Here is a 237,411-nt window from a genome sequence, read left to right on the forward strand (position 1 = left end):
AACTTACTTAATATGAACTTTCATATATGAATGAAGTTATTTTAAAAGATGGGAATGTTATATACTCCTCCTTCCTCAGATTAAAATGATTAGGTTATTATTGAAGCATCAAAATAAAAAATAACACTTAAAATCAGTTCTGCAATAAACAATATCAACTCAGATACGTTCCTTTTATTGTATATAAAGCTGTCATAGTTTAACTGCAAAATATACTGTACATCTTTGCACATACAGCATCTCCAGCATTTGTAGATAAAAAAAGGAGCAAAATGTGCCTGTTAGTCTACAGGCTTTAATTAGCTCAGATGAACAGTACATGCACATCATTTTAAACATAGGAACAGTAGGTTTCTGAAAGAAGCACACCGAGGATGACATTTGGATGAAGTCTGATGAGACTCTCTGAGAGCTGAATAGACTCAAGAAAGTTCATATAGCTTTTTCTGATTCCTGCAGTTCTTACACTCATGCTGATACTAATTAATTCCCTTTGGTATCAAAAGGCAAATGAGAAAAGACACTGAGGTATACTTTACAAACTCTAATTCTGGAAGGTGTGCTTAAAAAGTACCTTAAAAAGTTAAACATTACTGAACCCAGAGTGGCCTTTGAGTACAAAGCACACAGCAGAGGCCATGCCAGTTGCAGAGGTGGGCTTGGATGCCACTGGCACAGCAGTCAAGACAACTGGGGCTCAAGGAAGAGGCTGGGTCAGCTGCCTGTGGTTATCCCATGGCTGGCTGCCAGGATAACTGGATAGCCAGCTTAGAGCTTGTTCCCCTGCTCCTGCCAGAAGCTCGAAGGCATCAGGTGTGAGGTGATCATCTCTGTGTCCATGCCCTGCCTCCCGTGCATTGCATGGGGGTGAGCACTGAGGCAAGGCTCTCCAGCAGATTGCACATTCACTGTAAACAAAAGCACCTTCTCCATCTGCGTTACTGTGCACTGTCCTCTTCTGTGACAGTCCTTATGCTCAGCCAAAATGGCAGCAGCTACAGGAGAGAGAAAAGGGAAGGGGGATGCTGAAGAGTAGTCACCCTTCCTGCTGTTCCTGGACTGAATAACTAATATTCTCTTTATTTTCTATCACACTGCCTGTTAGCAACACAGATGGTAAAAAAATACCCCTGCATGCTAAGGAGTGCAAAGTAAAGATATAACCATGTGGAACCTAGACAGGCTGACTGTGTGGGATAAGCAGAGTACATTTGAATACAGCTAAATGACAAACCATCCATTGAAGATGACAAAGTGTCAGGAATATTTGCAGAATAATGGAACTGTCTCAGCAGTTTGAAGGAGGACAAGGGTTCATGGCAGATAGTTAGCAAATTGTGAGCTCTACATGGGACGTGAGGGCCACAACAGCTAAAGGATATTGTGAAAATGGGCCTGCATCTAGTTGCAAAGGAGTTGCCATGTCTGTCTCTGACATCAGTGCAAATTCCAAATTGCTCAGATGGTTTCAGATGCCTGCAGTCCAAAAAGGGTGCTGGTGAATTAGAGGCAGAGCAGAACTAGGAATGATTAACAGGTAAGAAAATGCCTTCTAGTAAAAACTGCAGGAATTCTGCCTCCATGGAAACTTTAAAATGGAGAGGGCTACTTTTCCAACTGGTATGCTCCAACATAGGCTGAAAATGAATTCAGGATGCATTTCTGGCCTAAGTTTTAGAAAAGCTTGGACTGGATGGTCGCAGCATCTCTTCTGGGTTTTGAGCTCTGAGGCACTTCCTCCCACCCTGGCCCATTCGTCATGGAACTGCACTTCATCTGCATGCACCAGGCCTATGTTTCAGCCGTATGACTGGGGCTTGGTCCTGGAAGTAGATAGCCCAAAGGATCTGACTGCAAATATGGGAAGAATCAACAGGTTTTAGTGCCAGAAATCAGATATGGCTATTATCTGTAGAAACATGGAACTTGTCTGCTAATAAACTCATTATTCCATAGCTATCTGAAGACCTTATCTTTGAAGTTAGATAAAAAGCTTTTCTCTGAGGAGTCTTTCCCTTTCCTTACTTGGCTGCTTTTCTTCTCTGGGAGCAAAGAAGCATCCTGCGCAGGAGTTTGGCATTTCTCGAAGAGGGCAGCCAGGACATTCCCTTGACATCCAGGGGTGGTAGCAAGTGATAATTTCTGAATATAGCCTCTGAAAGACTTTGCTTAGAGGCATTGGCTGGTGAACCTGTTGTATGTTAGAGGCGAGCTTGAATCGCCTCTGTAAGATGGCACTCATGCCCTTGATCCTAACCCAGACACTTGGGGGGATCACAGGGTGGAGTCATGGGGCCCTGGGAGCAGGTGGCATGAGAATAAAGGCATGTGCATGACGAGCACTACCATTAATCTCTTCTGCAAATAGCATTTAAGAGGAATCCATATGAATGTTTCCACATCTTTCATCAGGATTAATTTTTGCATGTCACCAGTTCATGCTGCTGCCTTTTCACTGTGTGTTTTTGAGGCTCTCTGGAGGCCAGAGTAAGGCATATTAGCTGGGGTTCACTAATGGCAGTGAGACCACAGCCTGTGCAGGCCCCAGGATCCCACAAGGACAGGGCAGAGCTGCTAAAAATCTGTATACTGAGAGACAAAGCCCTAACCTGTAGTTCTTGGGCAAACCTGGAATGATAGCTGCACCATTCCCCAACAATAAACGCAAGTTTCCCTAAAGAGGAGGTTTCTGGATCTGGATTTAAGATGTGGGAAAGAAAACATTTGCAGTGCATTGATGGGAAGGATCAGTGAAGATCCTATCTGCACTTGGCTAAAAGTGGGACTGGGAGGCAGTGAGGAGACAGAACCTCAATTATTTTTATGTATTAAAGGTGGCAGGTACATATTCTCTGTCAACTTTTTTCCCAGGTCCTTGACATATGGGAAAAACATTATTTCTCCTTTTATAAAAACAGATGAAGGCTGCTGGTCATCACAGCTCAATTGAGAGTCAGTTCACTATTTGGAATATACATGGACTTGGTAAAATATATTCCTGTTATGAACTGGCTAATCTTTTGAAACTTAAGCTTCTGAGTTTCCTGTATCATCTTCAAAGAAAGTCAGTTGATGCTTTCAACCCCTGTCTTAACAATCGTGGTCTAGAATTCAAATAACTCAGAAAACAGGAAATTAAAAGAATTACTAAAAAATCCTGCAGATGATTCTAATTTTGATTTTACATCTAATAAAGATAATATGTTTTTATACATAACTAGAGGATAACTATATTGCTAGAGGTTTTTTGCATGTAATTTATTTGTTTGCACTCTACTTAGTGTTAGAGCCATTTTCTGTAACCTTTATTTATAGCAAAAGAAAATGGGTGTATTTCATGTAAGGTCTTTGGAATGTATGTCTCACAAGGACTTCATCATGACACTTTTTGGAAGCTCAGCAGCTTCCAAGCTCCAAGGAGATTCTTTGAGCCCAGTGTTTAAGAAATCTGCTTCTTCAGCAGAAACAGGAGTCTTTAAATAAAGACAGGCCCAGTTATGATTCCCAAAATATTAAGGCAAGAAACTAAAAGGATGCATTTTCTTAAAGAATGAAGAAAGCTCTGCTAACATATTGAAAGTATTACCACTCCCTGTTCCATGCCAACATTTCTGCTTGCTGAAAATGACCGGCATGCCTCTGCTGTGCTGGAGACAGCAGATGGCACAGTGTGCCTTCCCTCAAGCGGCTGCTGGGCCATGTATGCGAAATGTGTTTTGATGCTCTCATCCCAGACAGGCCTTGCTTCAAAGGCAGTCAAAGGCTTCATAGTCTGAAAGCTGTATCTTCAGCAGAGAAGCCAGCTTTTTGTGTACACAGCAAAAATTCGACCTGAAGTGTGGCCTCCTATTACACTCCTCCAAGTTAATTTTAGGTTGTTTTTCTTTGAAGAGACCATCCTCCTCCAGGCCTAATACCTCTGCAAGTATCAGGAATGTATGGCTCCTCAAAAAAATATAAAATGCTACTCAGTATTTTGTGAAAACAAATATTGGTGAGATGCACAGAGTGGGGTTGTATTGGCATTAGTGTGTGACATGGGACTACATTTAGTGAGAAAACCTGCCATATGGTATCCTTTGAAAATCTCCACCCCCAAGCTATCCTAATATCTGCTGGCAGGTGCAGAGAAATATGCATGTGGAAGCAGGGGAGGAAGAAAAAAGAGCAAAGTTTAGAAGAATGGCCTGTGTTCACAGACTTGAGTGGAAGCAATGAAACTGATCAACAGACAGTAAGATGAAGTTTACAAAAAGGTCAGACAGCCTGTGATGAAGCCATGCTGTGCTGCAAGGAGAGTGGTGACAGAAGTACAGCCTGCTGCATGGGGCTGTGCTTCTTCCAGCTCTCCCAACAGGGCAACACACCATAGTGGCACAAATGCCCAAAATTGGGAAAGAAAACAGTCAAGAAACCTAACTGGATGTCTTCCTGCTTTGGAATTTGTGCTTGTGAGAATGTCAGTGGGTAGAAACAACTTACACAGAGATTTGCAAAATAAAATCCCACTCTCCTTTCACATGGTCTTTTGCTTAGTCTTCCTACACTAATTTCCTACACAGACAGTAAATAACACTTTAATCTACAACTGGGAACTTCACCTAAAGGAGCCCAGTGCCGAAGCTTTATTGAGAGGTACTTGTTTTTGTCAACATTAGATCTCAAAAAGAAATAACTGACAACCAATAATACCCAGAGTCCATGGGAGCTAGCTTTATCTCCAAGACATTTTGATTCTCTGTTTCTAGAGAAGGATGACATAAGGTGGGTTTAAAAAAAAAAGCACATTTGCACTTTCAAAATGTCATTAGTCAAATGACTGTCTAGACCTGTAACTTCAAATATGTTAACAAATGCCCATTTGGGAGCTCAGAGTCCCTCTTTTTTCACCTCGTAGGAAATTATTAGAAGCAGTCAGAGGGAAAACTCCCTGCTGTTCCCAGCCTGGAAAGAATGTTGAGGCTGAAATGCTACTGCCAAAGGTTCCCACACAAATAGCCAGGGGAAAAAGTCAACACCCCAGCATGGAGGGGTGGGAGAGAGAACATAGAAAGAATGGGATAGGTTGCTGCAGTACCAAAGAAAAGATTCAACACTACAGAGTTCTGTTCCAGCGGTTAATGGCTTCTGAATGAAGCGAGAATAAATAAAATGCCAGAAATCAAATTTTCTGCTTTATATGCTTTATTCTGAGCTAGAGGGTAAAAAATCACAGAGGAAACTTTTCTAAAGAAATGCCAACAGTGCCTATACGTCAGAAAAAATAAACAAAAATGTCTTTATTTATATGAGGCAGGTAGTCTGAAGTAAGCAAATAGCAGTAAGAGTGGTAGGGAACTCCCCCTGGGATCTGACTCTCCCAGCCCTGAAATAAATGCAAATAAAGTACACTGAATTTGGGACCAGAAGAGACACAGCTGTGACAAGAAGCTACAAAATATGAGGTCTATCAAATCACTAAAAACCAGGAGTAACCCCACTGGAAGACGGAATGAATCAAAGGAAATAGGTCCCAAAGATGATCAGTGTGCTATTTCTAAGATCATTACTGAATTGCAGAACTCCTCAGGAGGGGCGGCATCTATAGCTTGTTGTCAGGATAAAAAATAAAGCTTCTGTCCACTGTATTGTACTAGAAACTTTCCCAAAGACGAATATCAGCCCATGACTGGAATGGCTTAAAGTCACTTTCCTCAGTATCTAGAGGGGCACATGTTTCACCTAAGATGATTAAAAACTATTGGTAAGCTGCAAAACCAAGACACATACTACGTCTGTATGAAGTCTGTACAAATTTAACAAGGACCACTGAAACAGAACAAAGGTACTGTATCACCCCTTTGGCATCAATCTTGCTTGTGTATAATATCAAAATGTCACAGGGGCTTCAGAAACTCTACAAAAGAGTGTGTTTCTCTAAGACCAAGAAGGCACTGGATTGCTGTACATATGACATTTAGGTAAGGGAAAAAATCACACCTGTGGTAATTCTAGTACAGCTTAACATGCGGCTAAGATATACTATAATTATGTGAAAAAATGCACATCATCCAGAAAAGTCAGCTACTATTCTTAGCACCTATGACTGATATATGGAAGATATTCAGAAAGGGTCAAACCTGAAATATCATAGCTGAAAAAGTGTATGAGGACAGGTGCATTCCCCCATGCGAAATACTTATGGAGGAATATCATGTCTAATTTGATCTCACATGGTTCCTTAAAGGAAGACCTAGAAACACCTGATCATGTACTGCAAGCTATATTTGATGTAATTTCCAAGGCCGCTGACACTGCTCCAGACATCAGCAATTTTGGTGTTGATGGATGCAATACAAGTTATGCAGACATGAGTGGAAACCTGCAGTGAATTGCTCAGCTGGTTATCAGACACCAAAGCTTAGGCAAATAATATTTAACAAACAATCAGCATCTTCATTGACTCAACAGATCACAAGCACCTTGCAGCCTGAACAGACAGGAGCTATGCTTCTCTCATAGTATTTTCTCCTGATCTACAAGCAAATGAGTTGTCAGAGAGAGAGCAATGCATGACAACATTAATAGGAAAAAACAACAATTCAGAAACCCCATCATATTTACCAGAACAATTCTTCTATACCAGACAGCATTACAAGGCTAAGTCAGTATCTACACATTGAAAGTAACAGGCTAGTGTGCTGCACAGTTTTAGGGGTAAGTCTCATCCTGCCATTGGTAGCTCTCTTTAAAGCATGTGGGGCTGAAAGGCACCCAATCTACAAAGATTTATTCAAGGTAACTTTTAACTATCAGACAAAAGAGTATGATCTGCCCAGACTTAAACAAATTCTAATCAAAAACTGGATCATCATAAAGTACAGGCAGCAGTGATTAAGAGCAGACCCTCAGGAACATGCCTAGGTGAAACACTGAGAATGCAATGTGAGAGATGGTGAGGAATTTTCTGAAAAAATACTTTCTCTAAAACTTGCCCCCTTCAATTATCATCTTAAAATTCCTGTGTAAAAACCCAAAGTAGCCCTTATGGTTTGAGTTTTTACATAGGAATTTCAAGATGATAATTCAGCTGCCTGCTCTTAGCAACAGCAGCATCATTGAGTAGTAAATACTAACAGGAAGGAAGGACTGGAGTTCATCTGGTCCATCATCTTGCCCTGCTGAGAGCTCTGAGAACACTAACACACACTGAGAACACTAACAGATCCCTTCTCAGAACCTACTAATTATCTTTTCTTAATGGTATTCGAATTTCTGTCAATAATTAGGTATCAGAGTCCCAGGAACTGGAATTTTAGAGACATAGCTGGACTCAGTAGTTTGTGGGTGGATAAGACAATCAATTTTTCATGACAGAAGGTCTTAGTCTCACCCCTGTTTGGAAGAGCATTGTCATTGAAATATGCAGAAAATTCTGTAGGATTAAAATCTCTGGTGTCTTTCAAGAAGTACAGGGTCTAATAGGAACAGAGTGAATCTTCACATGGTTTTAAACACAATTGAATATAACTCATTAACAGCATTATGGTCTTAGTAAAGGGAAGATTCTGAGAAGGCTTTCAGAGACTATAATGAGACACCTTCAGAATTTCATAGATAAAAGAAAAAAAAGTAGTGAAAATTCTTCTGTGTGCTACATGATTAAATCTCAATGACAGGTGAAGCTGGTGACTCGAGGGCACCGTTACAGTATTTTTAACTAGCAGATCCTATTAAAGACTGTACACTGTCTTCACAAGCCTCAGCAAGTGACCAGGTAAAGAAGGTGGCTTTACTGCTAGGACAGAGGGCACTCCCTATCCATGGAGCAGGGCTCTGTTTGGGGCAGATGTTGTACAGGTGGACACAGATACCAGTCTCCAGTCTCTGTACCCTCACCCTTACAACAGTGTTCTGCAACCCACAGATATCAATACCTCATCTGATCAAGACCCTTTCTCTGCAGCAAATCCCTTAAGGTTTTTCTGTCTCGTCCACAAGCCCACAGGCTGTGTCCATTTCTACAGCCTCTATCCAGGTTCATGTTCTGCTGGATGAGATGTCTGTTGAGAGGTGAATGCTGACTCAAGGGAACTTGCAGAAGGGTGCTCAGATAATCTGTCCAGGAACTATGTTGCTTAAGAGATAGGGTACTAATATTAGGTGTCAAAAATCATAATTATCTTTGTTTGGGTTGTTATGAATCAATTCTCATCTTTGTGACATAGAACAAGATTTGGGTTAAAATTGTTTAAAGTTAAAAATATTTGCGTGCTATGACAGGAACTGGATTTCTAGTGGTGGTTTTTAAAGGTAACAGATATTCTAACATCCCCAAACTGAAGACTCATGACAACTGGAAAAAATCAAAGCAGAATTAACTGGACCCACAGATTGCAATAAAATCTCATTGTGGATATCAGATGTCTGCAATCATTGTCAAAAATTGGATATACTATGGCAAAACTCCTCAGGAAATTCCAAAGCACAGTCTTGGTAACTTCTCAGTTGTTCCACTAGTTGACAATCAAAAAAGCCTAGGGATCTGAGAGGATATCCAGATATGAAATTTCAAATTCTGTTGCTTTAAGCCTGAAAGGTGATACATGTTTGTCTAGCATCTTGTAGTATCTGGAATTATCACTGATGATCTTTCTGGCAGAGCCTTGTATGATGTGTGCTTTATTTTCTACAATATTGCCAAAGTGAACTTTTGGTTACATAAATGTGATGATGGCAGAACCTGATCTCCTGATGAATTTCTCGATCTCTTTATTATAGAATTGTCTAGTACAAAACCTGTTTATAAAATGCAATATATGCAAAAAAGTTCCTTCTCACTTATTTTTCTGATGATATCACAGAATGGGTAATGCTGGAAGGGACTGGAGCGGGTCCTGTGGTGCAACTTCCCTGCGCCAGCAGGATCATCCCAGAGCACATTGCATAGGATTGTGTCCAGACAGTTCTCCCTTGCAGTGAGGGAGACTCCACAATGCCTCTGGGCCACCGCTCCAATGAATGCCACCTGCACAGTAAAGAAGTTCTTCCCCATGCTCAGCTAGATCTTCCTGTGCATCAATATCTGCCCATTGCCTCTTGTCCTGCTGTTCAGCACCACTGAGAAGAGCCTGGATCATCCTCTTGGTATTTTTTCTGCAGGTACTTGTACACATTGATGAGGTCTGCTCTCAGTTCTATCTCCTCAAGGCTGAACAGCCCCAGCTCCCCCTGCCATTCCTCATAAGAGGGATGCTCTAGACCTCTCATCATCTTTATAGCCTCCACTGAACCCACCCCAAGTGCTCTGTTGTCCTGAGGAGCCCAGAACTGGACACAGCACTCCAGGTGAGGCCTCACCAGGGCTGAGAAGAGGGGCAGGATCACCTCCCTCCACCTGCTGGCAATGCTCCCCAGGATAGCACTGGCCTTCTTGGCCACCAGGACACACTGCTGGCCCACGGACAGCTTGTTGTCCACCAGGACCCCCAGGTCCTTCTCCACATCACTGCTCCCCAGCAGGTCGGCCCCAGGCTGTGCGGTGCCTGGGGTTGTTCCTCCCCAGTTGCAGGACCCTGCATTTGTTTTTGTTGAATTTCAGATGGTTCTCCTCTGCCTATCTCTCCAGTCCAATGAGGTCCTTCTGAAGGGCTCCGCAGCACAACACATGGAGTGTTGGCCATTCCTCCCAGCTTTGTGCTCTCAGTGAATTTGCTGAGCGGGCATCTGCCCTTTCATCCAAGTCATGGGTGAAGCAGTTAAACAGTACAGCACTGGGGACACCACCACTGACAGACCTCCAAATAGACACTGTGCCACTCTTTACAGCCCTCCAGGATCTGCCATTCAACCACTTCTCTTCACTAAAGCCTTGCTGAAATTGAGGTAAACACTATCCACTGTTTTTCCCGCAGCCATTCAGGAAGAACCTCTGAAGGCCTAACTAATATCGTCAAAAATGTCCTGTTTCGCTGTCCTTGCATTTATCCTTAACCATAAGTTCAAATTATCTCAAAGAAAAATTTGCTACTGAAGACAAAAGCCATCTATATTTTAGGACTAAAGTAACTCCATCGTACTCTATTTGCCCCAACATATTTTTTTCCTAATACTTTCTCACTCTTTCTGATGGCTTATAAGGATCATTGATTTCTCCTTTCTTTACACCTCCTGTGTGGTATAAAGACAGAAACTCACTACCACATTACATTTTTAAGGTGTATGACCAGATGGGATCCAATATAGTAAGAAGCAAGGGGCAAAGGCAGGAAATCCTATCAGCAACTGGTTGGGGTTTCAGGGGATACTTGTGGGAATACTCCCACAGAGACCAAATTAAGAGATGTCACAGGGCATGAGTTTGTTGTAGCATTTCTAAAGAGAAAGACTCGGTCAAAATTATCTCAAAAAGTGGACTAAAAATGGTTGAAATCTAGACACCAATCTTTGGCCATTCTAAATGCAAAAGAAACACAAAATTTTAGAATACTACTACTACTAGAATATGCTAAACTCTAATGCAAATGCTAGATCTGTAGTATTCACAATTTGATAATGTTAGTCTTGCCTGGTGCCATTTCTGTGGTACATACGTTAGGAGGAACATTTGTGTTTTAGGCTCAAGTTTTCCCTGACTATACTCAGGAAACAGCTTCCCAGAAAACACAGAGATATTGGAGGTGATGAGATGAAGAGGTGGTCATAATTATACGTATCTGCCTCCATTAGTCTGGTGTCAGTAGCAAAGGCAATGCTAGACTGAGGCTTATTTATTGTTTTGGAAAGGGAACCCAAAATTCTCCTTTTCTATTCACTGCAAATTATGGCCAGAGTATCTTCTTATCATGGATGGTGAAACAGAGTTTAAAATCACAAAATAAATGGATAATAGTTAGATACTGACTCAGCAGAGAAAGTCCACATGATACCATTTCTCTCTTCCTGGTTTTCCCTGGTTTAGGTGGATGCAACAGAGTAAGGACAGGATCCAAGGTAGACGGGGATTTACAGCAGATCATCTTTCTTGGCCAAGAAAGAAAGAAAAGATCATGAAAGTTTTTTTTTTTTTGTCTTTTTTTTTGTTTGTTTTTGTTTTTGTTTTGTTTTGTTTTGTTTTTTTGTTTAAGTAGGAAAAAGCAAGTGAGGAAGCACCCTCCACTTCCTAAGTGCAAAGAGAGGCTCATAGTCACAGGAGCCCTGTGGCTCATGATTTGTCAGACTATAGGGGCAAGAAGATGAGCAGGTACAGGTTTTAGCAGGGATTGTGGGACAGACTAATCCAATAAAAGGAGTTAGATAAAAGTAGATAAATAGAGTACTCACAAGCTGATCAGACTAACCATTTTGGGCTAAGCAAGGATGTCACAGAAAGTGACACTCCCACTTCCTCACACTCCCACTTCCTCACTAATCCTTCATCAGGCAGTTTCTCCTTCTTTGTTCTGCAGAGTCTTCCTTGATGGTGACATTGAGAGGAATCTTTGTTCCTCCATCCTTGCTCAGCTATTCACTGCTTGGCGGGTGAAACAGAAACATTGATATGTGTACCTTGGTTTCCAAAAGCAAGAGCTAGCCACATACACAATTATCCAGTCACGTAGTTTAGTTAGATCATCCGGTATAGTTTAAACCATCTTCTTTAGGCTTTGAAGACTGCTCTGCTGGGAAGGGCATATTCCACAATCTCTCAAACTAGTTATTCAAATATTTTCATATGAATGCTTTTCATATGAATGCTACAAACCCAGCAACTATAAGGAGGCAGATGTTTGAGGCTGATACGTCACCATGCTGCTACAAAGGATAGACCTTCACTTCCCAGCATGAATCCCAGCTCACAGTGACCTGTACTATGTATTATGAAGGTCATTTAACAATATGTTGGATGAAAAAACACTTTGTTGTTTTCTGCAAGCCCTGGATCATGATCAGACTATGGACATCAGATTTCTCCACTAATATACAGACCTCCAGATGGATGGGTCATAGGATCCTCAGCTGTTCCTGTTGAAATTACTAGCTTCCAAGAAAAAAATAAAGAGTTCTTTTCTGCAATGTCTCAGTAATGAAGAGCACAAGAAAATACATGGTAAACATATTATTCATGTGGAGAATCAGCTCTTTTGCAGTTCTGGGAAAATAAATTCTTTTCATTTTGATGTTGGAGTCTGCAGACAATTACTCCAACATAGTTCCTTTTATCATCATAATAATATGTTTTTCTTTCCTAGTGCTTATTTTCCTCCCTGGTAGATATGACGCATTATGCTCTTGGGTTTCTTTAAGAGCTCTTTTTTTCCTCTCTCAGTGGTGGTTTATAAAACCATTTTTATCTAGTCCTCACTTCACTGCTTAAGCATTTGTTATGTTCTGGCATTCCAATTATTTTAATTGAAAGCTTAGCCAATTCAATAAAGTCTGTTTGCTCCCTGTTTAAACTGATGATGTGGCAGGATTAGACTCTGATCCAGGCTGCTATGGGGTAGCTGGCTTATCTTGGCGGGAGAGATGGAATTCACTGTTAATTCTCTGCAAGAAGAAACTGTTTTAAACCCATGCAGATTCCTCACAGCACTTTCTGCTCCAAACATCCTCCTTCCCACTGGAAAGGAAAACAGCACAGAAAGATGGTGGTGCTCATAACCATTGTAACTAGAGAAGAATCTTCTCAGATGAGCAGCTTCTGGCTCCACTGACTGGAATAAAATTAAAACTGTGAGAGTGCCCTGGCTGATACAAGACTTTCCCCCTTAATCATAGGTATAACAGGTATAAAATATCCAGATTTTAATGCCTCTGCATTCATAGCCAGTGCTTAATGGACAAGAAAGGAGCTTTTCTTCCTGTCTTGGGGTAGAGGAAAGCTGGAAAGTTGACATCTAAGGGAGCAGAGCTTCCAGGAACCTGAAGAACCATCAGGAATGCAATGCATAAACCAATGTCATAAGCTGCTGGTGTTCCCATTAAACACTGTCCCATTAAGCAATATCTTTTGCTAGAAATAACACCATTTTCAAGCATCTGCCTTTGAGAAGCATTTCAGTTAGAAATTTCAATTTTCCCAATTCAGTAAGGAAAACAGGCTGTTCAAAAGTGCCCAGTCTGTGCAACACTGAAGTAAAAAGGACATGATGTTGGTGTGACTTTAGATGGAGAAAACCAAGTTAAAAAAAAGTACATGAGAGAGTTAACTAATTTTTTTCAAGAAACAAAACAGCCCCCCTTCCAAAAAAAAAACCAAACCAACTAAAACAAAAAAAAATAGCAACAACAACAAAAAACTCCACCAAAACAAAAACCAAAAAACCCCTAACAAAACCCCAACCAACAAAAGAAGCCCACAAACTCTTTCTCCCTTACAGGAGCGTTGTGAAAGAGACTTACTAATAAAGGACCTGTACCAGTTCAAAGGGAGGGACAGTTTGCTCCTTCACTGTGCTACCATTTTAGTCAGTGTCTTGTAGGAATTGTCAGTAATTTATATTAAGTACAACAGTTTGGAGAAAACTCAGCATTTGGAAAAGTAAGGTTATTCAAGAGATAATGCACTCCAGCTCCAGATGCAGTCCCTGTTTGAGGTTGTTGTTAGGAGGTAACCAAGGCAGAAGAGCTGTACTGAGATTTTTCAAATGCCATGATGCTCAAGACGATCTGATCCCCAGAGCATCCACTGTTATCACTTGAAGGCTTAGCTCAGTTCTGTGGTTTTCTTTATTCTGCTCTTCTGAACAGTCTGATATCCTAAGACTTTAACTGAGTGAATAAAAGAAAATATTTTTCCTTCAAATATTCTCATGAAACTCTAGCTGACTTCTAAACTCCAGTGTGGTATTGGATAGCTAAAGTACCTAGTACCCAGCCTAAGCTGTCCAGCATACTGATGCAGTCTGTAATAGGAGTATCTGAGTTCAAGAAGCATTTGACAACATTCTCAGGCACAGGGTGTGATTCTTGTAGTGTCCTGCATGGGGCCAGCAGTTGGACTTGATGATCCTGTTGGGTCCTTTCCAACTCAGCATATGCTATGATCTTATGATCTCTCTCTTTTTTCCAGTTGAGTTTCCAGATGATCAAACATCCTGCACATAGTGGATTCAAATTCTTAGAAGCCAATCCTCTGTTTTCCAGAGGATATGAAACATTAACTTAGGTCATAAGACACACTCCCTGTATAAGGCACTTCATCCCACAGAATACAGTTAAAACATATCCCAAGCCAGACATTTGTGGACAAAAGATTTGGTCTCTTCCAGATGGAGGCTGCTAACAGACAAGAGATTATCTCAATACTTTACTTTGTTAACTTGATTGTGCCTTAGTTTCCTATGTAATTTCTCACTTTTGTTTTCCTTAAAAAGTGGGTTTTTTTCCCACTCAGTCTTTTTGAGGTCACCACTTGCTTTTATCTTGATGTGCTTCTTTCTCTGTTAGCTGTACTCTCCCAACCCTCTAATCTCCAACATCAAAACGGAGATGTCCCTATTTTGAATAAAAAAGTTAATGCTACAAACAATTTCAGCAAACAAATATTTTTTGATTTCTGGGCAGAATAAAAAAAAAATCTAAATATCATCATTCCAGCCTTTTTTTTCTCCTTTTTTTCAAAAGAAAACACCCATAAGATTCCAGATTCACATCTGTGAAGTATATACACACAGAATCATGCCACTGAACAGTGAGCTGTTGAAAAAGCTTGCTATCAAAATTTTCTTAGTATGTTGAGGTATTAGCTGATATAAAAAGCTTTTCACATAACCTGGACACAACTGATTACAACATCAGTAAAAACAAATATAATTTTTCCAGTCAAACATAATGAGGTACAGTAAGTCCATTTATTTCTGCTTATAAGGATCCCAAATTCTTTTGCAAGTATACTGGTTTTTTTTCCTTAAATCCTATCAGTGCAAATAAGCGGAAACCAATTAGGAGTTTATTAGTGTGTTAAGGTGTTATTAATTCTTGTTATATTCTTATTCTTATATAATGAATCAATGTTTCTGCATTAGTCTTTGGTCACTGATTAAGCAATACACATATACAGACTTAACTTTAATAATGGGAGCAGTCCTCTGAAGTTAGTCATGTGTTCAAGTGTGTAAATTATAAAATGCATGTCATGTTTATAGTGTAACAGCTATAATACCAAAGACTCTCTGAAACAAGGAACAATTCAAGCTGACATGTTGGAACTTTTCAGAACATGAAGATAGTTCCATCTCCTTTCCTGTCCCCCCAGCTGTGTTGTTAGGTAATAGTAGATCAATCCAGAGCAACTTTGTGGGAAGAGCAGCAAATAAAACTGTGGCAAGCAGGGTGTTAGGAAGCAAAAAAAAGTGCACCATGCAATGGTGGGCAGAAGTGCCCAGGACTCACATCTGCTTGGAGCTCCTTGCACCTCTGTGTGGCTCTGAGCCATCCATGTATCAGAGTGAGCTGAGCAAGGAATGCCTTGAGCCTGTAGCACAGTAATGCATGAAGACAGCATTTGACAAAGAGCTCTGTCTGAATTGGAGGTAAGGAGAAGTTTTTCACTGAGGTCTCCGGCCTCCAGCCCGCGAGGAAGACAAGCATGGCTGAGCAGTGCCTGTGGAGAGGTCACGACTCGGGTCAGGCAGGCTGAGCCAGGTGCTCTCCAGCTGGCCCAGGGCAGCTCAGGGTCTGTAGCCTGCTTAGTCCTGACATAGGCAGCACTACTGTTCACAGGTTTTCTTTTCTGTCACACTAGCACAGCCTGCTGTAGCTATCACATGGTAATTTTTCCTAGTCAGCAGTCAGAATAGTCAGCAGTCAGACACAGATAGGACTCTCTTTGGAGGCTTGTCAGTGCCTCACAGATATAATAACTACCTCCATTTCATGGAGATATTAATTTCTCTGGAACTGGTCTGAGACTGTGGAAGTTGCTCTTCAGCCATGCTAGGAGCCAGGGAGCATCTCAAAACTTAGTGGTATTTGCTCTGTGTGAAGAGTGCTTGCTAGAGTTTTTCTTCTCTATGTGAATACACAACGAACTAAAGCAAAACAAATTTCTCTCAACAACTTCAAGAGCTTACTAGATCATAAACCACGATCATACAAGTCGCTTTCTTTGAAAGAAGAGTGTGGCATTATGAACAATATACCAGAACTGTTAATTTTATTTTTCATCTGTTCTGGTAACTGTTTGGGTGTCAGAGCAGTACACAGCGGCCTTAGATGCAATGCTAAGTCTATCTCAACTCCCTTGAGGAATAAGATGGAATTAATTGTCATACAAACATTCCCATCACAGTTATGTGGGGCTTGTTTCTGCATATAAATAATCAATATGCTCTTGTAGGATCTTGCACATAGCCTCACTTGAACACCTAACTTAGTGTCTGAATTGGGAATGTAGACTTGGCTTATCTTATCCCTTTCTATCTCTAACTAACTGTCTGAGCTGATAATGCTGACCATACAAGTGCGCTTTGAACCTGTAGAGGTCGAGTTGGCTGAATCATCTCAGGTGCCATCTCTCCACTCACACCACATCTTTTACTGGGCAAGCACACTGCTAACTTAGGCATTTCACTTAAGTGTGCCTTGCATCATCCCTATAGTTCTGCACAGGGTAGTGCTGATGTACCCAGGGACATGCCTTAAAGTGTTTGTCCTCAAGCATTGGGATTAATACCAGTAATTTTTACCTAAATCTTAACCATTATTGTGCTTTAATTTGCCAGATGCAAGGCAATACAGTATCTTTCTAACAATCTCCCATCTTGTTGTTGATAAGCCTTCCCCATGGCCTTCTTAAACTAGCTCAGGTTAAGTATATACACATTATTTTAAAATAAGAATATTTAAGAAGAAGGAAATCAGAGCCTATATTACTGTGGCATAACGCATATCCAGCAGTGCCGAATGTAAGCAGGGAGCTTATTGCTGTGGGAGGCACAGCACCATGGCAGCAGCTTGCCTTTTGTGTGAACAACGTGCAGGGGGAGAAGGCTCCTGCACAAGACACTCTCCACTGTGCCAAGTCTCTGTCCTGAGCCCAAGCACGCTGCAGCACTGACCTTCAAATTTAAAAGAACTGAACTATGAGGACTGAGGAGGCTCTAGAGAACTTTTTGAAGTGTTAGAGCAATCAAAGGCTGAGAAAATGTCTCACAGGTTGATTCAGAGCATCCAGTTCAGCTTCACTCTCTTCATTTAATTGACAGCAGACTCTGAGGGAGAAGTCTGACTCTAGTCAGGATCAGTGTTCTTCACAATATGTTCATATATCTCTGAGGTATCCATTTCTCATATGAATCTTATTATTTTTCCATCTCATGCTCTTTGATCTATAAAGAATAGAAACTCCTTGACTGTAGGGTCAATTTTCTTCTGTTTCCTCCCCATGGATGTGTATGGTATGACATTTATAGATGCAAACTTTTATGCGCTTGCTTACATGGATTGGAAATCAGTGCCTAGGCTAAGACATACCTGGAAGTGTGTTTTCTACTTCAAGTCCATTTTCTGCCTACACCCATCTTCTTTTTTCGCTCTTTCTGATGATTTCATTCCCATACTATTTTTTGTTTTTAATGACTTTTCACTGCTTCCATCCACTCCTTTACCTATTTCTTCTCTAAGCTCCCTGATCACCTCCATTTCCCACACAGAGGTGGCAGCATAGGGGTTACTTGTCTTTTTTTTTTTTTCTTTTTTTCCCCTGTCTCCACTATGTATTTTTCTTCTTTTAGTTACCCGTTCTGAATCACTTTTCTGTTTTGGACTTTTCAGAACCATTATCCTCTGAATTGTCTTTGCTCTTGACTATTCAACACCCTCTGGGCTGACTCAGCCCAGGCTGTGTGGGAATTGATTTGGAATGAATCAGCAGCTCAGTGCTCAGAAGGGAATTAACAATCTATTTACTCTCAGATGATTCCTGTCTCTCCACCTCCATCTCCAGCGACCATTTTCCAAATAAAACTATTTATATTCTTCAGATATATGAACAGGCAGAGCTCTAGAGAGGGGCTGTAAAAGTTACATTAAGGCAGTAGGTGGCTGAAACCATTGAAAGTTTCAAGTGGCAATAGCTAAAATTAGTCCAGCTGGAGAGAAGATTATTAGCTAGGAGACTTATGGGTCCTACGCAGCAGGTGGTCTGTTTCCAGAAATCAAAATGTTCTAAAACCCAGCAAATATCTTTCACATTCAAGAGTTATTTTTACTCAACTCCAATTACAAAAATGGTCTTTCCTCATGCTGAAGTATCAGAAAGCAGTAAGAGCAACATGCACATATACAGGGTGGGAACTTTTATGGCATACAGTAACTTTTTGTGATAGTACTTCATTTGAGTACCTCACTTCAAGCACAAAGACCCTTTACAGACACATACTTGGAGCAGCCAAAGGATGAAAATGGCAGATTATGCAGAAGCAAAGAAGTTCCCCCTGCCTCTGGGGAAACACTCTTGTTAGTTGGATGCTTCTTAATTTTTTTCCATTGATTAAGTTTATTGTATGGCCTGCTGTTCCCACAACACTGGATGCATGAACATGAGGGACTATACCCTCCACTGTTGACAAGGGGAATAAACCAGAAGTTAGTCTAGTAAAGTCTTACAATGGCATAAAAGTGATACAAGAGCATTGATTCTGCAGAGGAGAAAATAGGATAAGATTCTCAGTGTTTATTTTTGTAACAGCTGCAGCCTGAATTTGTCTGATGCCCCTCTAGTGAGGTCTTGCCCTTTTTTGTGATGTGATTGGAATGAATTCATTCTGTTTTGTTCGCCTTTAAAATTACTGATTGCAGTAATTTGAAAGGAGAACAGAAGCAATTAGAAAAAGAAGAGCCTTGTCATTTCCCTGAGTATTTAGGCTTAAAGAACAGGATGTTCATCCTTGGAAAATGCTTCTTAAAAATTCAGCTAGACTCTTCAGCTTCACTCACTGTTCTTTGCCTCAGATGAACACTTGTCCATGTCTGGCCTGTAATTGCAGTCCTGACAAATTAAACAAATAGAAGGAAGGGTACAAAACATTATAGCAAAGCTGGAATAAAAAGCATTTGATTTGAGGAAGCTTCTTTTGTTTTGTGAGGTGAAGACTCCGAATGCTTATTTACCTCAAAACACTCTCCCTTTGGCACCTGGCAAACAATAAATTTTAACTGGTTCAATTTGAAATGGACCTTTTATGTTAGTTTTAGAAGCAAACCTCTTTTTAAACACAGCATCACAGGCCTGACACAGAAGAATGATAGGAGGCCAAGCCAGCATAAGTGGCTAATAATGCAATTGTTTTAAATACAAATTTACCACAGGAGAACCACTTGCTTGACTTCCACTTGCAAAATTATTTTCACATAAATAGAAAGCAGCTTAAGAGAGCTGTGACTACAGAAGGAAAAGAAGACAAGATGGTCTTGATTTGTGACAGATTTTGTGGTGGCCACCAAGGCAAGTAATGCACTCAGCTGGTCCTTCAGCTACCAGTTGTTCATCATCAGATGTCAGTAAAGAGAAATACTAGGGTTTTTGAAACAGAAAAATATTTTTTACAAGCGAAACCCATTTCAGTAAGGTTTATATTTTGGGGGCAGTGCTTTCAGTTAATAAAAACAGTTTTTCAGAGCAATTTCTGGAAAAGAAAAATTCAGCTTCTTAGACACACACTGACCTACTAAGGAAATGTCTTGATGGCTGGAAACAGAATGTATTTTAGGATAAAGAAAATAAGAGTTCTTACTATTTGCTTCTTCGTATTCACAACAACAATCCCTTTTCAAACATTATAGCAAGATTGTCTAGCTCTTGCACATATAGATTAGTAATGAAAATGCATCCTAAGAAGACCAGCTAAGGGTTCCCACTGACAATGTATTTCAGCATCACATAATCTGATTCTGTTGTACACTGGTTACTGAGAAACAAAATTAAAAGAAGCAGCTATGAATTAAAAAAACCCAAAGATGTTTTTTCTGCAGACAGGCTGGGCATTTCCATTCTGCAGAACAATCAATTGCATTAGCCTTTTGGTTGATCATAGTCCCGGTACAGTGGGAGACTCATTCTAGGCTCCTTTCTTCTGCCTGAACAGGTTTTAGGTTTTGTTTGTTTGTTTGGTTTTTGGTTTTGTTTTTATGGGGGTTTTGTTTGCTTGTTTGTTGAGTTTGGGGGATTTTTTTATTTGTTTGTTTGGGGGTTTTTTTTGTTTGTTTTTGGGGTGTTTTTTTGGGTTTTTGTTGTTGTTGTTGGTTTTGTTTTGGTTTTTTTTAAGAGGACCATCTGTTCTTCATATCAAATTCATAAGAGAAAAATGTTTTCAGTCTTAGAATTTTAAATCACTTTATCTCCCTCTTCTATTTCCTTAGTATTCTTGTTAGTTCTAATTTTTGAGATATATTTGGTATTAAGACAGAGAGTATGTTGAAATAAGGAGTTATGTGGCCAGTTAGGAAGACCTAGTGTTAAAGGATACACCTTTGGACCCAAATCCTTTGGTGCTCAATTGGATTTGGTTCTCTGCAGCCACAGCAGGGCAGTGTAATGGGAAGCTTTGCAAAATCTTACATGGAGCTGCCCCGAGGCCCACTGTCCCAGTGGGAGGCAGGGATGTGTGTGTAACCATAGGACAAGCCAAATAAGAAGCAGCTACTTTGCATAACATGTTACTGGGGCTAAAGTTCCAGACCAGGCTGTACAAATATGAATCCACCATCTCTTAATAAGGGCTCAACTTCTGTCAGCACAGAGCCTGGCCTGGATTTTCTGAAAGATTTAATGAAAAGTGTCATAAGAGAAAAATCAAATGGAGAAGTAAATCAGAAATCCACTGGTGGTGATTACAGTGCCTGGGAAGGAAGAAGGGCAGAAAACAAAAATGGGCTTTAGCTGTGCAGAGGGGAAAGGACATTTAGCACCATGGAGTCCAAAATATCTTTTTCTGCACCTGAAGCGTTGGGGCATAGAAGAGTTGTCTGTCACATGGCCCATCCTGAGCCTCAGGAAGTTGTGCTGTTCTTCACACTGAGATCTCCGGTTCAGAGGAATAGCAGAGTAATTGGAAGGTCATGCCTCTCTCATGCTATTTTTCAGAAAAGGAGTGAATTTTTTCCCAAAATTGATGATCAAGACTGACTCAGACTGCCTGGCATTTCAATGATATTGGAAAGTTGGCCTCTGTAGAAGCTAACAACTTTACTCATTATCAGAGTAAAGATATTTTTTGCCACTGTTCCTGGAACATATTCAGAAACATTACCATAAACCAAAATATTTAAATAGTACAATTTACTCAGAATATATTTCAGATAACAGCAGCTGGAACCAACTGAAACCTATTAGAAACTCACTTAACAGATGCAAGTCCTGGCCCCCAGTTCATAATTGCTGTCCTCAGCTTAGTGGATCTGGTTACAGATTTACCCTTCAGATCTTTCAGTCTATGACTAACAGAAAAGAGGATGAGGCTACCAGGGTCTCCTGTGCATATTTTTCCTTCTGGAACACAGTGTCTCTTCTTTCATACCCTATTCTACATATTTTTCAGGACAGGCAATGATCACTGTTGTTATCTGTCAAAGAATGATGTAAACTGCTAGTGCGAGTGTCCATCACTGTGACACACAGAAGACCTCACTACCACTTTTGCTCCTCCAAAAATATTCAGCCATGACTAGCACAGGCAGACACCCTGGGTGCCACAAACAGAAGAGTGACCTCATTGGCAGAGCCATCTGTGGCACAGATGAAGGAAATAGAATATGTCTGGAACATAATTTTTTGTCTAATTCCAGCTGTTGGCATGAGTGGCTTCTATCCGTAAGGCTTTTTTAATTTTATGTGAAGGATCAGACTGGTTTAGGAATAGCAAAATCATATATGAGCTGGAAAATTATTTTTCCATTTCTTCCTTCTATATGGAGCATTACTATGAAAGCATAAAGGTGGATGAACTGCCAGTGAACTGACATAGATTTCCCTTTCAATAACATTGTCAGGATATTCCTCTTGTAATCTCATTCATTTCTGACAAAACTGTTTTTCCAAAGTTGCACAGCTTCAGCTGAAAAATATATTTGTTCTACTATCCCGTTCTTCATACAATCAAAAAGGTAAACAAAAGTTGCCATTTTCTCTTACAAATAACTTTCTCTCTCTCTAAAGACAAATGCAGCATAACTGTCCCAACTGAAGGCCATAAGTATGTAAAATAAAATGAGCTTCTCAAGAGCTGTGAGACATCAATTATAACCGTAAGTTGAGATCCTTCAAATTCCTTCCCTGATGAAGAAAAGCAAAGAAAACTGTGTGGCAAAAATGCAGCCAGTCTTGGGTCCTGACAAAAACTTTCTGTGCAGTTCATTTCTTCTTCCCTGTTATAGAAAATAAGTGACCAGAAAAAAAGTTTATTCTTGAAAAAAAAATCAATTATTTATAAATGTTTTAATTGGAAAATGCACCTTTCTTATCTTCAAAATACCTGGATGAAAGAAGAAATTGTGACTCCACTGCTATTTTAGAATAACTCCAGTGATCTGAATGCTGTTCCAGGAACTTACAATAGAGCCCAGGGACAGTCACAGTGGTGTAAAAATGTTGGAAGACAGAAGCAGAGCCCAGAATAACCCTACCCACCTGAAGAAAAAGAGAAAAACCCCTGAGAATATATATGTATAGGATGAGAACAGTAATGGATGGCAGCAGTATTTCAGGAATGGGTCTGTAGGTTTCACTGTATCATAAGCTGTATTATACGTTTTATGGGAGTATGTCAACATAAGTGAGAATTCTGGGCAAATACTCTTCTTGACTTGGTAATAGTTGGTCTCTATTTCTTGTATTAGTCGGTAGATGTCAGGGAAAAACCAAACTACAAAAAGAGTACAGCAGCTGGGGAGCATACAGAAAATGAAAAGTTGCTGCTCAGAGGTGTGGAAAGATAACTTGTGAGAAAATAGATTACAAATCAGATTTATGCAAAGACAATATTGTACAGAGACACAATGATGTAAATAAGTATCTACAAAATTGAAAGAAATAGATCTTTCTACATGTCACTTTCTTATAGCATAGCAAAGAACATTTGCATTTGGCACAAGGAAAAAATCTGGATCCACAAGGAACATCAAGTACCTGACTGATTTTCAGAGAGCTTACAGAATTTAAAATTTTATTGGACAAGAGTACTTCCCTGAGCAAAATGATTGTGAAGTCTGCACACCATCCTTAAAGACTGTGGCCCTAAAAATAACAGCTCCAAAATATTGCCACAGATCATATAATGCTGGTTAAGGCTGCCTTAATATTTATAGAAGGGATTCCAAGGCAACCTCTTAATATTTACAGAAATGACCATAAGAAAATGCAGAGCAATGTAAATCCACATGGGAATGGACTTACTAAAGGACAATGAAAATGACAGAAAAAATGAGAAGCGTGAGATAAATTAGTGAAGGTGCTATCAAAGATTTAGAATCAACTTTTAACACAGGGGACATATGAAATGCAGCATATTTTTTTCCATTTTTTGTCCTCTTAATATACAGTGTGTTGTTCCCATGGTTGGGAAAGCTACAATAAATAAGTGAGAGGGAAAGAGGACTTGTTTTCTCTCTTCCAGAAGAAGTTCAGGGTACCAATGGGAGTCCAATTCAGTGTTAATAATCCAGGACAAGCATCTCTGCCAGTGGTCTGCATCTGCAGCATAATCTGTGTCAGACAGGACTGTCAGACATCTTTGGATGTGCCCATCACTCACTAGACAATAACTCGTTACTCCTGGACTGGCTAAGCAATTTCTCCTTTCCTTCATTTGTTCCTTTGCAAAGCTGCTATAGAGCTCTGAAAAATCAGCAGACACTGCACCCTTTGGAACAGGTCTGCTGTGGTAATTTTACAGGTGAAGGAACAGATTCTCCGGGTGACAAGCAAATTCTGAGCCTCAGCTTGCCCCAGCTCCCTGCTAGGTTCATAGCCAGTGTTCCTCAAGGCTAGGCTAATGCTACCTTAACAGAGGAAATTAATAAATTTTGGACAGACTTTCAGAACAGTCTAGGTTCTGATGGCAGGTGACTGGTAGCAGACCTTTAAGCAAAATTTTTCATAAGGAAAGAAATAAGTGTCCTCAGAGCATCAGGGAAGTCTGCAAGGCAGTGGTTGGCTCTGAGCTGTGCTTGGTTCAGATAGCAACATAGAAAATGGGGTGAGGTACAAAACCTTTGGTATCTTCTTGGAGATGAATGAGCCTTGAGCCACTCACTTTCCAGTTTCAGCTCTCCTCCTCCTTCCTGGATGGAAGTCAGAGCAACCAGCTCCCAGGCTGCAAAGGATTTGCTTTCTCCTAAAGAAGCTCTTGGTTGCTAAGCAGTATCTATGTGGGCATCAGACCTCCACAAAATCTTGGGGATCTGCCTCACCAGAATGTCATGGTGAAGCTCAAACATCCCACTGAGATGTGATTACATGCAAAATTTCCATTATATAGTGCTAATTTTACTGCGGCAGCTTAAAATAATTTTTTGAAGGGGTTACAAAGGATACTTTTATTACAAGCATGGGCAGGTGGATTCAGCATGGTGATCAATGGCATAAGGTCTAGTTGGAAGCCAGTAACACTTGGTGCACCCCAGGAATACAGTACGGGGTCTGATGTTGTTCAACATCTTTATTAATGAACAGGATGATGAAGTAGAGTGTACTTTCAGCAAGTTTGCCAATGACAGACAACTGGGAGGAGTGGTTGATATGCTAGAAGTAAGGTTGCTGGCCAGAGGGACCTCGACAATCTGGAGAACTGGGGTGAAAGAAACATCAACTTCAGTGAGGGGAATTGCAAAGTCCTGCCCTGGGGGAGGAATAAGCACCATTGTATGTGGGGAACTGACTGACTGGAAAGCAGCTACACAGTAAGGGACCTGTGGGTCCTGGTGGTCTCTCAGGACTGGGGACCTCCACCAGGAACATCTCTGTGCCAAGCCTTGGCACTGGAGTGGGTGCCTGTGGTAGTCTGTTATTTTACAGTTTGTTCTTCTGTAGTATGTTTTAATATTCCTTGATATAATTTCGTAGAGGTTTATTCTCTCCCATTTGGTTTCCCTACTGGTTCAGTCCTGAGTTGTTTACCACAGTTCTCCTCACCAAAATGTATGTCAATCCACATGTCAATCCATCTCTATATCTGCCTTGCTCCCTTGTCTCACCCATGTGTGTCAAAGACAGCACGCTCCTTTGGTTCTGGAGTGTTCCCTGTCTTTCATCCCTTCCTCGAAGCAGGATTGGAGTGTGGGGTTTGCTCCCTCTCCGTGTTGGCTTCTGCTGGGGAGCCCTTGCCCTGCAGCCCTCCCCTAATTCTTTCTTACTGATCAGAGGTTGTGTCCTCCCCGTGTCCCCCCATCCCTTAAAAGCAGCCCCTTCAGGTCTAGACTTGTCATTCACTTGAGACTGAGTCTTTGGAGATGCAGACAAGTGTCCTTCCCCATTCCTGTGCCTCAGTTTCCCCGTGCTCTGTGCCCTGCTGCGCTCCCACCCACGGCGGTGTCCGTCGGTGTCTGCCCTGCGGCCACCGCGGGACCGACAGCCAGGGAGCCTCCATCCCCTGCCTGCTGAGAGCCAGGCACAGGTGCCACTGGAGACTTCCAGCCTTCCTCTGCCTTCCCTGGATGCCTCCTTCAGTACCCTTTGCTTGCTCAAGCTGTGTTGCTTCTGGGGGAGGAACAGAGCAGGTGGGGGTCTTGAACAGTGAAAGAACTGAGGAGGATAGGGAGGTGGGAGGGCAGTCCTTGGAGCTAGCTGTCCCACAGGGCTCTTCTGCTGCCACTTTTCATCCTTCAAGGAAACTACTTGTGAAGCTTTTGACTCTCTTCTCCCACCTTTTTCTGGGTCTTTGCTTTTCCATTTTAAGTGTCGAGAAATCTCTAAACATCTCTCTTGGCAGGACGTGGTTTTGCGCGCTGAGAACAAGGCGCTGGGCACCTCTGCTGCAGCCACCACCAGGCACCACCAGCGGGCAAGGCTCACTGGAGCTGAGCTCCAGCTGCCAGAGCAACATCAGAAGTGCAGCCCTTGTTGACAGATGCTGCCTCACCTTCTGCTTCCACTGCCTCCCGCAGTGATCTGCTGTGACAGCTGTGACTGCCCTGCAGGCAGCCTTTCAGCCACATCCTGGACAATGTAAGGGCAGTCAGCAGCTTCACGGAGCCCGTGGTCAACCTGGCCTCCTGCCAGAAAAAGGCTGTGGCCAGGTAGCAGATGGGCAGCAGAACGCTGCAGCAGCACTACACCCTGTGCCAGAGGCCCTGGCTCCTGCAGTGAACCCACCACTGGGAGAAGGGGTACTCGGGAACATGCCAAAGAGCTCCACAGCATCCCAGTGTCTCTGTCCAGCAGACCACAGGGTAGAGTGCAGCCAGCTCAGCAGATGAACCTGACAGCTGCTATGACCTGTAGTGGTGAGAGAAATTTGGATAAAGATGCAGGAGATTTTGGATAGCATTTGTTTCAAAACCAAAGCAAAAGCTACTACAGGGAATGATTTTCAGTTTCCTCCCCTCTCTCCCAGCCACCAGGCCAGAGCTGTCTAAGAATCTCAAGAATCTGCTGGGCCGCCTGTCCTGAAGACCTGTGAAGCAGGGTCCCCTGGACAGAGTCCATGCTGACAGATCCATGCTGGATCCTCTTGCTGTTATCTCTGCAACCAAATAGCTTTTGTCATCCTCCAGTCACAGCCCTCCAAGCCTTTTCCAGACTCTTTTCTAAAATGACAGCCTGGCTATTGTAGCTCCAAACATTGTGTGAGGGCTCCACAGAGCTAGGAGGTAGGAAACATCAGGAAAATTTTTGTTACTTTGAAGGTGACAGAATAATGGTACATATTGCTCAGAGAGATGGTGGGGTCACCATCCTTTGGAGATCTTCAACAGCCACCTGGACATCATCCTGGGCAGCCAGTAACAGAGCCCCAGATTATCAGGGAGGTCAGACAAGATGACCTACAGAGGTTCCTTACAACCTCAATAACCATTCTGTGATTCTATGATACAGGTAATGAACCTTTTATACTTTTATATCTTTGGGATTCATTAGGATATGGCCCTCTATTCCAAATCAGAATACATAATGAAAGATATTGACCCATCTTTTTTGAGTTACTGAGTAACTCAGAATTAAATGGCTTAGTAACATTACCCTGTCTTCTCCTGGTCTCCTTGAAAATTTCCTTTTTTAAAATTAAATTCTCTTCCCCTTTCTCAGTTACAAGAACTAATGAGCTGGCATAAAATTGTCCAAATATTCATCATTTGCACCAGGGTCATTCCAGGAATGCAATCAGAGGAAAATGTTTTAAGAATTTGTCAGTCCTTGCAGAGCCATACTTGCATGATATACTCCCACACAGGCATGCTTTGACTGTAGATTAAAAAAGGAGAAAGTGAGAGTGCTTCTCACATTGCTGCAGTCACTGAATTAGATACTTGCAGAAACAGAAATCAGTGCTGTCACTACAGCTGAAGGAGAAATACGAGAGAAAATCTAAGACTTGCTATGCCTCCTAGTTTCCTTACTTGTAGATGTTGTATCTACTGGCTGTAGATAGCATAATAGAATTATTTGAATCATTAAGGTTGAAAAGGATCTCTAAGATCAAGCTGAAACATCAACCCAGAACCACCATCATGTTCACCACTAAACCACTCCCCCAAATGGCCCATCCACACATTTTTAAACATTTTCAGGGATGGTGACTTCACCATTTTCCTTGGCAGCCTCTTCCAATGTTTTACTATGCTTTCTGTGATTTTTTTTCCCTAATATCTTATCTAAGCTTCTCCTAGCACAACTTAAAACCATTTTCTGTTGTCCTACCACTGGAGAGAAGCGACCAACCCCCACCTGTCTATAGCCTCCATTTGCAGAGTTGTAGAGAGCAATGAGTTTTCTCCTGAGCCTCCTTTTTCCCAGGGGAAACACCTCCAGCTCCCTCAACTGCTCCTCATCAGACCCACACCATTGGCCTCAGGCCATGATCCAGCCTGCCCAGACCCCTCTGCAGAGCCTTCCTGCCCTCCAGCAGATCAACACTCCCACCCAGCTTGGTGTCACCTGCACACTGCCTGAGGGTCACTCCATCCCCTTGTGCAGGTCACTGATAAAGATATTAAACAGGACTGGCCCCAGTACTGAGCCCTGGGGAGCAGCAGGTAACTGAATCAGCCCTGGTGACTGAACACCAGCTGGCTAAAACTCCACTCACCACCACTCCAGGCCCAGCCATCCAGGAGGTTTTTAAATCTGGCTCTGGTCTGATGCTCTTACAAACCTCCTTGGAGATGGGTGTCACATTTGCCAACTTCTGGTCACCTGGGACCTCTCTGGCTAACTAGAATTCCTGGTAAATGATAAAAACTAGCTTGGTTAAGCTCTTCCACTAACTGCCTCAGGTGGATCCCATCTGGGCCCAGGGATTTTTGCAGGTCTTAGTGGTTTAACAGATTATTGACAGTTCCCTCCTGGATTATGGGGATTTATTCTGCTCCCTGTCTCTGTCTTCCAGATTCAGGGATTTGAGGACAACTGGTCTTGTGATTAAAGGTTGAGGAAAAGAAGGCTTTAAGTTCCTCATGCTTCTCCTTGTCCCTTCTCACTGTTTCCCCCACGAACAACTAAGAATGGAGATTTTCCTTGGGTGTCCTTTTGTTGCTGATGCATTTCTCAGTTACCCAGAGAACCTGCAAATGCCCCACCTCTGGAAGTGTTCAAGGCCAGTTTGATGGGGGACTGATCTAATAAATAGCATTCCATTCCAGGATTGTTGGAAAGAGATGATCTTTAAGGTCCCTTTCAAACCTTTCTATGATTCTATGACTGATTGTCTGCCAGCTTCTTCTTGTGATTGTGTAGCTGACCAACCTGGAAAATCAGTAGCAGGTAATAATCAGTGGGCTGTACCTGGATGGGAAGATTTTTGGTGATGTGGCTCCAGGAGGCAGTACACTTCCCTATGGGCTGGGTCCAGTCAGCACAACAGGCCCATTGTTTCTCTCAGAAGGAGACCTATCCTCACCAGTGACTACCTTTTTTTTTTTTTCCCCTTAATTAAAGTGATCATGATGGAGGTTGCCCTGCCCTAGGAAACCCCTCCAACTTGGATGGACATTTATGCACACATTCTCTTTTCCCTGGTCCTTGAATTCTAGAGCCCCACACCTATTGTACAGGGGCACCTGGGGAGGAGAGGATTTGCCTGCCATCCCAAGCAGAACCTCATTTCAATTCCCCTCCATCGCTGATGTCCACTCCTGCCTGGTGGTGAGAGAACAGAGGATCCATTGCTTCTTGTGATGTGGATGGCAGATGTGTTTGTCCAAGGGATGGAAGAGTACAGTTCTACCAGACTCTGAGACTCTTTCTCAGAGTCTCCAACACTTCCCAGCCTTTCTCCTTCTTCCAGCTCTGCCACCAGGCTGAACAGATTGTTCACATTATCACATCTCTCACATCTCAGAACTGTTTTCTCTGCTGCCCTCTAAGAGCAGTGTCAGGCTCTGGCACTTCCTGCAGTTCCATGCAGACCCGGACAGCTCCGTGTTTCTGTGGGAGCTCCATCTAGGCCACCTTGTCCTTTTTTGGCCAAGAGGATGTGTCTTTTGGCTGAGTGGAAACCAAGCTTCTTGAGTGAGTGTGATGACCACCAGCTGAGCTAAGTTTTTGAGCTGGCAGTCCCTAGCACCCACCCTGTGCACCCTTCCTTGTGAGCTGCTGCACCATGCTCTGGTTGCTTGCACTCCCTGGGGGTGGCTTTTGTACGTGTGGGGGCCACTGTCACTCTTACTGCCACCCACTCTGAGTTGTAGCTGCTTGTGACTCAGGGCTCCACTGCTTCCTCCACTGCTCAGAGCAGAGGGGGCTGGCGTGCCTTTCTCTGCTCTGGTTTTGAGGTCTTGCCAGCTTGAGAAAGCTCCTCTTGCTCCTTTGGCCAAATTCTTGCCTCCAGAGCACATCTGGAGTTTGCCTTGGAGTTTGCCAAGATATTAATATTGGTGGGAGCAAGGACATTGTAAGCAGAGTATAATCATTTAAAAGCAAAAAGCAGGCATGTACAGGTTAATCCATGAAAGGTAGGTGGGATTGAACAACTTATTGGTTGATTTACCACACCAGCAAACCAACCATCCAGACTTTAATAGTCACAATCAGGCAAAATTCAGTGGGGATTATGTACTTTATACTCTGGTACCATACCAAAGCTGTCCTGGATTTGTGGCACTTTCCCCACCTGGAGGTGAACAGAGAAGCTAATAGAAGGGGTTACAGAGGGCTAGTTGCACACTGCAAGTCAAGAATGTCCTTACAATATTTTTTTTCCATAAAAAAAGTCTGCTTGTCACAGCTGGATTCTGCAATCTTCAGTAAGATATGAAAAATAATTGCGCTCTCATAGAATTACAGCAAGAGATATGTTGCTGTGAAATTGGTGTAAGTCAAGTACACATCACATGTAGTTACCATTTTCAGCTGTGTTTAGGAGCTGTTGCTTGGCAAGGACTAGCTGTTCCATGTGCCACCACTTTCTGTAAATCTTTCTGCTACCTGATTTGAAACTTGCCATTCTGTAATTTCCAATTTTCTTTTGCCCTAAGTATAGGGTACAACAGCTGATAGGGGTGATTTAACAGCTTACCCTGCTGCATTTCTGCTGGGCTAAGGAGGTGGAACTGCACTCCACCATCACTGTCTTTTTCAGTGGTTCCTTTGGTGGCAGTCCCAGGGAAGCTGGCCCTGCTGGCAGCATTTTTCTTTCTTCTTGGTGTTAGCTTCATTTCTGCAGTTTGTCCATAAACCAGACTGGAAATCCCAGCTGAAGCAGGCAGTGAATCAAGGATGGCTGTTCTACAATTTTCAGCTGGAGTGGGGTATCCAAGGAACCAGATTATGTAAAGCCACAGTGGGAACTGTTACTCTGGGTTAATTTCAGTGACATAAGTCTGAAAAAAATGTTTGCTTTTCCAATGCACACATATATGATCCACTGGTTTCCAATTAGCAGATCTAATTAACTGTACATTGAAAAGAAGAGTTCACAGAATCACAGAATCACTTAGGCTGGAAAAGACCTCTGATATTATCAAGTCCAACCTTTGACTAATCACCACCTTGTCAACTCAACCATGGCACTGGCTGCCACATCCAGTCATTAATGTGCTGTCACATGTCTGTTACAAGTTGACAAAAATAAGACCTGGTCCAAACAACAAGCACATCTCTCTTTCCTATTCACTCCTTTCTTTATGCAATAAAAGTCAGCATTCACATCTTCCTTGGGTAACATCTGTAATACTCAGTAATATATCCAAGCTTTTGCTTCCCTATGGAATATTTAAATGTTTATACATGGGTGGTGTCAGTCATGGATTTCTTTTTCTTTTTTTTTTTCTTTTTCTCCCTCTTGATTGTTGGAGCCCTTTACCCCTTACTTCACAATCTTTAATGTTCTTTTAATGTCCTCCATAACCACTGCATTACTGATAATAGAGCTGCCTTGCAGTTACTACATGAATAGAGCATGTGCACCACCTTAAAAGAGAGAAGCTAAACTGTAAAAGGCAGATAACTATTTTAAGCTTTGAAATCTAAAGCTAGCCTGCTTAATTCAAGATCAAAATTATTCTAGTTAAGGGAGGAGTTTCACAAATGTGAAGATCTTAAATTATTTCTAGTCTTGTTTGAAAAACAACAGTGTAAAAATTATGCCAAAGACAGTGCTCTGCATAAATTCTTGTGACTTCTTGTAACTCATTTTGCTGTTAGCAGAGCTTCTGCTTTTTTAAAGATGATAAATAAAAGTAGTTGGAAAGACAGCATTTGGTAACAGAGCATCAAATGGTTCCTTACAGTGGGCCGTAACCATGAAGTACTTAGTAGAGCAGCTGGGGAAGACAAACTTTTTAGTGGTTTGAGGTTTTTCCCTGGTAGTTTCAATGTGACTTACCCACCTTTGTCCTTCTAACTGAACTATTAACTTTGGGCATGATTTAAAGAGCAAAGTAAACTTCTCAAGCTTTGAATGTCTTCTGAATCAGCAGCAGGAATATTGTTCAGATTGACACTAGCTGCAATGCTCCTTCTAAATGGTTTTCCAGGGTCCAGTAACTATGGAAAAACAATTGGAAGTCGACCTGGTGACATTTTACATCATGCAGGTGTCCTAGAAATCTCACACTTTGAGGAATTGTTTGATTTATTACTCATAATTTGCCCAAATGAGCCACATGTGATCAACATGCCTAGCCTATTTAGGTTCTTCTGAAGTTACTGAATGTGTGCAAAAATAACTGCAGTGCTAGGCAGCAAGACTGAGTCTTCTGGATTGAAATCACAGAACACAGCACCAATTTACGCTAGAGAAGCATATTATAGATGTATATGGCCCTGAGTTAAAAATGTAAATTTTTCACTTGGGGCTTAGTGAAACTATTTATTTATTTATTTATTTATTTATTTATCTATTTATTTATTTATTTTTATATTTTTAACACCAAATAAATGCCCCAGTTTAATTTCCAAAATCTGTTTCTATCATCTAGACAGTAATGGTCTTTCTGTACATGGGCAGGCTATAAATTTCTGTGTAGATCTGCTGTGGTCAAAGCACAGAAAGCTCTTTATTTATCTCAACACACATTCTTTACTTTGAAAGGAAACCCTCACTTGATATAGGAAATAGTGACACAGATTATTTCCTAACTACTAGCAGTCATTTATTAGCTATTTACATTGCTAGTTGCATCTTGTTCAAAATATTTTTATTAATATTTATTTCAGAATAAAATCCTTCATGGGAAATGAGAATGATACTGGTAGTCACTGTAGGACCAGTGGGTGCTGTTGGAATAGATGCAAAGCACCCTTCTCTTGTTATATAGTATTCAGAGATTTCTTCTAGCTTTCCTTTTTTCTTTTTCTGTGTTTTTGTTTGTTTGTTTGTTTGTTTGTTTGTTTGTTTTTTTTGGGGGGGGGGCTCGTTGTTGTTTTCTTTTTCAAAGGCTAATGTAAGTATAACTTTTCAATTTTACTTTTTTTTTTGTGGGAAGATAAGATAGTGGGAACCACACATATATATCTAAAACATGGCACAGAATTAGGTAAACTAATCTCTGTTGGTTTTACTTCAAAATGTAGTTCTCTTCTCCATGGTGAAAATGGAAATAAGGATTATGGGTCTACATATGCACTGTGCCTTCTGAGCATGGCTCATGGAAGGACAAGAGGCAGACTTTTACAATCTCAGAAGGCTGGGCTGTGTGAAGTCATGCTCAGACACAGATCTCCTTTTGCCAGTCCCAATATTCAAATCTACTCTGGCTTGTTGGCAGCTCAGCAGAAGCCAGTTCTGTCCTGAGCCTGCTGTGGCCAGCCCAGCTCTCCATCCCTCACTTGGTACAGTAGCAGCCTGGCAGGAGGAAGTCCAGCCAACCACTGCCCTGACAATGCTGTGACCCCTCTGCTTGCACCACTGCTTCCTCAGGGTTCAGAAGACTGTGTATTAGAAATTATTATTATATGTGCCTGTAAAACAAGTCCTGAAAAGAACAGTATTGTTTCTGCAGAGGTGATTCCAGAGGGGATTCCAGAGTGGAAATTCACTTGAAAATTTGCTGCTAACATCAAGTTCTGAAGTCTGTTCCACTCCTGAAAAGGAGGTGATGCCATTCAGGGGAACCTGGACAGGTTTCACAGCTAGGCCTGTGTGAAACTCATGAAGTTAACAAAGACAAGTGCAAAGCCCTACACCTGGGTCAGGGCAATCCCAAATGCAAGTAGAGGCTGGGTGGAGAATGGATAGGGAACAGCCCTGACAAGGACTTGGAGACACTTATGGACACGAAGCTCAGCATGAGCCAACAATGTGCTCTTGCAGCTGAAAAAACAGTACATCCTGAGCAGCATCAAAAGCAGCATGGCCATCAGTACACCAGGGAGGTGATTCTGCTCTGCCACTCTCATGAGGCTACGAGCACTCTACCTGGAGTGCTGTGCCCATCTCTGGGGCCCATTCTAATGGACAGCTGGAGCAAGTTCTGAGGAGGGACACAGAGGTGATCAGAGGAATGGAGCACCTCTGCTGTGAGCACAGGATGAGAGGGTTGGGATTGTTTAGCCTAGAGAAGAGAAGGCTCTGGGGAGACCTTATAGCACCTTCCAGTACCTGAAGGGAACCTACCAGAGAGCTGGTAGAGGGAATTTCAAACAGGGGATGCAGTGACAGGACAAGGGGGAGTAGCTTTAAACTGAAGAAAGGCAGGTTTAGAATAGGTACTAGGAAGAAATTCTTTATGTGTGGGCAAAGCACTGGAATAGGTTGCCTAGAGAAGTAGTAGATGCCCTGTCCCTGCAAGTGCTCTAGACCAGGATGGAACTTTGAGCAATGTGTCTAGTGAAAGGTGTCCCTGCCCATGGCAGGGCAGGTAGAACTAGAAGATCTTCAATGTCCAGGGTAGAAATCTGTTCCATTTCCTTCCAAATTGTGTCCTGCAGGAACTGTCCTGAGAGTAATCTCTGGTAAGCATATACTGCTTTTCGTTGTGCCATAAGACTGGGCAAACTTGCCATGAAAAATGTAAATACTTTTTACTAGCTCAGTACCTCTTCCACAGTACAAGGCTGGAAGTGGGAGAATTGCTCTCTCTTCTTTGGTGGTACTGTGACTGTCTGAGCATATTTGGTTTCTCTATAGCTAGTAAATCCACCAGGAAAATAATAGTAATGCAATTGTGATTACACCACCGAATGTGATTTTCCAAAATAAATTAAAACTTCAACATACTACAGGTCCTACTTGTCAGTCTGAAGTGAGAATGGTTTGAAAGATCCTAATTTCATATTACTCTTAAATCCATCTTTACATACGTATTAAAAACCCCCTGCAATGCTAATAGAAATAATATGTATACGTTACATACACACAGGCAATATCACAGGACTGTAGATTTAGCAACAACTTACTGAGTATTTGTCATACAATAGATTTAGTGACAATATGCACACAGTTTTCAACAAGAGTGTTCTGGAGGGGGTTAATGCACCTGTTTGTAATACAAGGCATTAGTTGACCATTTTCAGTACCAATCATACTGAAAGAACAGCTAGGTCAAGAGCAGAGGTGTTCCACAAGCGCAGAAGCAGAGCACGTGCTGCGGATTGCAGTTGCATTGCCAACATCTTGCCTGACATCACATGGAAGCATGAAATTCTCTCTGGGGCAGACTGACCTAAGCAAGGTTTGTGGATCAATACCACTGATACTAGCAATATTTCTGTTCAGACCTATTTTGACATTAGAAATAAATGATTCTGTCTTTACAGTCAAGCTTATATTCTCATCCCAGTGCACAGGCATTTACAAGCCTAATCTAAAATCTGCTGAAGTGAGAGGAAATTGTTCCTTTTCATGAAATGTGTTTCAGGTCAGTCCAATTATTAAAAATGCGTACATTGTTAGGCATCAGCTTTTGTACTTCAGAACAAAAACAAATCCCAAATTACTGGTGAGCTCTTTTAAGGATGTCTGTGTAACTTTTAAAATGTCGTTCTAAGCATGGAATGATGATTAGACTGTACAGACACGACACAACCCTGTCAATATTTTCATGAAGTCTTAGTGATTAGCAGCAAAGTAAAGTGACAGTATTTGCTGGGTTTGAGGTATTTCTAAATGCTAAAATCATCAAGCACAACAAAAATACAGTGACGGGGAGTTTTCTGCCTTTTTCTTCCAGTATACAAGTTACAATGGTCAGGAAAAAGGGAGCAACAAACATCAAAGTTTCACCGCACTGTACATTGAAGTGTTTAAGGACAGTCACCTTCTGCAAAGTAAGTTTTTGAACTATATGTCACTCAGGCAAGTAAAATATTACAGGAGATTTGCCTCTAAGCTTTCCAAGGGCAGCAGAGTTTGCACCCTATACTTTAAGTCCTAGTAGTTTAGCTGTGGCATTCAGGGTCTGCTTTCTTCACTAATATGAGTGTTTTCTTTATACTAACCTTAACTTGTGTATAGTTTCTGTTTAGTGCTCACTTTGTTCCATTTTTCTGAGCAGGACTTCTTCATCTGGCGTAGCTTAAAACAAACCAGATTTAGACATTCAAATGAGTACTGTTTAAGCTCTTTGAGTGACACTTTCTTTTTAAAATAACTTACCCAGCTTTCACATAAACAGTAAATACAATTTTTGGACACCACTCAATACAAAAGGTGGACCTTATATAAAATTCATCAAGAACACAGGCTATTTTTTGAAAATAACCAAATATTTCTAAGAATCAAGTGCCTCCAATAAAAACATTTTGTGAAGCTCAGGTAGTACCACTCAGGTAGTACCTGAGTGACAATGTCTGGCAATAGACAAAGCTTTAATTTTTAATTTTAAAATCACTAATTACTGCTAATACATTGTTGCCTTTGACAAGGCAATCACTTCTTGTCTTAATTGAAAAAAAAGTCCAGATAATTTCCTGTCTTTTGTTCTCCTTTTATCACTGTCTCTCCCCTTGTCAACATATATTGGTGTCCATGAAGCAATCCTACTTTTGAAATGGCAGTGATCAGGGACAGGAGGGCATAGGTAAGATCAGCCCAGTACTGGGATATTTCAGGCTTACTTCTAAGAACTCATTAAGATACGGAGGCAGTCAAACCTTTGGTGAGCTTACTGGCTGCAGCAGCCTGAAAACACACCCTGCTGACACTATTGACCCGTGTCTTAGTTTATCACCATCTGCTTTGTGTGAGTTTCCAGCCTACCTTCTGTCACCTCCTCCGCTTTAGCCTTCAGAGTAACGCTACCCCCAATAGCCTGTCTTTCTTTCCCAATTAATCCTGGACCTTTTCTCACCATCCTCCACACCTCTACAAAACCCTCACTTCAGCCAACATGGCACAGTCCTACTATTTTATTCCTCTCCCTGACAGGGACTCAGAACTGGCACCGTTTTATTGAAATGCCAGAAAGAGCTCCAGCTTAAAGCGAGTGGTCACAGAATCCTCTTTGTGTTGCCTTAACCAAGCTCAAGCTTGCCTGAGCTTGCTATGAATGTCTGGATTGTGACCCTCCTGGGACGACAAGCATATACAAGGCTGGAGCAGAAAACACATGCCTTGGTGGCGTTAAATCATAAATAACAAACAGCAGGCACCTTCTCTGAGCATAAAAGGCAGAAGCTTCATGGTAATTCATTTAACTCCTCTTTTCAGCTGCAAACTCTATTACACTCCTGAAACCTGTCTTAATTCAGAGAGTATTGCTCTTCAGCTGAGCTCAAAAATGAATCTGGCAACAGAGTCCCCTGAGGTAGAAGTCTCCCGAGCAGGCATAGTGTGAAAACATTGCCTGCCTGCTTTAAGATTAATTTCCCCCAGCACTCACTGGAGTTCAGCACCACTGGCATTTGTGCCTTCAGCCTGACACAGGCAGGAAGACAGCCATAGTACCAATGTGTGAAGTGCTTGGAAAATGGTTTTAAAAAGCCAAAGAGAAAAATCAGCATCCTACTCCTGTGCTGATATAAACCAGTTTTAGCCTGCCTGTTTTGGTAGCCCTGAAACACTGCACCTCACTGTCATATTGCTGGTCCTAGTGTGGATAACAGTAAAGAGCAGGGCAGATGCAGGAAAATGTACACAAACCTGAAATTAGGAGCATCAAATTTCTAAGAGCAAATGCAAAAAGCAGAGACAGAAAAGTGGCGATCCATAAGGTCCTGCATGGCAATCTTCCTTTCACCATCAAAACCACTACTGAGGATGACACAATGAGGATGCAAAACACAAGAGAAGAATTTTACCAGTACTATTAAGTTTCCTTACACCTGTGTTTTGTGAGTAGATACTCACAAGCACAGTGTTTACTGACACAGTCAGGTAGCTGTTAGTCTACTGTGGGCAGGGTAGGTAGGTGCAGCATACTCAGACTCTGCATAGCTGATACAAAGACCTAGCTTGGGACTCCCTCATTTTGCAAACATGAGGATCTCTACATGATCAAGGTTGCTTGATTTGTACATTAAAGATTTTGCAAACAATGGCACAGGACATATCAATCTGCAACATGTTTCAGTTCTTGAAATTTTTATACATTTTCCAAGCACATCATCTTCAAGTCGGGCTCTGGTGGTCCTGGCAAATGATGAAAAAAAGACTTTAATATATTGCAGTGAGAAATGCATTTATTTCATACAAGGGTTCATAATTCACTTTAAAAAGACAGCTAGCACTATCATATCTAACAAAACTTCTTTATCCCCTTAGAAGTACTGCTCTGTGTATTACTAGGTGCATGCTCCATCTGAAGGAGTTGATTTTCGTCCAGGCTCAGGGTGATTATCTATCTGAGCAGTAACTACAATTGCTGATGATGTGAAGTAGAGCTGTGCATGTAGCATTCATCAGTGAAGACTACCTGTCCCTTCCTGGCATATCACTTCCTCTCTATCTATCAGGGCATACCCTGATGCTGTATTTGCCAGTTTTCTGGAAACTGTGAAGCAGGAGGTTAGCTCTGTTTCACGAAATCCGGTAGCTCCATTCCCGTGCACAGGGTAAGCATTCCTGCCTTCTCCAGGGCAAAGGCTGGGTGAGCAGCATCAGTGAATTTGTGCCTGATGGCAAACAGCACCAGTCCTCTCTCTGCATTGAAGAACAATAGCCTTCCACTATTATAATCCAACAGGATGCCAATCCTGGCCAGGTGCTCCGTCACATGGACATCACTCATCACACCAGTGTGAAGAAATCTATAAAGAAAGCTGTGGGAAAATGGAAACAAGAATACAATGAGCCTCCCCATAGCAATTTACCAGAAATAACCTGCAGCTCAGTTCCAATCTATTAACAGGTGGCTGCATACAGCAGCCTATCACATGGCTGCAGCATTTTGCTTGGTACGTAGGCAAAGGAAATGTGGCATCACTTCAAGCCCTGTCTGGCATCCTGACAAACCTTTTCACTTGGCATCTTTGGACTCGTAGGAAAAAAAGCCTCTTGGGTGTTTCATTTAACTAGTAATGTTCATACACCTGTATGATTTCACACTGGAAAAAGCACACTTGTTTAGATCAAGGGCACTTTAGAAAGTAGCAGGTTGGTGCCTGACAAACCTCCAAGCAGCCTGGCACTGGCCTGCTACCACAGACTACCCCAGCACCCTACAGTCCTGCCAGAGTGTCAGGTGAGTGTCTAGCACTGTGAAGGACAAGGCAGGAGAAAACATCCCCTATCAAATCTTGACATCTCCTACAAATGGAAGTAGATTCTAAAAAGACTACATTTATGGAAATAAATACCTTTGCTGGGGTTTAGTGAAGCTAGTGAAGCAAATCAGAATATGAGAAGCAACAAACTATTTCTGTAAGTTTTATTCACTGTCTGGATGAAGGGTGCTATAATAATCTATTTTGAGTTTAATTTTTTTTTGAAGGTGCTTTATTCAAATTTACATAGAAGAAGCAGAAAAATCCTTTCTGCTTTCATGAGGAAGCAGAAGATTCCTTTCTGCTTTCATGATTCTTGTGTCTGCCCAGCATTATTATGAAGGAGAAATAACTTCCCAAGCTGCCAGACTGAATCCTCTTTACCTGGTTTGTGTAGGACAGCATCTCATGCACCAGGAGGTATCACTCAATCCCAGGACACTGCTCTGTGTTATTGTCTCATAGCAAATCCCAATCCTGTAGCTTCTGCAGGCAGAGACAACAATTTCCCAGTAATGACATCCTTGAGCAGGCAGCAGTTCACCCAGGACTGAAGGAAACCTGTTTGTGGAAGAGGCAATACAGTAAAGAAATTGTGGGGCTAGACAAACCATATTGTGATATTTCCTTCAGTCAAATCATTAAGCATCACGTAAAATTACTAAGAAATTGCACTCTATTGTTCTAACTGCAGGGTTTTATGAAAGATTTAACTCTTTGCACTGAGATGACTTATCTAAAAGACCTCAAATATAGAAGGCTTGTTCAAACTAGAAAGTCTGGCAAACATCTTGTGTGCATTCAGTGGTAACAGCAACAAAAAGTGCTTAAACCAGTAAATCCTCATCACTTTTTAAGAAGCCATATCAGTATGGCACAAGTTACACAAGTGGACCTGTGCTTGTCCTAGCACTGATATCAATATAGCCATCCCCCTGCATTGTTGTCAATGGATAGATCTAGCCTGGTACAGTCATGTTAACATATCCCAGGAGCACTTCCTAGTTCTCCAAAGCCACAAATACTTTGGACAACATTACCAATAATGCCCTCAGGAGAAAAGCAAACTATGAAGATGGATTACTTCCATCCACAGTGTATTAAAAACTAAGCCCACAAAGCTGACCTTCTCAGGGCTGCAAAAAATTGCTTTGAGACTCTGATGGATTAAGCGGTGACTAGAGGCTGAAACAAATCAAGCAGTCCAAGTAGGTACCACTTACTACTTTGACTTCCTGGCCATTCCTTAGTGTGACACTGAACTCTTCCTAGTACATCAATCCCACCAGTGACTTTACTGAGGTTTGCATTGTTTGAAAGGGGGGTTCAATTGGAGGAAGTCCAGAGGCTGGATGACCAAAATTATTCAGTTCTTCTACAAAACTAGTGTCATGTGAAAGATGCCTATTGGCAAAAAATTAAAATGAGAGATCCATCCTGAACCCCACAGGATGGTTTTGCTCATCATACTGCTACTCACCCAGAGAGTTTGGTTTTTTCAGGAAGGTGGATCACTGTTGCATTAGAAGAGATTTGCAGTGCAGGATGCGCTGTGTCACTCAGCAGACGAAATCGAGTTCCTGGTACAATTCATGACAAAGAAACACCAGATATGAGATATTAACATGAGAGTAATCATAAAATGCTAAGAAACAATTACGGCCATCTTAGCTGGACAGGGTTGTGTCTGCTGGCATGTAGGAGTGACAGAAAATTGGCTGCAAATACAAGGAGTATTCCAAATTGAGACAGCAGTCTAATATTGAGAAATGCAGATAAGGTGATAAAGAGGTCTTTTAGAGTATGTAAGAAGTTTGAATAATTTTCAATCAAAATAGTGAATTTGAATTTTCAGGCTGATTTGGAAGAACCATACATAACACTAGTTATCTGGAAATCTTCAAGTTTTAAAACGGCTTTGCATGCTTCCTCAGCACTCAAATTCCATTAGGTTTTAATTGTGAGAGGTTTTCTTTAGGGTCACAACAACTTTCATCTGATTGTGCTCTGTCAGATTCAAGCAAACTGAGATCCTTGAAGAATACTTAATCACTTCATTGCTCTGACAAATTCAACATTTTTGCTTCTGAAGTCACACTAGTTTTACACAGGACATAAATATACAAACTTCAAGTGAAGTAGTCCTGATTATGCTAATTTTAAGCAGAAAAAAGGGATATAAATTTGAGTTAACAAGATAAAAACTTCAATAATTTGGCCACAACCATATTGTGAACTTCAGCTATAATTTCTAATGAAAAATGCTTGGCTGCTTTGCCCTTCCACCCCATTGTTTTGACATCAGGATATTATGATCTACCTTTAGTTGAGATGAGAGCTGCTTCACTTTGTTCACTTGTCCCAAATGGGTTGACAGCTCTCAGGTAGAAGAAATAGTTCACATTGGGCTCCAGGGATACTTTCAATTCAGGTTTCTTTATACCAGCAAAAGATCTGCAAATGTTGAAGATACATTAAAACGTATGCAGGTATCCAAACTAGAGAAGACTGATCTATGCCAACAGTGAAGTTCCCTAACCATATTGTTTACTAGTGAAATAACAAACACCATACTGAAACTCCAAATGAGAAAGGCAACACTATTTTCACAAAAAACTGGGTTAGGTAGGAGCTTCAGCATGTCACTTGAGGGATTGTTCTCACTTTATCTTACTTATCACCCAGTGCAGTGTAATGATCACTTTATGTCGCTTTTTTGGCATAATTGATCACATAAAATTTAAGAAGCACCGAGTCAAATCCTCATCTGTCTCCTGTGAAAAGTCTGCTTTTTCTTTACAAAATGAGCAAGTTTCTGAAAGAAAAAACACACCTTTTAATTAATTAATTAAGACACTGAATACACTAGTGCTTTACTATCTGGGCACATGTTACAAATCCAAAAGAACTGATACTGTTATCTGAGATAGCACAGAAATCATGCTCTTCATCATAAAATCTTTATAGAATGGTGATCCACTTATTAGAAACTCCTCACTCACAGATCCTTCAACCACTAAGCCTGGGCTCTGTTGTGGTATCATGCACCCTTACAGGGCAGTTTTGCAGGAGGCAGAGCCGAGGAGCTGCTGTCACACAGTTCCCTGCTTTGACTGTGCTCCCCAGTGCACTGCCTCAAAAACTCCAGCCCTGACACCCTCTACCCCTGGTATCTTCACACACTGCTAGAAAGCAGGAGTCAGCACCCACTCAATCTGCTTCACAGGTGCTTCTAAGTACCAGTGAAAGCATTTTGGATGACTAGAAAGATGCCAGTTTATTTTCAACATTGACAGCAGCACGAAAGATTAGCTTAACAAATTCTCTTGCACCAGATCTTGATTTTCCTCATTTTTTGCCTCTTATGATAACAGCAAAGCCAGACAATAGACACTCTCTGCATTGTATGCCTGCAGGTAAAGATTGTTTATCTGTGTAAAGTTGGTGATTTCCTCCTAGAAATGCTCCTAGAATCTACAAGGCAAGTATTTAAATTCCAGAATGGGAGACCTGCCTTTGGAGAGTGAGCAAGACACTTTCCCTTCCACCTCAGGTTTGAGAGTGGAGCCCAGGATGGTCTCTCTCCACCATGGCAAGCAATACCCCTGTGAGAAGCTAGACTAAATAAATTATTTTTGCAGCACAAACTGCTGTGACCCCAGAGGAGGCAAGGCATGTGAGTCAGCAGTCAGATCAGATCGTTGCTATTCATTAGGGGTGACTGTTTTTACGCACATATCCCACCAGAGAGCAGTACAAACTGACGAATAATCAGTGCTCATCCATCGGGATTTTTCAAATGCCTGTTTCTGCTGCATTTATCACATCAAGGTAAAATCTCACAGCTCTTAATACACCAGATTCATGCTTACACCGCACAGATCTCTTTCTAGGAGGATGGCATCTTCAGAAAAGACTGGTGTGTCATCCTTTTTAGTCTGGCAGGCATTTTGCACTGACAGTTGTCATTAAGGGTGATTGAGAGCATCAAGAAAATGCACTGGGTGCTTCTGTGATCTGTTCCTTCAATTTAAAAGAATTTCAGAGAGTCTGGGGTTCTGGTGTGATCAGCACAAGACTATGCTACTTTCGGGGAATGTGTTACATGAATGCTGGAACCAATGTAGTGAAATGGCAGAAATGGCATGGCTTGCTTCCCCCTCATGACTCACCAAAGCCCTGACCACAAGACCACTTCAGCAAGGCACTGACAGCACAGCAGGCTGAAAGGTTTAGGGAAGAGGTGTAACCTGATGAACTGACTGATGAGGACACAAGCTCTTTAAACCTGAGTAGAGGGGACAAAGGAAAGAAAACCTATGAACTGAAGAAAACTACAAGATGGGAACTGAGGAAGGAGGCAAATATGAAGGGAGAGAAAGGAAAAACAGGATAGAAGCAGAGGAGGCAGGGGAAAAGAAGTAGGCACCTAAGCTTTGAAGAAATTTGCCCATGCTTCCTAGGCAAGACTTACCCAATCTATTCCTTAAAACCAGCACACTGACATAATTTATGTGAATACAAAGTACAGACCACCAGAGAGGGGTTTTGAGCAAAGAGTTACATGTGACATGAAAAGAGGATATGCTAAGCTATTCCTTGAAAGCTGCCTGTGGCACTATGTAGATTAGCATGCCTTAAGCACAGTGATGCCCTGTACATGGCTCCTTCTTCTGTGTTTTGGAAAATGTCACGTAAGTCAGTATCCTTCCAAAGAAATTAGGAGATCATCTTTTTCACTATGTACTGTTTATCAAATGATTGAATAATAAAACACAAAATCACTTCTAAATTAAATTAGATAGTTACATTGTGGTATAATAAGTAGACATGGGGTATTCATAATCTGGAGTGTAGATCTCAGAGATGTCTCATAGATATTTAGAAAACATATTGGGTCCAGTCATTTGCAGAATAGGGTCAGCGACTGAAGTTCAGACTTCAGGCTCTTACAAATACAAAATTCTCCAAATCAGAATTTGGATGCATGTTTAAATCAGAGGGCAATAGCATGCTGCTTTTCAGTCATAATAGTGAGACAGAAAAATCTTGACTTCAAGCAGATCTGAGCTATAAAATGGTGATCAGATTTTTGAAAGCTTTTGGTAATCTATTTCAGCCAGCTTTAAGCTGCCTAAGAATAAGAGCCCATAAATTTTAGCTATGATTAAGGCTTAAAAACAGTCCTGATGCTGCCAAGTAATGAAACAGAATATGCTGACAAGATGGAATTTCAGTTGCTACGTTCTGAGCCAGATCCAAGAGCAAAAGAAGCTGCATGCAAAGAATAAATAGGTGTTGCTATCTGTTTCCTCTCCTGTTTAGAGGGTAGGGTGAAGAGGGAGAGTGAATACTGAGGGCTCCCCAGCAATCACAGTAGTTTATCATGCTTTAGATTGACTCCACAAAAGCAAGGATGAGGAGAAGGTATGATTACTGCTTAGCTTACAGCATACAGGTTATGTGTAGGAGAAGGCGAGGGAAAATGCATCCTGACTGTGTTGGTGGAAGGCTGTTCCATTTCTGATTTCTTGTAACAAGCATTGCAGATGGATCTTCCTCAAGCTCACCTTAAGTAGTGAACTGTAATTTTGAAAGAAAAAGAAATCCACCTACAATATTTCTAATGTCAGATAGTTTCTACTTTATATACACCTGCCCACTTTAGAGATTATTTGAGGTGTAATAATGTTGCTATCAAAGCATGAGGCATCCTGGTCTTTAGATTAAATATTATCTTACTTGCACTGTCCTCTCAATTTCTTGGTATTGTTGATACAGAAATATAGGACATAGAAAGTCAAGAAGCATTTGAAGTTAAATATTTTAAGTATCTCCTCTCATCGTAAGATGAATCTGTAAGACTGAAAATCCACTCTTCAAATATCAGGTACATGCTATTTAAAGCAGAACAAAAAGGACTTGCATGTTCCTTCACCTTTAACTTGCCAAGGAATATTATAGTAGCAGTTTTATGCCAAATCTGTGATTTCTCTTGTTTTAGGGAAATCTGATGCTGTGTTTTTATGCTCATTTCTTTCATCTGCATCCTCATTTATTTAAAGGAAACAACATCTAGGGGATATTTTTTAATATCGCCTGAACCCAGCAAACGATATGCCTTGCAGTGATTCACAACACCCTCTGTGCTATAATTGTCATTTCCACCCCCTAGATCCCACTGAAACAGTACCTCCAGAGCCATGCTGCTATCACTGATATGGAGTTAGGGTGAAAGTATGCAAGCTTCTCAAGATACATGTGGAAGCATACAGAAAGGATGCATCATGAGTGGAAAAAAGCTCTTGAAGCTAAAAATAAAGGGCAAATAGCTCTGAGTTTGCTCCCAGCTGTGCCACATCTCTCCTCTCCTCTCCTCTCCTCTCCTCTCCTCTCCTCTCCTCTCCTCTCCTCTCCTCTCCTCTCCTCTCCTCTCCTCTCCTCTCCTCTCCTCTCCTCTCCTCTCCTCTCCTCTCCTCTCCTCTCCTCTCCTCTCCTCTCCTCTCCTCTCCTCTCCTCTCCTCTCCTCTCCTCTCCTCTCCTCTCCTCTCCTCTCCTCTCCTCTCCTCTCCTCTCCTCTCCTCTCCTCTCCTCTCCTCTCCTCTCCTCTCCTCTCCTCTCCTCTCCTCTCCTCTCCTCTCCTCTCCTCTCCTCTCCTCTCCTCTCCTCTCCTCTCCTCTCCTCTCCTCTCCTCTCCTCTCCTCTCCTCTCCTCTCCTCTCCTCTCCTCTCCTCTCGCTGTTTTGGGATTAGGTCACCAAAACACCCCCTACTTACTGTGTTAGCTGCAATTGGCACAGTTTCCAACACTCAGTTTCCCAGCTACCACAACTACCATGTGGGCAATGAAAGAGGAGGGAGACTTGTTCCTTTTGTTCCATCATTAGACTTACTTCATAAGGAAACTGAAAATTTCTTTCCCTAAAAGCGCCGGTCTTGCACTGTCAGAGAGGATGACATTCAGTAACTTCCACTTTCACAAGCTCACCACATACTGCACTTATTTCTGCCTCCCTGAGTCTTACGGATTTCTCATGATGTGACACAGGCTTTCCATCTGAACAGCCTACATACCTAATCCCTGGACTACATTTCTCACAGCTTTCCATCTTCCACCCACAACTCCATTGACTTCTCAACACAAAGAGGCTGAACAGTGAGAAAATAGCAGAGCTCTTGAAACTGAAAGAAACATTTCAAAGTGTCACTCATAAAGATTCTGGAAAAAGATTCAACCTGGGAAAGAGCTTTAAAACTACTGCAGCAGGCCAGGGACTCATTTTTGCTGAAGATGTAAGGTGATTCTATATGAAATTATGTCCCTCAGGTGGCAAGTTGGTAAGAAGAGAGAAAGGAGAAGGGAAAATGTAGATTTGGGTGGACTTTTTTTGGTTGGTTGGTCGGTTACTTGGTTGGATGATTGGTTTTTTTGTTTGTTTTTGTTGGTCGGGTGTTGGATAATACTTTTTCTTGACTTGGAGATGGGGCAACTGAGCGGCATTTTAAAAGCTTTTATTCCATTTTCAGTCTCATGAGAAGGGTGAGACAATTCATGCCATCACAATCAGAAGCCAACTATTTCCTCATTACAATACAGTATAAATATTTATTGGCCTATCAGCTTTTTGCCACACCATGCTGTAGATGCCTTAATGCAAATAATCTAAAACTACCCCTCGTGGGTCCCACTGCAATGCATCTTCCACAGTTCTATTTATCCAAAGTATCTAGTTTTATTTACAAGGCCACCTTTTTAAACTTTTTCCTAGCTCAGTTTCTCTCTCAACAACATCAGTCCTATTCCATGGCATTTCTAAGTCAGTATTTCTTATTTCAAAGTTTGCATATGGATGCAAACTGTGTGGGCCTTCTACAAATCCATTTTGAACAGCTGGGGTTTTGTGGTTTTTTGTTTGTTTGGTTTGTTTTGGTTTTTGGCAGTATTGGAAAGGAAACTTTAGTGAGCTTTCATTTCCAGATATGCTTCTTATTCTCTCTCTTGGGAGGTGGGATTGCTTCAAGGATGTTCTTGGGAGTCATTCAAAAGCATCCTGGGCAACTGGCTCTAGGGGGCCCTGCTTGATCGGGGGTGTTACTCTAGGTGATCTCCAAAGGTCCCTTCCAGCCCCTACCACACTGTGATTCTGTGGCATGCTGAAATTTACATGTCACTAACTTAGACCACATGTCTCTAGCTGTTCAGTGAGGGCCTTTCTCCCTGTTTGCTCCCTTGGCAGTATCCTTTACCTTGAGGGAGCTTCCAGAATGACATCTGTGAAAGCAGCCTTATGGAGATGGGGCCATGGTGCCTTCTGAACTTTTCTTGAATGTTCTTTCCTGACCTCTACGTTTGCACTGTGCCCGCATCAGCAACTGAATGAACCTTTTAGGGTTGCTGAGAAATGTGTTTGAACTCCCAGCAGGGACTGGGAAATTGCTTAGCTCCAGGGCTGCTGCAAGCACAAAAGGCACAGGCTGTCTATGAGAGGGCTCCACATTCGGCTGATCCCCAAGATGCATGTTGCTCAGGAAACCTGAAAGTTTCCTCCAAGCTTTCAAGGAAAATAAAACAAACAGAAGAATCTACAAGACTTGAGAACAAAATTCTGGGTGTGCATAGAGTTGGAGTTTTATTCTACCTTATATAGGTACTTGGCTTCTAGTCAACTTGATTGACTTCTATTACAGTTGATTTCTAATTCTAAATTGCACCTTTGGGAGCCTTGGATATGAGTGATAAAGGCAGTTCTCCATCTACCAGTAGGCTTTTCCCCCCCTCTACTTTATCTAAAATAGAAATCTTTAAAAAAAAATTCTCCAACACTATAACAACTTCTGACACTACAGAAGATTCCCAGGTTATTCTCAGGGGGTTGATTTAGGAAAAAAAATAAGAGGGAAATTGTCTTCAGGGAAAGTAAGTGTTAAAACATTGTCTTTGACACAAAAAACAAGGTCAAAGCCCAGAGAATTCTCTTAAAGAGAGTTTTAAGCTATAGCAATTCTGAGAAAATTCATTATTTTGTGGAAAGTTTTCACACTTGTCACAGTTAAAGGCCAGTCTCCGCTGACAGAGAGGCCAAGAAGTCAAATGTGACTCAGTATAATTATAAAGACATTAGATTTTATACAAGGTCACTTGAGAAAGCAAAGGGGGCTGTTCTGGAAGGTTTTTTGCCACATTTATCACCACACAAGCAAACTCTTGGTGCTACCAACGCCTTGCTCATGGTTTACAGAAATCAGCACAGTTTCTGGTTTTGTTTTGAGAAAAAAAAATCAGTTTCAGATAACAGCACAGAAACTTGAGGGCAAACAACCAGCATATGTTTCAGCAGCAACTCCATTATCTTTGACCAACAACAACTTTGGCAGGCTGACAGGGACCTGACGGCCTCATGAAATAGGTCTGAAACACAGCAAGTCCCTCCGAGAAGCAGGAGAATTGGGCAAGACCTCTCCTTGATTGCCGTAATGCAGCACACTGCATTATACTGCATGATAAAAAGTCTCCCACCCACACAGAAATTTTTAATTTCGGTTTTCAGCCTACTTTTGTAAGGAGCAAGGCATTCACAATTTCACACTTGTACTTCTCTCCTACAAAGCTAAGAACACTTCAGTCCACATAACTAATTTTGACTTCAGGGCATGAAGCCCTTCCCTCCTCTTCAGGGAGCTCTTCCCTCTCTACCCCATCTTCATGAAGTCCACATGAACTAGCCCATTGGTGAAGACCCTCATCAGGGTTCTCAGGAAGTGAAAAAGACAACCTCTGCTGGGCTGAGGCTCTTCATACAGGGTTCTGTATGGCAAGCCACCCCTCTCCACTTCATAAAACTTCTCAGACCTGTGCAGCTGTACTTTGCTAGAATATTGTCACTGTTTTTATAAGGCAAAGACCCCCAAGCCCTAAGGACATGCAGACCACCATGTAACTCCCTGCCTATAGCTGAGGGGTTGGAACTGGATGATCTTTAAGGTCTTTTCCAACCAAGGCTATTCTAAGATTCTATGATTCTACAACAATTTTCTCTGCATTTCAGCACAGTGCAGTTACCTGGCTCAGGGGTGCCAACATCCCTCCTTGTCCTCTCCTGTATGCAGCACAGGCTTAGCATAGGGGAAACCAGAGAGGGTCTGGCATAAACAGCCACTACCCTGAATTTCAAAGCAACTCTTGAAGACCTGTGGCATGCCTGCACAGCCAGGTAGCACCGAGCCCAGCTGTGCATTGAGAGGCCTCTGCGCACGCATCCAGACAGCACAGATGGGTCACCAATGTTACAGAGACACCCATATCACCCTTGCTATGCCCAGAGATGACTTCTGTCCTGTTCTCCACAAAGTGAAGAGCAAACCGGGCCATGCTCCTCCATCATCCACCTTCCCGCGGAGCTGCCAAGCTCTGAGCTCCCCCCCAGCACAGCCCCCAAACTTCTGCTGGTTGCAGACAGCACATCTCCACGGCTTTGGCCCCAAATGAAAGGGACTGAGAATAAAAAGGAAGTATTTTTATGTCTCGCCTAATCTCGCAGTTTAGTGCCTGCCCCTTAGATTGCCAGCACAGGGAAGCAGACTCCTCCCCTGGGTGCTGCAGGCAGGACAATCTCTGGGATGGAGCCGCCCTGCAGGACGCTCCGCTCGGTCGCGGCTGCCCAGCCCGCCCAAGGGCGCGGCACTGACCTCAGACCTTCTCCCTCCGGCGAGTGCTGCCGGCAGTACTCCACGATGAAGGACTCGGCGGACAGCGATGAGGACAGCCAGCGGACAGTGGCGGTGTCCCAGCACACGGTGCAGTCCTCGGCCTTGATGCTGGGCACGGCGGGCGCTGGGGACACAGGGACGCGTTACTGCGCTGCCGGCAGGCTGCCGGGGCATCCCCGCTCGGGAGGAACAGCCCCGGCCGCCGAAACCCACGCGATGGGCTTCTGCCCACCTAGCAGTGATCTTTTGTTTGTGTGTATTTGAATGGCAGAGGAAAACAGACACTGCAGGGAAAACAAGCAATAAAAACACGCTGGGAAAGGCATTGTGGATAGTTGTGCCTTTGTCACATGCTTAGAATGGTGAATTGTAATGCCTTTCCTCAAGCAATGTTTCCTCCTTCGTGCCAGAGCACCGAAGCAGCGCTGCCTACAGCTCTCTGCATCACCTCAGTCCTGTCCTCAGCAGTCCCTGCATGAACTGCATCAGGAACAAATGTGCTGCTGCAAAAATGACAGGGAGATGCTGACTTTCTGTTTAATTATGTCTTCGTTATTTTTGCAATGCTAAAATTCGGTCCTGTAATTTCTCCTTTTTAGAGATTCTGTTTAAGAGCTACAGGCCCAACTGCAATACAGAAAACAGAATATAAAATAATGCACTAGCTGCAAGTAATCAAAAGCTATTGTGTGAAACTGCACATTCAACACTGTAGGCTGAAAATGGTTCTGTTGTATTCTCTTGTTTTTTCCCATTCTGGAAAATAGCAACAGAAAACACCTTACAACCTGTTGTGAAACTCACATAAACAGTACTAATGCAAATTCTAAAAGAAGGAGTACTAATTAAGAAAAAAAAAAGTAATAAAAATTATTTTTTCTTTTGGGGTTCCAAATAGGAAGCCTAACACAAAAGTAGGGATTGGATTAATTTATGATTATGGATTAATTTATGATTGGATTAATTTATTATTATGGTTTAAGATAATCTAATAGAACTATAGTAAACATTCCTGCTTATTTTTTTAAGAAAAATTATTTGTTTTTACTAGAAAAGGAAACAAAATCACCCACAAATATTTAACAGTTTCCTAGTTTAGTGAAAATCAGAAGGTTAGCAGTTCAGGGTAAGATTTACTTTATGTTTTGCTACAGGAAGAACTAATTTATGCATTTAGCAGAACAATACATTTGTGGGATAGACCATCATCTGGTAGATTCCTTAGCAATAGTTCCTTAATTCTCTTCTGGTAAGTTTGTTATTGTTTCTAAATGCATCCTTGCTAAAGGATGAAAAATTAATAGCTGAATCCCCTAATACCTGCATTCAGCAGCTTACACACATACTTACATGTAGGTATGTGTAAACAGTATGTCACAAGACATTAAGCTTTTTTTACTGTAATTTGAAAATATCTGTCTAAAGAGTAGCTGAAGTGAGCATACTAGAAAATACTGTTAGTGTGCTTCTGAGATATTTTTTTTTTACAAATTAACTGCAGGTAGAATACATAATCTAATTTTATTGTAATATTCTGGAACTCATGTAAGTGACTGTATAAGAGGCAAAGAGCCAACGGTGAAAATGACACAGATTTTGAGCAACAACAGAAGGTGTGTTCAAGGCTACTCTGACACCTCCACAGGTGCAGTGCCAACAGAGAAATTTTGTGAGCATTCCCAGCAACTGGAAGAATCTCAGCTTCGAACAGCTGTAAAGGTGTATATTCCTCAACTGCATATACCAGCAAATAATTTTCTTGTATGTGTGAACTTCTAATCTGAAGATTAATCTCTCACTGAAGAACTGGCTTCCATTACTGGTGCTCATCTTTCTGCCTTCAGTGTTGGAAAGATGTGGCAATTTTGCATCAGCCAGTCCTCAGCAGTGCACCCAAAAGTCCACCTGGAGCTCATGCACTCCAGAGGAATCTCAAATGAGAGATTTGAGGGAAGGTGTTTAATAAGCCCACATTTTGCCCATTTTTTTTTTTTCTTAAAGAAAAAGGCTGAAGGAAGCCATTAAAGACCATATAAATTAACTTTTCTCAGAAGGATTCAATTTTTAGGAAAAAAGAATGGTGATCCTGACACCAGAAGACAATGAGATTTCTTAAAAATAATAGTTTCAGAAAGGTGGAACCCCCTTTTAAAATTATGATTTATTAGCTAGCAATAGCTCGTAATTATTTGTGAATTTGGCAGAAAGTCTGCACTATGTTCACAGTTGCATTGCTGTGTTGCATTCCCCTCTGAGTTCTCTGGAAAATAACCTTTGTGAAAATATAAATCACAAATTAAGTATCGGAGAGACTTATCAACAGATGTGAATTCTAGTAGATTAAGCAAAATGCTTAGAGCTGTGGCTGCTGCCAAGTAATTTTGAGAAGAAACTCAGTGTGGAACAGATTTTTTTGCTATGAATGGTTAGATATCCTTGCCTGTATTTCTGACTTTAGGAGTGGAATAATTGTGGTTTTTTTCTGCAGCATTGAAAAATTACCTGACAGGAGGGCCTCAACCACAAGAATGCTTCTCCTTGCTTATAATTCAAGAAGCAATAGTTTTGTCAATACAAGTTATTAAAGAAATTAATGCTCAGAAAAATTAATCAGTCAAATGAAGCTTATAAGCAACACTCATCTAGTTACTCATCTCAATTTATACTACTTATACAACAGCAGAGCCTCTTAGGCACACCTGACATTTGTGTCCCACTGAGCAAGACACAGCATGTAACCTCAGTAAAGCAGTCCTTCCCTTTAAAAATTAATATCTTAAATCAATGCAACATAGATGTATTCAGGTGAATGGGAGAGAGGCAGAACATGCAGCCAGTCTCCTCCACTGTGGGCAGGAGAGGGAGCAGCAGCAGGGAGCAGCCAGGTGGCTTTCCCAGAGCTTCCATGGAGCAGTGCAATACACTCAGAATATAAATACCTAATATGCTGCCCCGATGCTGCAGCCACGTGGCCCTAACACTGGAAACATCTTCAAATTTGAATGTGTTCAAGTTTCCTCTCAGGAGCAATTATGCCACTACCTCTGAGCAAACAGGGGAGTGACCATGAACTGCCTGCTATCTGCCAGATGGGCTAAATGAAGCAGTTTCTTCTGTGTCAGTAACACTGTGGACTAAATTAGTCTGAGGACCTGAAACTTGTAATAATCAAATCACAAAAAATGTACATACCTGTTTTAAAAATGGCTTTTTCACTGGGTAAACTGCAGCCTGTGCCATTCACAGCCATGACCCACACACTGTAGCAGCGATCTGGCTCCAGGTCCTCCAGAATGCAGTGGCTCTCTTTCACTGTCACTCTGTACTCTTCCACTAAGGCTAGGAGAAAATACACATGCACAGGACCTCATTAGTTGCACTGGTAGGGCTTACAACTAAGCCTCTCAAATAACATATTAAAAACAGTCAATTGAAAAACATCTAGAAGTTATTACTATCTAAGATTTCTATATTTCACTCTGACAGAAAGCTTTTGACATGCCCTTGAGCTGAGAGTACAAAATGCCATGGCAAGTGGAGATTATTACCCTCATTGCTGCTGGACTACAAGTTTGGGACATGGAATCAGCAGTTACCAACCCTGGTGTTACCAACTCTATAGCAACAATTCTTCATAATGAACTATATAGCACTTAGGTATAAATTACCTATTACAAAAAGCCCTAAACATCCTTTAGCCTGGACATATATGGATTTGTGCAGAGCCTGGTCTGCTTTGAGCTTTTTAACAAATGAGCATTTCAATCCCCTTTATCAAATTTCAATTTTTAACGTGAAAAAGTCTTTGTCTACATGTGGAAATACCTTCCAATGCTTTTTCAATGAGGACATATTTCTGAAGCATGTGCAGGGTCTTAAAAACATAATGAAATCTCTCCCCTTGGGAGCTCTGTCTGCAGTCCTCATGAATAACAATGGGGCAGCATGGACACATCCTTGCTGATGGTCAGGCCTGGTCATGAAAAGGCACTTCACCAGTTGAAAACAACTGCCCTTGACTTTACAGAGCATGATATTATCTTCCATTTGTGGGGACAAAGGGGAGGAGAAGAAACGACATCTTCGTCACAACCTCCCCCACCACTGCCTATCTTTAGTTCAATATGTGATGTCTTCACAACCATTCTTCTTCCCATGTCCTGGGCACTCCCCTGCAGCTCATCCTCCCATCTGCTTACCCCAGGCAGGGCAGAAAGGGCATGATCTTACGCACCCCCTGCATCTTTGCTGGCTTGCAGCTCCTCTGTACAGTAGACCTGGAAGCAGTCGATGGTATCCCCGTCATTCACAGCCCAGTAGACAGCAATGGAGGTGCTGGTGGCTGAGTTTGGCTCCTGAGGTATGACAGTCGGTGTCTGTGGGACTGAGAGGAAAGTCTCCCAATGTTATACATACTTCTGTGTTTTCAGCCAAATTACCTACAAATTCATGAGTCAACCCAATTGCTTTTTTTCACTCAGGTTGCATATTTCCAGAGAGCAAGTACAGCAGAAAATATGGAATACTGGTGCAGTCTTAGAGCAAGAGAACCTCATAAACTAGCAACAGAAAAAATTATCTGCTCAGCATTGGAAACTTCCCATTTCCCTCACAAGTCTGGACAAAATAAGATGCAGTCCCAGTACTGGGACCACCCAAACTCAGCACAAAGCATTTGCCTATACGTTCCTCCAGAGAGATATGTGTGCAGTGATCCTGGGAATGTGGGCAGCGGAAAGGACCTGCCACCCCAGGAGGGGATTCCGTGGCACTGACAGGAGCAGGGATGGGTTTCAGGTGGAGAAGGTCTGACTGCACTGGGGAGCAGGAGGCTCCCTGCACTCTCAGGGTGGGCTCCTACTGCCCACACACAGCTTGGCACTCCTTCCTACCATGGTCATTTCCCCACAGACCCAGGGGACTGACAATTCTTGGTTTGCAGGTGAACCTGAACTCCATGGGGCTACCAGGATAATTCCTCACAAGTGCTTCAAAGATTTCCAAGGCTCCTCAGCTTTTACACAAACTTATGTCTCCCGATTGACACAGATCCAGCCCCAGATGAGATATTGTTCGCCTCTGTGATTATGTCATAGAAGAGAGGGAGGGCAAAGAAAGAAGCAAAAAGCCCCAAAAGATGATAATTGTTAAAATGATTGCAGGGAACGAAAATACATGGTTCTATTTCTTCACCCAGTAAATTTCCATATTTCATGAATTCTCTTAGAATCTCAGCAGAAAGCTTTAGCTTTCTTTTCAGTTATCTCCACAGTAATGATGATAATCCCCTGTGGCATGAACAAGGCAAATGCAGATGCTGGCTGTTTCCTTATGATTTATACAGAGAGCTACCAGTACAGTAGCATTACATCTGCTTCCCATTGAAAAAAAAATTATCCTTCTTATTGCTAAAAACAATCCTCATTTTGTCTTTTGACTGCATCTAGAGTTGGCAATTAAGAAATTTATCATCTTTAGGAAAATACTTCCTTTCAGTGGACATGGTGGGGAAACCATTTTTCTTCCCTATGAAGTTGCCTAGAAACCACTATTTTTGATCACAGAAACCCCACAGTTGCAAGATCTATTATTATGCCAAATATGAACAGAAGCTAGTTTACTGAATGAAACTTCTGAAAAAAAAATATAGATCAAAATTCAGTTCAGCAATATTGAGAAACATTTAATTTCTACTTTCCTTTTGCAAAATACGAAACAATTTGAAAGGAAGCAATTTCAAAACAAGAAGCTGAACTATTCTCTCCAGAAACAGAACATTTATGCATTATCCTCTTTTAAGTGGCCCCTTTAAAAGTGAATTTTAATTTAAAAATGAGGTATTTTTGCAATATGAGTTTGACTAAACTATATTTTAAACAGAAAAGTGACATATGTTCTCATCAGTTCAGTTTTCATTGAAGTCTTGTGGTGTAAGGAAGTTTTCTGTCATGCTATGTAATCTCCACAGTAATCCATATGTTTTCCCATGTAATGAGAAACAATATTTCCTTGGCATTGTGTACTTGAAGAATAAGAGCAGATACATTCCTCTCTATTGGAAGCTTTTTTACAATCAGCAAAGGTCCTCGCCTTCCAGTATAAAAGGCCAGGACTTGCAGTGGGCTTTGGAAATAATATTTTTTAATTTTTTAAATTATTCCCACTCTTCTATTTCCAGGCAGAACCTGAGTGCAGTTATGCTCAACAGCATGCTGCAAGGGTTTTTTATGCTAATACATTGTGAATGGAAAAGGATTACATGAAAGGAGGAAGAATTTGAGGGAAAAGGACTTTTCATTAGTGGATACGGAACATTTGGAAATGGAAGGAAGATGTTTCTGAAGTGGTGAAAATAATGTTCTATGAAATTGTTCAGTAAAATGTAATTCTTTCTAAAGGAAAATACATGGATTGAAGAAACCTGGCACCTTCATATGCATTTCATCATATGGCTTCAGTCAAATAAAATTCCAAGTGTCTGAAATTAGTCCCAATATGTAATAAATTCACAGCCATTCAATTCAATTCCAAATCAAGTTTCATGTATGCATGTAACTATTTTCCTTCAGGAAGGTTGTAACCTTGAAAAAACAAGCTATCAAACAAATGAGAAAAAACACACCAAGTTTGTTGTCTACTGCTTGCCAAAGTAAAAATCATGATAGCAATTGAAATACTTTGCAGTAAAAGTGAAGACAGAAAATTAGGTATGATAGATATTAAGTAGGCATAAAGGATAAGGAGCTTTGAAGATCTCTTACTAGTGGACAGTTATTCATATGCAGTTTGTCAAAGCAATCTGGTCTAGAGTCATCAAACACAGTAGCTAATGCAAACTAACCCAGAAAGCAGACTTCAGCAGTTTAGGGAAATAAATGTTGGAGAGGCTTGTGGGAAAAAGAAGTATGTGGCTCTGTTCTACTGTGTGACCTTGCCAGTAGGCAGCAGCCTAGGAGGAAAGAATGACTGTACTCATGGGACTGCAAGAGGAGGTTTAGGAACTAAGCCAAGAAACACAGCACATTTGCAACAGCAAGTTAATTTGCAGAGGGAGTTACAAAATCGGTCTTTTTATCTGACTTCCTAAAAAAATTACACTTGCGATAATGCTGCATACTCAAGTGCCTGTCCAGCTTCACCGGAGAAGCTTCAAATGCCACAGGCAAGTTCATACACATCTGACAAGGACATTAACAACTCAGATATATTTGAGTTCCTCCAAGTCTAAGAAAAGCAGTGGTGTGGAGGAGAGAGACAACCTCCCCATAGTGTCACTGCTAAGAAGTTCACTCAGCCCCTATTAGGCACCAGAGACTCAGCACATGGTGGGCACTTCTCCAATGTCCTATTAGTCTTGAAAATCCAGCCAGTGCACAAAGCAACTTAGGGAATCTAATGCTCTAGTTTCAGTGCTTAGGGACCAAACACATGAGAAAGGGGCTTTCCTTCAAAACCCAGGGAGTGACTGTGATGTCAGTGCTGCGTGTGGCAATGAATGGAAGGGCACAAAGCATGACAGTGAGATGTGAGATCCCTAAACCACTGTTCTCTGGAAAAAGAAACCCTAGGGTAGGTTCCCATTATGAAGAAAATGAATCCACAAAATCAGCTGTCAAAAAAAATCAGCAGAAAACCGAGTCAGGCTTTTTAAAGGACATGAAATATCAGACAGAGATAAGTAAATGTCTTTCTTATGTGCAATTTTTACTACTACCCTCCCAGGCAGAGGCTGTTTTTAGCTATAGTTAACCACTTTCCCTTTCACAACTTTTGTGGGTTTCAGGTGCCTCCATTCACTTGTGACAAGTCCAGGAACCTCAGCCATCAACCAGCCCCTGCTCTCAATTCCCACACCAAGCACTCTGGGACTGCCACCCTCAGAGAAGAGAGCTCAGGAGGCTCTTTGATTGCTTATTCTGTCTCTGCATGCAAGGAAAAGCAACTTCTTTAGCCCTAGGAGATTTACAGATCAATATCTTCAGCTTGTCTGAGGTACAGATGTCTAAAATTATGCAAGAATCCCCCAGTTTAGCACTTCTCCCTCTTGCTCATCTTACGGTACCTACTATAAGCCAAACACATGTGCACAATTAAACTTCATTTTACATTCAACTCTGATTGCTAATTACATGGTTTGAAAATCTGCACTTCTCATATAGATTCTATTTTTAGCTTCCTGAAATTTCCAAAATATTGCCAAAATGTTAGCTTTTGTGAAGACAAAATCCGGAGTTTCTTACCAGCCACGTGTTGTAAGGAGTGTTGATTGCTTTGTCCTGGACTGTCTGCAAAGTGCTCAAACAGTGAGAAAGCACTGGGCACCTTCTCCAAAGAGAGAGTGGTATCCATTGCAGAAAGTAACCTAATTGGAAGAAAACACATATCTGTTCATGCAAATCCTTTGTGGTATAGCATAGTTTTCCACAGGCCAGAAGCAAAGACCACATGACATACATTTATTTGAATATTTCCTGGGAACTTGAGGACAGCATACAAGGAGAAGCTGTCCCCCAGATTTTGAGCATTTACACCATACTGCAGTTTCAAATCAGGAGCACAGTGAGAGTGTTCATGGCCTGTTTACACTTAACCCATGAGAATGTGAAGATGTGGAAGTTCTCAGCAAGACTCTCAAGAACACAGGGGTTTAGGCTTGCTAATGCAGTGCCTTTAAAGGTTACAGACCTTAGAGCTAACTACAGCAGCTGACTCCAGAGATGTAATGTAAGGCAGCTGCTTGTGGCAAGCCAAAAAACATGAGAGGGAAGATAGATACCACTTAGTTAGCCTGTATTTGCTGGGTTCATTATATGAAAAAAAAAAAAACAACCAAATATTTTTAACCATGGGGCAGAAGCAAACTCAAGAAAATGATCTGAATTTTATATTTCTCCCCTTCATTTTATTTCAGCCATTGAAGTAGTTAATTATGCATAATCTTAACAAAGCACAACAAATGTAAAATACACTTTCTTTAGAAAAACATGCATTGTTAAATAGACTTGTTCTTAGCCTATTTTAGGTAGACAGGCATTATCAAACTAAATAACCAAGCCCATGCACCAAGCAGAAAAAACTTTATTGTGTAAGTAAAAAATTAAAGATCAAGATGACAGAAAGCCTTGGAAAATTGTTTTGTCCCATTTTACCTGCTCTAATCTTATGCAATAAACTAAATGCAGATATATGACCAGATAGTTTGACTTGGAACAGGTGAGTGCAGATTTATAGTTCTAATTCTGGAAATTTATAGAAACCTTGAAGGGGTATTTGGCACATTCTCTTCAGATCTCTCTCCTGGGGCTGTAATTTGACTGCAAACTGAAACCCTGGTGTCACTGTTATACCCCAGTCAGTGTCAGCACACATACCCCTGTGATGGCTGAGGCAGAGCTGACAAAGGTATCTTTGATATGCACTGCACAGTGCCCAAGCCCTCTGGGGAAAGTCAGGGGTGGTGGGCTGGGCAGTTCAGTTCTGGGGGCTTGCACAGGAGAAGCCTGCAGCCAACTGCTCTGAATGTGTTCCCTTTATTCTAGAAATTGTTTTGGGGAATGTGGGCTTGTTGTTGAACATTTCTCTCATAAAGGATAGGACTCACTAAAATCACTCCCTTGAGAAAATCCCCCATGGCAGAGAACAGTGTGTGATTGTATGCTTTTATACAGGCAGGCGCATTTATGCTGAAGCACCAGCCCTGTGACACACCCTGAATCAGGCAGTGCTGATGGAAAGCCATAGGAAAACATCAGCTCGTAGTCTCCTAGCCAGGTTTTGAAATCTACTTTATCTAATTTTTCTGGAATTGTGTTCAGAAGCACAGTCAAACTACATGTGTTGCTTTGTGTTATAACCTTTCGAGACTAAGAGATACAGAACCAGACTAATGAAAAAATAAATGTATCAGTGGTATATCTGATCAGTGTAAAAGGTGAAAGCATGGTTACAATGGCTATTGTATATGTATGTATAGTAATAACTAAAAGGAGCATCTTATATCCATGGATATTTAAAAATATCCGTGTAGAGGTTTAAGATTGAGCTGATGTTTTTATGTGCTATTTGTTTAATTAATGTATTATACAACATGTGCAAAACACTTCAAAACCAGTTACAGCAACGAGTATAAAGCCGCTTTTCTAAATTTCATTATTTGCAAGGTTTGTAAAGGTAGCTCTGATTACTAGCAGTGTGTATTCAAAAGCTCCCAAATACTAAATGAAGCATCCAGCATGCTAGGCCTAGTACTCACTACAGTGCACTTAACCCATACTTCATGTACCTTTTATTCAATTCTTTAGATGACTAGAGAAGGAAAAAGAAATGTGTTAACAGTTTTCAAAACCCCCAAAGTGTTGAAAAGCCAATCATGATCATCTAACAATCTTTCTACTCTCCATAGACAAAAAACACACAGCTTTATTGACTTGAGCTTTTGTGGAATGCTGCTCATTCACACCAGCAGAGAATTTGTTTCCTTAGAAATATTTCATTTCAAAGCTCTGGCTCAGCAGGGTATTAGAGTGTAAATCTCACTTTAAGTGCTTGAGGGTTCAGTATTCAATATCTAGATCTAAAGATGGAGCATAGTTAAGTAATTTCTAAAACCAGGACTTTAAGAGAAAGAAATCACTTGCACATTAAGAATAGTTAAATCCAAATTCTGGCTAAAATGTACTTCATAACTTCTTATTACTAGAAGCCGTGTGAGATTTTTACTTATAGAATGAGAGTTTGTCCCACACCCCAAGAACCTTCAGATAATGTTTTCTGCCCTGTAAACAAAAAAGTTCCCATCCTTTATCACTAACAGAAGGGAGCAGGGAAATCCGGTAATTTTCACACTCCCTCAAAAGAGTTACAGATTACAAAATTATGTATTTGCTAAAGCACTGTTCCTTACAAAATCAGGAAAATAATCTAGATATTTCATCCATCCCAAAATAGCAAATCTATCACACAGCATTCATTTGGTTACAGGATACTACAACATTGTGTGGCACAGAGCAGGGAAGAAAGCCAAATATTTCTGTAGCTGCTGTGGCATATGTAGGCTTGCATTTTGAAAACTGGCTTATTTTGCATGAGTGATCAGTCTTTAGACAGTAATTTGACCTTTCTATTTCTGGCATTCCAAGATAGTTTATCTGCAATTTCCAGGCCACATTCTAATTCCATAATGGGGGAAGTTTATTGTCCCAGAAACTCCATCCTCCTTGAGACTGGTAATACACTTGTGGAGAGAAGAAAGTGCTGTAGCTCACTTAAGGACAAGTTTTGCAGCACCAGAACCGTATTGGAGGACCCAGGACAGCAACACCCTCTGAGCAAACTGAGCAAAGTTGACTGTATGAGTTAGTAGGGCCAGTCCTGCAGATTCACTGAAGATGTTTTTAACATCCAGGAAGGACCATTAGAGTCACACACGTCATGTGCACAGCCCTCAACCTATCTCATTGTCATGGTTTCACCCCCACTCAGCAACCAACACAGCCCCTCACTGTTTTTCAACAGCAATTATTTATCACAGCCTCAGCAATTTGAGTGTATAAATACTGTCCATCTGCTCATTAAAAAACACCCCCAGACAACAACAAAATCCCAAAACAACAAAACACAACAAAAAATCCTACAGCCCAGAAACAATTTTACTTTCCAATTACATTTTCTTGTTTCAAATATCACTTTCTTGTTGTTTATTATTATACATAATATGTATTTTATTTCTCATATGATAAAATACCTAAATACTCTAACTTCTCTTACTTCTCAGTTATTAATTCTAGATATATTATCTGTCTTTTCAACTTCTTAAAAAATGAACAGGACCATTTGACTAGCATAGGTCATATTTTTGTCCTGTGCATCCTCTCTATAGTTCTCTCTGAGAATTCCCACATCAAAACCAAATGATCCAGCAGTTTCAGAGTAGAATAGCTGAGCTAGCAGGATTTAGCAGTCTTAAAAAAAATAAATTCATTGAGATGCTAGATACAGAAATCCTTTACTAACTAATACATAAAAGCTACAGCATGAAAGCCCATTCTACTTACATTTAGGAAAACAAATCCATCCACTTCATCTGTTTCTTTTACTGTTGTCTCCAAAGTTTCCTTTGCTGAATCAACAGTTTGCTGGAAATTTACCATCTGCTCATACAGGTACTCCATTTTCATCTTCTTCACTTCCTCAAAGTTCTCTGATTTCTCATCATATTGTGCTACCACTTTCTTAAGCATCTCTTCATTCTGCTTTTCCAGTAAGTCTGCATTTTTCTTACAGTTTTCCTGCAGAATAAAATGACAACCCTTAATGAATACACAGAAATTCTCAATTACCCAAACACAACCCATCCACCATATTGATTCTGGCACATTGACAATAAGACAATTTTATTTCTGCAGACAAACTCCTCTGGGAGAAATATCTCTAGAGAAATACATCAATAAAAACAACAGCATTTTGGTGGGAGTTTTTTGTTTTTGCTTTTGTTTTTGTTTTTTTTACTGTTAGAGTTTAAAATTAAACTTCAGTATTTCATCACTGAGATAGGAAGTCTGACCAAAAAATAGATAATTATGCATACTTACAACTGCAGTTAATACAGTTCTCAAGGCTTAAGAACTTGGGCAACCAGAATTTAACATACTGGCCAACTAATTTAAATGCTTTGACTGAGATTCTAAACAAGACACTATGTGAGCTTTTTGTAGGCATAAACAAAATTAAGGGAACTTTTTCCTTCAGTGTTTGACAGTTACATATTCCACTTTGCAGTAATGTGCAAAAAAGCAATCTTTTTCTTCCTCCAAAGTTAACACCTTCCAGTGAACTTCCAGAGAAGTCAACTTGAGGAGTGGAGCAGCAGCCCATTTTAGTGGAAGCAATAATGCTGCACAAGTAGGCAAGCACATCTCAGAAGTAATGCTGTAGAAGAAAAGAAGGCTAGTGTGATAAAACACTGGACTTACCTCAACTGAGTTAAATCGCAACTCAATATCACTCACAAACTCTTCAATCTTCATTGACTTTTCTTCCAGTGCTGTTAGCAATTTACTTAACTGATCCTGAAATTTAAAATGTTTCAGGAACTTAGGCAGGATATTTTACAAACTTTTACACAGAATTTATTTTAGGTGAATATTTTTATTTTGCCATGAGCCGCCATTGGAACAATTGCTAAGTAAGTTTAAGTATCACCCTGGCTGCAAAGACAAGCACAGAAATAGCAACTGGAACAGTCACAGAACTGTTTCCAAACCAAAATAAGTGAGCTCAGTTCGATAAGGCACTCTGTCCACACAAGGTGTTGAACGTTATGAATTCCAATGCAGCTTTGCCAGAGCGTGAGGTTACTCAGAAACTCATGAGTGTCCTTGAGAGATTACAGGAACAAGCCCACGAAAAGGAAGATAACAAAGGTAGTTGTGAGGGTAATAGATTATACTGTGTCATGGCTTTTTAAGTTAGAATTCTAAAGATAGGTATCTGTCTCTATATAGATCGATATATAAATAAATATATACACCTTTATGTACTTTTATGTGTATGTGTATATATATAAATCCTATAAACAAGAAGTCATCAAAATCACTGGTTGAGTTATGTGGAAACAAAAGCATTCCAAGGCACAACAGACATCAGAGACAACTCAGAACTTTTTCTTAGTGCTTCTTGACCTTTTATGAAAATAAGTTGCTCAATTGCTCTGGTGCAATTCATAATTTATAAAAACAATTAGTTTTAATTTGATGGCATAAATCTAAAAGGAAGGTTATCTTCCTTTGTAATAGCTTCTTAATATGGCAAAATTTTACAGCTAGATCTGTATAAAAACAGCACAAGACTTTACATTAATTACAAAGGTGCCATTGGAGAATACAACTGAAAGCTCCCTTTAAAAATATTCAGGGAAATCATCAAGATTTGGAAACAAATTTCTGTTTGTCAGGATGAACTGTAAAATCTGACAAATGCCATCCCTAGCTCATTTAATTTACTGTGAAGCTATGTTTTCATGCAACAATAATAAAAAAAAGTTTTAAAAATTTAAAAATAATGCAACAAGCATTTTGCTACCTTAATGTTTTCTCAGTATTTATGCAGAAGTAACAAGAGACATACAAATGCAGTCTCAAAGTAACCTGAGCCCTGAGTGTTAGAAATCATGTGAAACCAGGCCTGTGTTGCAGCCAGATTTAATATTGGCTTCATGTCCGTGCTCCACAGCCAAGGAGTGATGTCATGGGATGTTTGTTTGCAGCTTGACTTGCTGTAATGTGGGTACATTTGAGGGGTGGCTGGGATCTGTGAGTTTATTGCTGGCTTACTCGTGCCTTGTTATCACTGCTAAGTCAAACCTGAATGGCCATTTATAAAAAAAACTCTACATCTGAGCACCATGGAGATGGTTTGCAAGTACTGATAACTGAAACTGTTACATTGACTCTTACTTTTGATTTCTCTCTTCTACATATGATATAATACATATAATGTAAACACCACGAATACAAGCCCCTCTGGAATTTCAGCAAAATGGCATGAAATCTATATTCCTATCAAATGAACATGTGCCAAAAAAAGAGACCTCACATTTCATTAACTGGGGTGAGAGTAAATAGCTGGTAATCATGAAAGGAGCATCTGTATAATGTGTTCACTTGTACATGAGCAGATCTGATATTATAGAAGTAAGGTATCAAATACATGTTGCTTTCACAAGCAGAACTGTACTTTAATGTATTTTCACTAGTACTTATGTATTTTCACTAGTATTTATAGCAATTTACTAGCTTTACTGAAATGGAGGACATTTTATCTGTCTACTGGGGGGAGCAGCTTGGATATAGTGGCAAATAGGACTTTATAAACTTTCATCTGTGCTGACACCACAATGCTATTGGCACAGATCTCAGAATGGTTTGGGTTGGAGGGGACTTTAAAAACCATTTAGTTTATATTTCCTTGTCATGGGCAGGGAAATTTTCATTACACCAGGTTGCTCAAAGCCCCATCCAGCCTGCCCTTGAACACTTCCAGGAGTGGGGCATCCACAACTCCTCAAGACAACCTGTTCCACTGCCACATCACACTCACTTTGAAGATTTTTTCCCCCTAATTTCTAATGTAAACCTGCCCCTTTCAGTTTAAAGACATTGCCCCTTGTCCTGTCACTACTTGCCCTTGTAAAACCTTCCTCTCCATTTTGCAGATGAAAGTAAATGGAACAGAAAATAGGTTGGCATTTCAACAAAATTGTGTAGGCTGATTTGTCTAACATCTCCAATCAACCAACGCATGTAAGTAGGACAGGGAACACTTTATGATGATACCAGTCTCCACATATGGAGGTTTCTGTACCTTGTCAAGTGAAGCGAGCTGCTGTTACTGAAGTTTTATTTTGATATAAACAACATTTTTCCCATTTCTCCCCCTACATATCAAAACCAGAACAAATTTACACAGATAAGACTGAAAGATGGAAAGTGTGCTAACAACTGCATATAAACAAGGCCATTCAAACTTCTAAATAAATTAAAATACCAGCTTAGCAAGTCTAGGACTGCAGAGAACATCCTAATAAGTTGTTCTCCCTTCAAAATCTCCAACAGGTCTATAGGATAGCTTTTATTTAATACATACTGTATCTTAGCTTTAGGACTGCTCTTGGAAGCCTCTCCTCTTGAAAATGCAACAGAACTGGAGAAATTAGCCCTAGTAGCTTTTTAATTTTTTACCCAAATTAATTACCTTCATCTTGGTTGCAGCATCATCTAGTGTTGTGACTTCATGGTCTTTATGTTCTCCAAAAAGCTTGTCAATAGCAGATATTGGGCATTTGCAGTGGTAACAATAAGTGTCTACTTGTGATTTCTTCAGTTCTCTTTGTGGGCTCTCAACTTGAGGAATGTTTGTTGCTGATTTTTCAGGATACATCACCACAAATCCTGAATCTTCAAGCTCAATAGGAGTTCTTTGTTCTGGCTCATTAACAAATTCATAACTATCAGCAGCATGATCAAAGGAGTCCCTGTCTTCAAATAATAGCTCCTCATGTGTAAATTGAGATGATATTTCATCTTGCAAAAGCTCTTCTTGTGTAATCACATCATAGTCCATTGACTCAGCAAAATCTTCATAAATATCACCGTGCTGCTCCTCTCTTTGCAAGTCTGGATTCTCTGTTTGCTGAATTGTAGGAACACAGGACAGATGTTCCTGAGTAAACTGATCATCTACACTGTCTTCAGTGGGAGCCCTGACATATGGAACATACTTTTCCATTTGAGGAAATGCTGTTGTATCTTGTAGTTCTTCCTGCTTAGTACCAGCTTCTTGATATGCAGCTCCCTCATAATCCACTTGATGACTGTATATTTGTTGACTTGACTGCTCTGGTAACTCTTCAGTTCTTTCTACTGGTACATTTTCTTCTTCTCTTTGTTCAGTGATATCAGTTCCTGCACCTGAAACAACTGTTTTGCTTCCAAAAGGAATGGCATGCGTTGGCTTGCAAATTGTTGCTTGAATGTTGCTGTCAACCTGGAATTTGTCTCTCTCCATAACAACTCTTTCTGACAGAACCTCTGTTTTGACATATTGAACATCACCAGATCCCTGCTCCTGCTTGTTCTCTGAACTCCAAGCCAAAATTCCTTCACTAAAGGACTCATCTTCTGGTATCTGATCTTTCTGAGGCCCTATGGCTTTGCTTGGAATTTCATCTTTAAGAATGTATTTTTCAAAATACATTCCAGTTCCATCATCTGTGTCTGAATTTCTACTAGGAAAAGAAGCATTAGAATTACCACTTTCTTCATCAGAGGGAGTCTCATCCTTTGTCTTTTCTCCTACTGCTTCCGCATAGAGGTCCTTGTATAAAAACGATAGAGCAGGGGGCTCCTCTAAAAGCTCTGGGTTAATTGCAGCAACAGTGGTAGGGAACAAGAGAGATCGTTCTAGCACTCCTTCTTCTGAATCAAAGAGTGGGGTCCCCGGTGACTTGCATTCATCTTCTACATTTGTTATGCTTTTACTGCTAGAATCAATTGATTTCTGCAGTGGTAAAGATTTTGAAGCATCTGTGTAGGATTGAATTTTGCTTTCTCCTTTTATGGTACCATAAAAGACTTCATCCACATCCTCAAGTAAGGAAAACTCTTCCAAAGTATCTACCTCAGTACTCTCTTCAAAAGATTTGACTTCTTCCATAGATTCATTGGGGTCTTCTGTCACAGGAGACAATGAAATTCGTCTTTCAAATTGTGGCTTAACTGGGGATTTGTCATCAATCAATGTGTATTTTTCAAAATAATCCATATCACCAGTACCATTATTAGGATCTAACTTTGCACAATTATTGTCTTCTGGCAATGGGAGATTTTCTTGCTGAGTTTCTTCAGTTTCCTCAGCATCATCCTTTTTGACCAATTCTATTAGTTCATGGTTTGCAGTCTTTCCCAATACTGAACTTTCTGAAATTTCTGTGGTTCTTCCAGAAGTTAGGGCTCTCTGGCCATCCTCAACTGATTTTCTTCTAAATGAAGGATTTGTTTCCAAGTATTCTAATTTATCAGGCATGTGTTTACTTTCTTCTTGATCAACAGAAGAAATATGTGTAGGTGCATGAATATTGAGAATTTCATAACCTTCTGAAATAATATTAAATAGATCTTTTTGTTCAGTAGTCTCCAGAGCACACTGACTGTCTTCTACAGTACTTGCATGTTCCATTTCTTCCTCTTCTCCTCTCAAGTAATGTTCAGGCATTTCAGACATTTTGCCTACCTCCAGGTGTTGCATTGCAATTTTTGTAAGATTTAAAGTACTAGCTTCATGCTCCAGAAGTTTATCTGGATCTTGACTATCTCCCACTAGAGATGGTAAATCGTATCTTTGTGTTATGGGACTAGCGTCTGAGGATTTCCTGTGAGGAAATTTATTTGACACTGGTTCAGAACCTCTAAATGTATGTCCCTCAGTCTCTGTAGTCCCATGATCTGTAAATTCTGTGCAACTTCCAGCTGGGAATTGTTTTGATGCAAAATCAGAAGCTTCATTTGGAGTAAGCTGAATTGCTTGCATGTCTCCTTCTGCAGCCCCTATTGGACTAATTGAGGAAGCTTTCACCTGTTCTACCAGCCAGCTAGCCAGCCCAAAAGATGGAATATCTGGGTTCTGCTTTTCTTCAGAACTTGAGCTAAGGGACTTAATCTCTGCTGAGGAAAGGCTGCCCCATTCACCAGAATAATGCTGAGTTTTGTGTGTCACAGTTTCATGAACAAGGTCTGATGAAAAAACTCCCAGATGCTCTGAGGTCTTTTGGTCTTCAAAACATTGTTGAATTTCTCCTTCAGTATAAATGTCTGAAACTTTCTTAGATTGCTTTCCAAGCATGTCTGCTACATCAGATAAAGATGATGGAATATTTTGTTTCTTTTCATCATCAGCGAGAGCCACTGGTACTGGCTTTTCAAGTTCTGACTTTCCAGGTAATTTATGTAAAGGTATAAATGACTCTGATGACACTGCTTGCTGGTCTGCTACACCAGTCACTTTTGACTCTGTGATCACTGACCTTGGCACTGTCTGTACATCAGGTTGCATTTCTTGCTTATAGGGGGAACTTCTTAGCTGGTCTGGAGACAAATATATTGTCTCCAACAAAGAAGATTCTGGCTTCTCTTGGTCTCGCACTTGAGACATACTCTCCAAGTGCACTGTCTTTAGGCTCGCTGTTTCAGGTGAACTGAGTTTAATATTTTGCAACTGTTGTTCATCGTGTGGTGGAATTACATGTTCACATTCTGATTGTATGGGCTGGGTAATAAGGGGCTGCATATTTTGATTTTCTTGTTTGGCAAGGGACTGTGTGGGAATCAAATACTCAGAGTCTGGTTTCGAATAAGATGGAACTTCTTGCTGACATGTTTCATCATCTGAATAAAATGGAACTGAAGATTCAGACTGCAGTTTTGAAGGTACGGTCAGGTAATCCTGACTTTCTAGACTTTCTGTTTTATCTGTAGAATATGATAAATTTAGTTGTTCAGATTCTAATTGCATAGCTGTGTGAAAGTAATGTGAAGTCTGTTCTCTCTCAGCTTCAGGTAAAATTTCACATTCAGCCTCTGACTTTGCAGCTACAGGCAAATGTAGAAGACTTTCTGTATGCTCTGCTTCTTTTCTTGCAAAAAAGGACCCTGGCTGAGGCAGAGCAGTTTCTGAGTATTCTGTTTTACAGGTGGAATAAGATATATCTAAATGTCTGGGGGGTGAGCCTCCAGTTACAGAGCTTGTTTCAGAGACAGTGTGTGAAGCACACAAAGGTTCAGGCACTGTTTGTTCAGTAAGAAATGAATATGTTTGAATTTTGTGGCTGTCTGCTTCCTCAGTGGAAAATGATAAATTTTGTTGTTCAGTTTCCATCTGACCACTTTGAGATGAGGGAGCACAAATGTCTTGCTTCTGTGAATGTCCTGCTCTCAGTGGGGCCATTTCACGCTTTTCTGCTTTGTAAGTAGGACTTAATAAATCTGGTTGTTTGAAGTCTGCTTGGGCAGCTCCCTGCTCCTCGGTCCTGACAAAGGTATGTGCTACAGAAGGTGTTTCTGGCTGCTCCGTTTCAATACCAGAGGACTGCAAACAAGTATGTGGCTGTTCTGGCTGGACCCCATCCCTCCACTTTGTTTCACCAGTGAAATATGGTTTCTCTGGATGCTCCACCTGGACAGTCTGTGGTTGATCTGCCTTGCCATAGGAATATGATAAATCTAGTGGTTTTATTACATGAGTCTCTGCTTTGCCAAGAGAATATGACAAATCTGGATGTTTTGAATTCAGCTTTTCTGGTTGCAACTGCTCTGATTTTCCTGTGGAATAAGAAACATCAGAAGGTGTGAACCCTGCTTGTGCAGTGTCCTGTTTTTCTGTTTTGCCAGAGGAATACAAGAACTCTGGGAATTCCCCTTCCACTGGGAATATGTTTGGTTGCTCTTCCATGCTATGAGGACTTGAAAACACTGGTTGCTCCAATTTTAGTTGTACTATTTCCCCTGGGTGTAATGTATAGCTTCCCTTCTCCAGCTGTGCACTTTGTTTTTCTTCACTAACAGAAGAGGACAAGTCTGTGTGCAGTACTTTGCCCATGGCATCCATGACATTTGTATGTTCTGACTCTGGTAGAGCAGCCCATGATGGCTTTGTTTTGACAAATGAATGTAACAAACTCTGTTCTTTCAGCTCTGGCTGAGTTGTTTCATGAGGTTCTGCTGTGCCAACAGAGAACAACAAATCTGCATATTCGGAGTTTGCTTGGGAATTTTGCAGTCCTTCTGTATTCTCCCTAGAACACTGGAGCTCATGGTGTTCTGCTTGCATTCCTGCATCTTTCCAGTCCTCTGCTTTCTTGAGAGATGATGAAAACTCATTTGTCTTTTCTTGCTGTGGTTGAATATTTTCTTGCTGTACTGTGCCAGTGGAATGAAATAAATCCAGGCACTCTGAATCCTCATCAGCAATTTGAGTTTGCTGTTTTTCACCAATTGAACATGATAAATCCTTTATTTCTGCCTCTGGCCGTATGATTTCATGGTGTTCTAATCTGCCAGCAGATAAATCTGAATGGTGTGATTTTGTGTTTAAAGTTTCTTGTTCTGCCTCACTGAGAGAATGACATGCTTCTAAATGTCCCAGTTCTGTCTGTGCTTTCTTGTCCTGTGCCTCTTGTTTCAAAGAATAACACAAGCTTGGCTTCTCCTCTCCAGCAGTTTGTCCTTGCTCTGTTGTGCCAGGCCAAGATGACAGATCTGGTTTTTCTAACACTGGTTGTGTAGTTCTTTGTGGCTTTCCTTTATCAATGGAATGCAGTGAATCAGGATGCTTTGGCTCTGCTTTTAACATTTGTCTTTTCTCAATTTTTCCACTCTGGGATGGTGCATCTGGAACTCTCTGTTTCTCCTTTGCAGCTTGTGAATGCTCTGCTCTGCTGACAGGCTGTTCCTCTTTAGAGCACTCCACAGCTGTGTGCTCCATCCCTTGTTGCCCCACTTCCCTGGCCAGGGGTGCCAAGCTTGCATGACCTGGCTCCAGCTGTGCAGGTGGAATTTGCTCCATTTTGTCATGACCATACAATGCACCTGGCCCCTCCAATCCCAGATGGATTGTTTCCTGCACTTTGTTGAGGGAATATTCTAGCCCAAGGTGTTCTGGTTTCAGCTGTGATGTTTGCAGCCCTCCTACTTTGAAAACAGAGTAAGGCAAATCAGAATGTCCCTGCCGTGGTTCTGCCATTTCTGTTTCCTCTGCTGTACCCACAGAAGGTGAAAAATGTGAAATTTCCTCTTCTGGCTGAACTGTTTTCTGTTCCATTTGTCCAATGGGATAACTTTGCTCTGTTTCTTGTACTCTTTGTTGTACCTCTGTGGTGTCCAAAGGAGATATCACATCAGTATGCTCCACCTCTGGTGGTATAATTTCATTACCTGGCCTATCAATAGAAAATAATAAATTTGGTTGTTCTAAGTCCTCCTGGGCATAATCTGAAGTGTCCCTTTTACTGGGAGAATGTGTTAACTTTTCTTGCTCTAACTCCTGCTTTGTGGCTTTTTGCTGCTTTTCTCTGCCAAAAGAAAGTTTTCTATGTTTTTGCTCCAATGGTGCTACTTCTTCTTGGCTTGTCTCACCAGTGGAATATGACAAATTAGGATTCTTCATTTGCCATGGTGCAGTTTCTGGATGTTCTGGCTCTATTTGTGCAGTTCCCGGAGAAGCTCTTTTTTTACTTATTTTAGGCAATTCTTGATGTTTAGACTCAAACTTTTGAGTTGACTGTTCTTTCCCTTTAGCAAAGGAAAAGGATGAATTTGAATATTTTAAATCCAGCTGTGAGCATGACTGATTTGGGTATTGAGATTCTACTTCCATACTTTCATCTTGTGCTGCTTCACCCAGGCTTCCTTGTGAATCCAAATGTTCTGATTTTTTCTCAGTTTCTCCCAGGGTGTATGAGAGCTCTGGATGTGCTGACTCCTGCTCCACAACATCACCATGTTTTGATTCACCACTGTCCCATGAAACATCTGGATGTTCCACCTTTACTGGGTCAATTTCTTGTTCCTTCAAATGAAATGGTAAGGTTGAGTTTTTCAATAATTTTTCTTGCTCATGAGAGGAATATGGCAAATCTGGAGATTGTGACGCTATTTCCATTTCTAGTGAAGCTTCTTTTTTACTGGAAGAAGACACAAGTGTTTGCTCCAGCTTTGGATGTACTATTTCTTGTTGCTGTGATTCATGTTGTACAATTTCCTTCTCTGCTTCTGTACTTACATAAAATGTTTTTTCTGGATATGTTGGCTCTGTTTGCATTTCTTCTTGCATTTGTTTACTGAATGAATATGGCAAAGATGGATGGACTAACCCTGGTCGAGCTATTTCTTGCTGTGCCAAATTAAGTTGGTCTATGACCTGTGGTTCCTCTTTAGCCAGGCTTTCTGAAATACCTGAATACTCTATTTCCATTTGTACAGCTTCTTCTTGGTCTGTTCCCTGCTGTTTCACCTCTCTTTGTACTGTATCTTGTTCCATTCTGCCAGAGGAGCATGAAACATCTTGCTGGGGCACATTCAGTAGTGGTGTTTCCTGTTGCTGACTACCAGCAGTGGAACAGGAAGGAAAAGACTGCTCCTGCTCCATTTCTGTTGCTTCCCAAGGCTTTGCTCTGTCAGTTAATTGTGACCATGAAGTTCCTGACTCCACTCCTTCTTGCATCACTCCTCCAGTGATAAATGAGAAATCCCTCTTTTCTGAAACTACTTCTGTCTTTTCATGTTTCTCTGCTTCACTAATGAAAGATGATGGCTCTGGACCTTCTAAGTTTCTCTGTACAGCTTCTTGTACCATCTCTTCCTGGGAATACATTGAATCAGTTTGTTCCAGCTTTGGTTGCAATTTTTGATGTTCTGTTTTGCCAGTAGAAGGTGTTGTCTCTGGCTGTTTCACCTTTAGCTGTGAAGTTTTATGTTCCTGTTCTTTTCTGGCAGAATGTGGCCAAAGTGGATGCTCTGACTGCAGTTGAGTAGTTTCTCCTTGCATTGCCATGGCAGAGGAATCCAGCTTGCCTTCAGACTGTGAATCCTGCTGTACAGGCTGTGGCTGTTTTCCTTTGTCAGTTTGTGACGGTTCTTGCTCCTTTGTTTTATTAATGGGATATGGTAAATCTGAAGATGCTGTTTCTAGATACCCAATTTGTTGTATCTCAGCCCTCCCAGTGGTATCAAACTTATCTGGATGTACCAACTGGGCTTCTGTAGTGTTGTCTTTCTCTGCTTCCTCCATCAAACATGATAAATCTGAATGTACTTGTGCAAGATCTTCATTTTTTTCTTGTTTTTCTTTTTCAGTGGAATAAGACTGTTCTAGTTCAAAAGGACTGAATGCTTGGCTTTCTGTTTCTTCCCTAGACAGAAAAACCTGATGTTCATTTTCTAGCTGTGCACTTCGCGTTTCCTTGACTACTTCCTTGGTTAAAGAAGAGTCTGGATGACCCATCTCCAGCTGTGCACTCTCTGATTCCACCATTTTTTCTCTGGAATATGATAGATCCTCAGATCTATCATAGCTGGAGACCTCTGACTCCAGCTGTGCGCTGTCAGATTCTTCCATTTCTTCCCTGGAAAAAGAAAAATCTGGATGCTCCATCTCCACCTGTGCACTTTCTAGTTCTTTTGTTTTTTCCTTGGAAGAAAATTCTGGTTGTTCTGTCTCCAGTTGTGATCTCCCTGATTTTTCTGTTTCTTTTGTGGAAAAAAGCAGTTCTGGATAGTCTGTATCTGGTATTGCACTCTCTGATGCCTCTGTTTCTTCCTTGGAATATGAGAAATCTGGAAGTTCTGTCTCTAGTTGTGCATTTCCTGGTTCCTCTATTTCTTCCCTGGAAAAAGAGAAGTCTGGATGCTCCATCTCTATCTGTTCACCCTTCAATTCTTCTGTTTCTTCCTTGTGAGAAGAGAAGTCCAGATGCTCTGTCTCCATCTGTGTTGTCTCTGATTCTCCAGTTTCTTTGGTGGCATATGAGAGGTCTGGATGCTCTACCTCCATTTGTTCGCCTTCAGCTTGTTTGTTTTCTTCAATGGAAAAATCTGAGTGATCCAAATCTACTGCTTTATTTATAGCTGAAGTTTTCTGTGTTTCTTCTGTTTCTGTATGAACAGGATATGAAATGCCAAAGTATTTGGAATCTATATTTTCAGGAATTGGTGGTTTTAATTTAATTCCTCGCTTCTCTGTTTCCTGAAGTGAAAAGTCTTGTTCAGATTTTGTTTTGTTCTCTAAATGAACATTCTGAGTTTCTGAAGATGAGGCCTTTTGACCCTCTTCTCTTTCAGCTGAATACATTAGACCTGAAGTTTCTGACTCTGACAGTGCAGTTGATGATGGACACTCAGTTTCTTGCTTCTCTGTTTTATTTCCAGAATATGGTAAAAGCACATGTTCAGACTTAGACTGTGCAGCTTCTGATGACTGAGGAATAATATCTTCCTGTCTTATTTCAGTTGAAGTGGAATAGCTGGATTTAGCTGATGGAACATCAGGTAAGTAAGGCTTCTCTGTTTCCCTCTCAGGATGTTCTGACATAGATTCTGTAGGCAAAATATGCTGGGAACTTGATCTATCTAATTCACTAACAAAATCTGCTGAAACAGACTGTGGTGCAGAATTAGACTGAACTTCCTGCTTCTTCAATTCATCCAGATGATCTGATGCTGTCAGCGGGGATTGGTCTGGCTTCTTGTTTGCATTTTTAGCTGAGGGAAGCAGCACTTGTTTCTGGTCAGACTTGAGTGGTGTGGAGGTTGTTGACTCTGTTATTGATGTTTTGGCTGTGGCTGAATGACTTTGCTGCTCCCTGGCTTCTTCTTCATTCTTCAGTAAATGTCCTGAAACCTGATTTGGAGTCTCTAAAAGAAGTTGTCTCTCTTTTCTTTCTTCATGTTGAAGAGTTGATTCTTTCATTTTATAAGGTTCAATTTTTTCAGATGAAACATGATATTTCTTAGTAAGCTGTTTTTCAAGAGGTGGTGTTGGTGAAGAAAAGCTTTGATTTGCTTGTTCTGCGAGTTGTTCTCTTTGCTTCCTTCTTCTCTCTGAAGGTGTTTCAAGAATTTTACTTCTTGCTCCCTGGAAATGTTTTGGGTATGTGGAGAGTGAACCAAACTTCTGCAATCTTTCTTTTACTGATGTTTCAAGGAACTTTTCAGAATCTCCTGAAGCTGAGCTACTTCTCCGGATTCTGTTTTTCTCCAATGTTTCAGGGGCTGGCCCAGTCCCTCCAAAAATTGAGTTGAACAGCTGGATTCTAGCTTGCACTGGACCTCCAAGAATTGGACCAACTTTTCTCAGTCTGCTCTCCCTAAATATTGATCTTATTGGAGCACGTTTTACCGGCTCTTCTGCGATATTCTCTTGATCTTCTTTGTTGTCCAACATTTCCTCATCTGTGTCTTGTGCCTCCACGTGCTCTACATTCAACATGGAGGCTTGCACATCTCCTAGAACAGTTCTTGGTTCTTGCCTCTGCATTCCAGAAGAGTCACGTTTTTTATTGCACAGGCCTCCCTTTGGTCTTGTAGCCATTGGCACCTTATTTGAAGATTTACGTGTCCTTTTCCGAACGATCTTGCCTTCATCCATAATAAAGATAACTTTTCCTGGAGGAGAGCCTACTGGTGAACTTTCCATACTGTAAAGATCAGAAGCTGTACTAGTTTCTGAGGTCCAGGGAGTAGAACATCTGCTTGAGCTAGTTTCCCAGGTTATTCCACTGTCTTCACTTTGGCATGTTACCATAGAAAAGGAAGGGTTAGTCATGATGTACTGCAGCTTGGGTTTCACATCTTCATTTTGGATAAGATCTTTTAAACTACAAACAAAAGAACAGATAACAAAAGAAAGCTGTAAAAACGCACAACAAATTAAATTATTGGAGGAAAAAGCTGAATTTATTCATTAAAACAAAAATTACTTTCAAAGTTGTAAAAATACTGCATAAGCATAGATTTTGAAGTGCAACCATAAGAAAAGTCATATTTCATCTCACAACTATATTTTAGATGAATTTGTGTAAAACTGCATGTTGCAAGGTTAGTTCAATGAAGGGGAGGTGTTTAAATGATCTTGACAATGCAGGAAGAACAGTCTTTGATCTGACCTTGTTTTGCCAGTGTGAGGTTGAGCTGATTCTGGGGCTATTCTCCAGCATGTGTTTATCTCACAGTATAAATTAAACCTTTCATTGAACACTTCAAAGACACTGTCAGTGTTTTAATAGCACCCACACTTGCTTTGCGCAAGTGTGAATGATTATACAATGCTCAAAGCAGTAGTCTATCCACTGGTTTGTTACTGTCTTCTCATGTATTTTATCCTCTAAGCACTCTAGATACTTAACAAAGTAATTTAGAATACATTCAACAATTAAAATATATTGACACCTCCCCAAATGAAACTGCAACGTTTCATAAAGGTAGTTTTAAAGCTTATGATGTGTAATCAATACACCATCATATGCTGTAACCAAATCTCTCAGCTAAAATAGTAAAAAGGCTGGAGAAAGGCATTTCTGAGAATTTTTCGGAAAGAAAAGTTCTTCAAATTCTTCAAATTAAAAGTGTAAAGATTAGCAAAAGCAATTAAAAGACACAATGTGTGGAGAGTTTAACATTTTTAGGGTTGCATTATTTACTTAAAACAAGAAATAAAAGAGCACAGAAAAGGTAATCAAAGCTCTAATATTTCCTAAGTAGACAGTAGTTAATTTATGGAAATCACATTTGTAACTGATGAAAAGAAAGGCAGAGTATCTGCTGGATAAGATGTAGCCTTCAATAGAACAGAAACAGTGAAGTCTCTATTATTCCCATGGAAGAATGCACATCTATGGCCCCACAACATCCTGCTTCCAATGAACAGAGGGAAGGGTCACTTTTCCACTGACTAGAGAAAAGCATTTCAGCTAAAGTGGAGAAAGCTAGTTACTGATCAGGGATCAGAAAAGCAGAATCCATCTGATCAGCTGCCAGAGGCTATGGCCCTACACCACACAGGTGCCAGAGTTACCTGCCGGTTGCAGAGGCAGGCAGACACCACTGAGATGCAGGTGGCACCGTGCCAGAGGGTGCTGAGCACCAGTCAGAGGCAGAGGCCCTTGAAGGAGGAGAAGAAATCAATTTTTCAGCTTCTACATCCTCCTTATATCTTGAACCTGTTTTCTGCAGTACTTGGTGCAATTAAATAAACCTTCATACAGAACAGAGTAGCACTCCCACTTGAGCTGATATTAATTAATAAGAATGGGTTGCCCTGGCCCTACCTATGCAAAAAGCTTGAATTATATACATCATTATCTTATTTTCATGGTCACAAACTTGTCACAGTTCATATTCCTCTACAGTGTGTGGAGAAAGTGCTTTATATTTTAAGACCAGAATAAGAGACATGGAACTCAAACATTTACTTCCAATGCACTTCTAAATGCTGCCTTTTTGTGAACTGCTTACAAGCTGCACAGTAGTACCTGAAAGACCTCTCTCTAGTCAGAGGAAGTGTCTGCCACTGGAAAAAGATGTTTTCAATGTTTCAGTTCATAAATGTAGATAGGAAGCCACTGGCATCCAGGGCAAAAGCCAGTGCTGTGTTTTTTCCATGTAGAAATTTCACACCCATTCCTGTTGGTGCTTATATTATGAGCATGCTATTTCACTGCTAGAACATTGACTTAAATTTTTTCTTAGTCTTGAAGACACTGACAACCAGTTTTGTGACTCCTGCCATAACAGCTCAAACCCAGATTTTTCTTCCTGCCTCCTCCTGCTTCTCACAGCCTTCTGCTTCTCAATATGACTTCTATGCTGCATCCACTAGGATTTCAGATTTCTAGTCCAGCCTCACAGGCTGGACAAATTTTCCTTTATGAATCATATTAGGGAAGAGTTTTCACTCCCCCAGCTGCTGGAGTGGTGTTCACACAGTGAGTAGGGTCTATCCACTTGTGCACACCACTACTATGAGATATATATGTAGCTAGCCTATCAGCTTTCTAAAATTCTCCCTAGCCTCTCTTTATCATCTTCATATTAGACCTTGCCACTGCTGATATCATAAAAATATGTAGCTTTTTGCTGCATAATTCCTCACAAGCTGAAAACAATACAGATAAAATGCCCAAGATGTCAACCTATGTCTGTAATCTGTGCTGACAATATCTCATTTTCTGAAAGTTCGTACTTCAGGCACAATGCAGGAATGGTGGAAATTGGTATTGCCAGCTTGTCTTCCCAGTTGAAGGAAACACTTCTCTGTGCTTGTGTTTTTATTCTGTACATATCTGTAATTTCTGCCTTTACCATGGTGCCCCTTTCCCCCTACAGCAATCAGTATGCTCAGCAAGGTCTCTGCCTATTGTTCTGCATTTCCCATGGCTACAGCTCATCCATCTTCTTCAGGCTAAGAGAATTGGGAGCTACAGAAAGACATAATTTCAAACGCAGCCCTCCACCTTTGACTTCTTTCAGTTAATGATGCCTCATCTGGCAATGGAGTGGCTCATGCATCTGTCAAAATTCAAAGGCTCTACTATCTAAAAACAGTAAGACAGCTGCTTGCCCAGCTACAAAGCTGGGTTTTATGATGAGTAGTTGGGAGCCAGGACCTGGGCTTGTCTCACACATTTTGTTCCATCTCTTATGAAGGAACACAGCCTGCTGAAATCTAGTCTGTTTTCCAGACACCAGGTCACAGCATGTCCTAGTGATATTGCCATTTTCAGAATCAGATGCTGCTTGAGAAACCCACAGAACTGCCATGGCCAGAGGTCTGACATGATCCTGCATTCTGGATTCTCCACCATGTTGCAGAGGGAGTTCAATTACCAAACACTTCAGTCTGGATGTGACACTTCATTTACACAGTTACATAATCACTCTGTTGAGACCTAGTGGGGAACTTTTTGAAGTCTGAGAGCCCTACACAACACAGGCTTTTATTAAGGACTCAGTTTTACTCAAAAGGCTGAAGAGAAAACATGGAGTACCCAGCAGCAGGAGCAACTGGGGGCTGGCTGCACCCCTCCCCTCTGCAATGCCCCCACCTCAGCATTCTGTCCCATTCAGCTGCTCAGTTACCTTTTGCTCAAGCTTCTACCATGATGTGCTTGAAATGGCCTGCACAAGTCTGATTCCTACCTCTCTCATCTTCCCTGCTAATGTTCCTGCTGCAGGTCGCAGAAAAACAGCCCTGCCAGCTTCTTCCACCCTGGCCCACATAAGACACTGCCTCGTCAAGAGGCATCTAAAATCACACACACTCTCCCCATGTCTTTTTCTGCTTTGGGAAAGGTATGGTAACTTATTTTCAGAAGACAAATCCACAGTGCCCTCCACCCCCTCCTTCTCACCATCCATTTGCTATCATTCCAGTCTTTTTCTCTCCTAGATGCTGCAGCATCCTCCATGTGGCAGGAAGATGCCTTCTCCACTGTACTTCCCTTTATATTAATTTTCATCAATCATTATAAATGAGACTTGTCTCTAAAGCTTACACACCTCTCACTTTTGGAAGGGCTGCTTCATCAATAAAACAAACTCAACCACTTCCATAACTTAAGGACTTTCTCCCCATTTTTCTTCCCATCTACTTGCTATAGATAAACACTAAAAAAGGAGGTAAAACCCTATTTACCTATTACAGGCAAACAAGCTGTCTGGAAACACTTAAATTGGCTGCAGAGACATTTTTATGTAAACCCTGCACAAAAACACATCCAAAGACCTTCCCACTGTAGAAGGAAATCAGCTGAGAATGGTCTGAAAGACAGAACTGTGTCAGAACAGCTCACCCATCACACATATGTTAGAGACACAGATATTCCTATGGGTATGTAAACCAGTTAAACAGTAAACAACTTTACTTCAGTTAGATTTTCACCATTACCAATATAAAAATTAAAACCTGTTAACTTCCTACCCATGCTTGCCTTAACAAGCACAGTATTCAAAATATTTCCCCTGTTTAGGTGATTAATTGGATACATGGAGCTAGAAAAAGAAGCCATCTACCATGATCATCTATCATAAATAATAAAATGCCCAAAGGCAAGAAAATACTGTATGGGTGCTATACAGATCATTTTTGTGCTGACAAGGTCATAAAACCCTTATCCCACCTTTTTAATAGGTTCTGATGCTGCATGTTAGTCGCATTACTTATATACAAAAGTGTGCTAGGAAACCAAATTATTTAAACATTACATTAATAAGGGTAATAAAGACATGAAACCCAAACTCTTCTGTCTTTCACATGCATGCCTTGTAATTTTGAGACAAGTCATCATTTCTGCTGCAGCTTTTGGGATTTAATTTGCTGCAGCTGCTGTACGGCGTGGAAGCAGAGTGGTTTGGTCAGAGCTCAGGGGCTGGTGTCTCAGAGCAACACCAGGGCTCCTCTCCTTGTTTCATAGAGGCACTTCCTGACCTTGGGACACTCATCTTGCTGCAGGATTCTTGCATAAATTAGGTACAAGGCTATTTAATGTGCTTGAAAGGCAGAAATAGGAGTCAGTGGAGCTTTCCTGCTGACTTGCACAACCAGGTGCTGCTCAACTGCATTCAAAGGAGGAAAGCAGAAGCAACAGAGAACTTGGAGTTGTTAAAAATAAATTGATGGCAGCAGGGTCCAGGACAAGCTGCCTTCAGCCAAGTTTGCATATTAGTTACATCTCCTCTAAGCTAAGTTTTCAAAGCCCACGCACTCAAAAAAATCTGTTCTGCAATGGGGAGTTGAAAACCTGTTTGTCAACAAAGAATTAGCTCACAGCTTGAGTATGTCCCAGGGGATTAACCTGTGTTATCTTGCCAGGAGCTCTGCCCAGGCACTGACCACAGGAGGGGGCCTGAAGCTCAACAACCCTGCTGACATTAGCGACAACATCTCAGCAATTAAAGAGTCAGTTTTATTTAACTTTTCCAAGCTATTGCTGAGTTCTTGGTGTAGTCACCACATTTGTGCCGAACCCAAAATTTTACATCTCTTTTAACCTAATTAAACTAACCAATTTAAATGTGCTCAGTTACCACTTACCAGAGCTGTTAAAAGCCTCTCTGGTAGTCTATGACCTGTTTATTAGTAAGACAGCTAAGGACAGAGGAAAAACTCTGTTGTGTTTAATATAACTGAGAGCTGAAGGGAATGTTTGCTGTGATTTAAATGCTGAGATGCAATGCCCAAGTTTGCATTGCAGAGGTTGCCAGCCAGAAGACCCATCTGTGAGGAGCTGCTAACAGGCACCCATGGAAAAATCATTCTCTCAGCACAAGTAGTAAATAACTGAGAGGCTACATAGATTTCACTACCTTTTTAGTAATTCCTACTTGTGTTTTACAGTTTCAGCTTTATTATTAGCTATTCATTTCCATATTCTATTAAAAATTATCTATCTAAATAATGGTTTAGCTCTGTGCAGTGAGCGGCTCCACTCCATGAACTTCAGCTCATTTTCTTGCAGAGATACAGCACAGCCATGTGCAAGCAGTGTTTTATTGACAATCCCTCTCTCTACCAGCATAGGACTGAAAAGCCAACACCTGCCTTGAGAAAAAAAGCAGCATTACACACAAGGGTGTCCACCCACTGTGGAAAACTAGCTCTTTATTTCCTGTGTAGGAAGGTTCTCCTACAGTCCTAGGATACATTTCCCCACTTGGCTTTTGTTGTTGCAGCACTTTGGGTGGGTTAGGCTGCAGAGCGGCCCCACTGCCATCTTTTTTCTCCAGTGACCATCAGCAATGTGGGAAAGCACTTTGAACTGTGATACACACAGAGTGATGGTAAATGTGGATGTCTTCACAGCACAGAGGTATGTATGACACGTTTCTTAAAAAATGGGTTTCTGGAAAAAAACTCAAGCTAACAACATTAACATCTTAGGTTCTTCCTACAGTATCCACTTAAAACGGGTGGGGTCTACTCAAGACAAGGAAGAAATCTTGAGATTTGGCATGTGCTGGGGGACGCTCAGGCCTTGTGGTCTCTGTGAAAGCAACAGTGCTGGCACAGGCAGAGTCTGTCTGCATGGACCAGGTTGCAGTCGCCTCCGCATCCTGCGCAGGACCATTAGGCAGGGCATTGGGCCACAGCCTTGCCTGTTTCATTCCTAATGGTAGGAGAGCAATAGTAGGACAATAAACTGTTTCTGTGGAAGACTTTTTAAGAAAACAAAAATACTGAAAGAAAAAGATTGAAGATCAAAGGGATAAAATACTTCCTATTCCACAACAAAATCAGCCTTACAAATCATGACCAGCAATAGCAACCATGTATAACAAGTTTTTCCTTTTCAAGGAAATAAGAAACTGAAGAGGGAGGGACAAGTGGGAAGCAATAAAGGGCCATAAAAAGGAACCATTTTTAATGCAACATTATAATCTTTGAGCATATTCTCCCTGACAAGCAAATCTGCAGAGCATTTAAGATCCATATGTGACAAAGAGTCAGCCAGAGAGGGAGGAGTGGAAGGAGATGCCACTTGAGCTGGCACATCAGAGGATCTTTAAATAGAAAAGCTCTCAGGGAACTCGGGGTAGGTGCTTACCACACAAAATTTAATTACAGCCATACTCATCTGAAAAAAAGAAAAAAGTACTACAGCCCTCTACTCCCCCCTTTTTCTTATCTACAGCAACTGGGTTAGGGAAGGGGAAAAAAGCCAATAAGCCAGCATGGGACACCAATCCTGGCATCTCCTGCAGGATGATGCTTTGGGGTAGAGCTGCCAGCTCCCTCTGGGGCTATGGGCCCCTGGGGAGACATACCTGTTAGTCAGCTCCTCTGCTTCCTCTGGGTCCACAGCCTCCTCCTCCTCCTCCTCCTCCTCCTCTTCCTCCTCCTCCTCTTCTTCCTCTTCATCTCCTATGAAGGATGAAGTCTCGGATGCCCTGTCACACTCGGCGCCATGGGAGCCCTCCATTCCCTTCCCTGCTCAGGCCCTTGCCGGTGATGTTTACCCCCAGCCCTGTCCTCCCCAGGGCTGCCTGAAGCAACTGTCATCCCCGGTAGCACTCACTTCTCCTGACTCAGGGCAGTCTTTAAATAGAAGGCAGCAAAGTTAGAGCGCAGAGTCGCTGCTGTTCCTACCCTGTCACCTAGCACCAGCCCAGTGCCAGGACACGTGGCCCTGTGGCCATCTCTCCAGCTGCTCTCCCCCTTCGCCTGCCGCCCTACCACAGAGCTGCTGGTACAGCACACATGGCAGGCAGGCAGCAGCAGGGAGGAAGGGGCCAAGCTGACCTTCCCCAGCCACCTCCAGCAAATTTGGGGTGGATGGCAACAGATGAAGAAGGAGAGGTTATCTGTGGCCCCAAGAGAACTTGTGTACATTTCACAAGTTCTGCCCTTGAGCACACCAAGAGTGCCTCAAGCTCAAGCTGGAAAGGTCAAATACAATAACTAGTGGATGAGCCTCCGACAAACACATTTAATTATTAATACCATACTGTAAGAGATATCAGATGCACTGTGGTATTTAACCATGCAAAAAGAATGTATTTAAACCCTCGATTTATCAATGTGTTGAATCACAAGACATTTAAAACTTCCTATTTGAGCGGACTAGAACCAATTATAGTTTAAAGCAAAGACAAACTGTACTATCATGCAGAGTTTAGATTAAGCCTGTTATACTTTATTATTCTGCATTTTACACAAAATGCAGTGCTTTTCACAAACAAAACAGAAATATTTCTAATCTGTGTTAGTCAAAAGAATGACTTTATTAAAAAAAAAAAATTAGAAGAGAAGGAAAAGCACTAAACCCCTGATTCTAAGAACTTCCAAGATATCTCAAGTATAAATGACTGTATGCACAGTAACTCCAATGCCCCCAGCTTTTTTTTTCATTGTTCTTCAAATAAATATGGGGTTATAAATCAATCAGCAAACTCTTCCTTAAGAGTGCTGTAAGTATAGAACACCCACCCATGTACTTCTGACTACAAGCTACCTCAAAATTCTCCTGATATTCCAAAACAGTATGTACAGGTCTTTCTGCTCTCTTGACCCACACAATACACAATATACATACACAATATACAAGGTGACAATGTAATTTTTTGAAAAGTGTATTTGAAACAGATATTAAACTAAATTAAACTCTATATTTCATAATGAGCATAGACAGTGTACACAGCAAAATGTAAAGAATATTAAGTACTCTTCCTTAGATTTCATGTGGAAGGCAAGAGTTTTACAAATCTTCTAAAAATGCTTATAGACAAAACATACATACATTGCACAAGTTTTGATTCAGTCTTCAGCACAGCAAGAAACCCTTCAACCCTTACCAGAAACCCTTCAACTTATTTCCATCTGTACTTCTCATAAGTGAATTTGACCTGTAAAATTCCACATTCTTTCATGCTCTTCAGACAAGCATCATACTCAGTAAAATCAATGGAAATATTTATATCTGAACACACAAGGACTACAGAGAGCAAGGCAAAAAAAACCCTGAACCACAAAATACAAGACAACCCATAGCAAGTACAGTACAATAAATCAAGAGTGACATTCTCTGATGGACTTAAATTTAACATCAAATATATTGTGACTCAAATCCAGTAACACAAGTTCAAGTAAAGCACCAGTTCCAAATAAATGTTTGGGATTCACAAATATAATGTATTTGCAAATGCTAACTTCAGGTTTTCTACAAATCATCTTAATCATTTTACCATCACTGCCCGTTTTTCCCAAATGACCATGTCACCCTGCAATGTGAGTCTTAAAATTGATTTATATTGATTTCTTTGCGATTTTTAAAAAGTAACACCTTATACTGTCAACACACTTAAAGGTACTGAGAGTTCACTTACACATTCACATTTCAAGACAAGTGAGAGCAAGACCTGGAAGAGAAACTTTACATTTCACAGTGCATAGCCTATGCTAGTTCTGCATTACTGTCACCAAATGTGAAGCTCTTGCCAATGTTTGGTCCTACTGTGCACCTTTGAGCCTGTTAATTTAGTCCTGAAGGACTAAGGGGAGTTCTTAAAATCCTAGAGAAGACATCAGTGGTTTCTGACACATGAGGTGAGAACCAACAAGAAAACCCAAATTAAATAAATGTAAGTGCTGAACTAAAGCAACTTTATTTCAAGGCAATAACAAATCCCACAGAAATCAGCATCTTGCACGTGCACTGACACCTTGATCAGCTGTGAAAAATACCTTTTACCAGAGATCTCTCAGAAAAAACTACTCCTACTAGGATGTATGCCAAGGTTTAAGAAGGTAAAAGTTTTTATTTTTAAGTGAAGGAAAGTTGAAAATTTTACCCTAACACTAAAATTTATGGTAGCCATTACTGAATTTTTTATCCTGAATACTTGCCCAGAGTAGATGACAATGCAGGTCATTAAACCTTGAACAACTTCAGACTATATGGAACTGAATCCAAAGTTAAAGCCCAGCTCCTACCCACTCTCCCCAAGCCATTTAGTTTGTGGTATTACATCTGAAAATTTCTGACAAAAGTTGCAGCCCACTATTTAACAAATATGCTATCAACAGGTCTGCTCCGAAAAAACTGGGGAAAACTACCATCTAGATTTTCTGGTTATAGACATGGTTTATCAGAAGGACATAAACTTGAGAAAAAAAAAACCAAAAGGATTCTTTTGAAAGACACAGACTGTTGTGGTTACAGACCTTAACTTGTATTAAAAACACCACTTAATTGTAGGGCATTTTTTACAGAGTAGCTCAGAGATACCACAATGTTTTAAACTAACCTTTTAAAAACAGTTAGGAATTAAGTTAAACATGAAGCATTAGTTTAAGGTGTAAGAAATGTTGACACATTAGGTGATGCAATACAAACTCATAAGGAAGTTTTATGCCTTTTATAAAGTTTGGTTGCTCACACTCAGCTCACTTAAAACATACTTAACTTTAAACATTTATGTCCCTTCTTATTTATCCTAGGTTGGGAAAGTTTGAAATTTTCTAGACAAAGAATACGTTTTTTAAGAAGATTCTTTTTTCCCAGAATCTACATAGAGCTTGTAGAGCATCTTTGAATCCAGACATCATCCTGTCCTAAAATCTTGTGCTTCAATTTTACATAAAGTGAATCAAAGTGAATGTTCCACTGATACTAAAGTCTACCATCCTATAGAAAAAGGGCAGTGAGGGTGAACATGTGCAAGGAGGAAGAATATTTCAGTGGACTTCCAGAACCATATTAAAATTGAAAGACAGTTAAAATTGCAGAAGAAAAGTCAATTGCAGAATAAAGGCAAAATTCTACATAGACTGGACCATGTGGAAGTGTGTAGGAAGAAATCTCACATCAGGCATATAGTTTACACTACTAAGAACTTCTAAATAAATTTTTACAACATGACATAATGCTTGTTATTCTACAGTTAGAAGAGTTTTCACAATCTTGTTAAAGAAAGTAATAAACCAAACCTTTGTCTATTCACAGATGTACTGCAGAATAGCTGTGATAGATCTTGATGAATTGCAACGTGGGCCTTCTTGTGGAGCATTTCCTATTCTACTTAAGTATAGGAAATACTTTAAATACACAGTACAAAATAACATAGATTGGAAAAATAACCCGTATCTTCCATGTATAAACTTTATTCCACTGGACACCATATAAAATATTAAACTTAAAAAAATGGAAGTATGAATTTGACTTCAGTGGTAAATACAACCTTAAAAATTAATTGGTCTTCAGTAACAAATATATGAGAGACACAAATTGTACTATAGAAGGTCTAAGAGAAGGTTTGCAAGTTTTATGGAAGAGCTGTAATTTTCAATATTACTTAGATTCAATTTACGGTGGCTAATCAATTCACAAACATTTACACAAAATCAAATGAGAAGCCTGGCTTATTTTAGCATGATGTGAGGTGTTTTGATTTTGATTTGGTCTTTTTCTCCAAAAGAGGCACCACTATTACTTCAAATATGTATAAGGAAGCACAAAAAGTTTTCCTTCCTACTCTGTGTGAATGTGAAGCATTTATGTGCATTGAATAGAGCTTTTTTATTTCAACTTCTTCATAGTACAACTATTGCTTGAAAATTCTGGTTTAGATTATAGTTCTTGATATTCAGAGTACTACCAACCATAATCTAGCTTCATTTTCATGAACAGCTGCTTGTTATAAAAGTGAAATAAAACAGGAAAGTGCTAAGTTGAGCAGAAGTGTTTAAAGCAATTCAGCAGATGTAAAGCACACACTCTCTGTTCATCAAGAAATTGGTAGTGCACAGTGCCTTAAGGATGTAGTCAGATTTGCACATGTTTAACTTTGTCTATATTTCATGGTTAAATCTGTCTGAAATAATGGTTACACAGATCACACAAGAAAAAAGTCAGTATATCCCCATAATTTCCTTAAAATAGATGAATTCTTGTTTGCTCTGAGTTTCTTCTAGAAGTCAACAATACAAGCATTTTCAGAAAGCGTATTTTGAACAGCTCTATTAACAAATACTGATAATAAAATATGCCACATCCTTATAAACATTTTCTTAACAAAAGTTTACAGAGAAAAACAGGTCATAAAAACCATGGGGTAAATGCCTCCTGATTTTGTCTCTGTTCTTTGTTTCAGCAGGATCCAAAAAAAGGGAAAATGAAAGAAGCTAGTTATCTTTTCTGTTTGATTGCTTTTAAAGGTAATATACAGTTCAGGTCTTTCTTGTCTCGTAATAACCGCCAAGCCTGAGGAAAAAAACGACAAGGTTTTTAAAAAAAGATTATATAATCTTTTCCATTAAAACTTAAATACCATTATTAGCAATAAGCACCACAGTTCCACAAAATTAAGCTTTATTTTTTCCCCTTCTTGAAAAGAAAGAGGGTGTTTTTTTCATTTGTTTTTGGGATTTTTTTAAGGGAAGCAAAATCCAAAAAGTACACAAAATGCAATGAAGTAATGAGGAAGGTAAAGCCTTTCAAGAACAGACTGGACTTTTGGAGACAGAGATATTAACAATATTTAAGCATTACACTGGTATTCTAACTGCAAAATAATTGTCTCAAATTCACACATATCAAAATCCCCAATAAATGATGTTACGCATTGTCATTTCCAGAACTTAGATGTGTCTCTAAAATACCTTATTTCAACTGTCTTCTGTGTTCTTAGCGTGAGTTTCAGGACATCTGTTATGACATGAGCCTGCAGTGACCCTCCTGTGTTTATACAGAAGTCATTTACACTCCAATGTGTAATGATAACCTCAAGAAGAACTCAAGGACTCAAATTCTCTCAAGGACAAAAGAGATTGCTTAAGCTTTTTAAAAAATAGTGCAGGATATTAAAAAGTACATGCATTTTTAGAGCAACTGTCATTCTAATAGTATCTGGTAAAAAGGACATTTTTCAGGGCTGTATCACTCTAGTCTATTGCTTCCAGACAGCTAGGATCAAACATCTGCTTTTACATTTTTCAGAAAATCACAGAGGTTTAAAGGAATTTTGTTAACCAAAAAGAGAAGTTCTCTCTGATTTCACAGTACCACAAAAGCCCAAGCCACTTTGTAACCGTGACTTTAGCAGATTCACAAAATCAACTATTTTATGTATCAGTATGTGAACAATTCAGTATTTTGTATGCTAACATGGCTAAATAAAAGAAAAATGTATTAACATTTCTGAATAGAATTAAAAAGAAAATGTTATCCTTTTCTAACTAAGGTGTCTCTTTTAGCATTTGCTCTATTACAAGTATCTGGCATTGAATTATTTCTTGCTGAAGAAGCCTTCAAGGTACTTGAAGACATGAATAACTGGAATAAACACGATCCTCCAAGGACAGCTTAGTAGGGGAGTCTTAACTGGTTAAACTTGGAAGATAGTTCTATGCACTAATCCCTAGTCATAACTACATAAAAAATAATCAGAGATCTCAGAAACCTAGAATTTCAGTTGCAATACCTATGCAATGCCTATGATAGGAGAGAAGCATAAAGAGTGTTGGTACCAAATATTTTCAGAAAAATTATGCTTAACCAAGTTCTACATTTTTTCTTGTTTCAACGCATCCTTTCCTCCCCTGATTGGGATAGTGAAAGCTCATGCTGGAACTACTCGTATTCCAAAATTATGAGTGTGGTGTCCCTAAAGAAAAGTTCCCATTTAAGTAAGTTATCAAAAATCAGAAAACCCTCATTATTTTGGTGGTGATATTTATTAAAAAATGGAATAGTAAGAAGAATAAAATATTATCTATTACCACTCAAATTAATATAGGAATAAATAATGAATGAAAACAAAGTTGCAACTTTAAAGCTATTAACCGTTGTTAGAATTTTACACGCACAAGAAAGTCTAAAAGAGAGGGTTTTTTACTATTTTGTATACCCCTTTCAGTCTAAACGTGAAGTTTAATGGCAGACATTAAAGAAGACTCTTAAATGATTTTTCTACACATTTTTAAAAACATGCATTTTTATTACTTATAGTACAAACTATAAAACATCATAAACAGGCAGGTTTAATGACTAGCATTTTCAAGATAGTAAAACTATCTTGAAAAACAAAGTGGCCAGAAAAATTACATGAGATTACTTTTTACCTGTGCAATTTCACCTCTGATCATATCATACTTCTGTTTCTCATGTACAGCTCTAGCAGTATTTGTCCCATCAAAGGGCTCTGCAAGATCAAAAACAAACATGAAAACTGTAAAAAAAATTATCTAGAGTTAGTTTCTCTACTAACCAAGTAGGGTCAAGCATATACCTGCTTCCCAAAAGTGTTTTAAATACTCAATTCCTCTTTGGTTCTCAAGATTTCTTTCTACATAACATTTATCAAAAAAACCTCCAAACCAAAACTAAACTAAACCAACCTATAAGACAAAATAAACCCCCAACAAGAACAAGGAAACACAAGACAAAACAAACAAACCAATAAAAAAGAGGAGAAAAAAACCCCACCCAAACGCTGAATTCTCTGAATGCCCTGAATGGAGAACACTGTCAGGGACTTTGCAGATGACACAAAGCTGAGCAGTGCCATTGACACTATAGGGCAGGATACCATCCAGAGACACATGGACAAATCTGTGCAGTGGGCAAATGAGGATCTCATGAAAGTTCAACAAGTGCAAGTGCAAAGTGCTGCATCTGGGTCCGAACAATCCCAGACACGATTATGGACTGGGAGAAGTCACTCAGAGCAGCCCTACCAGAAGGATTTGGGGGTGCTGGGGATGAGAGGCTGGACATGACCCAGCCATGGGCACTCCCAGCCCAGAGAGCCACACGTGTCCTGGGCTGCATCCAGAGCAGGGTGGGCAGCAGGGCCAGGGAGGGGATTCTGCCCCTCTGCTCTGCTCTGCTGAGAGCCCACCTGGAACCCTGCATCAGCTCTGGGGTCCCAGCATGGGAAGGGCATGGAACTGCTGGAGGGAGCCCAGAGGAGGCCACAAAGATGATCAGAGGGACGGAACACCTCTCCTGAGAGGACGGACTGAGAGAGCTGGGGTTGTTCCATCTGGAGAGAAGGCTCTGGAAGTGATCTCATAGCACCTTCCAGTATGTAAAAGGGGCTTACAACACAGCTGGAGAGGGACTTTTCTCAACAGCATGTAGTGATAGGACCAGATGGAATGGCTTTAAATAAAAAGGGCAAGCTTAAGATTAGATATTTGGAAGAAATTCTTTACAGGGAAGGTAGTGAGGCATTGGAAGAGGTTGCTTAGGGAAGCTGTGATCTCTGGAAGTGCTCAAGGCCTGGTTGGATGGAGCTCCAAGAAAAGTGATCTAGTAAAAGATGTTCCTGTCCCTGGCAGGGGAGTTGGAAAGAGATGATACTTAAAAGTCCCTTCCAACTGAAACCATTCTATGATTCATGAATGCTCTAATGATATGTAATTCCTAATAAACTCAGGTTATTATTATCTATTGAAGCATACTATGATTGTGCTGGGTTTATGCAGTAGTAATTATCTGCTACAGCTCAATAGTCTGTGATAACATATCAGACTATGATTTTGCGTATTACAATATTTTGAAACTTATTACACATGAGACTCTTGGAACTATTCACTTTAGATTAATCTCATTCAACAGTTTCTCAGTGAAATTCTGAAAATATAGCAAAATATTTACTATAACTTTAATATAAGACATATTCACTTCATACCTATTCTGCAGTATTCATTCATAAGTTAACCATCTGGGGATTCTACTTTGCACTAATGGACTACAAATTAATGTGATGTTCCCCCCCTTTTTTATCCTAACTTAATAGTTTGGAACTTTTTTAATTGCAAGATTACAAAAGTATTTCTTGCTACCAATAAGGCTGCCAACATTAAAGCAACTGATACTAAAAAAATATGATGCAGGGACTCTGCATTACAGTGTGCTACAAACCAGATTTTATAGTCTTTTTTTTCTTAATAGAGAACTGCTTAAGCAATAGTATGTATTTCACACTGGCAAGTCCTCAAGGACCAGAGAACCACAGAAGTAGACTTTTTTTTGTCTAGCTGGTTATTAATTACTTTTATTCAGCTAGTAATGTATAGCAAAAGAAAGCATTACACAGACACCAGAAGGGCTTGTGCCTTTAGACTGGAATTTCAAATTTGGTGCGCACTCCATGGCTTTAAGTTTTTATTTCTGCTAGCTATTTAAATTAAAGAAAACTAAGACAATTTTTAATGCAATAAATGTTGTATTTAGCAGTTTTCTAAAAAGATTCTCTTCAAATTACCTGGTTTTCAGTGGACAGTTACAGGCAGATTTCCTTTATTTTAGAATGCATCATACTTTTAGTTTAGAACAAAAACTGTCAACCAAATAAAACATACAGTCCTATATTGTCAGTCCCATTATCTGAGAGAGTAATCTAGTGTAATTAAGAACTCCATGTGCCTTACTATGTGAATACACCATTTCACTTGTATAAAATAAATTTGATGGTAAAGAATAATTTTACAATCAGCTACTCTTTACACCACTACATTTTCTAACCATCAAGACAGTAAGAGTTTATTGTAAGTTATTTTGTTCACACACAGAGATGAGAATATTAAAAGAAAAAAGTAACACAGCTTTAACACTGATGCTTGAGGGAAAGGTTAAAGGGAATAATTTTTCCAAATAAAAATGCAAATGTCACACAACTTCAGAACTGCTGCTAACCAAGCCCTGAGGAATTGTTTTTTGAATTATTGTTAGGATGTGGACCTGAAAGACTTGAAACTACAAATATGAATCAGGTGCAGCTTAGATGGCTTCTGATTTTGTTTCCCTAAATTATTACCAATATAATTATCTCATAAAATTGCCACATTTCTACCTTTTCTTATTCTCCCACAGGAGAGTATTTGATATTACTTGATACAGACAAGATTTAAACTCAAACTAGAATAGTCAATAGCCATTTAGAACTTATGACAAGGATTGTTCAAAATATTATCTAAAAGCAGGGTTCTCTGTATCTCTGTAAACCCATCATGGTAAAAGCCTATCATATTTTAAAGTGTCTGGAAAGAGCATCTATACTATATTTGTTTCTCTAACAGCAAAACTATATGTGAAAATCAGCCTTAAGGCCCATAACATTTAAAACAGAACAGTTTTTCTTGAGCTAATCTAAATACAGTACTACATGGAGAATTGTGGAAGCTTGCAGGCACAGGCTTGTGTAATCTATCAACAAATATATTTTAGATATTAAAAATAAATGCAATAGTACCAATTACTGAATTATTATTCTGCAAACAGGAAAATTTGACAAAGACATGGAAAACAGAATATATTGGCATGTTTACCTAACTTTTGCAATCTTCTTCTCAAGTACACAGAAATTTATATACATACTTTGTTAACCTAGTTCCGTGTAATAGCTTTTATGAAGTCCGCTTTGAGCGAAAGTAGGAGATTTTTCCCTCCCAAAGTAAAAAACATGGTATGTGAGGCTAAACCCATTAAGTCTTGAACTAAGGAAGGAATCAAATATGTCACCTATAGATAATTTTGCCTTTTTTAACAGCTCAAAGGCAAACACATTAATGAAAAGTTCTAATTAATCAAGACCATTAAATTAAAAATCTAGAGTGTCTATTTTGTATGTTGATGTGTATTCTATTTTTCAGCCTGGCAGAAAGTTAACCTAATGTCATGGGGTGACATAATGGTGTTTGTATCCCCAGTCATGTGTTCTGCTTATGTTTGATATTATGTTCTGTGCTTTCAGAACTGACTCTGAAAGTGAAGGTTTGTTTTGCCTTGTTATCAGCTGGCTCACCTCCCCCCATGGTCTGCTGTCTAGAAGAGGCCAGTGCAGGCTGGCTGACTTTGCTTTGCTTGCTGGCTTTCGCTTGCTTGCTTTGCTTGCTTCTGCTTTTGCCTTTGCTTCCTAGTTAGTTTAGCTAAGCAGTCCAATTCTTTCCCTGGACTGTTTCCTCTCCTTTTCTTTTCCTGAATACCATCCAACCTGCTCTGGACTGGGACCCTGGAAACCCCGAGGAACACCAAGAGCCTGCACTCTGTGATCTGCAGCAGCCATCCCCAGTGCCCAGAGCAATCCCCAGCACCCAGATCTGTGAGACCACTCCCAGGAGAGACTTTCTGGATTTGTTCATCTCTTCAAAGTGGTGAAAGAGTTTTGTTGTCATCTGGTGTTGTTAATTTGTTTTTGGTGCTGGGGAGTGCTTTGTTTGTTAAATAAACAGGTTCTTTTCCACTTCTCTCAGAGAAAATTTTTCCTGAACTAGGTGGGTGGGGAGGGGCCGTTGGGGTTTGTTTTCTGGGGGCTTCTTCCAGAGGTTTTTCTCAAAAATTTGCCCTAAACTAGGACACCTAATTATTCAACCACTTTGTAATGTCATAAAATACTTGAAAGCTTGAAACAAACAGCCCCCTGGAACACAGTGGATCAGCATCACGTGACAGCAGCAAACATAGCTGCCCAGCATTCCCACCTCCCACATTCAGACCAGAGCCTTGGCAATGCCTCACTATGCTATTCTGAATCATTTCAGCTGTGCGGATACTCTGATTCTCATATTTCTCAACTCTAAGACCACAGAGTTCAGTTCAACTATATTTCAGTGTGTTCTTCTCCTACAACTATTGATTTTTCCCCAAAGAGTCAAATAAAGAACAGGAATCCCATCATGTGGCTTTACATTGACATTGATATGACTATGGCCAAGTCCATGAGCTCTGGACCACAGAATAACGAAGTTCACCAGCATGTGAAGTAGACTGAAGGTGATTCTCTGCACAGAGCAGCACAAATGCAGGGAAGTACATACATACCCCAACCTTAAACCTCATCAATCTTGAAGAATGTCTGTTCAGCCATAGGACTTGTCTTGGTCTTCTCCTCCCCTAGCAAAATCTTCTTAGTGTCTAACAACTTTTCCTACACCATTTGTCTCCTGTTCAAGTTATATTCCTATTTCATCCTGCGACATCAACCCTTAATATCCTTATCCTAACAGCCTTCATTGATTTGCAGCCACCTCTCCCTTTTGTGACAACTGCTTCCAGTTACCAGCAACTCTCAGCCCCTTCAGTCTCTTCTCTTTCTCCTAACATCTCAATCCTTCTCTAAGTTTATAATCTCTTTCCTTAGTGCAAGCTTTATCTCCTATGTATGCTTACCTGCTCATCTTCTCCATGTACATTCCCCACAACAGCTGAAAGGTGTTACTAGCATATGAATCTGGTTGCCTGTATAATGCTCCTATTCAGTTCTGCACTGAGACAGCTGAGACCTGCAACTCCAACAGGTAGCCTGGGTTTACCCTCCAATTCTGGAAGGCATCATGTAGTCTCTCCACAAATCCTATATTCACTAGCCAGCCAAAAATAGTATCCACAAGGAGATCAATGTACAAATAACCTACAACATCACTGCAATGCCAGAGCATTTCAAGAACAAAGAATATTCTTCAAGAATAATCTGAGTATGTGCCTGCTGTGTTTTTTCAGAAGTTCAAACTTGGCAAAACTGACAACTATTTTTGTGGAGCAGAAAAACACACACTACTGGTATAAAGGCCATTCCTTATCAAAATCCTATGCCCTGTTCCAAAAACAGGGCAATGACTGCTCTTGAAGAGAAGGTCAGGAGTACTATTTTTAAACACTTTAGAGCTTAAAGCTTCCTTCTCAAATGTTTCTGACAGGACTGATATGAACTATTAACAGTGGTTAACTTCCTTCTCTACATAATGCACATGTGAAATATATTTCTAAAAACACAACTAAGGTAAAATCAAATTGATATATTTATAAATTTAATGCCTTAACAGTTAAAAATTATAATGCAGCTTCACACTTTACCTTCTACACAAATAAATTTGTTTCTCCATTCAATACCATCAGGTCTTGCAATAGCCTTGGCCTCACGAACTGAAATCATTTGATGGCTCCAACTAAAGAAAAAGAAGACAATTTGCAGAAAAATTTTATGTCTTCATTCTAAATTCAAAGTATCAGTTTACGTTAAAAAATTGTCAGATTGCAATGTCATAAGCCTGGATAACACAGTATTTTATAACCATCAGTAATTTAGTTTAACATCATGGGTAGGAAATAAGAAAATTTTTCTACCAACGGAAGTTCAAATACAAAAAACATCTCCAAAAGAGAGCATCAGCTATCCATAAGTAACATATATTCACAATGGAATTTTTTTTACTAACAATGTCAAACTTTGTGACAATTTGCATTGTCACCTACATTTATTTCTAAGTTCAAAATAAATTACAGAATGAAAATTTTCAGAATTTTCTGTAGGAAGAAAAGGAATGTAGGGAATAAATGCAGACAAGTCACATACTGCATTCCATAAACAGTACTCAATAGTATAAAGATATGTAGAAATACCTTGCTCATAGGTCTTCTTTGTGCAAGAAACCTATTACTAGAAAGTTTCAATACTTTATATATGCTTAATTTTAGATCTGCAAGTACAACAACTCTCTACCACTTTCTGCAGGCATCTTTACAACAACAAAACATGGAAATTACCACATTTAAACAGGAACAGCAGGCAGATTATAGGGTGGTCTTTATGATACACCACCATCTTTATAACACTTGGCACAACAATATCCCAAATGTAATGGAAATCAAAACAAAACCACTTTTTATGTTCTTATCTACCCAGCCACCTTTCAGCTGCTTTTAACTAAAGAGAACAGTTCATCCTGCGTGCCATCATATCCCACATCCAAGATAGTCAGGGGACTGGGTCCAGCCAGCAGGGGCTTATGAAAGGTAGATCCTGACTGAAGAACTGATCTCCTTCTGTGACAAGGTGGATATGGGAGGGCTGTGGATGTATTAACTTTAATAATATCTTTGACACCATTTCCCACAGCATTATCCTTGAGAAACTGACATCTGATGGCTTGGGGAGTTACACTGTTCACTGAATAATGAACTGCCTGGATGCCTGGGCACAGAGAGTGGGGTGAGCAGAGTTAAATCCAGCTGGTGTTCAGTCACCAGTGCTGCTCCCCAGGGCTCAGTACTGGGGCCAGTCCTGTTTGTATCTTCACAGTTTATATCTACAGATTTACTGCAGGTGGTTGATGTACCCAGCCCAGCTCTGTCAGGTGTACATAAGACCAGTACAGCTGGAAGCACACTGCCCATCTATTTCCACCCATTTAATCAGGACATGTGGTGATGTATTGGTGATCCAACTATTTCACTGATATGGTGGCGCCTGGATTTACAGAATCATTCAGAGTAGAAGAGACCTTTAAGACCATCTAATCCAAATGCCAAAGCAGCACCACTGTAACCACCCCTACAGCATATTCCCAAGTACCAATCCAGACATCTCTTGGGCATTTCCAGAGATGGTGATTCCATAATTTCTCTAGGTAACTTATTCCAATTTTTCTCTTTACTCTGTTCACTCTTTCAGTGAAAAATCATTTTCTAATACCTAATCTGAAACTCTACTAGTGCATACTGCCTGAGGGTCACTCCATGAGATGCAGGTGACACCAAGCTGGTGGTGCTGCCCTTGGGTCACAGCAACCCCAGGCAGCTCCACAGGCTGGGGCAGAGGGGCTGGAAAGGCCCTGGGGGTGCTGGTGACAGTGGCTGGACATGAGCCAGCAGTGCCCAGGTGGCCAAGAAGGCCAATGGCATCCTGGCCTGGATCAGCAATGGTGTGGCCAGCAGGACCAGGGCAGGGATTGTCCCCCTGCACTGGGCACTGGTGAGGTCACACCTGGAACCCTGTGTTCAGTTTTTGGCCCTTTATTACAAGAAACACACTGAGACCCTGAGGTTTGTTGAAAGAAGAGCTGAGGAAGAGTCCAGAAAACAAGTCCTATGAGGAGCAGATGGAAATGGCGTTTTTTATTCTTGACAAAGGGAGGCTCAAGGAGGAACTCATCCTTCTCTACAACTACAAGGCTGTAACCAGGTGGGGGTCAATCTCTTCTGCCATGTGTCAAGGAAAAGAAGAAATGGCCTTAAAATGCACTAGTAGAGTGAGTTCATTCATCAGTTAAATCTGAAAGAATTCTGTCCTCCCTAGACCACAGATCTGCTATTGCAATTCCATTAAGTCAACAACAACAAGATAAAAGTCCTGACTGTAATTCTACAAATTATCTTGAATACAACTCGCAATTAAAAGCTTCTATGGAACTCATAATTAAAGCCTCCTATGGAATTCCTGTGGAACTCAGTAACTACTTCCACAGAACACATATATTTAATATGATGAATAGGGCTCATTTTTAAAAAATTGAGGACACAGCATGTTAAGAGATCTAGGATACCTCAGTGTGTATATTTAGCTTTCCTTTAGTATATTCTTTAGAAAATTAGTAATGATAATGATCTTTTCTAGCATTCAATGTAAACAAAAGCCTTTATTCTAACGTACAATCCTTCCTCTCCTTAATTTCCACAGTAGACTACTTTTGTGATAGAGATAATATCAAGCATCAAATACTTTCCTATCCTGTCTTTTAATAGTCAACCATCAACACACACTTAATTCAGATTAATTGCTAAAAAAAACCAACCCAAACACATATACAAAAAGACAAAATCCCTGTGCTTAGTGCTTCAAACAAGCTTAAACTGCAGCTCAAGAACACATTTTCTGCAAGCAGAAGTGTAGAGTTTGCTTTTTTAAAAAAGCTTATTTAAAAATCAGAGATCCAAACCAGTGGTGAGAGAGAGAAAGAGAAGAGAGAAAGAGAAGAGAGAAAGAGAAGAGAGAAAGAGAAGAGAGAAAGAGAGAGAGAAAGAGAGAAAGAGAGAGAGAGAAAGAGAGAGAGAGAAAGAGAGAGAGAAAGAGAGAGAGAAAGAGAGAAAGAGAGAGAGAAAGAGAGAGAGAAAGAGAGAGAGAAAGAGAGAGAGAAAGAGAGAGAGAAAGAGAGAGAGAGAGAGAGAAAGAGAGAAAGAGAGAGAGAAAGAGAGAGAGAAAGAGAGAGAGAAAGAGAGAGAGAAAGAGAGAGAGAAAGAGAGAGAGAAAGAGAGAGAAGAGAGAGAGAAAGAGAGAGAGAAAGAGAGAGAGAAAGAGAGAGAGAAAGAGAGAGAGAAAGAGAGAGAGAAAGAGAGAAAGAGAGAGAGAAAGAGAGAAAGAGAGAGAGAAAGAGAGAGAGAAGAGAAAGAGAGAGAGAGAGAGAGAGAGAGAGAGAGAAGAGAGAAAGAGAGAGAGAAAGAGAGAGAGAGAAAGAGAGAGAGAAAGAGAGAGAGAAACAGAGAGAGAAACAGAGAGAGAAACAGAGAGAGAAACAGAGAGAGAAACAGAGAGAGAAACAGAGAGAGAAACAGAGAGAGAAACAGAGAGAGAAACAGAGAGAGAAACAGAGAGAGAAACAGAGTAATGTAAGAAATATTTGATCTGTATTTGGTTTAACCAGGCAGTACTGTTTCACTTGAAACAGTAATTCTGCTCTTGATCTTTTTTTCCTAGGCTATACTTGATCCCTCAGCTAAAAAAATAAATGCATTTATAATACATTGGTTAAGCAAAAATCAACAAAAAATTTGGCATTTTTTGCTGTTTAAAAAGCCTTTTATTTAAGTTTGAACTTAAAAGCCTTTTATTTAAAATTGAAATTTAAATTCAAAAACAACTCTTCTATCTTATAAGTCTTACAGAATTGTCTTGGTACCAAGGTCATACTGAATTAGAAATTAATTATGAAGAGCAAATTATTTGTGGGTCAATTTAGCCCCTTTGTCTTGCATGTAATAACTTCATTGTTGCCAACATAAAGCAGATATTCTCCCTGCATACATTTTCAATCCGTGAGTTAACACTGCCATTTAAACAACTATTTTAATTATCAGTTATTTCTGTTGTCACTGACTGCATTAGGTATGTGATCTGCATAGCAAAGGCAAGTATTTGAAAGGAGGAGACTAGGCATTTTCAGGTGTGTGTATGACTACAGTACAAACAGAATAAAAAACTTATATTTTTTCAGAGCATTCTTACAAATCAAAACCACCTGTATAAACACAGTAGAATGGATACAAGTTACAAATATATTTAATTCAACATAGTATTAAAAATGATCCTTTATTACCTAACCAGTTCTATATTAAAAGAGTTGCAAGCAAAATCTTGCTGAAATTTTATATTTTGTCATTAAAATGTAAGCAAGCTTTTACCAACTGCACCATATACAAATCAGTGAATGATCTTAAACAACCGCTACTTAACCTGCAATTGTAAATTTAAGGGAAGTAATCACAAAGCAATAATTTCAGGCAGCAACGCCTTGCTTCAAGGTCTCACTTTGTAAGCAGACAGCCAAGTGAAAACCTGCTGCCTTCACTCACAGCTGCAGACTTGAAATCAGACACGTCCTTCAGAGGGGCTGGTAAACATGTTTCCAAATACTTGCTTTGAAGAACATCTACAGTTTTTTCTTGCTCACTTTCACAACTTAATCAGTGGACAATTTTAAATAGTTAAAGTTTAAAAATTAAGTCACTACCATAGCCAGCTGTATCATAAGAAGCATTACACAGACTTGAACTCTTACAGCAAGATAAATATATAACCGTAAAGGCAAAACAGGCTTTGTCATATATGGTGTGATATTCCAATACATGCTTCAATTTCCAAACCACATTTCTCTGGGGACAGGAATGAAGGGGTATAAAAATAACTTCTTATGAACACACTGAAAAACCTAGAGTAAGACTGTTGAAAAGGTACTGTATAAATACATAAACAATTTTCTGAAACATAGTATAAATAAATAGAACAATTTAAAAGCATAAGGAAAACTCAATACAGCACAAGGACTTATGCATCACTACACAGAATGCAAAGAGAATGCAAAGCTCCTGTTTCTTCCTTTGCTATACTCTTTAAGCGCATCCTGTCCTACATCAAGTAAAAAAAATCAGATTTTAACTGAAATACCTAATGGCCTTTGTTAGAGTGAGGGAGAAGTTTAAAAGATAAGAAGTTCTCTTATCTTCCTGATGATTACACATAAAATATATCAGTATTTAAACATTATAGACAGGTGGCTTCAATAATTTATTCTCTTCAAAATTATGATTTTCACACATGATCTGATGATTCTTGATCACATGACGTTCATTCAGTGAAACAGTTCTTGTGTATCAAATCAGTAGTGTATCCTACTCCACAGATAGGAGCTTACAAAAATTGAAGTCACAGTCTCTGTAGCAATCTTTTCATCAAACACATGACAGTCCAACAGGGAAAGTTCATTGGCCCAGTACAGATCATAAAAATATAGCCTCATTTAACAGTCACACTGTCTGAAATACAACCTCAGCATTTTGGTGCATAAAGACACTAGAAAATGTTTCACAGGGAAAACAAACAGTGAAAAAGCTACTTATTATAGCAAAGAATATTCAACACACTTTAACTCTAGTTCTTCCATGAAACACAAAAGAAAGAGAGCCCTGTGTGGTGTGTATTTGCAAGTTGAACATGGTCAGCAGTGTCCTGGCAGCCAGGAGGGCCACTCATGTCCTATGGGACATCAGGGACAGCATGGCCAGCTGGGCAAGGGAGGGGACTGTCCTGCTCTGCTCTGGGGCAGCCTCACCTCTAGTGCTGGGGGTAGTTCTGGGTGTTGCAGTATAGGAAAGATATAAAGATATTGGAAAGTGTTTAAAGCACGGGCACAAGAATCATGAAGGGCCTTGAGGAGAAGCTGTATGAGGAGTAGCTGTGGTCACTTGGTCTGTTCAGCCTGAAGAAAAGGAGACAGGGGAGACTTCATTGCAGTCTGCAACTTCCTTATGAGGGGAAGAGGAAAGGGCAGACACAGATCCCTTAACTCTCATGACAGGACTTTAAGGTAACAGCATGAAGCTGAATCAGCAGAGGTTTAGTTTGGATATTAGGAGAGGATTTTTCACCCGAAGGATGGTTAGGCACTGGAACAGGCTCCCCAGGGAAGCGGTCACAGCACCAGCCTGAAAGAGTTCAAGAAGTGTTTGGACAACGCTCTCAGGCAAAAGGTCTTAGGGAATGAATCTGAGGGATGATCCCGAGCAGGGCCAGGAGTTGGATTTCAATTACCCTGATGGGTCCCTTCCAATGAGCATATTCTATTACTCTGTGATTCTCTGTATTTAATTTTTACTTTGATTCTCATTTGTACTGTTGTTCCCATAAGCAACTCCAAACCAAAGATAACAGATCCTGTGGCTAGCATGAGACTACTTTCACTTTTTGCTGGCTGGCTATCATACAAAACCTTTTAAGCACCATGTTCATGTTCCTCCCTATGGTGCACTAATTCATCTTCTCCAGTGACCAAAACTACATGGAATTTTACTATCAATCCTATTCCTTTCAAAGAGGATTTATAGTTGACAGGTATAAACAGATAAACAGGGATACACTTGATTAAATTCTATTTCCATAGCAGAAAGAGTTAAAAATAATATAGGCTGCTGCATTAAGTGCATAATTTCCTCAAATGACTTCTCAGCTGTGTAGTAGCATTTTCAATACAGGAATTCTAATGGCTGTTTTCATTGTTATGGTTTTTTGTTTTTTTTAAGAGACTATCACAAGTAAAATGTTTAAATACTTAACAGATACTGAACACTAGAAGAACACATCAGGTATTCTTTTTATTCAGCTGCTTTTTGAAACATTTTCTTCCCTTGACATTGTGACTATCCTATCTTCACTATCTACTTTTTCAAGCTTTCATTTACCCAGAAGCTCCTCTGCATGTCTATGAATACATTTACGTGGTATTTTATCCTGATTTATCATCATCACAAAAATAGTATTTTGGGATTGCCATCAGCTCAAACACTGATATTGCAGAATTTTTGGTCTGCATATGTCTTAGCATATCCTTTCTAATAGCAGACAACAATTAAGTTGTTCTGGACCAGCCACCAACTTAGGCAGAAATCTGGTCTTGACTATGTTCACAAGCACTCAAACCCAGAAGACTCAGACTAGGTATTTTTCCTGTAATTAGACAAGATCATCTCTGCTACATCACACAGGCAAACCAGAAAATTCCTTAGTGGATAAGATATTTACTTTCATATATAAGAAGATTAATAGCTTGTACAGTCAAAAGATTAATGTAGTATCCCACACAAATTAAGAATCTAAGGTTATCCTCCAGCACTGTCTTCTCATTTGCCTCTTCAGCAAACATCACCTTGTCAGCTAAAAGGACAGGTACTCAGGAGAAACATTTAAGACAAAAGACCATTCTCTTTTCTGCAAAGATCATTGAAAGAAAATCTCTTACATTAAAATCTCTCAGTCAGGCTTAAGCACACACAAAATGCAGTTGGTTCAGGCATTATTCCAGGTCATAGGGATTTAGCTTACATATTTCACATGTGATGCACACCCCTGAAATGCTTTAATGATTTTATGGTCTTTCACTTCTTATATTGAAGTAAATTACAAACACTTCCAAAATTAGGAGTATCCAATTGTATGTTTTATTCTCCTTCCAAGAAATGGAGATGATACATGTACACAGGACAGCAACATGCATGAAACAACTGCCTCAGAAGTGATTTAGAAGATCTTTAAGCTGACTGGGACACAACCATTTCATATTTTATAAGAACAACCATTTTTTCTAAGAAATTCGGAAATACATGAGTAACAATCTGGCAAAGCAGTTGTAACTTAAGGTTTTCTCAGATGTCCTCACAACTTAAGCTTCTCCTCTTATATAAGGAAGTCCAGATGCCAAAATTGAACTCAGATTCTTAACCAATAACTTGAATGAAACAACTACACATGAGAGAATATAGGTCTCACTACGTGAGGTCTGTACAGGTGTATATTCTGGTTGAAGTAAGGAGCCACCTGGCCAGTTACCTCCATTGACTCATTGTGACAAAAGACAAGCACAGCCCTTAAGGTCCAAATAATTCATATCAAAGCTGATACCTTAAATGACAGCTAAGAACAGATCTCACACATGAATAGGCAGTTATAGAATAGTGTAACTGTATAATAAACCCCAGGAATTTTTAAAGGACAAATCTCTGTAACTTTTGCAAACTATTTTACAAGAAAGAATGCCTAGCTAAGTAGAAGATACCAGACAATTTACTGGCATTCCTGTTGTTATTTAGCCTTTCCACTCATTTCCTCTCTCTCAGTTACCACTCCTGCATTGCTGCTTTTCTTCCTTTCAAGGGTTATAAAGCGTTGCTACATTGAATAGAAGGAATCAAAGTTTCATATCTTCTAAACCACTAAAATGAACTTATTACTTACTCAAATTCTGTGGCATAATATTTGAAGAAGCCTATTAGCAAATCTCCAAGGCTTGATCCATTTTTTGAGACGTAAGGAGGAATGGTACGTGGAGCTTGATGAACAAAATGCAACTGCATAGTAGGATCAAAACATTCCTGTCAAAATAAAATCAGAGTGTATATATATGTATATACACAGAGAGAACCTTAACCCAGATGCACGTATTTTCCACAGTAAGAAAGCTGCCTATTGCTTGCTTATTATAAGTTCAAGGACAACTTACAAGCCAAGGACTACTTCTCTTCTGCCCCACTGAATACTAGTTACTCCCCCTAAACTCTTGTATGCACAGGAGCATACAAGACCATCTGTTAACTTCTGTTTACTAAAGAATTTTAACACGGGAGAATCTTTGAACTAGACTTGCATTTAAAACCACAAGAGCAAAAGCTGTGTAAGGTAGCTTGCACTGAGCTGAATGCAGTTCAGCTGAGAAATATGTAGGTGAAGTTGACCTATTGTAAATTTCCCATAGCTGAACCAAAGTACAGAAATAATCTGGAGGGAAGGCGTAACATTGCTCCCAGGCACCAAATTAAAAACTGCATATGAATGAACCTGTTCCACCCACAAAATAAGCATAAAGACTGCAGGTATGACTTCCTCTAGCCAATAATGAAAAAACCAACAAAAAAAAAACAAAAAACAACCAAACAAAAACAAAAACAACAAAACAAACAAACAAAAAAACCAAAACCAAAAACAAAAACAAAAAAAACAAAACAAAACAAAACAAAAACAAACAAACAAAAAAACCAAAAAAAAAACCAACTCCAAACCAAACCAAACCCAAAAAAAATCCAAACCCAACCATCAGTGAAGTTATAAAAAATGCGTGAATACAGAGAATGCTGCATTTCAGCTGAAGTATGCTTTTCTGTAGGGGAAAGCGGGTGAGCATAATGGGGCACAAAAAAAATCAGATTTGCTAGGAAAAGAAGGCACTATTGCCAGCCAAAAAAGGAATATATACAAGACTAAATACATATGGTTTTAGAACTGCCCTGCTGTTTCAGTGTCCATTGCATCCTTTAGGTTCTTCTGATAGACTGGGGTACACAGAAGTAAACATATCTCCTCTTGCCATAGAAACAATATTTATGACTTGCTAATACCTGGTTTTAACACTGTTTTACAGCAATGTTGTGTATTTTACTGAAAATGAACTCAAGATACACAGAAGCAAACATTACATTCACATAAAGACACACATTTATGTAAATTTAGGAACCTGTTCACTCATTACTGTATCTTCTTTCCCCTCCCCACCCATTAATTTTTTACTTTTAAGAGTAGTATCAGGCATGATTCAAACTTTATAGTACAAGAATAGCACTAGAAGCACTACATAGCGTAGTATTATTTCCATGTCCACAGTTGGCACTGCTTCCTCTGAGAAGAGTACTGTTAAGTGACAAAACCAGTAGGACTGGAAAGTTTGAGGGTCCCATCTTCTTTCTGTCAGCTTCAGCAAAACTCCCTGGAACCTTGTGCAACACATTTTGGGGAAAAAAAGCTATTCTTCTAGAGATCTAAAAATTACAATGGTTGATCTCTTATGATATAATGCTATATATAAAAGATTATTTTGTTTGCAAAGCTCAAAATTTAACAGCTTATAGTTCATCAGACGACATCAAAACAATGGAAACACAGACATAAAAAGAAGATATGCACTATCCAAAGATGTAGAAAGGAACAGTTGTTCCCATGTCATATAGTAAATACAGTTTTAACCCTAAAGTTTATCAGAAAGGTACTACAGTGAAAGTCACTTCTTGTCCATCCCCACAGAAAGCCAAAGAAGAGTCAGAACAATTGAATTTAGAATTAGCAGTACACCAGCTGATGAAAAAAGATACAAGAGAAGGGGGGGAAAGGAAGAAGAAAATGGGGCCACTGACCTACAAAAATACAGAAGTGTAATGGAGTTACAACAGATGTCTACTATGAGTAGTAAGTGTTGGGAGGCAGTAGGAAAGAAAGACAAGATTAATTTTTTTACACTTTGAATATTTAATTACCTGAGAACTTCTCAATTGCAAGAGAATTCTGCCATCACGGTGAGGTTGATATCCTCAGCAGCTAAAAAGTTAGGCTCTTTTTTATTATTTTTTATATTAAAAAAAAGCTATTTTTTAACTGGCAGACAATATGATCTCAAAGATTTTCTTATTCAGAAAGGCTTTTGCTTTCAAGAAAATACATGCATATTATTCTAGACACATGCATTAGTAAAAACACAGGTTACAGGCTATAGCAGCTAACTATTAAAACCCCCAACCACCTAGTTTAAGAGACACATATAAGTAATTCTCATTTCCGCTTGGTTTAGTGGTTATGTCACTATAAAAATTGCTCTAAAAAAGACAACTGAGTATTGCAAAATAGAGGCATAACTTGTATTACTTTTGTGGAAGAAAATAAGACTTACTAACCAAAACTAAAGCAATGTATTAATCACATGTTTGTGACACTGTTAGTAGACTTATTTTTTATGCACTGTGGGTAGCTGATTACCCCACAGAGAAGGCAAAACTAAGTGTTAAATCTTTCTGAAATAAAGAAAATTTATTATGCAAGCGGTTGCTATTACCATATTAGAATATTCTACATGTAAAACCAAATTAATTACTACTTAAAATTGGCAAGATTTAGTGAAAACTTCTGTCAAGATATACCAATATTCAATAATTCAATTACCAATGTAATTTAAGGTCATTTCTAAACAAAGGAATCACTCACTGTCCAATGAAACGAGGTCAGACCAGCTAAGGGATACCTAGATACTTTTTTCTGCTTTGCCACAGACAAGCCATGATAATCCCCTAACTTCAACTCTTCTCCATTCATCTATTGTAATACAAGGGTAACAGTATTTTCCTTTCCACTAGAGGAACTCAGGGAATAACTAGACAAACAAGGTACAGCTTACAGATTCTGCACATAGGTGAGATTGCTAAAAAATGGAATTACAAAGCATCCTTCGAAGTACTTTTTCTTTTCTTAATTTGCTCTAGAAGGCAAAATATTCAGTTTCTATTAAAATAAGTCCCTATTTCGCTTACTGCATCTTTGCCTCAAGCTGTCTTAAGAGACAGAAATTAGATTCAGAATCTGATTGGGCAACAAATATAAATGAGCTCTCCATTATTTTAAGATATCCCATAAAAGAGATCTGAAAGTATTTCTTCTGTTTGCTGGATCTCTAATTTTTATCTTTATTGACTGATTTCTCAAGAAATACCAGTATTCAGCAACATGCTTCATATTCAAGCTACAAAATGCTTTTAAGTATGCTCATTCCACCTTACACACTAGAAAGGAACACAAGTGTACATCAAAATAAAGTTTGTATTTGAGTATTTTGATGTATAGTGAGTTTAATTCTGAATGTACAAGATTCTTCATTCAAAATAGTAACATCAGCATAAAATAAGCTAAAATATCCTTTTCCCCAGTCTTGTAAATGAGTATTTAACTCATGCTTATATTTTTTAAAAGTGCAACTCAGTGTGAAGCAAACTGTGTCTTTCCAAGGGTTGACTCCCATGTTAAAGACCATCCTACCTTCTGCCCCACTTTTTGCAAGACATGACATGAAACTGAGGCAGCAGAAACAAAGATGTGCTCATCCTAGAGTCCTTGAAGTTCATCATCCAGAGCACTCATGGAAACCCAACTTCGTCTTGACTTCAGTTAAAACACCAGACCTCTTGAATGTTGGAGTCCAGGACATAACTCTGGCTGCCCTGGCTGTCTCGAGACCCTGGCAGGGGTCTCAGAAACCCTGGCATGAAGTCAAAAACAGCTGTGGCTTCGATTTTAGCCCGTGGAAAACTGCCAGCTCTGTATGAGGAATTACAAGTCACAAGGGTTTTAGTAGTGTGATATTTAAAATAACACAGGGTGTAAAAGTAGAATTTTGGGATTTCTAGAATGGTATTCAAGGGGATACAAGATGGAGGAACTTGGGTGTGTCCTAGCCTTCTTCTTTGTCTTGACCTCCCTGGTTTGGTGTGATGGTGGCACTTTTCTATTGGTTTAAGTTAAAGATTCACTGTCTAACATAGATGATAGGAGTTAGTGAAGAAATTATAAACATAGACACATAGTTTTGAGTGTATAATGTGGGAGCTGCCCGGGGCTGGAGAGAGAAATGTTATGGCCTCCTTGCTAGCCAGAGCTCGGCAAATCAGAGAAAGAATGTTTAGATAAGAAATAATCTTGAAAGCACAATCGGAAGTATTCCAGGCTCCTTCTTTGGCTGCATTCAGGCTAGGGAAGCAAAGACTCTTTTCAATGTCTCTTGGGGTCACCCTGACCTAAGAACCCTGAGAGAGAAATCCACATTGAACAGTGGTGAGTCAGGCACAAGTTTCCTTCTGAGTGCCACTGACAGCAATGTTCACCAGCCACAATGGTTTAATCCACCACAGGTTCTCTAGAGCTTATCCATGAAGTCCTGAAATGGAAGCAGGTACTATATAGACTTCAAAACTGATGAACACACTTGGTGGGCTATTGCCATCTACCTCACCTGGCTAGGGGGCAAGGGAAACCCCAGAATACAACCCTGCCTTTGATGTGGTCTGATATTCCCTCTAAACTAGTGGCTGCAAAACACATCAGCTTGGAACCAGCTGGAAACTCCCCCATGACAACAGAATGCAGAAATGGGCAAATCTGGTGGCTTTCCAGGACTTCTCACCCTTCATATTTGTAATAGTGATTCACTGAGACACAGAATCTGTCTTTCAATTCCTCCTCAATGTAAGCATGTCTCTCCTATATAGCACCAACAATTTAAGATAAGCAATTTTCTCTAGATAATGGAAGTATTTTATGACTGCAGATTTGAAAAACTGTGGGTAGGTGTACTTAGGGAAGATGCAGTATGTTTGTATAGTTTTTGTATAGAGACACAACTCTGACCAGCTACAATCATAAGAAAAAGATATGGTTTCTTTTGATACTGAAATTTGCCTGTGCTTTTTAATTATTACTGCAAGCCACAAGACCAAAATTGATTTGCCATATTTTTCATTTAAAATTCCTTTGAAATATTAGTATTCAGAAATTTCAAATTTCATAATTTTTAAGCATTTAAGTATATTCCTAATGGAGACAGTAGATCAAAAACATACTTACAATTCGGTTTGTAGTAAGCATGCATAAAATATTCTTCTAATTTTGTTAGCAATCCTAAAATATTTTGTCCGTTCCCAAATATAAGAAAGAACAACAAAACCAAGTATAATCTATATCAGAACATGGCAAAATGCAATTCTTACAGCATTGCTCACCTGCAAGTGATTTACCATTTTCACAAAACACAAGGTAAAACTTTGCATTTAGATTAATTAGATTTCTCAGCTTAAGGTACTGGATACATTTGCTTTAATGATTGAAGGCATTAATATTTCTATAGTATTCTGGATGTCACTACAAAGTTTGAACACTACAAATATAAATGTCTGTATTATAAATACAGAAGAGTCAAAAGCAGCCAGTTCTAAACACTTTTGTTTAAGTAACATGCTACACAAAACTTAGAACACTACAGCACGCAAGCTTTAAGGAAAAGTAATTAGCAAATCTAACAATTCAAAAATCTATCAGATAAAGCTAAGTGTAGAAGAAATGAAAGATAGTTTCAAAAGCTTTTCAGAGCTCCCAATGAAGAAACTAGAAGGTATAGAGTACCATCAAAAAATCAAAGGCAAAGATAAAGACTATAAAAATATAGCACAGGTTTCCCTAAGAAGATTTACAACATAAATAAAACTGCAGTGAATTATTGTTCAATGCTTTCTTTTGCATCTCCATTATCTTAATTACCCTAAATGACTGACACCAAAGTATTTTCTCCCTGATGTGCAGCACCACTAAATATTCCCATTTCAGCATTATGGGAAATACAGGCAAAAGACAGAATGGCTTTCTGATACTAGCTTGGCACAATTGCTAGCAACATTAAACTCCCCCCCATATGTAGACAGGAACACCAAATTACGTCAACTATGAATAAAGAAAAATTTCAACTGACACATATGAGACAGGTAAAGAGGAAGGAACCAAGGAATTTTTGTAAATAAATTACAGCATAGAACTATTCAGCAATAGCACTTCTGTGCACAGACAAATATTTAGGAGGGCAGTTCTTACTTCTAGATAATTTTTCTTAGATTAGATCTCACAAATAACACTCCTAATTCTGGAGGGACCAAAGCATACTGATTCTCCAGAAATGGACAGAGTATGATCTAACTACAATAACAAAGTTCCAAAAAGGTGTTTACTTTTTGGACTGAAGTCAAATTTTGTGAGGTCTCAAGTTTCCTTAGTAAACCATATATCACTCACTTTCTGCACATGGAAATATCAGGCAACTCAACAGCTTGGAAAGGTATGGAATTCTGAAGCACCAGAGCTGAATGAAAAAGCACTACTTAACACATTAAGATACAGGAAAGTTACAGAAAACTACAGCTGACACAGGGATATTTCCAAGCCAGCATAAAGAGAATTAGGTTAGTAGTTTTCATTAGCACTTTCTTCTGTGTGTCAATCTTCCATACATAACAGAATTTTCATTTAAAAAATTATCAAAAGCAGCAAATAATATTTTTCACACTTAGATCTAGCATATCAATGACGCGACCAACAGACTGCTAATTCAGCTTAATCCATTAGAGATTGTTAAGAATTTATATACTTGGATAAGCAGGGTCACATACATAAATGATGTAGTAAATCCATAAGAAACACTTACTGGGTAATTTTTTTGGAGGGATGGAAGGATGGGTTCAGGTAAGGCTACAAAAAAAAAAGTTCAAAGTTACTGTGATTCATGTAATTCACAGGAAGCACTATCATATCAACTACATCAAAGAGTTGCATTGAAATTCTATCTTAAAAACATTTATCAAGAACTTCACTTTCATGCATTTTGTAAAATAAGTTATTTGGCAAACATTTTTATTACTGTATTTCTTACTCTACAGTACTATAGGAACTTTATTCAGCTAATGAAAGGTCTTATCAAGACACTACTCTATGTAAAAGGCATGAAAAATTCTATAGCAGCTGGGTACAGCTTTATTTCTGAAATTCATATTCAGAATTCATGGCTATAGGAAAATCATCTAGATTCCCTTAATGAAAAATTAGAGCTTCACTCATCTTTTCTTTCTTATATCTAATACAATTCTATGAACAAGTCTACAGTTACTGCAAAAGAACATGTTTTTCAGCTGCCAAGGATTACATACTGAATCTCCAAATGTAACCTATTAAAAACGCTCAACACACTTAGTAGGCGTTGCTAGCAAAATCCCCATAAAATACACAAATACGGTCTAATAGTGTTAGCTGATCTGCTAAATGGCAAACATGTTATAAAGATCATACAGTCATTAACAATACTAACAAGCATAAAATTATCTAAATATTAGTCACTTTTATGAAAACCATGGATTAGGAGTGCATCTATTGAACTATATACATTAGAGACAAAAAAAAAAAATCACCCAGATAAGGTGGTCCTATAGATGGATCAAAATCCCTAAGTTTTTACATCCTACTCAAGCAGCTGTAGAACTGTCAGAGTACTCCTCAAACTAAGGCTTTAACATCATGTCTTCAGCATGGTTTAAGAAATTGGTCTACATCATTCACTAAGGAAAAAAATAAATAAATTCAGTACATAGGTCTTGGATTTGGAACTTAGTTCACTCTCCAACAAGGTCTTACAGGTGAAGAGATGTCACATAATCCTTTTTCCTTAGAGACTAAGAATCAGAAAAGCAGAATTCTTAGAATGTATTTGGAGTACCTTTAAAAAGTCAAATATACATTCAGGACTGCTAAGAAAATTACCACAGCTGCCTCAGTAACATTTTTATTTGTGGGTGTTCATGCTTCTGCAACATCTTGGATATTGCCCAGTTCTCTACCACACTAACATAAAAGGCAACAAAATCTGAGCAACAAAATCAAGGTGTTGTATCTAGGTGTGTATGCTTTATTGAGCTTTAGTAAGAGGATGGATGGGAGGGAAAAAATTACCACTTACCACTAGCATTTGCCCTATGAGTTTCCTTTTCTTACTGTTCAAGTTAATTAGACCTATTATCTGGAAGAAAGTTCAAGTACAAGAAACTGATGTATCTACAAAATAAACTCAAGCCACACTAAACCTGGGTCCAAAGACATCCACATTAGTATAAGAATATAATAATAATAATATAAGTATAGAAAAGAAATTTGCCTAGTGAAGGCAGGGACACTAGTGCAAAAGAAAGGTGTTCTTTTTTTTTCTGTCCACAGTATCAACAAAAACACTACTAGAAATTCTAGGACAGAGGCTATTTTCAGAAATATCACACGTACATAGCAGGGAAAAAAAGCTTTAAATCTGCATGAATAAAACATCAGAACCTAAAAATCTGGTGCTCAGATGCATGTACAATGTACAGGGCCACATCTCAAGTGCTTCTTTTTCATGCCATTTTTTTTCCTCCATAGAAAAGGCTGAGGAGGCACAGGTAGATAGCTCCTCCTTGATTTCTGGACTGCTGATCTTCCCAAGACAGCTGACTGATCAGTTTTGCATGAAAAAGGATTAGATGAGACTTCTTTTCTTCTTTCCTAGACAGCTGTGGCAGCTGCCAGAGATGACTACAGTAAATGTTCTTATGCATTTCTGTGAAGTAGTACTTAAGTTTGTTTTATAGCTACACAGTGTCCTTTAAGTACATTTTTTTTCCAAACCTTTTTAAAGGTGGCAACTCTGCCTCCAAAGAGCAGGTCCACGTGTTAAACACAAATGCAACATAATGAAATGGAGTAAAACTCACTTTAAGTATTTCTGTGTAGGATACGACTACTGCTTCACTAAAGAGGAAAACTAAACAAATATGAACTTAAAAGGGACAGTTTCAACATGTAAAAAATACTTACTCTGTAAATAGTGCAAAACCATCAACACAAGACTGTAGCTGTTTAAAGTACCACGACTGGCATCATTTATCTCATGAAAACTTGCCCACTTCTTAATAACAAGTACTAATGGACGAACTCGATTCTCAACTGCAAGTAAAATAAACACATCTCAAAAAAGTACATTTAACTAGATAGCAATTAATCAACATTTGTTCTTGATCAACATGGTAGTTTTGTATTCTAAGGTTACCTTCTGCAGGCATTTTATAGAATTTACTTAAAGAATTCTACAATTACTATCCATCCTATTAAAATCAAAACAAAGTACTTGCATTTGCAAACAGCCTTTTGAGTAGTAAGATCCACAGACACTTTACAGGAGGTATACGAGGAAATTTGCAAAGCATCTTTCAACTTCTAACATCTCTCCAGTTAATTGTAATAATTTTCTGTGAAAATACTTGTTGTCAGGACAGACCCTATGTTATTTTTTTACTCAGGCTATATAAACTTTGAAGGCAGGGAAAATAATTATTGTGGCTTGAGGACACAGCTGATTCTAAAATTTACATCAGGATACGTGACAGCAGTAACCCCTCATACAAACATAAATTTTCCATGTCTTCATTAGCTTTTTATGCAGATGACATGTTAGATACAGTATCTCGTTAAATTAATATGTATGCATTTCATGAGAAAAAACATAAATACAGCCATATGCCAGGTATGATCTTCTGAATTTCTGGTGAATATAGATAACCTTCTAATTAAGGTATTAATCTATAGTAGGTAGACATCACTTACCACAAACTCCTGAAACTCTGAAGCATAGTTTATTATTTGCAGGTATGCAGAAGCAGATATTCAAAAAAAGCTTATGCATTCTGGAGTATCTTTTCTAACCTGACCTTATTATACAAAGTTTTGTATTCTGCTTATGAGGACACAAGGACAAAAGACATCCTACAACTGCATCAGTTGGGGTGCTCTGTTATTCTACAAAACTATCAAGCATGATTTTCTCACAACATGTTCAGAGTGGCTCAGCACATATGCCCATGTAAGTGGTACTCTTCTCAGAATGAATGTCCTACTAGATCTGGAAGATCTTTTGGAAACAACCAAACTCCTTACCACTAATCATCTTATTCCTGACATTGTTCATCAGTGGTTAAACTAAAAAATATAACTCAGTACACTAATTGTGAGATGCCAAAAAGGTACTGTACAGATACCACATGAAGATGCATTAATTGGAATAGGATTTTTTCATGAGAGAAAAATGCAAATAGGTTCCAGTTTCAAACATAGCTATTTTGTGTCACAGTAGAAAACATGTTTTTTCAGTTGACCTCATTTTGAGATAGTAAATTCTGTCTGCTGGTGCCTGTAATCAGTATATAACAAAGTTTGTGTGCAATATGGCCAGTAAATTTTGATACAACATTTTCTCAAGAAAATGCTCAGTAATGTTATTTGCACAAAGCTAAAAAGTTCAGCCTCCACTAACTGAAAAATATCTAGCAAAACCTGCTGGTTAATCAGACATGCCCCCTTAAACAAACAACTGGTAACGTAACAGCATAGATTTCACCTTCTAGCTCTGCCTAATCTACCTACATTTTCTGTTCACATTTTGTGTCAGCTTGCCTCATCATCCTCAATGTTTCCTAAAGCACTCATGCACCAACACAGAAGAGCTAACTTCAAAACAGACAGAAAAGCATTCACAGAAATTTTTTGAGTTTTAGCTTTTTTATCATATTCACTAAGACAGATAGTCCCTTGTTTGCCTGAGCATCTAATTTGTTCCAATGGAAAACAGACCAATACATCTTCCTACATTAGAGGTAATTTGATAATTTTTTTCTCCCATGCAGGTTGAAGACTATTTAGGAAGATCCAGAACATTGAAAAGATTGTATTTTCAATAATAGGTCTCTCTTTGCTATTAACTCACTCCTTGACTTCAAGAAAATATTATTTAGCCTTCACCAGGAAACATGAAGTTGATTTTGCTGGCCTTGTAAAAGAAGAACAGAAGAGAAGGTGGGATACTAGGACTGCTTCCACTGCTCTTTTCACATCTAGATTTGTTTGCCCTACAGTGATTTTCTGAGAAAAGACAATCTGTGACAGAAGCTACAAACAAGTATATCAACATTAGACTTCATGAAATGACTGTCCAATGATTACTTCCTAATATTTTTAAACTTGGAAGCAAATCCTTTTCCAGTCATACACCTTCTTGAATGTATGAAAAAATCACAGTTAACCAACTGATCCAGGACAAGCTGTAGACTCTCCTAGAAACATGAATATGGAACACTAACTACTTTGACTGAAATATAAGTAAAAATTAACCAGTGTAGGTAGCTTCTATTGGTAACTACCTACCCTAAATAGAAATAAATTCTTTTATGCAAGAACTGAAGAAGGGGATAAATGAATAAATGCAAATGCCCTAGAAGAAAAAAGCTGAGGCACACTCCTTTATGTACTTATCTGCCAAATGACGTTGCAATGCGAAGAAAGAAAACCTTAGTTTACCATTAAGAATGCTGTTGTTATTATCTTCCTTTCACAAGGCTGTTTCACAATCTCTCCCTAACATGCAAACTCCTGAGCAGACACAAACGAATTTTGATTTGGGATTAGTATAAATACGGAAGCAGTATTCTGGATTTTCCAAGCAAAGTCTCTGCAACAGCATACAGACATAGCTGGCTATGAGCCATCCATACTATCATTGGCTATAAGGAGATAAAAGAAGCTGGAGACTACAACACTAGATAACCATTACTATCATGACATTATTATCTGCAGAATACCTGAAGTAGCCCTTGTAGTATGGGCCTGAATATGAGGAGTCTTTTTTATCTTCTGAATATTATAGTATTCAATTAAAAACATACAGCTGTTTTCTCCATATATTTAGAATGAGCAACAAGAACTTAAAGCTACTTAATGTAGATAAATAGGTAAATATATATATCTATTAAATTTTAACTTTAGTCTATTAAATTTTCATAGCATATCAATACCAAAATACAAACTCTATAAGCAAAGTTAAAATAAATAAAAAAATAAAATAAAAACTTACTGAATGCATAGCTTCTCAGAAGGAATGTATTTCTTATACCTATCACATTGTTTACATTCAAGTCGAAATCCACATTGCTATTAGGGAGGAAAAAAAAATGAAGCATCATGGTATTTAATTTCTGAATGTTTACTACCTACCTTATGACAGATACTGGGAAAAATAATTTTAATTTAAAGCCCTAGAAACTTTCTTTAGAGCTTCAAATGCCATGATTTAGTTTTGTTTAGAGTTCCTGAGCCACTTACAGACTTGAATTCCTTTGTTATAAAAATGTAATTGTTGTTTTACATGAAGAATACATGTAGATGCAAATTTAGACTCTAGGACAACTTAGGATATCTTTTTTAATTTTTACCCAATCTTTCTCCCAACTACACTTGCACTACATGATTTACTACAGATAACTTTTGATAACAGGAAGGATTCTCTGAGGTATTAGTTTAGGAAATTATGCCAATGAACTGTGAAAAAGAACTGGAAGTGGTCAGAAGGTAAGACCCATTTCTGCAATGACAGTAAGAGAGACTCAGTATGTAGGAATAAAACCAATTCTGAATAAACACTACCTGTTGTGCAATAAAACACTTTCTGTACATTTTATTCTGTTAAGATTAAGTAAGGCAAACAAGCACTAACTGCTTTATTTATAACACAACCTGCCCCAATTTTAATTTCCTACTACTATATAGAGCCTAACTAATCACAGAACTCAAGAAATGACATTGCATTCATGGTCAATAAACCATATCAACACTAACTTGCAACAGGAAGAGCCTATTATTAGACAAAGAAGTAGCTGTATATGTGATATACAGCTATTTCCATTTTACATGCACAAGTTTGATTCACATAGCATTTGTTCACCCAAACACTTTGGATTTTCTTTATTACATAAGGGGAAGATGGACCTGAAATTCATTAAATTTGTAAAAGACAATTTGAGGCCTACTAGAAATTTTTCATGTATTTTGAACATTTTACATTTTTTAAATCTTTTATACACTTTTTACATCAAAACATTCTTTGCATCAAAACTACTGCGTAATTTTTAAGCTGAGTTAGTATCAAGCATAACCTTTTATATGTTTTAAGAATATAGTACATAACAGTACAGGAAATAAACAAGTTTCAAAGCTTCAGGTACCACATCACAGTTGTAAATATAAGCATGAACATCCATAAGAATAGTAACTGCATGTTCAAATATAACAAAAAATGTCAGATTGCATGTGTAATTCCAATTAATCCAAATTGACAAGCTTATTTACCATATGCTTATTGAAGCAAGTTCTACTGCATGTTTACTCTGCATGTTTAATACCTGTTGCAGTGGTGGCAAGTGAAAAATGTTTTGTAATGCCTGGACTCAAGTTCTACTAAAAAGCACTAAAGGAGAGGAAAAGAGTCAACTGCACATCAACTGTAGCAGAAGAGGAAGATTTTTGTATCTTCTGTAGTATAATAATCATGATAACTGATCAAAGGCTTGTTGGGAAGCAGAACCACATTAGAATAATTTCCTGGGAAAAACTACCAAAAAAGACGGTAAATCTTTAAGTGCAGTTGATCATCTCCTACTTTTACAGCACTATAAACCCCCAAGTTTAAAGGTTATATAAGAACAAATACAAACTGAATGTTTTCTCATTCACTGAATCAAAGTAAGGGAAAACAGTCATTTTCAGTTATATATGAAATATATATATATATTTCAGTTAATGGTAACACATTAGAATGTTCATCTCCAGATACAGAGATAACACCCATTGAATTCAACCACCTTCTCCCAGCAGCTGGGCATCAAAAAACTAGCTCTCACAGGAAGCTTGTAATGTTTAGTTTCAATTTAGGCAAACACAGGCTTAGTGCCCTGGGTACAGGATATCCAATCCATTTTGCAAGACCTCTGGGAAAAAAACATATGTGTACATGTTTTTGTACATCAGAGCCTACAAAATAGAAGAGGCCAGTGAGAGCCTGGAGAGAGACAAATGCTTAAATAAAAATACAAAACATGAAGGTGACAGGTTATGTAAGAGTAAGATAACTGTAAAGACAGAAAACAAAACAAAAACAAACTACAATTAAAAAAAATCCCAACCCAAAATTATATTCACCACCACTCCTCTCTTCCACAAAAGCAATGTGGATGATGGAAAACCAGATAGCGAACAATACTGCTTTTAACTCTGCAAAAATAAAATGTGCTGCTTCTATTCTTAGAAGATCATACTTTGATTTAGTGGGAAATAAAGAGTTCTTTAAATCCTATCTGTAAGGTATACAATTATCATGACTTACTTTTTGAAAGTGACTGTACTATGGGCTGTAAGACCTCAATCTTCTTACAAAATCACTTCCATCTGTTCCCATACTAAAGGTCTCTTTTTAAAGTTTATTTTCTCATTTTAAATTGGGGAAAAAATATTCTTGCTATAATCCCGTAACTCATTCAATATTTGTACCAGGAGTATATAATTTCATTTATATATTAAAAGACTAGCATTGCTATATGTAGCTAATCTAAATAACCCAAATTTTAGCTTGACAAGTACCATACTTTCAGGAAGCATGGAAGAAACTACCTTCTGTACTATTAAAAGAGAAAGTAAAAAGCATTCCAATTTTTAAAAGGTCAGCAATTATACTCAAGTAAATATGGGACTGGATGAAGAAAAAATGTAAAGCAAAAACCCCAACAAGTGTGTATAATCTCAGATGAAACAAAAGGTTAAACTGATGCTATAGATTAGTTCAAATTGTAGACATGACAGATTTAGTTTTATCAGGGCAGGAACCTAGCCATGATAAAACTAAAGGTATAGTGTGATAAAAACATGTTGCAATATGCTTTCATAGGGAGGGGTCAGAAAAGTATGCTTATTTGTTTTTAAAAGACAGAGACAGGGTTGCAAAATTTTAGAACTGTATAGACAGGTTAAGAGAGCCACATTGGTGTTCAAAGACAGGTTAAGAAAGCTACAAAGTTGTTCGAAGTCCAATTTACAAAGAAGGGTGAAACGATGTTACTATAGGAAACTGATACATATCAGTGTTACAAAACGCAGCCAATGAGCCCAATAAACATTACTCAAGACTGTCAACATATTTCAATGTTTGCATGACTTTTTCCTATCAGATACTTTTATCACACACAGTAAGAAAGACATTATTATCTGTCCTAGTGCATCCCTCTAAATTATTCTCATAATGAATATACAATGAATACAGAAAATATCACCACAAACTAGTTTGTTTCAGTGTTGTTTGTACAGCTCAATAGCTATGTCTGCTCAGCAAGTAAAATTATATTTCACAACAGTTTTTTTCCTACCACTGTTTTTTCCATCAAACCATTTATTAACTTGGAGTCCACTATGTACAAATAACCTACAGAAATATGTGATGTACTGCTTCTAAATCACATCACAGGAACCAAATAGCATCTCAGCTACAAGAGGTGCTTCAGACCATCAAGGCAATAAGCTGACTGTCACTGCATACTAGTTTGTGATACAATTACAGCACCACGCAAATAAACACACAAAACGGTAGGACTACTCAAAAGGGCAGTACATATATAGAATACTTTCCCATGTCAAGGTCTAAAAGATTAGGTTGAATAGAATACTTGCCTGACTTTATCCCTGAATTTCACTATTGGCACTTTTGCTCTGATCAGCTGAGGTCGCTCAATGTAGCTTGCTAAAAGGGAGAAGGATATGCAATTAAGTTTCATGCAAGATCCAGATATTAATAAAAGATCCTGTAATAGAATATAACAGACTAATTTGTAGCAAATAGGAGCTTATTAAAGTTAGCAGAATTGTGCTAAACTAGGTAACCTTTAGCAACTGTAGCAAAAAAACAAGCTACAAAAGCAGGTGGAAAACCCCCCACAACTAAACATCACAGAAAATATAAGTAGAATACAAAGTAGAAGACTTTTCTGAGGGAAATATATTCCAGAAGTTTTAACATAAGGACTACAATCCTTTCATGGAACAGTACTTGTAATACAAATCCTGAATAGTTGTAATTAAGGTACAAAAATAAAGGAGCAAGAACATATCCAACCAGGATTGGCTAGTGACAGGCTTAAAACATATTTTGAAAACTGTTAATTTGAATTATAAAGTACATACCAGGAAATGCTACTGAAAACACAACAATGCTTTCTATCAAAAATGGAATAAGCTTTATCTGCCTTTTGTTTTAACAGTGATAGGACATGCAATAAAATCCACGTTGATGATGATTATCAGATGATTACCTGCACAGGATAGACCAACAGGCTCAATACCAGACCATCCAAATTCACACATATTAAGCTCAGCCACTCACATAGAGCTACCAAATGCACCCTCCACACTCAGCTTCCCAAAGCTGTTGCATCAGCCATATTGTTGTGAATTCCCTAGACTTCATGATACCTAAGCCTACTATATTCAGTAGCTTCCCACAATCATGAATGAACTGTGCCCAAGAAAGTAATAGAAAATAAAGAGTCTGTAGCTTATATGGTATGAAATTGGACAAAAGGTGTAATTTTAGTAATTACTTCTGTTGCCAAATCTAGGACCACTTGAATTTGTCCATATCCAACATCATACATTTTCACATTGTTTTTATAAATTAACCTCAGATTAGCACAAATAAGCATGTGCAGTATATGTAATACAGACTTAAAACCAACCTTGAATAAAATTACTTTTTCTTTCCCTCCAGAAAAAGCAACAAGATACTTCTATCAGCTGAACAGCCAGCTTGATTAAACAGCATCATCTCCATTGCTTTTGTATGAAAAATTCAGATTTGATGGAACAAAATTTGTGCAATACTCAAAATAAACTTTTTTTTTTAAACTTTCTAAAACTGTATTGTGTATATGCATAATCAGACAGATTTGACCTGAGGCAATGTTTTATCTGGATTTTAATGCATTGCACAAGCCTAAGCAACACACAGATTGGCACTCAGAAAAAAAGACAATCTTACTAATTTACTGATATTAAAGGGAGAATCTTAAATTAACTGCTTCAATTCATGTTCACTGTCTGCTAAATTAACACAAGCATCCACTCATTCTAGTTGCACCTTCGACACATCCAGGACTCTCTCCATCATCCCATAATATTTTTAAAGTGAGAGTCTAAAGCATGCAGTGCTCTCTACCTCCTCTCTATTCACTAACAAATTTAAGACAATGACTCCCAATGAACTAACACATGGTAGGCAATGGTGAACGTCCACCTGTATGCCACAGCAATTCAACTTTCCTCACTATGAACCTTCCTAATGCTCTTTGGAGGTAAACTGAACTCATTCTAGTGACAATCTACTTCCAAACACATCCTTGTCTGTAAATGTCTCCCTACACTTGATGATGCTTGTGTCAAATTAGCTGGTTAAGAAAAGAAGATACAGCCCAAAGCATAATCCAAATCTGTTTCACAGGGTGGTAAAAAGCAAAGAAGAAGGTAAAAGAGGTAAGAGGAAGTTAGAAGGCAGTAACTTCCTGCTGATATCCTCTTTCTCGGCTCAGACCAATGATGCTGTTAGCAGAATCTATATTGTACCTTAGATATACATACAGGGGAAGAAACAGTCCCAAATACAGGGTGTGGAATTTTGAAGGTTGTGTAAATGCCTTAGTAAACTGACTATGTGATCATGAAAGCTACAACCAGAGAGGGTACACCAAAATACAAGAAAAGAAATCTATACAGCTGCTCCACAGTTTTAGGCATATTATGGAAAGGTCATGAACACCACTTCATTTTAGCAAAAAGCAATATAAATGGCTTCAAAGAAGACTAAGCACTGCTTCATATATAACTTATTAATGCAGAATTTCAGACTGAAGAGCTTAATTCCCTCTCTTCTTTTACAGACTGAAAGATTAAGCAATTGTGCAGAATATTAATCCCAAGCATGGTATATGCCAGAAAGATCCTTGATATCCTGGGCACATAGCCTACTCTTACTTATCAATTTGGTTATATTAGAGAAGGAGAAACTGGACAACACAGAAGTCTGAATTCACATTCATGAAGAATCTAGAAAGGTACAACCCACCACAGGATGAAATAACTGCTGATTTTTTGGAATTCCTTCAGTGATCTGCACAGTCCTTGAAAGTCATTCAACTCAGCTCAAATTCTTTTGCTTGTCCCAGCTGTTACACATTTCCCACTAGAACAGTATTATGCAGATTCTACTCTGATACCCTACTCTCAATGCTACTGCACCTCTTCGTAAATCTAAGGGAAAATAAGTGCTTTGCTATTTATGCAGACAGTAAATACTTGTCAACCTAATCCTATCAAGGTATTTTTCAAATGAATCCCACACAGATGAATCTGAAGTGAGGAATCAGTCTGACATTTACTCTCAGTGGTTTAGATATACACAAAAACAATTAATAAAATATCAGAAGCTTTTTCCCACTTTTCTCTGTTATTAGACTACTCAAAAACAGCACACATTTTCATTTTAGTTGGTATTCTAGATGCAGAATTACAACATAGAAAAGCCTCAGCTATAAGACTTAGAATCTGATGGGACTAAAACTCCTTGCTCAGACTTGTTACCTTTTACAAACCTAAAACAAGCTAGAGTTTACACAAATTTTGAATCCACTTCCCAAACCTCCTAATCTAACAATTGCATTCAACTTTATATGAAGGGTAAAAGAGATGGCACTTAAAGTTCTGTAAACAAAACAAATTGTGAAAGGGACTGATCTAATTTGTACTTGGAATGCTTCTTCATTTATCCATCAAAGAATTAGGGCAAAATAAGCACAGAATCAGACTTTTACTGTCCTTATATCGGAATGCACAGCAACACTGCAGAGTGTAAGAACAAAGAGATATTGTAAGAGGCACAGACATAAAAAACTTCTCCCAAGTTTCTGAACCAAAGTGATCTGGAAAAGAGTTAAAAAAGCTCTAAAACTTTACCTATGCCACAAATACCCTCTTTATTTCTTTTTGCCCTTTAAGTCTTTCAAAAAACCAGAGCAACAAGTTATTTATTTTAAATAGCATCTTATATTTTCTCCCTGTTGTTTCTCTTCCATCTTGACACACACTTTGCTAGCTTTTGTGTTTGGCCCGAACTATGTTTGTTTCCGTTCTCTCATATGAAGGAACAGTAAGTTTTATGAGTGTTCACACACTTGTTGAGAACATACTGCAGTCTTTCTTCTACAGAAAAAGAAAGAAATACTTAACTAATATTGTCAGAGAGGTATTACCTTAAAATTATAGGATACTATCATACATGCTAACAGGGCAGCACAAAACTTGAAAATAATTACCAGAAGCAGCTTCATACATTTTATGTAGACAGGCTCTCCTTGATGTATAGTAAGCACTACTGAGAACAACTAAAACTTCAGTGTGTTACCAACATTATTTTCATATTAAATCCAAACCACAGCACTGTATCAGATGCTAAGAAGAAAATTAACTGTCTCACCTGAGACCAGGACACCTCCTGTTCCAGAAGTACTAAACCTTAGCATAACTGAGCTACAGCTAGTAAATTAGCTAAATCTAGGTGTAAAGACCCATGTGGCAAAGCCTTTTGGTTTTGAACATTTTTAACCAACTTCTGTCTCCTAGTTGTATTCACAAAACATCCATACACAAACACAGGACAGATTACTACAAACAGTAATTAATGCGACAGTGATGTTAAGATTCTGAAGAGATGATGTAAGAGAACTGCATACCCCAACAAACAGAGCCTGACAGGAGTGGCAATCTCAGCAGCACTTTGTCCTGCCTTAACTTCCATATTGTGATTAAACCAAGCTGACCAAATGCACTTGCAAGGTATCAGAGAATTACAAAATCAAAAATGGGCAAAGGCACAAATCACTTGGGGATCACTTCTACATGACTATCACATCTTTCTGATACTGGTAAACAAACCTGATTTTGTCTAAGACTTTGTAACAGAACAAGAGCTCTTGAAAAAAACTGCTCATTTAGAAGCTTCTTGAACCTTGAAAACACACGAATGTATTATCACTGTGCTATCAGAAAGCAATGGAGAGAGCTGCACCACAGACAAACCCAGATTAATTTTCAGACTTATGCAAATGTTCATAATCGGTAGTAATAAGCATTAAATATCAGATGCCTATTCAGCAATAGATGTATCAAGTCTTTCTTCTACATGAGCTGTTAAAATCTGTGCATACATACTTGCAAACAAAGAAATTTTGAAGTCTACATTTAAATTTATAGTTTGTTCCTTTTAGGACTGCAGGACTGTTCAGAACATCACTATAAGGAGTAGCATCAAAGAATCTACCACAAGTCTGGGAAGCAGCACAATAAAGTCATTTATATCAGTAAATGTTAGAGTATTTCATAATTCAAAGGAAGATACAAAAGCCTCTTTGAAGTAGAAGGCTTTCACATTTAGGTCAAGAACTACCTATGTGAATTCTTAATCGGAAGGGAGTCTAAACAATAAGCTAAAGAAATTATGAATTGACATGTTTTATCTGTATGTGCTAGCATTGTCAACATTTATTACTTTCTTCGTTAGGCCCCTAAGTTAATTATTTCTCAAAAGAAAAAAAAATAATTCTACACAGTCTACTGTGAGTGACATCTTATTTTAGAAATCCTTAAAGAGTATATTTCCCAGGAAGACACTGCAATCTAAGATATTAGCAAGAGTACACTAACAGAGGTTTCCCAAAAAGAAAGCTACTCCGTCTAATTTTTTTCCACACCTCAAAAATCATCTGAGATATTACCCATTATTGAAGTCCCTTAGTTTTCAGGAAAAACTGTTGTTTTTCTAATTGTCATTCATCAGCATCAAGTAACATTACTAAATATTTATAGTTTTTCTTCAAAGAGTAGTATGATTAGAACCTAAACAAGACACACTTACATACATTAGTTGCAATTGAGCATCAACACTTCTTCTAGAACTGACAATAATCTTATCACCTCACTTTAGATGGTAACTTACAAAGTTTAGTAGTGAAGAGTTTTTGGACTAAGCTGAGTATATGTCTTGCTTCGGTCTTCTGATTCACCTGAAATGTGGAATTAAAATTAATAAAAGAATTTGGTATCTCTCATTTAAACATTAAAAGTAAGCATGCTTTGCTTTTAAAATGAAATTAGTTCTCAGAATAATACATGAACATGAACACCAACACATTCTACAGCCTACATACACATTTATCACAGTAAATGCCAGACAGAAAAATCCATACTCAATATTCAAGGTGATTATCCAACATTCAAAAATCACAGACCTAGATGAAAACCTAGCCCCATTTATACAAAAATGCCCTCTTTTTTCCTTTAAATTATGCTTCAATTCTTTCAAGATTATAATCTATTTAAATTTCTTTCAGATATCCCTTCTGTTTACCTAATTTCTACTCACAGTATTTTTCCTCACTAAAAATATTTAAGATACTAAATACATTTTTATTCCTGATCACTAAAATTGGTAGCTATGAATCTAAATAATATGAAATTTTACTTATTAGAAATTGTTTCTACATTTATAAGAGTTCTCTAACCAGTTTTCTTCATCATTCTAGGCATCTGCTTCCCTTTTGCATTATTTTTGCACTTATGAATTGAAGGTAAAGCTTTAAAAATACGTTTTGTTAGGTTGTTAGGGTTGAGTTAGTATCTGCACATTACTGGGCTCATAATTTGCAGATATTATGAGTGGACGTTATTAAATCAACAAGATTTGAGCATTTTTTTATCATTTCAGGATCCAGGCTTTTAACAGCACATAGATAAAACCAGACTTTGTTTTAACTACATACATCTTAAACTACTTACTGGTTCTTCTTTAACCACCAGGCACAAATCACCATCACTAGTACGAGTGCCAAATCCATTCAGTGAGGACCCAACCAAAAAAAGTCTGCTCTCTGTAAAAGAAGAGTAACAAAAAATAAACATGACATGACATATTATAGTTTGAGAGAAAGAGAGAATCACAAACTTGAAGAACATGCAAACTGATATTACGTAATTAGATTCAACACATACGTGGAAAAATTAGCTGAATTTCTCTCTGGAGTTCTTTTCTGCAAAGTTCTTTTCTGTTCAAATCAGAGGGCTGCTGACAACATACTTGAAACCACTCCAAAACCTGTTTACTTAACTGGACACACACATACAAAAAGTAAAGACATAGAAAAGTGAACATGTGAACATTCTTTCTTGCCACGGATGCAATTACATGAAACACAGAAGACTGTTTTTTTTTTTAATGCAAAGCCCAGCACCATTTCACATGACCTACTCCACTGTCTAGAGTTTGACTGCACTTAAACTCACAATCAATAGTTCCTTAAAGAAATTTCTGCTAAGTTTTTAAATTTAAATTTGTTCCATTTATTATAGAATGGCAAACCACAGAAAATGATTTCTGCATTATCAGTACATGCAGTATTTCAGGGAATAAGTAGTGAAAGACCAGAGGCATTTTCTGCTGACTTTATTGTCAGCAGTTTGTCTACCAGTAATAGGGAGAAAAATATCATTAAAAAACCTGATTTAAATTAGCTTTACTTTTTATCCCACATAAACAAATTAAGAAGTCACATCTCTGTTGGAAGGAGATATTGACTGTTCTCCCTTCCCAACACTGTTACATTCTATAATCAACAGGCATATTTACACTAAAAAACTCAAACCCCTTCTGTCATGTAGATGCAGAATAAGAAACAGCTCTGAAGTCCACTCCATTCTCTTCTATATTCCAGAACAGCTATAACAATAACTCTTATGCTTTCTTTAAAAGAGGTAGCAAACATCTTTACAGGTCAAATACTGTATGGGCTTCTCTTATATTACTACGGTGGATTTCTTTTTAGTCAGGATTTTCTCCACATCCAATCATATGAGAAATGGACTATTCTCCAACTTTTACTTCCTACAGCAGACATACAGGTTTCTTGATGTCAGGATGTAAATGAACAACACAAGGAAACAATACTCTGATTTCCCTTGCCATCATAAAAATGCTTCAAACCCAAGCACAGACAAGGAAGTGATACAGAACAAGTGATACAGAACCACATGGCAGTTATGCTTATTGATACTACTTCTAATGGTGGCTTATCAATATCCCATGATACTGTCAAAACCCCTGACTGGTACCACTTACTGATACTACTTCTAAGGGCAGCTTACCAATAGATATCCCATGATACTGTCAAAATCCCTGGCAGAAATGTCTGTGGTCTCCTACAGTACCTCTACATTCTGCCTACTCAGAAGACAGAAGTAAAGCACAGGTACAGAAAGCCATTACCTCGTCCTTGGCAACAGGGAGCTTGATTTCTGTAGGAGCTGGAAACAAAGTATCTTGAAAAGGAGGGACACATCCAAGTAAGACTGGCGAGCCATGAGCATGCAACACTGGAGACGGAACTGAAACTGAAGCTGGGAAGGAGCGTCTACCTTCTTCTGGCAAAGGCACTGCTTGGTTAACTACAGCTGTATCAGAATCATGGGAATGAATCCTCTGCCGTTTGGCATCATCTGGAACACGCTGTTGACTTTGTCTCCTAGAGAGAGAGACACTGTGTAATTCCTCTAGTTCACAAGCTCCAAGTTATGATTAAAAGACAGTTTCTACAAAGTTCAAATACTAATACTTAATGGCATAAATACTTCACTAAGCTCAAGTATGCTGTAGAAGAGGTGTGCCCATCCTAGGTACTATGTGAAACAAACCTGGAATCGGAAAAGAGAACATAAAATCGCAGAAATGAAACTACATTGTGAGAACCCCAGCCTTGTTTTGGGGCCACATGTGGTGGTGAAATTCCTCCTCCAACCCGTGCTTCCAAAGAAAAACTCCGCAGGCTTTAGCTGTTCGGTCTCAAGGCAGTTTATTGCTAGTTATCTAACAGATTATGTTCTTGGACTGCAGCTATTTGATCAGTGGCCTGGGTAGAGGCACACACACACCCTGACATCCTCTCTATCTGCTGTCTTCTTCGTCTCTCTCTCCGCCCAGGGCTGCTGCTATCTTTTATATGATATATTACGTATAACATGTTTACAATTATTCCCCAATACCTACTACCTACGTTGCCAAGTGTTTTTCTACTCTAAACCAATCTATGAGTGCCAACATCACCAAGAACATGGAGGTAAGGAAGAAGAAGGAAGAAGGATGGGTTCAGCCCACTTTCCTCCATCTTAGAACTTCTGACCCCCATGTACAAAGTAAAAACCCCCCTGTACATGCACTAAAACCCCCCTGTACAATACTAAAAAAATTTCCCCTCTACTTTGTAACTACTTTTACTATACTATCTAACCTTTTGTGACTGCTCGTTCCACCTCCAAAGTTGGTAATTCATTCCATGGCTCAAACTCAAAATCACAGTTGTTTTTCAGCTGTCTGCCAGGGTCTAGAATGCTTCTGACCAAGGCCTGGAACCTCTAAAAATGTCTGAGAGACATTTTGAGTTCCCACACTACATGAGAACTGGATTGATGTGATTCTTTAAGGCAAGTGTCTGCATTTAGCCAACTGAAATCTACATGACAAATTTGTTTAAGCTGACTACAAAACTCCCAGCATAGCACTATTTGTCATAGAACAGACTGCTCAAGAGGAAATTATGCAGGCAGCACGAAACCAGGAGCTTCCTTAGTCCATGGGATAATTACACACTCAGCTATAACTTAATAGCATTTATTTGATTGCGCTTATTTTTTCATGTTAGATTTGGTGGAGAAATAGCATTCAGGAGATAGTACTGAGGACACATAGAATCTCCTTCCAATCAGTTGATTCCCACAATTACTAGAAACATGTATCAGCTAGAATATCTGAACTAATAAAGAGAACAGGATTTTTTATAAAGCATTAAAAGAAAATTAAACCCTACATTTATGCAAAATTTCCCTTTCTGTGGTAACTAAAATAACAAAGGTAGTAATGTAAATTCAAGTTAATAAAAAAAAGTACAAAACCTAGGTTTCCATAAAATCCTCTTTAAAAAAAAGAACTTACACATGCTTGAATTTAATACCTTGCATTTGAAAAATAATACATCACATAGTTAAGAAAAGGAAAAACAATGTGCCATCAGGAAAGCATGACAATTCCCATAAAATCTTGAGGGTGCACTCTTTATTTTTAACATGACAAATTAACAGGAAAAGAACATTCGTTGACACAAACCAGTTTAAAGTCAAGCCCACACAGACCACAATTCACTGCAGTAAATATATAAATCACTTAATCACTTCTGCAAGTCTACAGAGGCCAGTAGAGAAAATCTAGGAAGTCAGTTCTGAGTACTAAGATTCTCAAACAGATACAATGCTTTAAAGAGCTAATACATGGCCGGTTTCCATCAAAAAGAAAAAAGTATTCAGTACTGCAATTTCTAACATAACTGAAACTGCACAAAAAATTGATATCAGAGGAACTTCACAACCACCATTACAACCACTATTAGTCACACACATTCAATGAACTTACTTTCTTCCTTGAAATGACATCAGGACATCTGACGTAGACACTGGACTGCCACTTCTATAAGTCACTGGTTTAACAACTGGAGTAACAACTGGAGTAACTTCAATGCTCCCATTCAAAACAGCTCTAGAAAGACTACAGTCAGTAACAATATTCATAAGATAACCAAGATACTTTTCATGGGTTGGTAGTTGTTGTTAACTGAATATTAAATTCTACAAGTTCTGTCATTTGGGTTGTTTTTAGAAGGACTACGTCTTTCTTTTGTATTCAATATGAAGATATATTTCAGTTTATAATATGTATTTCATTAAAAACAGAAAATGCTCATTCTTGACAGCATATGTATAAGAAAGGGTTAGCAAACAAATTCATTTGAGGAACTTTTAAATTCAAAAGCCTAAACAACACTACAGTGTCTTCAAATACAAAATCAAGAATAAACGTTTCTTCTCCTTCTCATGGTCTTCCTGTTTTCCCCAATAAACAAATATGATTGAAGATCTTTAAAACTGAACTGTGGATTAACAATTCTGATCAGTGCAATTACATCTCATGTATTATTCATCGCAGGTGAGCATTTAGATTTGCAGGTCCATAAGATAAATTATATAGCTGTTTTTTATTTGCATGACATCTTCACATTTTGTGAAGTTCAGTGCAGTTCAATGTTATAGTGAAAACCATCCTCTATGAAGAGAAATATTTCTTTCAGACCCAACCCCTACTACCAAATCTTACTGTACTTACACTGCGCTGCGAAAATGAAACGTAGGAACGACAATTTGCTGGGGAGAAAGAAGAGTAGGAGGTATATTTACAGGAAGTTTAGTGAAGAAAGTACTCTGTTGTTGATATTTTGGAGGAAAGGGTGGACGACCCAAGTTGGAAGAATTTGGGAACATGCTCCTTTCTACTCGAAGTGAACATGTATCCTTTTATCTAAAAAAAAAAAAAACAAAAAAAACCACAGAAAGAAAGAAAAAAAAATAAACCAAAAAGAAATACCAGTTACCTTTTAAGGTCTTGGTTTAAAAATTCAACTAAGCTAGAATATACTTCCAGGAATTGCTTAAGCAGGTGATCACAGGACCTACTTTGAGTATTAGACACTGAATAAAAATACTGCACACTTTGAAATTTCATAATTACTGCTTACTTTATTTATGTTTAAAAGTGAATTTTTATATGACCCCCCCCTCAATCTTAAGTTTAATTTTAAAAAAATGCCACGTCACAAGACATAACAGTTTTCATTTCAGGGAAAAGTACCATGTACAGCAGTATTTGAATTTGTTTCGTATTTGAAACATTCCACAATGAGGTTCACAATATATGGAAAGAAACTCCTGAGTACATCATAAGAGCATGAAGGTGCAGCTAATCATGAACTACAAGTTAGGTCATGAAGTTAGTATTTTTTCACAACATGAAATGTAAAAAAAGCAGAAAAATTATTACACCAATTGCAACTAAGTTAATCATGCTTTATTATACATATATAGTACTATTTTACTGAACAGATTCTGTCACAGAAAAATATAGATTTACTATCTTTTTGACTAAAAATTCATTTTGGTACAACTAGCCAGATAGCTCCTACTGTCACTGCAGACAGCATTAGGACAGAGCATAAGAGAATTAAGAAGGAGTTTATATGGTTTGGGTTTGCTCCTTATTTCCTGTGATAAGAACCCACACTAGTTAATAGAAAATAGGTGCACATTGCTGTACTAGCTCTAAGAGAAAGCTATTACGGTTCTTATTTTTATTCCCCATTTGATGAGGTAGGTGAGGGGAAGCATTATGCATTATGAAAGTTACTCTTTGGATGTTCACTTTCAGTTCTCCTGAAGAAATCACATCATGTTGCATAACAAGTAAGTCACTTGACATTTAGTCTGGATGAGTATTTATGTGCTGTCCAAACTTTTCCATTTCCAGTAGACAGAACAACAGTTAACATGCCTCACTCCCCTCTGAGCAGATCAGGCAGCCTGCACAGCAAACCGTACAGATAAGCCGTTTATGGATACAACTAGCTAGTAACAGAACGATGAGCGAGAATTCAAGAGTTAGGCACAGAAGAAACACATGTTCGGTTTAGCCTTTGAAGCTGTAAACACCAAGAAGACCAGCAATGGAGGAGTTACCTTTCCGAAACCAAAACAATGCAGCAACACCGCTGTCTCACAACAGCGACAAGGACCTGTACCGTGATTTCCAGCACTGGTTACCTCGCCAGGAATTGACAGGCTCTTCTAAACAAGCTCCGTAACTTACAGTTCAGGGGTCTTTGTCCCTTTGAGCACTGTTTCTAAACAAGCACTTATCTCCCACAGAGCCAGACGAGTGAACGCGCAGGTAAGCACACGGAAGCACACGGAAGACACGGAAACACACGGAAGCACACGGAAGCACACGGAAGCTCACGGAAGCACACGGAAGCACACGGAAGCACACGGAAGACACGGAAGCACACGGAAACACACGGAAGCACACGGAAACACACGGAAGCACACGGAAGCACACGGAAGCTCGCCAGCCTCCAGCCCCCATACTGGGAGAGGCGTCCGGGCCCGCTGCCACGCCCGGGGCCAGAGCCCGGCCCCCCCACGCGTCCCCCTGGCACACAGGACCCCCACAGGACACTCACGCAGGGTCTGAGCGGAGGCAGGCGGGGCGAGCCTGCGGGCAGCACTGCGCGGGGCGGGCAGCGGAGAGCAGTTTCCGCAGCCGAGCACCGTCCCGGTCTCCGGATGCAGGGACCCGCAGGAAGGAAGGGGCCGGCATGCGGCAGGAAGGGGCCGCGCCGCCGCAGGAAGCACCGCCCTCTCTCTCCCTCTCTCCCTCCCTTCCTCCTTCCCTCCCTCCCTCCCTCCCTCCCTCCCTCCCTCTCCCTCTCTCCCTCCCTCTCCCTCTCTCCCTCCGCTCCTGCGCCGCTTCGCCGCCGCCTCCCGCCGCGGCCGCCCCCTAGCGGCGCGGCGGGACGCATGCGCGGGGCGGGCGCTTTCGTGAGGGGCGGGTGGGAGGTGGCGGCGGAGGCCGGTCCTGGCCGGGCTCGGGGCAGGCGCGGCGGTGCGGCCGGTTTTATTTCTGTAGTTACTGGCAGACTAGCTGTTTCTGAGTACTTCAGAAGTGTGTCTCCAAGATATTGTATTTGGCTAAATACTGGGATTTGGCCGACATGGATTATAAAATTAATCTGGGGTCACAAACATATTGAAATGCTTTGCGCCTGAAGGATGTCAGAAGCAAAATCATACAATCGTAAATGTTGGTAGAAAATTTTTAAGATCCCTGCAGTCAGTCCATCAACCATCCATCCAGCACTACCACTGTAATCCCTAAATTTACCACCCAGCACCACATCCAAACACCTCAAGGACATCTCAAGGTGATTCAATTACTTCCTTAGGCAATCTATTCCAATGCTTAACCACCCTAATAATAGAGAGGGAAAAAAATTAATATGTAATCTGAATCTCCCCTGTCAAAATTAAAGGCTATTTCCTGTAATCCTGCAGGCACCATAGGAAAGACCATCTCCCACCTGGCACCTTCCTTTCAGGGAGCTGTGAAAGTGATAAGGTGCCCCTTGAGCCTCCTCATCATGAGACTAAAGAAACTCAGCTCCCTTGTCTGTTCTTCACATGATGTATTTTCTAGTCCTTTCACCAGCTTTGTTGCCCATCACTTGACACACGCCATCACCGCAATGTCCTCTTTAATGTGATTCCTTCTTGAGGAGTACAGTGTGAGCTCTTGGCAGGAGCAGGTACAGAAACAGTGAGTTTGTGCGTGCATAGATACACTGCTGAAGCTCCCATGTTTGAGAGGGAAAGGGTAAGTTGAAAGCTTCCTGTGCTTCAAAATTCTTAGTGGAGGCTCGCTCAGCTGAGATCAGTCCACAGCTGGAGTTGTTCCTGTTTAAGGTTCTGGCTACTCTGAGATAGGCTTAACAGATAAGAAAGCAACAAAGTGGGACTGCAAATGGACTGGCAAGGGAAAGTCTGGGCTGTGAAAGGACTTCATTGTCTTGGCTATGACATGGAATTTTCCTATAAGGGTCTGTTTGTGGTTAGCATTACGTTTATGAGAGACAAATCCTAGTGGCATACTTGGAATGAAGATGTAAAGCAAAGTTCAGCCACAAAGAAATTTCTCATAAGAACTTTTTATTCTGGTGAGCAGACTGGGGGTGCTTGGGGGGTTGGGATGAGACACAGGTGGACAGTGATGGAAACTGACCAAAGGGATATTCCAGACCATCATGCCCAGGATATAAACTGGGGGGAAGAAGGAAGAACAGAGGGCATTTGGAATTACAATGTTTGTTTTCCTGAGTAACCATGACTTGTGATGGAGTCCAGCTCTGCTGGTTGAACACCTGCCTGTCCATGGGAAGCAGTGAATAAATTCCTTATTTTGCTTATTGTGCTTGCATGCACAGCTTTTGCTTTTTCTATTAAACTGTCTGTATCTCAAGCCATGTTTTCTAACTTTTGCGCTTCTGGTTCTGTCACAGATTTTGATAGTGGAGAAGTGAGGAAGTGGCTGTGTAGCGCTGGTTGCAAGACGGGATTAAACAATGACAATCTTTCTGCATTGTTTGTTTGGAGTCAAGACTTAACTTTCTACTTTCTGCTCAAGACTTAAACTTTGTGTCTTAACTATTAGAAATCTGTGATACAAGTCTTTATAGCTCCCCACCTGCCACATCCAAATTGCATTCTCTGGATCGTTTGACTGCTTTTCTCACCATAATCTATCCATTAACCAAAACATGTGCTGCTTCTAGGTTTCTCACATTTGCCATGAGGTCTATGACAAGTCTAACCTAACACAATCAGTATATTTGGCAGCAGGCAGTGTTTAGAGCAGGTTATTAAAAATCAACATCTTTTTATACAGCAAAAATGAAAAAAGAAAGAAAAAATAATTTAGAAATGCCTTGACTGATTGAAGTAACTTGTGTTGCTATGTATTTTCCTGGTTTCCTTTCCTCTGCTTCTTGGCAAAAGGCACACTGATTTTGTGTTTGCATCAATCGAGATACTGAATAACTTTTTTTTGGCACAGACTGTTAACTCTTAAACATTTTTTTCCCATGTCTTGCCTGCATTCACTTGTCAACCTAGCTGCACATTTCAGTGAGGCACCTGAAATAACCTGACATTTTACAAATTGCCAACAGCCTTCTGAGACAAATCTCTGTGCTTTGATGTGCTGAGAGCTGTTCTATTTTTTTCAATGTGTGCTGTCTTTCTTCCTGACCCTGACTGTGATCTTAGTTTATAGATACTCTTCTGTTAGAAAAGGCATACAAAACCTTACTTCTAGTTTTAGTCAGGAATTGGACTGTTGATCAACAGATACTCAACAACTATACAACAAAGAATTGGAGAACTTGCACTAGTGATTCCAACAGATCCCCCCAAACATTATGGTGTTAGGACTAGTCTTGTCTTTCTGCCTCAAAAGATGCTTGCATTAGAATAAAAAATGGTATATTTGTTGTAAAAGAACTATTTGTAAAATGAATTTATTTGAACAACAGCCATGAAACTGAGCGATCAATGAAGGAAATTTATGATCTGTAATAGAGGCAGAGTCTAAAGTCAGTTCTATAAACTACAAACTATACTTAGTTCTGATATGCAGGAAAGAGAGTGGTTTCCAGAAGTAATTGACAAAGAGATCTCTGATGAGCCATCTGCAATCTCTCTCATAGAATGAAAATCATTATGCAACATAAAAGTCCCTATTTAGTGCAACATAAAAGTCCTATTTAGTGCAATTTTCTGAAGCTTTTGGAGCCGAAGTGCTCTAGCTAGTTAGTCTCTGAAGGTAAATAGTGATGGAAAGTTTGATCAAAGCATCTCAATTGTCAGTAGTTCAAGAAGGAAAATATGAAGAATAAAAGTCAATTTCTCTATGGAAACCTTTGTTGAAGCTTTGAAAGTCTACAGACTTTTCTTTGCCTCTTGGTACTGTGGGAGGCCTATAGGAGTTCAGAGAGGTGTGTGGTTAGAATGTGCTTTACCATAGCAAACAGCCTCATTAAAGGACACCTATACTACTGCACTCGTTAACAGTGATGAATAACATGCATTTGTACACTCTGTCCCTACTCACTTATTTAACTTACTTCAAACATACTTTTTTGTTTCAAAACCACCTGTAATATATGCTAATTTATGATGTTGTTAGTCTCTGGGACCAGGTCTGAAATAATGAAACTTGTGTCAACACAGCTTCATTCAAAGTATCCCTTTTTCATGTTTGGTACTGAGACCAAGCATAGCACATATATTAAAATAAAAAATGTAGCTACAATGAAATAAATGGTATAACAGGGATTAATACAGTGCAGGATCCACTGTGAAGATTGAAGCTTCTTTATCATGATACCCATATGAAATGCTTTGAATTTCATTTAGAAATCAGGATATTCTGGGATTGAAGCCAAGCCAGAGACTTAGGTTTAAAACAAATTTTATGTACCAGGGAAAAAGCAGTTTTCCACAGGAAAACAATACAAGTTTTTAATAATAACACAAAAAACATTAAAAGTAAGTCCATCAACTGTTTAGCAAGAAAATAACGTTTAGCAAGAAAATACTGAATGAAAAATTAATAATTACACAAATGCAGTCTTGTTTCCCCACTGTGCAGCATTCTTGTACTGATGTTCAACCTTCAGCCAGATTCAGTGATGCCCTTATATGATTTCTTCAGTGCTTTTAAAGTATTTATTACATACACTATACTAATTTTATATGCATATAGGTATCACATAATATACAGTACAGAATTTATTAAATGTAATTAATATCATGGCTCCCAAATGAAAATGTGAGGTAACTCTGCAAGCATGTCAGTTAAATCTGTGAATTCCAACTTTAAATTTTTAAATCCAGTTAAAATAGAGATTTAATAAATCTAAAATGATTACTTATAGCAAAATATGTACTTATAGTTATCTTCATTTGGGATGACTATGTATGAATTATCCCTGTATCTTCTTCAGATGAGGATTTTGTAGTGCACCATTAGATTACTGTTTAATATATGCTGTATGCATTTGATGAGAGTTAATGGTTATACATGGTTAATGCTCTGCTCTGGTTAGATTAATGAGTAATTGCTAGTAATTTTATTACTTCAGTCTTTGTTTCTGTAAATTTTGTAATTACACTCCTTTAAATACAAGTGTTTTAAATGAAGGTCTAAGTTTTCCTAAATTTTAATCTCTTCCCTTTTGCATAAGGAGTGACATGTCTTAAAACACAGGATCATGAATTTTGATTGAAAACAGTGGATAAAGCGAATTTATTCTGCACAACTCTACAAATCTGGGGTTTTTTTTCAGTTTTGTATTAGCCCGTTGTATCCTTAGGATGATATTCATGTTCTTCATGCCCTAAACTAGTCAGTTAAGTTTTTGAAAGGCATGCCTGATATGTCCGTTTCTGAGGGTTAAGGCTTTAATAAGAATTTTATTGTTGCTACAAAGGTCTAGTAGATAATCCACTGTTACCCAGTTTTTATAAGTAGTTGAGAGAAATTTATTTAAGGCTAATGGATCTGGAGGCAATATCCATCAACTTATCTTCATGCATACAGTAACATGCCTAAACTGCCAGACAGATACAATTTTTTTTTCTCTACTGAATTAAACATTTAATAAAGTCAGTATTATCTCTATTTTATATTTGTTTTAAAATTGATACATTTAAGCATGCACTGAGAATTTATGAGTTCTCAATGAGCATACTGGGACTTGAACAAATTGGGAAGGTCCTGCTGTGGATTAGTAAATAAAATATAACTTCCTACCTGAGTTATGTTTTCCTGACATCTTCTGAATGTAATGCCAGAGGCTGAGTAGAGTGAAAGAGCTATCTTTGGTGGCCAACGTGAATTCTCTTGTATTATATTTCTTTACTGTGTCTTTCAGACTTTTACCTCTGGTTTTGGTTGCTTACTTGTTTGTGGAAAATGCTCCTGAATGCCCAGTTTTATTCATTCATGAGCTTGTTCATGTTTAAGAACAAAATTTCATCATTTGGGTGTAAATGATGACAGCATTTTATTGGAAAAAAACCCCAAACTTACATAATGGCTTTGTTGTCAAAGATATGTAACTATCAACTAAGAAATTCCTTAATTTTAATCTTAGCCCCACTGAGAAGATTGTTAATGATATTAATATTTTGAGTATTACATGTCTACTTACACAAAAGCTGTTCTACAGTTTTCCAAATTTCAAATACATTTGGCATAATTACAGAATGGGTCAGGTTGGGAGGGACTGCAGTGGGTCAATGTGGTCCAACCTCCCTGCTCCAGTAGGGCTGTCCCAGAGCACATTTCAAGGATTGTGTCCAGACAGTTCTTGAATATCTCCAGTGAGGGAGACTCCACACCCTCTCTGGGAAATCTGTTCCACTGCTCAGTCACTGCACAGTAAAGAAATTCTTCACGTCCAAGTGGAACTTCCTGTGCATCAATGTCCGCCCATTGGCTCTTGTTCTATTGCTTAGCATCACTGAGAAAAGCCTGAATCATTTGTCTTGACATCCTTCAGATAATTACAGACATAGATGAACAAGTACATTTTCCTGTACCATTAAAGCTTTAAAATAAAATGTACTTGTGTTTAGGAGTTTTACTTAAGAAATCAGAACATTTTTGCTAACAAGAACAAGGATTACCTTAAGCTTTGCAATATGATGCAAATAGATATTTTCTTCAAAACTTTTCTATGAAGCCCTATAATAGGAATAACTGAAGACAGTTTTTAATAAACATTTAAGTAAAGTGTCCTATAAAGGGTTGGTCCTATGTACTTTGGCTCTGAAAATGAAGTGCCTATTCAATGCTATCTCAAACCAATAGTATTTATATTACTAGTAAGCCATAAAAGTTGACACTCATGTTAAAGTGCAGGTAGCCAAGAGAGAGACACATACATCTATGCCATACACACTTCCTGAAACAAGCTACAGAAGTCTAAGCAAAAGTTAGAAGTTCAAAATTGGAACAATTTTAAACAGTAATCCACACTGTTGCTCATATTTATTACCACCACCACCAATTTCCAGGCATACTTGCTAATGTTTTTTCATGAGTTGTAATTAAAATAAAATATTTTTCTAATTTTATATTTGCAGGCATATTCCTTCTCATCTTCAGTGTAATGTGGTGTTTTTCAGGCCAGATACTTCTTCAGCCAGCATCACAGAGGCAGTGAAATAGAGATCCAAAGGGGAGCTGCAAGCATTTTATATATGAAGAGGTTACCATGTATCCATAATACATTACACCAGCTTAAAGCAAGTTCAGTCTTTGTTGTGCACTATGTATCAGTTCAGTTTCTTCTGAATAATTTATAGTTGTTGCTGTGCAAACTGGGTTAGTATTAGGAGTCCTAGAAATGTCAGGTTTCAGAATAACCTTTCTATTGGTGAAAATATTCAGTATGAATACTATATTAAAGCAAGAGTGAAGCTGAGCTTTTGAAATCACTAAAGGCAGGAAATGCAGAGTTAAGGTTGCCATGGAAGCCTTAACTCTGCGCCTTTAGGTATATAATATACTATGGTTTTAATTACTTCCTCTTTATCCAACTCAATGTGTCTTTTTTATGTGGATTCTAATTATATTGAGTGCTACTTACAATGTATATTAATGGCGCTGGCTACTCAGCCAACATCAGAAATCAGATGTTAACTGTGGCTGACTCTATCTGTCACTCTCAGAGTGACTATATGATGTGTATCTAGAAAATAATATTATGGCTAACTTTTGGCCAAAGAATTAAAATGCACATCTTCTGAGTTAGAATTGTACAGATAGCCATCACATTTCAAAGTATTATCACATGAAGAGCAAAATCTTAGAAACCACAAGTAATCTACAAGAGGTAAACTGAAAACAGTAACTTTAGTATGGTTCAATTTAACCAGTATAATGGTATACTTCTTAAACAAGGTATGAAAATAAAAAAGTTTGTGTTTTGCAAATGTCTCTTCTTCCCTGCAGCAGTTCACATTGCACTTCACAGGACAGAGCTCTTGCTCCTTCTTCTCCAGTTTCCGTCCCAACAACTTGGTGAGCAGTATCAAGCCTCTGAAAAGCTTTCATTGGGCTATAAGCCTGAATATTGTCTTGCCCAGTTCAGAATTCCTGCATCTGCCAGATAAAGGGGCAGATTTATGTGAAGTTGTGTCTTCTTTTAATTGGCTATTCTCAAATTATATGCAAAGAATGCACCAATGCTGAACATTAGGAACCTCAAGGCTTTCCTCCTAAAAATTCTTTCCCCAACTCCTCCCTCCTTCTCACATATACTCTCTCAGTACTCACATGTAAAAACTACAGTGATTATTTTACAATATTTTACTAGTCTTCAGCTGAAACTGCAAAACCAAAACTGAGTGATGTCTCTAGGTAAACTTGGCGTAATAAGACAGAAATAACAAGTTGACCTAATCACTCTAGTGACATAAACTCTGCTTTCTGTATAGTCAGAAAAAACACTGGAGGAAATAACAGCCACTGATAAACCTAAGTAAGAAATAAAAGCATTAGTCAGGGATCAGTATCTTTTAAAAATTCCAGTAGGGGTGTACTGCCACAGAGCTGTGTAGGAGATGTGCAATACATTTCTGGTGGCAAGACAATGAAATGTTGGAAGTGGGTGCTGGAAAATTAGCATTCACTGGCAACAGCACGGAGTTAGAAATATTGGACCATAAGGCATCTCAGGGAATTATGTCATACACTTGCATTCAAAATCAAATCTAGTCTTAGTTTGAGAGGATCACATTTACTTGCATATCAGGCAACACTTATGTTTCTTCATCTATTCCATGAGAAAAAACAGTGGCTGTAAAATTGGTCCAGAACCCCTCCAGGCCCACCTGATGTAATAGTGAAGTTTATTCTAGACTGATGAAAATGCAGACAAAAACCTTGGGCTCAGGGAAGAGGATGACATTTACTCTCCCCCCCTCTTTTCTCCATTTATATATTAAATGCAGATCCTGCAAGGAAAAATGATTGAGAAGTGATCCCACTCACTGAAAGTATCATGTGTGTGGGGAGAGAAATTTGTGATTAGACAGGAGAAAAGAGGACAAGAAGATATAAAGGAGTAGGAGAAGGAAGGAGACATTAAAGAACAGCAATGGATCAGAAGTGAGGCAAGTGTGAGGTGCTGGCTCCCTCACCTTCAACGGGAATAAACATTCTTGGTTTCCTTAGGGATTGTAGAATTTAAACTCACCTGGTATTGAACAAACAGTACAAACAAACATAAATAAATAGCTGATGTAAGAGAGGAGCAGTAGTACCCCAGCCCTGAGCCATGGAGAAAGGCTGCAGGCTGTGAGCTGCTGTAGCAAAGATGTCTGTGTCCTTAGTTACCTCTCTACCTCTTCCCAGATGGAGTCAGAGATGGCTGCTGTCTGTAATTACTTTTCAGTCATTGCTTCTTTTGCACCCAATTCTTGTTTAGGAAGGCTACTTTTATTGCTCTTGAGGAGCAACAACCCATAGAGTACCAGAAAGAAACATTTATAGAAAGCTTACACTTGTTAATTTTCTTTTGCTACTTAATAGCTCTTTTTTCTCCCTTGCTAAGAGTAATCTCACCCAAAATATTTGGAGAACATAATAATATGTCATATTGGATTTTCCTTTCAGAAACAAAACAAGCCAATTTTTAGTTTTCTATTCTCACATAATTGCTCCAAGGTTCCCTAAACAACTCTTTAACAGTTTCTTTCTGGTTTTGCTGCAGCTAGAATTCCTTTGTTTTGAGCCTGTCAACTAGACCTGAACAAACAATTGCAATTCAAATATTTTCACTGCTTAATATTGCTTAATGGGATTCCCTGTCTTTTCCATAAGAATGGTAGCTCCTAGCCATTGTGCAATCAAGTGGTACAGATCTGGTTTTGCATAGAGAAAAAACAGGTACCATGCAACGTTAGGCAAAATGCAGACCTTTCTAGTGCTTCTTGATGTTCTGCTCTTCCAGGACTTTGAGCAGTCAGCTCATGTTGATTCATAGCAGGCTTGAGATTCAGACAGCAAAGCCATCTGGTTTTTTTTTTCCTTCTACAGGTATCCCACTGAGAGACTCAAAGTAGCATTCCTTTCAGAGATACCAGTAACTGCTGCCAAGTTTACAGGTGTTGTCCCATCTGGTTGGCCATCCTGGGCAAGGGTGTCAGAACAGGGTTTGGCAGCTCAATAGCTGGCTACGATATACACACCAGGAGTATGCTACTTCAATTCTGCAAAATAACACTCTTTCCCCTGCACCACCCTGTGCTTTGCCTTGCCTGAAGCCATCCATCTCTTATTTGATTGTGGCATTACCTGGTTTTTTTGTGAAGGAACAGCCACTGAGCTGCTGATGATTTCCAGGAATGCTCAAGACTGCCTCCATCAAAGTTCTCTAGACAAAGAAGTGTTCTAAAATACCAGGGGAAAAACCCCAAAGCAATTAACTTAGAGCTAAAAGTCTTGTCATCAGTGTTAAAATTCTCTATTTTGTGTCACTTCAGTCTTCAAGATGAGGTGATTGTGTATTTCTCATGTTAATATCTATGATTAATTACTCTGCTTGCTTACTTTGTATCTGTATGTACAGTTCTGCCTTAGCTGACATAGATCACCATGCTTTTGTATCATATATTACTATCATATATTAATTTGGGGAATGGCAAGACAGAAAAGGGATTTCAGTGAGGTTGGCAAGTATAAAGAGAGGCTTTCCTCCACAAGACAAATAATGTTAACTAGATAAAACCAACCTGAACACTAATCAAGACTGTAAAAGGGTGTAATTGAGACAAAGCTTAAATCTTAGCGAAACCTGTCAGAACTGGAGGCAATGTAACAATAAATATGGAAGAGAAGTAATCAATTAGGTGGAATTTCTGTACTTAAATGTAATAATAAATAAAAATTGTTTAAATGAAGAATTAAGAATGAAAAAAAAATCAGATTTACTTGAAATAAATCTTTGTCTCTACGGTTCTGGTCCTCTACCCAGGATCTTATCCATCCCAGTACTCATATTTTATTACTTATAAAAGGGCATTAAATATACAGCCCATTTATTTAACGAGTAAATAAAGACATTATTGAGATCCCATGTTTCTTTGTCCACAATTCTGTTCACACCTCTGATTCTCAAGTGAGCACACTATTCTTCACCCCAGGGTTCAGTGTGTATTTGTCTATTTTTATATTTTTCTCTTTTATCTTAATTCTTGGGGATTTCTGGGTTTGTACCCATGCTGTAGAATAGCATACTTCATGCACGACAAATACATGAACAAGTTGAAAGGCAGAGACAGATAGAATCATCTTTGTGATATCTAAACAAAATACTGTGAACATAATGAAATACTAAGGCGTTTGCATTAGTGTGTGAGCTTGAGCTGAAAGAACAAAATATAGACTCCTAACTACTGAATATAGACTCCTAACTACTTGACATCAGTGAATACGTACATATAAGCTACTTATTGATTATGCTTGCCTAGTTGGCATTAATTTTGATCTTTTTCACTCTAATCATATAGAAAAAGGAATAGTTGTGGATCTCCATCTTCCCTCCCCACCCCAACACCAGAGTACCTCCCTTTTATGATAGAAGTTTACACACACTATTTGATTTTTAGTGGAAAATACATAGAACTTCATATTTTAGAGGTAGTAGGTGAAGCCCAACCAGAGCAATTGCAGTCCAGTGAAGTAATGCAGCCTTATCATAACCATACAGGTTCTGAGCATTGCACACAACAAACTTTAGACTGTTGTCACTCAGACTAAACTTTTTTTAGCTCAGTGCCTTTACAGTAGCTTACGAGGTGGTGTGTGGGAAATGAGAAATGGACAACTGAGGAAGCTGTTCTTTTCTGCCTTGTGAGGCAGTATGCCTTGCTGCTACTCCCCTAGTAATGATTCATGCTGGGTTTCCTATGACTGTTTGTGATTGGAGGAGGTTTGCCTTGATATTTAATTTACCATGCTTACTTTTCCCATAGCTGATTACTTTTAGAGGTCAAAATGTTGAAACAAGAGCCTGTAAAGCATGCATCTGTAAATTAAAATAAGTTTTGGAAATATGCAGCCTGACTCTAGGAAGATCAGATTGTTAGGTTAATGCTTTATCTGTCTTTTATTCCAGCCTCTTAATAGGATATACTCGGTCACAGGTAATAGAGGTTCTATGAGAGGACAAGTAACTCTTTGTTAAAAACAACAGCTTTAACATATTTGGTTTTATCATGATTTACAATTCTGTAACACACACTGGTAATATTCTAGGCTTGTTCAATTTTTATGTGGAGATTGGTATATAGTATAGTATCAATATTTTCCTCTTATGCTCATTGTAGTTTAATATGCCTCTGGTAGCTACAACCTCACTTAAGCAGAAAATACCATCAAAATACTGAGATACCATGAAAATACTCCTAGCAAGGAGCATGTTCCACCTGGGGTATCCCAATGCCACTGGCAGTGTACTGGAGTAGTTAAACCTAATGTTTACAAATTGAGGGAATCTCAGGCAGTTAATGGAAGTATTTGCAGAATTTTAGATGAGGTATATCCCTGCAAGATAGTACATGATGCTGGAACTTGGGCAACTGTGATGGATTAGAAGCTTACTGTTTGCATGGCACAGCTGAAGAACTCAGCCAGATATTATAGGTCCTGTCCAGCTTACTTTCTTTTCGATAGTACTAGCGTGGATGTGCGGGAATGTACGTTTTTGGGGGGATAATTTTAGAACGGCTGCCGTGTTTCTTCCCCGTTCTTCCGGCAACGCTGTCTGTGTTAAGTGTCTGCAGGGTGCCTGCAGAGCACGGGGACGCGGGCCTGTGTTTTGGCAAGGCGGAGGGCCGGGCAGTTGCAGCAGCCACGCTCCGGAGAGGGCTGCGCACCGCCTTCGCCCGTGACTCCGTGACACCGGCTCTCCCCGCGAGCCGCTGGGCGCGGCGTTGCCGTGGAGACGGCGCCGCAGGGGCCGGGGGCGGGAGGAGGCGGCCCGGCGCCGCCAGCGCCCCGAGCCCTCCCCGCTCCGCTCTCCCCCCGCCGCCGTTCCCTATTATAGAAGAGCTTCCGGCGGCGTGGACCGCTCTGACATCATCCTCCGCACCCGGGTGACGTCAGCGCCGGGAGCGGGGCGTGACGTCGGTGCGTAGGGGAGCGCGGTGACGTGTTCTATTTAAAGCTCCCCGGGCGGAGGATGGAGGCAGAGCGGGCAGGTGCCGCCGCGGGCAGGAGCGCGCTGGCTGCGTGCGGCGCGGGGCTGTAGGGCAGGGCGCGGCTCCTCTCCGCTCTTCTCGTCCCTCGCTTTCCCTTCTCTTGCGTTCCCGTTCCCCGGGAAGGAGGAGCGGGACGGAGGTGCGCCCTCCGCGCGGCGGCTGCGCCTGCCCGCCGCGAGGGGACGAGCGGGCGGTGGCGGAGGTGTGAGGCGGAGGCGGGGGATACGAGCAGGCACAGGCAGCGGCTCGGTGGCGCCGGAGCAGCCAGGCACCGCCTGAGGCGGCCATCGCTCCCTCCCTCCGTCCCACCGGCGGGGCTCAGCCTGCGGCCCCGCCGCAGAACAGCGCGGGCTCGACGGCGGCAGCCCCTCCCGCCGCCCGCTGTCAGTGACCGATCCGCCGCGCCCCAGGACGATGCCCGCCCGCTTGCTGCAGAAGAAGGCGTGACGGCGAGGAGCGGGCCCGCCGCCGCGGGAAGGAGGAGCGGTGCCCCGCATCTCCGCAGCCGGGGGCGGGCGGGCGGATCGGGGGAACGCGGTGCCCCGGTGCCCGCGGGCGACGCGCGGCCGCAGGTCGTCGGTAGCGGCCTCTCGCCGGGAGTCCGATGCCAGCGCCGGTGCCACGGCTCGCTCTGCCTTCTCGGGAAAATGCATCCGTGCCCGCCACGCTGCTGGCGGCGGTGCTAGGGGGAGCGTCGGCGTGGAGCTCTGTGCGCACCGCCTGCCCCATCCCGCTCCGCCTCTGAGGCACACGGAGCCCTCCGCGGCCGCGCACGTCCCGGCGAGAAGCGCCGCAGCCGCCGCCAGTCCCTCGCGAAGAAGGCGAGCGCCTCCCCGTTCGCCTGCAGGAGGGGACTCGTCCGCCCCCGAAGCCATCGCTGCCGCCCGCCCGGGGCCCGGAGCCGCTGCCTGCGGGCGCCCGGCGGGGCCGGTGGCCATGGGAGCCCGGCCCGCGGGGGGCGCTCCCTAGGGCGCGGGCGGCCCTGCTCGGCCCCCGGCAGCTGCGGTGAGCTCAGAGCAGCGGCCCCGCCGCCACGGGGCTGCAGAGCTGCCAGCGCGGCGAGGAGCGCCCCGGGGACGCGGCACCACCGGTGCCAGGCGCTGCCGGCCGCCATGGGGTAAGGATGTCGCGGGGGCCGCCGGGCTGGTGCCGGGGCGGGGGGTGGGAGCGGCCGCCCGCGGAGCTGTGGGCGCTGCTGGATGCGCACGGAGGCGAGGGGTCTCGCTGGCGGGGGTGCGCCAGCAGCAGGAATCCTGCTGCAGTCGGTGCCGTGCATCAGCCCGGCGAGGGGAGAGAGAGCCCTGCGATCCGAGAGGGGCGCACCGCGAGCTGCAGAGGTTTGTCTCCGCCGTAGCCACATCGGAATTCTGGAAGAGCCGTCTCGGCTCCCAGTTCCTCACCGTGAGGACCTTTCCCGGGTTATTAGGCGATGTTCAGTCCTGAGAACGAGTGCTTTAAACTCAGTACGCTAGGGTGAAATTCCAGAACAGGGAACGTTGACTCTTCTGGAGTCTTCATAGAATATCGAACTACATGGGAATTTCTCAATAAATTGAAGGCTCTGAGGAAGTCGGCTTTACAGCAGGTTCCCTAGTAAACTAGGGAATCCACTTGAGATCTTAAGGAAATGAGAAGGAATAAAATCTGTAAAATTAGTCAGTTCTCATACAAATTAGTAGATAAAAATGTGACCTAGATACCTATGAAAAGTTTCCACAGTCATATCCTTAGGAATTTGTATAGTGATTTGAAAAAATAATCCAGACTGCCAGGCTTGTCTGATAGTGGAATGGAAACTCATCCATGTTCCAAAGCAACAGAAATCTGGTATGATCTGGCAAACTGCAAGGTGGAGGCAGTCTACAAAAGTTACAAATCATGTCCTTTGTATATTGGTCACTTAATAATTTGGATGTGAAATTGGCATATTACTGTGGGAGTTAGAGATGCCGCTTCAAGCTGTTTAGGACATTTGAATTCTTCAATTTATTAACTTTCTTGCATGTGTGGTGATAACAGCTGCATCCTTGTCTCTATCACTGGGGGGTCACAGGTCAAGATGTGGGAAGGAATGACTCTTTGCTCCTTAGGCTTGTTTTTATTTTTCTGTTGTCTTCCCTTCCATTAAAAAAATTCAAACGGAATAAACCCAGACTTGCAGCTGTCTACATATCCAAGAAAGTGATGTTTCTGCCAAAAGTCTAAATGATACAATCATTTTTTGGAATATATACTTAAAATTGCTAATCACACATAGGATTATATAAAATTAAAATAACGGAAACATTCTCATTGATTTAAAATGGATACTAATGTTTGTAGATATTTGGGTTAAGCATATCATATTACAAATCCACTGAACTGTTGAAGAGGAGCAAACATTTTGTCTCCAGAACTCCAGCTCTCCTAGTGTTTTAGTGTAATAGTTTCTTAATAAACACTACAAATCTCCATCTGTAGAGAGCTAAAAAATCTTAAAAACCACAGTTGTTGGTACAATGACTTGAGTAGTATCTTGGCAAATTAAAGTAAATATGCTAGCAAATATTTCAAAGATATTATATACAGTATGCTTTGGGGTATTGCAATATAGAATTCCCTTGCACACCACCTTCTAACAAGGAGGACAAACCCTGAAATGTAGGAATGTGTTACTGATAAGCCTGAATCTCTCTAAATTTGGCCAGGGCCAGCACCTACTTAGTGCAACTATGGTTAAGTATCAGACATCTCTTACTGTTCAGAGCAGAGGCCTTGATTTGATAGCTGTTTTGAATCAATTTCTAAATGCAGGTACCCATGGATTTCAGAGTATTTCTACACCAAGATTCACTGGGCTTTTCATTCAACAGTTCTCTTTAGACCTTAGTAGAGCTCCTATGCTCTACTAAGGTCTAAAAATTGAGCATTCTAGAAGCAAGTTGCAAAATCATTGGTAATTTAATGTACCTGAGTCACATGATGGTCTGTGTATTATATTCAGTATTTAATGAGTACTGGTATGCTGTGTGAGCTTGTAAACTGATCTTGTAGTACCTGGCTGGTGGAGAGCTCACCTATTTCAATAGTTAGAACACAGAAAACTTGGGGGAGGGAAGTTGGCTTACCAAAGCAGCAGGGGCTTTCTTAGTCTAATTACATATAATGAAGAATTCACTGTTCTGCTGGCGTAGTTCAGACTGTTCAACACGTGCAATACCATCAGGCAAGCCAGGTAATTATGCATTGGGTGTGTAGTGGAAACCAACCGGTGAGTAACTGGCTTTGGGCCAGTGCTGCTATTAAACATTTTTTTGGGAAACTTGAAACTAGAGAAACGTAGAGTAGTTCAGGACACTTTCTAATTGCTGTATCCTGTATGTCTGTGCGTGTCTTTTGTCTCACAGAAGGTAAGTGTATCGAGCCCTGTGGATTATATAGGCCAGACACACAGGATGTCCTTTCTTGTTTCTCTCTCTGCCAGTCTGTCACTTCTTCCAGTTCCTCATTCCTGTTGCATAAAAACAAATTCTTATCAATAGTTACTGTTGAGTCATATAACCATTGTGGACAACCTTTTGTTGGATTGACCACATACAATATAGTATTGTTTAATAGAGAAACATGGGTTTTGTGTTCTATCTTAGTTGATAACATGTATTCATATGTTCATTGCCAGTATTGCACAGTCTTCTTTGAGCAGAAATCTGATTGCATTAAAAATCCTCAAATAACAGCTCTGAAGCATAGTCAGGATTTATATTGGCAACTTAGGCTGTTGTATGCATTGAGCAGGTAAGTATTGTGTTTCAAGTTGGAAACATTGCTACATTTTTCTTGTTGCTACTGCTTGTACTTTGATCTGTGAGCAGCGGAAGTAGAGACAGTGATGCAGTTGTTGTTTAGGCTGGAATGAATACATTTCTTTACAGATACAATGGGGAAGACGCACAGCTGTGAAATCTGTTAGGGATGCAAAAATTGATGTCCTATTAAACAGAATATCTAGTATTAATTCCTGATTTATTGATGCATAGCTTCTCCATAACTACTTCAGATGATGGCCTTTACATGATGGCTGTGACAAATACCTAAATTTGCTACTTGCTTGTCACATAATTCATGCTGAATTTTAAGGAATTACAAGGTAGAAGCTTCTGGAAGATGTGCTCATCTCTGTCATGTCATGTTAATCAAGGTGTCTTTATAAAGGCTTCATCTTCAGTTTTGTTGGACTATATTTATATGTTGTCCTCATAAAGGTAGTTGTGATACGTGTCAGTTTAAGATGGCAGAATTAGAGTACTAGAGTACTTAAGCTGGCTGGAGAATATTGAGAAAGATTAGTATTTTAGGGTATACTTGTTAGTGCTTCACTTGCCTAGAAATACATATTTTAATTTTTGGTAGTCTGCAACTGGCTGATCCACTCCTAGATCTTATACTATTTGAAGTACGTCCAGTTAGTAAAACACATTTAATAAAAACAAGACACATTTAATAAAAACTACAGTCTTGAAATGTTTCAGTTTGCTTTCTGTATCTCAGTAACAAGAAATGAACACTGTAAATCTGTTGGAACCCAGAAGTATTATTGATCATTGAATTTTTCCAGATTCAAGTTACTTAACCTATTTTCCTTGCACAAGACTTAATGATAGCTTTCCCTAGACTTTGTTTTAGCAACACTTTTATCAGCTGTGCTCCACAGAATAGTTCAGATAGTAGAGCAGAAGGTGAGTTTCTTTGCAGTAGTTCAGTGTTACTGCAATTCCTGGCTGTCTTGGTGTCTCAGGGGTAAAATGAGATGCTTATTGTGTAAAAGTAATGGCAGCAAATTAGTTTATGATGTCTTCTGTAGCAGAATGGAGAATATATCAAGGTCTACAGATAACAAAAGTTGATTAAGATGTAGTAATGTAGAAATACCAAAACAGACTACCTGTAAGTCAGCCTGAAATGGTTAATAAACTACTTTTCAGAGAACAATATGTGTAGATATCTACCATGCTTGAATTACATTCTGTCACAGTCATTTTATGACTTCAAAACAAGCATGAGAAATATGAACCAGGTATTCTGGCCTGATAAAACATAAATGTGTGTCGTGAGCATCATGGGAGGATGATTGCTGACCTCGTGAAGGTATTTGTTATGAATGAAGTTGCAATTGATCTCTTTTGGTACTTCCATACATTAAGATTTTATAGGCCACCCTTTTTGGAAAAATCCAACTTCTGAAAATAAACATTCTGATTCATCATGTTGAGATTATTATTATTCTCATTTTTATTCTCAGTATTAATTCTCATTATTTTTACTCTCAAGGCAGGCATCAGATGTGTGTGTGTTATATGTGTTCTTGTGTTTCCTTTTTCCAAAACAGTGTTTGCTCTACCACAGTTACCATTATTTTTGCAGGATTCAACTAGATGTTGAGCCAGTATCTAAAGAAATACACAGTCTTGGAGCCACAGAGATTTTGCAAAGGCTTGTAATTCTGTAACAGGTCAGCACTTCTTATCGGCGATGGCAATGACACTTAACTAGAACTGAGAAGAGTATTTCTGCCTGCTAGTTGGTAAAAGTTTTAAGTTGAATTTAGGTATCACTTTTATGGGAATTTTTGTTGCAAAACATTTATTCTTTATGATTGTGTCATAAAACTATAATTTTATTAAAGGCTCTTAGCTAATCACTCTTTAAATCATTGCCTTTCACATCTCTGTCTAGGCACTGGTGTACTTCAGAGAAGAGCATTATCATATAATGTAACACTAATTTACTGGTAGCTTCTCATTAGTATAGATGCCTCGGACATTGTTTTAGTTGAAGCTATGGTTTTCTAAGGTATTCCAAACCATACAAACAATGCAGATACTTCAACCAGACTGCAACTTAGTTTTTCTTCTCCGTTAGATGTCTGTAATTTGGAAGCTGTTGAGGCCTAAAATAATTACCAAGGACCAAGGTCTCTGCTAGTCCAGAGGTTAAAAGTTAAGAGGTGCTTAGCAAGCAAGCTAGTGTGGTGTGTTCATACCCAGGCAGGCTGCAACTAGGTCTGGAACAGACCTTCCCTGAGTATATGTGCCTGTATTTTACCAATGTGCACTTCCCATCTGAGACAGTTTTGCAATGGAGAAGACTCTCAGGCTTCCCTATGTGTGTGGTTATCATGTTAGTAACAGTTAACTGTGACAGTGAAAAAAGAAGCTGAGCATTCTGTATTATTTAAAGTGAAAAAACCCCAGAGTCCACCTCTTCTTTTTTTTTTTTTTCTTCTATTTTAACGATACTATGAAACATGTATTTAAATGCCCTATTTAAAAGCCCTACTTAGGTGAAAGCTTTCTGTAAAAAATATATTCAAAGAACATGCTTTCTACTTCAGGGTTTTGTTCTGTTCATCCTGCAAGGCTTTTTCAGATATATTCAGTCTTAAAGGTAAGGTGTAATGGCTGTTGAAAGCACTGCGTTATGAAAGATCTCATTTTATATCCAGTTTAGATAGTAGACTTCTTTTCTCCATTCTGTTTCAAATTTTTTATATTTCCCAAGGCTCAGCCATGTGAGATCCACCAAAATTAGTATTGTGTTCAGGAAAGAAATATTAGAGGGGAGAAGAGGCTAGAGGGAGCTGTGAGTTTATTCTACCTGGTCCTTGCACTATGCAGTGTTGAGCTGTGTTTTATCTACAGAGTCCTGGTAGTGGCATTACTCCATTTGGTGAAGTAATGGAACTGTGTTTCAGTACTATATTGATTTTCTGGAACTGCATCACAGTCATGCTGCTGGCAACCGACTGCACTCTGATACACTTCTTTGGTGGCAAGTAGTGATGAATGCCAGTCATCACTAAAAAATTAGTCTAGGAAAATACTGTTTAAACATGCAATAGATGATGCTGGATTGCCAGATACAAGCATATATTGACATTTCCAGTAACTAGTCATGATTTATGTTTTTTAGTTATGATTATCAAGTTAGGTAACTTAAGCAGACTGCATCACTCATTTTCTGTAATGGGAGGGGAGAACTTGAAATACATAGCTGCTCTCAGGTTCTTCTTCCTCCACATACATGCAAATGATTCACAGGCACTGTTTTGTTGATGCTTGTGTTTGTGCTCTTTGTGAACATCCTGATTATTAAATTTTCACAGATCTTGCCACTGAATGGTGGGAACCACAAAAGGTAAGCACTGCTTCTTCCACTTGCCTGTGACAGCACCAATGTTTTTGCAGTGAGCTATGTCAGTGCTGTGACCTAGCTGACTGCAAATACAGGCGTGTGCAGCAGGGAAGGGTGACTGCAGGTGGGATAGACCTACCTTTTACTACAGCAGTGTCTGTTTACTCAGGTGGGAAATGTTTCAAAAGGTCTGAACGCAGACCTACTCCTGCTGAACTTTGCTCTTCATTTTGAAACTCAGGTCTGGGAAGGTTTTTCATGACTGTCCACTAGGTTGAATCTCAGCTTATTGAGAAATTGTATTTTTTTCCCCTTTGAGTAGTGTATTTTGTAGTAAAACAAAACAACACCACAGCCAAACCCAAACAAACAAACTCACTAAGCCCAAATGATAATAGGTTATATTGCTGAGTATAGAATTTAGTTTTTTAAAGTGCTTTTGAGTTACTAATTGTGTAAATAGTATGCTATAGTCTTGGATCCATCAGTAATCTTGAAACTCTTCTTGTAATAGGACATATGATGAGATTTTCCCTGCATTTTGAAAACTGAAGAATAATCTTTAAATGGTCAACACTTTACAGTGAAGTGTTGATGAAATAAATTGTCTTTGACATGTCTTCTCACAATTCTTAGGCCTACTTCTTAGGCCTGTTAATTTCCAACAGACTGCTAGCCCTGACTTGTCTGTACGAAATTCTGAAAGAATGAACTGTATGATATCGAAGAAAACACTCTTTTTTCCACTGTGACTTACTGTGGAGTACACAGCTATGGCAGGTATCTTAGGGTACTTCTCATGCTAACAAAAGTAAGCATATGCAATAATATGTGCTGTGTATCTCTCTTGTCAAATGGCTGTATGTCATAAACTGGGGTCCTAAGCAGATATTCAGATGATTTGCTTTAACCCTTGTTTTTGCACTACTTGGGTTTTTCACTGACTGTGTGTGACTAAAAGAGTTAACCTGCAATTAGACAAGAGCACTTCTGTTGGATCTAACTTAATTTCAGCTTCTGGATACTGATTTACAAGTGCCTTTTCACTGTTTGAGTGTAAGTCCCTTTTCTACATCTAGACATGGGAGGAACTGATTTTTACCAGGAAACAATTAGCAGTGCTTGGGAATAGATGGTGTCCTACCAGTTGGAGTCCTAGGTACTCGTGGTTCTCAGAAGTACTGCAAAGCCTAGACAGTATGTCTGGCTACATATGATAGTAAAACTCAAATGATCTTTGAGAAGTTTTCATAAAAAAGACACCAGTGCTGAAGTACATTAAAGAATGGTCTGTTTTGGCTGAATTTTGTGAAATGAGCACTGAACACTAGATGCCCTAAGATAACCTTATATCTGAATGTAAATGCTGCCCATGTCTCTTACAATGGATCTTAATGGGCCACTTAAGAACTGAAGTAGTTTTTACTGAGACATGTATTTGGTGAGCTTAAATGTGACATAGAAATTAAAAAAAACCAAAACAACAAAACTTCCTTTTTTGTCCACATTAATTATAGTTTTTAAAATCAGACTGCAACAAAAGCTAGAGTAGTTCTGTTACTGGGATGGAATGATGAGTATTATAGGGTCCTTTTCAATATGCCACTTTGATTGTTAGCAGAACCGGAGAATTGATATTATTCTGGGATGAAGTTCTTAGACAAAGAAAATCTTCTCTAATTACTCTTACAAAGAACAATTTTACTTGGCATTAAAATATATTTAAAGAGTCCTTTTCTTCTCCTCAGTAACAACAGCAAATACAATATTCAAAAGATACTGCTGGTCTTGTGTGCCCAGAGATGGACATGGTATTCCTAAAATCACTTGCACTAAGTCAGCATCTATGGATAGAATTCACATCTAAATCTTGCAAAGGTTACCTTCTGCTCCACCATCATCTTTGTCTTTTTGTCTTTGTACTTCTGCCACTGGCTAATGTTTTTGTAAAACCCAAGACTTTGCTTATTCAGGGAACCCTAGATTATTTTTTCTTATTTCTATGCTGTTCATCTTCCTGAAGAGCTGTTACTCTTCATTTGCTTGTAACACTGGAAAAATTCTTGCAATTAACTATGGTATGAGTACTTCCTGCTCATGGCATTCTATTTATTATATTAACCAGTCTTTTTGTAAACTCAAACCTGTTAGTGAGTGGGTAATGGCAGTTTCTGCTACATGGACTAGTATTTGATGCTTCAGTTAAGCCTCTTTTGGACATAACCATGGGAACACCTAAGTGCTCCAGTTTGGGAAGATTATACCATGTTTAGCATATAGCTATAAAATGTTTTTAAATGCAACTTTCTTTAAAACTGATTTTGCAATGCAAACATTCTGTAAGTGCCTAATAACCCTACTTGTTTTTAGCTACTGTTTATTTCATGGATACAGAAAGAAACACTGGGACTTGGTTTCTTACATTTAATATCTGTTGTGATATTCATGCACAGGAGGGTGTGAGGGAGGCTTTTCTAGTTCTTGTTTCATACAAGGGTTTTGAAGGTATGGAACCTTACCAGTTCATTCAGGTACCATGTAAGGAAAATTGTTCCTTAAAAAAACAAAGTCATGCTAAAATAACTAGCTCTTAACAAACACCTTTTCTTGCTCTTTGATTACATGCTTCTTAACTGTAGTAGCATGCATTTACTGCTGAATATTTTTATTGAGCTGGTAAATATAGGCCTCTAAAGTAGGCAATTGGAGCCAAAATTTCTGCACCAACTATATGGTATCTGTTTTTTTTTCTCAGTTTGTCAAAATGCTAAGCAGTGTTCTGAGACCTGATTTTTAAAAATTATTTTCATCTGAGTGAAGCCCTGACGCCCACCTGCTATCTTGGGGTTAGAACTAAGGTCATCATAAGTGCCTTTCAGAAGTATAAGCTAAATTTTGAAGTGTTTTTTGCAAAGTGGTTGCTAATCTAGTTCCAGTACAACAGATAACACTTTGTCTTTACCAGCCTCCATCAGCACTATCAAAGAAAGTGCATAAGCTGTCAGTGAGAAAATGTTTCTTTACATTATTTCAATAGCAATACCTGTGACTAGTACTGATGCCATTTTGTGTTTCCAGAACTGTCATCTTCACAGAATCACAGAATTAATAAAATAGGAAGAGACCACAGTGGGTCCACAGGTGTCCAGCCTCCCTGCTCCTGCAGGGATGTCCCAGAGCACATTTCACAGGGTTATATCCGGAGTGTTCTTGAATATCTCCAGTGAGGGAGACTCCACACCCTCTCTGGGAAATCTGTTCCACTGCTCAGTCACTGCACAGTAGAGAAGTCCTTCCTCATGTCCAGGTGAAACTTCCTGTGCATCCGTGTCTGCCTATTGCCTCTTGTCAAATTGCTTGGCATCTCTGAGAAGGTGGTCTACCATTCGTCCATTGTCTTGACACCCTTCTTTCCAATATTTGTATACACTGATGAGATTGCCTCTCAGTTGTTTCTTCTTGATGTTGAACAGCCCCAGCTCCCTCAGCCTTTCATCATAAGAGAGATGCTCCAGATCCCTCATCATCTCTGTTGCCTCTGCTGAGCCCACCACAGGAACTCTATGTCTCTGTTGCCATGAGGAGCCCAGAACTGGACGCAACACTCCAGATGAGGCCTCACCAGGGCTGAATACAAGGGCAGGATTGCCTTCCATGATCTGCTTTTTCATTGCATGGCAATTCTCTTCTTAATGCCCCCCCCGGATACCATTGGCCTTTTTGGCCACCAGGACACACTGGTGGCCCACGGACAGCTTGTTGTCCACCAGGACCCCCAGGTCCTTCTCCACAGTGCTGCTCCCCAGCAGGTCAGCCCCAGGCTGTGCTGGTGCCTGGGGTTGTTCCTCCCCAGGTGCACAACTCTGCAGTTGCCCTTGCTGAATTTCAGATGGGTCTTCTCTACCTGTCTTTCCATCCTCTCAAGGTTCTTCTGAAGGGTTGCACAGAACTTGGAGGTGTCATCATTCCTTCCAGCATAGTATCATAACTGAATTTGATGAAATCTGCCCCTTTTTTCAGGTCAAGGATGAACAAGTTAAACATTTGGGACCCAGTATTGAACCTTGGGGAACACCACTAGGGAGAGCCTCCAACTTTGTCACTGATTTTGACCCTCTGAGATCTGCTATTCAGCCACTTCTTAATCAACCTCACTGTTCACTCACTCAGTCCACATTCCTAATTTTGTGAATGAGAATGTTGTGAGCGATGATGTCAAAAGCCTTGCTCAAGCTGAGTAGACCATATTGACTGCTCTCCCCTTATGAGCTGCTTAGCAGTGGAATGAACAGCCAGCCCACATGTGGCTGTCCTTCTCAGCCTGTTGGGGTTCGTCCCCATGGTACAGCACTTGGCATAACTGCTTCCTTGACTGATGTTTATTATGTAGACCTGTCTAATTTTTCCCTTGTCAGCTGCTCTAGTGAGCTGTGCAGAGCACTTTCTGCTCCATGCAGTGTGTGTTCATACTAGTATATTTAAAAATGGATTTTGCCCTTTATCATTGTTTTGCATCTTGCTGCAGTGGGAGGTTGCCTGACAGTGCAAAGCATGTCATTGGCAGTGACAGGATTTGCTGCCATCTTAGGAATACCTTCAGTGATCCAGTGAGCAAACTGTGTTACTTGTCAGGAATGATACTTGGGTGTCTCAGAATGTTTGGCATATGCATGCTGTGAGAAATCAGGGAAACAGACCTGGGACTCCCAGTTACAGGTCAATATAGGTTCAGCCACTGCATCCAAAATTCAATAGTGTTTACTTGGCTGTAAGTTATCAGAAGGGAGAAACTTGCTGGCATGGTAATAATATGCTCAAAGTGAATTAAAGAGTCTGTAGTTCCTGTAGTGCTCAATGGGTGATTCAAATTGATTTGTTATTTATGAATATAAAATTAATTTGTTTACCTTTCTAGGAATCTAATTCAGTTTCTTGATAAAATAAAATGATCCAGTTCTCATCTTTGATGTGGAACAGTGATTTTTTTATTTTCCTTTGAAGCTTAACATGCAGCTGTAGCACTCCAGTTGGGATTGCAAATTATTTGAAGATCAGGTGCTGGTGATGAAATGCATGTCTTGTCAGCCCCTTCTTATGTCAATTCTCATACTTCCACTGGTGCTGGTGGAAGCATGAGTTCAGCTTTGAGGTGTCTGCAGTCAGCATGTGGTGGTACTAGTGGTTTATTTCAGGGTGTTGATTTCTGAGGGTTAAGTGCAAAAGCTCTTAAAACTGACTGAACTGGCAAATTATTTATGCCAAATATGTTATTTGTAGGTTTTTAGCTGGGAATGAAAGACATGACAAATGCCAGGCCCACTTAAAGCTTTTTCACATGGAGAAAGCATGCCAAAATTAATAACCTAGATGTGTGGAAAAAGATGGAGTGGAAGTGGTTGATAGGGTGAGAAGTGGTGAGGAGGTGTGATTGTTTCTGTATGAAGGTCTACAGGGAAGCAAAATGGAAATTTAGAGCCAATAAGGAGATGAATTACAGCTATTACAAAGCAAAGAGAAGTTGGTAAAGACTGTGGTGCCGAATGAAGAAACCTCATTTTAGTACAGACATGTCTTTGAGACAAATTTCAAATGTGGAGTAATAAACAAGGAGGATATGTATTCCTTGGGTTTTCTGCTGTTAACAAACTGCCGAGACATCTAGTCTTAATAATAACAAAATTATGACTAGTATTATTTTAGCATTGTCTCTCAAAGTCAAAGATGATTAGAAAAACAGCAGTTAGACTAATTTTTAAATAGTATCACTGTTTACCATATAATTGCCGTTTTTCTCAATGGAAACACATGATGACTTGAGTCTATGATTTTGTGTTTCTTCTATTATCTTCTAGATTCCAGAATTCTCATTAGTCTATTGTCAAAAGCCCCAGCTTTGCCACTTTGCTCCATAGCTGTGAAATACAGCCATCAGAACAGAAATTCTTGTCTAGGCAATGATGAGACTTGATGAAACATGCAAAATCACACTGAATGTCAAATCAGAAAATACTGTGTTTACATTGTTTATTGAACTGTGTTGTATTTTATGGAGACTAAGATGATATGGGATTGCCACTCTTTATTATTACAGTGATTTACATAGTTTCATAGCCTAGTGCCTTCCCTCTATTCTCACTTCCTTCATACTGCACTACCTGTGCATGATGACACTTGTCAGTGCTGCTGAAGGATTTTATTAGAGCCACTAAATTGATCTAACCAAACTTTAGAACAGAGGGTGTTGATTTACAGACAATCTTAGGCTTTCATGTCAGGACAAAGCAAGGAGTTTCAGTCTGTCAGTTTTCTGAATCTGTTGCTCTGGGTGGCATTTCTACCAGTGTTGTCATACTGACCAATATGATTAACATCAAAGACCTTGCAAGGTGCTGTTTCTACCTATCTGTGCCTCAGCAAGAGCACCTAAGTGCAATGCAATTTGCAATTTGGCTTAATTCTTACCTTGTTTAATCAGCATCAGTTGTCTAATTAGTTACTTCTGAGTGGCATAAACAACCCTTCTTACAAGCTGACAATTGTTTTGCAAAGGAAACTAGTGAACTTTAGATCCTCAGAAATCCATAAATTAATTTGAGGGTATTTGTGAAATGTGAAAAGGAAGACATGCAAGTCATGAATAGGTTTGCATTCTGGAGATTGTAGAGATTGAATATTATGTCCCATCTGGAGCCTTCCTCCTAATTTTCCTCATCCTTCTCCATGTCCCTAGAAAGGAGATGCTGCTGTGCCTGCTTGTAAAGCAATACACGAGCTCCTGCCTCACTAGCAATGTCTGTGGATCCCAAAGCAACTTGGTGCTTTTGCTCCCTCTGCTTCTGTTATTTGGAGAGATGTGCTTGTGCTTCTGGTCTAAGGGATATCTTAATTTTTTTTTTATTTCTGGTATTTCCTCCCTGCCTTTTAATTGTAGCTCTTGCAATGGTTCTGAGGCTTATAGATATTGTTCCTGAGGACCACGTATAGAAAATATCAATTCATTTAAACTCAAGAAAACTGGTGGTGCAGGAAGACAGGAAACTATAACTTAATTGTCACATGACTTTGTAATAAAGTACTCTGTGAAGTAACAGTAGAAATTCAATCTAAGCAGTTAAACTACTTAATATTTTCCCTTAATATATTTTATGCATAAGTTCTGTAAGAGGAGTCTGAATGTCAGAACTCCATTGCAGGGACACTTTAGATAAAGATTGCAAAGGAAAAATTGTTTCTGTACAGACAGTGTCAAGGAACTAGGGGAACTAACTAGAAAGCCTGGTTATGGATTGCTTTCGGGCCTTTCTAAACCTGTTTTACTAATGAGCAGGAAAAATGGTGTTTCTTCCTTTCTGCTTTCTTCTCTTTTCTGCTTGTGCTGCAAGTGTTATGTTGAGTTTCCTTGCTGTAGAATGAAGAGAAACAAATGTTTTTAGACCATTTTTATTTCTTATTCTAGATGCAGCATAGCTTAGCTTACTGCATGTAAGGGCTGTTATAGGAATGTTGAAATCTAGACTTCTTTCAGAAATATCTCATTACAATGTTATTTCAGGATCTTTGTTCATAGGCTACAACCTGACATTAGGTTGGAGTTTTTTTGTTTACTTCTGATAAATACTTTTAGTGACTAGATGTGGAGAACAACTGTATATCTTGAAATTAATTATGTGGTTCTAAAGAAAGAACTCCTCCTCTCTGGGCCTTCTGACAAGAATTTTTGAACAGAGCAAAATTCAAGAAGAAATTTTTTAGTGTCAGAGTGTCATAGAGTTCATAGTATTTTCACTATAGATAAATATCTATTCTAAAATTCAACCTAACATAGTTTAACTGCTCTTAAGTAATTAAAAACTAATTGTTAGTTCCATCCAATTTTGTAATTAAATTTAAGGTAAATGTTTATTCAGAGATACCTTTGTCCACTTACTTGCACAATTTAGAGGAATAATCACTTAGCTACCTAAAAGAATTCTGAAGATATCTATGTTCCTGGAAGTAGTTACTAAACTGAAGTGATAGCTTTAGGAAGATAAAGCTGAGTACTTGGTAATACACTTTTTGTTACCTCATTTGATTCCCAAAACTCTTGCTTGATTCCTGCTATGAAAATGAGTTTTTCAAGGTTGTGTGGAAGGACAAAAAAATGAAAACCTTAGAGGAGAGATGGACCCTCATTCAGCTGTGGGAGTAACCTTCACAGTCAGCGATAAATTATTGCTGTGAATGTTTCCTGCAACACTTCAGCTGGTTGCCTACCTGGTGAACTTGAGCAGCATACAGTAACAGCATATGAGGGCAATTGGAGAACAAACTTTTAAAACAAATCCGGAGGATTGCAGAAGTGAAAGCAAATCCAGTGTTTATTTTCCTTTTTTTTTTTTAATCAGTTTAACACTGCCCTGTACATAACCTGCAAGTAGGTTTATTAATCTTTAGGGTAAACAGCTTCATGTTCACTGATATTACACCAAAAATTCAAGAGTTTTGTTGGGATTTTTCTTTGTTCTACTATATAAGCCTTAATTTTAAGTACTGGACACTGATTTGTCCTCAGCTTTGCAACTCTGCCACCTTCCATGCTGTTGATGTTACTAAATATGCAAGATTGTAATGTCTGTGCTGTCCTACAGCTCAATGTAAATCTGTGCTGTGGAAAAATCTCTTTCTTTTCTAAAGTTTACTAAGATTCTTCATGAGACCCTTATGAATGGTAAGCTCAAATGGAAGAGGAATGAGGTTAGGTAAACTTTCTAATTTGTCTCTATGTTTGTTCAATAGCAAGAGCTTTATTTCCTAGGATATGGTAATCCTAACTCTTGGGATTTCATGATGGCAATACATTTTAAATGCTGTCAGTGGTTGTGTTACAGTGCCTGTTTGTATTAAACTCCCCTACCTCTTTTCTTTCCCTTCCTTCTCTGGAAGGTACCATGTGTGGGCTTCCTGAGCAATTGGTTGAGATTGGCACCTATAGTATCATCCATTTGTTCCCCAAATAGACTATTTTATAGGATTGCATAGCTGTGAATTGTAGAATTGCTAAGGTTGGAACAGACCTGTAAGATCACCAAATCCAGCTATCAGCCTAGAACCAGCACCATAGTCACCACTAAAATATATCCTCAAGTGCCATATCCACTTCCAGGAATGACAACTTCCCTGGGCACCCTGCTTGATAACCCTTACCATAAATAATTGTTTTCTTAATACATACTCTAAACCTCCCCTCGTGCAAATTGAGGCTATTTCCTCACATCCCATCACTTTTTACCTAGGAGAAGAGACTGACCCCCACCTACCTACAACCTTCTTTGAGGCAGTGGTAGACAGAGACAAGATCTCTCCTCAGCCTCTTTTTTCTTCAGGCTATATCCCCCCAGCTGCCTCAGCCACTCCTCATATGCTCCAGTCCCTTCACCAGCTCTGTTGCCCTTCTGAATATGCCATCCACCTTAGTATATGTGCCAAAATGTTACCAAAAGGAATTGATTTTAAAAATGTTTGAAGTTATGTGCTTTCCTGACTTGTCTACTGTGTAATATAAAACTCCTATTAATTGATGCAATAATTACAAGTGAACAGTTTTTCTGCTAATGAAAATCCATAATTGCTGACTTAAGCAGAGTTCTCTCTGCTCATAGGCATCGAATTTAACCTGCATTTAGCTGTAAACATACATGTTTTGTATATACTTCTTAGTCTACAGTAAAATGGTGCAAGGCTGTTGTTTGGGTTTTTTATTAGGTATTTTTTTCCTTTTCAAAAATGTGGGGTGTTAAGGTATGCGAGTAGAGTGCAACTTTTTCCTCTGTTGTCCACATAGCTCATAGATTTTCACTAGTCTTTATAGGGGCACTAACATTTCAAAGATAATAGATTTCTGGTAATCACTAAATTATTTTCTACTGACTTCCTATACCTTATGTCTCTTTAAGTACTGTGCAATATCCTACTTCAAGTTGAAACAAATTGATTAAAGCTTCACGTCCTTGAAAATGTAATGTGTAGGAGTGAGGGTGGGTAGGATGGTTGGGATGGATGGGAGATCTCTGAAGCCAGGTCTTGGAACGTGTGGTTTACGGTAAAGGGTGTGGGTGCAGGGGCTCTGTTTGGAGCTGCCAGCCACAGCCCTAAGCAGGCCCGAAAAAGAGAGCTGGAAAAATAAGAGGGCAAGAGAGCAGGAGGGTAAGAGAGAGAATTTCCTGTTACAATCCAATATATCATCTTCTGTGTTGAATATTCTAATTTTTACTAACCAATCTGGTATACGATACAAAACCTGCAGCATTTACATATGGCCTATGAGAATCATTACATTATCATACTGTGTTGCGTTTTCAACCTTAAAAACTACTATTTGGACCTCTTTTGCCAAACTAGTAGCATCTTCTCTGACTCTTGGACCTGTCTGCAAGTAGAGGGTACTGTTTAATCAAAAGGGGATTAACATCAGCTGGCAATAATATTTTTTCTAGTTGTTTAGTAACTAAGGCTTGGTATCTCAAAGCTTGCTTTTATTTCAGTCTTGCTCATAGTTTCCATATTCTCAAAATCTTTTGTCAAACAGTCATAAGCATTTCCTGTTTCATCTTCCCCAACAGTAATGGACAGTACATAATTACTTTCCTGGATAAGGTAAATATATTTTTACTTAACCTAACAGGTTTAGTGGAAGTCTCTAGATAATTTTTCTCCCCTCAAATCCTGAAAATTGGCAGTTATTACTTGTGATGCTATGCTACCTCCTAAGTGCTTAAAAATCTAATACTAAAAGCTTATTCTTAAATGGAAACAAAACAGCTTAGAAAATGCTTGAAGGCACTGCCTGTGCAGTGTTACATAGCTACGAAGCACATTCTGTAAAGCTTATATTTTGAACTTTATAGTTAAATAGGCAGTTATGCATATTAACTGATAACTGTATACAGAAAACAAGCTTTTTTGTAGCAACTTTCTAAATATTTACTGACTTCAAATAAACCAAAACATAACAGTAAAAACAGGTCTAAGTATGTAGGTGTAGAGCTAGATAAACCATTGGTGGGATTAGAGGTATTTTTATTTGCATACATGATTGTATCTTCCACTTTTTTACTATCTCAAAGCTTGTTTTGAGATATGAAAGTTGTTATTGTTTATGTATATTGTACATGAAAGTTGTGTGTAAGACAAAAAGCAAAATCTAAAATCGTCATTACACATTACACAAGTCCACTGAGTGTGTTTGTTCAGCTTCATAATTTTAACTTCAAGATGGTATTGTCAGTTATTTCCTGTCCAGAAAAAGATTACACTTTAGAACAGTTTCCATATATTAGAAGCTGGTGTTATGCAATACTTTTCCACAAATATATACAATTTTTATCAGACCTCAGAGCATTTTTATGAACATGGAAAATTCTGAGGCTTCCTGTTGCTTTGAACTGTTTGCAGAGCTGCTTAAACAACACTGACTGTGCTTGGATGCTCTAGTTTATGAATTAGTTTTGACTAGAGCTGCACTTTTAATCACTCTCCTCATTTCTTTTCAGGAATCTCTTCTCAAGCTGCTTAGAGTAACAAAAGCTTGCTACAGCTTTGAAAAAAGGGGAGAATATTGTTAAGACTAGCAGGACACTGGGAAAAAGCTGTGGGATTAGTATGCTGACATTTGGAAAAAGCAAAAAGGTCTTTATCCTATCCTAAATCTGAGGATAATCAGCAAATGTCTGAAATACCATGTACAGTGTTCATGTTGTCTGACCTGGGGAGAAATTTCCTTGGATGACAGCTATTACAGAGGTTCAGAATTCAGTGTATGCAAAATGACCACCTGCAAAATATGCCTACTGCCTACTGTAAGGGTTTGCAGTCCTCAGGACTGCCAGAGACTGTGCGATGAGCATGCTGTCTGTCATGTGGCAGGATCTGCTGTGCCCAGGGCTGTAATGGCATGAAGACAGCACACTTCTGTCTAGTCTCCACCACTCCAACCAGCTTGGACTGTGGTTTCACTCCCATTTTGAGCACAGGGATATTATCCTGTTTTTGTCTGTATGTTGCATCATCTTCCTCTGAAACTCTTTGTATGAAACCTGATGGATGAAATCTTGTGCTGTTTGCAACAAGAAAAAATCTCCAAGGCACATTTTGTTGGACTTGTTTTGAAAGCAGTCTTGTATGTGGACTCTGTGTGTGTCAAAAACAGGAAGTCTGGATAATGCACTGGAGCTTGTAAAATCCATGTTGGAGAAATGGACATGGACATGAATCTCGTGGAATTTTCACTATCAAAACTGAGCTAAATAAGAACACTCCATCACATATGCTTATTCATTCCTTTTTCTCATACTGTTTGGGGAAAATACCTCTGCTGAGAAATTTAATACTTCCAGGTGGCAGGCATTGCCCGTGGTGGTTCCTTGTGTTTTAAAACTCAGTTTCCTCATGGGCCACAGTCACTCAGAGTGAGCCTATTTTGGTGTCTGCTGTCTGCTTCTGCCTGGGCAGCTCTTTGCTCCAGCTCTTGCTTAAGAGTCATCGCCCACATCTCTTTTGTCTTGATCTGCAATTCTGGCCTGGTCTTCTGTTCATACAGGGAAATTCATTACCTCATTCTGCATAGGGCAACAACTTCCCTGTCGAAACACTCTCAATTTAGCCCAGTATGGAGGAAGAAGGGAGAGTTGTATCTAATTTTTAATATATTTTTTAGCATAATTAACACTCCATAAGGGGAGGCAAGTAGAACATAAAGTAATGTTGTAGAGGTTCATACTTTCTTTTCAGTGGCCTTATTGTTTTCAGAGTAATTAAGACAATGGAATCCCAGTCTTGAGAAATTACAGGTTTTATAGCATTCAAGGTAATTTTGGAGTCATGGTAAACAATAGTGTGAGGGAAGAAATAAGCAAAAGGAGGTCTTCACCACTAGTGCTTTAGAGGTACCAGACATTAAAGAATAAAACGTTTTTTTTAAAAATGAAGCATATATTAATTATGAATTAGCAAGGAAAGTACTTTCTAATCTTCTATACTAACTTAAGCTTCTTCAATACAATCTTTGATTAGTGTAGCACTTCCTATATTGAGCAGCCTGCATTCTTTTTGTAAAGGCTGTGTTAAGATGTCAAAATGGAAAGAGTGGTTGGAAACTATTCATTCAACTGTTAGTAAACCAGATTTATCTCCCAAGTTTAGTTTAGGATTGATCACATATCAATGAATGAATTTCTGTATTGATTATGGAAAATCCTGTTATGACTCTGCCTGCTAAAGTGATACTTCTTATGCTTCTTTACTTATCACATTGCTTCTTGGGTCCAGGAGGACTTGGCTTGTTAGTCTTGTTAGTCTTTGTCTGACCAATGTAATGTTGCAGCCTAAGGCAATTAAGAACAGCAGGATACAAGGCTTAATGTTTTTACCATGCCTGAGCAGACATTTCTAATAGTCAAACTCTGTTACTATGGCATTCTTGTTAGTTTGTTTTCTTTTTGTTCAGCGTTGGTATATTTCTGGAAAAATGAATTACTTTGCTTTGTAATTAGTGAGGAGTTCTTGTCTTAGCTCCTATTAATGTCTTTAATGAGTACTGAATACCTTCTGATAATGAAAGAAAAAGAAGAGAAAGCTGAAAGGGAAAGAATAAGAAACTGCTAGAAACTTTTATGTGAAGATTTATTGGCCAAAGTTACAAATATTCTTATATGTTTTATACATTGCATGTTGCATGTTCACAGGTGTTTTTGTTGCATGTTCACAGGTGTTTTAGGAAATTAAAATTTAAGTTTCTCTATATAATATGTTGCTACAGAAAAATACAGATGATGTAATTGTATATTAGCTTTGAAGGACTTCAGTGGTACATCAATGACTTGATTCTATAACACATTTAATCCTGTAGATATATAGTACATAACTTCCATTAGCTTGCAGAAATAATCTTTATAAATGTTCATCGTTAAGTGTCAAAACAGTGGTCTAATTCTAGAGTCATCTGAAGTTTAGTGTCTTTGTCAGAAAAAAATCCTAATTACTCCAGTAATCTGGCAAAATGATGATTTATCCAACTCGTCTAACAAAAGGAGCTATGCCTTTTCCACAGAGTGAAGACAGCTTGTCATTCAGTAAAGCTGTACTTTAAGCATGGAGAGAAAAGACTATAACTCTAGTTTTATGAGAAGTGATTAAGAAGTGTAGGTAAGCTTCATTTATAGTGTTCCATACCTAACTGTGCTGTCTGTGCCAGACCCACACTGTGCCCTGCAAAGTGCTCTGCTTTGTCTTGAGCAGCACTGCTGAGCAATCAGCAGGAAGATGCAGGCCACCTCATCAAATTGAGGATGTTTTGGTGGGGCTGTGGAAGATTTTTGTGATGACAGTGATGGAGAGCAGTATCTCAAGGCTGAACAGTTGACTTTCAGTGACACTCACTTCAGCCATATAGTACTCACCTACCTTTTACATATTAAAATCCTAACCTGTGGTTGTTGAAAATCCCAGTTATGTGATATAATGTACTGTATGTGAACTGAGCATCAGTGCTAGTCAAATGGATATTCATTAACCACACATCTACATCCTGGATTAATTTCTTCCTTGATCTTTCATTATTATGGTCAGAGCCTTTATAGTTTCCTTTCAATGTCAATATTCATCAAAACAATTGGCAGGCTTCTGAGATAGTTGCCCATTTTTTTATGGGCTCTTTCATTTTCCAGAGTTAAAGGGCCAGTGCATTATATTAATATGTGTCCTTTGATATTGGTATATGCTTAACTGGGAGGTAAATTATAAAATAGATCTAATATTGAAGACAACTAAAGTTTAAGTATGATTGAAGAAGTAATTGTAGCTATTGAAAAGGGCAAAAAGAAGTAGTTTGTTCTATTAAACAAAGGGCTTATACATGCCAGTCATCTTTGTATAACATTTGTGTGCAAGAGATTTGGATCAGGAAAACAGCTATGCAACCTCTTATAGCTTGGTGATTTACAAAGAAAAGATGAATTGGTGCTGAGGGTACATTTCTGTGGAGAATTACCGTGTGCATTGATCCCATTGGCCTTCCCTTCAGTCTTCTTTATCTTTCACTGAAACTCTGTTTTGCTGTCTCTGATCTGTTCTGCATACTTCTTTCATTTCATCCAGCTTCTCCAGCATAGGAGAACACCACGTCTGTCATCTGGTGAACTTCAAGGAATCTTAACTCCCAGCTGTGTAATACAGTTCTACTACTGAAAGCTGCTCTTCCTGCTGAGGAATAGAGATATTTCATTGAGTTTATATGTACCCCTTTGTAGTTAGGGCAAATAAAACCCCTTTAACTACAAGTACCCAAAATTCTGTGGTAATTTATTTTGGGGGGAAAAAGTGTTAAAAACATACCTCTGAAAATAAAATAAGGGCAGGTCAAAGGGTATGTTTTTTCACACCCTGAAAATGAGAGCCAAAATATATAAAAAGTTAAATTCAACCTAAAGTCCTGGGACTTAATATCTTTGGAATTTGATAGCAGCATTCCTTTAAAAATATCGCAATCAATTTGTCATTAAAATGTAGCTAAATTTAAACTGACAGCTACAGTATCATAGAATAGTTTGAATTGGAAAGGACATTAAAGATAATCTAATTCCAACCTGCTTACATGGGCAGGGACACCTTACACTAGACCAGGATGCTCAGTGGCCGATTCCAGCTTGGGCCTGAACACTTCCAGGGATAGTACAGCCACATCTTCTCTGGGCAACCTGTTCCAGTGTCTCACCATCTCACAACAGAGAAATTCCTCCTAATGTCTCACCTAAACCTGCTCTCTTTCAGTCTGAAGCCATCACCCCATGTCCTGTTACTGAATGCTCTGGTAAAAAAAGACCCTCTGCCTCTGCTCTTGTAGCCCCATGTTAGGTACTGAGAGGCTGCTGTAAGGTCTCCCCAGAGCCTCCTCTTCTCCAGGCTGAACAATTCCAACTTTCTCAGCCTTTCCTGATAGGAGAGGTGTTATATCCCTTTGACCATCTTTGTGGACTCCTCTGGACTCTCTCCATCAGGTCCCTGTCCTTCTTGTGCTGGGACCCCAGAGCTGGTGCAGCACTGCAGGTGGGCTCTCAGCAGAGCAGAGCAGAGGGGCAGAATCCCCTCCCTGGCCCTGCTGCCCACCCTGCTCTGGATGCAGCCCAGGACACGTGTGGCTCTCTGGGCTGGGAGTGCCCATGGCTGGGTCATGTCCAGCCTCTCATCCCCAGCACCCCCAAGTCCTTCTGGGCAGGGCTGCTGTGATCTGCACATCACAGCCTGTGCTGGTACCAGGGTTGCTCTGACCTAGGTGCAGCACCTTGCACATGACCTTGTTAAACCTCATGAGATTCCCATGGGTCCTCTCCTAGAGTTTTTCCAGGTCCCTGTGGATGGCATGCCATCCACATGCATCAGCTTTGCCACTCAGCTTGGGGTCAGGTGTGAACTCTCTGTCACTGATGAACATTGAGACTCTGAGGCATTGGTCACTGCCCTCTAGATACAAAGGTCCAACCCGTTCCTTGTCCATCAAACTGTCCATCCATTGAATCCATCTCTTCCAGCCTAGAGAGAAGTATATTTTAGGGCATGTGTCAAAGGCTTTACATAAGTGCAGATAACTGACATCCACAGCCCTCCCCTTGTCTACTGATACAGTCACTCTATTGTAGAAGGCCATCTTATCACCATCTTAGTGATATTAAAATGTGTTTAGATTTCTGTGCAATGCTGTATGTCCTGGTAGTGGTCATGGGGAAAAATGTTGCAAATTCTAAATTACAATAAGGGCAATTTATAATTTAAAATGTATTTTATACATTATTTAATGTTGGCATAAATACCTTCAGGCATAAAGCTGCAAAGAACGAGGGATTCACAACACATGTTCCTGGCCTTTATTATAGTTAGTTTTAGAGTAATTGCATTGAATCAACCAGTTCAGATCCAGATTGTGGCATAAAATTGATGAGAATAATCAGAGTATTAGGAGATTTTGGAGAAGAAGTAGACTTGAAGTTATGCACATTCTGCAATGTGAGTATAATGGGAGAAATTACACATGCATTAATACAATTTAGTTTTAAAGGATAGGTGGGCAGTGAAGAGCTGGGGAGATGATGGGATGATGCTGAATTTATATTAGAAATGTCTGGTTTTATCTGCCTTCACAACTGGATGCTGATTTTTGCCTTAGAAGACTTGAGTTTTGCTTGCATATATGTATTAACAAACCTAACCTGCTCTATGCAGCAACATATACAGAAGATGTCAGGCAGGGTTTATTCTGTAGAGTAACTTGTATGCATCCAAATGAGTACACTGGCAGATAGCTTGTATGCAATGATAGTATGTACAGATTAGTTTAATGACTTTTTCTTTTCTCCTTCAGGGAACAACCCATCTTCAGCACCCGAGCTCATGTCTTCCAGATTGACCCAAACACTAAGAAAAACTGGGTTCCCACCAGCAAGCATGCTGTTACTGTGTCCTACTTCTATGACAGCACAAGAAATGTCTACAGGATAATCAGTCTGGATGGCTCAAAGGTAAACTATATTCCAGAAAAACTAGTTGTCTGAAACATTTTTGCTACTATTTTCTAGTTTGATGTTCTTCATGTTCTTTCTCAGATGTTTGTATCATTATCTGACCACAGATTACTGGCATTTTAAAATGGTAACATTGCCTCGTAATACATTTAAAGTGTGTATTTGTAAATTCTGTTTTCCGTGTAGTTGTGCTGACTTCAATGATTATTGCTGAATTGAAGTACTGACCTATACCTTGTTTAATGCTATGAGAAGTCTAAAAAGACAAAAAATCATACCAAAGTACTTGTAGGGTTACAAAAACTTGTTTTCATTTCTATACTCAGTCATTTATCAATATAATTAGCTTCAGCTTTATGAAGGACATCTGTTCAGTGGCCATAATCACTTTGTAAATCCTTTGTTATGTAATCTTGCAATTTTTGCTGTAGAGAATGCAAGGATTGCCTCCTAATAAAGCCTACCTAATAAATGGTAAGCTTTTATCTAGACTCAGTTGGTTTGGTTTTAGTAGGGGTTTTTTTGTGGGGCTTTTTTTGGTTTGGTTTGGTTTTTTCCTCTGTTTTAACTATAAAGTATATAGTGCTGAGCTGCTCCTCTTGTAAAATATGTCTAAGAAATTAATTTGATGTGCAGAAAATCCTTGACTGTTTCTACCTGCATAACTATAATAACAGTAACTTTATAAACAGTGTAGCAGAAAATGCTATACTAAGGGCATTAAAGATATAGAGACTGTAATCAAAAGTTGTGATCCTTTCCAGAGACTCATTTGAAGCTTTTGGAAATGCATCAGTTCACAATGACTGGAAATGAAACACTCTGCTAAAAGCATGATGGTATTCACAGAGATCTTTTGACTACTTAGTGAAAACTGAAAATTATTACCCTGCATTTTAAAAAAAAATCCAAATTATTTATATTTTAAATGTAAAAGGAGATTTTCTATCACAAAGAAATATATAGAAATTGATCTCATAGTCAAAAATCTCTGCTTGAAGTGGCTGAGACTGGTATCAGAGCCTGCCAGATTTTTTCCAACTTTTAAGTCTTACTTTGTTTTTTTCCTTCTCAGCCTTCCTTCAAATGATCCAATTAGTTCTGCCAAATAATTAAAATACCTTTTGAGTCAGTATTAATGAATAAAGACACTCAGATCTGAACTAGATGATGTATGAAATTAAGAGTACCAGTTATAAAATGTAGTGTTTTAATTGATCTGGAGAATATACAAAATCCTTATTCTGACATCCACTGGGTTTCCTCTGTTTCATTCTGGTGCTGCAACTCCTGCTGAGTGCCTGCTGAATCAAATTGTCAGGTAGTTGTTCACCTATTTAGTAATTCTTTTGTCTGTTGCAGCATTCCCTCTACATCCAGTACTAATGGCAAGGTACATTGATAATTCAGTTCAGCACTTTCATTTACTCTGTGAGTGCTGCAATGCTAATAATGTTTTCATCCAAGTCTTAGATGAAGATCTAAAATCCCAGTCATGGCAAAGAGTTCCATTCTTTCAAGCATTCACCACATCGCTCTGAAACATACACAGGTGAATAACAGAGGGACACATGGAAGAATTTTAAGTGGGTTTCCAGCATAATTCCCAGTGAGTTAATGTACTTTTACTTAAAACCCCATCCTTTTTTTTAGCATATCTGTTTATGTACAATATGGCATGGTATGTGTAAAGAGTTAAATGTAAATATAAAGCATTTTTAAGTTTGAGTGCACCCAGAAAGAGTCGTTGCTGTATGGCATATAGCTGAGTGTCAGTAACACTGATGACATGCACATGTTGCCAGTGGCCAAAACCACTTGTCAAACCCTACTGGTTTTGAAGCTGTCGTGCCCCTCCCTCAGAGGAAATAGATCCAGCCAGGTTTTATTGTACACCTGGGTCCTGGCGGGATTTACAGCATCCTTTGGGTTTGTATGGTGGAGAGAATGATGTGCTCAGTTCTCAGGCACTGAGCAGTAAGTACGTCAGTAAGTAAAGGCAGTTCACATGTATATTACTGCAGTAGGAATGTTGGAGAGATGTATACTATAGATTTGAGAGCTAATCCTACTTGTATCCCACACCCTTCTCTCTCTTTACATTGGTGCATTTCAGAAGTATTTGTGGATATAATTTAACTTCTTTTCCGATTATCTCTTAAAAACAAAAGGACACTTCAACACATGATCTTCCCTACTATGCATGGCAGTTTCCAACCTGAATTTGCTTATGGGGTTAATAATTTTGCTTTGGTTAATTTTGAAAGAGAGGATTTTTTTTCCTTATTTGAGCTAGGTTTAGCCAAGACACATCCTACAGACTCAACTTCCTTACTTTTAATGCATTTTGTGTAATGTTTTCTGAAGCTACAGTCTCCTCTTGAAATATCTTGCACCAGATATGGTGTATGTCCCTCTATCTTGTCTACAAAAAGTGTAGGACCATAAGGTGTTCAGTGTAGAGGCTATATATGCATTTTAGAATCATGCACAATATTTGGAGCCCTGTTGTCCCTTGCAGAGAAAACTTGATGCAAGTACTCTGATAGAACTTGAATCTGGTTTCTCTGACCCCTTGAGTAAATATCTTTTATGTGACTTTTTTCTCCTACCAGCCCTGGAATTAAAAGAAAGCCTGAAAAATAAGATTTCTTATGCAGTATGGCATGACAACATTGAGCAGTTGTTGCTAGGGCTTTCAGTTCTCATTAATTAACTACTCCTTTCAGAGCTCCTTGGAAAAATGTTTTAGTACTTCTTTCTCCTGGGTGATTGAACAAAGCTTCCATTGTTTCTCCAGTAACAGTACAGGCAGACATTAGAATTATTCTGAGTCCCACTGTCTTTTGCATTTTTTCTCTCACCATCTCTGAGAAAAGGAAGGAGACCATGTTTAATGTGGTTCTTGCTATACTTGTTAACTCACTGATAATTTTTTTCACAGATACAAGGTACGAAAACAAACTTAAATTTTATATTAATATAGAACAAGAGAAGATTTGGGAAAAGAGTGGTTTCCCAGTCTGCAGGTTCCATGAACCTTGCATATTTTATTACTCAGTCAAGGCTGCCATCGGTGTTACTGCAGATAATCTTGTTATTTTAATCACTGTCTCACTTTAAAGTGACAATTTTTTAAATGCTCAATGAATGTTTTAAGTGAGACCTGTACACACAAGTATTCAGTGATTTTCCTTTGAAGAAATTAGAAAGTTCTGTGTCTTAAATTATTATTGCCATTAATTTAAGCACAAGATATACCACTACTATATATCTTGCAGCTGTCGGGTTTGCAGCTCATAAAATGAACAGCTCAGACACATGCCCTGTTTTCTCATCTCTAAAGTAATATGAAAGGGAAACATGAAAGCTATTTTATAATTCCAAAAAAGCCTGAAGAAAACGAAATCAGTTTTCTTTAAAAGCTAAATGTCTTTCTGTCAGATTGACTCTGTTCTGTTTTTAAGATCTTCTTGTTCATTTATGGAAACAGCATTCTTAAAAGCTGATGAAATATTTGACACTTGTTATAGTGATAACTCTGCAGTGAAATCTGGATTAGAGGAGAGCAGTTAAAGCAGTACCCATTTGAATGGACAAGACAGGCTTAATTATAAATTTTGATTAAAAAATAAATGTTTTTTTTAAGCTGAATATATGAAGGCATGGTATCTAGTTATTTCCAGAGGTAGCTGACACTGCACAGTATTTGTAGGATGCTCTAGCATTACACTTTTAAAAGCATCGTTTTGGATGTGAGAGACCTAGCATACCAAGACTTTTTATTTAGAGAAAATGGAAATCCCTGATTTCCTTGTAAAATTGGTAAATTCAGTGAAAGTTTTTTGTTGTTGTTTTTGTTGTTGTTTTTTTTGTTTGTTTGTTTTTGTTTTTTTTTTTAATCGCTGTGATCTGAATGTAGTCTTCCCAGTCTTTGGACTAATGCTGTCTACTGAAGTGAAGCCTCTTTACTTTTCTTTCTTGGAAAATAAGGGGAAGAATCATAGCAACTCTTTCTCAACACAATTATTTTTGAAGCTTTCTTCCTGCCTTTAAAGCTCTCTTGGAAGAAAGTAATTTGACAGTCAACGTAACCCAGCCTAAATGCAGACTGGTGTCAAAAAAGCTATCCCATTCTGGACTCAACCCTATTCAGGTTCTCCATGGTGGAACCTGTCATGTGGTCAACAGAAGCATTTCTCTCAGGTTTTCACTGGGTTAAACTGCAGCCAGCTGTGTTGCTGTCACTGCCAGAAATGGCAGCTGTGAAGGCCTTAAACCTGTGTTTTGCTTGGAGATCATAGCTCTCTGGCATTGGAGACCTCTTCTGAATTGAGGAAGTTATGTCCATGACATAATACTCACTCTCTCAAATACATGATGCAAGTTGAAATTAATCAAGCAATGGATGGACCTGAGCTTAAGCAGACTAGACAACATATTTAGACCTTGAGTTGGGAGGAAGAATTGGTCTGCACAGTCCCCAGGATATTTAATTTCAAGCATATTACTGTTGACAGCTTCTACAGGAAGCGAGATTGAGCATTAATTGAGCTTGCACGTCTCTGTTCTGAGCTTCCACCCAGTTATTTCAAATGTGGGCTTCCAACCACTAACAGTGCAAGACAAGACGCATACAAGTAAAAAAGAGTTCCAGAGCACCTCTTTTCTGAGAAGTCCTATCTCACATTCTCTCTTCTGTCCTGTGTGCTACAGACAGCAGTTTTCTAGGTGGTCTGTTGGAGGTGATTGTGCAAATAGAAATCTGATGGCTTTAAGTGAGCTCTGAACCTTATGCCTAAACAAAGGAGAATAATGTTTTATGTACCAGTGACTTCACTAAGCAGCTTCTATATGAAAATCTGAGGGATGTCTTCAGACAATGCTGGAGATAGTTGTCCATTTTGTGGTCACACAGCAAATCCTAACTTTGATCTTATGAGGCTTCTTGGCTCAAATGTAAGCTTTCAGGCATTCCAGAATTTTCAAGGAGTTGTTCACAGTGGTAGGCAAAATATGTATTTAGGGACAAAGTTTATCAGAAAGAATTGGCTATGTTTAGATTTGCTCATCTTCATTAGTGTGAGAAGCTGCCAAAGTCACCAAGAAAGAGTTCTGTTAAATTTATCTATGCTGCAGTAGATTTGCTTACCTTTCTGTAGATTGCAATACGTTTTCTTTTGAACTTTCTTGCAATACTCCTCTCCACTACTTCATCTGAGAATTACTGTATGAACATGGGTGCTGTTTATGAGCTTGGCTAGCCACTCAGCCTTAAGTTTTTCAGGCTTGCCCTGTAGAATTCATAGAAAATTTTAATTTAGTGGTAGCTGTGCTCCAATAGTACCCAAATCTCTCGGCAAAAAAAAAAAAAAAAAAGGGTGCAAAGTAAACTCCTTTAAATAATTACTTATTTCAATATCCATCCAGAACCCATTTCACTAAAGTAGTATAGATTTGACTCTAGAGGATCTTGGTCTTAGGAGAGCAGTATTTGGTCTATGTGATGTTAAAGTTTCTCAGTAACCATCCTGAGAAAACAGTATTATGTTCTTCACATCTGTACAGTTTGCACTTCACATATGTTGTCTTTAATGTGATGGAAATACTGTTGAAATCCACAGTGAAACTTCAGTTGCTTTTAGTAGAACATGTCACCTAGTAATTTCATTTTGTGTTTGTATTTTCAGAACTTACATGCTGGAAGATGATATTTTTGCATGCTGTAGATGCAGGAACAAGAACTAGAGAATAAAAATTAAAACAAGAGTAGCTCCACTTCTATAGTTGGTGTATGACCCTGCCGTTGTTAGTCTTGCCTGTATGTGTGTAAAGGAAACAGATTGCCGTAAAACAGAGATTTAAAAAGAAAATATGCTCCTTTGCATAACTGAGTGTTTTTCAGTGATAATCTCATATGCAGCATGAGTGGGGGAAGAACAGCAGTGGAGTTGACAGGCAACTTGAGAGGCACTGCTTTAAGGGACAAAGAAATACAGGTGTGAGACAAAAGAGAACTTTGATAGTCCTCTTATGTATAAACTTTAAAGGACTGCTTGCAATTTTGAATTGATGCCTACTCCCCTCCCCAGCCTTTTCCTCCTTACAATGTATGCAAAAATATGCCTTTGCAATTCTAGCTGGTATTGAATTAGAAAACTGTTTCCTAGTTCCCAGCGTGTGTCTCATTCAGTGTATTCAGGTAATTGCCTACAATATCGGAATTTTCAATTATGATTTCTCTTTAGGAAAAAAAAACCAAAAAAACATGAAGCCCATTTTTTACAGTTACTACCTTTTCCAGGCAATAATTAACAGCACCATCACCCCCAACATGACATTTACTAAAACATCCCAGAAGTTTGGCCAGTGGGCAGACAGCAGGGCGAATACAGTCTATGGCTTGGGATTTTCATCGGAACATCACCTTTCAAAAGTAAGTATGACCAGTGGCAGCTCTTCAGCTAGTGAAGCTACTTAAGTGTATTTTATTCTTGCTCACTATATCTTGGCTCAGTACTCATTACTGTTGTTATTTTAAAATAATTTAAAAAAAATTGTTCTGTATCAATCTTTATAATATGAAAGCACAAGAGTAAGTGTGGTATCTGCAAATTTTCTTTAAATTGATTAAGAAAAGGAGGGAGATTAAAGCCTATTACTCTTTATGTTGCTAATGCTTTCTAATTATTGCTTTACTAGGTTTTTCCTTTTTAAAAATTGTTATTCCAATACAGTTTTTCCATGATAGAATTTAAAGAAGTAAACAATTTTGTGTTTCTTGTGTATTTAGATGTCCTAGAGAAAAACCGTTTGTAGTCTTCAGATGCATTTCTTTTAGGCTACATTCACTTTCACTTTTCTACTATGTAGTACATTAAATTACTGTTATTTCAAAGTTTGCAGCTGTAAAGTAAAGCTAGTGGGAAATATATTCAGTGTAAAAGAAAAATACATTTTCTGCTGAATGCAAAAGTTGAAATGTTTGCTGAAGCAGTATGTGTCGTACATGAGTTTCTTTTCTAGTCTACTTCTGCAACAAGGAGATAGACCTCATTCCAAGGAAACAAATCCCTGTTTCTCAAACTGATGGCATAGGTCCTCTGAGCATCCTTTTTACATTACTTGCTGTTTTTGCTACTGCCCTGGTAAATGAGTCTAAGAAACTGTACAAGTGTGGGTTTTCTTCAAATGAGGAATTTCAGTGCAGTTTAAGAGCTTATGTTTATATTAAGCAGAAAATTTTCATATCTGAAATAAAGAAAATGTTTGGACACCCAAGTGCAGTAAGAGAAATCCATGTTCAGGAAGGAATAATGGTGGCTAGCTGTTTGAAGGAAGAGTAATCATAGCAGCCATGTTGAGAAAGTACTTGTCACTATCCAAGGATTTGCACAGCCTGCCAGAAAACTATTAAAATGAGGCCCAGTATGGCTAGTTTGTTTTGGCAAGCATCAAACTTTTAAGATTTCTTCCTTTCATAACCACTTGGTTTTCCTTTCCACAAAACACAGCCACAGGACGTTCTGAATGATTCTGGTATTGCATGTGCATTTGCAGACATATCATTGCTTCAGTGAACTTGGAAACCTCATCAGTTAATTTGGTGTGTATGTCCTAGAAGCACTTTCTTAACTTCTCTTAATATTTCAATGGCTTTAGCACAAATGCCAATCTAATTTAATACTTTTGTAGACTAGCTTGTTTTTATTATTCACAGATGATTATTTGAAGGCAAAGCATCCTGCTATAGTCATGGACACTCTGTTGGCCTGACTTCAAGCTCTAGGTTATCCTTGCCAATGAAAATACATTGCGTTTTTTTAATCTTTGTCAACTCTTCTCTTGCCCTTCATCACCTTCTTAATTACAGTTCTTTCAATCCCATTCTTTTCACTGCCATCAAACAGATGTCTAGGACTTTTAAATATTCCTTTGACATAAAGGTCTATATTGCTGTTGAAAATTTAATCTGAAAGGCTATCGTTGACATTTTTTCTTACTTTCTTTTCTTCTGAGCAGTTACTCAGATTGCTGTTTTATGGACAATAAGCAAATTTATTAAGAAACATACAGAGTCACAGACCTTTTATGAAGATTATGGTGAATCTATGACCCCTTTTCAGCATACTGTTCCTGTTGTATTATATCTTAATTATTAAACTGATAGTCACATAAATTGCAATTGCCAATTGTTGCTACTAGAATTCCTAAAGATTTAACTTTTTGTATTATTTTAAAAATTATAAACATATTGATGGAGAAAGAAAACTTTTCTTTAGATTAGAAGCTGTTCAGCCACTGGAGCTGGTAGGTGTGTTTGGTTGGGAATCAGAAGAACTGAATTAGATCTGGCATGTAACTGTAGAGAAATCATGTTCTATATTCTCTTTCTTGTTTTGTCTCCCTAAGATTACTTACTCTTGCTTCTGTGCATCATAGCCAGGTTCACCAGAACATTTTGATACAGCTTGCATTTTAGGATTGTAAGTGTTTCAAGTTCCAGAGGGCAAAAGGCAGCTTGCAGCCACAAAAAAAGTTGGTCTAGTCTGTGACCAATTTCCACAATTTAATGATGCAAAGAATCCCAGAAGATAAAATAAACTGTTTATTCTCACATTATTGTCTGCATATCTTATAGTAAATGTCTGACTTCTTTACTGTTTGTTTTTTGTTCATGTGCCCCTGACCTTCTGAACTAATTACTAGAGTAGAGTGCAACAATGGCAACCTCTTTTCTGTACCATTATTGTAAATAGAAATTAGAGGAGTGAGATTGATGAAAAAGTATTGGCACTCTAATCAACTTTACATACAAATAGCATAGAGGAAAATTAATTAAATATTTATTTCTGTTCACTAGGCTATTTTCAATGTTAGACCACAAATTCATCTCAAGACTGCTCCATCAGATGTCAGTGATACTTGAAAGATACGTGTGTTGAAGAATATTCACAGGACTATGATTTGTTAGCAAAGTCTTGCTTCTGCAGTAGGAGAAATAGAATGTCCTCTCACTTTCAGGAAAAATTGAGACTACTTTCTCATTAAGAATATGTCTATGCTTTTGATAGTATCTTGATGTATAAGAAATATTCCTTTTAGGGTATGCTGTCTTACCCTCTTGAGTTAGCTGACCTGATTTATTCCATAAAACTTAAAGAATATTCTAAATGGAAAGTGCCACCATGGATACTGGCAACAGCCTTATGTAGTCTCTGTGCACAATTTTTCATCTTTTCCTTAAAAATGTGGTTTTCCAGAAAACTTCTCCTTTCATACCATGAGGCTCATCTTTGTTATTCAGGAATTTTATCAAGAGATAGCTATTATCCATCACCTGGCTGTCTCAAAGAATTCTAGAAGATTTTTGAAAATCTCAACCAAATTGGCCTTTTTGGCTCTTTCTTAGAATGCTGTCTATTAATCTGTGATGTTTTAAAAAAACACTTCTGTGGCTGTCATATTTACTGCTTTTTTCTTCAGCCATTTATTCCATACTTCAGAATCATATTTGCCATTTCATGATTCTCTGGTCTTAAGACTAATGTAAATAATAGGTTACCCATGAGATTTTGAGGTTTAGGCACAAGTCTTAAAAAAGTGTTATCTGGTTCTGGTGACCTGTTGCTAATTTCATCATCTGTTGTGAGACTTTTTTGATGCTGGATTAAACTTTCAGGAAAAATAAGCTTTCAAATAATGTAATAAATGAAATAACAGGGTACAAGCAGAGAGAAATTAAAGTCCTCAGATACTAGTAGTCTACCAGGAAAACTTTTAAAGACAGTAAGGTTTTTTAGGTCTTGCATAGTAAGTGAAGTTCTGATTGAAAATAATGGGTGAAGTTGTGCCACACAAAAGGTAGCCTCTGTATCTTGTATATATACATTGAGTTTAAAATTTCTTCATATGCTGCTGCCAGAGAGATTTAGAAGCTGCTGGAGAAGCTTCTGATATTTTTTCAGAATCATTTCACCCTTAAGCGGATCATATTAAGATAATGGTCTGTATAAGAGTAGTAGGACACAAAAACAAATTTGTGGCCACTCCAGCAATTAGTGTAGTGTCAAGATGAGAACTGTGAAGCCAATTTTTCTTCTAGCCAGAGAAACCAGGCCCTATCCTTAACAAATTAATTTAATCTTTCAGGTTTAAGAGGGCATATATTTCTAAATTGCCGCTTTAGCTATTTGCTGGAAGAGGTGCATGTAGCATAGAAATAAAGCGTAATATGGCAGTTCCATGTGCAATTTCATGGTTTAGTGTTAAGTATAGGCAGTTGCAGTTAAATTAATTTGTTCTTTAACTTGATTGATGTCAATGAGTGTTCTAGAGATGAACACAGTATTTCCACTGTTTCTTTTCTAATTAGCTATTGAAATTATAAATGCAGTTAACATTTGGGAAGAAGTCAGTTTGGTTTCAGTCATGAAAGAGCACAGTACATTGAAAGCTTTCCTAGCTTATGGTGACCACATTAGGCTTCAGAAGCAGATTATTTGTTGTTTGAGGAGGGTAAAACCTGCATCTAAAAGCAGCTATACAAGGCAGTTTGTCCCCATTATTAGCCGTCTATGACATGAGTTTCTTAAAACTACCAGCAACAGATCATGCTTCATTGCATTTTCATTTTCCTGACATATAAAGAGTGTGTATTAAGATATGTATTAAGTGTCTGAAAGGTATGTCACTGTGTAACTCATTTAAATGAATATCTAATAAGGAGAAAAAAAAATTAAATTACTGACAATTTGACATTGTGAAATGCAAAGTACAGCATTGTGTTCTGCATGTAATGTATTATTTCACACCTACTCTTTCTCTCTTTTCTTTTTTTTATTCTTTAAACATATGTACCTTCAGTTTGCTGAAAAATTTCAGGAGTTCAAAGAAGCTGCACGAATAGCAAAGGAAAAATCCCATGAAAAGATGGAGCTAACAAGTACACCCTCTCAAGTGAGTCTTTTTGCCTGATTCAAGCATCATACTTCTTGTCTCTGCTACTTACTGTTATTGTTCCTTACATACACATGTGTTAAAAATTAAGGGACAATTTCTCAGTTACTGTGAATCCTCTCATTGGTCAGCAAGAGTGTCAAGAAGTCTTAAAAATTTAACATATACTGTAAGCAAGTCAAAGGAAATTGCTCTAAAATAAAATTGTGTGGTTTTTAAATTATTTTTCCTTTATTTCAGCTTTCCCAAGAAAATGAATAAATATATTTATGTAAATGAACTATACTAAATAATTTTTGTACTATTTCCTATTGTACCCACAAAACTTCTGGTGGTGCACTGTAAATAACTTTTATAGAACAATCATTGCACCAAAAATAAAGGTGGAAACAGCAAACCATTTTTACTTATTTCCTACTGTGTAGTTTTCTCTTGTGAGATGCATTGAAGGAAGTTGATAGATTCACAGGCTGGTTCTGGGGTTTTATTACAGTTAGCAGTGATATATACAATAAGAGTTTATAAAAGATATCTCAAAACACTAACTGCGTTAATCTAGGCACAATGGGAGAATCAGTTACTATATTCACATTTACATTAGTTATGGCTAAAATTAATTATGAATATTTAGAATATGCTTTGGAAAAAGAAAGTCCTTGAGGCTTTTATGCCCCATCTCTCCTGTTCTCCCCCCCAACCCCCCCAAGATTTTTGAGTCAGTTAGCTATCTGCTTTGTTTTAAGCAGTAGTGAAGAAAGACAAATGCAATTCCTTCTCTTGGGGAATTCAGCAACAAAACTACAGCAGGGATTCCTGAGTTGAGTAGACTGAACCTTGTTTCTGGGGAGTCTTTTCATGGAATCAGTGTATCTTCAGTGTTTTTTACTGTAATAGGCTCCTTCTCTTCGGTGCAGTAAGGATGGCAGGCACTTTGCAGCATGCTGCACAAATAGTTTCATTGCTACCAGAAATCTACATCTGGTGTCCTACCAAGAGAAGTCAGTGGAAATCAGAACACACAACAATGAACAAGCCTCATGTTGTTTTTCCAGTAAGCATTTTGCCCAAATGCTAGGCTGGCTTTTGCTGTTAATGGGAAACTACTTACTCCACCGAAATTTAAAAAAAATAATGCAGGGATTTCTGTAAGTTTACTGTCTCTAATTTTTTGTTAAATTCTACAGAGACAATGGAAGTATGTATTTCAATATTATATACTTGTCAGTAATACACACCTGACTTTAGAAACAGTGAAGGGCTTCATCCAGGCCTCTAGTTACTTGATGTTATAGGCAAAAAAATTATTATGCTTCTCTTTGATACATTGATTAATATTTTGGACTCAGAAGTTAAATCTGACACTGTCACGTGGAGTGACTTATTACATGGTTTGGATGTAAATTTGAGCTATTCACTCAGAAACAAGATGCTTTTGTTTTGCAGCTCATCAGGGTTAAAGCTTTCTCTTAAACTGTGTGAGCTATTAATGTTGTTAATTTTCCTGTACAGAGTTCTTTTTCCAGTTGAAACCTAACATTTATGCTGTAGGCAGTTACAGAAATGTTACTCTGAGTGATTCTATAATGCCTATTGAGGGCTGCAATTTCATTATGGCACACTGAAGAATAATTTCCTATTCAGGCCTTACTTTTCTTCTATTGGCTTTTCACTATGTCGGTAAGCTAGTGTATTATTCTGAGTAATACAGTTAGTGCAAGTGCTGACACATAAGCATAGTATTTTTCACATACTAATTCCCTAGAGAGAAAGGAATAAAATCAAGAACTTCAGAGTTTAGAACAGATAGGAAGCAATGGCATCATGACAAACTCTAGCAGTTCTGTGGTACTAGGCTCATTTAGTCGGATTTATGACTGGGGGGAGGATGGGTGCTCGCTACTAGAGAGGGAAGTTGGGACCATAGAGACACTTGAAAGAGCACCTGCTCTCATTTTCATCATCTGCTAAAAGGTGGCTGCAAGGCAAACAATTCAACTGTTGTCTTTCTGAATAGTTTTATAGCTCTTCTTTCCCTTTTGCATGATGATCTGTTGCAGAGCGGGAGAGGGAAGGAGGAAGGAGTTATTTTTAATGGTTAGTAAATGCCTTGCAGGAACCTGGCTTTTTCAATAGAGTTTTGGTGGCACTGGCAGGAAGGACATTGAGAGGTTTATGAACTCTGTAATGACATCTCAGTTATCTAAAAGGATCAGTCCCTCTGCAGTCTTGGACATGCAGATATCTTTCTCTGTTAAATTAGTAATAAGTAGGAAAATATTCATATCAAAACTGGAAAATACAAATATAAAACTTAAATAGAATGTTTTATTTCTCTTGTTATAGCTTTAAAAACTATTCTTATTATTTACCAGTTAATTCAAGTACTAGATATGGTACATTTCCCACTGTCTCTACTACAGAATTCTAAAAGAGTAAAAGTATGCTCTTACAGATTGAATCTTTATGAAATATATCTACAACTAATGTAACAGAACACTGCACAAGATATTTGCTGTCCACTATTGTTTGATGCAAGCCTGAAAATATCTCTGCTACATGTGAGTTTCAATTCTGAATGCCATGCAATAACTTTGGAAATTGCAGAGAAATAGAAATCAAGAGATAACAGCAAAAAGATCTCAGAAAACTGGTCTATATTTGTAGTTCAAATATTTAGCAGACTCTAGCCATGTTAAAACTTCAGGGCAATTTTGCCTTAAGTCCACTGAAATTAGGTTGATTGTGTCAGGTGTTACGTGCTTTAGCAAAGTACTGCTCCTATAAAGTCCCTCAATAGTCAGGAAGTAGAAGTTCCATGTTTTTTTTGATATTTTGTTTCATTTGATGGAATATGTTCTTCGGTTTTTTTGGTTTTTTTTTCGTGTGTGGGAAACACATGGTAGAAAGAAAACCATACATAGCCTAATTTGCAGTTACTTTATAGCAGGAGTGCCTTGTCCCTAAGCAATGCTGCTGCTAATTTTAAACTCTTCATTCTCCCTGTTTCTTTAATACTCACTGTTCTCTGCCTGTCTACCAGCAGGCTTTACTTTAATTTTCCAGAATATCAGATAATAGATAAAATCACCATTTACCTTAACTATAAAGAGAACTTGTTCAGAGAAAGACAGTGGCCTAGACCACCAAATTAGAAGAGAGATGCTGCTTTTTTATATGTAAGTCCCCTTGAGTGCCCTGGGCTTTCTTGAGATGAAGAGTAACATACTGTTTCTGTGTCAGAGAACCTGTACTTTAAAGTCATCTTTATGAAGAAAGATTCATATAATAGTACACAATATATCTATATCTAGTATGTCTGGAGGCCTTGGTCTAAAAAGAACTTTTCTATTTTGGGACTTCTAAGACCACCTATGCACATAGCTGTACCATTTGGTGTCCATTTAACTGAGCCTTAGGTAATAAAAACTTGCAGTCCTCTTTCTGTGTTTACATAAAACTGAAATACTGGGTCCCCCTGCTTTGCCACTTCCTATTTCCCAGATCCGTCTTGTAATATAGGAAATAATTTTGCTTTTGTCATAAAACTCATGGATCTTGCAGTGGCAAGCCACCCATTTCTCAGTTACTAGCTTCCCCATGCAGTTACACTTAGATCTGGAGTTCACTGAGCTGCATGGAGCCATAGCCTGACAATTGTGTCCACCTACCTGCACCCCTTTCTTTCAATTTAAAGTAACCTTAATTAGGTTTAAGTGCAGAACCATATAGAGCAGTTTGTACAGTTTGCAGTTGCACCCCATCAGTCTTGAGAGGTTTCACCTCAATCAGTTGTCATCTGAACCTTAGTTCTTTTTTTCTAAGGATGACTGTGCTCTGATATATATATATATATATATATATATTTTTTTTTTTTTTTTTTTTTTTTTTTTTTTTGACCCTGGTCATTTCAGATTAAGACCTTTCTTGGTTTCTGAAATTGTGGGGTGGATAAATTATTTAAAATAATCTTGTCTGTGATTCTGAGCCTTTTCTATGCAAACTGTTGGAATGACTACTGCCTGAAAAATTTTACAATCATGATTTTTAGTGAGTGAAATGGTTGGTTTTGGCAAAATTATCCTGGATTATAATTTTTTGCCTTGTTCTTTGTAGAAGTACAGAGTTCGCTTAGAGCTTGTGAAAAAGGTCACTTTCTGGGATGCTATATGAATTTTTGCAACAAATGTTTCATGTATGTTAATGTGGCAGTAGCCAGCAGACTTACTTCACTGCCAGGCACTGCAGGGGAGCACTATGAAGAATAGCTCTGCCAGGGAGGTGTATGGAATCCTTACTGAGACAACAGTATAATACTAAATATCTAAACATGCTGGATTTCTTCTTGTTTGTTCATTAATTTAGAACCACTAACTTCTCCTATTTTTTCTGTTCCTTATTGTTATCTAAAAGGTTCTTGTTTTTACTAAAAGGTGGTTTGATATGTGCTGTAATGTCTACTTATTTTACTTTAAGGACTCTTCTGTAAGTGCATATGGGGTTATACTGAAATATAAGATGTGTTTTGATGAATATCCACCCCATTATTATGTTTAGTTTAAATAGTAAATATCACAATGTCATGCCCAATTTTGTAAAATCTGGAGTGGATATGTGAAGTTATAATGGTATGCAATAAAGACTTAATTACAGATGCAGAACTCACAAAATGTTTCTAAAATACTTATACTTCTCTAATTTATATAAAATGGGAACATATTAATTGTAAGCATTTGTGAAAAATCTTTTCACTGTAAGTGGCTTTTTCTATTATATTTGGTGTTTTGTTCATAGTCAGGTCCATTAAAATTGTCTGCAAATAAATTACTTATCAGGCAGGGGTAGTTGTGAATGTGTGAAAGCACTGATTAACTTGTACTTTTTGTGGAGGAGAAACACATTAAAAACTGATGTTTCTTTTGTTCATGAATTTGCAGGCCATGATCCTTTACCTGTTACATAGACTGGGATGTGTTTCTGCCTTAATTTTTGTTACTTGAATTTCATTCATATTAGAAGTCTATGGAAGTACTTTAATGAAAAAATAGGCGTAGATGGAACTTGTAATGCTTTTCCTTCTATCGAAATAATTTTTTTCACTCACATTTAAAACATTTTAATAAGTAGACTCTGATTTTATGTATCTAGTGGTAGTGTTGCAGCAATTTTTGCCTTAAAGATACAAACTATACAAATTTTCTAGACTATGGTATGTAATGTTTTATTATACATAATGTAGTTTGAAAATAAGAAAAAATAGAAGAAAAAATTTTAGATCTAGAAAGGTTCACTTATTGTCAATGGAAACTGTCTATCCTATTGGATGATAATAGTAATAACAATAATAATGGTAGTAGTAGTATGTGGATATTCTCAGTTCAATCAGAGAGAAGAAGAGAAAGATTTCTGCCAGGCTAAGCCTGGGAAAAAGTCCGAGAGGAATGTAAACAATCTATTATCTTGTTTTGCGTTCATATTTTTTATAACTATGTTCTACCACATTGACCTAAGTCCAGTGTACCAATCAGGTGAAATGTTTTTACTTTAAGATCCATGGAATTAATGTTCATGATGTTCTCTATAAAAGAGAGAGGGGCTTTTGAATAAACATTCATTTGCCTTCTGAAATTGTATGAAATCGCCCATCCCTGGCTCAACAGTGTCAGTAGTAGAAGACAAGACCATGCCATCTGTATAGAATAATTTATTTGCCTCTTTATATTATCAACTCTCTTCTTTTTCATATGTAAATGTACACACAAACGTACACACAAATGTACATGCTGGTGTGATGAAAGGTAATGAAAACCACAGCAGTGCCTTCTGCTGGGAGGCAGCCATGAAGTTCTTGAGGTGTCTAATTGCACAGCCATAGCTATGTGTACACCTGGCTGTAGTTGGAGTATTCTCCTTCCCAGATAATACTATGACCAGCAAGAGCTAGGCCAGGCTAACATGCCTATGAAAATTTTTGCCTGTACTTTGCTGAACAAATGTTCTTTACAGATGGCTCATAGGTGGAACTAGGAACACACCACAAAAGGCCCTCCCACTGTTCACTTTGGTTAATAAATAGCACTAAAACTAGATTTTGAAACAAATACCAGAATTGTTTGTTTCACTGCATTAGAATGTAAAGTATAAGACAAAAATTCCAGGTGTCAAGGGTCACCCACTCTGTATCAGAATGAGGGTGGAATGTAATTCAATGTAAGAGAGAGGTCTGTAATAAGTAGAAGGCTGGATCTTGCAAAGAATTCATAGGCCACTTGTATTTTGTGTAAGGTAATGTGAATATTTTGGTAATATACTTCTATATTAAATACACGTGATGAAATCTGACCATGAGGGATTCTGGAAATCTGAACACCCTATTAATACAAACTAAAATTTGTATATTGTTTAAGAATGAATGTTAGTGCTTTTATGTACATAACCTGTCTGGGCAGGTCAGTTTGTAACTTCAATATGTTGTTTGTTTCATTTAAGGAATCAGCTGGAGGGGATATTCAGTCTCCTTTAACTCCGGAGAGCATTAACGGGACAGATGATGAGCGAGCGATGCCAGAAGTGACGCAGAACTCAGAACCAAGGGCTGAACCAACACAGAACGCATTGCCATTTACCCATAGGTACAGATTCCATTCCCACATCCTGATTAAGTGATACCTATCTCCTTCCTTGTTAAAGGGACCTTCTCCCATGTTGTTTGGGGAAACAAAGCAAACCCACCTCTCACCCCAAAAATGGACTCACTTTTGGATTTGTAATATTTTTTCTAATTAAAAAAAAATACGAGAAAATCTCTTGGAATAAGATTTGGGAGGACATTATAGTTTAATCAGCCATTAACACCGGTTAGTGTAGGTGTCCCTTTAACAGGAGTCAATGTGTCAATTCTGAGCTCAATTCTGAGCTCAATTACCTGCTTCATATACTCTAATTAAATTATTTTTGTAGACATTCTTTAAATGGCTGATGGAACTTGATGTCAGTCTTTCATTGGCAAGTTCTTGGAAGAAAAGGGACTCTTACAGCATTTTTTGATTATGAAGTTTAAAGCAGGCTTTAATTGCACAGTTCTCTGACAGTTGTAAAACTTGTCACTTTTTTTCAAAATACAAGAGAAGTGCGGCTCTGCTTCAGACTGAATTCTTGGTTTTTTCATTAGGAATGCTGTGCTCTGTTCTTTGAGAAAGGTAGGACTTCTTAGTTATACAAGTGACGAGTTACAATGGATATATCTTGCCTATTAGAAGTAATTGTAAGGAAGTCACTCTCAACAAAACGTGTAATTTATTGGGACCATGGAGAGTAAGGGAAACATTTAAAGAAGTTAGAACACATCTAGAAATACTAGATTTATTTTTTAAGCATTGTGTGATTCAGCCTAAGTAGAGTTTAAGAGCTCTTAATCAAAGTTTGGGGGATATTAACACTTCAGATGTGTAACGCAATTCAAAGTGAGCACAAGTGAAACCAAAATTGTGCAGAACATCTCCATTTTTGTAAGAGAATAATACTGTTAAGCATCTGGAAAAAAATTATATGCATTTTTCAAATGAGAAAAACCCTCTTACACTATTTTTTTTTAACAGAGTGATTCTGTTTATTTTTATACTGTCACCAATGCATGTATTATATGTTTCAGAAGAAATGGTGTATTGTGAGAATGTTATGTGCATGGTGAAGGAGTATTACAAACGTTGCAGATCTGTCAGTGCTCTGTAACAAGTTTTTTTAAACTGTTTGAGTATCAAAATTTTCTATCAATATTTCTGTGAAAAGGAGTTGTGATAAAGCCCTCCCATGATTAGTATGATTTGTTCTTTTAAAAAATGATAGTCTGAAGATGTCTCCTCTGGTTCTGCATATGTAAATATGTTTTCTGGTATGCCAGTGTAGTAGATAAGTTTGCTCTCCATTAAGCATTACTGAAGACACTTTTGAAACCCTGTTGTCATTTTTAATGATTAGAGTAGAGTTTACAAAACTTTTAAATGCATTGCATTTTTCTATCTACTTAATGTATGTAGTGTGAGTGCCTAGTTTTAGGTTTTTGTCCTGTTAGATATCAGTACCTAGAATTAATCTTCCAACAATAATTATGCATTTTGAGATTTACTTCTTGTTAATTCTCAAAAGACCAGTGTGTTGTCTGCTAATGGTAGCTTAAAGTTTGTTAGTGAATTATTACTGAACAAAACTCAAGTTTATATACCTCTTTGAAATAAATTAATTTTTTTGAATAGGTAAGGATTTTATTATAAATAAATAAGTTTTATTTATTTATTTATTATAAACAAATAAATATGCATGAAACACATGCACAAAGGAGATGGAAAGTGAAGCTTCCAGGACTGTGTTAATTCTGGTTAAATGGGCATGTTTTTGTAGACGGTTTTCATAATAAAAAATTGGCAACTAGGTAGACACACCTAACTGCTTGCGCTGTCTAAAAGGGTGCTCTCTTCAGGCAGTCTGCTTGCCCTGACATACAAGGAAAAAAAAATTAAAACCTTATGTCCCAATTATTGGAGACTCCCTGGGCTTCTCATGTGTCAGGAGTTCAGGACTTTCCCTTGTTTCCTGCCTTTCTGATGATGTGTTGTGTATGTGGCACTCCATGTGTGATGGAGAGGAGTTGCTGAACTGAGCCCTTTCCTTGTGCACCCTGGTAACTTCTGCTGATTTTGGGCCTTTTCCTTCTGCATTTTAAATTTTGCAAAGGTAAAGTTTAGTCAGCACTTTAGGGTGAGGAAGGTAATACTGCAAGGGCATTTAAGTGTTGTCTTGTTTGTGGCATTTCTTTTCACTGATTTGCCTTTGGTCCAGAAACTCCTGATCAAGCTCTAGGTGCTTTTCGGAAGAAAAGGCATTGTGGGTTTCCCTGCAGTGAGTTTAGCTGTAGGGCAGGTGAGAGTCACCCAGGCTGGTTTACACTGCACTGAAATAACACTACCATAGCAAGTTTGTTTATTCAATAAATGAGAAAGCTCCATTATGCTCTGACATTAACACTAGATACTTACTGTGTGAAGAATGAAAAGGTGTGGTCCTCAGTGTGTGTTGGAGCACACAGAAGCAGGTGTGGGACAGAATAGAAGGAGCCTGTGCAGTCATGGGGCAAGTGTTGTAGGTTTGTGGGCAGCTAAGATGAGGTGAGCAGCTCTGTGTGGCAGTGGTGGCTGGCTGGGTGGGAGCTTTGGCAACCAAGAAGTTTGTCAAGCACAGCAAAACCAGGTGTCTCTGTAGCAGAGGAGAGAGAGGTGTAAAGGTTTGAAGGGGGCTACTGTCAAAACAGTGATTTAAGTAAGGGGTTTCATGTCCTTATATGAATTGGAAGTCTGACAGGAGTGGAAAAGGTCAGCAATTACAGGTGTGAAGGTAGTGCTTTAGTTTATATCCTGCAGCTTGTCATTTTCAATCTGCACACCTAAAAAAAGTTCAGTTGGATTTTGTTATAACATGTGTTTTCTGGCAAGATATGTTTTCTTCTCCCCTTTAGGTCTTAGTGTAAGTAGCTGAAATATTTTATTTCAGCTGCATAAGTGTAGACTACTTTGGTATTTATAGTTATTTTGACCCCAAAAATCATCAGTACTCGAGTCACCAGAGTTTTATGAGAGCTCAAATGTCTTATTATTTCAGCAAATAGTTGTAAGAATTGAAATTAATATTCTCTGGAATATGTCTAAAATTCCATTAATACCCCTTGAGCATTACAGTGTTGAAGTCTAGTTGCTTCAATTTAATTCTCATCAGGAAAGTCCTAATGCTCGTCACAAGCAGTGTAATTCAGATCAACTGCTTGAGAGATAAGTGTACTAAACAGTTACAAGTCTTGCACCAAAGATAAACTCTTGTAATTAAATATCTTGCCTTCTTTTAAGCTATGTATGATGGTTAATGTTGAACAATTAAGTAATATTACTGTGAACTCCCACATCTATAATATTTTATACACTGAGCACTACTGTCATGGATAAAATGTTTCCAGAACAAATGAAGTAAAATGTAATCTAAGGAATGACATTAGAATTCTTTAAAGTCTTGCCCATGACATTGATCAGTCCTTTTCTGAACAATAGCTAGTCCAAGAAGACTTTTTTCTAGCAGAATCTAGGTAATCAAATCTAACATTTAAATGAAGGCTAAAAAGCATACATATTTTTGTTTTATATACATATTTCTCTTCTTAAGTAAAATTTAGTTTCCTCAGATATATTTCCTGTCTAAAAAGATTTTCCACATTCTTCAAGTTGTGATTTTTTTGTCTTTTTATCCAAGTGAAAACTGTTGATTATAAAGTGAGGTTTGGAGAGAAAAAAGTTACTAAAATTTTTTGACTACTCCAGATGTAAGTGATTTAAAGTTTTCACATGACCAGAAATTGTCTACTATGCACCATGGGGATTAAAACTTTTATTAAACCTATTCAGTTTTAATATTTTAATTCTCATTTAAGGCTGAATAGTGTATTTGTGAACTTTGCAAGTGCTGCTTTTTGATAACTGTTGAACTTGCTCTTTCACTCTTGAAGAGAATAAATTTGCTTATAACAAGCTTTATTCTGTTTTTAATACCTTATGAAGCTGATAAAACACATTTTCAGAAAGGAAATATAAGAGGACTCTTCTGGGACAAAGTTTGAAAGTCTTCAATTTCCTGTCAACCATGACTTGTACCTGTTACCTCATTTTATTTTGTAATGCATAAACTTGGAATTTCAATTACATAATGTTTTGATCAGGTAATATATAATGTGTGTGTTTGTTGCTTGTTAGTTAAAACTCATATTTTTGTATTCAAGTTTTTAATAGGGAATTATGACTCATTGCCTTAGTGAAAATGGACTTAATTCGAATGATGCTTATGTCTTATATATGTTATTGTCTAGATAGGTTACCATTTAATAATGCTGCATGTAAATCCAATGCTGTACAACAAAGAAAAACCAAAAAGTCTTGCTGCTAGGTCATGCTCTTTCTCTGAGTTTTCATTAAAAGTTATATATAGAAATCTCTTCAGTAGATTTTTTCACTGTGTGTATTGAAACTACTCACTTTAACAAGTGTAAATATTGTAGTTGTGTTATAGTACAGGTACTTTGTGAATCAAGCAGAACTGTTAACTTGGCTTAAAGGAAAATATTTGAGTTAATAATTATTGGGGTATTTTAAAATTTGAATTTAAACTCAAATCCTAGTATTTAGATATTTATTATAGAGTTATGCTTCCTTATCAGGTAGTCCTGGGGTGCTTATTGCTTTTTTAAAAATACTTGGGTTTGAATGTTATTTAACCTGATCAGAAGATTATTTATTGTTGTGAGGATGCTCACAAGCTCTCTAATCAAAGTTCCTGGTCAAAGAGCAACTATGAGATGAGATCAAACTGCTCTAAACTTTATCCACTTGGGTTTTGAAAGCTTTCTGGAATGGCAAATGGTAAAATCAGGCATTTTTGAAAGGTTTCTGTATAACATAAAAAGCAGCAACTTTTTCATACTGCATAGTACTGTAGTGAACTGTGACATTTTAGGGCACGCTAGAGGAATTCTGCAAAATTCAATTGTTGTGTTGAACAAGATTATTATTTCTTGTGTCACATTCAGAGAAGAAACTCAGAGACTATATGTTCCAGCTGTCAGTGTAAGCAAAGAACTGGTTAGTATAGAAACTTAGACCTAGATATGACTTGCCTTCAACCAGCATTTTCTGATGTTCTGAAGCCAGCTGTACTGTTCTTCCAGCTTCTTGTGCTTCACTGGCATGAGCCTGGTGCTCTCCTCCTTTCCTGACCCAATTCCTGCTGCTTCCCAAACTTGTGCACTTCTGCCTAAGCTGCTGGAATCTAGCTCATGTAGGGTCTCCTTCAATACAAAAGTTACATCTAAGAAATTAGTAATTTGAAAGGAAGATGTCACAGTGTGTTTGTAATTATTCTTTTTATGACTGATTTGCCTGATTTTGTAAATTTCTGATGATTCTTTAAGGTATCTTTGAAGTACATAGTAAACCATTTTAATAAGGTATTTCTAGTAATGGAAGGAGAGGTAGAGAGGAAGAATGTCCATGTTATATGTGTTATTTAACTCTTCAAAATCAAGAAAGTCTGGAAATAATAGAACTAATTTTAATAGTTAGGGAAATCTGTGAAACCAAAAAAACTAAAAATAATCTAATAAAAATAATCGAATACTTAAGAGAGTAATTTTGCCATCTCTCTTGTTCTTATTTAGGGTACATGAATCGCTTACCTCCTGAGGTTTATTTAGTGAGAATTCCAAGAGAATGATGTAAATGATATGCACTGGGTATCTGATATTAGATTATATAAATACCATTCTCAGGGACAACAAAGCGCTCTTGAAACACACCTGTCAAATACATTTTTAGAGGAGAAATATAATCCTTATGCAATTTATATTTTAAAGAAAACAAAACAACAAAACAAGCTAAAGCCAACTTTCGCTATGTGATTTTCCTCCCTTTAATAATGTACATAAGAAAAAAAAACCCAACAAAAATCAGTTAAAACCAAAAGAAAATAATCTTGCTTAAGGAATAAAATTCTGTTTTTGAAGTAAATGCATTGGGTTCAACCTGTTCAAAGTATGGATGATATTAAAGATTGTTAGTACTTCAGCAACTGTAAACATTGGCTTTGTGAACTGGGATATGTGATGCTTAATCTGATTTGGTAGGGCAAGTGGCTCGGGTTGGATTTTTGTGTTGCACCCATTATTCAACAATCATTACTTTTGTTAATATTCTCACAAATGCAATTTTTGAATTGCATTAATTCATTTTAAGAGTCTACTCTTAAACATGAATTAATCTGTTTTTGTGATTTTTAGGCAGTAATGGAGGAGCTACTTCTTTATTCTAAATTTTTCCAAGTAACTTACTTGAATAACAAGCTTTTTCTATTGTGCATTTTGATACCAGAATGAATACTTGTTAAAATTTGTAAGCAGTGCCTGTGGGTTTTGTACATGGTATAATTTGTACATATATTATTTAAAATCTGATGGATTTTGATATGTAAACTTAAGCATGCCATCATCTTTTCAAAAAACATTATTAAAGCTAGTTTTAGAAGATCTTATGTAGACAGTTGATACCTCATGTCTTCTTTACTCCTCCTTCCATCACTGTTTTTGATATTGTTTTGTGTCATTATAGGAAAGCTTTCAACCAGTTAGAAGGGATTAGGTGTATAAGGATTAGGATTAAGGGGACTGGAGCACCTTCTCTGTGAAGACACACTGAGAAAGTTGTGGCTGTTGAACCTGGAGAAAAGAAGGTTGAGTGGAGACCTCATAACAACCTTCCAGTCTCTGAAGGAGCCTACAGGGAAGTCAGAGGGGGGCTCTCCATCAGGAACTGTAGTGCTAGGACAAGGACAAATGGAAAGACATTAAATTTGGTTAGATATTAGGAAAATAATTATTTCCTGTGAATCTAGTGAGGTACTGGAGCTCAGGTTGCCCAGAGAGGTTGATGTCCCAACCTTGGCTGTGTTGAAAGCCAGGTTGGACAAGGTCTTAACAACCTGGTCTAATGTGAGATATCCCTGCCCATGGCATGGGGGTTGCAACTAGATGATCTTTAAGGTTCCCTCCAATTCTTAGCATTCTGTGATTTTATGATTCTATAAACTGTGAACTGAACTTTCCTGAGGCACCATGAAGTAGACCAAAGTCCTGTCCATAATATATTAGAGATCTTTCATATGTCTTTAAAAACTTTCTTTCAAGACTGAAAATTGTTAATATCAAAGATAACAGATACACCAAAGAAATGCTGCAAGTCTCAAAACACTATTCTCCAAGAAAACAAACAAACAAAAAGCTTTGAGCAGAAATACTCACTTTGTAGAACTGCTTTTCATTTGCAACTCATCTGTGGACAGACTTAGCACTTTGAAACTACAAATGAAATGCATTGGAAACTTAACTGCATACTTAGAATTTTTCAGCCTCCCATTAAAGGAACAAAACCAGAAATCAAATAATACCTGAAGTTACCAAGGAAGAAAAAGCCAAAACAGTCACCTAGCTATTGATCTCTTGAGTTTCAATGGGTTTTCCAAAAGTCTTGACCTTGAGAAGAGAAACCATTTTTAAAAAGAAAGAAGGGATGTTTTGCAGGACACACACATTTTTCCCCAAGTCTGATCACTCAAACATCACAATCTCCTCCTCATTGGCTAGGAAAGGAGTTACATAGAAGTTTTTCAGTGTAACAGAAACCATCCATGCCTGTAAACTCAGCCTAGGATTAATTCTTGATAAGAAAGATGGGGGCTTTCTTTAGAACCCGAAATTTGGACTGAAATTTGTTATAAGACTTAGCGTAGTCTGTTCTGGAGGTAAGAGTATACACAGGTTGCACCCATCTACACACACACGTGCTTTGCTTTGCCAAAGAGACCTCTTCAGTGCCCTGTCTTATGCCCCAGAAGCCATTCAGAAGTCTATGTTAGAAATAAAGTCTCCGTGTAGCTGCTTTGTTTCAAGTGCAAGTCCCCTTACCTTTGCCACACAAAATACAAGACTTATGCAACCATCTATATGGGTATGCAAATGCTAAAGAAACATTTCCAGACTTGTGAATTTACTATTTTCTGTCTCTGTATTGACTCTGCCATTATGATGTGTTTCTGTGAAATGCAAGAATAATCTGGTCTTGGGTTTCAGGCTACATATTCCCATCCACATAGAATTTATTAAAAAGGTTTTAGAAAAAAGACATTGAAAAGAATTGAAGATTGTGCAGAACAATCTCCATCACTATCATATTTCAATTCTTGCCTATTTTACTCATCCCAAGGTTCACTTCATGTTAACTTTGATTTTTTTTTAGTGAAATTAGATACACTTGTGCAATTCACCATCAGTAGTCATGGAAGTCTGTCATACGCCTTAGTGAAGGAAGTTCAAGTGTTGCTAAAGAGTTTTGATTTCAAAGTCTGCAAGCTCAAAACATGTTTAAAAAAACTTCTGCAAGAGAAAACTTGGCTTTTTGTCAATTTTTTATATTAAAATATGTTGAACTTGTAGCAACAATGTAGTTTCAAAATACAGCTTTAAAGCTTACTCCTTTAAGGTCTACATAAAACTGCCTCCCCCAAGCCATACTTGCTTGACTATTTATGAAGAGTATGTTTTAATGAGTAAACATCTCCAGCTGTTCAGTTGATCAAGTACTTGAATATCTTCACCCAGGTATTTTAAAATGAGGGTGGTGATGCACTGGAACAGGCTGTTGGGAGAAGTCATGGATGCCCCATCCCTGAAAGTATTAAAGGACAGGTTGGATGGGGGTCTGAGCAACTTGGTCTAGTGGAAGATGACTCTGCCCATGGTAGGCAGGTTGGAGCTAGATGATCATTAAGGTCTCTACCAAATCAAACCATACCATTCTGTGATTCTATGACAAAACAAGTTAAACAAGCCTGAATCTCTCAGTTAGAGGCTCTTTTCAGCTGTAGGGTCTTTACATTTCCAAGTCACTTGGCCCCTCTACCCTACACCAGGTATTGTGTCTGTTTCACCTGTTCCTATTTTCTTCTGAAACTTCCCTGTGTTGTTGTTCCTTATCTGCCTGATTTATTCTAAGAGAAAGGGCAAACTTTACACTTTCGGGCAGTGGGGAAAAACCCACTAGAGTACTTGAAGAAAGTATTTTTTAAAAGAGGGAGTGGATAAGAAAAAAGTCTGTAGTGAAATACACTTTTTAGCAAAAGTGAAGCTCCATTGGATGGATATATCAGTTTAGATATTTTTTACTGTTACCAGCAAGTTACTCTGCCTCCTGTGTTATTTGAGGTGTAGTGGTGGATCATGAGATATGTGCACATCTCCTGTGAGAAGCTGCACATATAGATAGATATCTGCTTCTGAAGTTTTATGTATACTGTGTGATTGTGTTTCACTGCCATTCTGTAGACATGATGATAGACAAACAACTATAATGACAATGTTAAAGAAAGACTAATTAATTCCAATTCTTGAAACAGTGTAGAACTCATTTTTCTCAATCTTCCAATCAGAAAATAAATAAATGGAACTTCATTCTTTAACACCTCATGTTAAAGATGAAGACACCGATTTAGTCTATGGATTTTTATATTCTTTTAAGAATTTGCTCTATTATTCCCTTCCTCTCTGCTCTCTCTCCTTGGACAAAAGATACATTCTGAAAACAGAGAGGGGATTGGTAGCACCATCTTCTGCAAGTATTTAAGCTTAAGAGCCAGTCTTTCATTTTATTCGTGATTATTAGTTTATAAGAATAGTATTAAATATATATGATAGGAGTATATTAGATATATGATAGGGCAACATGCATCTGAGTGTAAAGTGTACACTGCACCACAGTTATAAGATGCCAGACATCTTCAGTCATGAAGCATATCTACTTTGAGTCTTGGTGGAATGTTAGCTGTGGATTCCCCTGAAGCACACAACATGGATTCTTTCATCCATGGGCTTTGCCATTTATAAAGTGCTTAGATACTGTTAATGAAGCCCATATGGACTTCCAATGAGCTAATTTTAGTCAATTAGATACCTCAATACTAGAAGATTAGCATGAAAGTCAAACACAACAAGAGCTGGCTTCAGTTATTAATTTATTCTTGTGGAAAATGTGAGGTAGAAGTGCTGCTATACCAAATTCTGCTTGGATTAAGAGGAGGCAGAAATAGTGTGTGAATTCAGGAGGTGTGAATGCAATTCCTGTTCCTTTGCTACTTTTCTGATGCCAGAGTAAATCTTCAGACTTGACAACTGCACCTTCAGCTTGTACAGGCTCCTCCAGTGGCTGCACAGAACAGGGAGGATAGGATAAAGTTGCAAGAACACTTCTGTCCCTGGGATATTTTTCATTCACAGACAAGTATGTCTTAGGAGCTAACTTTGTTGTGCCTTTTGACTTCACCAGTTCAGAGCCAATATACAGTTGTGCAAAGAGATCATGTTGATGAAGCCACTTGCTGGTTTTAGATATTTATTGATAGGATTCAATCAAATGGATTACCTCTACCTACTTCTTGAAGGAGTGCACATATAAAAGCTAAAGTTCAACAAAAAAGATAATAGCAGTTTAGAAAACTCTATATTAAAAGAGTACTAACATAGTGTATTTTTAAAAGGAATATTTCATGTTTAAATGAATCACTTATACAAAAAATAGCTTTTCATTAAGTTATTTTTCCTAGAATTTGTCTGGAATTTGTAAATATATGTGTGTGTGTATGTATGTATGCATATAAGATATGTATATTCTTTGAGGGATCATTTTACATCCCTGCAAGACCAGTGGACCAAGGACCAGAAGCTCTTAAGTTTTACATGAAGTTAAAAGCTTAGTTTCAAGTCCAAGGCTGAAGATCTGTGCTGTTTTACTTATATGATACTTTATAAGACACTTTATAAGTGTCTTGGTTTTGTCAAATGAATTAAGATTGTTAAAGATTTTCCCCTTCTTTAGTGAAAGGTCAAGGTAGTAATTCCTTTGGAGGATGTTGTGGCCTGGGTTCTCTGGTAGAAACCCAGCAAATTCTCCCACATCCATGTGACAATGTCAAAAAATAACACCTGAAGGGCTTCCATAGTGCCTGATGCTTTTTCCTCCTAGATAGGTGTCTAAGACTAAGTGGATGAAGGGCCACTTTGGGATACTTAACCTCTCTTAGCTTTTAAACATCTAAACTGCTGAAGACAGGTCTCATTCACTAAACCCTCTTTCCCAGATACAGCCTTTATTTGCACTTCCTGGCAGTGTTGCAATCCACAGTTTTGCTTTCTGTATTCTATGGAGGCAACACAGCATGACATTCCCCGGGATTGCAGTCACCCTGCCATAGCTCCCTGGTGGACTGTTTTCAATTACTCTCCCTATCCTCTGGTCAAGGTTCCTGTCCAATAGTGTAAGCCCCAAGAAGACTAGAGTAAAATCTTGTTGATCAAGTAAACAGCTAAAGCTGCTTTCCTCTAAGCCATTTCAGGATGTGTCTAAATGTGCAAACGACATTCAGTCTGCACCTGAACAAGTAGTTTGATTAAATGTAATTGTGTCATGTTGATTTTCTGTCACATTGTAGTACGCAGACCCCTTGAAGTGGGACATCAATAGTGTCAGCCTTGTTCTGGCAGACATGGGTGGAGGTTAGGGGCAGGCACACATGAACACAACTATTTTTTCTGTCAAAAATGTTTACTTGATGTATTATCTTTTTGAGTTTAAGAGTATTTCACAGTAACACCAAACAGCCATCAAGTTTTTCTGTAATGAATTGAGTTGGCACATATCAGCAATGAACTAGAATATAAAAATTCTTATATCAGCTCTCAAGCCATTTGGCAAATGAAGCTAGAGCTATGTCAACACACTGAAATAAAATGTCGGGAATGTCCAGAACTCTGGTTTCTCAAATACACAATAATAAAGCATTTTTATGAGTGGTCCACATCTCATGATCAGCTTTGATTGCACAGTTGTTGCCTTTGCTGATTTTACTCCATGGCAGTGTGATGTAATGATTCTGTCTTTCTGATATGAAATGCAGAGGGTTTGGTTTCTAAATTAAAGTTAGAGTAGTGGAAACCATTCTTCTGGGAGACTGCAATCCCACAGGTAATTAAGAAGTAATTTTCTTCAAATAACATGGTTCACACAAAAAAACCAAAACCAAACCAAAACCCTGAAAGTGAATTGACTGGATTCTACTCAATTATTCAGCTCTAGCAGTTTGCCAAAGGAGGAAAAATAAAAGAGATTTTTCCTTTCACTATAATGCAAATAGATAGAAAAATATAGTTTTGTTGTCTGAAGCCAAATGCATGTAGGTAATACATTCAGATTAATTTGGCCCAATTTTAAGAAAATAGCCAAAATAATTTCCTATATGTGTGAAGTGTATTTTAACTGTTCACTGTGTATGACTGAAAGTTACCTGCACTTTATTTAGGAAATACTTTGAAATGTACACCTAATGTAATTACATGACAACACCAATTGTGTAGTACCTTCCTTCTATACTCTCCAGAGGTTTTAGTATTTTGGTTTAATTATTCTTTGGCACTTTAGGCATTTGTGTTGGGCTTACGAACAGCACAGTGAGAGGCTGAAGAAAGATGGCTTTCAAACATCTTCACATCATTGTGTTTGCCCTACCCTTTCTCTTGTCTAGAGGCCTTATCGGGGAAAGTGAAATAGAGTTTGCAAAACTAGAAAACAAGTGTGCTGAAATGTGGCACATAGGCACAGCCTCATGAAAGGATGAAAGTTCAGTCCCTGCTCTGCTGTTGGTGAACTCACTAGAAAAACTCATGTGCAACTTCATTCTTTCCCTGCTGGGTTGCAATGAGTTAAGTAAGATGAGATAGGAGATAAGAGGGAAGCCAAGCTTTATATTTTTCTTGGAAACTGTTAGATCAATTAAGTGTTGAATTGGAAAGAATGGATCTATAAATTATTACATTTTACCTTCCAGCTGAATTCTTGAGCCTAATCATCTTCATTATTCCAAAAAGAAGATGAAGGAAATCTAAAATCACTTAGTCTAGACTGAGTAAATAAGAGCTATTAAATACTAGTTAGTTAAGAAACGTGTCATGCCATGTTAGTTTCTTCCTTTAAAAGTGGGATTTTTTACAATTGGGGAGAGAAACTTACATAGGGACTGCTTCCTCTGAGTGTTAAGCTGTAGTTAATGGGAAAAGTATGAGTATCAGAGACTTCTCATATATTAAATTGAACCTCTTGATTCATCAATTTAATTCAATTTTAGTATATTCAGCTTTAGGATCAACATAGTGCAAGTAATATAGTCTCTTCTCAGATTCAAATTTGCTTTAAACAAGGCAAATGTAATATTTCCATTCTCTTAATGAACTGGAATGGAAAAAAATATGACTTGCAGTATCCACATATGTTAAAACTCACTTGTGATTTGTTTTGTTGAAACATATACAATCAATAAATATTTTACTCTGACCATATCATGTGACTTACTGCTTTTTCTTCAAAGTACTTCTGAGAGTTCCATAGATTGTTTAGTTTGGACTTAATATTTAGGCTATTGACTCTTTAAGTAATTGCATGGCTACCATAGGAGATAAATGAAACTTAATTAAATTTTCAATGCTTCCATATTAACTTCAGTTCCCTTAATGGAATAAGCTTATTTTGTTGTCAGCATGCAAACGAGAGTCCATCTCTGGCACTACCTGTGCGATTAATGCATGTTCTTGTATTTACTGAGATAAGCAAACTGGCAATTGTAATGCAAAAATTAATTGCACCAGTAGTTACTATTTGATATCATAAGATAACCTAATTTACTATCTGGGTGGAAGCCCAGTAGTCATAAATTAGAATCTTTATGCAAATGATATAGAACCATTTCTGTAGGTCATTCTATAAAAATGCCTTTCTGTTGCTGGTAGTGGAGTTGAGGCCCTGCAGCTGTATTGAGTCTTCTGCTGAGGTCAGTAAGATGGGAACCAGCATTAAGGGGTCTTGATAGGCTGAGCTGTCCTGTTGTACCAATAACAGAAGGTTCAGCTAAAAATTAAACCAGGCATTTGTAAATCTTTCACGCTGAACCACTTGTAACAGCTGCTCCATCTTCAGCAGAGGCACAACACACTCCAGTTACAGCTGTGATAGCACCTACAAATGCAGGCAGAGGCTTGTGCTGAGGATCTCCACTACTTGTGTGAGGTTTATGTCAGGCTCACAGGGTTGGGAAAAGTCTCTGTAGCCAGCTTACTGCTCTGCATGTGGCTGTGTTTGCCCAGAGGGTAGCTCTTGCTTCACTCTGTTATTGCAGGGCTAAAACCTGTGCTGAGTCCTGTAGAATCAACCTGCAGCTACCAAAACCTTCTGAGCCACATCTAGACTGCTAAATAAAATGTGCCGTGGCACTGAGGTCTGTGGGCTGAATTGTTTCCTCCTGTTTCCTCCTCCACAGAAGAAGTGCTGTGCCCCTTCAGTGTCCTTATGGTTGTAGGGCATAGTTACTGTGTTTTGTATGGCATTTTTTTTCCACTCCGACAGACCTGCAGTGATCAGAGGGCCTCATTGCCACCCACTTCAGAGGTATTCTCCTTGCACCAAAACACAGATTAACACTGCATGCCCAAGAGTGTTTCAGATGGGAATGGAAGGGTTACAGAATCCCTTAAGGCCTCAGAAGACTGTGAAGATGGAAGGACTCTAAACAATGACTATGAGCAAACTGTATTTAGAATCTCCTTGGCCAGGTATCACTGGGCAGGGCAGTTTGCCCATTTTGCAGAGAGTGCAAACTCCCCAGTCCACACAACCTTTGGAAGCTCAGGGCTTTGGGCCCTATTTTATTAAGCAGAGATGGTGGTCACTGTAAAAGAAGTTGTTCCTTGTCTTACTACCACACATTTTTGTAACAGAAAACCTCTCTGTGAGGGGTAATTGAGAAGTAACAGTTCAGTGAAACTGTTAAAATCTGAATATCACTCAATAAAAGACAGCCCGGAAAAGAGGTGTGTAGGGAAGTCGAATGCTCTATTCTGTTACATTGCTGATAGAGTGCAAATTGCTCCAGTTCACACAGAAATTATTGTTATTAGTAGGATTTTTGAAAGAAACTTGGGGTTTTGCCTAGCCTTGGGCCTAGCAGAATGAATCCATACTAATTTAGAGTGTGAATTTGCAGTTAAGCTGCTTTAAATTATTGTGTGTACAGATGGGTTCCACAATGAAGATCATTTTAGTGTCAGGGTTACCATGTCCTAGTATCTGACTTGCTGGTAGCCACATCATCTAATTGATTTCTTAAAGTGATTAAGTGCCATAAATGCCAGAGTCAATTTTACTTTCTTTGCAGTCAAATACCTAGTCATTTCAGAAAATGGGATGTAAGTTCCTAAAAAACTTTGGCTGATTTTAAAAATGTAATTTTGTTAGAATATTTGAAGTATTTAGCACCATAGCAACAGCAAGGAATTATGCTTAATGTTCAGTGCACTAAAAAAACTTACTGGATATCAGTTACATGCTACATATCTGAAAGTAAACTACTTCCAACAATATCAATATGCTATTTCAATAAGGGAACAAGACAATTTCTTCTTTTACTTTTTCATAATATGTGATAATTGTTAGATCAATAAGGTTTTAATGACTACTGCAAAAAACCTAGAAATTAATTTGCCATACTTGTGCTTTCAAAGGGCTTACAGTTATAAGAAAGTGTTACTGTTCTTTGTTTATACTCTGTAGCCTTCATAAAGAAATAACAAAGTCTGTTTACTTTATAACATTTAATTACTAATAAAAATGAGGTGTTTTTAAAAGTATAAAATTAGAAGTTGAGCCTCTTCAGAGAGATCAGGGAATTTGTTCATGTTAAAAACAGGGGTTTTGCTTTGTGATACAGTGTACAAAATCATGCTTAATTCTGTGCTTAACAGCATAATTTAAATAAGAATCCAAGTTTAAATGTTTCCTGTGTAAACACATCCAGGGTGAAATAGCATGCAGTACAGGAAACTTAGTAATGTCATTGTTTTGTCTCTGCTTTGTTCCTTCCTTTAACTTGGGTCAGGACTGGCACCCAAGTCCCACACAACTAGAGATCATGGCTGAAGCATTAATTTTGTCTTAATAGTCCATGAAGTGTCCTTGAAGAGCTCCTCTTTGCTATTAACCTTAGTATTTCCATGAGCAGTGAACACATACTTAGCCATTTTTAACTCTGGCTTTGTTGCCTTTTGCTGGCATATGATACTGGGTTACTGAATGTGGTATTTAGGTGAATATTCCCATTAAAAATTTGAGTTTCATATCCAGTCTATTCCTCCGTGACAAATCAGTCTGTGTTATGGTGATTTCTATAGCCCTGTAATTAATAAAGGCCAAATTACAACATACAGAGCATGACTTTAAGTGGTGGATCTAAATAGGATATGGCCACCCATTTTCATTGCATAGTGATCTGCTCTATACAGTCTTTGTGGAAAGAGACTGTATAGTTACTCAAGTACTTTTGTCATTTTCACTCATTAAGTCCACAAAGATATTGATCCTTCCTCAGTGAGCTGATAAGGTGTAGTACAAAGCTGCCTAAGAGCAGTAACAGAACTGGAAAGGCAAGTCTTCTGTCCATGGGCTGCATGGGTACTCTGGATGATTGAGTCCAGTCAAGAGGATGGCCAAGCTGATAGGCTAAATGAAAGTGAAAGCTCATATGTGAAACGCCTCAAGGAAGAAATCTGTTCTATCTCCATATATTGTAGCTGCCCAAATTTGCAGAAAAAGCTTCTGCATTTGCCTTCTACATTGACATAGAAACTGGGAGTTCAAGCATATTGTAGCTCCAAGTTGAACAAAGCTGTGTGCAAAACAAAATAACATGTCCTGGAGTGGGATGAACCTTCAATATTTGTACAGAATTATAAACTCCCAGACACATAATTCCCTCATCTGCTGATTCCTCATTTCATCCACTGAGCTGCCTTTCTTGCTTTCCAGGAGGGTGGCTTTGATATTAGGCACCTCACTTGAAGTACTATGTGCTTCAAGGGCCTCCTTCATCTCTTTTGCTATGAGCTGATTCACAACCATGTTTCTCTGGTTTTGTGCTGATGTAACTCCACTGAGATTATGTAGATATTCCTTATCCCAAAAGGAAGAACAGATCTTTCATGCTCTTTTAATATTCTTCCTTCTCTCCCCAGGGAACCTATTCTCCTTTGCTAAAAATTATTTTGAATACTCTAATTAAGGATAAGGATCTCTTTGAATATTAATTAGTTTTTCATTGGCCACACTCAAAATATTTAACTCAAAGCAATTTCCTGGTAATTATCTCTGGGTTATAACTTTGAGAAGATTTACTTTTTTCTAATAAATTCTAGTTTATCAAGTAATACTTCCTTCTGTATGTGCATGTAGGACAGTGAGGCAGTGGCTGTGAAGAGGCAATTGTTTTGTGTCTTAAGTTGTCCTCTTACAAAATCTGTTGTTCTTACTGTAGCTTTCCCTCTTTTGCTGTTATTTAATTATTTAACTAGACGCTGTCTCACATGTATGCAAATTTAGGCCCCTACAAGCAGGTAGCTCTGTAGGAAGACAAAAATGGCAGACCAACTCACACCCTTTCTTTCTTGCCTCTTCCTTGAGTGGTGAGATAGGGCCTGGTCCACTCCATGACTCTTTCTTCAACTTCTAGCTTATTATAGGGCTCCTCCTCCATAATTTAATAGAAGAAAAAACTCCCTTCTCTTCCCCATTGCTTTGAATATTCAAGAGAGAGGGAGAGATTTCCATACCATTACTGAGAGCTTATGGTGCTTTGGACTAGCAAGAGCACAAACTCCCAAAACCCATCAGGTTTAAATCCTTTCCATCACAAAGTTGTTTTAGACGTTTAATAGATGGTCACAGTAGATGCTGTTTGAAATCTCCAAAAGGGGATGTAATTCTGAAATTGCTTGTTTAAAAATTCTTCTACATCAGGACGTAAGCTGAGAAGCTTGAGTCTCATGTTCAGCATGAATGAGAAGAGGTTTCTTGTGAGGTTTTAGGAATGCCCTCAGGGATGCTGCAGCCCCTTGCTGTACCAGTAGAGTCAACATCTCCATCAAATCAAGAAGTCACCTCATTTCAGTGTAGGCAATAGCAAGCATAGCTTGTTGAAGAGATCTTGCCCTTACAGCCTTCAGCATTAACTGAAGCTTATTTGATATGGGGGATTTCATAAAGACCTTTTATAGGATTCCTTCCCAAATGCACCTGGGAATTTTACATAATGCGAACACTTGCCTTACACTTCCAAGGAGAAGAAGCGATGCTTTGTGTTCGCTGGATCTCTCGGATGCAACTGCAACAGAACCAAATGGTTCACAGTGCCCCTGTGCTTTGTTGAGCATGAAGAGCTGCTCTTTAAGGCTTACCAGCCCGGCTGTCAGAAGGGATCACTCCTTGCTGCCAGCACAGTTAATGCATTGTTACCAGCCGGTTGACAACCACTCCCTCTGCTTGATAATGCTCAGTTCACCAGACTCTTGGGCTGCTTCCAACACATGCCACTATTTATGATCTGGGCAGCTGCTACTAGGACTGTGCTCTGTTCATATTTGTCAACGCTCATGGATTTAGTTATTATACCAGAATACACATTTTATGTCGAAACTACACCATTCTTGGCTAAATTCCTCTTCACATTTGCTGTCTCAAGACAGGATTGCTCACCCCACACCTGCAGAGCAGATCGCAATGACACCTGAAGAAAATAATTTACTTACTCTTGAATAATAGTAATTTCTTGAAACCATGACTATGCTATAGAATGAATTTTAAACTAATCAGTTTTATGCAATGTGTGCAATATTAAGACCCTAAATATTAATAAAGTGGAATTATTATCACATTTTATTGATATAAATCTGAAATAAACCATGTTTCACAGTGTTGGTACTGCATTCAACTAAGCGAACAGCAAATAAGCAATAATGATTCAAAAAGCTGAAACATAATTTGAAGTGCTTTTGTCTCTTTGTTTCATGAAAGTGTTTCTCAAAATAACTCCATTCTGAATGGAACTCATCAATGTGTGCTTATCTCCCCCTTCCCTTCACAAGCCTTCTCCAACTGGCTAAATGTGGTGACTGGAGCTTTTCGGATTAATTTTCCTTAAGTGACCTACTTTGCAGAGAAAGATAATCATGCATTTATAGCCTCTGGCACACTATTCAGGTCACAGATGGACAGATACCAAAGCAATTCCTCAGTGACTTACTGGGCTTGTAACTAATCCCCAGTGAGAAAGGAGATTGGCCTGATGTTAATTGGCCAGAATGCCTAAATGTATGGAAGGAAGATCATTGACTCCTACTTCAGTTTTCAGAGGGTATCACAGTTAGGCAGAGTGGTACCAGCCATTTTTCTAGGACTGTTTTGTGAAAGTGATTGAATTACAGGATATCACAGATGTTAAAAATCTTATTTTGAGTAATTTGCCTTGACAGTGGGGCACCATGTGGTGTTCTGACTGTGGACACATCTGATGTTACAGGTATACCAGATACTGTGGCCAAAACCAAGGACAGGAGATTCAGGAGATTTTTGACCTTCTGCTCACTCAAGGGCAGTTGAAATCCCATGAAGAGTTGTCATTGTCAGATCCAAACCTCTGCTATAAAAGCTGCTTTTTTTTTTTTATTATTATTATCATTTTTATTTAGTATGGTAGTGAGCAAATAAAACTCATAGTTCGCTATTATTCTTTAGAGGATTCTTTTCTCTCTCTTGTGTTTGGCACTAATGGGATGCATGCAAAACAGCTTGTCCTTGTGTTTTTAGATGTTCTGAAGTTTCACAAGGGAAATGACCAGGCTTTATTCTCTATTAGGGTATTTTTAAAACTTTTATGTAGCTTTTCATGCTGAAAAACAGGCAACAAGCCAGAGTGTTGAGAACGTTTCTTTTTTTGAAGGACTGTCTTGAAACTTTGGGCTTGTCAGGGAGTGAGTGATGTTAATTCTTATAGGTTTCAAGAAATAACTGTTAGAATTGTGACACTGCCAGCAAAGGGATGGATGGCTTTCAGAATAAAACAAAGCATGTATGCAGGTTGAATTCTTGCACTACAGGACTGCATGTGGGTATGATGTGTGTCCCTGTTTGGATCAGTGTGATCACTGAGTAAGTGTACATATTTTAAGTGCTTTGTAGAGTACATAGTCTCAGAACACATGAGGGATGATTCAGATAAGGTTTAGGTATTTACAACTGCTAAGACAACCTGTGTATGTATTTTCTATGACAGAATCTAATGCAATGAGAGTAAAATCAATTCCTTTTAGCAGCAAGCCTTTTAGACAGGAATTAATTAAAAGGTTTTAGAGAGAAAGAGTATGTACAGCTCTCCTGTACCTGTCCCAAGGGACTGTAGTGCACCTCTTCCACCATCAAAATTCCAGCTACATGCTTGAGCAGTTTCTGGAACCCCTTTGGACTTTCCGTGTGTCCATCATCTTCTTGATCTGTGTGTTCGCTTTCACAGGGGTTAGTCTCAGAATCTCCTCCTCCAAGGGACAGTTTCATTGTGTCTGAATCATATGCTTCCCAGTGTTTTCTCTGGAAGGGTTGGTAAATTTGTACCAGTAACAGCTCTACAGATACAGGCTTCAATGCAGATATTCTTAGTCTAACCTAAAACAGCTTGCTGTAAGTCCTAAAGTAATTAATATAAATCCAGTTTTAACCAAACTAATCCACAGAACATAATTTCATTTTCTTCTTTGTTGTTTTTATTTACACTTTTTTTTTTTTCAAGAAAGTTTTTGAGAAAAGAAAGTCACAACTGCCAGGACTGGTTATGGGCTATTTTAATCAAATTATTATTTTAAGAAACAAAAAAAATCCAAACCCTTGGGACTATGTTTCCCAGTATGATATCCATTAAGAAGAATTAGGGTAAATCTAAAGAGTTAGAAAGTCTTTGTATATTACCAAATACAGAAGTTGACTAATGTAAGTAATGTGTTTCCATTTTATGGCACCTTAGTAGAATCTGTAGAAGATACAATAACAATTATTTATAGCAAAACCCCCCAGTATATGCTACAAGCAAGTCAAACCTGTATTATAACAGGAACGTTCCTGCCTACTATATAGGTCTCTTAAGGAAAAAAGAGTACAGTTGAGAAATAATACTGATGCATTCCTATTGAGAATAACCAATTAAAGATTAACCACATCCAAAGAAACCTTACAGCTTTTGAACTAGGGTAAGCGTAGCAGTAATAGAAAATACATGCTTCATATTTCATACTGACATTCCATTATACAAGGAATAACTTAAAAGCTCCTGGCTATTTTCTTGGCAGACACTGTAGTAGGGGCACCAGGCAAAGGTGAAAGTGATGCACACCACAAATCACAAATCACCCTCACATTATTGCTCCTGAGAGTCTGACTTCTGGCTTCATCATGGATTAGAAGGGTATCATTGTAGAGATATGCATTAATGGATCAAAAAAAATCCTTTCCATTTTTTGGATAATGAATGATCAGACAGTTCTCAGCCTTTGACTGCCTCAGATACAGCTGTGTTACTCTGACGTCAAAGATTTTGTAAGACAGTATGGGTCTCACATATAAACAATTTCCTAGAAGCCAATAGTAGCCAATAGTCCTGCAGGACTGCTAAATGGAACTCACTTGCATGAAACTACTGGATTGGATATTTGTTGGATCAGAACATCAGGAGAGAAGTATGAATATTAATGAACAAGATATTTTGAGCATTCTTTTAATACAGTTTGTTGATATTCTGGCCTACACTAAGCGAAATTTAAATCTGATTAGAGGAACAGAAGAGTGAACATGGTTACAGAAATTCATGCTTATCTTCTTGAATATGTGAGTCTGTGTCCCCTGAGGAAGTAGGATAATCAGTATTTTAGTTTAGCCCTTTAAGATCTAAGATTTCCAGTGGTGAACTTGTAATGAGTTGTATCATGAAATGCTACAGCATATTCCTCTTCTGGAGGAATTTGTATTCCTGTTCAAGGGGACAAAGTACTATTTGCAAGAAATGCTGTACCATGGAAGAATCAGATCTAGTATTTTAGTGAAACATGTGGTCTGAATAGGTAATGAATGTTGCCCAGTATCTAGTTAATTTTGAACACCTAAGGAGCATTTTTAGGAGTCATAATGTTTTTGAAATATGCTTTGATGGGATGGACTTTGCATATGCAAGGAGTGGAAGAAAGAAACTAAATGGACAAAATGATGGAAAAATATTTCATTATACATGTGTACAAAATCCAAATAAATCGATAAACTTACATTCAAAATAGTAATTAGTTTAATAATATTAAGAGATATATTTAAATATATAATTATATAATAATTCTTCATAGAATATAATTTTAGTCAGAGTTACAGATTTTTGGTTTTCACTGATGCCTTTAATAGTGAGCTAATGAAACAAAATTAATTCTTTTTTTGTATGTACTGTCCATGTAGGTGTGCAACTCACATGCTGTTAGCATTATATGAGTACACATTAATGAGCTATTTGCATATAATGCATATAATGCATTCACCTGATATGTCTGAGATACTTTTCCCTTGCATACTGAGTGTAAAGATATGGTCTGCAGATGATGGCAAACTAACTACCTGTGAAAATTAAAACCCTGTATTTGCTAAGAGAACAACTAAATTGTAAGCAGAATTTTTCCTCTATAGGCTGCTTCAGTAAACTTCAACATCAGCTTCCACTTCGAAGTGAAGCAGCAGTATATCCATCCTACTTGATCTGTACTCTCTTTGCTTATATTAGTGAGGAAAAACATTTTAACAGTATTATGAAATTAAAAATCTTTGAATTTGCAGGAACAAATTAAATATGGTATTTAATAAAGTATATTTCAGGAATGGAACTTACATTAAGACAACAAAGCTGCACTTCCAAAGCATGTGATTAGCTCTCTTTAATCAAGGCAATGACAAATATTTTCCTACAACATATTTAATAAAGTAGTGGGTTAAAAATGCACTTCCATTCAATGTGCATATATTAAAAAGAGTGACTAATCCTATACATATTCTCGAAGTATATACTGTTGCTTTTGGGAAGCTTATGTGGATTTCATGTTCTTTAACATTTTATTTATAAATACACCCTATTGAATGGGAAAGATAGATTTTTTTCCCAATAATGGTATTACCTATACTTTCTGAATTTATAGTTTTGATGAGTTGAGCAGCTGGATTCTCATTTGGGTGTTCTATTTGGTATATTATTATGTACCAAATAGATATAATATCTGGTTATTTTTAGTTACATAATTCTTTGTGTAAGTCTCTTTTTGCTGGATATTAAAAGAAAAATTATGAGACATTTAAGAAGTATAAAGGAAGATTATTTGGGAGTTCTGACATTCTTATTCTGTCTGTGCAGTTCGACAATCAGCAAGCATTGGGAGGCAGAACTGGCCACGCTCAAGGGTAATAATGCTAAGCTCACAGCAGCCCTGCTGGAGTCCACTGCCAATGTGAAACAATGGAAACAGCAACTTGCTGCATATCAGGAGGAAGCAGAGCGTCTTCATAAGCGGGTAAGTTAAGGCAAATGGCCAGGATCCTTGAGGTGGAAGTACTAGTGACTGTATTCACTCATTTTCAAGTAAAACAAGTTTACTGTTGCAGCTTCAGGTTAATCTTTGAGACAGAAATCAATGATTTTCTGAAAATCATTTAGTCCAGTTGCAAACTATTTGCTTTCCAGAACTTCTTTTTCTGCAAAGGTTATTGTTGCAAGAAGTTATCAAACCTTATGACTTATTTGGCAGCTTTAATTCTTTATTTGATGCTATCACATCTGTTTCATTACATTCTCCATAGCACTGAAGTCCAGTCCCTTCTGCATTTAAGCCTTCAGAAGCTTGAAATCAAATCTCTAAGTTCAAGAAACCTTATTGTAATGCCCTCGTATAACAAAGATGAAGAGCTTACCCTCCTCCTTGCACACAAAGGACTCTAAATAACACAAGGTCACTACATGCAAGAAGAGATCTGCACCTGCTTTCATACAGAAGGGTCTGGGTCTGGTTGCCTTCATGACAAATTTTGCAGAGGTCATTTGGCAAACCAGAAGTTAGTTCACAGTGAGGGAAGGAAGGACAATGTTTGAGGAAAGAATAGCACATGCAAGGCTGAAGTCTAAGTTACCAAAACAAGTATTCAATATCTAATTTTGTTTCTCTTTTCATATACAACTCTCTGTATTGTATAGTCTATCAACCTTTATTCATATGAATTTGTCATAGCTTAGGGCATATTTCTCTCCAAAGTAGGTATGAGTAACATGTGTGAAGGAAGGATGTCTTTGATGAAGGTTTATCACTTTTGTTAATAAAGGTTAGCTTAGAAAAATCAAGGAAGTGTACTTAACATTGGAGTGGTACTATTTACAAGGGCATGAATTATAGGACAAGGGAAAAAGTCTTCAAACTGAAAGGTAGTAGTTTTAGATTCAACATTAGGAAGGAATTCTTTACTGTGAGGGTGGTGAGGCACAGGAATAAATTGCCCTGAGAAGTTGTGGATGCCCCATCTCTGCAAGTGTCCAAGGCCAGGTTGGGTGGGGCTTTGAACAACCTGGTCTAGTGGAAGGTGTCCCTGCCCATGAGATAATCTTTAAGGTCCATTTCAACCCAGGCCACTCTGTGATTCTGTGATACTTATTTAAGAAAAAAATGCAAAAAACCCATACTAAACCATTGCAGTTTTATGCATGAAAATAGGTGTCATCAATATGTTGAGAAAGAAGGGTGAATATTGCAGACCTCTCAGTTTGGTTTTATATGCTGTAGTCAAAGAAAATAAGATACGGTAATTACAGCTAGCCATATCCTGCAAAATCCATCTTCCAGACGTGTGCTGGACTTGTCTAAATGGAGGCTGTTCAGATGGTCCCAGGAAAAATCCTAAATTCATCTGAGGTATGAGAAATCCAGTGGGCTATGCCGAACATATGTGGAAGGGAAACAAGAATACCCTGCAGTTTAAGAAACCTAGGGAAATGGCAAGTTGTTGGGGATGTCCTACAGTTAGGACTTGCAGATAACACTCCTGAAGTCCCAGGCAAAGGATTTGATAGGAAAAAACAACAACTTCTAACAAACTGCAACAGTGTGTGCCATAGCTAACTGGACAAAAAGGCATTAAATGTAATTAAGACTGGTGATTTTTGCAATGTGCTTTCAGTTAAAGAAATCAGCAGTTGCTGACAAAACTTTGCTTCAGAAATGTTCCAGTCAAGCAGAAGCTTGTAATGTATACAGAGAAAGACTGCCACTTTGTCATCTCACTTAAGCTTCTTATTTGGAAAAGTGGGAGCGGTGGCCTATTGTGAATAGATGATAGCACCCACTGTCAATAAAATTGTTTAAATTACAGCCTTGTATTTAAGTTACTACAGTGCAAATGTTTAGGTGAATTTGAAAATTAGATAGGCTTTACAATGAAGAACTCATTGCTAAAATGTGGACATAATAAAGTAGGATTCTCCCTAAGAAAATGTACAGCTTGTGTTTTTGCAAAGCTGAGACAATAAAATCCTTACCTAAGAAAGAAAAGTAATGCACAACAGCAGCAGCTGTGTTTGCCTTGGGAGATTCAACCATACAAGGCAGGCAAAGATCCCTTTTTTCTTTTTTTATGTTATTCCCACTCTTGGTCAAGTCTTATTTAAAATCTGTTGCTGGAAATTTAAATTAATGAAAATAATGACTATAGAAGCTTTTAGAATTTCATTTTGCTTTTATTTGATACTACATTTAACAGTATTAATCAAGTCTTTGAGGCTACATTTATTAATAGTGATGCTTTTTCTTAACTTTTTATTAACAATATTCCTGCAGTTACTTGTATTTCTGAGGAAATGCAAAATCTATACCAGGGTATTGTCTACACTGTTCTCTTTTGATCATTGCTTACATGCCTTTATTAGGTGATTCTGTAACTTGTGACCTCAGGACTTGTTGGTATCTCACAAAGAATACAGAAACACTCTTCCTAACTCTCTGGGAATGCCAGTAAATTACAATAGGGTAGTCCATTGGGAGTGCTGCCCTCTGTTGGAATTGCTTTAGGAAAAATGTAGACTTGGCTAACCCAATGAATTGAGTTCTCTAAGCAAAAAAATGTATATAGTGTTAAAAAAAAAATCGAACTCCATCTGTTACCATACTGTGCATTGCAATACAAAAACTCTTCTAAACTGCAAGTTGGAGACTGATCTTTCAAACTGAATTAGTGCTTCACTTAAAAAAGTAACTGCAAGTCAGATGCTTTTTACACAGATAAAAAATGTGCTGTTGAAATGGCAGATCTGTAGACTGTTGGTTACAGTGCATATGGCAGCAAGCAGCGTTCAGTGCCTGTCTTGTGCTGTCTTCCTGTGCAGTTTATCTGTTCTGTATAATCATGTAGCTGCAGTTGATCCAAAAAATGTCCCCCAAACAGGAATCAATCTCACCTGAGATTATGTATAAATTATATGTCAAGTCTATATTACATACTGCCCTAGAAGGCAAGGGTAACACATATTCTTGTTAATAAATCCCTTGGGGCAGATTAGAGTGAAACAGCACTGAATAGTCAATGTCTCTAAACATATATGTGTGTATATATATATATATACACACACACACACACACACACATATGTATATCTATGTATATATCTATGTATATCTATGTATATATATATATATATATATATATATATATATATATATATATATATATACACAGTTTATTTTAGAACAATTTGGTTGGTAAGACAAACAACCAATTGTAGTTATTTTAGTTGTTGTTATCTGCAGTAACATAGCAATATAAAAGAACAAAAATGTGTAAGGAAAATAAAGAGAAAAAAAGGGCAGACCTGGAAAGATTTATAGTAAACCCCCCTTGTTGACTCCAGAAATGAGACTTGGTATAATTTTGATGTCTGTTGTTTGAAGTGAAGATGTTGCTCCATCAAGGGTGGGGAAAGTCCACAACACTCAAAAGCTTTAATGAGTTTTATATGCTCAGGTTCGCTGTCTTCACAGCTGCCTATTATGCCAGTGCAGTTTAGCTCAGTATGGCCCATCAGCAGGGATGAGCCCCGTCAGGCTCATGTGAATGTCCCTGATACTGCCCAGGCAGCCCTCTGCACTTGGGTGGGTACTTTGCACATCAGCAGATTTCCCCCTGAATGTTTGAAACGTTAGCATTCCAGTCTCTTTTCCAGTATTACTTGTGGTGGACACATTGTTCTCCCCAGACCTGGGACGGTTGGACAATAGCACCCCCTTTATCTTAGCTCAAGTTCCAGTCACAATCCAAATTCCAGTTAGTAGGTGTAGTTAGAGAGGGGTGGGCTTTGGTGGTCATAGATGAGCAGATGCTTCTTTGCAATTTGCAGTGATTTTAGCAATGTTTACCCATTAACAATTTCAGTCTCTGACAGATAGCCGTCTTTTGTTCTAGTAATTCTTGTAGAGACAAAAGCATGAAGAGGTAAAAATCCCACTCCTAAGAAAACTGTGTAAGGTTCTGTCTCTTTCTTTGATTTTGGTGGCATTTTTAAAATAATTCCACTTTTCTTTTTTGGACATCTCTGAGTAAGTATAAGGTTTACTTATCTATCAGTTCGTTTTTTGTGTTAACCTGCATTTGTTTGCTTTCTTTGAGGCCTTTATCTTCCTTCTTCCATTTGTTCGCTGCCTTAATAATGCCTAGAGCTGAGATAAAACAGAATACAGATTCAGTGTGACTGACTGAAACATTCTCAGTAAATAAAAGTTTTGTGCTTTCTCCTGATACATTCTAAGCTTAATTCAGAAACAGTATATTTTGATATTTTGTCAGACAGTTTATTTTTCAGAAGTTTGCTAAATGGGTGTATGGATTTCTCCCTCTCAAATACAAAAATAATTCTAAGAAAATGTGATGCCCAGTCACGAGCTTAACTTGGAGCTCTCAGCCTTCTCTAATCTGCTCAGAAATGACAAAAGATTTCCCTTAAATAGGGCTGGTGAGCACTCTTACACACCTTGCATAGCTTTTTGACATCAAAAGGGATTCATAAGTTTAGAACAGCTCAGTAACAGCAAGAAAAGCCCTGAAGTAAGCTACTTCAGACATATAGAATAGCATGGGCCCTAACATTAATCCTAGTAGCACAAAGAGGAAAGGATTGAATGATGATATAAATTACAGAAAGTAACCCAAAGTTCTGTCTTTGTCATGTTAAAAAAGAAAATGATTAATTTTTTCATGCACGTTATCTGCTAAAGTAAATCATCCTATGACACTGGGCAATAGCACAAAGGAATAACACCAGTGCATAATAATAAGAGCTGCAGTCCTTGAAGATCATTCATCTTCAGGAAAAGAATCCTAAGATAAAAAAAGAGATGAAGGGAAGCAATCAAGCTCCTAGATATTCATGAAAGAACAGAGAGATAAACTCTTGAATTCTAGCTTGTTATTTTACAAAAAATTTCCCATAAAATAAGATAAAAATTAGGCTATTATGTTCTTTCATTCAATGAATGAAATAACTATGAAATAGCTGTGAGATATCTTATGTAGTTATTAAAATCACCTGACAAATGGACCATGATTTTCCTACTGTTAAAAGAAATTTTTAAATGGATATTAAAAAATGGCATGAGATTACCAAAATAAAACCATGGTCATTTTATTGGACTGTTTCCATGAGGACAGCAGTCAGTAAAAGAATTAAGAAAGTTCACAAGAAGTATGGAGTGCTGTATAAACCATCTGTTCAGATTATCTGTGGAAAATCTTTGCAGACCCTTTAGAAGTCACCTCCACATTTCCATCATCTGCATTAATACTTGAATAGCCAAAACTAACTTTTGAACTTGCAGATATGATGTGATGAATTTGTCTCCTGGATTGGAGCTCATACCATGGACTACATATTTGCTGACAAATCCTGTTAGCAGCCTGGTGACTACTGTAGAAAACTGTTTGGTTTTATATGCACAAGGAAGAACATTATCAAAGAGTGGAAATATGAAGGAACGTGATAGAAAGCATGCTAACAAGAAATTTATTAATGGAATTCTGATCCAAAAAAACTTTTGGTAATTCACCTTTTTTATTTGATGTCTATCTCTTGTCATTCTCATTTTAAGATTGTGTCCCTCCTACTGAACAATTCAAATTTAGCTTTGAGTAAATTTTGAATAAATTAGATTTGATTGATTAAAGAAAAAAAGTTAACAAAGTATAATCTTCTCTTTAAGATACTGTAATTAGCATGTAGTTAGATAGCAGCTTTGTACTTCTTGTTTACAATGAAAATAGATGACCACTTTTTTTGCATGGCATTAGGAGATACCAGAGGAAAAAAAGACAAACATTTTTTTCAGACAATATGTTGGGAATTTTTTCTCAGATGTACATTTTAGTTCCTAGAAGATCCATTTCAGCCATCATAAGTGCTTCATTATTTTTGAAACAGTATATGTTGTCAGCCTTTAGGCTATGAGAGCATTTCTTAGGAGAAGAATTGTGAAACCCAGCACATTTTAATCTCCCTTTGTGTCCATGATTCCTAATACAGATAATTCACGTAGCATTTACGAAGATTCAACCCTTGTTTGATAATTACATTTTACAAGAAAGATGATCTCTTTTCAGACAGAGCAGCTGTATCAGGTTATGTTCCTTGAATCAAAATGTGAATTTGCCTTTTTTTAAATTTATGGTGGATTTAAGTATTTTTGGTCTTCTTCAGTTTGCCTTTTGCCTTATTTTTTTTTTATTTTAGAGAAGATTTGCATTTAGGGCCCAAGAGTGTTTTGCTAGGGCTCTTTTTTTTTTTTTTTTTTTTTTTTTTCCTGGGAATTCACTTTCACTGAATGTATCATATACAAGATAATAATTTGGCAAAAAACCCCAACAAACCATCTACTAAGCTACTCTGACTCTGGCTAATAAAATAATTTTTCACAGAAGCACTCTCTCATCCCCGTCTTATTTCTAGAAAATCCTAAGTGTTAAGATACATTTATCTACAAGTTATAAAACACATGTTTTGTGGAGGCATGCGACAAGATGTTTACATACTTAAAGCTTGAAGAATTAAATACATCCTATAATTCCAAAACTCTGCAGGAGAATAAGAAAATGACTGGATTTAGATCCTCGGGACTGAAAGATGATATCTGTACAATGTTTGCATTGCATATGATTCATGAACTGGCCAGGTGACTGGAAAAAGTATTTGCTAATTAGATTGTAGGGGAAGGGATGTGCTTTGAATTTAGTATTACCTTATTAGTATTAGTACTACCTTATCAACTGAATAATAATGCATGGCTGAAGGTCAAATCATCAATTCTGGTAAACTTGTTATATTTTCAAAGAGTCCTACTACAGTTTCATTGCTTTCTTCACAAAAATCAAGCAGATGATAGGTTACTCCTGTTTAATCTACTGTGGAAAACGTTTTGGTATTTTGATGGCTTAAGGCATCAACTGCCCAAAGACAGAAATGTGTCCTTTTTCAGCAAAATCTTCTAACTGTTTTCTCTGTTGAAAAAAGTAATAAATTGCTGGTAGTGCACAACACTAACCCCCAAGGTTATTACTTTATCTATGGGTAAATATTGGAAAACGACAATAATTAATTTCCTGTCAGAAGTGATTTATATGAATAATACCATTGTGTGCTTTTTGTTCCTTCAGAATCACCCTTAAAAATCAATTTTCCTTGTTTTCTGCATTTTCATATTTCCTAATGCCAAAGATCTTCCCAGAATTTTTTATTCTTGAAAGCTACACTGGAATAATTTTTGTGATTAGTTTGTCGCATTCTGTTGTGCATCTTAGTACTGTCTACCATTAAGAACTGAGACATTTTCTCTGCATAAATTATGTGAAACTTTATGCAGTTATCCACAGTTTTTCTGACCCATGAAATAGTGTTTCTCCTCTCCTCATGGACAGCAAAGGCCTCTTTTTCCTTTGTGGGAAGTTAATGTTCAATTATTGATGTAACAATACTGTCACAGTCATAGTTGCAATCATTTTAGGGATGTAACTTAATCAGTTAAAAAATACATAATTAATACTTCAATTCAGTCTAGCATTAGCACTCTGTGGCTTCAGAGCACTGTATGTGTTCTGCACTGTAGCTCGGGCTAGTAAATCTTGAATATTGCATCTGCAGTAAATAAAAGGGAGAAAAATATATTATAGAAACAACAAGTTAGTAGTGTCAGGTGCAGAAAATAGGCTACAGCCACACAATATATGATTCTAATATGGGTAAAAAACTGCCTGGATGTCTGGGCCCAGAGAGTGGTGGTGAGCAGAGTTACATCCAGCTGTTCAGTCACCAGTGCTGCTCCCCAGGGCTCAGTACTGGGGCCAGTCCTGTTTGTATCTTCACCAATGATCTCATGGAGTGACCCTCAGGCAGTGTGCAGGTGACACCAAGCTGGTGGTGCTGCCCTTGGGTCACAGCAACCCCAGGCAGCTCCACAGGCTGGGGCAGAGGGGCTGGAAAGGCCCTGGGGGTGCTGGTGACAGTGGCTGGACATGAGCCAGCAGTGCCCAGGTGGCCAAGAAGGCCAATGGCATCCTGGCCTGGATCAGCAATGGTGTGGCCAGCAGGACCAGGGCAGGGGTTGTCCCCCTGTACTGGGCACTGGTGAGGCCACACCTCAAGTGCTGGGCCCCTCACTTCAGGAAGTTAATTTTGGTGCTGGAATGAGTCCAGAGAAGGGCAAACAGCTGGTGAAGGCTCTGGAACACAAGTCCTGTGAGGAGCAACTGAGGGAGCTGGGGGTGTTTAGCCTGGAGAAAAGGAGATTCAGAGGGGACTTAAATAATTTTCTACAACTTCCTAAAAGGAGGCTGTAGGTTAGGGTTGGTCTCTTCACCCAAGTAACAAGCAAGAGGACTAGAGGAAATGGCCTTGAGTTGTGCCAGTTCAATTAGTAGGAAAAAATTCTTCACAGAAGGGGCTGTCAAGCATTGGAACAGGCTGTCCAGGGAAGTGGTGTAGTCACTATCCTTGGAGGTATTTGAGAGACATGTAGATGTTGTACTTGGAGATGTGGCTTAGTGGTGGACTTGGCAGTGCTGGGTTAACTGTTGGACTCAATGATCTTAAGGGTCTTCTCCAACCTGAATTATTCTACAGTTGCGTAACAAATTCTGTATTCGGGATGGATTCTGTGTTCTAATCTGTCTTGTTTTGCCTGTAGAAATTGGAATAATTTCTGTGTGTAGGTAAGAAGGAATTACATGATCTGTTGGTACTGAATTGTACATTTCATCTCAAGAAAGTAAAAATTTGAAAAAAGAAAGTTTGAAAAAATTAATCCAGTTAATTATTAGCAAACACAGCACGGAATAATTTAGTCAATAATTGCTTGGGGCAGGTCACCACTCAAAATACTTGTGCCATTCCACTTCTTTACTTCTGTCTACCTGAAGTCTTTGTTTGCAAAGTAATTTTCTGTGGTCAGGATTTCAGGACTTTTTTTAGAGTCTTTTCAGTTTTCTGAAGCTTTGGGCAGTCACTGTCTTAAGCTCACACCAAGGCTGTTACTCCTTGTTTTGTTATGTGGACTGAAGCCTCACTCCTCCAGTCTTCCCAGCAGCCCAGTGTGCTTGCTCTCTGCTGCAATGAAAACCTCTTCCTGGAATCCTCCTACATTTATAGGTTGTTGAACCTAGACTGACATTTCCAGAAAACTCTATAATGGCCACTGCTAGAAGAGTCCAGGGTCTACCAGAAGAAGTTGCCTTGCTGTCCTACTTCAGCTGATGTATTTCACACTGAAGTAGGCAGTTGAGTATAATGCCATGCCACATGCTAGAGGAGTTTGCACACTAAATAGTTACTAAAATGCCTTTTCATAATATTTTCCTTACATGCAATCCTTAGCTGGATGATAAATGCAAAATAAAGAAAGAGAGGCTAAGAACAGTACCTTTTTTTTTTGTTAGTCTCAAATATGAAGCCAGAGTTATCAACATTTTCAGATATGCAAGTCAGTGCAGTCTTATGGTAGCACAATAGTAGGACTTTGTTTAGCCAGTTACTGTTCAAAGACTGTTCTTTCAGTCTGAATTCTGTACTCATAATGAGGTGTAATCACAGGTACATTGCTTGATATTGCTGTGCAGGAGTTGAATGATTGATGAGCCTTGCTTTTAAACCTGAAACACTGAATGAGGAGGTGTCCCTAATAATAGACTGTGGGAGGGTCAGGCTAAAGCACTTTAACTTCCTTATATGCCTCCTTCTGTGCATAATGCATAAACAGTTACTTGTAATGATTTTTGGACCACTAGTCATGGGAAAATTAAATGCAATTTGAAACAAGAAACACAAGTAAATGCTATGCAGATTTTTGCTTAGAGCTTTATCTTTTGTTACTTCTCTTTTCAATTACATATTCTTTATATCACATCATTTTCCAGCCCATCTTATTCTACAGATCTTTTTGAAAGGGTCACAATATGTTTTTCTTCTTTATAGGTACATTCAAGAAGATAAAAACATGAAAATATCTGACATCTTTTCAGATCTCTGTAGAAATTGGCATTTAAATAAAACTGATTAAAGTAACCTACTTTTTTAATTGTGTTTGTTCTTCTTCTTCCCAACTTACTAAGTTTTCAATCAACAGTAAACAAAACAGATGAATATTATTTTCTTGCATAATCAGTAAGCGATGGATGTTTGCCGAGAGAAAAGCTGGGCTAGAGTAAGACATCACAGCCCTTTTAGTGCTGGCAATTAATTGTCCTTCTGAGAGCAGTTGCGTCTGTTGGCAAGGTTTGTGGGAGCACGGCCTGTTCTGCTTAAGAATAATCATCTGTATTTGCTTAAGCAATTTCATTAAGTGTGTTGAATTAGAATGGACCAGAGTGTACCTGGGAGTATTCACATGAGCTGTGCACCTGGCAGGGCTGCTGCAGGAGGTGTGTTTAACCAGCAGTAATAGATGCAAGCTAGAACAGTAACATTTCATCCAATAGTTTGATTCATCAGCCCCTTGGATTCTAAGCTGGCACCAATACGTACTTTCTCTCTATGTGTACCAGCAAGAGGAAATCATATAGAGAACAGTGGGAGTTCAGGTGCTTCCTTAGTTACAAGATGAGAGACCTCTGCAGGCATGTTTCAAGGCATGAGGTCCTAGGACAGAGGTAGTTTGGGGACTGGGCTTACTTTTGTCTCTCCAGCTGAGGTTTTGTGTAAGTGAGCATTCTATGCTGGTGCTTGCTGACCACCACTCTTGCTGAGTGCAATGACTTTTAAAGAGAGATTGTGTTTTTGGAAGTTACTATTCAATATTGCAGCAGGAAAGCTTGGAAATGTTTAAGAAGTTAAATATCAGAAGGGCTGAAGGTAAAAGGGGTGAATAAGTTTGATAGTTCCAGCAAAACTTAGGAAGGAGCTAGAGCTCTTCATAAACCTGTGATGTCAGAACTGTTGCAGTTCTGGTTGATAGTGAAGGATTCATAACTGGGCAAGACCCTGAGCAAGCAAATATGACATCAAAATTTGCCCTGTTTTGATGAGGAGGCCTTGACAGAGCCTTTCCAGCCTAAATTGCTCTGTGTCTTTCTGATACTTGCTCCATCTAGACAGTAGTATAAGAATGTAAATACATATAGATATGTGTAATTGAGAAAATCATCTAAGACTTCAGTTGTAGTGCTCAGTGACATATAAAATAAAGCAAATAACTGTGTGGGTTTTTTTTTTTCATTTTTGATCATGAGCACTGATATTCATTTTGGGGCAGCACTAGTGAAAAAGAAAGTTTTTGGGTTAGACAGGGCATGCTGCATTACCAAGCTATATCCTACTCCACCATTCGCTTTACCCCCTGCCAAGAATGTGTTCCAGTCTCAATTCTCCCCATTACAAACCTCATGTGCAAAAATGTCTAACCAGCAGCTTTCCAGCATAAGAGCCTAGATTCATCATGGCTGTTGCAGAGGAGAGGTTTGTGGCCTGTGGTTCAGAGAGGAGAAGTTGTTGTAATTTCCTTGTGTTTCGTCTTGACTTCCCTTGGACTTGATTCAGTAATCTACCTTTTGAGCCTACAAATAGTTCAGTCTGAAATTACTAGTATCACAGTGGCTTTATTAGCTAGGGGACGTTGGTGCTGGAGAGCAGCAACCTTGATTCCCTGAGATATTATTTTACTTAAGAAATAAAATTGTCTTGGAAAATGTCTGCCTTCTGTCTAATGGCTACCTCTCTAATAATGTTAAATTGAGTGTTAAAGGTTTTTGTTGCAGAATTAACTAGTACTTTGTTTAAAGGAGTTTCATGGCCAGATTTGTAGGTATCTGGTGCAGCTCTGTTGAAAACTATGTATTAGGATTGACAGGCTGGTAACATCTGAAGAGAAATTCATTATTAGATTTTAGTTATTAAACAAAAATGTTGTAGTGCACACATCCAGGCAGACATGTGGTGTAAAAGTTCTCCAATCTTCTGACCTGTAACATGAGAGGTACATGAACAGAGACTTTTCTGTGTAGACTCTAGCTGCATGGATTTTGTTTCTTTGATGTAGAAGCTGTTTTTTGAAAGTGTTTGTCTGTGAGTGGCAGAGTATTAGAATCCTTTTGATTATAAAACAAAACAAAAGTGCATACCACTGCCAGGTACCTTAACTTAATCAAGGACAAATGGACACGGTTGCTGTCTGCTCATAACAGGGGAACTGAGCAAATCTAAATAGTGACATTAGCTTTGCCTTTGTGACTGAGAGAAGAACTCCATTGCTAGGGAAAGCTAGAAGCTGGCAGCTGTACTTTGGTGGCTGAGTGTCTGCTATTACACTGTTGATACCGAGTGATGCTGTGAAATGTTAATTGGCTTTCTAGGAAGTGTGTGAACATTGTAGCTTAGTAAGGTGGTAGAACATTAAGAAGTGTCAGATGGAGAGGTTAGTTAGACAGACAGATCTGTGTTTAGTCATCAAGGCATTACTGTGTTTGAAGTGGTAATTCAGAACTTTCTTAAAAGTTTTGATAATTAGTTTAAGTTTTAATTAGTGTTCTTTTCAGCCTATAACAAATGATTCTTTTTTTTCCAGGAATTCATAGCAACGACTTACATAACAATATATTATGGAATAGTATGCTAACTTTGTAAGAACACCTTCACCATTTTAATCAACAGAAGTCATCCAGAAGTTAAGGTGTATTTCAAAGGCAGCTATTGATGCAAAGAAGTAATAGTACCTTGAATACATTGAAATAAATTCTGTATGTGTTTCTTCTATTTATTTCAACAGGTGACTGAGCTGGAGTGTGTGAGCAGTCAAGCCAATGCAGTCCACACTCATAAAACAGAATTAAACCAGACAATACAGGAATTAGAGTCTACACTGAAGAAAAAAGAAGAGGTATCTGCTAACATTTATTTTTGGTTTTTCTATTACATAATTTCTAAAACCTTTCAATATTAATCTTGTGATGGCTGCTAGATACTGAATTATTTACTATAAATGTTACAAAGTAAATTAATTTTCAACTTTTTTGAAATTGTTAATATTTTTCATTTATATAATTATATCAGCCCAGTATAGAGCTGGGTATCTGGATAGCAACAAAAAAGTACCATATTTTCCTGTTTGCTTTTACCAAACATCTCTGTTTGCAAACCTAAGTCATAAGTGCTTTCCACAGAGCAATCATCAGACCAATAAAGTCCAGATCCCCTAAGAAAGGAAGCTGTTGTAGGCATGCTTTCTGTTTTTCTGGAGAATAGGGTTTGAAACAAGATCAATGCCTTTGTCCAGCCAGTCTCTTTTTCAGGCTCTGTTAATAGAGCTGACCTTTATGGTCCATAAGATCAATTCCGCAAGATCAATTTCCTTTAAACACATGCCAAACCCCCAGCCTGAAACTTGGTATTTATTGTGCCATGTGTCTTGGCCTGGACCAGCAGCAAGTAAATAAAAGGAACTGGAGTAGCACCTACATTGGCATATGTCCTAGAGGAAAGCATATCTGTGCCACAGAAGGATCAAGAATCACCCCTTTACGACTGGAAAAAGGAGATGGAAGCAGCTGCATAGGAAGAATCACTTGCACTGTGTAAGAACCTGTGGGCACTGGTGTGTGTGCTTGGAGGGGCAGTGTCTTGCCAAGCCCTCCCGCAGTGCTGTGAGGTGCTTCCAAGGAGGATGCAGGAGAGGCACAGTCATTACAGAATATCCTCTCAAAATGGAACAAAGCCTTTTCCAAACTCTCACCTACTTAATAGATTAGGCTCAGCTTGGTAATGTTTCCCATTTTGTTGCCCATTTGCTTTTGAATTATGCTGAGCTGTTGGGTGCAAAGCAATCTTGATAAAAGGAGTTCTGGGAGGTGAATGGGTCTGTCTGGATAAGAGTACTTAATAGTTTTGATACCTTTTACTTTCATTAACTGTTTCTATTCTTGTTTCTGGAAGTAAGCTAAGAATGGGTTTCTCTTCTGTTTATTATTTATTCTGTGTTTCTTATTTTTATACCTTATTATTTTCTAATTGCTAAATTAAGGATGCTGTTTCTTTTAGATCCTCTTTTTAGAGAAATCAGTCAAAACAGGCAATTTTTTTATGTTCAGCCCTGCTGCTGGTGACAAAATAAACAGTTTACATTTGAAAATCAGATTTTTTTTTTAATTGAAAAAAATAGAGAAGAATAGATTCTAATAGAATTTTAAGTATAAACTTGTTCTTTTAATTACATTTTTATAATTAGTTTATTTATTTATTTTGAAATTTGTTTTCTTAATTTTTTGGGCAAAAATTATTTCATATCTCTTCAGGGGGAAAAGAAAACTTGAACTTTTACAAAAGAAAATGCTTATGTCTATTGTTTTTCATTCACAATGGAGTTGCTCTTTTGGGACTGTGATTCAGATGTATTGGGAGCAGGGCTTACACTTCATGTTCTCTGATGGGAAGTGGCCAATTGCCAGTTTTGGTATTGTTACAATGACTTTCTCAGAAGAAGAAGCAGGAGACAGATTACCAGTACCAAGGCCAAGCCAGGTAACACATTGCTAGCAAAGTTGTTTCTTCTCCCTTAGGAAATAGAAGGATTGAAACAAGAAATTGAAAATGCCAGAGAGCTCCAGGCGCAGAGGGATTCTCTGACCCAGAAGCTACAGGTGAGCTGTAGTGCATCATCTTAATTTAGAGAAAAGGGAAAACTGCAAGTGAGCAGTTCACATGTGCAACTTGTGCTATATTCACTGAATGTGACAGGTGAATGTGTAAATTTGACTGCCCTGAAAGTACTGGGTTGGGATGACCCTTAGGAATTCATATCAAAATTTCTACCTGCTGTAAATTGCTATTTTTATCTGAGGATACACATCCACATTGCTTTTACAAGTCCACAGAGTACTCTCAGGTTAGCAAACATCTTTCACTGATACATGTCCTGGCCAGTTCTGGTCTCATTTTCACACAAGTATCTTCCTATAGTTTTTGCACGCCACTGAAATGGTCTGTGTGTGTATCATCAATATGGGGTGAGTTTGTGTTCAGCTTTTAAACATGCCCTGAGAAAGTAAGGGTTAAAGTGCTCTTGTGGAGTACAGGCTTTAAAACCACACTTTCTATATTTTCTTGGAATTATTTAGAAACATTGTGCTTTTATTGTTTTTTAGCAGTTATTTCTTACTGTGTGTAATGCCAGATACCTGAGGCTGCTGGAATTGTTCTCTCATTGTATCCTCCCGTGCTCCATCTGAGCTCTTTTCTGTCTGTTGCTGCACTGACCAGCCAGCACATAGCCACATTCCTTGTCACACCTGCCTCTGCAATGACCAAAAGCTTACTTGGATTACACTCTGGGTTCAGCCTTCAGAGTTTTGAAAGAACTGGAAACCTGGGCATTAAATAGCCCCAATCCTAAAGTGCTGAAAGGGGATTCTCTTGGTTCTGTAGTTTAGCATGTTGAAAGCAAGCCCCATCAGATCATGGCCATAGCTTAAAAATCATTAGGCAGGTATTCTTTGAAATGTGTGACATGAATTGGAACCTCTATGAGTCAAATTTTAACCTACAGAATAAAGATCAAAATGAGTTTATTCTTTTTCCCCAATCTTATGTCAACTTGTTTGTACAAAGTATGTTATTACTTTGAGCAGTGTTTAAAGAGTGTTTTGAGTGCACCTTACCTTGCCTGTGCCAAAAATTGCTTTAGGCAAAATACACAAGTTTTCATCTGAAAAAAGTATTTATGTGAGAGACTAAAAGGAGACATTGTAATGAGAGTTGGAAATTGTTCTAGCAATGGCAAATGCAGTAATTTCATTGTAAGATCATGTGAAAAATAGCAGTGAGCTAGGCTTATCTAGCGAGCAGAAATTATGAGACTAGTAAGAGGTAAAATATTAGAAAATGGTAAATTTTTATTAAAATTTGAAAATGGTAAATTCTTATTAAAATTTTACCTTATAAAGTCAGTAGTTCCATTTTGCTATACTTATGTATAAATGATTGATGAATCACAATCAATGAGTGATTGATCTTCTCCCTGCAGAGAAGGACTCGGGGGTGATGGTAGATGAAAAATTCAACGCTAACCAGCAGTGTGTGCTCCCAGTCCAGAGAGCCACACGTGTCCTGGGCTGCATCCAGAGCAGGGTGGGCAGCAGGGCCAGGGAGGGGATTCTGCCCCTCTGCTCTGCTCTGCTGAGAGCCCACCTGCAGTGCTGCACCAGCTCTGGGGTCCCAGCATGGGAAGGGCATGGAACTGCTGGAGGGAGCCCAGAGGAGGCCACAAAGGGATGGAGTTCCACCCCTATGAAGAGAGGCTGAGAAAATTTTGGCTGTTTAGCCTGGAGAAGAGAAGGTTGCATGGAGACCTCATAGCAACCATCCAGTATCAGAAAGTGGCCTACAGGGGAGCCAGGGAGGGACTCTTCATCAGGAACTGCAGTGATAGGACAAGGAGTATTGTCTTCAAACTGAAAGAATGTAGGTTCAGATTAGATATTAGGATGAAATTCTACATGGTGATAATGGCGAGGCACTGCTTTATGTCACCCAAAAAAGTTATGGACATTTCCAAGGCTAGGTTGGATGGTGCTTTGAGCAACCTTATCTAGAGGAGAGGGTTCCTGCCCATAACAAAGGGTTGAAACCCTTCATTGGGTTGTTTTAAGGTCCCTTCTACCCTAATCCATTTTATGATTCTCTGATTGTTTAATCACCAAATGGATATATTTTTTATATAAGTCCATGTGTCACATTGTAAGTGATCTGTTTCTGGAAATGGCTTTAAGTTTTATTCAAGTACATTTAAAGGATCACTTAGGATCTGAGTTGAAAGGTGCCTTTATTAAGCTTAAACTTAGTTACTGCCTTGATCCTGCCCAGGAAAAAGATCTTGAGTCTGTGCTTTCCTGTAATTGTCCTGCTTTGATGATACTGGTGTTTTTTGAGCCACTAACCCTCTATCTGTCACATTGTCTGCTATAGCTTCACACTGTCTCATATATGTTCACTTACCTGACTCATCATTTATTTTCAGAGTGTTTCTCTCCACAGTTTGTATCTGTTTCTCTCACTCTTTGTTCTTGTGCTTTATTTTTCCCTCTTGTGCTTTGCAAGTGGATTATGTAACTTTAAAATATTTTGGTAAAAATCATCTATGAAAAATGCTGTAAAAAGAAAATAGTATTTCAAGGTATATTGCATTTCTGACACACACATCTCAGGAATTGATTAGATATCAATCACTGGAAAACTCTAGTGAAGAACAATACGTTATCATGAAGGTTAAGTACCAGGGTCCTAATTCCATCAGCAATGTAGAGGAGTCATATCACTGAGTCATGATCAGTGTGACTCTCACAGGTCAGAATATCTTTATTAATATGGGTGATTCCTAAATATAGTTGTTGTGTATGGTTTGACTGTTTTATTGCAATCCTTGCACTGAATTCTGCAAAAGATTGTTACAGTGTGAACCATAAACATAACTAGTAATGATTTATTTATTCTGTAAGAGAAATCAATATGAGAAATGATTACATCTGATGAAAGAATAGCTTGAAAAAAACAATGGTAAAAAAACTAAGTGCAAAATACATTCTGTAAAGGGCCTGAATGTATCAAAGAGTCAATTTATTGTTGGATGAGATCAGCTGCCTGTAAAGGGAAATGGCACAGCTAGGGGAATAGATTACATTACATGTAAGCCTCCTCTTCCAATCAAGAAGCAAGTTTTGAAGTTGACTGATTTGAAACAGGAAACTGCTCATGAGCTAGACATGAATGCATATAATTATTTCAATTACAATGCAGTAACATTGCAGAAAGCATTAATACTAATTTTGGGTAAATATGCATAAGCGTCAAACATAAATTTAAGAAGTAGCATTTTCCAGAAATTAAAAGCAACATCTTGTGGCATGTTTCATTAAAAATATGTGAGAAGGGCCTGAAAGGTGTTCTTCAGTGCTAGATAAAGGCCAACAGAATGCTCTCGTCAAGCCCAGATATCACAGTGTAAAGCCATATAAGTATCTATAGATTTGCCCCAAAGTGGTCTATTTCATCACTGGCTGCCTGGTTACATGAATTAATTATCTCTGAGGTAAGATCAGTGGCAAGAAGACTTCCTAGAGCACACAGATTTGGTGACTAGGAGAGAAGTAATGACAGGATGGGCAAATACTGCAAAACAGCTGTCAGTTTTTTGTGAGCTAAAGAAAAGTTTCTGTCACTCTGGCAAAGCTGAGAGGACCTTGGATTTTGCTTTTTATGTCCTATACTGTAATCACTTGGCCCTCAGAGGGTCTTGGACCTGTGCAATCACTACACGAGGTAGTAGTACTTTTAAGTGTTTGGCTGGGGAGACAAGAGTAGGCTCGATGAAGAAGAGCCTTTACATGGTGTGACTGGGTTGTAACCAGTTGTCTTCATTTGTAGCAGCAGTGGGGTAGGTATTCACTTATATAAGCACGTGTGCATTATATAATTTCTACAAGTGTGCTGTCCAGCTAGTTTCTTTTAGTGCTTTGGCAACTAAATTATTCAGTGATAAACAAATTAATTATTCTCTTCAACCTGACAATAAGGGGTAATTCCTGCTCTCAGGTGTGCTGGCTGTTCAAGATTGGTGCCCAAAACTCCATAGTTTTTTTACTTGCTCATTTGCAAACAAGAAGTAAGGGAGGCCTTCAGTTTGGCTGGGAGGTAACCCGTGGCTCCACAGCAGCCACAGCTATGAGGCACTGGATGTCCCTCAGCACTGCTGGGGACCCAGAACTCTCTGCTGCTGCAGAGGCTGGGAGCTGAAATTGGGCACTGGCCATGTCACCCCATCCCTCCTCTGGCCAGGGATGCAGCACTCAATTGATGCTGCTGTGAGACCCCTCACAAGTGGATACCTTTCTCAGGCTTTGACACAGGGCTGCCATTACATACCTGTTACTCTTGAATGAACCAGTATATTTTTTGTGTAGGTCATGTTGTTTACTATGGTTAGCTGAGATCTCTCCAGTGTAAACATGAATATATTTCTTAGCCTTAAGGGAGACAGAAGAATCACACCAGTGAGAGAGTTGGAGGGCTGAAAGAGAAGTTGCTCATGCTGCAATCATTGACTGTTGCTGCATCTCCCTTCCTATTTGTAAAGCTAGCTGTAGTAAAATCTCAGAGCAGGCCAATTAAAGCTTTGTGACACAAAACCACAGTAAAGGGAGGAGCTATTGAAAAACATGTTGCCATACATAAATGCGAATTCACTATACACTTTTCCAGAGATGGCTGTACAGAGTGTATGGTGTACTAAGCACACTGTCTCTGTGCTGCCTTTGAAAGTGTTTTTTTTAACTGAAATTACAAAACTTAGCATGAATTTATGAGGTGTGCAGTGAATGGAACAAAGGAAAATATGCTATTCCAGACACAGGTGGCTGATTCATTTGTAATTTGATTGAAGAGAGGGCACCTGTCTTGGTGCAGAGCAGTTGGCACCATCATCCGTGCAGCAGTGGTGGCTCTCCCATTGTCCTGCTCCACAGTGGGTGCTGTGCAGCGAGGCACAATGTGCAGTGTGCACCTCCTGGTTTGCATTTGTTACAGTCACCTTGACATCCACCTGGGCTTGGTTATGCTCCTGTCTTCATTCTCAGAGTGCAAAGCCTGTATGTGGGATGGGAATCAGGTGGTGCTCCTCTGTCTCTAAAGCAGTGTTCTGGATGGGTTTTTGCATGAGAATTTTTGATGGAGAACTATGTCCTTGAGCAAGTCACATAGTCTAAATCAGGGCATACTTGAACATAAGTAAACTCTGAGATATTTTCATTAGGCAGTACATTTCTGAATGATAGAAATTATAACATACCTGAATAAGTGTATCATTTGTTCACTGACTAAAGTTTCTCTAAAGTTCCTCTCCAAAAGTTTCAGTCCTTCAGATAATTATGGAAAAGTGGAGGAAGTGGCAGTACATATGCAAACGTAGTAACAGTTCAGGTTCTGGTTTTGATTTAGTGAAAACTGTAAAGGGTTACAAATTATTTTAAAAAGCAGTTGACAAAACCAGCACATGAGTACCAAGAGGACATTAGACTGCTTTCTGTTTGCAGACAACACATTAACATGTTGTGTATTTTCTCTGAAGGAAGTAGAAATTCGAAACAAAGACCTGGAAGGACAGCTGTCTGATCTAGAGCAACGTCTGGAGAAAAGTCAGAATGAGCAAGAAGCTTTTCGCAATAACTTGAAGACACTTTTAGAAATTCTTGATGGAAAAATATTTGAGCTAACAGAATTACGAGATAACTTGGCCAAGCTAATAGAGTGCAGTTGAAGAAAATGGGATTTCAGTGCCAATCAGCTTAAAGATGCACTGTCTCTCTTCATAGGACTGTGTTGGGCTCTGCATCAAAGTTGCACAAAATTAGAAAATGCTCCTCTGAGAGGGATTGTTTTAAATTTGATTTGTAATTCAATGTAAAATTTAGAACTTAGCTTGTATCCAGTTTAAGAAAAAAAAAACTAACAAAAAAACTTGAATTACAAATTACCTCCTTTTACATTATTGGCCACAGATAACTTGAAAGATATTAACAATAATTAAATGCAATCCTTTTCTAAGTATCAGTGATAGAAGAATTAGCAGTGTCCCAGGACGCACCCCGTTTTGTGACAGATACAATATAGGTTATTGGCTGTTTCATTTAATATATTTAAATGCTGTGTTTTGTGCAAGAACTTAGTGATGACAGCCCTCTATTTTGTTCTTAATAATTTCTCAGGATATGTTGCACTGTGGAGAAGCAGTGCCGGAACAAATTTATTCTTGCCAGGAATGAGAGAGAGTTGCATCTTTAATTGAAACAAATTTACTATAATTGCTTGTATAAACTTCTTCCTTTTTGTTTTTTTGGGGTTGGTTGGCTGGTTGTTTTTTTGGTTTTTTTTATAGCTCTACATATATATTGGAAGATACCATATTTCTTTATGGAGCTTACTTTGGTGTTCTACAATATTGTCCAATGTAAGGTTTAGTTTTTCATATGAATTTCATGTACTTACAGTGAGATAGTATCTTCCACTTAACTAAATTTTGAAGCCAACCAGTGATAGAAGGTGAGTCCCACAGGAAAAACAAGAAGCCTAAACCCCCCAGAGAATTTTAAATGTAAACTTAAAATTTTAAATTTGACCTGCACACTTTACAAGGAATGGCCAGTTTTTTGTTTTCTGGCCTTGATACATATATTGAATGTTCAATTTGCTGTTAATCTGTTCTACAAGAGACTTTTCAGAATGTGACATGAAATGGAGGTTCTGTGACTAATGGCTTATGGGGAGCACTGTTCTGTTACAGATTCATTAAGAGCACAGAGGTACCGAAAGGGATTGTTTGTACACTGAACATGTCTAGCCAAAAAGGCTACAAGTTTGTTTTTTAAGTTTTATTGTCATAGCAAATTGAAATGAAGACATGTTTACTCTTTTATGGGTCTTCATATCACATCTTTATCCAAACTACACCAGGCAATATTCTGAACTGTTAACTAAGTGTTTAAAAACAGGACATTGAATTGAATTATCCTCAGTGAGCAGGTTTTAAAGTTGTTTTGATGTAATTTTAACAGACTTTTGGCAAACACATATTTCTTTATATAATAGATTTATTTTAAAAAAACCAACTCTTTGAAAGGTAAGCCAATTGTCATGTGTCTTGCATCACAGTGCATTCTTGCCATTAATTGCTTGTAATGCTGAAGAGGGCTTTTTTAAAATGTATGAATGAATGTCAGACCTCAGAGTTGAAAGATGCACGAACCTTTGTTTGCTCCCCAAATTAATTTGAATGTTAAACATGAAATCTAGCTGCTTATTCAATTTGTAGAACACAGTTTAATTCACTTAGAGACTGATACTTAAAGCTAGGAAAGATAAGTTTGTTTTAATGTATGTACTGTGTGTATGTACCATATAATACACACAGGTTGTCATTTATATTGGAAAGACATGCTTTCTTTCTAAAATACCTTTTTCTTTTCCCTTAACTGGTGATTTATCAGGTCTCCCCTGACTAGTCAGGGAAATGGCTTAGGTTAAATGCTAAAACTGTCATGTATTATATGGTATGTAATATACACAATGTTTACGCTTTCTCCATATTTTTTAGGGTATTTTCTCACATTTATTAAAGGGGTGGGGGGAGCTTGTTTCATTGTGCTACTGGTTGAAAACTTTGTGGTGAGCTACATGTTAATCATTCAGGGGATTTTAGACAGTAGTGTGTATATCTTCATCAGGTCCATATGAGCAGATACAGCCAGTTTTTAATTTTCCTGGGGATATTTGGGCCTGATTCTCCTCTCCTGTCACTTGTGCTGCTGTAAACCAGATGTGTCCTTGATGTGATGTCAGCAACATTCCGTTGACATAACATCCGTGGAAGTGCAAGGAGAATTTGGCCTGTTAATGCTCAGTGGACATAATAAGGATGAAGAAATTATTAAAAACCATAATGATGGAATAAATGTAATATTATTTTTAATGATATTATTATTGACATTTTTAAAGATATGATGTCATATGTGTGGGGAAAATAGTGGACAGAAATATTTCCACTTAAATTTTGTGAATATGTGTGGTACATGAGCATTTCTATGTATAAGTACGCACACATATGTATATACAGAACATGGAAAAATTTAGATGTGCACATTTTTAATATTTTCCTATTGAAATTAAATTTAAAATTGGAAATTGATATTTGAGAATTTCTTTTTCTCATAGACTAGATAAGCTTCATTTCTTTTTTTTTAATAATAATACAATTATTGAGGGCTGCACCTTTGAATTCCCAAATAGTTGCCAAACATAAATATGGGATGAGGTGGACATACGTGCACATATAAATAAAATCCTATGTCTAAGACTATTTTTAATGCTTATGTACAGTAGGCAAGTGTTTAGAAATTGTGATCTAAAGTTCATACTTAGGTGGCTATACCTACTGTAGCCTCTTCACTTCTGTTTTAAAGTAAAGGTCTTGCCATTTGAAACATTATTGTCCCAGAGATGAGTACTGTACATTGTATCTATCTTTAATGAAACTATGGGAATATGTATACAAGAAAATGGTGTTCAGTAATATATTGTTGGCTGGTTGGTACTATAAGTACTATAGCCTAAAAACATGACCCTGAACTTGCACTGGAGGGGAGAGCAGTTACTTTGTGTATAAATTTACTTGGCAACTACAGTCTTGGGGGAAAAAAAAAAAAAAGCCAACAAAAGAATTACCATAAGCCTCACAGAAATAGAACAAAACAAAACAAACAAACAAACAAACAAAAAAAACCCCAAAAACAAAACAGAGAGAGAAAATAAATTAACCCCACAGTTTTTTATTTTGAAATACACTTGCTATTCTCTGGAGAATGTATTACTCTTTTTTTTTTTTTTCCTTAAATCTTTTTCAAGTATGTGCAAGTGATAGCAGCAGCTACCTTAATCTTTCAGGTGCTACTGGATTTTACATTAGTGTGTTATGTTGTGAAATCCTGACTTTGACATAAAAAATTTTTGTAAGTATATCCCCGTCTGGATAGCTAGTTTTTGGAGTGTATTGTTCATAATCCATATGCCTCAATGATCCAGAAATTGCATTTTTTTATGTGGACAAAGTAAAATATGTGAATTAAACTGTCCATTATAGATGAATGGAAGTTCCTTTTCCTGGACAATATATCCAGGAAAAAGGAGAACAAAATGAACTGATAATGCAGACATGCCGTTATAACGTCTCTAAGAAAATACATTTTCAGGTAAAATATAAATAAATAAATAAATAAAGGGCTAAACCAGTTGTTACACATCTAAGTATCATTTAACGTTATTGGTAGCATTCCCAAGATAATTCCTTCAAGGACCTAGAGTTGACCGTAGAATTAACAATGCATCAATTAAAGATTAATGTTTTAGGATGTATCTTTTCTGTTGTCAGTTGTGAAAGGTTTCTGATTTCTGCTCATTTTTCTACCAGTTGGGGATTAACTTCCAGTTTGCCTTCAATAAGAGGCTAAACCTCATTTCATTCTATCATCTTATATATTCCGTACTGAAGTGGCTGCTGAACAGCACTCTGTGAACACTGCATTCAAAAGTCAAAATCAAAGCCATTTTTCAAAAATACTGCATGGAGAGATGAATGGAAAACTGTTGCAGACCTTAATTCTCTGCAGAGCTGCAGATATCAGTAAAAGCACTTAACTTGGTTAGTTGCAAAAACCTTAAGGCCAAAGATAGATCTAATTAGAGATTAGATATAGATGTCAGAAGACAATTAAAAAATACCATCAAGAAGCTCCATCCCGATGTGCGTAGTTCAGCCTCAGCAACTGAACATGCCAGTTAAGTGCACACCTATACACTGGGGTTTCTTTTTCAAAAAATGGTCCTGACTCTGCTAAGCAATGTTCAAACTGTCTTGTTTACATTTTCTTAGTAATGCTGCATTTGTGCACTACCTCTGAACAGTGCTAAGCAGAGACCACATCATGGAACAACACACATTATTTGAAATCTATGGTTTTGCTTAGCAGCCTTAGTTCCTCATGTTACTTCACTTACTTCAGACAAGATGGATGAATTTTGTTCATTTTGTTAAACATTTTGGAACAATGAATGGAGTTTTATGTTAGATCCCAGAGTCAGTTCAGCTCGTGTCCACTCTTCTGGCCATGCCTAGCCAGAAAGCAGGTGTGAGTCTAAATATCGCAATACCTCTAGATACTATAGACATAGAGGGGTTTTCACACCATAAGGGGTCTCATAGCTTGCCCACCACAACCTCTCAGGGAGCTGTAGTGGCCAGTTCTGCTTCTGCACTGCTGGCAGCTCATCATAGGACCAAAGAAACACAATATACCTACTTTCCCCCTTACTGCTGGGTCTTGCATAGGCAGAGCTCAGATGCAACGATATATCTGGCAATCAAAGATACGTCTAACTATCAAAGGTGTTGTAAATTCGGAGTGGGTGAGGGAAACACATTTCAAAAAGATTGCCTTGTGTGGAACCCTTGTGTAGTGTCACTGTAAAATAGGTGAGAATGATTTGCATAGGGAATGACAAACCACCTGAAAGGATCTCACTTTCTCTAGGTGCTCACATCATGCTGACATTGAGCACACCTGGCTTGCCCTGAAACTCCACTCTTGATTGCTAGAGGCTTCCAAAGGTCAGCCCTGGGGGTGTGTTTCATGAACACAGCTGAAGTCTGCAAACCCCATGTCCTTTCTGTCTTAACCTTCACAACTCTAGAGGTTTGATTACCAGTATTAGCCATTAGTGCTCCCTGTTTTCTGCTGCCATCAATTCCTATGATGTTTATGTCATGGAATTCTGAGCTGAACTTGGGGTTTTTTTTCTTTCTTTTAACTTGGAAGTAGTTTCCAACCTTGTTCCCTGCTTTGGGAATTCTCATCTGCTCTCATCCAAGCCTCATCTCACTGCATGGATCCAGCAGTGTGTCAGCTGCTTTTGCTTCCATTAGATTGAGAATAGCAACATAGACATTTTCTTGGAAGAGAACTTGCATTTCTGTGACTGTGGTAATTCTTGAAAAAGAAGGATTTTTTTCCCAGTAGATCAAGAAGGAGGGCAGAACTAAGGATCTTCACAAACAATACCATGCATCCAGGTGCTAAGGGGAGAGGAAGAGCTACACTTGACAAGGTATGTGTAAATATAATCTGTGTGTATGGATTTCCTCCTGTTGAATTAAATATGGTCATGCAGATACTTGCAGAGAGGGAACAAGGCCTTTGAAATTCTCTGAGTCTGGCTTGTATTTTGTTAAATGTTCAGTGGAATTGTCTCTAAACAAAACAAAACAAATGTGAAGCAAAATGACCTTGCATTTGCCTGCAGGAAAAAGATCATAGCCCTTACCTATGGATGGAAATTTTAACATGAACTCTACTTCTTTCTTCACATCTGAATATATATGGTTATTTTTATAATTCCAGCAGTTTTGTTTCTCAGGTACCTGCAGCAATGAGAACCAGAAACTATCTCTGTAAGGTACAGCTCTCTTTGACTTTCATTTAGAGAGGAGCCAGGGTAGAAGTATGTAGCTGAGTGCCTCAAGTAGTATTTCATGTGAGCATCCCGCATCTAGTCCCTGCTACACCCTGCCAGCTGCACTTGCTGTCTGTCCCTGAAGCAACCCAGGAGGGCTTGTTGTCCTTTGTTCAGAAGCTGCCGCTTCAAAACTGTAGCTCTATCATTACCAGTCTGGTGCCCTTTTGTTCCAGAGTATTTTGCACATTCAGAGTTTTGCTTGCAGAGGGAGAAAAGGGGAAATTTCATTCTGTATATCTTAAAGAAGCAGAGTAATATGTAGATTTGATATAAGCTTCTTTCCCCCACCTCTCTGAAAAGAAATTATGAAAGCTTTATTTGAGGTGGTTATTGTTACTATTTGAACCTACCAGTCAAAACTTTCATTATCCTTTATTTCTTGCATTTTTCCTTTGTTCTGTGTTCTTTTCTCTTGCATAACAGGGGACAACCAAACATGTTTAAAGTCAATTGTAACTCTTAAACTGCTTATGGAATGAGAAATATAAATATTCAGTGTCAAGCTCACCCATCAGGGACATCAGTAACCCAAAAAAACCCAAACCCCAACCACACAAAAGATACTTGTGGGAATGAGGCGCTGACTGTTGTGCATTAATATCTCAGCCTCAGTAAGGAAGCATTGGGGATCTTCTAAGCAAGCATTACTGAGGCACTAAGGTACTAAGAAAGTACCTTGAATCAGAGCTGTCTAAAAGACAGCAATGTGAGTATTTTCAGAAGACATGAACTTTCATGTTCTTCACCATTGATGAAAACTGTGTTGCACAAACAGAAAATACCTATAAGGCACCTGAAACTTCTCAAGTCAAAATGCAAAAATGTGTTAGGATTGGCATCAAAAGTTTGCATCAAGCTAGAGGATTTCTGTCAGCAGCT

The 237,411-nt window shown here is 38.7% G+C and overlaps 3 protein-coding genes across 6 annotated transcripts; 1 reads left to right on the forward strand and 2 right to left on the reverse strand.

The window, feature by feature from the left end:
- Positions 1 to 38,155: 38,155 nt before the first annotated feature.
- Positions 38,156 to 83,050, reverse strand: CMYA5 (cardiomyopathy associated 5). The gene is made up of 13 exons (XM_021531124.2): positions 82,767 to 83,050; positions 65,653 to 75,823; positions 62,874 to 62,969; positions 61,956 to 62,189; positions 60,185 to 60,207; positions 58,143 to 58,264; positions 54,137 to 54,286; positions 53,095 to 53,241; positions 49,882 to 50,026; positions 41,517 to 41,650; positions 40,677 to 40,776; positions 39,581 to 39,757; positions 38,156 to 38,752 (listed from the first exon to the last, which is right to left on the reverse strand). The coding sequence occupies exons 1-13, from the start codon at positions 82,919 to 82,921 to the stop codon at positions 38,500 to 38,502; spliced, it is 11,907 nt and encodes a 3,968-aa protein (XP_021386799.2). The 5' UTR covers positions 82,922 to 83,050; the 3' UTR covers positions 38,156 to 38,499.
- A 558-nt stretch (positions 83,051 to 83,608) lies between these two features.
- TENT2 (terminal nucleotidyltransferase 2) lies at positions 83,609 to 132,146 on the reverse strand. 4 transcript variants are annotated; one of them, XM_021531123.3, is made up of 15 exons: positions 131,984 to 132,142; positions 130,078 to 130,269; positions 129,331 to 129,453; positions 127,138 to 127,393; positions 125,868 to 125,982; positions 125,655 to 125,746; positions 124,816 to 124,882; positions 119,448 to 119,517; positions 115,810 to 115,886; positions 112,725 to 112,853; positions 110,536 to 110,579; positions 103,719 to 103,855; positions 95,297 to 95,388; positions 89,560 to 89,639; positions 83,609 to 87,700 (listed from the first exon to the last, which is right to left on the reverse strand). In XM_021531123.3, the coding sequence occupies exons 2-15, from the start codon at positions 130,230 to 130,232 to the stop codon at positions 87,626 to 87,628; spliced, it is 1,512 nt and encodes a 503-aa protein (XP_021386798.2). In that variant the 5' UTR covers positions 130,233 to 130,269; positions 131,984 to 132,142; the 3' UTR covers positions 83,609 to 87,625. The 4 variants fall into 4 exon arrangements, 3 of the variants coding, with proteins under 3 accessions (XP_021386798.2, XP_021386796.2, XP_021386797.2); XM_021531121.3 differs by having other exon boundaries at positions 129,331 to 129,462; positions 131,984 to 132,141; XM_021531122.3 differs by lacking the exon at positions 131,984 to 132,142 and adding an exon at positions 131,481 to 131,874 and having other exon boundaries at positions 129,331 to 129,462.
- Positions 132,147 to 145,591: 13,445 nt separating this feature from the next.
- Positions 145,592 to 234,262, forward strand: HOMER1 (homer scaffold protein 1). Its single transcript, XM_021531119.3, has 9 exons — positions 145,592 to 145,746; positions 169,189 to 169,345; positions 175,653 to 175,784; positions 180,215 to 180,307; positions 186,794 to 186,936; positions 210,284 to 210,440; positions 223,196 to 223,306; positions 224,982 to 225,062; positions 230,540 to 234,262. The coding sequence occupies exons 1-9, from the start codon at positions 145,742 to 145,744 to the stop codon at positions 230,726 to 230,728; spliced, it is 1,068 nt and encodes a 355-aa protein (XP_021386794.1). The 5' UTR covers positions 145,592 to 145,741; the 3' UTR covers positions 230,729 to 234,262.
- The last annotated feature ends 3,149 nt before the right edge of the window (positions 234,263 to 237,411 follow it).

This window comes from Lonchura striata, chromosome Z, assembly GCF_046129695.1.
Source record: "Lonchura striata isolate bLonStr1 chromosome Z, bLonStr1.mat, whole genome shotgun sequence".
Classification (NCBI taxonomy): Eukaryota; Metazoa; Chordata; class Aves; order Passeriformes; family Estrildidae; genus Lonchura; species Lonchura striata.

Bases quoted from the DNA above. Each gene is read 5' to 3' on its own strand.
- CMYA5 (XM_021531124.2), bottom strand. From the start codon at position 82,921: ATGGAGGGCTCCCATGGCGCCGAGTGTGACAGGGCATCCGAGACTTCA. The intron at 39,758-40,676 runs GTGAGTAGCAGT...TTCCACAAACAG, and splicing joins GAAAAAACCAAACTCTCTGG to GTTTCCTTCAGTCCTGGGTG. The intron at 38,753-39,580 runs GTAAAGAGGATT...ATTTTCCCACAG, and splicing joins TGCTGTCCTACACAAACCAG to CTTTCTTTATAGATTTCTTC.
- TENT2 (XM_021531121.3), bottom strand. From the start codon at position 130,232: ATGTTCCCAAATTCTTCCAACTTGGGTCGTCCACCCTTTCCTCCAAAA. The intron at 127,394-129,330 runs GTAAGTTCATTG...CTCTCTCTCTAG, and splicing joins ATGTCATTTCAAGGAAGAAA to GAGACAAAGTCAACAGCGTG. The intron at 89,640-95,296 runs GTAAAGTGTGAA...TTGATCTTGCAG, and splicing joins CAAATTTATTTGTGTAGAAG to AGCCCTTTGATGGGACAAAT.
- HOMER1 (XM_021531119.3), top strand. The intron at 210,441-223,195 runs GTAAGTTAAGGC...TTATTTCAACAG, and splicing joins CAGAGCGTCTTCATAAGCGG to GTGACTGAGCTGGAGTGTGT. The intron at 225,063-230,539 runs GTGAGCTGTAGT...TTTTCTCTGAAG, and splicing joins CTCTGACCCAGAAGCTACAG to GAAGTAGAAATTCGAAACAA.